The 242,476-nt window shown below is 41.2% G+C and overlaps 6 protein-coding genes and 1 long non-coding RNA gene across 13 annotated transcripts; 4 read left to right on the top strand and 3 right to left on the bottom strand.

Annotated features, from left to right (window-relative positions):
• The first annotated feature begins 27,917 nt into the window (after window positions 1-27,917).
• On the top strand, window positions 27,918-89,434 carry LRRK2 (leucine rich repeat kinase 2). Of its 4 annotated transcripts, XM_085041136.1 has the most exons (51): window positions 27,918-28,344; window positions 28,438-28,523; window positions 32,771-32,877; window positions 36,187-36,275; window positions 36,688-36,822; window positions 38,462-38,596; window positions 41,383-41,514; window positions 43,960-44,079; window positions 45,207-45,331; window positions 45,863-45,942; window positions 46,684-46,790; window positions 48,423-48,552; window positions 49,114-49,238; window positions 50,875-51,008; window positions 52,592-52,736; window positions 53,018-53,157; window positions 54,530-54,658; window positions 54,744-54,914; window positions 55,350-55,605; window positions 55,831-56,019; window positions 57,688-57,809; window positions 58,564-58,633; window positions 59,081-59,301; window positions 59,836-60,086; window positions 61,176-61,324; window positions 61,987-62,080; window positions 63,193-63,379; window positions 63,757-63,938; window positions 64,470-64,699; window positions 65,721-65,848; window positions 66,888-67,106; window positions 69,238-69,439; window positions 70,049-70,137; window positions 70,985-71,172; window positions 72,132-72,286; window positions 73,204-73,350; window positions 73,500-73,691; window positions 74,402-74,548; window positions 74,885-74,985; window positions 75,160-75,350; window positions 75,988-76,148; window positions 76,933-77,103; window positions 78,819-78,919; window positions 79,522-79,716; window positions 80,726-80,919; window positions 81,210-81,282; window positions 82,102-82,286; window positions 83,081-83,233; window positions 83,955-84,163; window positions 86,765-86,839; window positions 88,712-89,434. In XM_085041136.1, exons 1-51 carry the CDS (start codon window positions 28,185-28,187, stop codon window positions 88,831-88,833), a joined length of 7,599 nt encoding a protein of 2,532 aa, XP_084897262.1. In that variant the 5' UTR covers window positions 27,918-28,184; the 3' UTR covers window positions 88,834-89,434. The 4 variants fall into 4 exon arrangements, with proteins under 4 accessions (XP_084897262.1, XP_084897278.1, XP_084897270.1 ...); XM_085041152.1 differs by lacking the exons at window positions 27,918-28,344; window positions 36,187-36,275; XM_085041144.1 differs by lacking the exons at window positions 27,918-28,344; window positions 28,438-28,523; window positions 32,771-32,877 and adding an exon at window positions 32,885-34,990.
• Window positions 89,435-99,426: 9,992 nt separating this feature from the next.
• On the bottom strand, window positions 99,427-119,386 carry ERGIC2 (ERGIC and golgi 2). Its single transcript, XM_085041125.1, has 14 exons — window positions 119,246-119,386; window positions 116,865-117,010; window positions 114,732-114,840; window positions 113,247-113,293; window positions 112,151-112,221; window positions 111,506-111,546; window positions 110,680-110,781; window positions 109,101-109,196; window positions 108,306-108,361; window positions 107,269-107,367; window positions 106,011-106,108; window positions 102,515-102,677; window positions 101,581-101,660; window positions 99,427-100,795 (listed from the first exon to the last, which is right to left on the bottom strand). The coding sequence occupies exons 2-14, from the start codon at window positions 116,968-116,970 to the stop codon at window positions 100,730-100,732; spliced, it is 1,134 nt and encodes a 377-aa protein (XP_084897251.1). The 5' UTR covers window positions 116,971-117,010; window positions 119,246-119,386; the 3' UTR covers window positions 99,427-100,729.
• A 7,509-nt stretch (window positions 119,387-126,895) lies between these two features.
• Window positions 126,896-131,771, top strand: LOC146443211 (uncharacterized). Its single transcript, XR_014855956.1, has 3 exons — window positions 126,896-126,964; window positions 128,255-128,410; window positions 131,627-131,771. It is a non-coding gene; the product is annotated as an uncharacterized LOC146443211 (long non-coding RNA).
• A 2,806-nt stretch (window positions 131,772-134,577) lies between these two features.
• LAMB4 (laminin subunit beta 4) lies at window positions 134,578-171,466 on the top strand. Its single transcript, XM_085041076.1, has 33 exons — window positions 134,578-134,704; window positions 137,273-137,408; window positions 138,115-138,188; window positions 138,818-139,006; window positions 139,153-139,216; window positions 139,751-139,965; window positions 140,762-140,882; window positions 141,506-141,694; window positions 142,300-142,479; window positions 143,154-143,263; window positions 143,738-143,817; window positions 144,820-144,970; window positions 145,917-146,048; window positions 146,639-146,824; window positions 147,988-148,109; window positions 148,822-148,942; window positions 149,870-150,047; window positions 151,405-151,548; window positions 151,779-152,010; window positions 153,607-153,764; window positions 155,269-155,493; window positions 156,583-156,803; window positions 157,936-158,032; window positions 158,366-158,741; window positions 159,100-159,260; window positions 162,362-162,567; window positions 163,456-163,659; window positions 165,242-165,386; window positions 167,212-167,416; window positions 168,067-168,205; window positions 168,426-168,602; window positions 169,597-169,750; window positions 171,101-171,466. Exons 1-33 carry the CDS (start codon window positions 134,663-134,665, stop codon window positions 171,238-171,240), a joined length of 5,274 nt encoding a protein of 1,757 aa, XP_084897202.1. The 5' UTR covers window positions 134,578-134,662; the 3' UTR covers window positions 171,241-171,466.
• LOC146443209 (uncharacterized) lies at window positions 167,477-176,012 on the bottom strand. Of its 4 annotated transcripts, XM_085041103.1 has the most exons (4): window positions 175,377-176,012; window positions 174,723-174,817; window positions 173,135-174,222; window positions 172,921-173,042 (listed from the first exon to the last, which is right to left on the bottom strand). In XM_085041103.1, exon 1 carries the CDS (start codon window positions 176,010-176,012, stop codon window positions 175,470-175,472), a length of 543 nt encoding a protein of 180 aa, XP_084897229.1. In that variant the 3' UTR covers window positions 172,921-173,042; window positions 173,135-174,222; window positions 174,723-174,817; window positions 175,377-175,469. The 4 variants fall into 4 exon arrangements, with proteins under 4 accessions (XP_084897239.1, XP_084897213.1, XP_084897229.1 ...); XM_085041113.1 differs by lacking the exons at window positions 172,921-173,042; window positions 173,135-174,222 and adding an exon at window positions 167,477-168,089; XM_085041087.1 differs by lacking the exons at window positions 172,921-173,042; window positions 173,135-174,222 and adding an exon at window positions 171,870-172,464.
• Window positions 175,920-218,218, top strand: LAMB1 (laminin subunit beta 1). The gene is made up of 33 exons (XM_085041069.1): window positions 175,920-176,047; window positions 176,202-176,371; window positions 178,705-178,840; window positions 180,801-180,874; window positions 182,717-182,905; window positions 183,013-183,076; window positions 184,646-184,848; window positions 186,111-186,231; window positions 186,400-186,588; window positions 186,855-187,034; window positions 187,429-187,541; window positions 188,368-188,447; window positions 190,957-191,092; window positions 193,168-193,326; window positions 194,052-194,179; window positions 194,627-194,750; window positions 195,287-195,491; window positions 195,651-195,794; window positions 195,891-196,122; window positions 196,623-196,786; window positions 197,260-197,484; window positions 198,312-198,529; window positions 198,631-198,727; window positions 207,466-207,835; window positions 209,472-209,656; window positions 210,855-211,096; window positions 212,642-212,845; window positions 213,221-213,365; window positions 214,112-214,319; window positions 214,488-214,629; window positions 215,413-215,589; window positions 216,864-217,023; window positions 217,905-218,218. Exons 1-33 carry the CDS (start codon window positions 176,011-176,013, stop codon window positions 218,039-218,041), a joined length of 5,358 nt encoding a protein of 1,785 aa, XP_084897195.1. The 5' UTR covers window positions 175,920-176,010; the 3' UTR covers window positions 218,042-218,218.
• Window positions 218,219-222,254: 4,036 nt separating this feature from the next.
• DLD (dihydrolipoamide dehydrogenase) lies at window positions 222,255-236,769 on the bottom strand. The gene is made up of 14 exons (XM_085041056.1): window positions 236,647-236,769; window positions 235,616-235,691; window positions 234,835-234,914; window positions 231,281-231,349; window positions 229,443-229,512; window positions 228,967-229,067; window positions 228,506-228,649; window positions 228,242-228,343; window positions 226,907-227,097; window positions 225,354-225,524; window positions 224,793-224,982; window positions 224,284-224,421; window positions 223,369-223,458; window positions 222,255-223,266 (listed from the first exon to the last, which is right to left on the bottom strand). The coding sequence occupies exons 1-14, from the start codon at window positions 236,683-236,685 to the stop codon at window positions 223,201-223,203; spliced, it is 1,527 nt and encodes a 508-aa protein (XP_084897182.1). The 5' UTR covers window positions 236,686-236,769; the 3' UTR covers window positions 222,255-223,200.
• Between the last annotated feature and the right edge of the window lie 5,707 nt (window positions 236,770-242,476).

Genomic DNA, 242,476 nt, shown 5'->3' with positions numbered 1-242,476 from the left:
TGGCAAGTGAGGAAGAGTCATCATTGTATAGTCATTTGTCTTACACTCATCTCTTCAAAACTGGCAATTAGAGAAGTTTGCATTGATCGCACTGTGGTAGATAACATAATATAAGAATGAGAGAGAAACAAATAAAAATAAACAGAAGAAGTTAAAAATGGAAAATGGCAGAGGAAGAAAAAAAAATCTTTAAGTACAGTAGCAAGAAGTCAGAAAAAAAAAAAAGGCCTGTGGGCTTTTGGAAACTTTAAAGTAGTGAAGAAAAAAAGACAGGAGAAAAAAGACATGGTGAATAAACAGGTGGAAATCTAAATTTTATACAGTGATTCCAGCTGAGTTGGGTTAGGTCAAGACAACCAATCAACAAGCAGCAACTCTTGAAGCCAAAAACATCAACGGTATTTCAAGAAAAAGGAGTACATAAGCAATTGCTTGTGGCACAATCCCTTCCTCTGCTCCCTCTTGCTGTTGGATTGACATTGCTTTAAAAGCCTGACAGCATGTGTTTGTAATCTGATGGTGAAGCTGTGTATCAAAGAGCTTCCAGGCTGGCATTTGTTAAGAAAAACTTCTGCTGAAGCACAGGGCAGACATTTTCTAGGATTCTTTGCAGGGAGACACAGTCCAGATGGGTGTTTTTAGATCTGCCTCCAAGTGTCAACTCCACATCCTGGCCTACAGGGAATTTTCCAGTAGGATCTGTCCTGAGCCTTTGTGTAAGTTGGGGCCTTTGTGAGGCACAATACGGATGTTTTTTCTCTCTAGAGTTGTACCCCAGCCCTGTCTTTCTATGAGGCAGGGACAAGGGAATGGATGGAGTTCCCTTCTACTTGTAACCTTCTTTCTGTAAACATCACCAGCCTTCACCAACTCAAATAATAGCTTGCCTCAGGAACAGCGTTTATTAGTGCCCTGCCAGCTTGAGAGTTCAACCCATGCCTGAAGGCTCAAATTGCTGGAGGATAGAAGCTGGAGGACACAGGCTGGCCCAGTGCCCACATGCCTTCTTGGGGCCACTGCAGAGCACATGGGAGTGGATCAACTATCCCAGCAGCCATTTGTGGGTAAAGGCTTGTGGGTGCAAGGGTCAGAGCCTCTTGCAGAGGGGCAGCCCACCCAGACTGTGCACATGATGCAAATACCTCCATCCTGGGCCTCCTACCTGCCCTTTCCAGCCCTCTCTTGCTGCTGAAAGAGAGTAGGGGGCCACCAAACCAGGCTTGGGTTTCTGCAACCATTGTCATTGGACACAGAGATGAAGCCAGGGCTTGTTTCTCATAAAGACAGCTGTGACCTGGGTTCTGACTCTTCTATAGGGATCAGCCTCGTCATGACAAATAGCTTTCCTCAACTGCAGCTTCCTGTGCCAGGAGAGTGATTTATGAGTTCCTTTTTATTCAGTCATGAGGAATGTTGTGTCCCCAAAATGTCTGTATTTGATGAAGCAGAGTACAACAGCTGCATAGTGGATTACATTTCTTGTAAGCAGCAGTGTTACCAACAGCGAACTGCCACACCAGATGTGTTCTGCAACTGGAATTCATCTTGGGCACTGATCCTTTTAAAAATTCAGCCAAGAAGTCACAGTTGCCTCAAGGGTTTCTACATACATGTATAAATATTTTAAGGTTCAGATTTGCTCATAACTACTATCCTGCAGGAAAAAAGGTCCTGGGCTTTTCAACGAGTATCGTAAATGTTCAGAAATACACTTGGATACAATAACGGGCCAAAGAAGATACTGCATTAAAGAGAAGTATTAAGTGATTTCATAAGATAGGCATTCCTCAAAGAAAACTAGAAATTAAGGCATTACACTTAGGCTGGAAGAAAAGTTGTAGAAACAGATCATATATTGCAATTTTAAATCAGCTTTTAACGCTTTTTCATTCATGCCAGTATCTGGCATACACTAGGTTAGTTTTGTTTTTAAAGTCAGAATCTCCATACAGCAGATGTTGATATCAAAATGGCAGCTGTAACACATCATTCTTATATTCTTATATTGGATATATATGAAGAAAATGTGTCAGGTGATGTAAATAGCTAAAAAAATGCCATGAAATTCTGACATTTTATTACACATAATGAATTTGTAATGTAAAGCCCCATGACTTTCAAGTCATGAATGGTTATGGAAGCCATGTGAAGGTGTGGTGGGTAAACTGAGAATTTTTAGTTACAGAACACACAAACAAATGCCAGAGGAGGAAACTCTACACTTTTAGACTTCCTTGCACAGAGCAGTCAAAGGAATTTAAAAATGGATAAAATACAATAATTTTTTAGAAAGCTGCCTAATCTCATTTTAAGTCCCTAGACAGTGCACACATCAGAAAATTTACCTCACGTGGAAATCTTCATCTACTAGATTGCAGCTTCCAGCTGGAAACTTCACCTGCAAGCTATTATGCTTTTGTCTAAAACTCAGACAAGTTTGTCATTTCTCATTCCCACATGTAAGCATTTATACAACATTATCAAACACTTTCAAAGCTGAAGAAATCACTCTCCTTACATTTCATATTGAAATATTTATTTTAAAGCTTCTTATTTCTTCTGGCATTAATTATTTCTGGCAATGACACAATTTTCAGTCTATACAAATGGATGTATTTCTTATGTGTAAATGTTTTTCCACTACTTATATTTCTGTCTGAAGGTGAGACTGAAAATACATTGGGAGTCAGTATAGCCAAGAAATTGTGAATAGCTATGTACCTTTAACAGCATGTTAAGAAAATATTTAGGAGTGAAGTAAAGCAGTGAAAACATGAAGATCAAGCTGCCCTAAATAGATATTCATGAGCTTTTATCCAGCCATTTGAATGTCCTATTGAATAAACAGAGCATGCTCATGACATTGAATATCTCACTGTCATGTCCAGTAAGAGGCACCTGACTGTAAACCTTTCTCCTGTGTGTTTCACTTCACCATTTAGGAAGGTTGTTTTGAATAAAAGACTAAAAAAGAATCAACCGAGTCCATGGCAACATTTTTGTTACCAGGAATCAGCACTAAGATTTGAAGCCTTGAACCTCTACCTTCCCAGCTGACAGCCTTCAAAACCAACTGTGCTGGCTGGATGTTAACCCAGGGACTCAGTATGGAGCCCTGGCTACTCCCAGGAGCTGAGTGAGACTCAAGATAGTGCCCAAGAGCAGTCAGACAACACACTTAGGGCCTACTTCTAAGTTTGGTTTGGCTTTGGGGGTAAGAAGGAGGTGCTACACCTGTAATCTATGCCCTTTTCCTTAAAGAAGAGCCTTTCCTCACTGTCTCATTTTCCTTCACCTCATTCAGTACAGCTGTTGTGGCTGGCAGGCTGGGAACAAGGAATGTGGGCACTTGTGTGAAGTGCAGCATTCCTATGCAGTTGCTAAAATTACCATAAGGACTGAAAGGAAGAGAATGGAAATAGCAATTAACAGCTTATAGTTCCCCAAATGCCGATCAGAATTCTGTGCAAAGCAGAAGAGACACTTGTGAAGCCCTGTGCATTTCCCCTGCTGGACGTCAAAACCCCATTACAAACTGAAGAATTATGAGGGTTTCTGAAAGAAAAGGCAGCAACAGCCCTTAGAATTTAAATCTATTGATGGTATTGATCTTCTCATCTTCACTCCTCTTCCTCCACCTTCCTTAATAAATGCTTTAAAGCATTCAGGTTTTGAATATTCAAAACATTACATTTACACTGAAGTCACTAGGATCATCTTCTTTACAGCCAGAACTTCAGCAAAGGCTCCCTGGAAGCAAGCTTTCAGACACCAGAGAATATTACTCACAGGATACAAACAAAAGCACCTTCATGGTACATAAACCCTCCTCCTAATTTGCTGAAGGAAACTTCACAATGTGTTCATAAGGCAGAGATCTGGTTCTTGCAGACAAGCTGAGGAATCTATTTCAAATCATAGGACTTTTGTAAGACAGCCTGCTGTTTCAATCTCTTTTATAGCAGGTAATTTCTATCTCACTACTTTGAAGAATGGTTTATCAAACAACTCAAACAAAGTGATTTCACAGAGGAACACCCTCTGCCTGGTTTGCATTCTCTCCAGCTATTTAGAGCTCACACTTTGCTGAACTTACAGTTTACATGCTTTGTAACCTTGCTGAGTTTCTTTCAGCCAGTTATTAGTGACAATTAGTCATTGTCAGCCTCAGGCATAGACCCAACACCTACCATGCATCCAGATGCCTCCTTGTGCCTTTGTAGGCATTTCTACCTTCTGCATGAGGCTGACAGACACAAATACTGTTCACATCATGTAGCTACAAAAATACCTGAGGAAATAAAATAGATTCTCAAGTAACCTGTTTGCAGTTTGTGAATAGTAAGCTACACAAAGAGAAAAAACAAATATAAAAGAAAAGCCATGTTTCTTCTCCTATTTTCAGATTAATATTTTTCTTCAAGGGAGGAAAGTATTGATAAGAAGACTTCATGGACACTGCTTGCTCTCAAGTATGCCCCCCAAGATATGGATTGTCTATTTGACCCCAAAATCATACTCTACCTTCTAATTGCCTCATCTTCTGAACATTGGGAGCACAGAGAAATAGAGGCAATAAGGTGCAAGTGCCTTATATCCCAGCCTCCTGGAAACCCAGGAAGACTGCTGGTGAGAGGAGGGCATGGCCTGAAGGTCTTGCAGGAGCCAGTGGCTGATCCCCTATGGACACATGTCCTGTGGAGGCATCGCTGGTGACACATGTAGTACATCAGCCAGGCATCTTCATCCCAGGGCTTCAGGGCCTGGATGTCCTGCTGGATTCTCCTATATGCTTCTTCTTTCCAGTACACCTTCCAAGACCCAGTACTGCCTGGTCTTTTGCCATTTGCTGTATTGAGAGGAGCATTTCTGTAGAAGGGACCCTATGAAAGCAAAAGCTGGTTTGATGTTGGGTTGGAAATGTCTGTGCAAAGAAGGGTATATTCTAGCTTTGCAGTAATATAGCTCTATGAATAAGATGGTTTTCAAAATAAAATATCCATAGTTATTTGTGGAAACATGTTAATGAAAATCTCACAGCAGTGACTGAGTATCTTTAGGTTTTAGTTTCTGGTCACGTAAACTATTTGAGCCTTACTAGTTGCTCCTCAAAATCTGACCATTTCAAAAGCAATTGATATTAAAGTAAATTTCTAATGTAGAAAATAGCCCATGATGCGAAGGAATTAAACATTTCATGAAAGTAAAATGTAGAAATCAAAATAAATGGTGGTATTTGATTTACAATCAAATATTTATTACCAGAAAAAAGAAATTTGCTCCCTACCCAGCAGTGTGAGCAACCACCAGGCAAGAGCCACCACAAGCAGGATTCTGGGGAGTCTTTCCTTGCACACCTGTGACTGTGCCAGCATAATCCATGGGGAATCATTATGGTCACCAACCCCTCCATGGGAAAGGGTGGTCAGCCTCTGGTTGGCAGGAGTAAATCCTATTTGCAACTTTCCAAAAGGAGCATGAGTTCACATGCTGGGGTCTTCGCTTATTTCACTTCTGAGAAGCAGCATGAAGACATGGCCTCAAGATCAGGAAGATGCCAAAGGAAAATGGCTGGGACAGGGGTTTGCACTTTGCAGCACTGAACAGCTGATGATACAGTTTGTCTTCTGAACCCAGAAGAGCAGTAAAGCAAGACACAGGGCACCGTTCTGCCTCTGTGCAAAACCTTGCTGAGCTCTTATCTCAAGCACAATTTTCAGTCCCACTCTCCACACATCAGAAAGGAAATAGCAGAGAGAGAGAAGAAGCACAGAAGGGCAACTAGAATGATGAAAGGGAGAGATCAGCTGCTGTGCAAGGAGAGCTAAAAATGCTGAGGGGGCATACAGACAAAGCTTACAAAATCATGAAGCAGAGGAAAAGTTACATGCACAAGTTTTTCACCCAATTCTTCAAGTATCAGAACTATAGATTACTCACTGAAAATAGAAGGGGATCAATTTAAAATATATAAAGTGCTTTTTTTTCCCCATAGGTTGTAGTGAACTTGTGGAATCTGTTGCCATAGGAAACTATAGAGGCAAAAGGTTCAAGCAGGTATTGTACCAGATCCTGGTCTACAGGTGCTGAAGGAACAGACCAGGACTTTCCCATTCATCATCCCACACACAATGAAAATGGATAGTAGAGGAGTGCAAGGGGAATGGATAGGAGAAAGCAGCTAGATTTGTGTGCTCTCCCTAAACAGCATTTTCAGTTTTCACCATCAGAGATTGGTCTGACACCACAGGACGTTTCTTGAACTCTGGAAAACCCAGTGAAATTTGCAAGAGGCTTTGACTGATTCCTACTCAAAATCCAATAACAGCACTTGTTTTACAAAACATTACTTTTCTGTTTTTCAGTACCTGAGAAAATACTGTATTAGGGCAGAGAACAAGTCCTCAAATAGTTGTTTATGGCTTTCTTAAACTCAACAGTTTTTGAAGTTATTACACCAAGAAAGCTCATCTGTAAAACAAGAAAAACAGACTCAGATGGCATTCAGGGTTGCCTACTCTGCTAAAGACAAATCAATGATGAAAGGCATGTTAATCCAATTGTGAAATATATAGCATCAACATCACCCCAAATGTACTATGTGGCATTGCCCTGTCATCTGAGTTTGCTGCATCAGCTTCTCTTTTACCTCTTTGGTTTGAGAAAGTGGTTGACGTGATCTTTCAACCAACTCTACTCCCTTGGGGCTTTAAGTAAAGACTTAGACACAAGATTAAGTTCTCACTCCCATGCCACACAATTTCCTTGGCTCCTTTCATCATCCACTAGGGTTTAGTTTGGGTTTATTCTTTGTTATTTTTAAAATTCTTTCTCTTACTCCTGTTTTTAGTTGTTGTTTCTCCTTTTCCAGCCTTGGTAGACACAGTTCCCAGGCTTGTCAATCCCAAATAACTGGACTGTCTGTACCACTACAGAAATTCCTTCACCTTTTCCTTTCCATCTGATCTTGCCATGATGCTTTTTCATAGCCCTCTCCCAGCTACATGTCTCCCTGGATGAACCACAGGCTATGGCCAGAAGCTTCTATTAGTATTCCAGGTCTGGTGCTTATTTGCCTCAGCAGTGATTAGCTTAGCCTAATGCAAATATATTTGCAGGTTTTTAAGAACAGCTCACACTCTGATGCTTCCCCTTTGTGCCCAGAGGCTTGCCTGGCTTTTTGACTGTATGCAGAGCCAGTGAAATACATTTATAAACAATGTAGTATATTATAAATGTATTTTATATTGAACTGAATTTGTATTTTACTCACTTACTGTAATGTTTATCAAACACTAACTTTTATAAATATCATAAAACACACATGGTATAAAAGGTAATAAAAAGAGAGACAAAGGAAAATTAATCTCTCAAACAAAATTTAAAGACACAGAATGCAGATCCTTAATTCAATCTTATTACTTATTTCAAACTGCCCAGGAGGTCCACCCAAATTGCGTATATTATCAGTCATCACTGAAAAAGTTGTTTTCCATTGGTACTATGGTGGCCACATCTGCAAACCCAGCTTTGAAGTGAACATTAATGATCACCCTGAAAGCAAGTCATCCTAGTCACTCTCAGAGCTACTTGGAACTGTGGAGATTAAATATGGTGTTTACTAAAGAACTATGTTTTCCTTTCTTTTAAGCTGAGTGTCGGAAGGAAACTTTAATTCTAGAGCTGACTTGTCTCAGTAGAATTTTCTAGTACATGAACCAAGAGATGGACCCAAATCCTGGCAGAGCAATGCTTGGTGTGATGAGCAGTCTGGTTCTAAATATTATGGAGCCCCATATGCTTTCCATACTATGAAATCCACCTAGTAAGTCGTACAACTTCCTCAAGGTCTTTTGGTAACAACATTCTCTTAATCCAATCATCTTATATTTACACAGTGCAATACTATTTGTCAGATATTAGGAATTGGTTATGAGAAAGCCTTTATTTTAGGCTTTTTTTTAATCACATGACATTTAAGAATAACAGACATGAACTAGTAATTTAAAGGAGGAGAAGTTGCCATGCAGGAGAACAAACCCTTTTAAAAAGCTAGCTGCCTAGTGAGAGGGTGATCAGCTTTTCAAAAGTTTAAGTTAAAGTGACAAACTTAGGAAATCCAAAAAACCAGAATCTTTCATTACATATTTTAATGCACAGTCATAGGCTGAGCTAGTTTAAGTGCACAGGAATTATGCATCCATCTCATTCCAGATCAATAAATGGAAAAAAAAAATTCTAATCAAGACTGCAGGATGATTCAAAATCAGGTTTAACATTTCTGGTATACCAATTGATGTGGGTAACATTTAGCCTAAGATAGCTCTTAGATTTTCACTTGCTGTTGTTTAATAGGTTTTCTTCTGCCACTGACAGATATTTTAGACAAATTCTAAGCCTTCAAAATTTGCTATTAAGAAATAAGTCTGACAGCAGCAGTAGCAAAGAAAAGATGCGACAAAGTTATGCTACATGTTAATGGAAATAGGTCTTAGGTCACACCTTATTTTCGTGCTCTTGTGCCTCTCAATGCAATGGTTTAGGAACACAGAAAGTAGCAAAACTGAAAGGTAAGAAAAGAATAGGGAATATGAAATGCAGGTCATGGTAGGAGAGTTCATATGGGGTTTTTTTCACCTTCCTTACAACTCCAGCCATTTTTCTGCCAGTTCTCCATCTATTACAAAACAGATGTAATTCACCAAGAAAAAAAGGGCTGTATGCTGCCTGTTTAGATGGAAGAAAAGACCACAAGAGCCATGCTTGCATGGCTGTAAATCACAGGGCTTTCGTATGAACTGTACAAGTCCTATTAAAACCTATTCAAGAAACTATCTGCATAGGAAAGGAAACAGGAGGAAGAAAGGAAGGAAAAAACTAAAACCTAAATGTCAGTGGTCTCAATTACATTTTTGTTTTAATATTTCATTTAGTATGTTTAGTCAAACATATTTTGTAATGCCAGAACAGAATGCTAAAAATGGGTGGTTTTCTGTCTACAATAAGTGACAATATGAATATTGAATATATAATTGGATTGTTCAAGGTAACCTGTACATCAGCAAAAGCAATTTTGTGTGATTAGTCTGAGTAATAACAACAGCTGTACTCCATGTTCTAGCAATACAATTCATTTAGCAGCTTTACAATCTGTTGATAACACCTGAACCTAACAGCAACAACCAAAAAGCAATGTGACTATTAATGATTTGAATTTTACCTAGCAAGGATAGTATTTACATAGCATGCAAGAGACTATTAGTTAAATCATGCAATCAAAATATTACCAGACAGAAACAGTGTGTTTCAAAATATATTGTGTTAATGCATGGTAAACATCTTGCTGTTTTGTCTCCAACAAGTCCTGTGCAAGAGTATGGGTCAGTATCTGAGGTCTTGTATGCAACTAAAGCTGCATTAGTTTATGTACGTTGAATACCCCAGAACCAGACCTTAAATCAAGAGCAAAACACTTCAAAAGGAAAAGTGTAACTTTCCTTTTAATACTTCATTCTCTGAATTACAAACATAACATGTCCATAAGAACTGGAGTCTTTCACAATAAAAGGTTGATCCTTCTCCTTATTTCCATTCACTTAATTGAAAGTCACACTTGAGAACAGATTCACCAGAAGCGTGTCAAGTAACGTGAAAAGTAGATGCTTCCTCTTCTCACTGAGTTTGTTTCCAGAATTGGGCAATTCTGCTCAATTTTGGGCTCCTTTCAAAGACTAGGAGGGACTCAGTGCCTCACAAAGGTAGAAAAAGAGGTATCATTCAAAGACGAAGGCTTAAATTCCCATTCTTTATCTCCCTACATAAGCAATGTTTTATCATAGCAACCTAGAATGCTTCTAGGTAAGTGCAACATTTCTTCAGCAGCAAGGAACATCACAGGCTCTGAAAACAGGTTGCCTGCTTTAGTGTCATAAACACAGTCCTTGCAGTGCACAAACGGTCCAAGTGGTCTGCGAGACCAATTTAATACTGAGCTGAAATACGATGAAAGTCAATCTTCATCACATGCATACTTCCAGCACCGTGTGCTGCATCACTTGAAAGCTGGTACCCCACTCATTAGTGTGATCTGCTATTGTCCTAATGAGTCCACTGGCTTGTCAAGAGCCTGTTATCTCAAGCAAAAAATAATTGTGTGCTTTTAAAAACTGCTCTCTCAAGAGCACAGGAAAGTAGAAAAGCATGGCTCAAGATGATTAATCCACAATGAAAATGTTTGAGCAGTACGTTTAATTACCTAGACATGCTCAATTTATACATACAAGGAAATAAAACCATAGTCAACCCTTCCAAGAGGCAAAAAATTTTCCTGATTTTTGGGGGTTTAAAATCTCTTTTTAGCATATTTCAATTGCCAAAATATCCTAGTTTCCAAAAGCTGGATAGTTTTGTCACACTGTCAGCCAAAGTACCAATGCAATGCCAGTTTTTTGATCAAACCCAAGAATTGTTCAGCTGACACTATCAAGGCTTTCACCAGCTTTAAGCTAGCATTATTACTTCACTGAAACAGGATTTTGCATCAGTCTAAAAGCAATTGCTGCTGCATTTTGTCAACAGTGTGATTTTTAACATGAGCAAAGTCAGTAAATATGTGTCCCCTAGTTTGACATGGAACAAATGGAACTTCTCAAACTAAATTTGCCATTATGCTTCAACTATGACATAGAAATTTTTTTTATATACTTCATAGAATCAAACAATGGCTTTGGTTGAAAAGGACCTTAATGATCATTTAGTTCCAACCCCTCTGCTGTGGACAGGGACACTTTTCACTAGACCAGGTTGGTCAGAGCTCCATTGAGCCTGGCCTTGAATAGTTCCAGGGATGGGACAACTTCTCTGGGCAACCTGCTCCAGTGCTTCACCATCTGCACAATAAAGAATTTCTTCCTAATACCTAATCTAAAGCTACTCTCAGTTTGAACCATTCCCCCTTGTCCTGTCATTATACACCCTTGTAAAAAGTCCCTCTCCATCTTTCTTGTAGGCTCCCTTCAGGTACTGGAAGGCCACAATTGGGTCACCCCTAAACATTCTCTTCTCTTTTCCAGGCTGAACAAACCCCTATATTTACATAGATTATGGTAAATATTAATGTTACACTATTTCAAAAGCACTGCTTAGCATTTATTTGTCTTTGCTATGGTAATATTTTGCTTTACAAAGGAATTCAGAGTTCAGGAAGAATAATATAAAACCAAATAAAATAGGCTAGAAGAATTCCTTCACAATTTGATTTATTAGCATACAAAGCTTAGGCTCTAACCACAATTAGCTAGCTAATATCCTTTAGAGCATACCTTTGTTTTGAAACTATAAGATAAAGAGAAAATAATTACACACACTTATGGGTAATTTTAAACAGGCTCATCATGAAAATGCTTAGGTTTATCCAGCTCTCCTAGTTGTCTTGTCTGGCTCTAATAAACCAAAGATGTAACTGTTTTCCCCAGCAGCAGCATCACAAACAAGTAGTCTAAAATCTGTTCGTATAAGAGAGAGAGATAAAAAGGAAAAGGGAATAGTTCTTAAGGGAAAGCTTTCCAATCATTTTCCAATTAAAATCCTAGCCCTGAAACAGTTCAGAATTTAGATAATGAGAACACTAATGCAAGTTGTTAATTACTTTTTATTTCTGTGAAAAATGCAAGATATTTTGAGTGTAATTGATACAGCTCCTCTACAATATTACTCCAAAGGCACTAGGAGGAGCTCTAATTGCTCCCCAAAAGACACTAATTTCCACCTAATAGCTATTAAAGTAGGCCCAGTTTATTGGGTTTGTTAACGCAGATTTTGCGTAAGAAGTTCAAAATACCTCCATAGCACAGAAATGCAACTTTATTACTAGAGATAAAAACGACCTCCTGCAGAACAAATGTTTCTTATTACTGTGGTCTTTCTCTGTACATATTTATTTATCTCTATGTCTGTTAACACTGTTCATCAAGTACATATACCTTGCATGCTCCCTTCAGAAGTTGAATGGTGATGGCTGTGGGTGACTTGGCCTCCCAGGCTACTCACATAACAGTGCAGTTTTTCTGCATTCTACCTTCATCTTGGTATCAGGTAACTCACCTCTGCATCTGCCTTTGGTATGCAGAAGGATTCTTCTCATGCATGAGTGACTTGGATATTTTGTCCAATTCTATGTTATCCCAATGTTTTTCTAATCTGCCTCTTCTTTGGCTAGATGAGGCTACAGGGAAACCATGGCTTCTGCTTCCACTAACTTGAGCACAATTGTCAAGCTCAACATTCACAAAAATAAAGATGCTAACATGTCATCTTGTCATGCATCGAGGCAGCATTCTCCTCATTTGCTACAAGTCCTTAAAGTAGTTAATCTGGTGAATATTATAAATTCAAGCTTAACTATATTCAGTAGATACTATCCCAAGCTACACTCCTCCAATAATCCTGAAAATAGATGCACAGGAGATGTTAGTCCTTTAAGGCAACTTAGCCTTTCCTTACATACCTTGGAGTTAGTGGATATAGTCCAGTTCTTACAGCCTACTGATTTCACACTTGTAGATCTGTTTTTGCAGCCTCTGGAAGAACATGGCCATTATCAGAAGTCAGGAGTTAGCACAGTCAGTGAGTGATACAAATTTTTATTTTGTCAGCTGAACTGTCATCCATGGTAGTACAAGGTAAAGCTGAGAAAGTAGAGAAGCAGTACTTCTCTAAAGAAATATTGCAGATGTGTTGGATGCTTGTGACACTGAGCAAGAGCTGGAGGAAGGGAATTAGAACAACTCTGTGGTGTCAGAGCTGTCACACAAAACTGATTTTCACGTAGGGGAATTTAGGAATGGGAAAGATAAAGTGAGATGTTTGTGGGCAGGTCAAACAGAATAACACCCAGAATATCAACAGTATGAAACTGTATAAAATGACAGCCTTTGCCTCCATCTGTCCAAACAGATCACTGTGTTGAATTTGGTTTTGGCAGGGAATAAAGATTAAAGAGCTTAGACAGGAACTCTAGTATTAAATCCTTTTCTCTTAAGTCCAGAGCTGCACTTGAGGTCTGTTGATGAGAAGAGGGTAGCCATTCCCTCCAGAGTGTCATTGTGCTGTCCTTTGAAGCCAAAACTTGCTGCAGCTGGCAGTAACACAGTTCATGCATACAAACCAAGCTAAAAAGGCCAATTGAATGAGTTTTTTATATTGACTACCCATATCTTCAGTAACATGCAGGGGCTCTAGCTGCTGAATCACTGGCTGTTTTGATGCTGGTTATTGACTTCAGTAGCAGTTTTAGCATTAGCATAACACTTACCAACTCCAGTTTGAACTCATTTCTACTAGTTATGTGTCAGTAATTTTCAGCCACTACCAATAATCTCTCACTTCTTATACTTGCTTCAGTGTTGCTTGTTTTCTGTTTCAACTTAAAAGACTGAGCTGCTTCTAGACTTCCCTTTTAGATATTGAATGGTCCAAACACCATGAAGTTCTTCCTGGGGATAGATGATGAACCTGAGGGAACTAGTTGATGACTTTGTGAGGCTACTCTTTATAATCCTTGATTCACCACAAAAATTGGGAAGACTAAGAGAAAGCAAGAAGCCTGAAGACTAGAGGAAAGCAAATGTCATCCTATATTCAAGAAGGAGGATTCTGGGGACTACAGTCAGACTCAGCTTGATCCCTTGGAAGGTGATGGAGTAGCTAATCCTGGAAACCATCTCTAAGCATATGAAAGACAAGAATCATAAGGAAGAGTCAGCATGGATTCACCAAATGCAAGTCATGCTTGACAAACTTGACAACCTTCTATGATGAAATGGCCAGCTTGGTAGACAATGGGAGAGCAGTGGATATTTAGTAAGGCTTTAGTAAGGCTTTCCAGCACTGTCTGCCACAAGATTCTCACAGGGAAGCTGCTGAAGTATAGGCCGATGAGCAGACAGGAAGGTGGACCAACCACTAGCTGAATGGCCAGGCCCAGTGGATGGTGATTGGTGGGATGAATTTAAGCTCGAAGCCAGTAGCTGGCAATGTACCCCAGAGGTCAATATTAGGTTTAATCCTGTTTACCACCTTCATTAGGTGGTGGTGCAGAGTGTACACTCAGGCAGCTTGCAGATGACACAAAATTGAGGGCAGGGGGCAGAGGACTATGCTGCTATCCCAAGGGACCTTAACAGCCTGGAGAAATAGGCCAACAGGAGCCCCATGAAGCAGAATAAGAAGTGCAAAGTCCTGCAGCTGGAGAAAAACAACCCCATGCACCAGGACATCAGAGGCTAGAAAGCAGCTTTCAGAAAGTGACCTGAAAAGAGTGTGTAAAGGGGACAGAGTGCCTTTTTCAGATGTGCCCAGTGACAGGACCAGAGGAAAGGGGCACAAACTGAAATGCAGGTGATGTTATTTGAACATCTGGAAACATTTTTGCACTGTGAAGATGACTGAGCAGTGGCACAGGTTGCCTGGAGAGTTGCTGGAATCTTCCTCCTTGGATACAGGTTCACAGTGCTGTGCAACAGGCTCTAAGTGGCCCTGCTTGAATACAGTGGGTGGATCAGAAAACTTCCAGCTCAACCATCTCAACCATTTTGTGATATTTATTGCTCTCCCCCAGCTTCACTGAGCCGTTGGGACTTTTTCTCATTGTGGTGATACCTTTCATTTCTTCAGCTGCACTGACATTTCAGGACAAATTTCTCCCCAGCATTTGCACAGCAGAGCCCTGGGTGTCAGATCACAGAACGACACAAACGAGTAAGAACAGACCTACCAGATGGTAAGATTTGATCTGAGCAATGCAAGCTTCAGCACAGCTTCCAGGAATCATCTCAGGGACTTCCTGAGTCAGAAATTAATCTTTGTATTTAATAATCATTGACATATTTTTCTTCCATGAATTAATCCAATTGTTTCTGGAACACATGTAAATCTTTAGCCTCCACAATGTCCTGTGATGACCAGTTCCACAGCTGCACATGATAACACATTATGTTATGATGAATTATATTTGGTACCCTACCATGGGCTAGGTGGCTTTGACATCCACTAACTCTTGCACAGAATGAGGATGGAAGTAGTTCCCTATGCAGTTTGTGCCATTCACAGCTTTACACATTCATAACCCAGTTCTCTCTTTGAGACCAAAGAGCCTGGATGAGGATTCAGCAAACTGTCCCCCATACAGGAATCATTCCATTTCTTGATCAGAAAATCAGCCATGTATTAGATTAAACGTTTCCAGTGTTACTATATTGTTCTTGAGGTAACAGGACCAATTATAAAATATTCAAGATGTCAGCACACCATAGATTTATACAGCAATACATCCATTTAGTGATGAACAGTTCAAGAAAGAAAAGAGCATGAGCAGAGGATGTTGCTGAGAGAGGATGATGTTAATTGCATCTAAGCTTCACAATGGAGCATGATGGCTTTAGAGCTACAAATAAGCCTGGGAAATGCAGCATTTCTACACAAGATAGTGAAAAGGACTCTTTGGACAGAAACAGCAGCTGCAAAGAGAGGAACAAGTGGCATCCACAGAATTTAACTATTCATGAGGTAAGTCATAGCTACAGTGTTGATGTTCAAGACCATAGACACAAAAGTATGAAGTATGCAATGACTTTTTGATTGTGTGTACAATAAAATACAAACATATATAGACCAAGTGAATTTTTGGTCCTCTGTGTAGAAAAAAAATTATTACAGTCCTTTTTCATAAGCAAACATATCAAACAAGAGACCAAGAAACTTTGTTTCTCAGTTACTTACTTTCATAAACAAGAAGGCAGAAAGGCTTCAGATTTTTGTGAAAACACTCATAAAACCTCCCTGACTTTACCACAGCAGGTAGGCATGTCCCATTTACAAAAATGTTGGCTACTTTGGTCTTTACCAGTATAAGGTTTGCTTGAAATTTGGCAGGCACTCAAATTTTGCTTATTCTGATTCCAGAAGAACAGCTCTTCTCACAAAATTTCCACGTTTCTTTTATTTTCAGACTTCCATCAGTTTTAGGCTGCCACTGTTTGCCAGAGCAATTGAAGCCTGTAAAATATCATGTTAGCATGGAATAGCAGCAGTCACTAGATTTTCATGGTAGCTATCAGCAGGAAATGCAGACCTGTCAGCAAATATATGGTGCATGAAGCTCTCACAAATAAACAATGATTTTAATTTGCTAAAGATAGTTCAACATATTCATGTGGCAATATCACAAAGCGATACTCTGATTGCTTTAAGCAACATCTGCAAGCAATGTGCACACTGAGCATTTTTGCCCTAATAAACACTTCCAGGTCTAACACAAGAAGTAGAATAGAAAATGAATATCTCAAAGGAAAGCCAAGCTTAAAATAAAACTTCAGGTTCACCTCTGATGTTTGCAGAGGAAGTGAAAAAACAATGCCAGATTGAACAATAAATACAAGGCTAAATACAGGGATTATTGCAGTGAGTGTAGTGAGGCTGATGAATGAGGGTGAATTGCATGAACTTTTTGTTAACCCTCTCTGCACTAAGAGGATAATGTGGATAGGCTAACATGGCACATTTAAGTCTCATCTGTGAATTTTTCAACTAGCAAATAAAAAGGAAGGAACAGTAATAATTTCGGCATCAAAATCAGACTTTATTTTTTTTTAAATTTTAAAGAAAAGCAATCCAACAGAAACAATGTCAGATTACTGTCATCATAAATATCCTATTAAACTCTTCTTCCTGCCCTAGCCTTGAGAAAACTTATACTTGAATATTGAGCATATTCTTTCTTTCTTTTTTCTTTTTATTTTTTTGTGATAACTGAATTTATTTATTTCATTCTAACTTTTAGGGGAAGAAGAGAAAAATAATTGCAAGGTACTTTGTAACTCACAGCCTCATTCACAATGAATCAGACACATGAAATTCTCACATGAATAGCTGCAAAGTTTCTGAACCAGCAGCAATTGAGTGTCACTTTGCATACAATTGCAAGACTCATATGTACCACCAACCAATTAAACCATTCTCCCATAGGAAACAGCAAAAACTCCTTACAAGCTGTGCTCGTGTTACGAAGTAATCCTATGAGGCAATCCTGGGAGTAGCCAGACACCTCATCTACATATTAAATACCCCAGCAATTCAAGTGGCTCAGACCAGAATGAAACCCCAGAGTGATGGGGGTAAGATAATAGCAGGGATTGCTTTTCAGCTGTTGCATGGACAAGATCTTGCTAATATCACATCACCTTGTCTGTGCCAATAGATTTGTGGCTTCCCAAGCTCTGACAGATCTTAACACCGCACTCTAAGGCATCCTATATTCATCCTTCCCTTCTTGTCATAGAATCACTAACCTAGCAAACTGCAAAGGGCAGCCTCACCCATTCTTCTGGGGCAGAGCCTGTCTCTGCAACCATAGCAGGGGAACACTAGGGCCCAGTGCTGCAGCCTAAACCTACATCACACAGAAGAAAATGAATAAAGAGCTACTGCTGCACCAAGAAGGATGGTCTTTCCCTGCTATGATGAGATGTTTCAGCTGCAAGCAGATGCAGTAGCATTTGACTGTGCATGACCACTGGTCTAATACCAGGTCTCTACTACTACTGAAGCTCAGGACTGGAAAGAGTAATGTGGCCTCTGTGTCAGACCCTCAACTTGACCATGCTTTGAAAGGAATCCCATCCTCCCAGTCAGGCCTGCCTCCCTCTCCTCTATGCAAAGCCTCTAAGTTTCCACAATGCCAAACTTCTTTGGTCCTCAGACCTCTTTGTTGGCCATCCCCACACATCATGAGGGCCAGGACTTGAGCAGTGGTTTGGGAACACTTTCCTGAGGCATCACAGTGTTCAGGGGAACAAGGCAATGACCAACACATGTAAAGGCCTCGTTTTCCTTTCTAAGAACTCAGCTGAGATAAAGCTTATTTAAATTAATATTTTTCTATAGTAAACATCTGGCTAAATTTTTTCTCCTTTAAAAACATGGCTAAAAAAGGGCCACTCATGGATTCCAAATAAATGTTTTGTTCCCTGTGATCTTGCAGGGTCCATTGCACAGTTCCCCTTCTATCAGATCCTGCTGGGAGCTGGTGGACAGGCCCACTACTGCTGTAGGTAACCAGCCCCTGACATGACTTAGAGTGTTATTAATTGGCTAAAGTGAATGCCAAATCAATTCTGAGAAAGGCTTAGTTACACTGCTGATACTGAGTAAAACAGTAAGGACTTTGTACTCAGTACTCTTGTTAACAGACTGCAAGGGAAAGAGATAAAATTGTACCCTTTCATTTCCAGAGCTGGAACATCATCCACTGATGTGGTAGGAAGCCTGCCAGAAAGCCAACCACAGCCAGTATTGATAACACAAAGATAAACACACATTACAGCAAGCAGGTGTGCTACTGGGAGCACTCGGTGTTGCACCCTTGGTGCTCAAGGCTCAGTTGTCTTTCTCATGAGCACTTTGATGCACATACCTTCTTTGGAAAGAGGCAAAAGCATGGAGGAGTTGGCACATGTGTGATGAACATTAACTGAGATATTTGACTGCCTTTGTTGTGGCTTTTGGCTTTTATCTAACTGCTAAGATAAGAACAGCCAGAGTGAATAGACTCTGTAGTCTATCACCACAAGCAGTACAGGAGCTACATAAGTGTGCTATGTTTACATGCTCAGTGTCAGTGACAGCATGCTGAGTATCACAACACACTGCTCACATAGCAATGCATTTACTGGAGTGATTTAAGTCATTTTCTAGCAACTGCAATGTAATTTCAACACAACAATCAGTTACGCACAGTAGATGGAATTGTACCATTAGGATGTTTATATACCTTAATGCTTTTCAAATCAGTTTAATAGTGCTATATCACCATATTTGACAGTGCCACTATAACTTTTTTGTATCAGCATTGTGGAAGACCCAAGACAATCACTACTAGGAACAGCAACAGGGATGGGAAGCACGTGGCCAAGTGGGAAGAAGGAGGGAACTGAAGTTGCAGCCAGACATGGCAGCAGGGCTTCACCTTCTTGCCACATGGATGCCTGGCACGACTCCTGGCATTGGGGCAGGCACCACTCGTGCCTCCAGCAGTCTGGTGAAGGACCACAGGAAACAAACATGCCAAAGCCAAGAAATGCTTAGGGAGTAAGAGAAGTCCTCTGAGGGACAAGAATAGGAGCAGAAAACAGACATTGGAGAATCTGCCAGAAGTTGGACTGAGAATTTGCAAAGTTTGTCTTTGAAGAAAAGAGAGATGCTAACTTATCCTTGGAAAATTATGGACTGGGGTTAAACCAGAGGAATATTCCCTTCTAGTCCTTTTATTTGCTTCATCCTGGATTGATGATAGAAATTAAGAATTACTGTGAAATTACAATTATGATATTGCTTGATCCTAGCAGCATAGTAGTACACAAAACCTTGCAAAAATAATTAATGTGTTTGTTCCAATAGGTAATTTGTCAAAAGATTCATACAGTGAAATTTACTGGGGCTAAAGCTGCTCCAATTATCAAAAGAGAAAATATTGATTAGAAGCCCCTTGCAGTGACAAGAAATGAGTTGAAGCACTTAAATTCTCAGTTTCCCAAGAAAATTAATGAAGTTAACACTAGTCCTGCTACTTTAACTGAGGAAATAATGAGGACAGACTTTACCACTGTCATTGCTGACAAAGGCTAAACCAATTTCAATATTTTAAGAAAAGTTCTTGGCTAATTAAGAGCATTACCAACTAGCACTCCTTTGTTTTACTTTGAGATTGTTAGTAGATTGAAATATTTTTCTAGTTTGAAAAAGGCAATAAATAGATGCGCAACTAATTTAGAAAGATGTCCTCTTGGTAAAAGGAATGAGAAGTTTTACACTGTTTCAGTGGTAAGCTAGGACTGCTATGTGATAGCTTAGCTATCATGTATCAGTTACTTGATACAGCACCAGAATGCTTGGACAGACATAGGAACACTGATTTTCTGATTGTCTAAGTGTCAATCATTTTAGCTGCTTGCAAATCCAGTGAGTGCTTCTCAGAACAATTTTTACATTCAAGCTAATGAAATATGCTGTTGAAAAGAATCACAGAATCAAAGAATGCCTTGGGTTGGAAAAGGACCTTAAAGATCATCTTGTTCCAACACCTTCCACTAGACCAGGTTGCTCAGGGCCCCATCCAGCCCAGCCTTGAACACTTCCAGGGATGGAGCATTCACAGCTTCTCTGGGCAACCGGTTTCTGTCCCTCACCACACTCACAGTAAAAAATTTCCTCCTAATTTCTAATTTAAATGAATGCACTCTTTCAGTTTAAAGCGATTCCCCCTTGCCTGGTCACCACACACTCTTTTAAAAAATCTCTCTTCAGCTTTCTTGTAGGCTCCCTTCAGGTACTGGAAGACTGCAATTAGGTCACCCTGAATCCTTCTCTTCACTCATCTAAAGAAAATTACTTTGCTATATAACCAGTGGAAAAAATATGTACTGGACAATGATGCATTCTCTGGAAGAACTAAAAACATCTAATAAACCTAAAAAGGTTTGTAGAAATTAAAAAGTTTATATTTTATCACTGGCAAACCCAGTAAGAAATTTTTCTATAAAATTGCTGAAGTAAATAACTAAGCCATATGAATAACTATCCATATAAGAACCAAGAACCTTCTTCCATACTAAAACCAATGTGGTAAATCCACTAATAACTGAACAGACAGAGAGGGGCAAAATTATATTGCTGGATTATGATTTACCTTGGTCCCACATTTTTGAATTCTGCTTCAGGGATTTACACTCATTTGTATCCATGTCTTTATTTGTACTCTTTATAAAAGCTGATGACAGATAGACATTATAGTATGATGAAAGAGACCCATAAAAATTAAATTAGAAAAGCCATACAAAACCCTAGACACAGGCAAAATGTATCATACATGGCCCTGTAAACCCACTGGTGCTGTATAGTATTAGCTACAGTTATTAAGAAAATACTTTAAAATTAAGTAAGTTAGCAGTAAAATAATCCCAAGATGAGCAGTGCTACCCCAGTCAGACACAGTGTTGGCCTCTATCTGGTGAGAAAATTCACTTTTTCAGGCATTGTAGTGAACCTAGGATGGTCTACACTAGAAGAAAATAGCATAAATAGAGGCAATACTTTCTAGCAGAGCAAACATTATTAAGTTCACCACATTGCATAAACCAATGGCCTTATTATATCCAAGGTCCATACATTTCAGCCACTCTGAAAGTGGTGATTGTTTCTTACTCGTTTTCAAGTGCTCAATATTGTTTTATCCTCAGCTGTGGGAACGTCCTTTTTAAACCTATATCACTTTGCTAGTCATCAAGGCCAAGTGCTACATCCCCATAGATCAGCTGCTCCCTCTAGATCAGGTGGCCCTTCACTCTCCTCCTCCCAGCTCTCTTTAACATAACCTTGAAGCCAGTGGTCCAGAAATTTAGGCTTTATGTTGTATTTTGTTAGAAACCAGACACAAGTCCACTTAATAATTTTTCATTTGTGGTTTTTTTCCTTAAAGGCCTAATCAGCTTCAGGAAAGTAAACTCCAGCTCTTCAAGGAGCTAGCTAGTCAATACGATTCCCTGGGAAGTTTTCTTCAGTGATAAGGGAAGCAGAACAGAGCTGGCAAATTTTTAAGGACATCTTCATGGAGCACAAGAATTAGTGATCCCCAGGCACAAGAAATTGGGCAAGGAAGGCAATAGACTGGATTCACTGAATCAGGAACTGCTGGTCAAGCTAAAGGGAAAGAAGTATGTGCACAGGCAAAGGAAGCAAGGACAGGTAACCTGGGAAGTGTCTAGGGACACAGTCCAGTTGTATAGAGATAAGGTAGGAAAGGCCAAGGTGAAGCTGGAGCAGGACTTGGCAAGGGATGCAAAGAATAAGTAGAAGGGATTCTACAGGTTTGTAGGGACTTTTTACAAGAGCATGTAGTGACAGAACAAGGGGGAATAGCTTAAAAACTGAAAGAGAGCAGGTTTAGATTAGACATTAGGAAGAAATTCTTTACTGTGAGGGTGGTGTGGCACAGAAACAGGTTGCCCAGAGAAGTTGTGGATGCCCCATCCCTGGAAGCGTGCATAGAGCCCTGAGCAACCTGGTCTAGTGGTAGGTGTCCCTGTGCATGGCCAGAGGGGTTGGAACTTGATGGTGTTTAAGGTTCCTTCCAACCCAAAGCATTCTTTGATTCTAGGAAATGAAAGCTTTGTCCCTTTAACAGAAGCTGTTTAATCAGCTGGATACTAGCACAAAACATCCTGAACATCTCCTTCAGTTTCTAATTTAGAACCACGAAGTGCATCATCAGCTATTCAGCAGGAAACAGCAGGAAAATTTACTTGGGCTTTGAAGTACTCCTCTGCTCTAGTAACATATAGACCTAGCAGTATTTAGCAATGCAGTGTACCTCAAAGAATAATGAGAGGGGAAAAGCAGGCAGAGGGAAAATGAGTTTCAGGAAAGATAAAGGGCAGGAACTCCAGGGTTCCTTTTTTTAAAGAAATCCAGGTATTCTCTGGCCTCCTCTATGGAAAGCAGTTTCAAGCAGCCTTTGTTTAACTTAAAGGACCCTCTGAACAAAAGGCTCCATGGACTGTGGACTACTTAGAAGTATTCCACCACTAGGTGTCAGCCCAATTTCACATATCATATGTACAAATTTCTTTAAATAAAATCTCATTTTCGTTATACTTTAATATTTTAACTACATAATGGAAATATTCATACATATTTATATAGTGTATACGTACACTTGTAACACTCAAGATGACTCTAAGGAACACACCAAATGACAATTTCAGGAAAGCACGTCAACTAACTAAAACCATTTTTAAATTCAAGTAGAGCACCTGCTTTCAGAAAGGTATATTTCATAGAATTATTTAGAGTGGAAAAGCCTTTTAAAATTATCTAATTCAGTCATTAACCCAGCCCTGCCAAGTCCACCACTAAACCATGTCCCTACAGGCCACTTTTACCTGTCTTTTAAATATCTCATTGGATGGTAACTCAACCAATTCCCTAGACTGCCTGTTCCAAGGTTTGACAATGCTTTCAGTGAAGAAATTTTTCCCAATTTCCTATCTAAACCTCCCCTCACACAACTTGAGGACATTTCTTCTTGTCCTATCACTTGCTACTTGGGAGAAGACACTGACCCCCATCTGGCTACACCTGCCTTTCAGACAATTGTAGAGAGTGGTAAGTTCTCCCCTGAGCATGCTTTTCTCTGGGCTAAACACCCCCAGCTCCCTCAGCTGCTCCTCATCAGACTTGTGCTTCAGACCCTGCCCCAGCTCCATTGCCCTTCTCTAGACTCACTCCAGCCCCTCAATGTCTTTCTTGAAGTGAGAGGCCCAAAAAATGAACACAGGATTTGAGGTGTGGCCTCACCACTGTTGAGTACAGAAGGAAAATCACTGCCTGGTCCTGCTGGCCACACTGTTCCTGATACAGGCCAGGATGCTGTTGGCATTCTTGACCACCTGGGCACACCCTGGCTCATGTTCAGCTGCTGTCAACCAGAACCCCCAGGTCCTTTTCCACTGGGCACATTCCCAACCACTCTGCCCCAGCCTTCCATTGTTGAGACCAAAGTGCAGGACTCGGCATTTGACCTTGTGGAATCTCACACAATCGGCCTCAGCCCATCTATCCTGTCCAGCCTGTCCAGTGTTCTCTGCAGAGCCTTCCTACCCTTCCTACTACTGCTTTGGTGCCAACTTGTCACACACTGACAGAGAGCCCTTGATCCCCTCATCCAGATCATTGACAAAATTATTAAATAGCTTTAATATAAATTTGGAGTAGCCCAAATACTGACTCCTGGGGAACATCACTTGGACCAGCCACCCACTGGATGTATCATCATTCGCCACCACTCTCTGGGCCCAGCTATCAGCCAGTTTTCTACCCAGCAGAGATTTCCTGTCCAAGCCCATTCATTTGGAGGCTGTGAAGATGATACTTTCACATACAGAGAGCAATGAACAAGCTTGGGCTATGGACAGTACTTAATCTTTTTGAAATGTAAAGCCCTGATAGAGATCTGAAAAGGCTGAGGTAGAATACCTGCTCTGCCACTGTTTTCTGAAGCAATGAATTCATTAACACCACAGAGCCCCTGCTGGTTATGACATAAAAGCAGATGGACCATTTATCAGCATTTTGTCCAGGAATGAATCAAATAACTGTCATATCACTTCTGAACAGGCTCTGTCTGAGCACTTTCTGTCATTCAAATTACCACCCCCTCTCCACCTGCAGGGTTAAAACACACAGAATGGATCCCAGTAACACTGGAAAAAATATTTATTCAGAGTGTTATGCCGTCAGTGATAAATATGCATGGCTCTTCAAAGCAGATTTCAAAAACAAAAAAAAAATAAGGTTATAAAGCCTCCTGTAATTAAATTTTCATTCTCCTCTCTAGAGGAAGCATGATGAGACAAAACTAAATGTGAAAAAATGGAACTGACTGACATTGCTCTCTGTCAGAAAGAGCTTGCAAAGGAGAGTCCCCAGGCAATACCTAACACAGCTTCTTCAGGCTCACCAGGTAATATAAAGTACTGCAAATAAAATAATGGGAGAGCAGGAAGAGGGAGAAAATAACAAGAAAAAACAAACAAACAAACAAAAAAAAACCCTGAGAAAACAAAACCAAACAAAAAACCATTCAAAACCTCCACCCCCCAAAAAAACCCCAAACTCATTCTCACATACACATTCCCCCCCCACAAAACCAAACAGAAAGAAAATCCAAAAAGACCTCCCCCCAAGAAGTCAAACAGAACAAGCAATGGTCCAGGGAAAAGAAATGTTCCAGAAAAACGCCTTCCTTTCCAGCAATGCAGAAGCAAGAGTCTACAGTTTTTCCTTGCACACAGCCTCCCTCTCCTGTCAAAAAGATGAAGTTTCAGTTCTGAAATATGCTTGTATCACACTGCAACATTCAGTCCTTTCACAGCTGACCCAGAATCTTTCCCTGCTTCCTAATATCTCACCCTACAATCATCATAGAACATTCAAATCACTGTCAACACCAAAGCTAGGAAGGGTGAAGAAATGAGGGGTGAGCTACACAACTGATAGCAAAAGCCAATAGAGATGGCTAATACCAAGGACAGACAGAATTAAAACATGAAGCAGAAAATTTTATTCCAAACATGATAATGTATGTAGCCAAGAGAGGGAAATGGGCCCACAACAATAAACTTATTTTCAGAAGAGACATCAGAGATGACTGAGAACAGGAGGCAAACAATTGCCCCTTTACAACCCAAATCAACCTGGAGCTCCAACTGGATTTCATTTCTAAACCAAATCTTAGGAATGAGATGAGCTTTAGACCCAGACATGGGCCATAACCAAGCCAAAAATGTTCTTGTGGGTCTTCTGGCATGTTTTCTAGAAGCTGCCCCTTCCTTTGGACTCCCATTTGGAGCCTTACTCCAACAGAAGCTCTAGGATTTACCCTTCTCCTAAGCCTAAGGGTAGGCACAGAGCTTCAAGCTAAGAATCCCAAGAACAGTCCCAAACCAATGTTTTCAAGGCGACAAAGCTTTTGGCAGCCCAACCCTTCCTTGGCAGTTCTCTTCAATACAGATCAAATGTAACTCTAGAAGCTTTGCCTCCAATCCTAGCCCTTCTTTCAGCCTCAACCCACTTTCAGCCTCAATCCAGTCCTGACTTAGGCCAAGCAGGTCTCAGGGGAAAGCCTTTTTACCCCCATGCTCTCATGTGTGGGCAGAACGAGCTTTTCACAGGTTTTCTGAATTCCTACCCCAATCAACCTCTACATGAAGCAAAAACAAAATACAGTTACAGTAGACTCTAATATATTAGCTCACTTAGAAAGTTTCTGTATGGGTCTATACATCCTCCATTCATACATAACATTACACTTATTTCAAGAAAATATAACAGTATGAATTATACATTGGATAATGGGGCCATGGAAATTGCCATATCAAACCAGAAGACTGTGTGATCTGGAATTATAGCCTGTGGCCAAAAAAAAAATGGAGTCACTGTCCCCGGAGGTGTTAAAAACAAGACTCCATGTGGCACTTAGTGCCTACGTCTACTTGGCAAGGTAGTGTTAGGTCATAGGTTGGACTCAATGATCTCAAAGTTCTTCTCCAACCCAGTTAATTCTGTGATTCTGTAGTCTTTTCAAACTAAGTGCACAAAACAACACAAGCTATAGCTGCTAGAGAACAGAAGATATGGAATAAACACACTGAGCCCCAACAGAAAAAAACCAAATAGTTTAAACTAGTTAAAAATGGTGTGGCCCTTTGCTGTGGTCTTCATGGTAAGCCATCCACCCTCATTGACAGAGCGTTAGAAAGAGGTCAGAAATATACAAAACTTCCAGAGCAGAAAAACATTAAAGAGGTGCTTGAGAGATAAAGTCCTTTGCCCTTTTCCCATGCTCTGATAAGAATTACAATCAGACAATTACACTTTACTATCAGAGCTCAATTTTCCTACCAGATACCAAGACAAGACAGCTCAGTCACAACCTCTAATCACTTCTATCACAGAATGGGTTGGAAGGGGACCTTGAAGATTCTCTAGTTCCAACCTTCCTTCTGTGGGCAGGGACACCTGCCACTAGACCAGGTTGCTCAGAGCACCATCCAACCTGGCTTTGAGCATCTCCAGGGACGGGGCATCCACAACTTCCCTGGACAACCTGTTCTAGTGCCTCACCACTCTCACAGCAAAGAACTTTTTTTCCAAATATCCAATCTAAATCTACTATCTTTAAATTTGAACCCATTCCCCCCCCCATTCATTCTGGTGAGGATATATTAATATATATTCATGAGATTTTCCTAGAAAAATCCAGGAAAACATAGATGTTTACTACCTCATTCTTTCCATTCTCCTCTGATCTAACTAATTAATACACTTCAGACTCACAGAGACTTAGCAGAAGTTAGCATCCTCTCCAACCAGCACTCCAGGCAACTGCTGCCTGCAGAGGAATGAAGCTTGGGAGACATGTTACAAGTTCAACGTTTGAGGTACCTGATCTCTGGAAGCTAGTTCCCTTTTTTATTCAGGAACCTCAGAAACACCAGGACGGTTTCTTAATTTTTGCCAACATAAGTAGAAAGAAGAGGAAACATTAACTCAGGATCAAGCTGTCTAGGTGAGTAATCTACAATTGCAGCAAATAATTTACTGAAGGAGCTACAAGTGATCCAGGACTGCCAGCCAGCTGTCCACAGCAAGATGGAACAAGCAGGGAGTCTGCAACCACACAACATTTGCTATCAATGTAGGTAGAAGGTACACGGTGTGGATTTCACACATCTGTGCTTTCAGGCAAAAGTAATGCAGTGGGAGCCACAAAGGACTGTGGTGGGTTGACCATGGCTGGACACCAGCTTCCCAGCAAAGTCACTCTGTAACTCGTCTCCTCATCTGGAGGAGGGAAAGAAAAAGTAACAGGAGGCTCACGGGTCAAGGTAAGGACAAGGAGAGATCACCCACCAATCACCATCACAGGCAAAACAGACTCCACTGGGGGAAATTAGCTTATCGCCAAACAAATTAGAGTAGGGCAATTAGAGATGGAAATGAAGTCTCGAAGCACCTTCACCTCACCCCTCCCTTCTTCCAAGGCTCAACTCCACACCCTTCCACAGGGTGCAGCCCTTCAAGAAACAGACTGCCTCACTGTGGGTATCCCACAGGGTCACAAATCCTGGTTCCTAAAGCTCATCCAGCCCTTAAATCAAAGTCACCCACTGCACCCCGCCGCCTGGCCGGACGATTTTATGGTGTAGAGGCAGCGCGGGGCGGCCCCGGGTCCGGCTCGCAGCTCTATTGGGCAGCTGTTTCGTCACTCACTGTGAGGGGAGCTGCCCGCGGGTCTGCTCTGTCTGCCGGGCGCTTGCGCGACTCCCGCGGGCGTTTCCCGGGGCTCAGCGGGGCCGCCCGCCCGCGGGGGCCGATCCTCGGCCGTGTCCATGGAGCAGCGCCGTGGGAGGGGCCGGAGGCCGCGGCCGGGGCGGCTCGGCAGGGCTGGGTGACGGCGGCCGGGCGGCGGCACTGCGGGGCTGCAGCAGCGGGGCAGGCCCGCACCGTCCGGCCCAGCTCTGCCCGAGTCCCGCCGAGCGGCGGATGGGCACTGAGAGGGCAGCGGCTCGGCCATGGCCAGCGGCGGCCCCGAGGAGGGGGAAGCTGTGGCGGGGGAGGAACAAGCCCTGAGGAAGCTGGTCGTCCGGCTCCAAAACGTCCAGGAGAGGAAGCGGCTGGACACGCTGGTGCAGACCCTGAGCGACCTGCTGGAGCTGACGGCCCGGCAGAGCGGTGAGCGCCCTGCCCTGCCCTGCCCTGCCCTGCCCTGCCCTGTCCCGCCCGCCGCTGGTCGCTAACATGGTCTCTGTCTCTGTCCCCCCACAGCTCCCCGGCTCTTCAGCGGCAAAAACGTGCACGTTCCCCTGCTGCTGGTGGTGGATCTGTACCCGGGAGCGGCGGGAGTGCAGCAGGTCAGGGGCCGGGCAGGGCAGGGCCGGGGCCGCTTCCCCTGCTCCGGCTGCGCTCCGCGGGATGAGCCAGCGCGGCCCTGCCCGGGATAAAAGTTCTTGTTCGGCTTGTTGATTTCTCCTTAACTTGCGGTCTCCTCCTAACTTAACTCTCCGCCTCATGAAGGGCTCTGATCTGTAGAAGGGCGCTGTCACCGCTGGCGTTTAAAGGGACCAAGCGTTCCAGCTTTTTGCAGACGCCGCTGCTGCGTCTCTTGTTTTTATCGACAGAAGGAGGCAAAATAGAAAATAGAAATTAAGCAATGTGAATGCTGTGCAATGTAGGGTTCTAAATTGCCAACAGTGTTTTCTAGTGTAATTTTGACGTGTCCATATTGAATTTTGCCATGGTTAGACAAAATTGAGAAAAGCAGAATTTTCCGATATGGATTCATACGTACGTAACGCTGTCCCTGAGAGTTGTGCTAGCACAGTTTTTTTTTAAGGAAGGGGGGAATATTTTAACTAAGAGTAGGTTCTACAATTTAAAGTTCTACCTGCCTGCTCCTGTAATTTAGCATTGGCCCATTTGGACTAGGTGTGGCACTTGCACAATTTGATGTTGTATTTATGGTACAGCTGCCAGACTTGTCATACGAAACAGCTCTTTCCTGGCAGGCATATATTAAATTTCTGACTATGCTATGCGTAGAGGATGTTTATAAGCTCCAGATTTCTGTGCAACTCATTTGATTTTTTTTTTTTAATTATTAAGTCCATTTATACGGTTACAGTATTTTTTGCATGTTTTGGGGTTTTTTTTTAAATTCAGGTGGAAGGCAAAACATGAATTATGTTGCAAACGCCTCTTAAATAGTAACATATTTTAGGGGGTTGGGAGGGGGTTGTGTACTAGACCTTAGCTAGTGGTCAAAAGCCCAAAATTCAGATTAAGCATAACTTTGTATTTCTGGAGGGATTAATCTGAAATAACAGTGATCTCAGGTTTTCTTTGAAGACTAAATTTGTACAGTGTCTGAAGGTTTTGCTTATTTTACTCTTGGTTTGTCAGGTTGTTGACAAATACAGGAAGATGAATCAGCAGTTATTTTCAAGAAAGAGCATATTACATATATAATGGTTTATAAAACCTCTGCCCAGAAGTTTAAACTAGGAAGTAAAGCATCAGTCACAACAAGAAGTATGGTGTGAAATGATAACACGAGACTCAGAATTGCATAAGAAAGATAGTTATTAATTTTCATTTTAATTCTGTTAAAATATCTCACTCTAATGCAGAATTTTAAAATTCATTTTAGTCTTCTACCTGCCTACATTTGCAGTCATGCAGTGTTTCAGTTTAGAAGTTCTGGACCTCTGCATTACTATGTTGTGTTGGAGTGGGAAATTCATAGCCAGTACAAAGCACAAATCCCATTCCTCATAAAATGTCTTAGGCAGCTCTTCTTTCACATTCAGTTCTGATGTTTACAAACTTTCACACTGTGTAAGTAGAACTCTCTTCTTGCTTCATTCACTGCTATTTGCATGTAGTCTTTGTGAATAAACAATTCTCACTTTACAGCAGTGGTGAAGTAATGAGGTCTTGATTTCAGTGCAGTCTCTTTGCACTATGAATGATTTTTTATTGAATAAATAATTAATCAATCAGCCTCCTTTTACTCTTGACATTGTGAAAAAATTGACTCACATAACAGAATAAACACAGTCAGAGACATACCTGAAGTGAGAATTTTCTTTACCTCCCCTCCTTAACTGGTTACAAAGCATTGGGTTGTGCTGCTGTTCCACTGACTTGTACAGGGTAAATTTGCCTAGTAGATCAATATTGCAAGTATTAGCCCAAGTCAGACTGCATAAACCCTGCAGAAGCTCCTTCAGAAGTAGGAAGGTACTGGTGTGGAAAGCCTGTAGTGCCTGGAAGTAAAATTGATTAAGTAAATGTGGTAGTTTTCTGCAGTTACTCTGACAATGACTGGAGATGCTTAGAAACTCCAGAGCAAAATATGAGTCCACTTGACTAAAGAGCAGACCTTTATTATCTCGTGTTGATGGTGTGACCTAATGTAACATAAATTAATTGCATACTAGAAATGAAAAGGGTCTGATTTAAAAATAATGAGTTTCTGTGCTGCTACCAACTGTTTCTGTGTGCAGGGACCTGTTTAAGTGTTTATTAGGATATCTTTCTTTGCTTTATTTCCCTTCCCTGTAACCTTTAGGATTTCTATTATTTAAAAGACCCTTGCTTTCTTACATCATTATTGAACAGCTAATAAGCTCTCTATTATCGCAGATTGTGATTTTAATATTGTAAAACAGAGCACATATCAGCCGGTCAGATGTTTCCGTTGGTCTTCTCTGGATCCACAGTTTGATAAATGTTTGTCAATATTTGGAGGCCTAACAATCCAAATAAAAGTGTTTAATGGGAATATAAAATTCATCAGAAACAGTTAATACAGAAAGAAATTTTCTAAAGTCAATCAGCAAGTTCTCACCAGATTCTAAATTTTTTAAGAACGGTTGGGATGTTCTTGTAAAGTGGTACTTCTAAAATGAAATCTTTTCTAAGAAATAAACAGTTTATCAATTAATAGTCATCTCTACAATGTTTCTGAAATTTGTACCTGATCGACTGTCACTGATAAACTGTTTTGCTTGGAATGTGGAAAATCAGGGAATTGCGTATCCTCATCTTGAAGAGGACTTATGGTTGCTGAGACTATTCATTGTACCTGCACTTAGGACTCAGTTACACAGACCAGCCTGAATGTCCATAGTAAATTATTTGTAGTCTCATGCAGGGCAAGCCAGCTTGCTATCCAAGGAAGAGAAGCACATGGAAATTGGCTCATGGTCAGACTCAGTCTGCAGACATTAAGGTCGTAACTGGCTTAAAACATTTGGCTCTGCAAATCTAAACTGAAACAGAAACAAAAGTACTGCAAATAGGGGCTATGCTCACACTACAACCAAGTATGTGAAGGACAACAGCAGAATTCCAGTCCCCAGGGAGCTACATCACCTTTTGCACACACTACAGAGCTGTCAGGAAAGCTGTCTAGATTCAAGCCTATGCCGTTCCTGTGGGTGACTCTACACTACCAGCCTTGTAATTCTCTGTCTCTACTCTTACAGATTGCAGGGTTAGGGTTCATGCACTTTATACGAACTTTGCTGTTAAACTCTTTGGAGGTAGCTATTTACATTCCTGTTGTTGGCTGTCCCATCTTGACCTCTTTGCTTTACGTAACTCTTCTGTGAAAAAGTGATCCAGTTGCACATAAAGTCTTTTCAACATTTTATCTTATCTTGACTCTATTCTTAAAGCACACAGGCCTGCATCCACCTTTTTATTTACTTATATGCTCAAGGAAACTTATATGCCTTGTTTTAATTCCTTTTAATAAAATCTACTTCATCTTGACTTTTGACATTTCACAGTTCACTACTTTTCTTTCCATACAGTGGGGTTTTCTTTTATCAGTTGATTCTTTTGAATTTTGCTTACTGCTTCCTCACTGCACCCATTCAAACATATCAGCCTGTAAACATTCATAAGAGAGCAGATTTCTCCAACACAGAAGATGAAAGAGGAACATTTTTAGGTTTTGGTGTTATTTACAGATGTTTAAATTGGCATAGGATGGAACAGGTAGTCATTAGGAACAAATACACTTGGTTTGTCTTTCATTCCTCATTATCTCAAAATTCCACTTCCTTTGTTACATTTTGAAAACACACAATACTGAGGGTTGATAGCAAGAATATGGTAAATTTTTATGTATCTCACCCCAATTTAAAACGTTGAACACCTTTAAAAAGGCTATACTTTGTCCTTAAAATTTGCAATTAAAAGGCAAGTTCTTATGGAAACACACATTCTTCAATGAAGGTGGACCTGTACTAGTGCAGGGGTTTTCCCTGGCCCATGATGACATACTACGGGTCACATCGTATGTTTCTGTCTATCAGAATCTCATTTAACAGTGTGCCCTTTATCCTCAAGCAGTGCTGAAGCAGATTGAGTGATGTGTTCCTACAAGCAATGCATTCAGAATCATTAGCATATGTTTTACCTCCATTGTTTTACTTTTCATGCCATTTGTCTTGTGTTAATTAATTTCCCTTACTGATTTAGCTAGGTAACAGAACAGCTGTCTTGCAAAAGGCAAGGATATTAGAAGACAATGTTGAAGTTCTAAGCATAATATCTATTCTAAAATAGCTGCACTTTTGTTTTACAGATGGGCTGGTCACTTCTTTGTAAATTATTAGAAATTTGTCCAAGTACTCTACAAAGCATAGCTCCTAAGGATGTTGGGAAGGACTGGGAAGTGCTGGGTGTTCACCAGTAAGTATTTTGTATGCAAAGAGTCTACCAGAATGCTTGGTCATTTTGGCAGCATATGTATGCAATGAAATATATAAAGTTAGTACATCAGCTTTTTTGTGGATTTCTTCAGCCTGCAGAATGTGACACACAAACAAGGATCTTATCTGTGTATATAAATACCTGATGCAGAAAGTAAAGGAAATTGAGCCAGGCCTTTCTTAGTGACACTTAGTGACAGGACGAGAAGCAATGGGCCTTAATTAAAATATAGAAAATTCCACTTACACATAAAAAAAAAATGCCGAGCAACCTTTTTGACAGATGCAGTATTACGTGGATATTTGTGTGTGTACATTCAAACGCGAGCTATTATATGCACAAGCCTGAAGTAGTGTAAATCAGGAAGGGGCGATTTTGTCACACCTAATATTGCGTTAAATATAAGTATTTATATTGATCACTTCAACTACCTGTGAAGCCAGTCAATTACCTTCAGAAGGGATGGTTTGTCCCATCTTTTTAGTAAGAGGAGCAAATTGTGATTTGGACTTGCTCAACTCTGTCCATCAGCTGTCAAGGGAAGCCTAAGCAAGTGTTTTCTGGGTGTCTGCGGTTAGATGGGATGAACACCTACATAGTTTGGCTGAATAGTTGCCCAATAGCATAAATGCTAATTGCAGATGTAGGCATGATACACATGGGGGTTGGTTTGGGGTCTTGGTGTGGTGTTCTGTCTCTTGGACAGATTTCTGCCTTCAGGGCTGATAATGACAGCAACAGCCACAACCTTATAACCTTGAGAATCTGCCTCCATATCCTCATCACACCCTTCCTTGGAAAGGGTGCTATTGAAAGATAACATGAACATGCATTTTGATTTTGTGGGGGCTTTTTATTTGTTTTATAGTGGCTAGAATACATGGTCACTCGGGAAATGAACTCCCTTGAAAGATGTGTTGACAGTTTTTGCTGGAAAGCAAAAGGGATTTGGATTGCTTTTCATGAACAAGAAATAATTGAGTTGAAGCTGCACATGCTAGTTACAATTTCTTTGGCAGCTTAAAAGCTTGTTAATTGACTGAAGGTTGTTCTGAGAGCTGGAGATACTGCTGTTCATTCTCAGGTCCCAGAAAAATTACTTTCTGGAGACTGATCTTTCCCACAGCCTCCTCAGCACCCACACAGCGTGTGCAGTTAACAAAGCATCCTTTTCAAACTGAAACTTCACTAAAGATCTGGTGATAGCATTGCTGTACATGATTCCTTCTCAGTACCAATATTTTAGCCAACTGTGTATCCCTGTCTGACATGTTGACAGTTTTCCTTGCTGTGGAGAGACTCGGTGAGGGAGTGGGCTCAGGCATTTCTGTCTGTGCCAAAGACAGAGCAAGCCAGCTCAATTATATCTCATGTTCCTTGTGCATGGATTGGACTAGAATTGCAGTGAATCAACACCCTAATGAACACTTGCTGTTTACAGCAAAGCAGGAAACAGTTACAATAGAGAAGAAAGGTCATTTTTTGGCAAGAGATTTTCCCTTCTGTGTGTGTTACTATTTTAGCAGAATAAGAATCTTAAGCTAGAAAAAACATTTCTTTTGTCTCTCAGCTATGATCCAACTTGACTACACTGTAGTCATGTTTACAAATGGCAGTTTGCTATTGATGTAGTGTTCTTGACAGACAGTGTGATAAATAATTAAATAGTTGCTATCACTGTGAAGAGAAAGAGGATTTCCTTCCGTGTATTTGCATTCTTTCTACGAGTTTAAAGAGACTTCGTGAGATATTTTGTAATCTCTTATGTTAAACTCTGTTACAGCAGAAGTGGTTTAGAAAGTTTTACATCCTCCTTCTTGGTTATATTTGAAATGGGAGGATATATGGGAGAGAATTTTCTAAAGGCAAAGGATGTTATGCCTCCCATCAGATTTTGACTCTTGTGCCTACTTTGGTCATCATAACTACAACACCAGTGCTACATTAGAGAAGAGAGAAACTAGCAACATCGTAGTGTGAAGGGAAAACAGTGATTATAAATTTATAAATTCAGACTTCAGGAAGACAAAAGACATCATTGCCAGAACTGGGGGATGAAACTTTTAAGTGCTGCTTATATTTTTCAAGACAGGTAAAGAATATTAACCAAATAGTAAATATTATTAACTACTTTTTTTTAATATTATTAACTATTATTTAATATTACTATTATTAACTATTATTTAATATTATTAATTATTAATTAATATTATTTATTTATAATAAATATAAATATTAAATAATATTAACTAAAGTATCACAAACTACTGCCTGATCCATTTTTATTACATATTATATATACGAAGATTCACGTTGGAAGATTGTTAAAATTGCAGAGTCAAGCTCTCTAAAATAATGAAAAGTAAAAAAAAAGGAAGTTTCTTTAGTTGATTTTTATGTGTGTGTATAAATCTGTACATTTTGGGTTTTAATTACAGCCCCTCCCTTTTGAGATATGCTTCATTCAGTGTGAAATCAATGCTTTTAAAATTTTATCTATTGAAGAGGTGTTACAGATTTAGTCACTATTTTACAGATAGCAGTTTGAGTAAAATATGTTAAAAATATCAACTGATTTTTAAGTGCCCAATTTTATACTCAACCTGAATTTTGCACTACTTGGCATTGTTTGGCTCTTGCTATTTAACAAGTCAACTTTGGTTGGCTTTGATGCAGCCTTTCAGAGGTTAATGTTCATGGGTCTCAAGCTGGGCTTGAGAAAGTAAGGAGTGTGCAACTGGCAGTCTAGGAAATGTTTGTTTTTAGTGATTTGTCCAGCATCATGTATGTGCTGTATGGCTGAAACTTAGATAGGGTAAAGTTCATCAAGATGCTGTTCAAGTTCTTCAGCTGGGAAACTGCTGCTTCTCTTCCACCAAACCCTTGGTTGTTCACTGTAACTGAACTCTTGCTGCAAGCAGAGCAGTGCTGTGCTGTCCACACTCTGTGGTTCTCCACAGCCCAGTGCTCTGGAGAGTAACCAGCTCCTGAGTGACCCTGCAGCATTAATTTGTGTAAATAACTAAAAATTAAAGTAAATTGGATAAATTATACATCTGTATTTTAATGAAGTATGATTGTAGTTAAAATTCCAATATTACTTTGTTAATAACTTAAAAAAACATAAACTGAAATAATTTTTTTAATGTATTGAGCTGCTTTAAGGTTTTGCTGATTTCTGTAACTATTTCCGTTTTCAAAGTAAATGTTTAATAAAAAGTTGTGTATGTTAATACATCTTTAGCTATAACTCTCTTTTCCCTTTTTTTTTTCATTTTTAATTTTTAGGCAGATTCTTAAAATGCTTACAGTCCACAAAGGAAATATAAATCTTTCAATAATAGGACTGAAAGCATTAAATCTACTCCTCATGTCAGGTATTGTGTGTTTTACTTTCCTACTTCATCTAAGCCTTTCAAACACAGAACTGCTATAAAATGTGTGATTGTAGACATGGTAGACTGGATTTTTCTCTGTTTTACTCCACGAAGTCACTTGTCATTTGTACTTGTACACAAACTAGTAAGAGTACTATTTTAAATGTTTTTTCCCAGGTAGCTATGAACTGTCTTTTTGGCAGTAAAGTTTTAGAACATCAGTTCTATTGTAAAATGCTACCTTAAGAAAGAACTTTGTCATGGGTTATACAAAGCTGGATTTGAACTGTCAGAGTAAATTTTAGGGAATTGTTTAAGGAATATAAATATTGAAGAATTTTGGACTTTACGGTGTTTCAATGAAAATGTTCAGAAATAATCAGTGCAACATGTAATCTCTTCTGCTATTCAGACATAATTGCTTTCCTGCTCTTGGAAGAAGAGGTGGATGTGTTTTCCTTGGTATTTAATGCCATGCACACCTTCCCTAAAAATGAAGAGATCCAACAACATGGATGTAAAGCATTACACAAACTTTTTGAGAAAGGTATTTTTATCTTGTAGTTTATTATGTTAGAAAAATTTATAGATTGTCAGAGATGGCAGATGTTTATTTAAATGCAGTAAATGATTTTTTGCATTGCAGATTGATTTGTGTATTATGCCTGTTCTTTAAATGAGTTAGCACAAAACAGACTTTCCAAGAAATGTCACAAATTTTCTAAATTAGAGCAATGAATATGACATCTTTAAAAAAATCAAAATATCCCTTCATTTCTAACTCCAGAATTAACTGAAAAATAATTTTAACGTTGGTCAGTAACTGGAAAAAAGAATAGTGACATTTGATTTTATGTCTCAAAAACAGGATTGTGTATTTAAAGACTGGTAAATTTTAGCAATGTGAGCAGTTCTAAAATCAAGCAAAATTTTTGTACCTCAGAAAAATACTTGGTTCTGCTTTTTACTCTGAGAATGCTGAAAGGTGACCATGTGTCCATATGATATTCCTGTTTATTCTGAATAATGAAGTCACCATGTATTATATTTTTGCAGAAGTATCAGGAACTGTGCATGTTGTGGCCAGAAGTTCCCTTGTTGTAGTCCCTTTGCTTGGAATTTAGCTTCTTGATTCAAAATAAATACTGAGAAATGCTGTCACTCTGCTGTATTGCTTTGCTTCAAAGATAGACTCCAGTTCTTCAGGTTGGTGCTTTTCAGCACCATTTTACTTTGGGTTTTTTAAGTCTTTCTCCCACGTGTGCTTGGAATTATCTTCTCTGTTCCTTCCCCTCTTCCACTGTCACTAAATAGTTTTGTCTTGCTGTATTTTCTCTTCAATCTCCGCAAAAGTCTAAACTTCCTACATTTTCTGTGCATGTTTTTTGTAAGTGCTAGATTTTCACAGGTCTGGCTCAAGGTGAAGACCCGCATACCTTCTTCTTGATGGCAGCATCAATATAAGAATTTCCTAGGCTGCTCCTGCCTGGTTTTTTCTGCCTCTGAGCCACCTTGTCAGTTTTGGTTATGTGGATGTTTGCTTACCCTTTTCTTGAACCAGATTCAGAAAATTATTCTGCTTGTGAAATTTAAAAGGTGTTGTTTCTCAGCTGGGGTCAGTTCCCTTATCTGGTTCATTGCACAGCCACACAGTTATGTCAGTTTGAATAACAGGGGCCAGGAATGGAAAAACCTTAAGCCGTTAAGGTAAGATATAATTAAAGCATGGCTGTAGTCTTTATGAAAAGAAGTCCGTTATTAAAAAAAAAAAAAGAAAAATTAAATAAAATCACAGAGTATGCAAAATGGCATTCTGCATTTTTTTTTCATTGTATGTTTAGCTTTCCCCTCATTTATTTACTGTCTTGGTTTGGACTATGTGAAGTTTGTTCTGTGAAAAAGGGTAAAAAACTTCAAAATACTGATTCACAAGGTAGCATTTAAAAGTCAGAACTCAATTACATAAAGTATAGGCTAGAAAAAGGTGTTTATAAAGTAGCTCAGTTTTTAGTTAAAGAAGCCATAATCACGAAGGATGGTGTGTATGAAGAGTAATTTCTGTGAAATATTGAAAATAAATATAACTTAATAAAAAGGAAGTTGATAAAAAGTTATCTTTTTTTATGATGTACAAGGATAAGAATTATTTCCTCAAAACATACTGTATCTCTTGCCTTTCAATTTAGTTCCAGAAGAGCAGCTGGCTGAATTTGTTGAAAGCAAAGATCATATGATCATACTGAAAGTATTTAAAGAGTTTCCAGAGAAAGAAGAGGTGATTCTTCCTGCACTTTATTCATTACATTCCTTAGCTGGTCCACGTAAGTGCATTATTAGAATTTATTTTCAATTCCTTATATCTCATAATGTGCATCAGCTCATGCTTTCTGTGACTGTAAAAGTACTCTTTGTGTGTTTGCGAAAAATCAGTGAGGACTGGTTGGGAGTTGCCAGACAAATCACCTTCCTATTTTCTTTGGGAAATACCTTTTTTTTTCCTTTTTTTTTTTAATGGGATATTTTTAACATATTTAACCATTAAAACAGAAATGTCTCCTCAATAACAGAAAAATACTTTCTTCTGCTTGGAGTAAGTGGTAACAAAGATTCTTATCATTGTTTAGGGACTGAAGTTCAAGACCCTGTCCTGTTGTCCTTAAAACTTGAAAAATAAGATATATTTATTGACTAAATAGATCTTCACTGAATTTGGGTAGCAGGTAAAGAACATTCTTGGCAAAGTCGGTTCCACAAAGGGAAAACTGCCCCTACAAATTCTGTGGCCAGGCCTAGGAAAAGAAATCTGAGCTCAGGCAGCCACTCCGATCATTCAGAGGTGTGTGCAATAATGAGCATTGGTAGCATTGTGCTCATGGTAGTCTTACAGTGTCCTCAGGTGTTGTGCAGTAAGACTGGCAGAAATCATCTTGTTATCTCTTGTCTTCTGATAACAGCAGTCCCTGTTCTATGCAAAATCAGATCCTGAGAAATGTGTTTGATGATTTGTGTCAATTTGTTGACAGCAGTTTGATCATGTTGACACAGAGGCAGCTTTTGTCAGTTTCCTGCTGACAAATTTTGGGAAACATAGGGCCGAGTTCTGCTCTCCATGTCTCTCATGAGGTGCATAATTCTGACCTCCTGTAAAAGTGTTTACTTACAAAGCCATGCTCATGCATCCTGTCTGGTTCTATAGGAACCATGCTGGCCCCATATATGGCCAGTAAGCAAGAACTAGACTGGAGTGTCTCACATTTCATCAGACTCCAAGCTATCTAGTTCCTGTTTCTCAAACTTCTTGCTGTTCAGTTTGTGTTTTAAAGTTTAGTATTCCTTGAGTCAGAAATAATTTTACACTAGCCCAGAAGTTACTGCTGTTTTCTAGGGAAGAGGATGCCAGATTTTAAGTGTTTTCAAAACCGTAAATACTTATATGAAGTGTAACAAGAGAAGGGCATGAAAAAGACCTGCACTAAAGAAGGTATTTAATACTCTCAAGCCAGAGAAACAGAGACTAGTTGCACATAAATGTGCAAATCTGGTATTCAGCCTCTTGTTTTGTGACATCCCAAAAGAATTCAGTGAAATATATTCCTTTAAGGCCACCATGGAGAAGATAGTTCAGTGTAAGTACACACTGTAACTTACCTAGTAGTAAAATGTCTCCCCATACCCTGAAGTTCAAGTCTCTATTCCAAATGAGTACCTCACTGTGCCTTCTGTCATTAATACATGTTTGGATTTTTTTCTGGCCCACGTCATAAGAAATTGTAGGATAAGGGTATATTCCAATGCTGTACATGAAATCTTAAATCTCAGTAGTATTTGTGGCATGAGAAAAATGCTTGGTTGCTGACTGTTCTCCAAAGTGGAGTGATGGATCACATCATCTAAATAGCAGGCATAGGGAGCCAGCCAGGCTTGTCCTCTGTTTAATGGGGAGAAACAGTCACCTCAAGAGGAAATTTACCTAACCCTAAACCAGATGTCTGTTACAGCTGGGATGAATCACCATACAGAGTGCTCAGATCTCTTAGTAAACTGTTGAGACAACCTAGATGACCAAGTTTTGGTGGTTAAGATTAAATAAGATCTGTTCCATCTCTTTTTCTCTAATTTATTCTGGGAAACGGTGACTCCCTGCAGATATGCCATTGCTTGGATCTTACAGGATTTCAATATGAAATTCATTAGGCCTTCTCTGTAGTGTTTAGTTTTGGAATCTCCTGACTATTTTGTTATATTCAAAAGTATCACTTTTGAAATCATAACTTACTGTGGAGTGATGCAATACTGTCTTGTGGCATATGTATAGTTGAGAATGATGTGATTAATTGCTGTCATATCAAAGCATTGTGAAAGGTACCTTCCTTCACTATCAAACAGAAAAGCATCCCACTCGGAACTTGCTTTTTCCTCTGGTAGGTTATCATTATTTAATATTTAGAGGTGTATTATTTTGAAGATTTGCTGCTCTTTTAAAAATGCTAATTATCTTTAATAATACGCTTGTGAATATTTCTCTTAGGTTGTATCCAGGGAAGCCAAGCTGTTGAAAGAACAATTAAGAAAATTTATAGACCTCAGCAGAGTAATGCTAACTCCCTTGGTGTCAGTGACAGTACACCATTTCATTCATTTGGGTCAGGATTTTGGCCAAGATTCTTTGGTTCATACTCTGTTTTATACCCTGTTTAGAAATACTGTGAATTGTGTACTTGATCACAGTCATGTTAGAAACACAATTTATAAGATTGTTTTAGTATTTATAAAACAGTTTGTCCACCTTTAGGAAAATAATTACCTAAGATTACTTTGGGAGGAGGTTTCTGCTACATGACCTGATACAGAATAAAAGAAAACCATAAATGTTAATCTGAACTTTAAATTTAATGAATAATTTCCAAGTGTTCATAGTCATTAATGTCTTTTATGGCCACATCAAGAAATGAAGCCACCTTTTGTTCAAGATGCAAGGCACAAACTGAAATCTAGTCACAGTTTTCTAGTTAAATCTATATAACTAAAGTCTGAATTATAATCCAGTCAACTTCCCCCCCCCCCCCCACCCTTAAGAAGCCGGTTTTGTTTCTGTTTCTTTCTTTAGCCAGCAATGTTGAAGTGCTCATGTCTGGAAATGTTCGCTGCTACAATGTTATAGTGGAAATTATGAAGAGTTTCCCCAAGAGTGAAACAGTTCAGGAAGTGAGTTGCTGTTTGTTGCACAAGCTTACATTGGGTAAGTTCACAAAGTTGTTTATAGTCAGTTTATTCAGACTATGTAAGAGCTGCAGTTAAGTGGCAGCGTTACAGGCAACAACTGCTATTCCAGTTGCTCCTCGGGGTGGTGCAGAGATCCTTTTGCCTAAGGATTTAAACATACTGAGGTAACCCTGGCTACAGTCAGTATGGTGTCCTTGTGTGTTAAATATGAGTAGCAATGAGAAGCTGCCATAAAATACTCAAGTTAGGGTGAAGTAATGAGACAAAAAATGGTGAGAAGCACAATATGAGAATGGGAAATCAGTGGGTCCAATTCTGTACAAAGTTACTATGGAAAAGAAGAAAATTACTTATTTCAGTTTTTGAAGTTCCATTGTGGAATGTATGGGAAACAAGTGGTGCTACAGAATTAGTTGAAAAGTATTCTCTAAAACTCTAGTTTTCCTCCTTACAATGCATTATCTTCAGAGACCTGTGCTGCATTCCTGACAGTGATGGTGCCTGTCCTGGGGCCCCTCTGTGCTGCAGCAGTGAATCAATCACTAGGTTTTGGGCTAACATGGGCTTCTGTCACATCAGAAGAAATTATGACAGTGGCAAAAGTTGTGCTTCTTAGCATCTCTGTTCTCACACTTGTGGCCATAATAAACCCATTTAAGCAATTGCCAAGAACCACATAATAGGAAGTTCAAATGAAAATAAAAACGTTTTTCCCCCTGCTGCATACAAACGCACTGTGAGCAGCTGCCTGAGCAGCCCTCACTCCATGGCTGGTTCTTCTTCATCAAGAGTTAGACTTCCCAATTTTTGCAGGTGGTGGCGTGAAGCTGCTGCAGATGCTGGAACCTCCATAATTAAGTTGGTCCCATCTTTTCACCACCTGTTTCCACTTCTTCGTGCAGATATTGTAGAAAATACAGATCAGGCTTGAGTGCGACCCAGAGCAATTTCCTGTTCCCCTTTAGAAAGCCAGATATGATTTTCGAGAAAATGTGATGGCTGCCGGGGTGGTAATTGCAAGTCTTTTTGGCAAGAGGTGATGCTAACCTTGAATGGTTTGCTGTACAAGGCTAACTGAAGATAGGCAGGGAAACTAAGCACTTGTGGGGACACAGCAACTTGGTTGATATGCCTTGATCTTGCCCAAAGTGCAACCAGCCCAGTTTCAATCAGATGTTTGCCGTGTGTTTATGCTGACCAACAAAAAGATTGGCAGAAAAGCAGCCACAAGATTTATTTCTTCTTTGAGACCTTCATCTTAATAAAGAGCCATTGTAGGAGAGTTATGGAAGAGGTGTTCACAGCTCCATACAGGTATGGAAATAGATGTGAAATTGCTAGGTGCTCCTGGAAATAATCTGGAAGATTTCCATATATATAGCCAGTGTTGCTTCCCAGATTATTTTGATGGACTCTGTCTTCCTAAACCCATGTTAATTGGCAGTGAAATGGTAAAGTCAGCATCTACTAGCTTCCAAAATCACCGTCATGCATTCTTGCTAATCTGGTAATGACTATCCTAGATACCTACTAGATTTGACTGTCTTTGGAACTTTAACTGGCTGATACTTGTTTGGCCAGCAACAAACCTAACAGAATTACTCATCATATAGCCTAAGATTATTAGTTTTTTTAGGTAAGTAATACATTTACACAAATGTACTTTTTCCATTAAAATACATTAAGAAACAGCAATGCTGATCTAACATGACCACACTACTGACTTTCACATTGCTACTCTGATTCTCATTTTTTCTAATCAAGATTTAAACAAAATTGAATATCAAAATAGGAACTATTGCTATCAAATCATATTTGAGTGAGTGTTGCTCTATTATTTTATGCATGATACAGCTTTTTACAACAAACAAGGAAGTTACTTGAATTTGCTTGCTTTTTAGAGTGCCTTATATTCAACCCATAATGTAAGACACTGTACAGCTGATAATAATTGTTATGCTTTAAATATATTTATCATCAAAAGGTAGTGCTTTCTTGTATTCTGGAAGGTATCTATTCCATATTTATAGTGCTGGCCTTAATCTATGTAATGAGAAGGGCAAAAGCAGAGAGTAAATCAGGGTTAAATTACTTGCATCATAGGATAAATCAAATAATTGCAGGAATTCAGGACCAGAATTGTGTTTGCTTCCTGGCAGGAAGTCTGCAAGTGATACACCAACTGTATTTTTCTTATTTTGATGACAGTGCATGTTTCATTTTGCATTAAACCCCTGTCTTCTGTAAAAAAAGAATAAAAAAGCCCACAAAGAATGTAGATCCTAACTGTTTTTTATCCTTAACCTCTTCCTTCCACAAATAAAATGTTATGTCAAGCCCTGTATAAGAAAACAAATGTTTGCTACAAAGTTTGTGCATTGTGTGCCAAGAAGTTTATGTTAAATGCATGTAAAGCTCTAGATATGTGTTTACATTAATTTGATATCTTATCTATTTTCAGGAAATTTTTTCAATATCCTTGTATTACATAAGGTTCCAGAAGTTATTGTGAAGGCTGTTACAACATACCCTGAAAATGCAAAGTTACAAGCTGCAGCTCTAAGTTGTTTATCCCTTCTAAGTGAGTAAATCTCTATCTACTTCCTAATGTTTTCCTTATAGTAATTTCCTGTAATAATTTGAAACTCCATTTCTTTAACACAAAAGCCTCAGGCAGGATAGCTTCAACAAAGTTGGATTTCCAACTTGATTACAGTTTGCTGTTTCACTATGATAAGGCGGTGTTCGTATCATATGCCCAACATCTGCACCATGTTCAGAGCTGGTAAGTTACGTTGACAGGTCTGAACAGAGCAAACTGTTTATTTGCAGACAAATTTTGGATAATCCCTACTTAACATAAAGTCTCCAGTGATAACAACACTGATTTGATGTTGTGTTTGCCAGGTATGGCAGTACTTGTATTGTGACAGTTGATAGCAACACAAAATCAATGCTTGTGCTTAAATTCTGAAATCAATTAAAAGATTTAAACTTTTCCTTGAGTACAGTTCAGACAGAAATTAATTCGCTTGTGGCAAAAAGCTAACAATCTGATCCTCTTTGTCTTTGAGTAATTGTTCCATATAAAAGTCAGTAGAAATGCTATTTAAGAGTCCCCAAAATAGCAAAGATTAGAAATCAGTCCACATTCCATTATGCCTCTGATATTATGCTCAGGGTTGGTATCTTTTTTCTTCCCTTAATTGCTGAAAAATCACAGGTATAAAATGATATATTTCAAAGTCTTTTGCACTTTATGGCATCAGATATTTCTCTCTTAGAAACTGCAATTTGCATTTTGTTTTTTAACGCCATTGCTTCAGAGTGTAGGTGGCTCTGTAATGAGTGGTTCCGTGCAAATGATTCGCAGTTATATTTTGTGTCTGTAGTACTCCGTATGTAAATACACAGCAAAAAGAGGTACATGCAGGTCTTTTCAGAGCCAAAGCCTGGACTGATCTGTGACTGTGTGACTCATTTACTACACTATGTATAAGTTTTATACTCCCTTTATAATCTTTAAATTTTTTTTCAAATCTGTCATAGAATTTATGTCAGAAGACTTCTCCCTTTCCCAGAAAAGGCTTATCTTCCCTCTGATTTTTACACATCACCAGTGTGAGTGCCTCCATGACCACAGAAGGTTAAGACATAGGTGTTTTGTTTTCACAGTAAGAATTTATTGTAAATATTTTATATTTCAAGCTGAAACAATATTCTTAAACCGGGACTTGGAGGAAAGAAAAGAAGAGGAGGAGGAAGAAAAATTATGCTGGTTGGAAGCATGTTACAGAGCATTAGAACTGCACCGAAAAAATACAGATGTGCTGGTGAGAATTTCTGGATTGTGGGAATATGGAAAGACTGTATTATGTGTTGAATAAAATGTTGAGCAACATGCTTTTCTCGTATGTCCTCAGGCAAAAAAAAAGTGCCTTAAGGTCTGGATTAGATTTAGAATAAATCTTGCCTTTCTTATCTTTGTTCATCTCAAGAGGTTTTAGTTATTTCTTTGGATAAAATGTAAGTAGTTGAAGCTTGTTACCTGAAACTTTGGCCATGAAAAGATTGTTTTTTACATATCTCCTCTGTATCCAACAGCCAAACAAAGGCCCATCAGCAGAAGAATTAATCTTAGCCTAAAATAGATACCAAAATGTTAATCAAACAATGAGACTGTCACATGTTTGTAACTTGGGCTGTGAAAAAATGTGACAGTGTACATTTTGTTCTATTTCTACATAAAGTACCTTGTACCTCTTTTGTGGACTGAAAAGCAGTCAAACTATCTAATTTTTTCATATATTTTTAATCTTCTAAAGGTATATTTTCATAATCTTTTTGTCTTTGTTTATGTTTAGGAGGCTGCATGCTGGGCTTTGAAAAATCTGTTTCTGTATCAACGCAACCTTCATGAGAAGATTGGAGATGGAGATAATCAGTCAGTGTTGTCTTAAACTGGATTTTTTGGAAATGAAAAAAATGAGGCCTGTTATTAGACTATTTGATATTTCATTTTTCAGTTCTTTCAGTTTTATAATATATGATGAAATACATGATGATCGACCACACCTGGTTCCTAAGTGTGCTAACCTTGACTCAGGAAAATCGGAAGTGTTTTAATAAAGGGTCAGAACACAGACTACTAGAGCTGATTTTTACAGTTCATTAGGGATTTTTTCTTCAGTTGCAACAAGAGTAAGGAATGTAAGATTTGATAAAACAGACAAGATTTAGGTGTCTAGCATGTAAGGGGTGTGGAAAAGAAGTGCTCGTGTTCCTACAGATCAAATGAAAAGCCATTGTAGAGAGAATGCTGCCTCTTCAGGGAGAATCGAGGCATGGCTAAGGCACAGATTTCCATTTTACTTAAGCTATTTCTCAGAATTCCTTAAAATTTTAGTCACTCTGTTTTTGAAAGCCTGTTTGTACTCCTTTCTGGACCTCAGTTCACTTGAAAACCGTGGTTCCCAGGGAATTCAGTGAGATTCAGTCTAGACAAAATTGCACAGGTTACAAAGGGTTTTCTGTCAGCTGTTGCTCTGGAAACATATTAGAAACCAAGAGCAATCATCTGAAATTTTTGTTATTTCACATAATACCTTTTTAGGAAACTGAATTGCAGTTATGAAGTAGCTGTTGTAATACAATCAATGTGCAGTGATTTGTTTCTCTCTGAAAGGTTCCCAATAGACCGAGCAGTGATGCTGTCCATGCTGATGCACTCCTCTTCAAAAGAAGTGTTTCAGGCAGCTGCTAGTACCTTGGCAATTTTGTCACAACAAAATGGTAAGGGGCTTCGATTACCTTTACTTTCTCATTCAGCAGAAAGTTATTGCAAAAGTAATGAAAAGAATTTAGTGTACTGTTGAATGAATTCAATAACTCCATGTGATTAGAATATTACCCTGTTGTAACAAGTAGGATGTTTATTCCTTGCTTTGAAAAAGTTGGCTACTATTAAAAAATATGTGGAAATAAAGAGCTCTCTGCCAGTGTATGTGTTGCAATCGCTACTTTTGGAGCAGGAGACATGAAAAGAGTGTGCTCTCTTTGTATGCTTGTTTAAATATTTATCACATGTTTGAATTTCGTCAATAGCAGCATTTGTTGAAGAATCACATGAATAAGGAATACAGCCCAACAAATACTACTTTCTTGCTTAACAAAGATTTGAGCACTCCTGTTGACATCAGTGGATCAAATTGTGTAGAAAGTTAAGCATGTGCATGACAGTTTTCAAGATTACTTTACTCCTGATCATGTCCCTAACATGGTTTCCTAACTTTTTTCAATTTGCAGACCCCCTCAAAATTTTTCAGTGGAGATGTGGACCCCTGAGTAGAGTATTTAAGCCTACTGACAGTTGGCCTGCTTTTGTTAGATAACTTTCACAGAATCCTTTGAAATGGTTATGGACCTCAAGTGGTTTGCAGACTGCACATTGAAAACCACTGGCTAGATAGGAAGAAAAAGGCCTATCAGTTAATTACCATTCCCTAGGTGAGAAAGTATTGCTTTATTGAGCCATCCAAGTACATAAAACCTAACACAGAAAAGGTTTTATAATTGTTTATGAGATCAATATGTATCTATACTGAGAAATAGATCTCATAAATGTATGCATACTGCTGTCATATACCAGGTGCTTTCATAACATGACACTGACAAGTGGCCTCTGATTCCTTTTGGAAATCTAAGGCAAGTTTTTCTTCTTTTTTTTAATTACTGTTCTTTTTTTTTCCCCTGCCTAAATGAATTGGCTTACAGCAGAAATTATAGACAAAGAAGCTTAGTAAAACATTCTGGCACAATACAATATTGCTTGAACTAACCATCTGAAATGGATATACTGAACTGAGAATAACAAAATGTGCTGGTACTTACTATGATAATTTTTATAGTGTTCTGATTTGTATTAGTTACAGTTATGGCTACAACATATGCTTGGATATTTGAATTCACAAAAAATTAATTAACAAAGTAAACAGAATGAATAAATATAATTTCTTTTTTGAAGTTTCATTATGGAAATTAAAGGGGTTTTTTTAAGTTTTAAGTTCTAGCTTTCCTACATGATCACAGAGTGCAATTACAAGGAAAATGTTAAGGAATAAAAATTTCTGAAAATATAAGTAAGACTATACGTTCTTCTTCCCATATGTTAACTTTACATAAATCAAAATAGCAGATGGATAGAAACTTATTAGAGAGTCAGAAATTATAATGTGTTTGATTAAGCTATTAAAACAGAAGTCAGCTTCAGCTCAAATTGTTTCACATTCCAATTTATGCTATTATATCTGTTTGGTGAGGTGAAAACATTGAAAAAAAAAAAAGGAGGGAAAAAAGTTGTTTTTGAGAACTATACAAAAAAAGAGAAATATTTACTTATAGGATGCTTGTTATTTTGTGTTTTAGTAAATATTAGGAAGACACTTTTGGCAAAAGGCATACATATGAATGTTTTGGATATAATGAGAAAACATCCACATTCTCCAGAAGTGGTTGAAAGTGCCTGCAGGATTCTGAATCATGTTTTTGAAGGAAGGTAATAAAGTTAGAAATGCATGTCCACTTCCAAGGTGAAGTGTTGTGTGATTGTGTGCTGTAAGTCATTACATTTAAATTGTTGACTGATAGTAAGATTGACTACAGACTGACAGCCCTGTTTAAGACTTGGAGTTTTGTAAGCCCTGTAGTCAAATGCTGAGGTGGGTGTGTGCAGGGAGCTGCATGTTCTTTCCTTCGTGGTTCTTGTGCAGTGAGATTTAAATAGACAAATCCCTGGGTGGTCTTCCTTCCTGTTAGCCACACTGAATTCCACTGAGAGATAAGAAATTTCCCACAAAATTACCTCTGATTATTAACATATTATTTGGTAATATTAATTTTGTGTTGGTGTTGGCTAGGATGGAATTATTTACATAGACTGAATTGATGGAATGGCATGAAAATAATTTGCTATGATGAAGAAAAGTACCACAGTTTAATTTATGTTTCAGATTTATAATGTCCTAAAGGGTTATCACACTGTGTTAATTAAGGAAGCAAATACATATAAAATTTAGAAATGCATTTTTTTTATTTATTTAATAAGCAATATTTTCAGTTTCCCTCATCTGGATGTAATGACAGTAGCAGTATCAGAAGTTGTAAAAGCCATGAGGAAACATGAAAAATCACTCTCTGTACAACTGGAAGCACTTCGAGTCCTTTTACACTTCATGATGCCTGGTAAGTCATCCAAGAGCATGCACCAAGTCAGAGAATAGAATCAGATAGCTGGGTTTTAGTCTTTCTTATCTAATGAGACAGCCTATGATGAGACTTGAAAAAATTATTGCAGTTCTGTACATTGTAGAGAACAGCTGTAAATCTTTACGAACATACAAGATGGGAGAAAATATTTGAGGTATTGAAAGTAACAGACAAAAATTATCACTGCTGATTTCCCCTTGATTTCATCAGTGAAGAGTTAGCTCCATTTCTTCTAAGGAATTCAGGGAATGAGTGGGGAGCTATCACTGTGATGGTGGCTTTCGTCATCAATCCCTTTAAGTGAGAGCAAACCATGATAATGACATGAACATTATTGTACCACAAAATGCAGGTGTTTTGATAATATCTCTTGGAAGGAACATAAAAACTGGACAGTGATCTTTATATCTAAAGACACAAAATGTAGAATTATATACTACTTTCTATCAAAAAGGAGAAGTCAAACTGACTAGTTTAAAAATTTCTTTGCAAAAAACCCCCTTTTTATCTGCAATCCAGAGCAGGGAAAAGTGTTCTTTGTTAGTTTTATGCCTTTAGCAGAATTTGGAAAACCTTTTAACTCTTTTTATCAGTGCACTGCTATATATCCTGATATTTTCCTCTGATACTAACTGTAAGAGTACAGCAATGGGGTACTGAATTTTTTGGGGGGAACAACTTTTTGCAAGTATCTCTCAGCAGTTTTAGTTGAACATTTACAAAACCAATAACTCTGAAAATAGTAACATGGCTAATATGCTGACTGATTGCAGGTTTTCAGTTTCCTTCTATTATTTGAATTATAATCCTAATACTTTCCTCTTTTTTCAATGAACAGCAGGATTAAGACTTGATACATGTATTCTAACATGGAGGCAAGGCACTTTGCTTGCCAGTATCCTGGAAGTGAGGCCCTTCTAAAGTGTAATCAAACAGAGAGTGTGCCAACTGGATGTTGGAACTTGCAGGTTAATTAGGGAATAAAAAAGTAATTCATGGGAAAAATAGTAATCACAACAAATACAAATGCTGAAGTGATTTTGAAAGGATCTCTTGGTACTTTGTGTAGTGTCACTTGACTGCAAGTGCCAAAAACTACAAGAAAGGTAAATCTGAAAGACCTTTCTCTGTTTTTTCATATGTGCTTAAATTCCACTTAATGTCATATGTGTGTAAAATTTGTCCTATGATGTGCTACCAAGTGAGCAAGAGCAAATAGTTTGTAGTTTCTCTATAGTGTCTCCTTACCAGAAGGAAGAGAAATTCTAAAGTAAGTATCAGGAACACCAGGAAACTCCATAGCTCAAAAAAGTAATATATTGCAATGTACCTTAGAGCAAATTCTTTGGCACGATTTTGTATTTTCATAGTAGGCAGTGAGCAAATATGTGATGAAATTTTCCTTTCAAACAAAATGTACTCACATTACAGTGCAAATCTGGAGAGACTCCAGCCTCTGCAATACAGTGTTCTGGAAATACCATAAGATCTGAAATATACTTTCTGAGTTACATCTCAGTGTTCATTTGATTGTTAGATTTTATTATTGGGTTAATGGTGGGTAGAATATGAAATCTGCTGTTCTGAGGAAGGCTGTTTTCTGTTGTTGCAGATACAAAGAATGAACACCAGAATGGTTCTTCCAGAGATGTGGGAGATGCTGCTTTTGCACTTACAGTAAAAGTCATTAAAAGCCAGTGTCTGTTGGAGGGAACTCACTCATTGGTGCTTAATGCTTTAAACAGGGTATGGTTAAAGCTTTATTCTGATGTATTTTGTCATTATTTTACACTTACAATGGTGAATCATTTGTAAGTTTTAATGCTACACTGATTTTCCTATTGATGTGATAGAATAAATCTTAACTCAGAAGCTTTATTAATCTTTTGGGGTTTCCTCTTACTTTCTTTTCTGGAGTGTATTAGATGATTCTTTTTACAGTAACTCCAAAGGATATTTATTTTTACAAAGCTAATTTTTTTTTTCAAGTATTCAGTTTATTGATGATTTATATTTTTTAAACATTCTAGTGTATACATGAAAAGTGTCTTCATACCTGCACTTCAGCCATGCATAGAACTGAGTGGACAACTCAGTTGTCTCCATTCTTTTCACTGTTCAACTTTTTCCAGCCTCTGTAAAACAGAATGATCACAGTGCCTTGAAGGAAAAGCGGAAAAATGAAAGGCTGAGGCAGACTCAGTTTATGCAAAGGAAACACTGGGAACTTTGCACAGCAAATTAACCTTAAATCCTAGTGATCAGAAATGTTAAACTTCATAGCCTTCAGAAGAGTCCAGTCTCTACAATGTTTTCAAGTTTCACATGATCACAATCAAAATGTAGCAATTCTTACTTTTTTAGAAGTCTGTCTCAGGAACTTTAATCTTGCCAAACAGATTCAGTCAAGGAAATTTATGTCTCTTACATTTATTACAGAAGTCAGAGCAAGTAATGTATCAGTGAAATATTTCTACAGTGTCTTAAATAGGAGTTAACAAAGGAGGTAAAATAATTTTTGCTTCAGAAGGTCTTCAGTATTTTGTGATCATCTTGATTGCATTTTCCAATGCAGCTGGTTTGTGGTTTGGGGCACTACGACATCAGCCAGAAGGGCTAGAAATTGACACATTTAATTAAAAACTAGAGACAGAATGAGGAGGAAGATGGACATGACTCCACTGAAATAATTTTGCAGATTTGCAAGTCACTGTGATGGCCATGACACTCTTAGATCAAGGCCTCTTCTAGGCTTCCTCCATCTAAAAGTGGGGGAAAATTGAGAAAAAATTACCACAAATAACCTGTTGAATTTCCAAGTAACTGAACAAAAATTTTAAAATATTGATGAGGAGTGGTAATAGGTATGATGCTTCTTGTAATATTTTTTCAGTTGCCAGTATGTTCATCACTTATTCCAGTTCCCAAAAAAAACCCCCAAAAAACCAAAAAAACCTCACATTTTTTTTCCTTTCTAACCACAAAGGTAGTACATTTTCTCCCTCTGCTTGACCTAGAAAAAGAGTGTAAACTTGTCAATGAGAATTTGAAGAAAAAAGATCCCATTCTTCATCACAAAAGTAGCTAGGGAATAGATTCAGAATCAAAGGTGAAAACCTGGGGAAATTATGAGTAGCTGAAACTGATGGTTGATAAGGAAGTATTTTTGAAATTGTGATTGTTGTTACATATTGTCACATCAACTGTAATTTCACATACTGAAGAACGACAGTCACTCGTTACAGAACAGCTTTAAGAACAAGCAACTCTTCTGTTGCCATTTTAAGCAGAACAATCTTAATGTGATTTTATCTTCCTCTCTCCATTAGTTTATTGGAAATCCTAGCATTCAGAAGTGTGGACTAAAACTTCTTGGTTCTGTAGCTGAGTGCACTGGTGCACTAGAAATTTTAACCCAGCAAGGAGCTACTGACACTGTGCTTCACACCCTACAGATGTATCCAGATGAACAAGGTAGGGAAGGTGTTTTGTCAGTAGAATGAGAATGACATGGAAGGAGGGTCTGTAACAGATCTCTTGCTCTCTTTAGTGCTGGATGCTATGGAGATTGCATGGCAAGAAAAGGCTGTAGTGCTGCATAGTCCTGAGATTCACCCACATTGTAGTTATGCCTGGCCCTATAATAGCTTGTGCAAAAACTTTCTGGAATGTTGCTAAAAGACTACTTAAATCATGGGTTTATTCCACTTGGAATATCTGAATTAGTGTCTGAATAAGATTTATTTTTCTTCTAGACATACAGTGTTTGGGTTTGAGTCTTCTGCGCTCTTTGATTACAAGAAAGAGTTTGTGTATTGCAACTATGCACGTCCTGTCAGCAGTTCTGGTTTCTACTCTGCGACGGTTTAAAGAAGTCACTGAAATCCAGATGCATGTATGTGTCATTTCTATGTACAAAGATGAAAATAAAACTCAAAACCTTAGAAAATTATTTTAGTGTAGTTATATTTGAAATATAAATCTGTATTTTACTTACTTCATTTTGATTTTATTGAAATTACTAGATTACTATAAACCTTTGTGATTAAACTGAGACATTTGCCATAGAGATGGTTTTCTTGGGGGCATATATTCAATCCAGAATATGTAAGCATAGTTTAAGTGTTTATCTAAAACTTCTGAGATCAACAAACTAAAGCAAATTTCTCAGTCGTGGTCCACTGTTCTGTCAATCTGTAAGCATTTCATGAAGTAACCATCATTATAGCATTTATTGCCCTTCTTTGAGAAGTCCTTGAAGATAACTTAGTTCCCAGCCTTGTTGCCAGGAATAAACTTAGTGTAGGAATGCTGTATTTAAGAAAGGATATTACTGCAATGCTGTCAGACTTTGGACCCACATCTGTACATGGAAGGAGAGTTCTTTATCTGTAAACACACATTTAGTCCTTGTGTGAAAGTTCTGTTTCCTCTGCTTTAGAAGTTTTCCCTGTTAGTTACCAGTTTCATTTTACTAGCAGAATAGATCTTGCCTGTGACATCAGCTTTCTGTGAGAAAAGACTATTCTTCTATATATTTCTATATTTCTCTTTCAGATGAATATGAAAATATCACATGTGCAGCCTCCCTTCTTTGCTGCTGTTTTCCCCGCAACCTTTCCATATTTAGCTTAGCAACCAATATAGAAAGAAATAAAAATAATGTGCTGGGAGAAGGAAGTTACTTTTAGTGATTTAGTTTCAATTAGTTTTGGACAAAGAGTCCATAGTTTACCCAGTTCACCCTTCTAGGTGAACTTTACTTGCAGAGTCATGGGGTAATTTTGTATTTCTTCTTAGTTTTTAGATATACCTGTTAGTTTTTTGTATAGTCTGTGTGTTCTTTTCAAATTCAGGGATTACAGAGCAGCATACTGGAACACGGGATGTATCTTCATTCCATATGCTTAGATGGAGATTGTTTCCTCTTTTCATTTTCAGGAAATCACAAGTACATTTGTCACTGCCAGGCAGGATGTTGTCAGATATTATGGTGCATATTTGACTTTCCAAAGTGTCGGTTAATACATGTTTAAGTGGGTCAGCTAAACAAGCGTGAAACTACACCTATATAAACACAGAGACACCTGCTATTTTTGCCTTCTCTCCCAAACTTCTCCTATTTGTGAACTATTGCATATTTAAGAATAAGACAAAAAAAATAAAGCATTAATTTTCTGGTTGATACTTGATTTTGTTGCATGACCTGTTTAAAAGTGACCCTTTTTAATGTTGTACTTCTTTCAATGTTCTCATTGTGTTCTTAGGGCTTTCATGCAATCTTGGCAATTCTTGATTTGTCTCCTTGTTTTGCAAAGCTGCTGGTAAATGAATCATTTGACACAGTCATTTTCTACCAGATGTCTATGTGTTTCACTGACCAGCGTGATCGACAGGTATAATCTTTCTTTGACAATACCACAGCTGAAAAATGTTGGTGATTTTTTTGTCCTAACTTTTATTGTTTGTCTTCCCATTCAGTTTCAAAGCCTGTGTTGTAAATGTTTTGCCAAAATAGCTGAAAATGATGATTTAAAAAATATGATGCTGGAAAAAGCATGTATGGAGTACAATAGTATTATGGCTGAATGTTTACTTCTACTGGGAGCTGATATTAATAAGAAGACAAAGACAAACTCTTTGATCTATCAGGTAATATGTGGAAATATGTATATCATTTTGTTGCTTAAAAATTTGTGCTTTTGGGTTCCTTTCTGCTGTCATGTAAATATTTATTTGGCAGAACACAGAGAATTGACAGACTGCTCCAACATGTCCACAAGTGCTTCTTGCTAAATGTGGTTACCTTTAAAAAAAAATTTTTTTTTTGGTGAAGTGGTGGGCAGAAGCACTTCTTTATTTTGGTTCAGTGTCAAAGTTTTTAACAGTCTGAGAGAGCCCCACCAATACTGCCAGATGCCTTAGGCAGGCATATGCTCCAAGGAATAAGGAATTGTATAATTGAGAAAGAGACACAAGTCTTAAAATAAAGTCAATCTGGATTTGAGACAAGCCTCTTAATACAGTCTGAGCTGTTGCTTGAAAGCTTCATATTCTTGGTTTGTTTTACTTGCTTTTCTCTATTAGGTTTGTGAGAAAGGAACTAATCCTAAATTGGTGGAGTTGCTATTAGCCAGTGGTGCTCGAGAGCAGGATGTCCGAAGTGCTTTGACCATCAGTATAAAGAGAGGAGATAGCCAAGTCATCAGCTTGCTCTTAAAGAAGCTTAGCCTTGATGTCGCAAACAACAGTATATGTCTTGGAGGATTTGGTTTTGGCAGACTAGAGCCTTCCTGGCTCATTCCTTTGTTCCCAGATAAACTTACTCAAACAAGAAAACAAAGTGAGTATATATAGAAGCTGAAATACAAAATGTGCAATATCTTTTGATGGTACAATGAAAGTGTTTTAGATGAAGACTTTCAGTTGAGGATCTCTTCATTGCATTCAGCTGGCTATAGGACGTTTGGCAAAACTTGAAAATAAATCAAGTTATTTCTGTTCTTTTTTTAAAGCTACTTTGATTTCTTGGAGATCATTCTATCTTTTCCACTTCTTGTACATACAGATGCAGGTTCTGCACTGGCAAGGATGGTGCTCAAATTCCAAATGAAGAATATTTCAGAAGATAGATCAAGGGCCTTCTCTGATCCAAACTTCTCTGAAGATGGAGTGGATAGAAACTATGATTGGAATTTCATACCTGACCCATTAGTGGACAGTATTTTTCCTTTGAGTGACGATATTGATAGTGAAGGTAATTGTTTTTCTTCTATTTTTTGCTTTTTATAATTCAATTCTAATGTACTAGTGCTAGACTATAGTCATAAATCAGTTGTTTATTTGTACTTGAGTTATGAAGAAAAAAACTCCCATGAAGAAAATAACTTCTATCTAAAATTTTGTTTGGGGTAACATTGGAAAATAGTTTGTGGTGACTATGTGCTACATCTACATAACTAAGACCTTGAAGAATTTTATTCAGTTATACATTTAAAATTAATTAATTGTGCTGTTTTTTGTAGGAAGAGTGGGATTCATGCAATCAAACTTAGATTATTATTGTTTTTCTGTCTTTTTCTGAGCTGCCTTTATAGTCTATGACAAAAAGCAAGAGCTTTTAGAGCCCAATTTGTCTCATCATGAAGTCAGGTGTATTTTGATATAGAAACGGCTCTGTTCCATGGGTTGTCTGTAAATAAAGTTCATACAACCAGATCTGGTATAGAGGACTATGTTATTAACAAATAAAGCAGGTGAAACAAGCCCTATCCCAAAGAACTAATTGATCAGAAAGTGTAAATGACAGGTTTATGTTCGGCACAACATCATTCTTTGTAACCAGGATATCTGAATGCCTTTAATTTATAGAAAGACAGCATTTCTGTCTATAATACCAGCAACTTAATAATAAGGGTAAGTAGCCTTAATTTGTGACATATATTTGTTGTTGTTGAAAGGCTGCTCTTGTTTTAGAATAGTTGGTTACTTAAAATCATCACAGGTGAAGAATTTGAATTTTGGAATCAAAGAATCCTAAGGAAGCTTTTGACTCTGTTTTGCTCTTTTCCTTATATCATTCAGCACCACTTTTCATTTCTGTAGGTCTATTTATTGCCCCATGTAGAAAAGTGTGGCTAGCACAGGTTTTCCCATGAGAACTTTCTCCTGTGTTTTATAAACAAGGATAAAGTTTGGATGTTGTTAAAACAGTGTCTCGAGATTTGGACAGTTCAGGCCTGGCTAATCAGGCCTAGGGGGAGGTTTCTGGCTGACCAATCTGGGCGACCTCTGAAAAGTCTATATAAACTGAAAGCAAAATAATAAAGGTCTCTTTTTCTTGCCACACTGAGAACTCAGGTCCTTTCTCTGCTAGTGGCTCAACAGCAACAGAAAAGTTATCATAAAAAAATGCAGGAGTGATTATAGGAGTTTTAGAAATAGCTTTGAGAAGAGGAACATCAAATGTCTCCAGATAATGACACCCAATGGCTCCTAAATCACCAAATCCAGAGTGGCATTTGATGTTTCATTCTCAATAAATGTGAGAGTGCAAATTTATCTATTCGAATACAACCCTTTCTATTTTAAAACATTATTTGCGCTGAAATAGCAGAAAGATGTGTTATAAAGCTTGTATAATAATCCCAACCCAATGGAAATTTTAAATCATAAATTATCAGTGCAGGTCCTGCAATCATCTGCTGGTCTTACTTGAAGAATGTCAAGTTAGTATGGCCCCTCTGCTCTAAAACACACTGACAATATTATTGGCCTATTGCACAGGATTGACGAGTGAGATCCTGCCACTATTGGTGCTTCTGAAATTCATCTCTCCATTGTATGTCAGCATCTATATTACAGTTGAATTCTGAGCCTCATCTTTAAATACATTTTCTTACCTACTTCTCCTCCTGTGTTCAAGGAAGTGAAGGTTCACTTTTTACAAAAAAGAAGTCCAATTCCATTGCAGTTGCTGATTTATATTGTAGAGAAATGGCATGTCAAAAAGGTTCTCCTACTTTGCCGCGACATTCCTACTCTGTGGTAAGTAGATCCTTGATCATTCCAGGCTTTTAAGTCCATCTGCATTGCCTACTCCAAAAGTGTTAATAGTCAATTGTTAGGAAAAGTCATGTAACCATATGGGCTTCATCTCACTGTTTCCATTCAGTGTTTCTTTCTGTTGTGGTGCACTTTATGGATGCTTTTATGTCAGTAGGAAATTTATGATCACTTAAAAGTAGACACCCTTTTGAATTGTTTGAATTTTCAGTCTGGTGTTCAAATGGAAATACAGGGATCATGAGCCCATTCACAGAGACTTAACTTCCCCTTAGTGAAGCTGATCTTCAGCAACAATCGATGGAGGGACACTGATTCCCTAAGAAGACATAAGAGGAGAAATTGGTGGAATTGAAGTCAGGTTCCTTTGAAAGGAGCTTGTCTCTTTCCATTGACTGTAAAGGGAAACTGCAGAGACTGCCTTTCCTAGAGATAGTTATGTTTTGTAATACCCTTCTCCATTCTATTACTCCACCCTAGTGAAAGCCATTCTGAGTTGCCAAAAATCCACTACTTCCATTACACTTTGAATCTACCATTCTTTCATATTGCATGGATCAATGTATTTCATAAAGATGTGACCTATTGACCTATTTTGAATTCAAGTATACAATTTTTTAGTGTTCTCTCTATAAGCTCTGATAAAAAGAAACAACAATAAAAAGAGATCGACTGAATTTGGATTATTTCAGAGTATGCATATGTTCCTAAATGCTTTTTCTGTTGGATTTTGCAGGGACCTGGCTCAGATTATGAGCCATTAATGAAACAAAGACGAAAATTCTTGCTCTCAGATGAATCCCCCAGTAAGTAAATGATACAATTTAAGGTATATAACAGATTTTTCATCCTTAATGCTTTCACAAGCATAGCATGTAAAGATTTAAGACAGATTATATATTTGCTTAAGAGGAAGATACATTTTGGAAATACTACAGTGAGGTACAAATAACGCATATATAGGGATTTTTATTTTCTGGGCTCCACAATTTATATAGGCAATGGAATTTTATGAGCGCCCTTATTAGCTTTCAAAGGCTCCTTCTGTTGCACTGTGTGTAAGCATCCATCTCTTCCCCTTCCCTACTGTCTTATAAATTTCTGTGTCTTAATAGAATTCTTCATGGATTTAGATCTTAACCAATACCCAAACATTCACTCTCTTCTGCATCTTTAGATCCCAAGCTGATTGATTGTAATTTTACCAAAGTGATAAATGAAATCATTATATTTTCACTTTTTTGTTTGTATAGAAGGCATCTCGAAATTGTCATCACATTTAAGACCATCAGACAGTCTTTCTTCATTGATATCAGACAAAGAATATATTAAGTCACTAGACTTGTCATCAAATGAGCTGGAGAACATTGATGCCATCAGCCAGAATAGCTGCTTAACTAGTCATCTGGAACATCTTGAGAAACTGGAACTCCACCAGAATGCTCTTACAAACATTCCAGAACAGCTGTGTGAAGTAATTCCACATAATTTTATGTAATACACACTGAAATTAGTTAAAATGAATTCTTCCTCTCTAATAATGTAATCCATATGTATTGTAATAATTTATCCATAGCAATATTATTCCAGAATATGGGTGTATACTTTTGCATGCTTCATGCATTCACTCAGTTTTCATTCAGTGAATTCATGTTCATTAGAAATAAAAGTATTTTCATGGAATTGTTTTAAGTCATTTACTACAGAGAACTGCCTTAAGATGTGTGATATTAAGTAACACAATAATGGAAATGGAACTGAGAACTGCTGGCAATTAATATCTTAAATTCTATGAAATGGAGTTAATTATTTTTGAATAATGCCCTGTACTTTATTTTGTAATAGTACTATTATAGGTTACATTGGTGTGATTGCCATTTTCTGCTATTTTTCCTTGTGAGCAAAATAGAAATAAATTAATAAATTATATTAAAATATAAATCAATTATAAACATATAAATTAATATTTTATTTAAACATTTTTTAAATAATTAACTTTTTATTGCAGAACTTGAAATGCTTGACTTACTTGGATTTGCACAGTAACCGATTTACTTCTTTCCCGACGTACTTACTGAAAATGAATTGTATTGCAAATCTTGATATCTCTCGAAATGACATTGGACCTTCCTTTGCTTTGGATCCATGCCTCAGATGTCCAACTCTAAAGCAACTTAACCTTTCATACAATCAGCTGGTGTGCACTCCTGAATTTCTTACAAGTGTTGCTGAAAATCTGGAACAGCTCTTGCTGGAAGGGTGAGTAGCATGAGTAAATGGACTGTAGCATAAGAAGGAAATAATAGATTTGTCATGCAGAATGATGACTCTTCTAGCATGGAAAGTGTTAATTTAATCACCAGTGAAACACTGACATTTTCTTCCAAATGTGTAAATTGCTACAATTTTCATTGTTGTATTGCAAAGTACAAGACTTGAAAATGTCTTTGGGCCTTGATAGAATCTAATAGCTTTGCTGTTCCAGTAATAAACTAAATATGTCATAGTTCAGTATCTCTCTGCTAACATACTATTAATCCACAGGGCTCTGTAGTCTGACATATTCAACTAGGTTTTCTGTATACACAATCCAGTTTCCACTCTTTCTGATATGCACAAAAGCTTTTCTGGAAGTAGTATTAGTGAAATTTTATGTATTGGTATGGATATGTTTTAAATGACAGAAACATAGAATACATGTAACTTTTTAGTAGCAGCAGCACTTATTATCATATTTCTTAATGAGATAATTCATACCTCTATGGAATTCTTAAGAATGCAATTGGTGAAACTCTGTAAACTGCAGAGACTTTCTCATTCATTTTCTACAGTTCACGCTAAATAAGCCAGTGAGCTTCGTTAGTACTACTACCCTGGTAAAACGGTCCTGCATGGATCTTTTATCCCTATATTTTCAGGATCTTTGTCTCTTCCTCTTTCTGGTGTTCTTCTCCCCAGAATACATTGTTCATAAAATTATATACTCATCCTGAATTGCAATCCATATATGGAATCCTCTTTTAAATTTCTTTTTCGGTTGATAGTAATTCTATAATTATGATCCTGCAAACACATATCTTTAGTACACAGAACCCCTCAGGAATGCAACAATCCTCTTTGTGTGGTATTTAGCTCCAAATTAATTAAACTGATCTTAATATCAGTCATGTTATTCCATGTTGCCACATGAACTAGTGTTTTTGCTGATTGATCAGTCTTTGTATAGATAAAGTCTTCTTTCTGTTTTACTGGTGTAAGGATGACATTGTCAGATCAACACTCTGCTTTCACCTTTTACCTGATAGTTTCCAAATAAAACATGGATTATCTTTCTTCTTGTTATCATAGAAACAAAATTTCGTGCTTATGTTCACCCCTATGCTTGAAAGAACTGAAAATTTTAAACATTAGTAAGAACAGTATTTCATCCCTTGCTGAGAATGTCTTCATGGGCTGTACAAAACTGGAGCAGTTCAATGCCAGGATGAATGCACTTGGTAAGTATCTGTGAAAATAGGATTCATTTTCTAGAAACCTTTAGGCCTTTAGTGAAGGCCTTTAGGCCTTCAGCAGTGCAGGGTTAACAGTTGGGCAGAATGGTCTTAGAGGTCTTTTCCAACCTAAATGATTCAATGATTAAGTATTTACCACACTATATCTGGCATTATCTTCAGAATAAGAGAGAATTTTTGGTTCAGTTGCCTGAATGCAGATGTCATTTGAGAGGCCCTGAATTATCCCCCTGGGCTTACAGCTTCTGGTCCACAAAAAGCAGGTCTTCCTTAGCTCCTGTATTTTGTCTTTAAACCTTGTGCAGACTGCTCAGGTAGCGCAGGCAGATCCCCTTCTCTAGAACCCAGTGTTAAGGAACTGAATTGAGTCCATCCTGAGTGTGTGTCAGTGACTTAGCATATTGTATGCAAAGGTGGCAAAATTACTTTATGCAAATTACAAAATATATAAATTAGATTTATATATTAATTAATTTTGGGCATTTACTTTTAAATAAGCTTTAAAAAACTTTTGAATTCTGCCTGTGGTAGCTGGTAGCTTTGTATGAAAATGATAAACTGACCTTTTAGTCTGTCTAGACTCCAGTCTTAAAAATAATTTAAACCACTCTTTAAAATAATAGAATTAACCACTTTTTCTGCTCTAGAAAACATACCTGACTTGTCATCCAGCATAACAAGTTTAAAATTATCCCAAAATAGTTTCATTAATGTTCCAGAGGCAATTCTTCTTCTACCACAGTAAGTTATTCTTTTTCTTAATTGATGTTAATGTCAAGTTCTTGATAAAGAAAATCTGGTGACAAAATTGTTGTTAAGCAGAGAATTCCTCATGTTTCACTGATTTTCAGGGAATCCTCACTAACAGTTCTGGTTAAATCCAGAATTTAAATAGCTTTTAACTGAAAACAAATTAGTCACATTTTCTTCATGATTTTGAGAAATTCTGTTTGTCAGATCCAAATCACTATTGTTGAAAACATTCCTTCACAGTTGAAGCTGACAATTCTTGCTGAGAATACTAGAATTAGTCTAATATTTCCTTGGAAAAAACAATAAAAAGATACTGGCAGTTTTTCCTTTTGAAAAGGAAATTAATTTTTCCTTTTTAAAAAGTTCTGCAGACTTTTGTACAAGGCTACTGAGATTAATTTTTCACTTCCCAAATAACAAGAGATATTTATTATCCAAGAAAAACACTTCCTCTAAAATGGAATTGTGATAAAGATGCATGTGACATTTATTTTGCTATACCTTCAAAGCATTACTCATGTGAAAATTGGACTTCTGCTTTTTTTATAGAAGTTGCTGTCCTTAGCAGATCACTAGAATCAGACTGTGGAGGGAGTGCTTGGAAGGGGTGATCCAATAGGTGTGGGGAAATGTGAGTTCTGATGGCACCACAGAGAAGGCAGATCCACTCATTTGGGAACTTACATTAATGAAATTTGCATAGAGCATGTCGTTATTAATGTGATATTGCACAATTTCAGCATGCTAATTTTCACAGCAGCAGATTTACTGGATGTGTTGAAAAAAGTGCAGTTTTCAGGTTCTACATCTCCCAGCTCAGACAAATCAATAAGGTGTTGCATGCATTTTTGTGTGCTTAATGGTTCATAGTAACATAAACAGCATATTTGTCCAATAGCTGTAGGTGAACTATGTTATTTTTGCATATACATATATTTGCAAACATATCTACTTCTATTTGGATTTCAGTCAGAAAAAAACATCTCTTCTGATAGCTAATCTACTTGTTTATTAAAAATTAATACAGTTCCAGTTCCAGTTAATCTGGGTTTTATTTTTCCATTTGCTAATTTCTCTCTTTTTTATTTTCATGTCTTTAGTTTGAGATCAGTAGATTTAAGCCAAAACAAGATCGTAAGCCTGCCTGGGCCAATGCACTGGAAATCATTAAATTTAAGGGAGCTGTTATTTAATCATAATCAAATAGATGTCTTGGATTTGAGTGAAAAGGCATGTACATGGTCTAGGCTAGAAAAGCTACATCTCTCCCACAACAAGTTAAAGGAGGTAAGGTGTAAGATTACCTAAAGAAAATTAAATTGCTTTTCAGTTGAATGCAGTTTTTCAATGTTCATTTGATTTTCATGTCACCTCTCTTACCATTGTACATTGTATTAGTGAAATGGAATGTAAGTGCAGATAGTACTTTTCTGTCAATGAAAATCACTATATTCTGTTCAGCTTTTCTGCCTGGAATGTGTCATACAATCAGTTTGTATAATGAATTACTTGTAAGGTTCTTTATCTGTTAGTGTGAGATATTGGGCCTGTTTATTTGAAAAATGAACTACAGCAGTAAAAATAATATCTACTTTTATCAAATAGTTAGTAAATTCTTGTTCATCTTTTTTTTTAACATTTAATTGAATGGTTTTTTTACTTAGATTCCTCCTCAGATTGGCTTCCTAGAGAACTTGACTTCTCTGGATGTAAGTCATAATCCTGATTTGAGATTCTTTCCTGATGAAATGGGGAGACTATCCAAAGTCTGGGATCTTCCTTTGGAAGGACTCCATCTTAATTTAGATTTCAAACATGTGGGATACAAAGCCAGAGACATTATCAGGTTTGTTGCCCTATTGTTCTTGAATATTCCTGTACTGCTTTCTTGGGATTTGCAGTAAACATTGAGAAAATGATGTGTTATTTTGAAAAGACATGCTGGTTTTTCATATTGAAATCTAGGATGCTTCTCTATGGAAGGTTATTATATCAACACACACACATAAAATAGACTAGAGTGCTTTAGACCATATTAGTATTACCTCTTGAATGTAATGCTTCTGTAAACTGTGCAATAAATGGTGCTTACCAATTATTTGTAATATGTTTGCTGTTGTCCCCAGTGCAATGCAAAGAGCACAATTTTGGGATAATTACAAAAAAATATGTACTCTGAATTAAACTTCAGCTTTCAAATCGGAAATTAGAGTAGGCAGTTAAAAGAACAGTAGTATCAAACATATTGATACTACTGATACTGAAAATTTGAAGAAAATTTTATGGTTATGGTTCTAGATTTTTCCTTGTTCTTGAGTTCTGTTGGTATTTTTCTCTATTTTACACTTCTGTGAGTTTTGCAAACTTTTTCTACCAGATTTCTTCAACAACGACTGAAGAAGGCTGTGCCTTATAACAGAATGAAGCTCATGATTGTTGGAAACACTGGCAGTGGGAAAACTACCCTGCTACAACAACTAATGAGAAGCAAACGGACAGAACTGGGCTCTCCAAAAGCCACAGTAGGCATTGATGTAAAAGACTGGATCATTCAAGGGAAAGGCAAAATGAAGAAGGAGCTTATATTAAATGTGTGGGATTTTGGAGGTATTTAGTGAGTTTATTTTCCTTTACTATGGTCTTTTCTAATATTTTAGTGCATTACTTATTCTTAGTCAGCCTGTGGTAATTTGAACTGAGGACAGTAGAATCACACATACTTACAACAGAAGTCCAGTAACCACTTATAAATTAGTGAATTCTGTAAACTAGCAGCTAATCCCTCAAATGTAATATAAAGCCTCAGGATCTTCTCATTACCAAATGTAATCTGACCCCTCATTTCAACTATAATACTTCAGAGTAATCATTTCAGAATAGTAAGAAATAGCTTGTAATTACCAGAAGAATCTTTCATTCAACTCTGTTTCTGCCTTTTATAGTCTGGTTCTCACTGGGCTCCACAGTATCGCAGGTTTGTAAGGTCACAGACAACAAAGCACTTAAGAGGAGTCTTTGTACCTTGTGTTTTTGGAAAACTTTTTAAGTTTAAGTGTGGGGGACTACAGAAGCACTTCTAAAATCCAGGGCTATTTCAGGCTATAGAAAAGTTGTTTTTAAACAGCAGTTTATCATCGTTTAAATACAGTCTATCACAATGCATAAGCACAGACCAGGAGCATTCAAACTGGATGTCCAGCTTTAGTTGTGATTTTAAGTGCTTAATTATGTGAACTTATTTTGAAGTTGCTGAAAGTATAGGGGAAAGGGAAGGAAGAAGGTAAAAAGAAAGCAAGGAGTGAGGGAGAAATTCAGTATTGAAGTTTGAAAAGAATTATGATCTTTTAAGTTGTCTTTGCAGCAATGGTGTTTATCCAGTTAAATCTTACACTTCTTGATTTAAAACCAGCTTATGTGTTTCAACATTATACTTCAGTCCATGAGCTACCACAAGGTGCCTTCCTAATACTCATAGTTATTATGATTTCCTGACAATTTTAATAAATATCTGCAAACAATAATTTCATTTGTGTATTAGTAGCATGAGTACAAGTGTTCTGCTGTCTTTTTGTGATCTGAAGATGTTTAGTCAGGGAAGTACTAAACAATGGAAATTTTTGATCATTAGGACAAGAAGAGTTTTACAGTACCCATCCTCATTTTATGACCCAGAGGGCTTTATATCTTGCTGTTTATGATCTCAGCAAAGGACAAGCAGAGGTGGATGCTATGAAGCCATGGCTTTTTAACATCAAGGTAAGCCATACAGAATGGAATTCTCCCTTCCAGGGAGCTGTAGGTGGACTGCAAATTAACCACAAATATTTATATAAGGGAAGAAAAAAAAATTCTTCAGAAAATAAGAATAGTAATATTAAACAAGAGCTGAAATACATCATGTATTGGATGTGATAGTATTTTTACACATAAAAAGACATGATCCACAGCATTTTGGACTTAAAATTGTACAAGCAAAAGAATAGTTTGTGCGTTCTGGCAATATTTTAAATTGACTGGTAAAAATAAGAAAGGAGTAGTATTAAAGAAATTATGAGTTAAACTTGCATTTTGCTTTTACACCAGTGTAAATTTTGGAGAAATCTGAATTAGTCTAATTTAAAACTGGCTAGATACAGGTTTGAAAAAATGCTTTTAAGTGTATGCTTAGTATCCTATTGTTAATAGGAATGATTCCAGAACTATGATAGGGGATTGACCTGAGAATCTGCCTGTATATTTTTCATTTTTTCTAAAAGTTTATCTCCACTTACGGAGCCATTCCATGGTGAGCAAGGATTGCTTGTCTTTTCTTTTTGTAGGATGCTTAGCCATGACTGGGCAATACACTCAAATACAGAGTTTGTTTACTGATCCTGTTAATGAAACTTGTCTTTTTCACTCTTTTCACCTTGGGCAGTGATACAGGACATAGGATTGCAATCAGTTTAGTATTGATGAAGATAATTTCTGATGTGTTCTCCTTTGCTGTGCAGTACTCCTGGTGTTTCACTGCTGCACTCTTCCAATGACAGCTGGCAAAGAACCATTTCTTTTGGCTTTTCCATTGTGTTGGATGTTCCCAATGAAAAATATCCTTCTACTGCCAATAGTGTTAATCTGCAAAGAATTAAATCCAGATATACACTCCTTCCTTTTAGAAAAAGCTTTTTAATATTTCTGTTTAGAAACAGACTGCTCTCTGAATGTTTGACTAAATTCACATTTTATGTGAATATAAAACACTAAAGTAGACATTCACTACTGAGTTAATCAACAGCACGAATCTCACTAACAGGCTCGAGCTTCAACATCCCCTGTCATTCTTGTTGGCACTCATTTGGATGTTTCTGATGAAATGCAACGGAAGGCCTGCATGAGTAAAATCACTAGAGAGCTCTTGAACAAGCGAGGCTTCCCAGCAATCCAGGATTACCACTTTGTAAATGCTACAGAAGAATCTGATTCCATTATCAGACTTCGGAAAATCATCATAAAGGAGAGTCTTCACTTCAAAGTAAGCTACATTCTGTTTGTAATCTTGAAAACATCCTAGTTTTTAGTTAAGTGAATATATTTTTAAACATTCATACATAACTAAATACATTTTTGTGTCATAGCAAAGTCATATTGCCTTCTATAAAATGTTACACACGCCAAAATAATGAAGGAAAATTGCCAAGTTTGTTTTAATTTGATTTTCTGCTTAAAAAAAAAAACCTAAGTAAATATCCCAGCTAAGTTCTGTTTTCAGGCACTAGGGCCATAAATCAAATATTTAATTAAAAATAAGCCATCTTTTTCATACAAAGATAGTTAATTAAAATCTTGGTTTGCTGTGTGGCATCATGTAATAACAGTAAGTATTGCAAGATTTCAGGGGAGAGAAAATACTATTTTGTGTTTTCTGAAAACCAGCTGGTTTCCCATTTACTGCTTTAATTTTACATAGCATTGAACTATTTCTATAAAGCGGAAAGTGAATTAAATACGGAAAAGAAGATCCTGTGGACTGATTGATCCTCCTAGATTTGAGTATCTGCACTTGTAATTCTGTTGTCTTCAAAGTCATCCCAACTCATTCCCTGCTCTCTGCTTAGACTGAAGCTAAGCATGAAGCTCTAAGTGTGAATGAAGAGACCAGCCCAGGCATAGAGCTTATAGAAAGACAGGATCCAATCTGTAACAAAAAGGATATACTTTTTTTTTCACTTATACAATATCAAGTATATATAGTGTCATAACACATTAAAGAGAAAAGGTGATGCCCTCTGCTACTTAAATCAATGGCAGAACTTCATAAATCATACCAGAATTCAAATTTCTTTTGAATTAACTGCTTAGAAGATTTTATAGAGTGAATTATATCTTAATAACTAGCCTCACACCAGTGGTGTTACAAATGAGTCAAAGTGTACACACCCCTCTTGTTTCTCTCAGAAACTGGCAGTTTAGCCACCTCCAAAATCTCTGGAACTTCATTCCACAGTGCAAGGAACCAGTGCTAAATTGCAAGGAAATGGCCTCTTCAAGTGAAACGGGTTAATTCCACTTCTCATACATGCAGTAGGCACGAACAGAGCTGGTGGTTGAGCAGCTGCTTTTTGAAAAATCTTGTTCCTTTAACATCTACATCTCTTAAGAATATGACTGAAACTGATGTTTATGCTTTACACAGATGTAAGCTGGCCTGAAGGAAGAGAGATAATTACCATAAATGATGTACATAGTTTGTGAAAGGAATGTTACAAGGTATCTGCTTAGAGGTTAGGCAGAATGAGTTAAGTATTTAGCGTTGTAAGCTAGTGCTCTGAAGTCTTTGAAATTACACAAGGTAGTAATTTCATCTGCACAAGGTACCAATTACTTTTTTGACACATAAAAATATCACAGTGCATCAGTGAGAGAAAGATTACAGCTAAGAAGACAGTTTGTAAATATTGAGAAAGTTGTTTCCCATTTCCTCAAAAAAGTTAGTAACTCAGCACCTGTGGAGAAAGGAAAACCTGACTGGGTACTAGGCTTACCAAATATCAAAGGGTGTCTCCAGGAAGGAACTCAGGCTCAGGAAACAGGCACAAAGCACCCAACTGTTTTGTTTCCCTTAAGTGTCACTAATGTGCCTAAATTTGTTTCATCCTCTTCTCTCATCCACTGACTGTCAGCAGTGGAGACTTTTAATTGATCTACTACCCTTTTACCCCTAGTTTACCTAAAGACATGGCTAGAGATAATACATATTACAAGAGGTATAGTTTTGTTTATTAATTTGTCTATTGTTTTGTGTTAACTGGAGATGTATGACATCATCAGCTTATACAGTGAATATTTTCCTTTTGCTTTGAACGAACGCTTGTCTTTAAAATAACATCTTCTGAGAAGACTTCATTTGTTATTTTTTATGCACAAGTAATATGGAAATATTTTCTTTTTTGAAAATACATTTATTTATAGAAAGACATTATTATTCTGAAAGAATAATTAGTTACATCTACCATTCAGAAGCCATGTTAGTCAACAGATGAGTGTTCTTGTTCCTTCTTTCTGCTACTACTGAGTGGACATACACACTTTATATCTTAGTTTTATTTTCTGCACGTCACACAATTAAATTAATACATTAAAGACTATTATTCCTAATTTTACAGATCAGAGATCAACCAGTGGTTGGTCAGCTAATTCCCGACAGCTACCTGGAGCTGGAAAAGAGAATTTTGCTGGAACGTAAAAACGTCCCAGTAGAATTTCCTGTGATTGATCAGAAACGCCTGCTGGAACTGGTCCAAGAAAGCCACTTACAGCTGGATGAAAATGAACTCCCTCATGCAATTCACTTTCTGAACGAATCAGGTAAAATATTCTCTTCAATGTGTGTTTGTTAGCATTTTGTTGCAAATCTGCAGCTGACAGATCTGTACACATTTTTAAGTCTTTCACAAGGTTTCCACAAAATGGTGAGCTGAAGTGTCTAAGCTTGGGTAACATTAGTTTGTTAAACCACATTGTTAGGAAGGGAATTCTATGACACAAAGGATCACTACTGTAAGTGTATCTCTTGCCCCTCCTTGAAAACATTGTACTGCTGGTTAGACAGCACAATCGCTGAAGGAAGATACAATTGCTCCAATAGCTCCAATAGAATAGTTGTTAGAGGAATATATGTAACAGCTTATCTCAGTGCAGTACTGACTTCCTAAGATTAAATAAAAAACCACACAGAGTTTAGCAAAAAAGCAAGTCAGATTAAAAAATCTAACAAAAAGTCTGGAAATAAAGGTAAAGCTGAACAAACCATGCTTGCATTCTGCTGTTCTGAGATATTGACATAAATATAGCTGTATTTATTATCCAAATTGTTTACATCAAGTCACATAAGAAAAACAGCCCAGAGTGGAGTCCTTGCTTTGCTTAATATTGAGCTTGAGCAGTGCATTGCTAATTACAGTATTCTTTGTGCAGGTGTTCTCCTTCATTTTCAAGACCCAGCATTACAGCTAAGAGATCTGTATTTTGTAGATCCAAAGTGGCTGTGTAAAATCATGGCACAGGTCAGACTGATTACTTTTTGTGTACATATTCATGGTACATTTTCCCTTGTCTAAAGCCACTTATCAGTGTTTCTTCTCCACCATTTCTTTCTCATTTCATGATCTAGAATATTTTCAGAGCCCACATTTTTTTACCTGATTCTTTCTGTTTCTTTCTGGACAACTGACTGTCTTATTGCTTCTCTGTTCTTACACTGTAATGTCCAATATCATTTAAACTGCAATGGATACAAGAATATATGTAGAATAGAAAAACCTTATGGATGCAAGGTAATCCTGCAATATGTTGCCACAGGTTGAGATGAAAGCTGGAACTTTGGGTTAAAGGCTGTAAGAAGGGGGGAAGAAGTGTCATTGTATACTTGCTCCAGATGGCAGAGGAAAGTGAGTGGATATGGAGTTGGAATGGGAGAGCAGCAGACTGACTGCTAAGTGAGACCATCATTGAAATGTTGATCTAGAAACACTCTCAAAATTTGTTGTATATGTTAAGATTTTCTAACCTCTGAAACTTCACCTTTCCTTCAGTGCAGGAAATGGGATAGAAAAAATTGTAGGTCTTTAAAGCTGATAGGATTAAGAGTGAGAAAATGCCTAGAAGATCACAACACACAATGAAAGCCACTGAAGAATGGTAGTGCACAAGTGACTTGAACAGGCTACATTTTGTCACTGCTATCTTCATGCTGGCAGGCATTGTTTGGTTACACTGTGAAGGGGTGTCTGTTTCCCTCCCTCTCCCCCTTAAATATTAGGCTGTACCAAATGTTTCAGGGAACAAAGTTCATCAGGGAAAGGCAATCTAATGATGAATGTACATCTGAAATAGTTTTACTTTTTTTTAAAGATTCTGATGGTGAAAGTGGAAGGCTCTTCCAAATATCCTAAGGGAATTATAAAGCGTTCAGATGTGGAAAAATTCCTCTTAAAGAAGAGCAAGTTTCCAAAGATCTATATGTCACAATACTTCAAGCTTCTAGAAAAGTTTCAGATTGCTTTGCCATTAGGAGAGGACCAACTACTGATCCCAAGCAGGTAAGCAAAGAGCAAAACACACAAATGACAGCCATAGAGATAGACCAAAACAGAAACCTCCCATCAGGCTAACTAGTTTCATCAAAACAATTTGATACATGAATGCATGATCTACTCATTGTATACTACATTTTAGTAAATGCTTTCAGAAGAAACATGTTCAGCTGATTTTGCAGCAGATAAGGCTTATATTGTATCAGCGTGGTGGGTAAATGGAAACTATAAATGATAAAACTTTTATGAGGATTTTATTTTTATGAGGATTTTATTTTTATGAGGATAATATTTCTTTTACAGTTACTATGCTTCAGGACTACAGCAAGGAGATTATAATTTAGCTTCACACAGCAGTGTGCCAGCATTACAGATATTTGCTGCAATATAAAAGATAACAAAAAATTTCCATAACCTATTTGAAGTGAGAACTACAGACAAGTTACACAGAGGCAGTATCTCCTTCAAAAAGTCTAGATATTAAATGTGGTGACAAAAAAAAGTGTTATGGCTTTGAATGTGGTGTTTTTGTTTTATCTGGAGCAGATAACACCGTTTCTCTGCCTCAGTTACAGATTTCCCTAATGTGTTTAGTAGTTTATGTTGCTGAATATAGAGTGTTCATGGCTGCACTGATTAGGCTTTCTATGTCCTTTAAAGCCCTGGGACAAAAAGATTTTATCCAAATGTCTTACCTGCCTTATGAATGTCTCAGATTTTTCTCACATTTGCATTCAGTATCTAATGATAGTTAGTGAGGTTCTGTTTGGTTTAAATTATGGTCAGAGCTTCACTTTGAGACAAGCAAACAGAATAAACAAATACAATGTCTGTTAGCTCCCTATTGATCTGAATCATGCTTTCATTAATAAATAATGCATTTAATATAATAAATAATATATGTCATCAGTCAGCTCAGATGTATTACATTATCAAATACTGTCTTAATATTTTTAATCTTTCAGTTTGTCTGATCACAGACCTGTTATAGAGCTTCCCCACTGTGAAAATTCAGAAATTATCATCAGGCTTTATGAGATGCCCTACTTTCCTATGGGATTTTGGTCCAGGCTGATCAACAGGTTGCTTGAGATATCACCTTACATGCTATCAGGAAGAGGTACAAATCTTTATCTTCAAAAGGAATAGTGTGCAAGTTTGCTTTGAATGCCAACACCTGCATGTTAAAGCTTTAGTCCCCAACATTGTTTTGTTTTAGCTAATTTCTGAACACTTCACAAATGTAAGAAAAAGGTAGTGGTCATTTTCGTAACTTACAATACTGCAGGAACAGATAGTGCCTGATCTTCACTGTGCTGTGCAAAAGAAAGTGAAGGTTGTAAGGGGTCTATTTCTCTCCTTCACGTGCTAGAGAGAGAGGAAATCCTTATGTTTATGCAATACTGCTATTTGCTTCCACAAAGAATAAGAGGAAGGGATATGTCTTCCACACAGAAAAACAAACTGCTTTTCTTTTGGTTCATTAATTCTTCTTTTCTTTAAGTCTCAAAGCTTTGCTTTTATCAGAAGGAGGGAAAATGTCTTTATTTTTTTCCCAAGAATTCTATGCTTTTACATGCTAATGCTCTACAAATATCATTTGTAAGTGCCTGCTGTCCTGGTGCTTCAGTTTCTTCTGAGCATCAAATTCCAGTTGCATCCTGCTATTTCATGAGTGTGTGACAGGAAAAATTTAAACACAGCTGTTTTTCATATTTTGCCTGAGATTATTCTGTGCTTGAACTTGAATGTACCAAAGCATTTCAGTAATGCCTACCTGCTGCATGACTTACCATCTGATTAAATACTTACAGTTTGGGGGTGTGCCTTATAGAACTGAACACTAGCTGACATATAGTTAGCTTTTGTGGGGCTATGCTGCCTGCAAGGTTGTAGCATTTATTTTGTTTGTTATTTGGGTAGTTGCAATCCTACAATCATAATTATATATTCAAGGTATCATCAATTATTCTGAGTATTTAAAAATTGACATTCGTATTGGAGATCAGATTTTTAATCTAATTTTGTGTTTTCTAGAGCGAGCTCTTCGTCCTAACCGAATGTACTGGAGACAAGGCATCTACTTGAATTGGTCTCCTGAAGCTTATTGTCTAGTGGAGTCAGCGGTATTTGACAACAACCCAGACAGTTTTTTGAAAATTACAGCTCCTTCTTGCAGAAAAGGTTAATTATTCCTGAGCCTGAATTTTGCTCCAGTTTGATTGCAGCTTGGCATTTTTGTTTGTTGTGCTTTTGCCTTTGGAATGTAGAATTTGTCTTTGTAACTGAAAGTACAGCAGAGTCTGTAATTTCCCTCTTTTGGTTTCTTAAAGGGTGCATTCTTCTGGGGCAAGTTGTGGATCACATAGATTCTCTTATGGAAGAATGGTTTCCAGGTTTGTTGGAAATAGATGTATGTGGTGAAGGGGAAACACTGTTGAAGAAATGGGCTCTGTACAGCTTTCAAGATGGTGAAGAACACCAAAAAATTCTACTTGATGACTTACTCAGGAAGGCTGAAGAAGGTATATATTTATGCCATTTGAGGTATATAGAGGTACATTTGTATCTAGACAAATAGTATGCAACATCCCCTTTATAACATTTGGGTACTTCACATTATTTAGAAGTGTTTCATTTACATAAGAAATAATTACAGGATAAGTCAAAACCAACTTTTTTTTGTGTAAGAGCTGTCAAATATATATAAGTATAGAATATGACACAGATTGCATCTACTCTGTGCAGTCATATAAAAATGGCAATAATGAAAAGAATAATTTTGTTGTGATATTGATTATGCAGCTTCAATCTTGGAAATTAATCCAGCACATAGTAAAATTAATACTTGATCTTTTGGTTGGATCACATAGCACAGTAATTTAAAAGACAATATTCAGTATGCCATTCTACATACTAACAACAGTCTTTCTTTTTACAGACAGAAAAACAATCTCTTGGTTAGTTTGGTGTTACATAGCAGCAATTTCTTTCACATTTGATTGGTACATATATAGAACCTTGAAAATATTTAATCATAAAAGATCCAGAATTTGAATGGCAAACCTAATTAGTGTGTATGTCTTTGAGGACATATATATATAAAAGCACATATATGAATCTAATTTTAGGTACATTGATCTTACGTATTCTCAGAGATCCTCATGCCTTTCAGTGTTTTTGAATGATGCCTACCCTTTTTTTTTTTTTTCATTGTCTCTTTTGTTTTTCCTAGGTGACCTTTTGGTAAATCCAGACCAACCAAGACAGGCCATTCCAATTGCTCAGATTGCTCCTGATCTGATATTGGCTGATTTGCCTAGAAATATTATGCTGAACAATGATGACCTGGAATTTGATGAAGCTCCTGAATTTCTCTTGGGTAAGCATTATTTTGTAGGGTGTTTTGTTTTGTTTTTTTTACAGAGATTATGTAAACAAATCTATTGAAGTCAGTTCTGCAACATATAAAGAGCATTTCAGAGATTTCTTTTCTGAAGAAATGCATTATTTTAAGGTATTCTGAATTTCAGGTTATTGAGTTTTGAATTTTCCATTAACTTGTGCATTGGTTTTATGTGTTTAGCTTAAGCTTAACAGAGTAGATGATCCATACATTTTAAAACTAAACCCTTTCAGCTTTTTTTTTTTTTTTTTGGTGAGAAATGGTTGTTATCCCTTTGTTTATATTAGTCTTTTCAATTTTATTGTTCAAAAGGTGATGGTGGGTTTGGATCTGTGTACCATGCATCCTATGGTGGAGAAGAGGTTGCTGTAAAGATTTTCAATAAACACACTTCTCTCAGGCTCCTAAGACAAGTAAGAAATACTGCCTTTTTTTCTTTAGTGCTGCTCTTGGAATACCAACCCTAGAGAAGAACTTTAAAAGTTTGAATAAATTGCAAGTCTTCACTCCAAAATATTCCTCACTTTACCTCAGATGTAGAGAAGTTATGCTGTTTGCACTATTTCATCTGATTTTACCATTTACAGGAGCTTGCAGTGCTTTGTCACCTCCACCACCCCAGTTTAGTGTCTTTGCTGGCTGCTGCAATTCGTCCCCGGATGCTGGTGATGGAATTAGCCCTCAAAGGATCTCTTGACCGTTTGCTTCAACAAGACAATGCAAGTTTAACTAGAACACTTCAGCACAGGATAGCTCTACATGTGGCTGATGGCTTAAGGTAAATGTGACTTCTGCATTGCTGTAAAAACAGGATGTAATTTCAAATAGGAATTTGAATGCAAATGAAAAGCTTCTGTTCTCTCACATCCCAAGCAGAATATTTCCTGGGTCAGACAAATGCTTGTGTTTTTATGGTTGATTGGCTGATACGTAACACGTACTTTTGTTACCTGGTTTTTTCCAGCTAATGAGTGAGGCTTGTAAAAGTAGAGAAATTGCAAGACTCTGAGTGCAATTTCTATGTGGCTATTGATTTCTTACTGAAATGTTAAAGAAATTAATTTAGCACATTTCTCAAGTTCTGAAAGTCTATGAATGACCTCAGGAGCTGTTTCAGTGTGACTTTAAAATAACAAAACCCGCAAGGGGGCTCAGAGTCAAAGAAGCTTAAGGTTCTAAGATGCATTTTTCCAGCTGTCAGTGATTCTTCAGATAAAACTGGGTACTAAAATACTGCAATGTAAATAGCAAAGTAGTAAACAGTAAATAGTATTTCAGAACAATTCTAAAGTTATTATCCAGAAAGGCTGTGTCATGCTGGTGATGTTTGACATTTTTAACACAAATATTTCATCTTTGAAAGAGATGCAACCCTGACTTATGACTGTTTTCAATAAATATTTTTTGATTACTAGGTACCTGCATTCAGCAATGATCATCTACCGTGATTTAAAGCCTCACAATGTGCTGCTTTTTACCTTATATCCCAATTCAGCTGTTATTGCAAAAATAGCTGACTATGGCATTGCCCAGTATTGTTGCAGAATGGGAATAAAAACCTCCGAAGGCACGCCAGGTATGGAAATATGCTTTGACTTAAAGCCCATTTTGTCCAAAAATACCTAATGTATTTTTATGTAGACTGTAAGAAATAAATCAATATTCTAGTTCAAAATCACCAAAAGGAGTCTTAATCATATTACAAGTTGTGATGCCTCTTTCCTTTCCTCCTGTTCATGTTTTAACACCTTTTAGAAGAATCAAGAAGTATATTAAAGGTTTAAAAAGAGAAGAAATTAAATTACATGGATTCATTAGAATTTTTTGTTGTCTTATTTTAATATAATTATTGTGATACGGAAATTATGCTGCTAAAATTTGTTGCTAAAATTTCCAGTAATGTGTACATGAGTCTTAATTTTTTTTTTAAGGCAATAAATACCTGCAATAAATTCCCTGACTTTAGAGGGAACGTATTAGCATCCATTCTAAAGCACTGAACACTTCAACCACTTTGAGAAGTACCTTTAGGTCTTTTAAACTGTGCTTCGATGTCAAATGTTAGACCTTCAATAAAGACTGCAGACTTGTCCTTGATTTTCAGCATTCATTGATAAAGTAATTATTTTATAATTAGTGGTGCAGGAGCTCTGTAACTGATGTACTATCCCCTTCCTTTATACTTACTCCTGATATTTTTGGAGGTCTGCCAAATACAAGCTGTTGCCAGCCCAGAAATAGTTTGGTGTATTTGCTTACACTTCCTGTGCCATTTTTATCAATAATTGTCAATATCAAAAGTATAAAGATGGCTTCATCTTGATATGAAACATAACTAGTAATGAATGATTTATTTTCAGGATTTCGAGCACCAGAGGTTGCCAGAGGAAATGTTATTTACAATCAGCAAGCTGATGTTTATTCATTTGGCTTGCTGCTTTATGACATTTTAACAGGAGGAGATAGAATAATGGAAGGCTTGAAGTTTCCAAATGAATTTGATGAATTAGCAATACAAGGAAAGTTACCAGGTATGCCTTGTTTCTTAAAGTTTTAACATTTGTCCTGTCTCTTCCAAGAATAGCATCTCTTATGGGTTATGTTGTATCTGACAGGGATCAGAGAAGGAGACTAAATAATAGCAATTTTTAGAAGCTTCTAATTTCATACAGTCTTGAAATAGTGAGGAATAGACACATATTCAGCATCACATTGATTATAATTCCACTGTAATTTCAAAAAATTTAGCTGGTCCACTTTGTAAAGAAATAGAGGGTATGTATACTTGGGACTTCATCCATAGCCAGCTGAAACAGGTGTTGCTGAAGATACCTTCTAGTACCTTACCTGGACTCAGCTGTGATACTTAATGACTGTGATAATGCATGTCATGCATGAAGATAAACACACTTCCCCTTTTGTTCTTTGACTGAGATACATTACATTAAAATATTCATTATTGAGAAGCTGTATATCTTAAAATCTTTTTAAAAAAACTTGAATTCTTACTTATAAAAATATAACATTCTTCATATTCCATCTGCATTACAATATGTAGTTGTTGGCTCCTGGAAGGAAGATTGAACAGACTATTAGGCTGGACATGATGTAATCATCTGGATATTGTAATTCAGTCTTGGACAGCTCTTGCCAAAGTGTTGAATTTTTATAGCACTACAAGCCTCATGTCTGGTGTTCTTATTCATTGCCCAGCAATAGTGGATATACTCATGAAACATTCTTTAGGGAATATTTCACTCCATCTGGGAAAGACCAGCATCCCTTAATCTGGCATGACTTCTTCATTATGGGAGACAGAGAGTTCATACATTTTCTACTCCCTAAGGAGAACAGTGCAATTCTAAGCTCAGAGAGTTTCCACCCCCTTCCTGAAGGGGATATCCCAGGAACTGATGACTAAGTATCTCTTGAGTGCAGCTGTATGGACGATATTGGGAGCCCTATGAAAAAATTGAAGCATAAATTTCTGGAGATTGTACAGTTCCTTCCACCTATGCCCATGCTCATCATTTATATATTTCCACCAAAAGGGGGGCTGGCTGATCTCACAAGTGCCTGTTGCCTGCACTGAACATGTTCATACGCAGGTATTCATCACTAACGTTACCTCTGTCTAAGGTAGGGCTGGAATGTGTGCTCTGGATTATGATTTATGAAAAGCAATACAGACACCATTATTCATGAGTGAGTTGTTCTGAGACAGCTCAGCACCTGTAGTCATAAGATATATATTCCAAGCACTGAGTGGGAATTTAAACTTCTATTAGATCTTATAAATGCTATATGGAGTTGTTTATCTAACTCCTATATGTTTAATTGGAAATTCATCTGTATTCAGAAGAATAAATGTGGAGAATAGTGTTCACAGGAATTTGAAATACTACTAACTGAAGTGACATACCCTTGAATGGTCAGCATTGATCAAAACATAGCCCACATATATCTGCGATTCACTCCCAGGCTAGGGAGATTAAAGAAAAAGATAAAGGAAAATCCATTTTCTTTAACTGCTGTTAATTAAAAGGACTCTGGTTCTAGCATTTCATGCTCTAGCATTTAATGGCAGATGAGCAATTCCAAGCTGTTTATGCTAACATTTTACCTAAGAATGTGGTATTTCTTAGAGCAGCTCAGTAAGAAATTGGATGAATTCTTAAAATTAGAAGAAGGTTACTCCGAAATATTGTAAATGCTGGTTAAGAAGTTATCTAATTTTACATTCCAGATCCTGTCAAAGAATATGGATGTGCCCCCTGGCCTGAAGTTGAAAATTTAATTAGAAAGTGTTTGAAGGAAAACCCTCAGGAACGACCAACATCTTGCCAGGTATTAGTTAGTGTATTTATTTTTATGATAGATGATAGTATAATGTTGTGGTTTCTGAAAAGGAATCAGACTTAAGCTAATGAGAAGCACAGGATTTATTCTGTTCCTCATTTCTGGAATGGAAATAGCCATGAAATATTGCCTGCTTTTGCCATCCAGAATAAACTGTTCCATTGAAATCTACCAACCACTTTTTCTAGCCTGTTGTTTTCTCCTGTGTTGCTGTGTAGCATTTGTAGTGAAACACAATTCAGATTACTTCTTGGTCTTTACTAGAGCTATGCAAAAAGGACTTTGTTAAATAGTACCAGTGCAGTTACACTGTTCCATGCATGTGAGAGTATGGATCTGAAGCCTGCTGTCTGTTGTCACACACTGCCTTCTTACTGAAATTAAATGGGTGGCATTTTCAAACATGCCTTAATCTCACCAACTAGAGTTGCTCCGTGCACACAGATTGTTCATTGATGGTTGCAGTACGAATGACCAGACCTGCTGAGATACTGTGTCCATGTTCATGAAACACTGTTATCCATTGCTTATTATTTGTCACTATACAAGCCATTGTTGTCACCATGTGCATGCTGTGGCTTTCCTTGTAGGTTTATGAGATCCTGAATTCTGCAGAGCTTGTCTGTTTGATGAGGTTTATCTCAATACCCAGCACGTCTACAGCAGAGTGCATGGTGGCTACCAATCAAAGCTGCAAGAAGGCAGGAGTCTGGATAGGCAATGGGAACACAGAAAAGGCACAACTTTCATTTGTTAACCTAAATACAGATGGACATACTTGTGAGGTATGTGGGAAAATTGACATTTATTCTTTTTTTTTTTTTGCTGGCACTCAGATGTGTTTCAGAAGAATTAATTGCATTTTAACAACAGGATATTACTTCTGGAAAGCTAAGTTTTGAGAGAACGAAGATTGCTCATAAGTGAGTCATCATTGTATCCGTGAAATGAAGTAGAAAAAGAGTTGCGTTTTACTCTCTTCCTGCAATCCAGCCTGAACTTTCTCATAATACTGTCTTTCCACTACTGGATTACTTTCTTCCACTGAGATGGAAACTATAAAGCATGGAGGCCACAGAAAGGAGTAGTAGTTAGGCAGCTCTTCATATCTCTACCTCCTCTAACAATGCAGTAGTCTCTTAATAGTTTCTCACTTCCCACAAATGCCATCTCCTTGTGCCATTTTGGGGATGCCCTCCAGTTCTTTTCATTTGATTTTTGTACATCTCAGTCCTGTCCCATCAGTAAGGGGGAAAGGTTTTATCCAGGCTTCATGTGCTGCAATGAACGTGTGTGCCAGAACTGAGAATGACTCATCATCAAAGTTGTTTAAGTTCTATTTCCATCTGCCATCTGTTGACCATCATACATCTGAATTGGTAGCTTTAGTATAAATTATATGCATTATTTTTCTAAAAATAAAATGAGAAAAAGAAGTATCAGGCCAGTACTTTCACTGTTAGCATTTAGTATTGCAGTAGTTCCATTTGTTCAATTCTCTGATGGCTTTGAAACCTTGATTAGAATAGAAAGAATATCCTTTTTGTCAGCATTCAGCTGAGAGATGTTCCTGTGTACTGTTTGAGGGGTCCTTCCCAGCGCTTTGAAAATAGGTGGCACAGTTGATGATGTATTCTACTAATAGGGAATTAAATTTCTTAAAGGAGAAGTTAGGCCAAGGGTCTGTCCAGAGTCCAAGAAGATTGTACTCTATTTTTATCATCAGCAATTTACTAGCATTTACCCTTACTGAAATCATTATCAAGTTCTTTTTCTTCTTCTTTTCTGACTCAGGATATTGCTGACAGTAAAATTATAAGTTTGGCATTAGTGACTCTTCCTTCTGAGAAGGAAAACTGGATTGTAGCAGGAACCCAGTCTGGTTCTCTGTGGGCAGTTAACACAGAAGATGAAACAAGAAGGCATCGTCTGCAGAAAATGTCAGATTCCATCACTTGTTTATACTGCAATTCTCTTTCAAAGCAAAGGTATAAATGAATTTTAAATATTTTGGGTAACATTTTGAAAATACTACTAAACAGAGGCATTCAGAAAATGACATCTCAACATTTTGCGGTTTTGTTCAGACAGCTGCTTAATTTGCCTACATTTCCAATTAATTTTGCACCCAGTGTAACTTGGGACTACATTCCTGATCACAGGGGTTGTGTTTGCTCTTAGTGTTAAATTGAATACTTGAAATACTAGAGACATCTCATTTAAATTTTTCTTACCTGATTGAGGCATTTCTAGAATTCATTATTTTCTTTTATTTCAGCAAACAGAAGAATTTCTTCTTGGTAGGCACAGCTGATGGCAGACTGGCAGTTTTTGAAGACAGAGCAGTAAAGGTAGACTTGTTCTTTTTTGTCTGTTCTACTATGTGCTCTCAGTAATATCTAAAGCAGCTACCAAGAGTAGCTTTATTTCATGCCACTTATTTTTTAATAGCTTCTCTAAAACTAAAATTAATTTTCTACTGCAGTCTGAGAGAAACTGCACATGTTTTACAGTAACTGCTTTAAACAATAGAGTTAAGAGGTGGAAAATTCCTTTGAAAGGCCTGGCAAACTGGGTAGACACTGACATTAATGGTTGTTGTTAAGAATATTCTAACAGATTTAATATCTCCTTTATTTATTGCTGTAATAGCTCCTTTTTCTTCTGATTTAGTAAATTTTTGTAGAACATCTGTGCTCACAAATAAATTATTTTTAGGTTTTCTGTAGGTCAAAATTCTACTCACACAACAGATAAAGAAATGCTGGGAGCTGTGTATATCAGCTGGTACCTGAAGGTTTAGCTCCTGATCATATACAGCTTGGAGCAGTTATGGAATTGCAGGGCATTTCAGAACTAGATTAAGATCCAGTGTAGGACTGCTCCAAAGACATGGATGTGACTTTCCAGCCTATTCTTGAATTGTGCCAGGGGCTGCAGAAAGTGTCAGTCCCTGCTCTGACCTGTTTCTGCTCACAGGCTGTTTGCTATGGGACATCTGTAATGGGAATACAGCCCTTTTCAGTCAGTAACATTCTGGAAATATTCTGAACCATCAGAGAATCTGGATGCATAAATTTAATTCAGCAGGCTGTGTGGCCTTGTTTTAACAAGATTTGGAGTGTCTGCATCCTCCTTGTTTCTAATGCAGAGTATATTTTTGCTTTCAGTGTAAGGGTGCTACACCTTTGAAGATACTGACTATAGGAAATGTTAGCACACCTGTGATGTGCTTAAATGAATCCTTATGCTTATCTGAAAAAAATGTAATCTGGGGAGGCTGTGGAACAAAAATCATTGCCTTAACCAGTGACTTCTCTGTTCAAAAACTCATTGAAACAAAGACAAGTCAACTGTAAGTTTTTTATTTTTATACATGATGTTACTTGGCTCATTTGTTTTCATTAAAGCTTTCTGGCAGTACTTTGATATAATGTCTTGTTCTAGAGCTCATTCTTTGAATTTGCTTGTTTCTGTTCTTTTCTTTCCGTAATATAGATGAAGCGTCAGTGAGTAGTGTTGAAAGTACATGTTGGTCCTTTTAAACAAGGAAATACATTTTTACTCCATAGAGGATTTATGAAGTCAATATCTATTCAGAAAATGTGTAAATGCAGATGATCAGTTTTTCTCTGTCAATTGCATTGGTCCAGGCCCTGTTTACTTAGGATTACACATACATATTTGTCATAGTAGTTGTCCTTCTATGTTTGTCAGGGTGATATGTGTGCATATCTTTGCCCTATATATATTTAATCACCTCTGATTGCTGACTTCTCACTATTTAGAAATTACTGACTGAGGGTTTGGGAGTGTTTGGTGTAATTCTCACATGGACAAATCCTCTCTGAAGTTAAGGGGAGTTTTTCCTGAGCAGAGAAAATAGTGTTTGATGAGAAAGATTTATTAATAGACTTTGAGCATTAATGTGCCTCCAAGGATGTCATCAGCGTAACTCTGCTACTGTGAAAATTTATGTCAAACTGTAGGAAGATTAAAGCAAAGCCTTTCAGTTGTATCTTAGCCTAGTTTGGTTTTAAGGCTGAATGATTCTGCAAGAGTCAGAGGGAAACTAATCCCACTCATAATAGTTAAGGTTTTCTACTAGGTGTTTTCTGTGTATCTAACTTGAATTATTCTCTCTTCTAGGTTCTGTCATAATGCTTACAGTGATGCAAACATTATTTCAATAGCAATAGACAAATCAATCTACTTGGCAAAGAAAAACAGCCATTTTGTGGAAATCTGGGACAAGAAGACAGAAAAACTTTCTGAATTAATTGACTGTGCACATTTTCTTAAGTAAGTATTTTGTTTCAGATTGTTGGCCTGGTTGATAGGAAGCTGAGTATCAGATTGCCTTCTCTAGCATGGTACCCTAACCTACCAGAGGTAAGGGATTTGCCCAATTGATTGGGCAAGTGTGGATTTCCTATCCTGTTTTTAGCCCAGAACTTCAGAGTATTCCATGTAGAATCCCACTTTTTAAAGACCCTTATTATATTTCACAATTTCTCTGTGATGTCAAGGGGACACATTTAACTCAAGAAAGAAAATCTTTTGCTATCCATCAGGTGCTAATAGTAATCCAGTTACTTCCTGAACAAGAATGGCTTCTCTCTCCAGTGCACAAATTCAGTAGGAAATCAGAGTTTTATTAACAGTGACGACTTTTTCATTTGCATTTAAATTGCTCCTCTCCCTTAGCATGCCACATCCATTTACTTTTATGGTGAGGTTAAGAGCAGGTGTAGGTGTGCTATTCCCACATTGCTGTGACATTAACCTCCTGCAGACTGGGAGAGAACAGAGAAGTGTACCTGCCTCCTATTTAAAGGCCTTCTGAAGCAGACCAGCTGGCTCTTAGAAGTCCAATAGTTTTCATCCCAGTTTGTTTGCATGAGAATTTTGTGACTTGTCTTGGTGAACAGTTGCTTAAAAGTCTGGTATTCAGAGAGTCGTTCCAGCAGTTGCAGAATAAGGTGCCACCAAAGTCCAATACAAATTCTTTCTATACTTGTAGAAGCAAAGTGGAAAAATTAAATAAGGAATCAAAACATAAACTGGCTTATTCTGGAAGAGTGAAGACAATTTGCCTGCAGAAAAACACTGCACTGTGGATAGGGACAGGAGGAGGACATATCTTGCTGCTTGATTTATCAACGCGTCGTCCTGTACGAGTTATAGACAAGTTCTGTGATTCTGTTCGAGTCATGATAACAGCTCAGCTGGGTAAGTAAAACCATCACATCAGAAGTACTTTGAAATGAATGCTAAGTTTAGGTTTGCTGTGTCCTGTTTGTTATGGCGTTCCAGGAACAGATTAGCATTATCCATGATTTTCTCACTCATTCTACTCCACGGCATCAGTGTCAGACTGTCTGGTGCTAGCTGAATACCAGCAGGCTGAATACCTGTGCCCACATAAAGCAGCAGCTCTTCTCTGGCTTGTCACTGATCTGCACATGAACACCCCCACCTTCACTGCATCCTTGTGCTGTGCTTCAGCACAGCTGTCACCACCCTCTGTCACGTTCTTCTCGTGTGTGTGTCTGTCTGTGTTCTTTCTCCATCTCAAGTGTTATGCTTCTGTCTTCTCTCTCTGTGGATATTGAAGCTGCTGTGAATTCAGAAACACACTGTAATCCTGCTAGCGGATATCACAGTTGCAGGCTTTGAATGTTTTCTTCTGACCATCGTTTACTTATTCTGGGCACTGTTTCTTCCTTTCTGGCACCAGAAGAATCCATAGTCTACAGTTAGGTCATAGTGCTGGTAGTGTTGTATGAGTCAAAAATACCTCATCTTCCTCTGACTTGCCTTTGCCTGAAACAGCAAGTGTGTACAGTCTGTTCAATCCTCAGCTGTTAATTGTGCCAACTATAGCACAGCATTTTCAGTCCATCTAGTCCTGACAGCTACAGTGTTAATATTATAAAGGGACATTTTATTTTTAGCATTTTGTAAAGAATAGTTACTATGAAAACATAATTTTTGCCTTACTGCTGTCATTGATAGGGAAAATACATTGTATACATCACTCTAGTTTAAAAAGCCTTGAGGCTCAGTCACCTCAACATTTTTTATCAAAATTTTATTTATAGAAAAATGAATATTCAGGAGAAAGAGTTTAGCTGAGTTTGCACAAATCTCAAGAGTGGCAAATAAGATTGATATATGCAGTTTGATGTGTACTTTTTTCTTTTGATCATCTTTTCACAGCAATTATTTATAAGGGCTGGGGGTTTTTTTCTAAATTCAAGGACTTGGTTTCTACTGGAATCTGTGAAAATGGCACTGAGGCTACTGAGTAGTTCTTCAACAGGACCACATTGCTTATGTGAAATAAGAGAAGATAGAGGGAAATATTTTTGTATGAAATAGTTTCACTTAAGGTTAAAACATATAATGTCAATCACAGGCAAATATTTCAGGGAAAAGAGATTGCCAGACTTTGAGACGTTAATATTATTTGTACTTCATATATGAATATGGAAATACAATGTCATTTTCCAATTCTGTCACCTAACACATTGATGTTTAATAGACATGAGACTTACCATAGAGAAAATTTAGATGTAAATGTGTAGTTCATTTTGCAAGTGCAAATTTAGGTTTCTATATAGTAAGACAGGAGCCGGGTCTAAATAAGAAACATTATACTTAAGTTCCAATCACTTTTGTAAGAAGTATGAATAGGACTGGCTGCAGAAAAAAATTACAGTGATGAAAAATCTGAGCATGGAGGATGTGTATGGTTCCCACCATCCCTCATCTACTATAACCAGATTTACATCACTCTCAGAGAAGTGCAGTGCCAACCTCCTCTGGGCAGGAAAAACCTCTCTCTACCTTGCAGAGGTCCTGGGGGCCACTAGAAAACTTCCAAACTGCAGCTTTGAGTTAAGCCATACTCAAGCCTATTTATACCCCAGAAACTGCTCCCTGGCTCATCTTTTCCCTGGGACTGTAAGACTCCATGCACGAAGCGATGTGAGGTGCAGTGCTGCAGCTGGGGTGGCTGCACAGTGGGGGCTGTTCCTTCCCTGGCCTGATCCTGACCAGGGGTGTAGGCTGGGTCCTGTATTCCTCTACCAGCTTAAAGCCAAGAGCTCTCCACCCTCATTGTGCTGCCAATAGGAACAGGGAGCTGCTGTAGCAGGAGAAGGTGACAGCTTCTAGCTATTCTTGCAAGACGTTTATAGACATGTCATGCTGGAAATAAGCAAGCAGTTGATATTGAAACACTGGCACATTCTGTTTATCCCTTTGTGATCCAAACACTCCTGTCTTCCTGGTCTTTTTTTGCATTATTCAGTGGGCACCTTGTTACAATGTATCCCCTATTCCCATTTCCCACCCACATGCCATCAGAATTTTAAAACTTTTAGTTCATAATTTTTACTCAGTTTTTGTCATAATTGGTTGGTTTGGTTTTTTCATAACTGGACTGGTTACTGGTACGTTCTGCTGTGCACTGGAACTTCGCTTGCAGTGTGTTCTTTTGCTGTGTCATCTGTTTGCTGTGACTCTACCACCTCTGCCTGTGCTATATAATAGGGTGCTTTGTTCTTGGGCTTGTTCAGCAGGCTGGTCAGCTAATCCCATGCTTATGCCTTGGAACCCTGATAAACCCTGACATTAAATGGAGACATAAGCTATATTGTCTTCGTGTCTGGGTTTTTCATGGTTAATGATTTTGAATAAAGGGTCCGGTTGATTGAACTCTTGCTTTCTTTTCTCTAAGTGCCTTGATGTCATCTACTCTTTCTGTCCCAAAATTATAAAATCCACATTAAATTTAAAATATGATATTTTATTTCTTTGAAAAAGGGAGTCTCAAGAATGTGGTCCTTGTTTTGGGATATTGCTATAAAAGTGACACGGAAGACAACAAATATCACAAAGGTACCTGAACTGTGTTTTATTAACTTGTATTACTAGTGGAGTAGACACTATTGTGCTTGACTACTCACTGAGAGTGAAAAGTTGATGACCATCATTTGACATAATTTTATTGAAACACTCTTTACTAAATAGTTTTTGTTTTCTTTTGCATATCTGGGCTCATATAAACTAAAAGTAACTTCCAAAAATGTATCTGAGGAAGCCAGTGTTTGAAGAATACAGTACAGCTTGTTGGGAACTTGTATTTGGAGAGTAAATGTCATTGTCTAATTGGAGAATGTATCAAATGGATTTCCAGAGGTGTCTGTGCTAGGTCAGGAATCCTCAATGTTTTCATGAGTGATGTGGATGAAAGAATATTGAATGTGCTTTTCAGATTTGCAAACAACTCACAGCTCGCTCGAGGGCAGGATTAGAACTTGAAGTGACCCTGACAAATAGAACAAATGGTCTGGGAGGAAATAGGATACAATTCTGTAAGGACAAATGCAAGACCTTTTATCAAATTAGGAATGATCCATTGTACCAGCATGAGGAAATGTTCAGCTTAAACAGCAGTGCTGCAGAAAAATGGTCTGAATTGATCAGAGGCTGGTCATGAGTCAGCCATGTCACCTGGGTGCAGAAGAGACAAACACCACTCTCACACCATGAAAGTGGTGTCTGTAAGACATAAGCTAATTCTCACACTCTTCTGAGTGCTAATATGGCCTCTGCTGGAGGAGCCTAACCATTTGGAATATTGCTGAATGATCTGGCCTATTAGGAATAGTCCAGAGGAGAGAAATGCAACCTGTAAGGAAATATTGCAGGAAGTTAAATTGTTTAATATAAATAATAGAGAGGACATGATAATAGACTTCAAATATGTAAATGCAGAGCAAGAGAATAAAGACTTCTACATATTCCCTGTGGGTAGGATAAGCACTAACCAGTCTCTGTTACAGCAAGGGAGATTTCAGTCAGACATCAGTAAAAGCTGCCTGACAATTAGAGTAGCCAAGTGCTTGAAGATAGAAAATCTTCATCTTTGGATTTTTCTAAGAACAATTACAGTTGATACTCTGATCAATGCCCTTCTTCGCTTTATCTCATCCCAGTTTCAGTGACTTCTAAAAATGTGGCAATGATAGTATAAAGTTAAGGACAGCAAGTGTAGATGAGCTGACTGAGTAAAACTTTAGAGCACTGGGGTTTATATTATGGTATTCCCTGATTCCTGATGCTGTAAGAACACTTACTGTCTTTTTAGCACTTCTATTTTATTTAAGAGTGACATTAGTCATAGAGAGGAATCAGAGACACCAGAATCCTTGGGGCCTTAGTTTGTAAGACCCAGCTCTTGATTATCTCTATTCCACTAAAACCACTGTGAATTCTTCCTGAATAAAGAGTTGTTTGCATGAATGGAGATTGAAGAAGTGACCTTTTCTCAGTATATTCACTACCTTATGAAATTAGTTTTTATTTTATAGTGAATGGGGTTTGAGTCTCATAAGCATTTAGGGTCTATCTGCTTGAGAAGATAGAGATGAAATTTTAGCAGGTACCTCAGTATTGGCATTAGCTGTAGCTCAGATCAGTACTTTATGGCCTACAGGCACCAGAAATGGTTTTCCAGTACTTTTAAATGGGATACTCTAAATTTAGGAACTGGAATCCAAATCATTGTGCAAGTACAAAGAGCTTGTACCCCACAGCTGCATCACCTCACACGTGAAATGCCGTGTAACTTGTCTTCTGGGTCCTAAGGGTCATGCTTCATTGGGTGACTTTATGAGTAATTGAAAATAAGCAGATAAGCAAAACCATTTCTAAGTATGCAATAAGTCATCGCTGTTGCAGTTTTCAAATTTCCTTCTTTTTCCCCAGAGTTACAATCCTGCGTGTCCGTGTGGGACATTAATTTGCCCCATGAAGTGCAAAACCTGAAAAAACACATAGAAATGAGACAGGAACTAGCAGAAAAAATGAAGAGCTTTTCTTTGGACTGAAAAGACACCCTGCAAGTGCCCTTCTCTTTTCTAGTCTTCCATCCTTACATACTGTGCAATATTTACAACTTCTTCTTGCTGACACTTTTAAACTAAACCAGGAAAAAAATACCATAAGAGTATTCATAGGATGCCAAGAAGAAAGAAGTTATTTGTAATATTTGAAAGGACAGAAAACTGTTGAGAATTTCTGATTCTAAAATGTTACCATGCATCTGTTGTTGACCTGTGAAGTTCTGCTCTCTGCAATTACGGCTCAACTTCAGTATAACATTGTTCATCTGGTTTTTGATCCCAGTTAAACTGGGAATAAGCCAGGAGATTATAAATGACTCTTATTTACTTCATTATCTCTACTGAGTTGACACTCTAATAAGAAGCAAAATTTAAGCCTCTGTGTGTTTACTGCAGTTTGCATGTATGAGTTTGCTCTTATGATTCATGGTTTAGTAATGTCAGAGCTCATGACCCTATGAAAAAACATCATATATTATCTAACAGCAGTGTTTAAAGGAATACATAACGACTACATTACTCTTTGAAAACAACAGGAAGAATAGTCTGTACTTCTTCCATGAATAATTGACATTTTTCATTATGACTGGAAAAAACGCCGTTGTGCTACAATAATAAAATAGCTCTGAATTAAACACACCAAGAGGCTTCTGCAAGGGGGGTGTCCTCCTGCAGTGCTGCAGTCTGCCTGTTCCTGGGAGGTGTAGTCACACTGGGAACACTGCCAGTCACGTAGATCTCTTGTGCAGCTTTCTTGGAAGAGGGAAGAGAAAGCACGGGATAAATGCCCTGATCTAAATGCTGCTACAACTTGCTCTTAGTCCAACTTGTTTGTTTGCTTACCTCAGTCTAAAAAAAAATGTTTCTAACATGCAAAGTTTCCACTTAATTCATTCTTGTTTGAATTTATATTGTTATTTTGGGGGAGAATCAGGGGAATCTTGAGGAGTGAAAGAATTGGCTGCCTCTTCCAAATTTGTTTCCACACATTGTCATTCAAGAGACACCTTTTGCTGCTCTCTGGCTGTAAATCCAAGCTGCCCACACTGACCTGCTCTAAGGAAGTGCCTTATTTCTGTCCAGCTGAAGACAGATGTCATTCTCTTTTTTTGAAACCAGAAGAATCCACACAGTGCTCCCAAAATTTCAAGGAGTGGAGTATCCAGAGTCATTCCTGAGTCTGTGGAGATGAACAAGGTTGAGCAACCAAAAAGTTCTCCCTTTTTTGCACAGTTTTTTTTTGCTGTTTTGTTTTGTTTTTTGGGGGGGGTTAGTTTTTGTTTTCTTTTTTTGAGAAAATTGTATACTGGGACAACAGCATTTTTGTGTCCAACTCTAGCATTGTTCTATTTTCTGCCAGTTGTGAAGTGCATACTCAGGATTCCTTTCAGATATGTATCCCAATTTTTATGTATTCTTATAATCAGTGTACTGAGAAGAATATGCTATTTATATGGGATTTTATAACTCAGAAAATATCTATTATCTTAGAATTAATATGGTTGGTTTTTTAAAACTTAAGAATATATGCATTGTGATTAAGTTTATTTGTAAGTAATTTTGAAATGTAAGCCTTAAACATTTTTATTAAAACTGTGCTTTGTTAATAATCTAAGTCTACTTTCTCATCATTGAATTTTCAAGGAAGAGCTTTTCTGTGCAGCTTTGTGGCATTTGATTCCTTCAGGATGATGCAAAATCCTGGCTCTGTAGGTGTTATCGACACAGCTGCATTCCCACTTGTGCTCTGTCTCATAGTGCATGTCTTGAGCCTTTTCCCTTCCCCTGTTTGTCTTCTACTTGGTGCTCCTGCAGCCTTTCCCAGAGACAGGAGGTGACCTGGAAGAAGCACTGTCCCTGTGGTCATTCCTCTCCAAGACTCTGGATAACACTGATCCATAGACTGAATCGGGTCATGTACTCAGTATTACAGGGAGGGCAAAGAACAAAAGAAACAGCATCAAAAGGAGATTCAGGAGCTCATTGCAAGCCTGACTCAGCCGGCCACTGTTGACTTATTTGTGGTGAGAGAGAAAAATCGTGTCATGGTGGTAACACACAGGGTTTGCAATACAGCACTCATTCACACAGAGCACAGAGACCCTGCTGCTTCCTCACCAAATACTTTTTTGTACTGCACAAAAATATTTAGAGAACATCTTGTGTTGGTGCTTCTTGTAAGAAGTGCAAAGAGACTGACATCCCCTCCCCAGCTGGAATGTGCCTCCAAGGAACAGCACCATTGAAACCTACACTGTAAGGAAACCTGTTCCCAGAAACACCTCTACTGGCAAACTATAAGGAAAGAGGAAAAAACCATATCCTTAACATAGTGCTCACTTTGGTTTTAGTGGAGTTGTATGAAAACCAGTGGAAGCTGATCACGTAAGAGGACAAGCTCTTTCAGATGTCGTTTCTTGCATACTTGGGATAACACCTGGAAACAGATAACCCTTACTTCAGCAAAGAGCCTGTTTGCTCATGGGAAACAAGCGTGTGGTGTGGCTGAACGCCTGAGCTGGGACAGGTAATTAACCCCATGTTCCTCAGTACAGCTAAAGGGTACTGGGGTTTAAACCTATAGACAAGGAGACTGAACATACACATTGAGCTGAATGCTTGATTGGCTACTATTGGGGTTTGTTTGAAGTATCCTTCTCCTCCTGGGCTCCTGACTTTAATTAGAGTCATTATTTTGTATTGGTTGCTTGCTCTGACAAATTACATACGCAGATTCACCTGCTCATTAATTTTAACCTCATTTCTTTTACAAGCAGTTCTTGGTCAATCCCACTGTAAACAAGCTGCACAGCCTGATTTAATACACTTTCTGTATTATATCCTGGCATTCCTCTTACTCTGAAATCTCATACTGCCTCTAGTGTCCCATGCTACTACCCTATTCTTCATGCACCACTTTGGGGCAAAACTAGGATGCATGAGGGAGGAGAGAGAGATTAAGCCACTCTTTGGTGTGGCCTAATCCCCAAACATGGGCATTTATCATTATTACTGCCACTTACCAACAGCAGCAAGCAAGACAAATAATCCATGTTACAATGAACACCAGAGGCATGAGAAAGTAGTGAGGGAAAACAATCAGTCACAGTGAATGAGGAAAAGACAGTGACAGTCATATTTTTCCATTAGTCTTTCAAGTAGAAAATCATATGAACAATTCTATTCACGTTTTCTGGATTTTGTCATTAATTTTTTAAAAATCTGGAAACAACATTCGTTAACTGTCTTAAAAGAATCAAACTTTCTGATCAGAACTAGAAAGTGTTTAGTTATTTCTGTCTCAATTAGTTCTTCAGCCATATTATGAACCCATTCCAGGACTATACTGACCTGCACAATCTCTTATATAAAGCCTTCTTCGTGCTCTTTGAACAGGTATAACTCACTGGCTGCCTCAGTGAACAAGTATAACTCATTAGCATACCATTTTGCTAATTTTCCAATTTTTTTTTGTTAGGTAGGCATGTGTCTTTGCAACAATTAGTTTATAAATACAGAGGGGCATAACTACATGAAAATGGAGAATCATTCTTATTGAATATCTGTATTTTAAAATTCATTATTTTAAGAAGAATAAAGATGTATTATTTATTATTATTATTATTATTAAATTATTTTAAGAAGAAGAAATATGTATTAATTATTGTTGTATTAGCAAAGGGAAACCTCATGTAGCAAAATTTTAGAAGAGAGCCCAAGTGAACTTTCTAACAGACAGCTTCAGGAATGTTCCTTGCTGTACCTGTGAGGGGTGCAGGCCCTGTGAGGACAGCTGTGCCTCAAGCTTTAGGCACCTCAACAAGACTCCTCAATACTTACATTGGTTCGTGTTCAATTAAGTAGCAGAATTACAGGAATGATCAAATCCTGATACAACTTTTTCCCCTGCAGCAACCTCATGCTGACTTGTACCTATGTTTTACTTGGGTTGTCTGGAGTGAGCAGTAAACTGAAATTATTTTTTAAAAGTTATTAAAACTTATGATACACCATTAGATCTATTTTTAAAACAGTTTTTAAGCTATTGCACTATGATTCTAGTAAAAACATCATGAAAGTCACAAATCAAGCAAAGGCTTTTCTTTTTTTCCTTTCTTCTGTGTTGCTTTGCCTTTCCTGCTGCCAGAGGTTTAAGCGCTGCAGTCAGTCCCTACAAAGGCTGTCACTAATTAGTGAGAGGAGACTTAAAAATCAATGTGCTGTGTCTGGCGTGGCATACGTGATTATTGACTTCACTTCCATCACAGCTCATTAGTGTCACTGCCCTGAAAAGTTAAAGCGGCAGAAAAAGGAGAAAGAAATTAAAATCTCCTGGGACCATTCCAGTATTTCGCCTTTTCTGAGCCATTTCCCCCGTGCTTTTCCCGTGCCATGTCTTGGCAGTGTCTCCTGGCGGCACAGCCGTGCCTGGGACAGGGGTAGGCTCTGCTGGGGGCTGTGACACCGCTGCCACCCAGCCGAGAAGCACTGAAACCACTGCGCAGGAAAGCGAGAGGGGAGAGAAGGCGAGGAGGGGGGGAGAGAGAGAGACAGCCAGAGAGAAATAAGTAACGAACAGAAGCTGGCAGCGTCAGTGCTCAGCAGCCGAGCCAGCAGCCCTGCGGGGCCAGTGCCCGGCTTTGGTGCTGCCAGTGCCGCCCCAGGGATCCCCTCAGGGCTGGCCCCGGCAGCGAGCTCAGGGCACAAAACGGGGCCAAACGACACCCGGTGCTCAAGGATGCCTGGGCAGGAGGGAGCAGGCTGGAATCCCCTCCAGCGACGTGAGGCCGCTTCCCACCAGGAGCTTCCATCTTCTACCCTGCCGACACCTCCCGTGCCGGAGCACCCCGGCCACGGCTCCCTCTCAGGGCAGCCCCGGCCCGGCTGGCCCTGCACGGCCTCGCCTCTGCAGCGCTGTTTGACGGGGCTGCGAAGGGCACAAAACCCTTCACGACGAGCTCCCTTTTTAAGTGAAGGATGCCCCCCAGTCAGTCACAGCAGGACAGGAGCGGCCCCGGGTCAGCCCCACACAGTGACGGGGGAGCAGCGCCTCAGCTCGCAGGGTCACAGCTCCGGCCTCGCCTCCTCCCCAGCCCGCGCAGCACCACGGTGCCCTGAGGGCGCAGCGCGGCGGCACAGGCCGTGTGGAGAGCGACCCGCGGACCAGCCACGGAAACACCTGGTGCTTTTCACTACAAATACTCTAACTTGAGGTTGGTGAGTCTCAGTTCTGCTTTTCCTTGCGTCATCTCTGCAATTGCCTTGAAAACATCTGTTTTCTGTGGAGTTACAAGAAACATCCTCCCCTGCCACCACCTGCCAGGCTCCTGGGCTCTGCAATTTGGACTTTAACTGAGTTAAGGCTGAGGCTCAGAAATGGCAACTGCACACCAGTATTGTCAGAGGTCACAACAAATAAGTATTGAAAAAAAGCTGCAGAACTGCTCTCAGAGCCATGAGCCCTTGGATGAGCAGCAGCAGAAGCTGCAGTTTGCCACGCAGAGGGTGGATTCAGGTGCTTTTGATGGAGGACTGAAGGCCAGTCTGCTCTTCGGTGGTGATGTCAGCCATGAAAAATAAGAATTTCCTCTCTCTGCAAGCCTCCACAGACTGCTACAGTGACACCTCTTTTGCATTAGTCAAGCACCATCAGGTTCAGGCAAAACTTAGAGGATGCTGTTAAACCACATATGCTTAAGTAAAGGTTTAATGAGCTTCCTATTATTCCAATGAAGTTCAAAATTTGCAAAGTGAATTTCTAAACTTCAAGGAGAGGTTTCCACTAGAGCTCACACTCCCGGCTGAAGCAGAGCACCTGACCTGTGGAGAGCCAAAGGCTCAGGCCACCCTGCCCTGTGCAGTGGCCCTGCTCAGTTTAAATGCCATGGTTGTTCACAGTCACTTCTAATAACCAGCCACCCACCAGGGAACTAAGCTTTGGTAAACACTAATTTTCAAATATCATCCATGAGTCAAAACTCAGCTCCCCCTGCTAATTTTTCCTTTTCCAACATAGTCCTATGTGCTTATCACTCTGCAACTAAAAAATCTTATGGCAAAACACACTCTCACCTTGTAATTTCAGAAAAATTCGCAAGGGTAAAAAACCAGCAACCCCAAACCCACTCAGTTCCATTTTTATGGCTATCACAGCTAAACCCAGGAAGAGTCACAAACACCTGGGCTCTTCAGGGGCTCAGAAGCAGCTGGTGCAGAGCATTTGGTCCTGCTGAAAGAGTCTGAAATCTGCTTTGCTGGAGCTGGGGAGTGAAGCGGTTCAGGGGAGAGCAGGGCCCAGCTCAGAGGAACATCCATGGCAGCTCCTGCCTGTGACTGTGCAGGCAGAGACATGGGTACAGCAACGGGGCTGGAGGAGCTCTGCTCTTCCTGAGCCTGCCCAGCATCTGCTTGCCATAGCCTCTTGCCCCCAGACCACACCAGCATCCTCCTGAACCCAAGCCAGTCTGGCTTTCTGTTTTTCACAAATCAAATTACTGGTCCCACGACTCTGAGTATTTCTATGTACATATGCAAAACAAAACAAACAAAAAAAAACCCCAAACCCAATGAGACTTTTCTTGAATTCTGGTATGTGGAAGCCCCACAGAGATGCATGTTCTCAGAGCATGCCTTCAGCTCTCCCCCAGGGGAGGCTGCACCATCCAGGCTTGAAGGTTCTTGTTTTGATGAATTAATGGACAAGCTCTCAGAAAACTCGTTTGGAAGGCAAGGAAAGGTGACACCATCTTTCTCCTGGGCCAGCAGCAACCAGAAATGCTTTGGAATGGATGCTAAGTGATGGCAGAATGAAAAGATGAAGTATTTCACATGCTTTTAACTAAGCCAGCTGAAATGCATGCCGGTGCTCTAGCAAGGTGTGCAAGGGCAGACTGTGGACAGACCTACAGCATCAAACTCTTGCCAGCTCACAAAAGGCAGCAGGCAAAGTCCCTTAAGGCTTCTTGAAGCATTAACTGCTAAACATTAACTTTGTATGCAGGCATGGACATTTTCTCTAACCAACAGGAACAGTGCCAAGGCCAAATAGTAGACGCAATTTGCATTCACTGAGCATTGGTAGGAAAAAAAAGTGTCTTTACAAGAAGTAACTTTGCCCAATCTGAGTAAGCAATGTGTAAATAAACCTCCCATACCCCCACCTTCTGGAGTGCCTTTTGAAAAACTGAGAGATCTTTGTAAGTATCCCCAAACAAGCTGTTCTCATTTCCCATCTTCCCAGAAGAAAGCTGTGGCACTTGGCTACCTCTGAAGAAACAGAGAGTAGAGAGCTTTAGTATCATCAATGCCACCGGAGATGTAACAAGGTGATCACCTCCCCCTGCGTCAGTGTAACTGCATCATTACACAAGACATCCTTAGCAACAGATCTTCTCACAGAGAACTTAATAGCAAAAGGACAAGGTAACAGCTGCCTCCCTGACCTTGGTTTTGTCTGTTCAGTTAATCACAGCTGCATTTATACACCAAATATAATCTGCCTCTGACTGTTCCTAAGCAACTACGCCCTCTACTTAGGGCTCAGTTTGTCAAATCAGTCCCTGAAAAGCTTAAAAAGACCTTGCACAGGGCAGGAGGGAAAGTCCTTGCCTAGTTCCATGCCGGACTGACTCCATCAGTCAGTCCTGCATGTCCTGCCATGTACCACCCCAAACAGCCACCTGTTATGATCCAATTATTAAAGTTCTTTGGAAATACCTCTGCCCAAATTAAGGTGCAAACAAGACCATATGCCAGTCAATAGTATGGGTTTTATTTGATAGTAAGTATGAGAGAGAGAGAGGAAAAGAGAGAAAAGGAGAAGTAGCAAAAGAGGTGGGGGGGACAGAAAGAGGGTGACAGAGACAGAATAAAGAAAATACTACCATCCGTGGTTCCGAACGATGTTGTGTTGATCCTCTCCAGCTGGTCTTCTCGGTGGTGGTGGTCCCGCCAGGAAGCACAGAATCCCATGGGTTAATATACACTCAGGCCAGGTGGCAATCTCCAGGCATGTCCCCCCGGGGGAGGGGGCAGTCTCTAGCAGCAGACTCTGCTTGCATCACATGCACTCCTGTGATGCAAGACCTAGCACTCTGGGGGGTCTGTGATGGATTGTGACTCCCCCTCAGCTGCCTCTCACGTGGAAGTCCCACGGATATGGCCTGTGGGGTTGGGGGTTCCACACCTGGGCCAGTTTGTGTATCAGAGGATGGGTGTTTATTGCCTCTGACCAGAGGTTACACCACGCATCCCAAACCTCCTCCTCCTCCTTTGTCTGGGGGGAAAGTCTGTGTAAACCTGGCTTCTGTAAGCTGTGCTCTCCCCCCACCCCAAACTCAGCCAGGGATGATTCTCAGTGCAGCTGGTGGCTTTGGCCTTCATGGATGCATACCTTTCCCTCAGCCTGAGATGACTGAACAATAGGTTTACCTTTATCTAATCTCAGCAGTTTGAGTTTCTGTCCAAAGTCTCAGTCAGGTATCTTCAGGGGAAGCTTCTTTGATTGTAGCTTCTTTATACAGCTTTTGTTTTAATAAGCAAAACTTTATATCAATGTTTGAGGCATGAATTATTTCAGTCTCTGACACCACCCCAGGCAGAGCCAGCAGCTGCTGAAAAAGGCCAAGCACTACAACAGCAGTGCAGGTCCCCACCACACTTCTCTCTTTTGAGATAGAAAGAGTTGAATTTTCTTTCAAATTACTTGCGTATTTCTAGGATGAGAATTTCAGAGGAAAGCACCTTTGGTTTGCTTTTTAAAAGAAAGCCTGCTACATCTGTTAACCCAATCCCTCTCCAGCTAGACACAGACATTGATTTCTTCCCCATCTCTCTACTAGCAAGAGCTCCAAAAATATCTGCTAGAAAAGTCAGGGAAAAGAACAAAGAGAGCCTGAAGTAGGGAAATTTCCTTCACTATCTTCTTGTGGTGTGCCCTGCATTGGGCACCAATGCACAAACCAGAGGTGGTAAGAAAGACAGCAGCCACAAGGTACAGTGGCATCCATGACAGCCTGACTTCCACAGCCTCCCTACCACACTGCCCACCCACACCCACCACAGCCCCTCATACATGACTCAAGAGCACCCACACTCATCTAGAAGCACTGTTATAGGTTACATCAATTTACCCCTTCTCTCAGCTCATGATCAATTTTTTCCCCAATATTCCCTCACAGAGCTGCAAGTTTTGATCACAGCCTGTCTCTGGCCTGCCAGTTCACTTTTGCCGCCATGTCCACAGAGCAGGTACCCGCCCTGGCAGCCTCCCTGCCCACTGAAATGTGTGGTCCCACCTTCTGCTGTACCATAAAGCAGCCCTTACTGAGGGACTCCTGCAGTGCCAGGGCTGGCTACAGTCTTGCCTTTTCCTTTCTCTAATCAGAAATCTTTTGTGAAATACATCCAGGAACACAGCAGTGAAGTGCCATTGCAACTCAGAGATTTTACAGCAACTTCTTGTCAATGCTGTGAGATCCTGGCTCTCAGGTGACAGGGCCAAAGATGGTCTATTCTGTTAAAAACCCAGACTGGTGTTTCCCCTTGAGCCATAAAACCAACAGTCACTCGAGCAATATCCATTCTGATCCCCTCCCCATTCTTGGGGTTTGGACTGGCTTCCCACAACACTGGGGTGAGGCTCAAGGGCCGCAGGGGACATTCCCATCCTGGCACAGCACTCCAGGTCTCAGGGACAAGGCATGGTGACCGGGATCTGCCAACACAGCCTCTCCCTGGGGAGCAGGGCAGCAGTGGGGCACAACCCAAACCGCGCTGGCTGCGAGCAGGGAACACTTTTTGGCCAGACACTCATCTGAAAATGGTCTGCTATGAACACACCTAATGAAGGTTAAAACTGTCTTCCCCTGTGCTCTCTCTCATTATCATCGTGTAAGAGCAAAGGATAAAAATATGTAATTTTGACCACCTTTCCTAATCCAAAAAATGGTATTTTCATCTGCTATCCCACTTTCAGAAAATACACATCACATTAACCTGTGGGTTTCTGTTTCCCTTGGGACACCCATTCCTTTCATTTTTCCATCCTACACTCACTTTTGCACAATGCAAATAAATGTGACCAAATATAGTCCCTGCAATAAACTATTATTTTCTCCAGGACACCCCTGTACATGCTGGTTAAGGTGCTGACAACATGTGGTACAAGGGTCAGCAGTACTGCTCCAACTACCCGCTGTGGAGAGAAAGCAAACAGCACAGGGTCAACTGATCCTGCATTCACTCTGCAATGCAGCACCTCACATCTGCAAGTTGATCCCAAATTTTCTTCCATTAGCAACCAGCCTTCACACAAGCTTTTTTTAGAGAAAACAACGTGAATGTGGCACACAAGGATTTAAGACACACCAAGCCGCTTGGCTCTTTTATGTGAGAATAGAAAATAACATTTAAAAGTTCTGGTACAGAAAGTCAACTGAGATCAGTCTCTCCCACCAGTACAGTCTGTTCTAGGCAGATAAGAAACAAGTGTTAGGAAAAGCCCAAAGCAGAACCAGTCTGAGCAGAAGTAGGAAAGAAACCTCAGAAGGAAACACCAAAGAGAAACGGGAGCCACAGTTTCTCAGGTTGCTGGAGTTTTAATCAATGTTAAAAAAACAAAGCACAAAAAACAAAATCCCAAACCTGGCTGTCATACCCAAGGACCTGGCTTCCTTGAACTTTTTTGTCAATAGCCAAATTCAACAGACGTCTTTCCTTATTTCCCACAATTTATTTATTAGTTCTTTTTAGCAAGCCCTTTGCTTTGCATAGCAAATCAGCTGTGTTATTAACACTATGCTCATCAACAAAGTCCAAGTGTCCTGTAAAGCACATTAACAGAAGTCAGCAAAATCTGATAATGCCACAGAGATTTTTATTTTTCCGTAATTAGTCCTCTTAATTTAATATTCATTCCAGGGTGAGTAAGGCCAGGACCAGCATCATCTTCTAACATATAACTAAATCAGTTTTGCTGAGAAGGAATCATATTAATAATTTTTTATACTGGTGGAGTAACTGTTCAACCACGGGTGTACACCAGTAGTTTAACAGTAACATGATGTTCAGTTTCTCAAAGCACCATTTGCATTAATAACATTCTTTCTCAGTAGCATATTTACAATATGATATTGCTCTCTTCATTTAATTTACAAAAACCTTCATGAACAGCAAGGGTTAGTTCTGCAGATCCTGTCTCATCACCTGTCTGCAGCAATATGATTCTGATTCCCTGAAGTCACCTACTACCAACTCCACACTCCCTGCCTGGACTAGCAGACCTCCCAACTGCCCTGAACTGGCAGCTTCTTGCCCCCTTCTCCCTTCCCTCATCTATTTCCAGGATGTGGATGCTCCCAGGGCTCCCACACTAGCAGCACAGGTACAACAAAGATTCCATCAAAACAACTTCTTTACCAAGAAAGAGGCATACAAAGATTTCCTGATTTTTTTACTAAGGAGTCTTGCCTTTTATAAAAACTACAGTCAAATGCCTTAATTAAAGGGCTTCTTATTCCAAGTCCCACTTGTACTCTTTTCTCCTTGGGGCCTGCAGCCTTCCCAGGCATCATTGAAATGCTTCAGTGGTCACGGGCAGCCACCACAAAGACGTTCAGCTCAACCATGAATACTGTATTGGCAGCAACACTCCTTCACTCTCCACAAGATCATCCACCTCATTGGTTTCACCATTTCCTATGTCTCCATGTGCACTCAGAAAGACAAAAAAATTACACAAATCGTTTTGTTGGAGGGGCTTTTTTTGTAAAGGCTTCATTTTTTTGCTGCCCATCAGCACTGTCTCAGCATATTGCACAATGTTTTCTTTATTATAAAAAAGTCTGTATCAGGCAGGAAGAAAGAAAATTTTCTCAGGAGGCTAATGTGTACTATTGTCTGTAATTAGAGGTAAGTGGTTGCTTGTGTGGCCATCAGGAAGTGGGACCTAAACAAAAACAAAAACAAGGTGTTATTAATGGCTTGACCAGAAACAGAATCTCCACCCTCCCTCCTCAAAAACATGCACTTCTTTATTCTTGGGCATTTCCTAGATGCCTTCTACCTGGCCTTTCATACAAATATTATACAAATTTGGTTGCCTTCCTTCCTCTCGCCCCACTCACATAACCTTGCCAGCTGGCAAACTTCAACCAAATTTGAGAGAAAGGCAGAGGTCTCAAAGGCTCTCTACAGGCTTAAATGGGAAAAATAAAATTAATGTAAAATCAAGTAGTTGCTAGAGAAGCAATTCTATTATTGCCTAATGAAGGGAAAGGTGAAGGCTCAGCTCTTTCACAGTGCTTGGTAGTAGCCTGCAGAGCAATAAGGAGCACCATTGAACCCTTGCAGCACACAGTGCTTCTTCTTCAGTGTGCAGGCCAAGCAAAAGGATATGTGAGACCAAAACCAAGACAGGGAGACCAACCAGGCCTGGGAAAACATCTAATTTTTGGAGCAATATGAAAATAATATAGTAAGGACAATTAAGGGAATGAAGGACACCTAAGAGACTGAGCTGCATTAATTCAGTTTGTTAGAGAACTCTGCTTCTTTACATTTTAGGTTTTCCAACTATTTTTAAAAGCTGTTGAATCTCTGCTAATATGCATATCAAGGGAAGGGTTTATTTCAAATATCTTGAATTCTTCTGGGAGCAAGTCCCAAAGTTGTCCTTATCATCCATCCTCAGCTGTACCACTTAGAGAAATACTTAGAGGAAGTTTTCCTTACCGATGTGGATCTGTAAGAGCCCAGTCTGAAACGGCAAAAAATAATTTCTGCTACAAATCTTCCAAAGCCATGTAAAATTCCTGCAACATCAAGCAAGATTTAAATTGTCACCAGCAGTAAAAATGTATTATTTATGGAAGCATTACAACAAAGCTATACGCCATACTTACACAGGACACAGTGCAGTAAACCTATACATAAAACACTGAGAAGTTAACATAAAAAAGGGAAATATCAAGGGCAGTGCAGGGGAGAATTCTAACATTCTGAAATGCATCAAGAACAGCAAAGCTACTAAGTAAAAGTAATTCCCTCTGCCAGATTTCATGGGTGAAAATACATTCTGTGGGACAGAAGTATCTACTTTGAAAAGCAGCTCTTAGTTCGAAGTCCCTTTACTGAGCTCTCTTCCAATGAGAGCCAAGGAAAGAAATAACTTGCAATCCAGATACCCTCTATTATGTCTTGACCAGTAAGTGCCTTTCCAACTTAGTTAATTTTCTTTGATGAAGCAAATCCAGCAGTACACTGACAAGGAATATCTTCCCTATCACTTCAGATGGCAATTTTATCTCAACTTTTGTCACTGATTTAATTACTGGATCCCAACTACAGGAAATACACAGAATATCAGTATGTGTGTGTGTACCTATATATAGATACGTGTATATCTGTAGACAGATATAGCTTTGCTCTTCCAGAAAGAAATAAATTATGCTATAGTTACCAAAAAGGAAACAACAGGCCCTCAAACGACCAGAAATGCCATATTGGGACACCAAAGGTGAGTAGCTTTCATGGCACATTTCAATGCACACAAATGAGCACTTTGTCTTAAACCTGTTAAGAGGACTCCCCCATAATTTATCCATAGCAATCACCATGACTAGAAAAAATTCTAATACAACTTAAGAAGGAAGGCACTGGTAATCACCTGTAGTTGAAAAAATTCCCCCAATAATGCCACAGAGCCTCACTAAGAACTGCCAAAAAGGCATGTGTTCTTCTGTCACTGTCACCATAAGTGAACTGATGTCATATTTCATGAATATTCCTGACACCCCATGGCTGCCAGCTGCATGGTTAATTACTCTTTCCTGAAAGAAAAGACAGAAACACTTGTTAGTCACACTTGTTATTAGTAACAAGAAAACCAGTCTTACAAAATGTGATGACAATCAGTTATTTAATCAGAGTTAGCAATGAACAGAAGACCAGGGAATATCACAGTAACTTTGACCAGTACCTTCTAAAACTCAAACATCATGACGTAAAATTTTACTTTCCTGGTCACAGGTCTGCTGTTCTGCATATCAATATTCACTATCATGCTTTGGTACTATTCTCTCAAGACTTGCTCACATAGTCCTTTAAACAAGGATTTTTATATCTGCATTGATGGTGGTACCTGTGAGGATAATGCCACAGTTTTGGCCTAGCCTCTTCCTACTTTATCAGCTACTATGAATCACTTAACTCAGCATGAGACCTTTGTGAGATTTAAGTTGTTGAACAACCTTAGCAATGGCAGAAGCCCCAGAGGAATATATAAATCAGAGAATATCAGATTGGAAGGCACCTTGAGGAACATCTGGTCCTTCCTTTCTCGACAAAAGCCGCTTTTCATACTTTATGTCAGTTACATCATATCAGACAACAGTCACACAGCAAGAAATACACCTCAATAAATAAATAAAACCCCCAAACTCGCTATGACTACCAGGCACCTCAGTTCTAATCCGAGAAATTTCTAGTTTCTTCTCATTTGCCCAAATTCTCAAACCAAAAGACACCAAAGAGGAGAGTGTGGCTGCTATAAATACCTATTTTTTAAAAAAGGTGTCAGGGAAAAACACCTCAACACAATCTTAAGCATCTTTCAAAATTTTGCTGTCATTTTGTTGTTAGTGAAAGGTGTTGATAAATGTACTGCCAGGTATGTCCACCTGAAAACATACAAGGACAGCAGAAAAGAACATAACTGACTGAAGACAAACTCAGCCATGCCTAAGCTAATAGGAATCTAGAAAAGATAAGTAGGACTGAACAGAAAAGCAATATATCCCAGATCCATTTCTGTGTAGATTTAACAGTTTGTGCTCAGAAGACATGCAGAATACAGTATGAAATAAAAAGCAGAATACCACTTCAGAAAATACAGGTTAGGCAACTTCTTCAGTTAGCTAACACTGTCATAAACCATCCTGCTTTTTATGTTACCACACCAAAGTTAAAAGGACATCAAAACAATGTATCAGTAACAATAACAGGCTCCAAAAACTTTGCAGTGATTAAGTAACAAAACAAACCAGTAGAGAATGCTTTCAATATTTCAAAGCACAACAACTGTCCACATTTGGAGATGGATGATCAGTCATACTAACAAGGAGGAGAAGACTGAAGGTAGTTAAGCAGAACCTTGCCATTGGCAAAGTACAAGACTATTTTTTTGGTTGATTTTCCCCTGTTATTTCCCTAAGCCTTACCGATCTTTTGAGGTCAAATGGCAAAAAAAGAATATGGAGTTAAATAGAACACACAAGATTCCACCCTTAAAAGATACAGAATTTTTTCTGCAAACCATTTTGATCTGCTTCCAGCTTCTACTGCTGCAGAAGATTTAACTTTTGATTGCTAAAATCTTCTGAAAATAACTAACCTTGCATCAGATAGCTCAGTGAAGCCTTGCTAGAATGAAATCCTTTTAACATAGATAACTACAGTATCTCAAACAACAAGAACAGTGGAGAAGATTCAGCCCACACCTCTCAAACTCTGCTTCCCTGGGTGCCCACCACCGGCAATTAAACCGCACTGCATTCATGTTTTAGCCACAGCTGACCACCTTTTTCCATGTCTACATATGTGCCTACTCTTACAAAATAAATGCACTAAGGTGCTCAGTTGTGAATAGTTTCAAGTAGTTTAGTAACCTTAGTTGTTCTTAGTAACCCTTCCCAGCTCATCTAATAGGAATATTTGGTTCCCTAAGATTAAACCCAAATAAGCTTTGGAGGCAACAGGGTTGCCTACTGAGGCAGTGAGAGCAAAAAAGTACATAATGCCAGTTTACCTCCATTATTCACAGGCTTTTCTCCTAAGCAACCTGTGGTTGTAGAAACTTTCCTAAAAATACATCCCCACAAAAACCTGAAGAGCTAACTTAAGACTGGAGAGTTAACTGACAGAACCACCTTTACACAGTAAGAGAGAAAAATTAAATACAAGATGAAAAAAAAGGAACAATGTCTAAGATAAGCTGATGACTGATCCAGAAGTTTAAGGAATGCCTTAGTTGTTGCAGAGATTGTGCAGAGAAAACACGAAGCAGATTGCTAAACCAGCAGGAGGTGGGAGTATACTGCATTATGAAATTCCTCTTCATTCTCTCTTTAGTCCAGCTTTCATGAATTTTGGAGCAAACCTTTCCCTTCACTGTCCTGCATGTCCAAAGTCGAACACCAAGACATCACCTCTATCCTACTTCCCCTACCTCTGTATTTTTCAGCAGTACAACATGGAATTGTGAGGAAATAAAAAATTCTTCTCCCTTGGAGAACATCACAAGCTGTAATACCATGAACTGCCATTCTACTAATCCCCGCATTTTCTTTCAAGCCAAGGCTTTCTTTTCACTTCTCACTTTATCTGTCATTTTAAATTAAACTTTTCACAAAGATTTTTTTCCTTTGGCTTTTGAATGAAAGATCAAACCAGAGTTCAGTCTCTGAAAATAAGACATGTAGCCAGTACACCCAAGGCTTTTTTCCTATTTACAGCAGCCTTTAAAATTAGTACTTTATGATATGTACTATGCTGCATTAACTACCTTTGTTATGGATTCATAATTGAAAGTCTCGCAAAACCCAGAAGTGGAAGCTCTCGTCTTGAGAGTAATTAAATTCGGTGGTTCAACAAAGGTTAAACAAGACAACTGAGACACTAACTGTGCAATCAGATTTTCATACAAACTACCTCTGTTTCCATTTCTGACACTCCATAACCAAGTTCATTATATTCAAGTGAGCTGCATCTTTTTGTTGGCTTTTCACAAGGACAAAAAGGTGAACTAAATATTTGTGAAGATACACACTAGGTTACAGACCTAAAACTTAGAGGATTTCACCACCACCACTATTAGCATCTAGTGAAGTGGAAAATATTGTCTATCTATCATTAATTCTAATATCAGACTCCAGATCTACAGATGCAAAACATTAATAGAAGTTTGCATGTGTCACGAAGCATATATATTTTACCATCACTACTGTATGATTTACAGATAAATCTAGTGTACTAGCATGTTCTACAAAGAGTCTGTTCATGCTAGAGGACTTTTCAAAACCCTGGTACAACCATTTTCACATTTGAACTTTCGTTATGAACAATCTCTTTTAGATTTTTATCTCCATGTTTTTTCTTCTACTTACCCTTTCTGTCACTGAAAACTGATGAGTTTCTGCTGAAATTTTATATGTGTGGAGTTTGGTTGGCACAACTGTGATAAAATATTGAAACATCTGATTGTCTAGAAGGAAAAAAAAAAATCTTACTGTTGAATCAAGAACAAAGTCAAAGGCCATCTGAGATATTCACAACTAAATCAAAGAAATAACAAATCAGCTAAGCCATTTGCACTAAGGACACTCTTCAAGGAATGCCAGCACTGCCAAAACTACTTCAGCACCATCTGCACAAAGTTAGTTTCCATGGAAAAGACATATGTCCCATTTATACTGAGAAATTTATATTTTACTCATATAATGAAAAGACTCATTAAGGCCAAGCCACTCAAAGCTTCAAATGAAATGCACAGATAGTGTTTTCCAGGGCACTAGAACAAATTTCACACTGTCACATGTTTCATGATCTATACAAATCTCACAGTGGTCTGAATAAATTTTAGACATTGAACTGCATCTACAGTGCTGGAAGCCCTTCTAAACTTGTTACAGTTTTTCTCTGGATTAGACTTCCAGAGAATTCTTCTAGAGCCATCAGCATGCTTATGCATTTGATTGCTCTGTCTCTGTGCAATTCCCTAAGGGAACAAACACCAATAGACTGAAGCACCGTATTTCAACTGCACTAAACCATTCTGGCTGTAACAGCCAAGGAATGACTGGCTTTGAGACAACAGCAGCAGTAGAACATTCTGGAGTTCATTCTTCCAGGGAATGCCAGTGATGGCATGAGGCAGGTTACTACTCTTCTTTATTTATACATGAGGAAACAAAGTGCTACACAAACCCATCCTGTAGTAGTCTCACAAAATACATTGTGGCAGGGAAAACCCAAATACAGGAATAGAATCCAAGACTCCTGGTGTTATTTTTAAAATCAAATCAGACCTATTTTTCCCATTATGACAACAATCAGATCTATGATTCTCCACTGTAACATACAGCTGCAATATGTTCAGACACAGTGTAATTTCAACATAACACAAATCTAGAAAAAACTGAAAATCGCCTTCAGGGAAACAGCACAGAACAGTAATGCAGATATTAGAAAGAAATGCCCTTTAAAGATGTCACATAGATAACTGAACAGGGCATTGCTCACTACCAAATTTAGCCTGACATTCTGCTTGCCAATCACAACATTCATGAAAAATGATAATACTTTGAATGTAACTGTTGGGAAACTCTAGAAAACCAGATGCTTTTTTAAACACAGAACACTTACGATCTGATGCAATTTTTTCTGTTCCATCCAAAGGATTAATAATTCCTGGAATAAGCTCTCCAAATGACAAGTGATCTATTCTATGGGAGAAGTTATAGGCTGAAAGACAATATAGAGAAATGAAGCATTTTTAAACTATGATATTCTGTACTTAGAGAAAAAGATGCACCCATTTGCAACACTGAAATATTCTAATTAATGCATTTACCACACACCACTGTGCACATGATTGGACCTACCCACGCTTCAAAGAACACTCAAATCCAAAATACTTAACAAAGAAGTTAAATTTCTCTAGAAAAGAGCTTCTAAACCAAATTGTAACTATATTTGAATCAATGGTGGAGCTCAACAGAGTTGTAATTTTGTAGCAGGGCATTTCTAGTTGGTCAAATACTTACATTGTTCTACAGTTCAGGTTCTGGTAAGCAATTGCATTAAAAAGACTAAAATTCCATAAATCAAGTGTACAGACGAAGTATAAGGCAGCTTCCAAGTTACTACACTGCCCACTTTGCAGGTACTTAAGATCTATAAAATTATTAAAGTTGTATTAACATAAATTCATGGGCAGACATTTGGAGGTTTAACTAAACTGGTTTACCAAGTTAATTTTTCAGTTAGTCACCTTTGCCTCACATTAAGACAGCAACAGATGTTTAATATCTAGATTCATAACCCAAAATTAATTTTCTAAGGACAAAGGTCAGAAATTTTTAGCCTTTTAAAAGATCTTCAAGGAAAGAGGTAGTTTGGACTGAAATACAGGAATTTCATATGGTGTCTATGTTACAACAAAGTACATCTGACATTCCAGTGTTATCATTACTATGGAAGCAACCTAATGATAATCCTCACAGTGTTAAATGTATGAAGTTGTTACTGATTCAGACCATTCAAAGAATATTCTTCTCTCTTTTTTTGCAATGCAATTGCACAGCTAGAACATCTTTAAAACAACAACCTAACATGAACTAAGAGACAGCAGTCTGACTGAAATGACACATGTGGGTATGGAGATGACAGAAGGAACTTACACTCATGGCTTACAAGGGCTGCCAAGTGTGCATGGCCTCGAGGGTGTGGTATTGCCCTAAAGAAAGCAACAAATGTTTCATGAATCCATACAGGACGATGTAGAAAAATTACCTTTCCTCCTCTATTTCAATAAATACTTTATAAAATATGTACATATGCACATATGTATAATATAACATATATACGCTTAACTATATGTGTTATATATATATACACATACAATATATATGGTTTAAAAACTGGTATCTATTGTGTATACCTATATAAAACCCAAATATTACATTCTTATTATTGTCAAGTACAGACAGACTGAACAGTAAGGTCAGAAATTTTGGACTCACAAAAAACCTCTTACACAAAATGAGTGTCTTGCGTTATTAGAAATATCAAAAACACATCAAGTCACAGAGCTTTTTGAACAGTCACCAAGTCCTACTACATGAAAAGCTGCAGAACTGCTCAAGTGACTAACAAAAATTTGACCATATTTGTTCTATGAGTAAGCAAGTTAAATGTACTCTGTATTTGCTCTCTGACAAAGCAATTTTCAAGAGTTTCCATCCTATAAAACACTTAAATTCATAAAAGCTTCATTACATGCAGCAATGCACTGCATGAAGAAAATTAACTGAGCATGAAAAGGTATTACATGGAAAAAAAAACCCAAGCATGAGTACAGAAAGGTCAATAAAACCCAGTCAATTAACTGAAGTGTAAAAGCACACACACACATGCACTATACAGAATGTGGAAAGTCAAGGGATTTTTTATTTTTAGGAATGAACAGAACATACTTGCCCACAGTTATGTGAAAGTTCCCTGCCACTTTATTGACATAGAGATGGCCATGAATTCTGCATGCATCTGGAGACTGTAATGAATTATCTTCCCTGTTTAAATAAAAACATCGAGAGTAGTTGAAAAAATTCACTGTCAAGCAGAAATAACAGCAGTACAGTTAGGTCGCTTTTTCCCAGCATAAAGATACAGCATTATCATCTATCTGTCCTTACTGTATTCTTCTGGAATTATAGCAGAGACGGTGGAAGGGAGGGAAACTAGTAAAGGTCAGTTTGATGAAACCAAGAAGCTTTCATTCATACTTGTATTCAGAGGTCTGGCCTACAAACTAGCTTACGATATCTGAACATGCGAACAGAAAACATTAGACCGTAAGTATACCTGCGCCAGGGATTTTTATTTTCCCACTTCCTTCTACCAAATACAGCTCCATGGGAAAATCTTAGTGCTACAATGAACAGAACCAAATACACTTTGGTCACATTAACAACACTGTAGCAAGAAGAGCTTTCAACATTTATTTTTCACAAAAGCTGCCATTCCCCACTCATGTCGTGATGTCCACAACTCAGAATGTATTTCCAAATCTGCTCCTTAGAGGGAGATGAAAACAAATTTTTTTTAAACATCTCAAGCACAAATACCATTTCAAATACTGCACTAACAAGAAACACAGAGGCACAGAAGGACTTCATTAATCTGAAAACACCAAGCAAATGAGAAAAAAAGATTTTTTGAGCCATCTTCAGGCCTGCCTTAGGAAGAAACAATGTATTTGGTCCTCAGACAGGGAGATTACAACACAGAAAGTGTGTATGGCAGCTTTGGTGTTTGTTTTGCTTTATTCAGTATTTTTTTGTTTGGTGCTGTTTCTGTTTTTAAGTGGAGAGAATTTCAGCTTTCATGTAGAAAGTGCTTTCCCCTGGGGGGAAAAAAGTAAAATCACACAGCATCTAGATTCAGTAGACTGAACATTCTATGCACTAATCTCTCAACATCTGTGGGTAGCTGAAATTAAGTGAAAACAGAAAGGCTTCTGTATGCAATCTTAACAATGCTATCTTAGACACAGGAATTTACTAATGAAATATATTTGTATTCAAGGGTTGATTCTTTTAAAACTATGAAGCATTAAGACACAGCTAATAGCTGAACTGCCTTTCAGCTAAAGTTGCTGATTAGAAAGATAGTTTTAAAAAAAGAGTCCTTTTTAGTATTGCTCTGGCATTACTAATTCCCACTAAGAAGGAAGCATCAGACCAAATGGAATAAAAAGGTGTGTGCATATATTTAATTTTGTGTCTGCATTTGGCACATACACATACGTGTAATCATGCACACAAAAAAAAACCTTCTCCAGGTTGGAAACCTGACAGGTTTCCCTAAAAAAACAGCTCTCCAAAGCAAGTATCAAGTACGCTATTTTAAAATTCATTAAAAAGCAGTAAGATCTTTTCTTACAACCTTGTCTTCTGGGTGTGGGGTAGAATCATGACCACAATAAAATGTTAAGTCTAGTTAATAGGGTTGGAAGAAAAGGGAATAATGACACAAAATCCCAGCTTTTCTTACCGTGGTGGCAGTGCTGTAGAAGCACTTTTAAATGCACTTTTGAATATCACATCTTGAAGAGAGTGTTCTTCCTGTAGCCTACTCTGAATTAGTTGCAGCATCCTAAAGATTAGAGATAAGTGTGAAAGCATGCAACAGTAAAACAAAATCTAGCTTCACAATTAATTATTGGCTTCAATTGCAGGTTGCAAATCAAGAAGTTAGCAAAATTGATGACAGCATTAAAGCATTACATTAAGCTTTAGGATTAATATTTCATACAGAATTTAAAGCTTAGGTGTTCACAGCAGTGTGTTACCAAAATACCAAAACTAGCCAGACCCCCAAACAAGCTGCAATTCTATTACAAGACTATCAAAATAGTGGGGACACACAACACGAAGCTATTACAGTTTAAGTGATAAACATTATGTCAATTAAGTTATACAAAAGACTCAATTCATTTGTTTTTGCAAGAATGTGTCAATTTCTAACTATGGCTCAGCTTTGACATTTAGATATCTATTGTACACATTTGATCCCATAATTTTAACTTGTGCTACCAAGCATTCATTTGGAAACCTAAGTTGAGTGAGTCCATACATCTTGGCTTGCAACTGCAATACCATTCAACAGGTAAGTCCAAAGCCAATTTTTTTTTCATAACAGAGTTCTTAAATAATGAGGAAAGGAAAGTAACTCAGTATCTTTTTGCATGTTTGCATGTTTAAATTACAAGAGGAGCTGTTAAACCCAAGACATAGTTGTGTCATGTAGCTCTGGAGTACTTCAAAGACACTTCCAGTGTAAATAATACAAGCCATAAACATTCATCTCAGTGCTTTACCTTTGCAATTCTTTTTGTTGTGGGGTGAGCTCAAATACTACCTGAAACAAAAATAACACATCTAATAAAACACACAGGAAGCATCCCTTGCATGAAACCCAGAAGAGAATTGGGGTGTGGGAGGAGGAGGAGTTATAATCAACTTCATACTTCAACAGGAGTTATGATCAACTTCACACTTGGTACTACAGACTAGTTCATGAAAGGACTTTGCTGTTTAAATAATATATTTTGTGTTCAAGTATAAAAATTTCTGTCCCTTCCCTCCCAGAACTGCAGAGGAGCAATCTTTGAGAGACAAGGGGCCAGGTGCAGATTGTTTATTTCTAGGCTCATCCCACATGAAGCACTAAAGACAAGCTACCTGACCTGCTATACTTCATCAGCACGAGAGGATAACTAGTAACATCTGCTCACCAAATTCAAACCTAAGTATTGGTTAACACAAAGGTTCTCAGTAAATTCAATTGCAATTAATGCTCAAATGTACCCAGAAGCTATGTCCAAAAGAGCTCAACTACAGAATGTTTCTCTAAGAGGTTGGTGGGAAAAAAAAAAAAATCCCACAAGCATGCAAACCAGCCCTGTAGTGCTTCACACCAAGAGGAATTCAATTTTTAAATAAAAAGGTAAGAATCAACTTACTGGTTCATAGATTAACCCATCTGCAGAGGCAACCATTGTTTCTGCTAAGTCCAGAACATCAGCCCCCACATCTATTTTAAACAGGGAGAAATAATAAGTCACACAGATGATCAGAGACAAGAAAAAAAAAAAATTCAAGTTGAAATGAAGTTTCACAGTAAAGTGGTAAACTTCAGTACACGTTATTGTTCCTTCAACCTATTTAACCTTCAATATGAGCTGATGGACACTGACCAAAAACTCTTCAGATCTGCAGTATTTGCTCACTGATTTAACACCTACAAAGTGAAAACTTGTATGAACCATACATACAAGCTTTCTAGGATCTGCTATGCATAAATACTTTCTCCTGTTTTACAAGCACTGAAGAGACCAAGAGTAGTCAAGACAGAAGCTAAAGTTTTGTTTATTTGAAAAAAAAATATAAAAAACAAACAAAACAAACAAACATACCAAAAAACCCCCACCCCACTGATGTATCATACCATTAATCCAAAGTTTAAGCTAGCAAAAAAGTGAATCCTGAAAATTTGCTTGTGCTCCTGGTAGCAGTATTCTGTCTTCTCTCACTCCAGGACAAGCAAGACCAAACACAATAATGGTTCATTATCTAAATGATGTCAAAATAATAATAATAATAAGCATTGCCTTTAAATAGGAAGGCAGCCCTCTTATGCTCATGAGGAGGATGAAATTACGTGATGGTTTCAGTGCTGTTAAACAGTAGATCAGCTTAATATATCCTAAGTTCATAAATAAATAGAAATTGCTATGAATTCCTGCTGCTGAGTTGTGTTTCATAATGAGCTTTTAGAATATTCCAGCTAGAGAGAGACTGGAACAACGGATCTTGCTCCTGCTGACAGACAAAGCAAGGTTCTGTGAGATGTGAATGAGATGGCACAGATACTCCCCTTCACATTTCTTACCAATTCTTTCAATGAGTCATATGCCATCAAGATCACTACATGCCATCAAGATCAGAAGAAATCACACTGGTAAAATATTTTGAACGATATCCAATGATATTGTAAGCAGGTGCATTCTCTGATGAGGCTTTAAGGTATTTAAAAACTTTCACTGATGGAATACTTACATTGACACCTCATGGCAACTGTAATATCAATATTGATCCTTAATTTACTGGAAAGAAATGAAAAGGAAAAAAATCTGTTACATAACATTGAGTACAAGTATCAAGAGACATACTGCTAAAAATCTCAAGACTACTTTCAGGAACACAGTCAAGTACCAAATTTTATACCAATAAATATAAAGCTGTTTAAAATTTGGGTGTAGCAACATGGATTTTTAGAGCACATTGAAGCACTTGTAGCTTAAGAGATAACCTCCATCACCCCAAAAGTCTGATTGTGCGGCATTCCCCAATATTCTGGGCATTTCTTATTGGTTTTCATGTTATGTTTCACAAAAGTAATTTGAACTGTAAGGAATACAACCCCTCACTATAGTCAAAGGGTTCTATTCTGAGGGAGCTTCCTCTGGGACTTAGCTGACCACAAGCAAATCACATAAGCAAGGGATTCAACACTGGCTCAACTTGGGGTCAGGCAGGGCCAATAGACAGGAGAAAAGCAGTTAAAATTATACTGGTCTCCATTGGTTCAAATTGTGAAGAATCACAGTCTGAGTGATTAGCCCACAATCAAACTGGAGAATCTGTTGTAGGACATATCCCAAATCCCAGAACAGTCTCTTAACTGATAGACTACCCTTCCCACGTGATAGTTCGCTTGGGATATAACCTACTTTAGCAAAGACTTAAATGTGAAACTCCCAGCTGTCTGAATGGATTTACTATTACTTGAGTTTTTGATGCATCTCGTTTGAATTTTTTTTTCATTACAGAAACCTTTGCTATTTCTGATGTGCAAGACATCCAATTAATATATGTATCTTTAGCTTGTTACCACAGCAACTACTCAAACAGCTTTTAAAGTTATTTCAGTTCCAGACACATGACATTTAAAGGCATTCAGGACACAAAATCTGCATTAACTTCACAGGGACTCATGGGTGCCTGACCACCTCTGGAAGACAGGCAAACACAGTCCAAACAGGCACATGAAACCATCAGCAAACATATCTTAGGGGGCCTGTAACTGGAGATAAAATCAGTAGCAACCTCTAGATAATGCAGTCAAAGTTCTGAGTGCTTCAGGTTCACCTCCAGCGGCACAAAATATAATGGCAACATATTAACTGTATGAACTAGAGAAAGCCTTGCGCCACTGTTGGGGATTTACCTAGCTAATCTGGAGTTACATCTTGGGAAGTTTTCTGAATTGTTAGCCCATAATTCCTAAGGGAGGTCCTTCAATAACAAACCTATGTACTATTTTGACTTCTTCATTGCAGAAATCTCAAATTATCTTTTTCATAGATTACATAAAAGAAAAAGACCCAAATCAATCAACAGAAGAAAAATCAAGTCCCTGTAGTATTTAATTTTTAATTTCAATTATAAATTGTATTCAAGTCACATGAACATTTCAAAGCTATTCTTTCCTGAAATGCAAGCAACTAACATTTAATAAATAATTATAAAAAATAACATTACCTAGTAAAATCCTTGTCTACTTCATATTCATATTTCATCCATGTGTCCCGGTACACCATGAACTCCATTATAGTCAGGAAAGCTATCGTTGTAAATGCTATCAGAGAAACTGGTCAGAGAAAAAAAAAAAGTAGAAATTCAGACTGTGAGAAATATTATTCTGAAACATAAGCAGAACAAAATTCTAACAATTCCAGAAGCTGAGCATTACATGTACAACACTGGTATCTTTGATTTAGAAATCCAAAAGCTGCGCCTAGAAAGCTGTTTTCATACTGACAGTATTTGTTTTCATGCAGGAGTGGTAAAGAATAAGTCCTATCTTTGCATCAAGAAAGTACTTTTTAAGTACAGTCAAATACTGGAATGATTAGGAAGCTGTGAAATCCCTGCATGGAAAAATTAAGAATAGGCTATATCCTCCTCCACGTATAAAATGCACACAAGTCACTCTCAGGGATGGTCCATGAAAACTCAATCCTAACTTCAAGCACGAAAGAAGAAGGTAGTACACCTTGAAATAAATCCCTTCAAGTCTCCACCTGTCTATGACTTAAGTTTTTGTAACAAATTTTTAATATCTAGTTTTAGACTCAAGAAGCTAGCATATAAGAGAAATAACATACATTATATTACTTGTGTATAGCTGCATAGTCATGACTCCCACCTCAATATTTCAAACAATTCTCCCTCTGGCAACAAGCTACAGGCAGTATCCATTCTACCAATAAGAACTTACTTAAAATTATTTTTAGGATGAAAACTAATTGGCATATTTTAGTGGTACATGTGCCTCACTTATTTCCAAAGCAGCCTACTCATCACTCTTGCAAACTTGTATAATGCAAGGGGAAGATCATCCTGCTGCACAGTCAGAAACAAGGTAACACATGCACAAAACCACCTGCTACGCCCCTTTTATTAAATCATGGCTTTTGTAAGCTTGAAAACACTCCAATTATAGAGCATAGTAGCAATTTGTACAGTTTATTGGCACTGTAGGTTTTGCCATTTGCATTCTATGGAGTACTTAGTTTGCATTCAGTGGAATACCTCTATGGAATCCATAAAGGGCAACTTGAGAAAAAACAAGTTCATAGTTGATAGGCTTCAACTCATTAACAGTGGTTCACAAGCCAGAGGTGGGAGCAGGGAATAAAGGCACTGTCCTTGGGGATCAGGAAAGAAGCTATTGACTGCTGCATCGATCAGCAACATTTCCAGTTCTAGCTTTCAGCTGACACTACGTAACAATCACATATATGAAACACTTCATGCCAACTGCTCTAATCAATTAATTATTGTGGTTGTCAATTTCCTTTTGGAGCCAAGGCCAGACTCACCCTGGCTATGCAATAGGGAAGCTGGAGCCACATTGGCTATCCAGAACCACACAAAGACAATTAGAGTCATAGCTGCTTTCTGGGTAATTCTGAGCAAAGGTATGTGTGGATCTGAACAGGAAAGTAAAGTCTTGCAGAATTTTCTTTTCTGAAGGCCCCAGAGCTGGAGTCTCAGCTGGAGAGACCAGTACTTCTTTTACAATGGGTTTGAAGGCAGTGAAAGTCTGAGAATAGAGTCTTGGCATGTTTTGGATCCCTATCACACCAGAAAGTAAGCCTGACACTTTAAGCCTGAATGAAACTCTTATAATCAAGTACACCTTCAAAAGAAAAGCTTTGGAAAACTGCCCTTCATCCTGATGCTCAACTTCTCTGCCTCTGGAGATTATTTTTCTTCTTTTGCAAAAACAGAGTTGAATCCCACCATCTTTTCAGCTCATGCTCACTCAGTCTCACCCAGAAATGTGACACCAAGAAAAGGGCTTAGTGAGACAACAAATGAGATGACAAAAAATGCACAGTGCACTTCCAGTTGCAACTGGTTAGAAGTTTTTGCAGTGAACCTTTACATTGGGTTGAGTCTCACCAGCTTTATAAAAAAATCTCCCTTCAGATGAGTGATGGATGCATCTGTTTGGATAAGATGCTATGTTTTCACTTGAAGGGGATGAGCTCTGTCAGTCCACCAAAGAATTCAAGAAACCAATTTTGGCTAGTTTCAAGTGAACACAGATGCCCATCTTCCTCATGCTGAAGTTTCTATCAGTATCAGCATCTCAGCAAGGCCCACCTGTGCCTCCACTCGCTGAAGTCTCCACATAGCTTTCAGGAACCTTTGGAAAGGCATCCAATTCTTTAATCAAATTCAGGGTCTTCTTCCGATTCAGTCGCCTCATCTTCAGCACACTCCTCCACCTCCTCCTTCATATATTCCCTCTAATTTGAGAATAAATTGTTGTGATTAAAAGACACAGGCAATACTGCTCAAACTGACTGGCTTTAACATAAGGCAATAATAAGGCCATTAAAACCCCAGAAATACATGTTCAAGAAACACACACTAGACAACTGCATGGTCACTCTTGCTTCAACTGTTAAAGTTGGCCTTGACACTGCTGCTTACAGTCCAGCCACATCCAGCACATTCATTGTTTAATAATTATGATTAATTTCTTTCTCAAATTCTTATTGGTAGTGAATATATTGCATTTTAAATTTAAAAAATATTCAAACTCAGTCCTGAAGTAAACTTGCTAAACAGACCTGACAGTGCATGGAAGTCACTGACTTAGGAGGGAATATCTAATAGGCTGCACAAACTTCAGAGGATGTCACGCTGCTCTGGGCTCCTACATTTGGCCAATGTAGGCATAAATTATATTCTAAAGGAAAAAAAAGGTGCATTTAGCATTTTTACAGGTGTAGAATATTATGATAATAAAACGACCACTTTTTTCCCCCCTATAAAATTACCTCCCAAAGCGAGTTATGGATCAAATTCTAACTCCATCCTTCAGAATCATTCTCTCCGTAACATGATCTCTGCTTGGAGTCATGTTAAGCAGCAGGATGCTGACAGAAGCAGCCTGCCCCGGAAACACTGTCTTAACCAATTTCCAAATCATGCAAATATGCTCACAACCTAGTACTGCCAATATGCTGCAAGTTTTAACAAGTTGACACTGTTGTTTTTCTTCTGAGGAACTGCTGAACTTCACCCTGAATTTCTGAAGCTTTGAAAACCATTGTGCATTTACTGTATTCTGAGAATAAGCTATCCTATTGTTTCCTATTTAAATACTGTAAGGTGGGCAAGCTAACCTACACTACCAACACATGATACAGTTCTCATTATCACTGTGCAGAAAAGTACGTGAACTCATCTCCCCTGTTTCAAGCAAACGTCAAGTCTCTGGCATGCCCTAGTGAAATTACTCAATATCTATTCACTGCTCTTCCCCTTCCTGGTGCTGAGCAGGGTTTGCACTGTGCAATAACAAAGCAATAGGCTCTACTAGAAATGAAAGTCCACACAAGAAAAATCATCCTCTATGCCTGCAACTTTCTCATTACAGGAATTAACTTCAGACACAGACTCTGCACTTGGTCAGGCTGCAGAAATTAACAAAATGGTACCATATGTGTTGTAGAGGATTCAAAGAAACCACAGCTGGAGTGGGCAGAGAAGATAGGTGCTGGAGCAGGGTTTTGATTATACAGCATAAGAAAAATTATCAGGGAACCAAGGTTCTGTCCTTACCACACCACATAACTGTTATAAAGAATTATCTCAACTCAGAGTAGCTTAAGGAAAAGTGAGAAAACTTCAGAGCACAGATACGGCAAAGCAGCTGCTTGGACACAACAACTGGAGCCATAACACTTGTTGGCACAGAGGAAACACCAGTGGGTCTTGCCTGTTATCCCACACACATAGCAACGAACCCAACATAGCACCATTTCATTTTTCCCATATCTTCCCTGCTATTACATGTGTAAGACCACACCGTAAAGAAGCACAAGATAAATACAGGAAATCCGAGAGCACTTCACTAAAAAACTTTCTAAATCACCCTGCATGGGTAAGTATGTGGATTTTTGTAATCCAGCTAGAAATATGCAATCTGTTCATAGGTTTCTTTAATCCCACACATATAGACTCACTTTCAGCTGCAAACCCAGATGGAGCTCTGATCCCTTCCCCCTGCCCATCTCCACATACGCACTACAAAAACACCGAAACAATTTGGGGTCCATTGCTATGAAAGTAAGGTATTACGAATCCAAGAGCCAAATGAGTTAAGTATAATTATTATAATTAGCTAAATAAGGGACAAAGCCCAGCACAAATGCCACTCAGGACCAGAGCGCCCGCTCGATGCCACGGCAACTCCGACCCACCCGAGAGGCTCGGGCACTTTTCGCTTCCCCGGACAACCTGGCAGCGAAGCCGCTGCTGGCGCGCCCCAGCACCAGCTTCCAGGGGCGCGGAACTGCCCCAAGCCCGAACCCCCTCCCGCGACTCGGCCCCAGCTGCCCACGCCGAAAGAGGCCCCGGCCGCCAGCTCGGAGCCCGCACATCTGTGCGGGCCGCGGGCGTTCCCGGCCGCCGCCAGGCACCGGGCAGCCGCGGGACGGGACGGGACAGGCCGCGCCCCCGCCCTCCCCTACCTCTCGCTTCTGCCGCCGCTGCCCAGCGCCGCGGGAGAAGCCGGACGAGGGGGACAAGCCGCAACGCGCTGCCCGGCGCCCGCCTCGCTGAGCATGGCACCGCCGGCCGGGGCGGGCTCGCTCCGCCGCCGACGCCCGGCGGGAGCCGCGGGCCGACGGGAGCGGCGGAGCACCCGCCCGCCCCTGCGCGCATGCTCGGAGCCCCTCGGGCATGCGCCAGCTGCCGCCGCGGCCCGGGGCGGGCTGGGCTGAGCAGGAACGGGCGCAGATGGACATAGCGGGGCGGGGATGAGCAGGAACGGGCGCACATGGACACAGCGGGGCGGGGATGAGCAGGAACGGGCGCCGATGGACATAGCGGGGCGGGGATGAGCAGGAACGGGCGCCGATGGACACAGCGGGGCGGGGATGAGCAGGAACGGGCGCCGATGGACACAGCGGGGCGGGGATGAGCAGGAACGGGCGCACATGGACACAGCGGGGCGGGGATGAGCAGGAACGGGCGCCGATGGACATAGCGGGGCGGGGATGAGCAGGAACGGGCGCCGATGGACACAGCGGGGCGGGGATGAGCAGGAACGGGCGCCGATGGACACAGCGGGGCGGGGATGAGCAGGAACGGGCGCACACGGGGACAGCGGGGCGGGGATGAGCAGGAACGGGCGCACACGGACACAGCGGGGCGGGGATGAGCAGGAACGGGCGCAGATGGACACAGCGGGGCTGGGATGAGCAGGAACGGGCGCACACGGACACAGCGGGGCTGGGATGAGCAGGAACGGGCGCACACGGGGACAGGCTCCCGGGGAGCGGTGGCTCCCGGGGAGCGGAGCTGATAGCAGGCGCGGGCCGAGCGCTCCGCAGCCGCAGGCAGTGCGGCCCCACGCCGCTGCCAGCGCTCCCTGCACAGCCCCGCAGCCTGTCCCGCAGGTGCGTGAGGCTGCCGGGCACGGCAGTGCCATCCCCGCCGTGACAGAAGGGTCGTGCTGCTCCGGAGTACCTGCGAGGTACTGAATGATCGCTTAAAGCGATGTATATCAAGTACCTTCCAAAGCAAACTGATTAAGGGCTATCGCGTGGCTTCCAGTATTAATACTGATTTGGACACTGGATAGAGAAGCAGACAGCTTGTTTGCAAAGAGGCAGCATCTTGGATTAACTACGAAGGAAAAGGTTTTAAGACAATGGGCTGCAATAGCAGGGAAGGAAAGATTTTAAGCTCAGAAACTTCAGACCTGAAGTGAAAAAAATCTCAGTCCTTTCCCCTGCGCTGGTGGAGTTAACTAATAGGCATTGCCTTGCCACAAGCCTTACACCTTAGTAACTGCAGAGTTAATTTATCTCCAGATTTTTCCTTGCAATCCTAGCAACTCCCATTGTCTCTGCCGGGGTCTCCAGTAATCTTTATATCTGTGCTGCCATCAAAACAGACATACCAAGTCAATTATCGTGGTACTTTATGCTACTGCCACCCTGCCCACAAGAAGCTGACCCAACCTAGACACTGCCCAAAAGGGAGCTCTCCCAATATCTTCTGGGAAGTACTAATATCTTAGATCATATCAAAATGATTCAAGAATTGCTCCATAAAAGGTTTAAAAAAGAAGAAATTATATCAGATATTTATATTCATAGATCCAAAAGAAAAGAGACTGAAGACTCCAGTATTTTTGATAATGAGGCAAGCAAATAAAACCCACACCCTAGAAACACAGATAGAGGTGAATTTCACAGCGTTAATTCAGATTTGCTCTTTTTAATAGCTTGAAGGAAAAGGTATATCTGTGACAAGAATTTCAATAGTATGCCAAAGTATACACAGTTTGAATTAAACAAACAACTGCTTGGGTAACTACAGCATTTGAGACTAAAAGGAGTCTGAAATGAGAAAGGAGTATGAACAGATTAAGAGTCTTTTTCGCTTTTTAGGGATAGGCAGGCAGGAAGGAAACAGATGCAGCAACATGCCAATGTTCTCACTGAATTCTGATCAGTCTGTTTCCATCATTTTAGCAACTATAATAACAACTGGATCAGACAGTCAGAAAGGAAAAGAGGGTGGGAGTATGATATTACAAGAGATAAATAAGCAGGCTAAAAATATGTTTATCTGTACATTTGCTCCCTCATCTCAGAAAGAGCAGGCAGCTTTAGCTACGGCACGTAAAGCTCTTGCATTGACATGGCTAGGTCACAGTGTATAATTCAGCAGCCAGGGATTTTTCTGGCTAAGCCCTATTTTCCCTCGAAATGCTTTCAGCACTGAGGCCTGGAAGGAGAAACTGATAGAGATGGTTATTAGCTGTGCAGCAGAGATGCTCAACAGATGTTCTCACAGGCAAAGCAATCTCTTCTGCTCACAGGCAAACATGAGCTCAGCATTAGTACTCAACACCAAACTGGGATGCCTCTTATCGGGAAGTGTCACAGTACAAAACTGCTAGCAGCTTTGCACTGCTATGGTCCTATTTGTAACTACAGATGTCTCCATGGGATTTTATGAGGGAAAACATAGGAAAAAATGCAAAATTTAGGAAAAACAGAGGAAAATTATATAGTGCTAACACTGTGCATTACACTAACACTATATATTTGACTGCACTGTGCTAAAGCTACATAACAGTGATTGTTCTGCACCCATCAAGTACCAGACTACTCCAATTCAAACTGTTCTCCTTATCCCCCTGTGTGTTTCCTGCTCTCCTGATCACACCTCAGTCGCGGCAGCCTATAAGCATCTGCCAAATAACCTCATGGAGCCTGATGAGGAGGAAAAAATCCAGCTGCCAAGAGCAAACCATGCAGGTGAGCCCTCGGGCTGCCCCTCAGCTGCTGCTTTACATGCATTTGTTTCAGTTCAGTATTTAACAAGAGCCCAGAGCACCCTGTGACTTGAATGCAGCCACCTATGCAAATATGCAACTGTCTTCCAAAAAAAATCCAGCACTTAACACTAGTGATGTATGAAGTCCCTTGATGTGTGCAAAGAGAGGAAACCACATGTCTCATACCCATACAGTTCAGCAAACCACAAATTAGGTAGGACAGGAAAAAAATTCCCAGGAGTATTGGGCTATGAAGAACATTGATATCAAAGACAGGAACAATGAGGACGGTAGTAGACCAAACAAGACCAAACAAATGTAAACATGTACAGATGTTGCCCACCTGTGCTTCAACACACTTCAGCGTTAGTTAAAACGCTGGGAACCGCGTGCACGATACACAAATAAAAGCCTGGATAAAGCATGTCGAGACTAAACACAAGCCCCCATCGTTTACTGCTGCTATAATCGCCTGCACGGGTAGCTCACGATAGCTGAAAAAGCATTTTGTTAGCGCGAAAGGGCGAGCGAAAGGCTGGCTAGCAGGAGTGCGATCAGCCGGGAGGCCTGCGGGGGATGAGGCGAGGCAGGGAGTCAGAGCAGAGAGCAGCCACTTTACCGCAATGTGGACGCATCGAGGTGGCATTTAGGAAGCAGAAGGAGGAGCAGAGGAAACACAGGTGCAGAAGAGCGGTGGGAGTGGCTGGAAAGGGAGTGGAGGAGAAGAAAGTCCTGGGGGTTGAAAGGTGACGGCGGGGAAGATTGGAAAGGAGATGGGGGGAGTGGGGCAGCGAAGGGACGACGAGGACGGAGAGCGGCGGCCGTGGTGGCAGTGAGGGCGGAAGGAGCGGCCGTGAGGGGTGCAGGCCCCGGCGCCATGGAGCGGGACGGGGCGGGAGCGGCTCGGCCAATGAGGAGGATCCACGCTCCAGGAACCGGGGCGGAGCGGCGGGAAGCTCAGGTGCCGGCCCGGAGCCGAGCCCCAGAGGGCACGGGGAGTCCTGCTCATTGCGGGCCTAGGTGCTGGGTGCAGGACCGGAGCCGAGCCCCAGAGGGCAAGGGGAGCGCTGTTCCCTGCGTGCGGAGGTGCTGGTGCCGGCCCGGAGCCGAGCCCCAGAGGGCCCGGGGAGCTCTGTTCCCTGCGGGCGGAGGTGCTGATGACGGCCCGGAGCCGAGCCCCAGAGGGCCCGGGGAGCTCTGCTCCCTCCGTGCGGAGGTGCTGGGTGCCGGCCCGGAGCCGAGCCTGAGAGGGCAAGGGGAGCGCTGTTCCCTGCGTGCGGAGGTGCTGGTGCCGGCCCGGAGCCGAGCCCCAGAGGGCCCGGGGAGCGCTGTTCCCTGCGGGCGGAGGTGCTGGTGCCGGCCCGGAGCCGAGCCCCAGAGGGCCCGGGGAGCTCTGCTCCCTGCGGGCGGAGGTGCTGGTGCCGGCCCGGAGCCGGCAGGGAGGGAGCGGCGGGCTCAGGGAGGGAGCGCAGGGTCACTGCCGCGCTGTTCACTCATCGGCTGCCATTTTCTTGCTCTCTCTGTAGCTGGTGTCAATAAAAATGAGCTGTTGATGAAAGACAGACTTGGTCTCTCTAATCTCTAACATCAGTTTTCCAACTGAGCCCGACTTCTGGTCATCTGGAAGATCCTCATTTAAGTTCTGTCAGGGGAGATTTCTCGTCACAGGGTCTCAAAAGCAGAACTGTCCTCACAGGAAGGAGAATGATGTTAAAGCTGCGGAGACTATCTAAAGCAATCCCATTTACCATTAATTCATCGTGCGAACAGAATGGCTTTGTTCTGCGTCGTCACCACTGTTTTCATGCATGTTTATTTACCACTACATTTTTTTTTTTTTTTACGATACATTAATCCTAATTCTTATATTGAGTATTTCTGTGACCTAGCTAACGTTTAAGACACAATTTATACAGCTCACAGGGCAGCTGAGGGAAGGACTGTGTTGTACTCCAGCGAGGTACTGTGAAAGCTGGGGTTAAAAAATGTTACAGTGTAGTCTTCCTGGGGATTTTTTTCCCCTTTTCATAAGAGTCTAAATTGTTTGGTGCAGACAGATAACCGAATCGAAGTTGTGTCTTTCATTCAGCGGCGATCTGCTGCATGTTGTTGATAGATTGTATGGTATCTGTGGGGAGGAGAGGAACATCTCTCACTGAACTGAATTCCTGTCCAGATTACAAATGTCAGGTTGGTAATAAAGACTGCTCTTTCACTGCTTGGCTATTTTTAGTAATTAGATCAGGATTTAAAAACATAAATATTTTGATAAGTAATCAAATTACATAAAAACCTTTCACATAATGTTCTTGAATTATCTAAACATAGCACAAGGCCATATCAGGAGATGAAGACACGCTAGTGTACATTGTGACCTTCAGTATTTCTTTCATTTTAATGTTCTATTTTCTATTCTTTGGAATACAGTTTTCCTGAAAAAAACGTGACCATTAATAAATAGGTCTCTCAAAGTTTCTTTGAAGCTGTATTCACAAATACACTATATTTTACTCCTATGTTACAAGTTTACTCTGTCCCAGCATCAAACTTAGTCTTCAAAAATATCACTAGTTCTAAAAACATGGATGGTAGGAGGTATTTGGCCTTCTGCAAGGTTATCTGGTTAAGAATAGTGTTAGCTGTCCCTCTTGTGGAAGAACAAGAACAATTTGCCTTGATAGAGGAAAAGGCATTGCTATTTGTTAACTCCGTAAAAGACACTAATGTCTTTCTCAGGATTTGGGAGACATCTGGGTAAGCCATATGTGAGCTGATAGTGACACTAGGATATTCACAAATGGTAAGTATGACACAGTCTTACTAGTATTTTATCAAAAATGTTGAAGTTGTTGTGACACTTGTGGTGGTTAGAATTATACTAGTAGTATGTATATAAGGTGATGATTAATCAGCAGAATTCAGCATATTTCCCCAAACTTATTGTAAACTCTGTGTAGTATGCTCATTTGATTGTTCACGCTCTGTAAGAAATAAGACTTCTGAGTTTTCTTGAAAGTTTTTCCCTTGATGTTCCACCAGGCCAAACAGATTATAAGGAATTCTGGGCAAATTGGTAGAAAGCTTTTGCTTTATAAGAATATTATTTTGATTTTAATAATAAAGTACATGAACTCCATATATTGCTGAGGGATTTTTAAACTTTATTTTACCATGCCTGTTGCTTTCTGTAACAATTTGAATATGATTGGTGAGAGTTGCACCTGGCAAAAATAAGAACTGTTAATTAAGCTTTATCTAGTCAAAGCGTGATCTGGCAATCACCCAGGTTTCAATTAATTTTTAGGCCACTTCTGCAAGGCAATCTGAAGGGGTCAGGATACTCTTAGGTGAGTACCTCATCATGGACCTCAGTAGGTCCAATGCATCCCAACTCTGCAAACAGCCACTGTATTTCTGTGCAGACCTGCCCACCCAGGAAACAAAGATCCTATGGCCATGTGGGTGGATTGCCCTGGTGCTTTTTCAGCCTCTGTTCCTGCATGGCAATACTTTTTTGATGAACTGCTATCACATGGCTCTACTTTCATACCCATCTGACTAACCCACAACTTCCAGCTACAACTTTGAATATATTCTCTGTAGTCCCCTGCCCAGCTCTCTTCACATCTTTGTTGCCCAATCTATGTCCCTATGATTACTGTGGATCTCAAAACCTTAAATCTTTTTGCTGCTAGGATACCTGAATCAGCTGCTTCTCTTCCCTCTCCCACCCTCTCAGTCCCCAACTCCAAATTGATCCTTGCTTCCCCAAAGCTCTGGTCCTCTTCTACCCTGTTTTCTGTGGCAGACTACTTACACTTTGAGGTGTAACAGAGACCCTGAAGTGCCATCTGGCTTGGGGTCCACAGACACCTACTCCCTTGACTGCTGCCAGGAGCTTGAGGTAATGGTAACAAGCTACCTTATGAGAAAGGACAGGAAGCATGAGCAAACCAATTGTTGTTGCAATGTGCTCCACACAGGTGGCCAGCAAGGGAAAGATTGCTTCCTGCCTTCTTCTGACGAAAAGGAACTGCCTCAAGAATAGCTTTTGAAAGCAAGAGGCATTTCCTTCTCCAGCTTTGCTGCTGGCATTTTCTGTGCTTGGCTGAGTTTCCATCATACCCAGCTGGTCCTGCCTGGTGGTGGCAATACTTTCTTTCCATGTGACAGGAGGAGATCAGCAAAGTGAAGTGAGACAAATTTTTTATGCTTTCTTCCATCTGGTATAATTAAATACTTGAGAGAAAGCAGAGCTTATATATTCTTGATCGTGGGAAATATATATAAAGCTATCTACCAGTTCCCAACTTGCTAGCATGCAGTGTTCTGTCTGTGCTACTGTTATGTTGGTTATATCATTAGGGTCCATGAGAAAATCTAATCATTCTTCTCACTTATCTGTGACTTCTGTGTGATGCTTCCTGTGTTTGTACAGATTCCAGATGTTACAGAATAGAAACAGTTAAAATTAAACAGCTGATAGTCAGCCAGCCATCATCTGTCACACTTTTAGGTAATTAGCATGTATATGTTGGTAGATTTCACAGAATCTCAGAATAGTCTGATTTAGAAGGGACCCAGAAGGATCATTAAGTCCAGCTTTTAAGTGGATGTCCTCTATGGGAATTGAACCCATGGCCTTGGCATTATTAGCACCCTGCTCCCAACAATTCCTCTGGAAGCCTTTGTGTTAAAGTTCGTGTGAAACTGAAAATGAAGAATCTCCAAAATGTCAGTTTAGCTGTTTGTGTTGCCAAGAGCTCAGGTTTGTCTGACACCTGTCTGATCTGTTCTCACTGTTCCTCAACTACAGACCTCGTGGGTGACCACAGGAGAGGGGCTGTATGAGGATGCTGTAGTGGTACACAGCCAGACACCATGCTTGTCACAGGTATTGGTAACTTCAGGTTTCTTAGTTATTTTACCATACAGTCAGACTTTTATGAAGCTTCTGCATCTTCCTGAAGATTTATTCATTTCAGTCTAAAAGTACTTTTTCTGATTTCTAGTGATTTGTGCTACTTTTACTTTTCCGATTATGTGAGAAAGAAACCATTTCTTCCAGCCAATGAAGTAAGGAGAAAGAAAAGTGATTTCAGTCCATCTCGCTTTTATTAACCAATATGAACTTAAATGAAGCAAAATTACTTTATTCCAGGTCGATCTGAAATATAATATTTAAACTTGCAGTTCTTGTAAAAATGTAAGGAGAAACTATGAGAGCATATTTCTTTCATTTGAGAGACCAGTAGTTCAGGTGCTTCCCAGGAGGGTGGAAAAGCTGATTTCACTTTGTGCTTCTGACTGGAGGACCAGAGCCAGTGGCTTCCATGGGAACTTTAACCACTGAGCTCTGGTACCTCTGCAGTGGATGCTCCTTCTGCTGCTTTCACTGCTGTTGTCCTCCAGTGGACATGAGCTCTCCCCTGTTTGCAGTGCTCAAACTGACGCTGTCATCCTTCTGTCTGTCAGGTTGTCCACCTGATGATCTCGATTTCCTAGGGTTTTTTGGGGAAGCTTGTGGAAACTGACTGTTTTCCCTTTGATTCATCTTTAAATTGTGCTGTTTTGACTTCTGATTTTTGTTTATTCACCCCCCAACCCCCCCAAACAAACAAATAAAAAAAAACAAACCACAAAACAAAAACAACAAAAACAAAAACCAACAAAAAAAAAAAAAAGAAGAAAAAAAAACCCCACCAACCACCCAGACATCTGAGTTCCCAAACAGACCACAGTGTGAAAGGTTTCTGATAAGAAAAGGTTTCTAAGCCAGTGGGTCGGGGGTTCCTCAGGAGCCAGAGGGATTTTCTGAGCTCAAAATATTTTCTAAACAACAGCAATCTAATCTTTGCAGAAGAATTTACTTTAACCTAGAGAAAAATACTTAGGATAATTTAGACTGACATGTATGGAAGATCTAATAATAGGGACATAAAACAGGACATTGCCGCAAATTTGGACAAATAAAAATAGGACAATCTTTTCTTAGCATTTGCAGCAGTACAGAGATCACTAGCAGAATAAGAGCGCTGTTATGCCCTATTAACAGATACTGTGGTGGAAAAAGCTTTCTGGTGAGAAGCTTCATATTTCATGTTGTAGTAGCATATTCCTTTTTTCTTTCTAGTCCTCTCTGCTATGCTTTCATGTGCAATATTTTTTTTTCTCTTAAATTTAGAGAGATTAACTATTTCTGATTAATAGGCCAGCAAAGCAATGAAAAATTAAAAATTTCAAGCCCTTGTTTATTAATGTGAGAAGGTTCCTAGGAACAGCCTTGTCCAGTTGTACTGCCTGAACTCACTGAGTAAACTTAACATGAGAGTGCAACAAGGTAGGTGACAGATTTCTCATCCTCCCAGTCCCACTATGAGGAGGGAAATGTCAGGACCTTAGGAAGTAACATGAAACATTTTATCTTGAATATATATAGCTTGACCAGCAATTTTAAAATCACACTGATATTTTAAAATTTTTGTTGTGCTTCAGGAATGTTATTCTCTGATTTAGTACTCCTGCTAAAACTATGCTGTTGCTTCTCCTTCCCCACCCTTCCAACTGGAGGCACAAAAGGCAAGGATCACAGGCTGAGATAAGAACAATTTACTGGAAACAGCAGTGAGATAAGAAAATGAACAGTAACAGCAACAATACGAATAACAGAAGTGTGCCAAAGAGGGGGTGACTCACCTGCAAAAATCCTCACCACAGACCCTTGGACAAATAAACAAAGCTGGATGGCTTCCCCCTGCAATGTTTATTCCACTGGAAGGAAAGAGAGAGAGAGTCCCCTCCTCCTGCCCCTTGCAATGGACTGAGCTGGTATCAAATAATATCAGGGTCCTGGTCACATCCCCTCCCAATTACTGCACAAAATTAACCTGTCCTGGCTGAAACCAGGACAGTCTTTAGTGTTGATTACTACTATCAGCAACTCTGTGCCTGCCAGGGATCTAATATTCGAGTTGAAGCTGCATTTCTTGTTTGTGGTGGAAAAAACAAAGATTTCAAACTTGCACCCAAAAGGTGAAGGGCACTGTAGGGTTCTGTGACTATAATTATAAATAGCATTGACATCCTTTTGTGGAAAACCTCTTTAAAAATAATTATTAAATAGAAGTTTCAAAGTAGCTGTTTCCTCCAGGGTGCACAAAATGGAGGAGCAGCCCAGCCAGTGGGATGTGGAGGAGAGGAGGCTGAGGAGTAGGGTAGCCTTCCTCTCCCATCACACCTAAGCTCTGTAGCATATCCCTCTGCTGTCCTTAGCTCTCTTCTGATCAGATTTACTTAAAAAAAACCCCTCTCTTACCTAATTATAAAGTTACAATTCATTCTGTTTTTCTTATTCCGTGCTACATTCATCCAGTATGTAAAAACACAAAAAATGTAGTCTTTGCCTTTGAGAAAATTACACTCTAAGCATAAGATACGCTTGAAGAGATGAAAGCAGAAACAAAAGAGAGGAGAGGTAAATGTAGCAAGATCATTTTGATTTTCAGACCATTAGATTTTATTTAAGATTTTGGCCATGGAAGGGATTCATCTCAGTACTGTGTATTTGCTTAAAATACACTCCTAACAAAGGAACTTGTCCTAAACTTAGGAATTTGTCCTAAACTAAGGAACTGGGCTGCCCATAACTGAAGGTAAGCAGCAGATACCTCCAAAAGGGGATTTATTCCTCTAGGGTGTCTATAGAAGATGGTGGGATGGACTCTGTAGGGTTCCCTCTGTCTTTCTCCATTGACACAAAGGAAGCCCAAGTAATTTGTTTAGATTAAATACTTACTTTTGACTTGGAAATAATAATTCTAGGCTCAATTAATTTTATTTCTAATTGAAAATTTAAAGCGGCGGCTCTGCTTCTGCCCCTTCTCTCGCTGCTGGTTGGTGTCTGTGAATGGAATATATGCTGCAATGCTAGCAGTTCCCATCCTTTGTGTGTGTTGAGGACATGCCTTGAGCCTAAGAAATGACAACCCTCGGACCTGTGATGACTTGAAAAATCACACACCAGTGCTATCTACCCTCCAGCCAGCATGGGATGAGTGATGCATTATAAATCCAGATCCTTTACCAGTGCAGAGATTAAAGAAGCAAGAAGTGTCTTAATCTCTGCCTCAAGCAGTTTAAAACCTCCTTCTTGCTTGGGGTCCTACATAAATCAGAACACAGGACTGGCTATATTCTGCAAATAAATCTTCCTTGATGTTTACTTCTCACATAACTTCTCTGTAACAAATTCTGAATTCCCCACCAAATATGTTAATAAAATGTCAACCACTTTATAATTTAGTAGCATCATAATAATAATACTTTCTTCAGTTATATGTCTCTCTTTCAAGCAGCATTGGACATACTGCTTGCACATAAAAAATAAAATTATTATCTTAATATATCATCTAGTCTGTTTTCCTAATACTGAAACCCACTAAGTATAAACCATCTGTACAATAATTAATCATGCATGAGTGCAAAGCAAATGCAGATTAAATCCGCCTGAAAAAAGTCTCTCACAAGTAATTTCCACATGCATTTGAGGAAAATAATTTCAAAAAATATAAGAATTATTTATGCTAGACTTAACAATCATAATAATGACAGAGGACATTTAGTACTGAGCATTGCAATAGGATTAAAGAACACACACCTTTCTTTTTTTTTTTCTGAAAGAATAGGAACTACCAAAAGAAAAGGCGGTGATTAATTCATAAAACAAATTTTGCTCATATAGAAAACCTCCTGTTTAAGGATGTGCTGATACTTGGCAGACTGTCATGAATTAAGCCTCACAAGCAGTCAGAGAACTGATAACAAATATATCACCTCTAAAATTTTGTATCCAGACAAGCTGCCTTTCTGAAAACTAGAATCACAATGCCACAGGTTTTGACAAAGACACCAGAAAACAGTGACCAGTTCTGCACATGAGCAGGGGAACACCATTTCAGAGCTGCTCCATCACCATGTTGCCCATGACCGTACTGTACTTCGCATATCAATCCCTGCCCCGTGCTTGCTGCCAGGGACAGTCACAGGCAAAGCTTGTGCTGAAATGCAAAGCTATAACTCAAGTTGCCATGTTGTCTTCAGCTTTAAATTGAGAAAAACCTAGTGTTCATGGTGATGATCCAGAGTTTGAACTGTTTCCAAGTAGGCTTAGTATGTCCACAAGTGTAATCACATCTGTCTGGTAGGCATGTTTACAGTCACCTCAGAACCTTAAATCAGCCCTTACAGACCACTCATACTCCTGCTGTGAGGAGTCATCCTTTTTTAGCCCATGTTCAGATAAAGCAGTGCCTCTAGACTTCTGATGTTAAGTAGCTATAAAGACTTTGATGTTTGGTTTCAAATCAGACCAACTGAACAGATGTTTAATTAAACAACAGACAAGGTGTTGTTTGCCAGCACTTTAAGAATCCCAGCCTTCTGTTTTCAGTCGCATGAACTTTTTCTGCCGTGAACTTAACCCATCACAATTGTCTTTCAATGAATATATTTGCTGATGCCAGAAGCAGAAAGAGTTCACAAATCAAGCTTTTGACAGGTTGCAGGCTGGGTCTCATTCTCACCTACACCTTGGTGCCTCGGGGGACGTGCTGTCTTCCCCAGCTGAAGTGCACAGGTATGCCTTTGCTTGCTTCCCTCACGCAGGTCTGTTCATTCCCAGCTGCAACACTTGGCTGCCTGGAATACAGGTAAGACCTCTTCAATATTTAATTTTCCTGTTAAGCATGGAACTAAAGTACGTTGGGGTTTTTCTGGTCACTGTTTCTCTGTAAAATTGAGTCAGTTTTAGAGAGTATCATTGGTATTGAATGTCACAGTGCTAGGGTATGAACTGGGATGTGTACCTGCTAAGATCACTGACCATGGATACCTGCATTTCACTGCAGTGCTGTCGTAGTGGTTGCAGCTTAAATCATCTCTGAATCGGTCCATTATTCTGACAGAGTATAAAATTTTTAAGTCCAACACAGGAGGAAAACATTTGCTCAATTTTGCCTTGGACAGTGGATCCGTGGCCCTGTCTCTCTGTAGCCAGGGAGCCAGGCAGAGCTGCATGGATGCTCACCAGCATCATCTCCATGTCACATGCCAGGCTCTCTGTTGTTGTGGCAGGTGAGAGTAGCTGAAGCAGCATGAAAACCTGATGACCCTTGCTAGCTTTCCCTGCCTGTGAAATACTCATCTCGGTACAGCTGTTGAGTCCTGCTCTGTATAGAGCTGTGTGCACCAAGCCCACATGGAGCCTGTAACATCTGATTTTTTTTTTTTTTTAATTTCCCACTACTCTGGGGGGATATTTCATTTTAGCTCACTCAGTACAGTGATGGCTATATGAAGGTGAGGGACAAGAACAGAGCTGGGAAGCAACACTTGGGGCATGCTCATACAGGGATTCCCCAGCAGCTGGAGTTGCTTCAGGGCACACCAGCTCACTGGTGCCTACAGGTGGAGAAAGACGTGGAAGGTGCAAAGATGGGGGCAGATTTGGTTTGGGAGTTCTGCTTGGTGGCAGGATGTTGGGTTGTCTTTTCTACCCATGGCTGCCTTTTGTTTTTCCAACAGAAGTTTTGTGTTGACAAGTCTCACTTTTCTCCAGGTAAGTGGGAAGGGGAAGGATGCCACAAGGAACCTCCCTTGGGCTCATGCTGAGGTTCCCCTGTATGAGCCTTTTACATTGATACTGACATTACCTGTTTTTCTTCACTACACTTTAAGGTGCAATTATTGTATCTTGTCTCTGACTAAATTCATAGCACCTGACATCAGACATTTTCAGTGAGGTTTTCATTAGGACCTCTGACTATGTTTTAAGTTAATGAAAGGAAACAAGAACCACCAAAGAAATAACTAGATCTCTGCAAACAGCCCTACTGAATCCAGTTAGAATTAAGTTGCTTGTATTTGAATACTACAGTATTTTCACTGATAGCATTTTGGTTTTATTTTACACTAATATGACGACTGTGAATATGTTTTCACAGTCTTCTCAGAAAGCCTTTATGAAGTGTTCCTCTGCTTTCATCCCAGTTTCAGTGCCAAAATTTTCATCATGAGAGATTCTTTCTAGAACTAAGTCAGACCCAGGGTTTGCTTTTAGTCTTTGTATTTTTATTACATCTCTGTCACTTTACTAAAGGCTGGGTCTGGGTACACCTGTGTGCAAGGGGTGCCCTGGTGAGAGAGATCACCAAGTGATGGAGCAGTTCTTCTCTTGCAGCAGCACCAGTCAGAGTTTGATGGGGAGGCATGAGGCTGTTGCTGGCCATCCTGTTACACCTCAGTAAGTATAGATGCTACAGTTACTCAGGCCAAATTTGAAATATTATCTTTTGAGAAACACATGACAGTTAATCTTTATTCCCCACTCTCCTGCCTAGGTCCCAAGAGTGATGTGAAACCTTTAAATACCAAGAAAACATACATGTTGTAATTGAGTCTGATTCAGGTCTTGAGAGGGGCAATCAACATCTGCTAATGAATAATGAGCATGGATTTGTATAAATAAAAAGAGCAGGCTAATGAAACATAGGCATTGTTTTACACCTAAAGAGTCAAGTGTCACTCATCATCTGAATTATAGCCAGAGCCATTGGCTGAAATCTGGCTATAAAATGGTGTATTCTTACTGTTGTAGTTGAATTTCTAGTGTTCTGTGGATCTTCATGTATCAATTGTTGGGTTTTTTTAACGGCGCCTTTTCTAACAAGTTGAGCCAAGTAAAGCTGAACAGATAAAGCCTTCAAGGTACCCATTCCTTTTCAGTTTCAGGACAGAACATGTTTAAAAGGACAAGCCCTGAAAGGGAAGTCTTAATATAATGGGGAAGATACTTAGAAAGAAAGTAGTTTCAGGCAAAACAAACAAAAAATCCTACAATTATTTAGAGAATTCAGAATTATCCTGTTTATTTATTATTGACCCTTCCATGGGATCTGACACTGGACTAGGGATTCATTGCAAATTAACAGAAAATCTGAGGGACCCCTGATGCCAATCCTGGTCCAATTTCCACCATTATGACTTGGAAATCAACAGAAATAAGTGGAATTAATTCAAATCTGGCTCTGCTCATAGAGTCAATGGAAATGCTTACTATTCTATTGCAGAAATGCTTACTGTTCTCTTGTAGAAATGCTGGCAATGGGTATATCAGGGTGGGAAGCATAATAAATTATTGCTTGTGGCAGATTGGCATTTTTACTGAAGAAAAATAATGTGCTGAAAATTTAAATTTTAGCATAGATTTGCAATACGGTAGCTATATTTTTCTGGTTATTTTGCAGCAGGTGTGTTCATTACCAAAGTTCTTAAAAAAATGTATAACTAAGGACAAAAGGAGTACAGACAAAGGATAATTTCATTTTCTGCTGGTGTTGGGATTTAACTGATTTTGTCTGGAGAATACTGCTGGGTATACAAAACAATTTAATCTTTCTTTGACCTTCTTTTACACTCAGTGCTGTTAAGAGCCCAGCATGCACAGCATGACTGTGATGCTGGCTCCTGCCACCCAGCCCTTGGGGACCTTCTCCAGGGTCGTAGCAAGCAACTGACAGCCTCATCAACCTGTGGGATGAACAGCCCTCAGAAGTACTGCATTATAGGCTACCTAGAGGTTGGTTTGCTCTTTCTTTTTTAATGAATTGGACTCTTCTTACTAACCATATCCTCCTCTGTACAGGGAATTTGCCCAGACTTGGAAGTTCCTGTGGGAGTTGTGTGAATAATCATCAGACAGTGTGACATTAAGTCTGGTGGAAGGCTGTGCCTCACTGCAGTACATATGGAGGGTTTGGCTGCAAACAGCCTCCACAGTGATGTGTATCTACTCAAGGGGGAGAAACATCCCTGAGATGCACAGGGACTGAGCACAGGGATTTCTGAAGGAGCTTCACTCTGCAAGTCCTCTTCCCATTCATGCCCCTGAGGTGAAGCCCAGGGTCTGTGTGTGAGTGCAGGGGAAGTGGGGTCCCACTGGCTGCAGGACCTTCTCCAGAGGACATGTCCATATGGTGTTAAGACCTGAGGCAGCCTGTTAAGAAAGTCACAACATACCTTCTCCTCTCTTTTGATCTGAAATGAGGCTAATGTTGCTGAAAGCAGAAAACTGTCTCTGAAAAGGGAAGACCTCCTGCTATAGCACAGTCTCTGGCCATGTGGGTGGGTTGGCAGATCCAAAATGTGGCTGACCAGAGGGATGCCTCTCACTCCCTGGCAGCAGTGATGGGGGGGACCACTTGGTGCAGGGAAGGTGTGCCAGGCAGAAATGAGGATTCCCCTGTTGCACATCCTGGAGGACTTGGCCCCACTGAGCTAATAAATTGTCACAAACATAAATATTTTCACTAAATAACAGCTTAGGCTGAAGAGGAAGTTAAAATACAGTTTATTTTATAAGCAGTTGAAAGTAATTACAGTTTATGACCTTCTAGCTTAATGGTGTGACACATTTGCAGAATAAAGTACAGACATGGAACCAAGCACTGCTCCAAGTTGCAAGAAAAATTGTATCCAGTTTTCTGCAAAATGTAAATATCTCTTTCCTTTGCTGAAATAGGCTGAATAATTTTTCTGGCCCTAAAGCTGGATGATTGTCTTTTATTCTTATTTTTAGGGGGAGATCAAAGAGCAATAAAAAATTAATATTTTCACTTGCCTGTACTTATCCTCTGAATTGTATAAATACAGACTCGTGAAAAGGAGCAGCTGATCTGCAATATTGCCTGTGATTTAATGCTGCTTCAACATATCTTGACCCCTGGTGGCTGTCTCATGAAGAGGGTGAAAACTACAAACTGCTGCTTTGCAGAGCTCGAGAGAGAAACACACTTTGGCGATGTGTTCTGTTCCATCAGCTTGCCTTAAATGTGTGTGTCACCTATAGCACATCAGAGACCCACTTCACTTTCAATTCGCTTTCTCACCAGCACATTTTGAATTCGTTGCTGGAGGCAGGCCAGGAAGCTTTGCATCTTGCATCTTGTAAATCAGAGTTCTTCCTCCCCCAGTTCCCCTCCTGATGACCTGTGTCAGGCTTCATGGCAAGAGCAAACCTGACTCATGAAAGTGGGTATTAGTCGACATGGCAAGCTACCAAGAGCCAGGATTTAGTTGGGATTCAGATGGCAAAAAAAAATAGCATTCAACTGCTTTGTGTTTGAAAGGAAGCACTGCAAATCATTTTCAATCTTTAATATGTCTTATTGTCTTTAAAATGTAGCTTAAGTTGGTTTTAGCTCAGTGATTGGATTTCCTACTTACACATGTTTTGAAAGGAAAAGACAGAACTCAGTGTTGAGGAGAGTATAAAGCTGTGCAATTCAGAGGCAAATGGGATCTGCCAGACATGACTTGTATGGACATGCACATGCTTGTCCTTTGGAGCAGGTTTTTATGGAGCAACCTTAAACATAAGTTGCCCCAGTGTCCCATTGTATGTCTATATAAAGCAGAGAGTGAGTGTGCAGTCCTGCCAACTGCTTCAACAATCTGAGCTCTCTTTACCATAGCTTTGTGAAATGAGATGACAGAGTATCTTTTGTATTTCTCTCTCATCTTCTAAAATGTGCATTCATACACTTGTCAAACTTGTTGTATAGAATAACTGAATATAATACATAATTACAATGTTTAAAATACATGAATTATACCATACCTGTAAATTTATATCTCTTCCTTTATTTAAAAATAGGAGTTCCTTGCCATCATTGTCAAAGCCTCTGATTCTGTACTGCAATATTAGTTAATCATTACTACCTTCATCTTCTGCTTGTGACATTTTAAAACAAGACCCTTTTACCCTATTGATATCCTGATTTTCCTCCTTTGCATTGGTTTTAAACTTTCCCAGTTTCCCTGTGCTTCAAAATACACTGACAGTGGTCAGAGTGGTGATGTCAGCCCAAACCAGCTACTTTCCTTGTAGCTGGTCTTACTGAGATCCTTTCTCCACAACTGAAAAAGTGTAATTTGGCAGACCAGGACCAACACTTACTATGTGCATGCTTCATGCACATGATTATTTTCTTGGGCTTGTATATGAAAAGGCTGAGTGATTAAAAGCACAGGCACCCAAAGCAGCAAGACAGGTTCAAGTCTTGCAACGGCATAAATATATGTACATCCACCTGATTTTTAGTGAAGAAACTAACTAAGCTTTTATTCTGCTCATTTTGCTTTCTAGGCTGAAGAAAAGTGCTTTCTCTGTGATTCCAGATACCCATATAATCCCTATACCCAGCACAACAGTCATATGGTTGAAAATATTATCACAACATTTGAGCCTGAAAGGAAAAAAAAGTGGTGGCAGTCAGAAAATGGTAAGTTTCTTAGATAAAATATTACTGCAAACTGTTACTGTGAGATTTCTTTATGTAATTGGCTTTCACAAAGTTGCTTTCATGAAGAGATGAAACAAAACCATATCTGATCTGGGCAGCAGGAGTCCAGGGATGGTGCATGCAGATGTGAACAGTGGGGATATATAGCTGAGTTCCTGCAACTCTCTACAGAGAATGTGTGACTTGTGGAGTTTTGCAATTTTGGAAGATGCCTGGTGCAGTAGCTCTGCTCATGACAAATTTCACATCTGGCGGTATAGAACAATTTAGCGGTCTGTTCAGCATGAAGAAAATGCCTCATTTTTATTAGTTCTCTTTTTCTTTCTTAGAAATAAGTAAACTATTTGAACAGATTAAAAAAAATGGACCTAACTGGATATGGAAACACACAAACCCAGAATCCTACCATGACCGTCGTTTACTGCCCAAATTATGTGAGCAGGACCTTTAGCCACCCTCTGCAGTCTCAGTGACATGCAGCATTGCTGGTGACAGTCCCAGGAAGGCAGCACATCGTAATGCCCCCACGCAGAGCGGTCCAGCTGCACATGTTTGTGCACAGGGGATGCCCTAAAGGGTCTAGCTGCTCTGCTGGAAAAGGCATCTTTAAATCCTCCATGGGAAAACTGTCTCAGCAACCCCTTCAATGTATGTGTTGTGAACTTCATTTTTGTCCTCTTTTCAGGCATTGACCATGTCAGCATTAGATTGGACCTAGAAACTTTATTCCAGTTCAGCCATCTTATCCTGACCTTTAAGGTACAACTTTTACCAGAGCTTTTATGTAATGTTATACACTAATTACTTAGCCACAGGAATAAATTGCTTAGAGAGGCAATGAAAGTTCCATCTTTAGAGGTTTGTAAGAACAGGTTAGATAAACACCTGTCAAATACGGTTAAATTATAGCTGATCCTGCCTTAGGGGAAGAGGATAGACTGAATAGCTTCCTATTCATATGCCTTCTGGTCCTGTTTTCTATAAATCCAAGAATTAAAGATGAAAAAATACTTTGCAAAATTAAACCCTAAAAGTTTAGGACAGGGCTGAACTGCAATTGCTCTATCAATTTAGTTCAGCTCATGGGTATCTATTGTGATCCAGATGATTACAATTTTTTTCATTAAAAAATTTCTGTATTGTTATGGTAAACTTCCTTACACAGAAAGTTATCTTGTATCTCTATGAAATGTTGCCCTTCCCTTCTGCTACAGAGAGGGTCTAATGAGCTTTTTCAGAGAATCATTTAACCATCACAGTACCTGTAACAAGCCTATAAGTTCTCAAACACAAAATTTTAGCATCCTCCAAAGAAGAATGTGAATATAACAACCACTGAGCTGTCTTATTACTGCCTGCTTGGGGAATTCTTTAAATGTTTCTTACAGACATTTCGGCCTGCAGCAATGCTGGTTGAGCGCTCTACCGACTTTGGTCAGACCTGGAAAGTGTTTAGATATTTTGCACATGATTGTGCAGCTTCTTTTCCCAACATCTCTTCTGGTCCAGCAAAAAGTGTGGAAGACGTTGTTTGTGATTCAAGATACTCAGACATCGAGCCCTCCACTGAAGGCGAGGTACTGTCAAGTGCCTCTTTTTGTATGAGTTCAGATCCTATATGGAGCTGAAGGTCTCTTTTTTGTGTCTGCTAAGGGCAGAGGTCTTTTGATCCTTTTGGTGGCCACTCATCTCATCTCTAGAACTGTATTAATTTGTTTTGCAGGTTGTTTTAAAAGCTTTGGATCCCAGCTTTGAAATAGAAAATCCATATGTGCCCTATATCCAAGGTATGGACACTGCAGCTTTTCTCCATACTTTGCTGGTATTGTTTGTTTTGTAAACTGAAAGGGTCAACAGCTCAGCTGGTGTAAGTCAATGATGTTGAAAATTAGGTACCTGGAGATCTTAGGGAGACATAGTATTACTAAATAAAATGGGCCAATCTTGTTCTCTAGCCCTGGGGGCAAATGACAAAGCTCTGCAGAGTTCACCCATGTAGCTAAACTGGCTTTGCTTCTGGGATCAGGCCCTATCCATACTGCTTTTTGAAAGCAGTCCCAGAGGTACACATGAGCCCATGAAGGCATTGGCTGGGAAAAAGCAGAGCCATACCAAGCAGGACGCTAATGCTTATTCAGGTGTGTGCCAGGAGTGAGTCCTTGCCCTGGCACTGTAGGCATTACTGGTCTTGGCCAATACTGGATCATTTTCATTATTTCTTCACTGTGGGAAAATTCTTGGATAACTGATTCAAGCTGAAGATTTCATACTGTTCGTTTTAGACTGAGCTTGGGCTCTTGATCTCTCTTCTTTCCTTCCAGAGCTCATTACATTGACAAACCTAAGGATCAATTTTACTAAACTGCACACCCTTGGCGATGCTCTGCTTGGGAGGAGGCACAGTGATCCCCTTGAGAAGTACTACTATGCCATCTATGAGATGGTTGTGCGGGGCAGCTGCTTCTGCAATGGCCATGCTAGCCAGTGTGATTCTGTGCAGCACCTGCGGGGAGATGTTTTCCATCAGTCTGGGATGGTGTGTCATCAATGCTGTTTACAAAAAATGGCAGTTCTTACTGGTATTTTGTGAGAAGAAAGAGATGGAGGGAGGGAGAGGAAGGAAGATCTCTGATAATCTTTGGATTGACCATTTGCAACTGCTAGTTGTTAAATGTTTTAGTGCAGATTCTTTTAAATCCTGGGTTGGAATGCACAGAAACTGTCTTTGTTGGCACTACTGTGGCGTTTCAAAAGCAACTGGGACAAGACATGTTAATAGCAGCAAAATACCAGAGCTGTAATGGTGCAAATGTAATGCAGTAAGTAGCCTATGGCATGTGCAGACTTGAATGGCCACTTGTTGGGTGCATTCCACACTCCAGCTGGGCCTGGGGGCTCTGCAGCAGGAGAGGAGACACTGGCACAAAGAATAGTTGATAATGCAAAGCTAACCCATGAAAAATGGATTATTAAAAATTCCAGGAATGGGATTGCAAATTCTTTCCCTCTGGGAACAAGAGTTTTTTCTTCAGGAAAATATGTATCTCAATATGAAGACATGTAGGGGGAGAGAGAGAGAGAATCTAAAATGCTGGCATCTTCTTTGATATCTGTATGCGTAATTTTTTTCTAAATGTTGCTCAGTGGCTTTAAAATTATTTGGTTAAAGTTTGAAGGTATTCGCCAGAACTTTTACTCAAGCAATTGAAAATTATGTCAGCTGAGGGAGCCAAAGAGCTTTGAATTTTGCCGATCTTGCTCACATACCTTAAACAAATTTCTCCTCTCATCTCTTGTCACCTTATCTCCCCTCTGTTCTCACCACATTACAGGTCCATGGGAGATGTATCTGCCACCATAACACTGAGGGTTTGTCTTGTGAAAGATGTAAAGATTTCTACAATGATGCTCCCTGGAGGCCAGCTGAAGGGACACAAGATAATGCTTGCAAACGTAACTCAAACATGATATTTTCCTTTTTAATAGCCAGGAGTGAGTGTAGCACAATCCTAGTCCAACTGATAATGGGATGGCCAGATTTCTGGGAGGGAGACTTTTTCATGCCTCATCCAGAAAAGCAGATTCCTGCGTCCACAGGTGCTGTGTTGTCCTACAAGCGGAAGAGCTGTTTCATGTTCTCATTTTTCATACAGAGAAAAAAAATAAAGAGAGGAAAAAGCAGTTATTGCAAAAAAGATCATTCATTGATTTGCACAATGTTTTTCATGTGAGTGAAAGAATTTAGACAAGGCTAAATCATTTATTTCCACAATAATGAGTAATGTAGTATATGCAAGAATAATGTATTAGGATCTGTAAGAAATATTCAGCTAGAGCTTTCTTCAGCAGAGCAGTGTTCCCCACTGCATATCAGGCACACTCACTTGCATTTCCAAGTTTAGGACACAGTTCTGTCTGAATGTTTTCCCACAGATATAACACACGAGGCCTGAATAATCTTGCTGGGCACTGAAACCATGCAAGTAACCAGTAGCCCTGTGTTAAGAGTAGACAGCAATGGTGGCCAGACCACAATTGGAGTCATGGTGTGAAATACCCCACTGTTTTGGTTTCAGGTTGTAACTGCAACAGCCACTCCAGCAGGTGCCACTTTGACATGGCTGTGTACCAGGCCAGCGGCGGGGTCAGCGGTGGGGTTTGTGAGGACTGTCAGGACAACACCACTGGGCAACACTGCGACAAGTGCAAGCGTTTCTTTTACCAGGATCCACTCAAAGACATCTCAGATCCTCAGGCGTGCCTCCGTAAGCTTCGCTTTTTAGCTTCTGTAAAAATGACTCAAAATAGGATTGTTCTGGTTCTCTTTGCTCTGAACCCTATGGCCATCCCCACGCTTAAAGGTCCATGTGGTTGTAAAAATGTTTCCAAACCTATAACATCCAAACTGCCTTACAAAGTTGCTGCATGACAGTATCCTCGAACAAACTTTCTAAAAAGAGCTGCATATTCCAACTCTTCACCAAACTGAGCTTAGAAATCCAGCAGAGCTATGATCTTTCTTGAACATCAATATAAATATGAATAGCAGTAGTGATGTTGGTTCTGTGACCTTCAGGGACTACAGAAGAGATGCAAAATGATAGGAGGAGTAAATAACTTTTGCTAGATACCTGCCATATGCAAGAAAAATAGTCTTTCAGACATGAAAGCTCTTCTTCTGAAAGATGGCCTAAATTCAGTATTAACATATGACAGATAAAATGCTCTGAGTGTAATTTAATTGTAGCAATTGATTGGCATGAAAAGTCCTTAAGGAGCCAAGGGTAGACTACTGGCAGCTCTGTAATTGCATTTTCATGCTTACATCTACATGTGCTTTTTTTATGTGTTTCCTTGGCCCTGTCTGTAGCATGCAACTGTGACCCAGAGGGTACCTTGCACGACGGCGCATGCGAGAGCCGCACGGATCCCGCGCTGGGGACGGTGGCAGGACGGTGCCTGTGCAAGGAGAACGTGGAGGGCACTCGCTGTGACAAGTGCAGGGCAAACTACTACGGGCTGAGCAGCAGAGACCCCCTGGGCTGCCAGGGTATGTAAATCACCTCTTCTAGTCTTCTTTCCAAAGGAATTTTTATACATAGAGGTAGCTTAATGCGCAGATCCACACACTAGTAGTTGCCTACTGTATTTCAATATCAATGTGATTTAAGATTTCTGCCGCAGCATCCAAGACTGAAAATATACCAAATCACTTTCAGAACGCATAGTATACTATAACTGATCTGGCTTTTGTCAATAGAAGGGTAATTAAACATGCAATTTAATTGAAAAGGGAGATTGAGATGACAGGAGCTGCTGCCTTGCCATGACAACTTCCAGCCAACCATTCCTCTGAGAGAAGCTTGCTGAAAAACCCATCCCACCCCTGCCCAGGTGCACTGAGGGTTTGTGAGCATGTTATGCCCACACCAGGTGCTCAGCCACACACAAGGACTGCAGTGCAGATCAGCACACAGCACATGGCAAACCACTGCAGAGGAGTTCTGCCAGTGCCTCTGCTCCCCCAGAGAGGGACCCACCAAGGAAACAGTCCATTTTCCAAGGGCAGTCTGAGGGCTGGAGGGTGCCAGGGCACATTCATCTGCAGTGTCTGTGTGGAGGATGGACACTGCCTGGCACGCTGATGCCAGATCTAAAGTAAATGCCAGTCCTGCTGCTGTCACTGGGGCCTGCAGGGATAACTGCACATTTCTGTCCCTGCAGCCTGCAACTGCGATCCCTTGGGCAGTTTGCCCTTCTCCATCTGTGATCCTACCACGGGAGAGTGCCTCTGCCAGAGGTTCACCACAGGGCAACGCTGTGAAAAATGCCTCGTACGTACCCAGTTTTTGTTATTGCTTCTACATGTGGTTTTGGAAGTCTCCTCACCCATCTCACACCTATTCATTCCCAGAAAAGTAAACCGTTTTCTGTTGTAAATAGTCAAAATTCAAAATAATTTTACAGCTGTATGCTCCCATTTTGCATTGACATGTCTGCTTCTCTTTCACTGCTCCCAAACTTTTGTGCAATCAAATGGCAGTGGGAGGAGCACTCCCAGGAAGGGAAGGAAATGCAAAATTATGTCCTCAGTCCATCTTTGCTGCTTACAGAGCAATTTGTTTGCACAAGTGGGTAAATATCTGGCTCATGCAGTGGCTGAGCACCCCTGCTATCTGGTAAGAGAAGCAATCTCCCATGGCCAAGTACAGTAGTGCTCCAGAGCATTCTTCATCCAGCAGAACAAGTTTTGCTTTGCTTTGCATACTTAAATATTTGCCATAAAAGAATCTTTCTTTTTGCACCAGGTAGGATACTGGGGTCTTGGCAACAGCTTGTATGGCTGTTCCCCATGTGACTGTGATATTGGTGGATCGCAGAATAACTTGTAAGTTAAAGTTCTTCAAGTTCTTTCTCGGTTTTAATTTTTGTAAACTTTTAGGCTGGATTTCCTGATTAGGTTGATACAGTCACAGTACAGATGAGAAAACAGAATGTAGATGGAATTTCATCATATACAAATAGTGTAAAGTCAGGTGGAGATCTTGGAAATTTATTTGTGATAAGGGGATTTACCCATTTCCTTTGAAGCCAACTTTGAATCAGGTGTATTTATATTAAACACATTGAGATGTGTTTAATATAAAATAATATAAAATAAAAAACATAAAATGTATGCCTTGAGAGAACCAGAGGGCGTAATATTATTAGAAATTAGAAGGAAGTTAGAAGTTACATTTTTAACTTAGCTTCCTACATCTACTTTAAATGATAGAATTTTTTTTCCTGGCTCCTATTTAAAATGTATAATTTTAGAAGCAAGATTGGTTTCAGTTGGACTCCTCCAGAAATCTGTTGGGCAGGAGTCTTCACTACTGCTGTTAGACTTCAGACATAGGAGCACACAGTCCCATGCTGTAGAGCAGCTCCTTGTGAACAGGTAAATCATATGGTGTGTTAAATGTGAGCGTAAGTATATAAAAACATTCCATATCACATCAAAGGTCCTTTTGATCTCATATCCTGCCTCCATAAATGTGGGTGACAGCTTATTAAGAATTGTGATATAGAGATTCTTATAGAAAAAGATAAATGATACTGGAATAGACAGTAACAGATGCTCAGGAAACAAAAGGATCAGAGCTTCAGGTATGGAACAGAGACAGGCAAAGCAGGTCATGGACATTGAAGTAATGGAAAAGTAGCGTTGAACAAATCCATCATCAGAAACAGAGGAGGTGGGGGATAGGAAGAAGTTTAGTGATGCAGGCAATCCAGCAATGGATGGAATTAAGCAAAGATGGAACAAGGGTGGGTCTGAGCTGCACTCATGCTGTGAGGACTCAGCTGTACCACACTGATGTCTTCCCTTTACCAACTCCTCCCATAGGTGCTCACTGAAGGATGGTCAGTGCAAATGTCTGCCCAACATCGTGAGCCGCCAGTGCAATGAACCAGCTCCAGGATACTTCTTTTTACCCCTGGATTATTATATTTATGAAGCTGAGCATGCAAAGCCCCTTTCTGGCTCTGCACCTTTGGTAGGTATTTGGTGTTTGAGGTGTTTTAGTGAGAGGGGATCATTGCAGTGGTGACACAGGAACTAAGGCTGAGGAGAAGAGCCTTTGCTTGGGGAGCAGCTGGAGCAAGTCTTTAGCAGGAAATGCAACACAAGCTCCTTTACCATCTTCAGTTCATCTTTGTTTTTCATGGACATGACTATTCCATAACTGTGGCTGTTGAAAAGGGACAGTCACTACAACGTGGTACGACCTGCAAAGCTGCCGTTGCTGCTTGTCAAGTGCAGGCTGGTCTAGCATGAATTAGAGAAATTAATTTAATTATTTAAATTAGAGGAAAGTGTTTGAGTTGCCAATAGCTCTCATGAAATGTTTTATTTCTGGGAATCTGCAACAAGGGAAGAATCAAATTACTCTCTGCTCCATTGGACTAATTCCTGCTGCCTTATATAAAGGCATTGATTGTAGCCCAATTTCCTCAAGAATTTGGCATCCATCTGTAATGCTTTTAGAAAAATTAATTGGGGTTTTTTTTTCCACCTTCCAACATGGGGGCAGTTGTCCCCCATGCTGAGTGCAAGCCTGGAATGCATCCCTTCCTCTATCTATGCTTTTACTAACATTTCTTCTCTGGCATGTTGTACAGAAACTATAGATACGTAATAATAATAAAATGCTTATTTGCAGGTTGCATCCCCAAATATTTAGCTATAATCACAACCAGTAATCATCCTACAGTCCAATAATTAAATGGAAAACAGATGTCTGGGACATAGCTTATGAGGGAAAAGTGCAAGTTAATTTTAAGGGAGTGAGGAAAAAAAGTTTCCAGCAGCTGCTGGGCCGTAGTTTAGAGTTTCCCCCAGCAGAGAATAGAGCTTGTTTTAAGAATGTGGATTTTCATTTAGTTGCATACCACCCTTCAATGTTGTTGAGACAGTGCTGCTCCTCCTTTATTACTTCATAGGTTCAGCCAAGCACTCTTCCAAGGTGTGACATCTACTTCCAGAAGAAAGGCTATGAGTTCATGATTGAAAATGGAAAGATTGTGTTAAACAGGAACAAGAAACGAACTGTAAGAAAATCTGGATTGGAACAGGTAAATTAGTACTTGAGTAGTAGCTTAAGTTTACACCAAATAATAAAATTTTATTTTGTAACAAAGGGCAAAGAAATGTCTGAGCACATGGGTTCACAGTCTTAGACGTTACAATCCTGACACAAAATAATCAATTATTTTGGTACAACATTGGGTTGGACATTTTATTATTTACACTGACAGGTTTGCTTTGCTTTTAAATATTTTTGCTCTGCAATTTTAAGTATTGATATTTATGTGTTCAGCTTATGATGAAAAGTCCAGCCATGTATGAAATCAGGCTTACTCAGTTTAAGGTTTGCAATGTGCATGTTTGGAGATGCCAGATATTCAGAGGTGAGTGGGTTATTCTAGTCTCTCTTATTGCTGTTGCTGCAAAGCTACAGGAAGCTTTTCTTTAGTTGCGACCCTAAACATCCTACCTTTGGGAGAGGTCTTAGATTATTGACCTCGAGCTTGTTCAGAAAATGAGAGTGATGGCTAAAATAAGTAAACAATGTGGTAAAAATATTTCCTTTCTTTCTTCTGAGTTTGTTTTCTTTTGTAGCTTGACTCTGTGTGTTGTTGAAAATGTCAATGTGTCTTTGCAGGGTGCAATGCAGTTTGGACAGGACTCGGTTTCAGCGGTGGTGTTGCGGCAGCCCAGCGCTGGTCGGGCTGTCACATGGACAGGACATGGCTTTGCCCGTGTTCCCAGCGGAGCTGGGCTGAGATTTGCCATCAACAACATTCCCTTTGCTATGGACTTTGATATCACAATTCGTTATGAGCCTGAGGTACTTGTGATGTCTTGCATGTCTTGATGTTGTGATAGATGCAGGATCTGTTTTGTTATTAATAGGATGAGCAATTTGTCCTATTCTTTATATTTAAAATTAAAATTGCTTCTCTTTCCACCCAGTTACCAACCAAGTAATACATCCTCTACTGACCCCCTTAACCCTTTCCACTCAAATATGAAAAATCAGCACTACAAGTATTTTCTGAGCATCAACCAAGATTTCATCTTCTGAATGTTTCTTTTTGGCACCTTTTCTTGGACTGGACTTTTACCATAAATCAAACACATGGAAAATGCAGTTCCTTTTAGATAAGCATCCTATACTCCTAGCTGGGATTTTTGGGGAGTAAAATGTGCACAGGCAGGAGTGATCTAAGTAGATATTTATCCATGGCTTTTGCAGGCATCCAGCTTCCAGCTAGTTTTTCCAGCTAGACACTGGGATGTGTGAAAATTGTAGGAAAATAGCCAAATTACTATTTTTTGCCTGGAAAATATTTCTCAATGATGAAGACATGTCTAGTGAAATCTGTTAGTCCAAATCTGGTTAAACTCAGGTCCTCACCCATGTCTTCAAAAACACAAGCAAGTGTTTTATTGGTACCAGCTTTTATATGCGCCTTACTCTTTTGCAATTCTCTGGGACAGTCTCAAAACTAAAGATTTTCCTGCTATTGTATTCTGTTCTCTGACTGTCACTCTGACGCAAAAAAATTCTCCCAGTGTCTTAAAACAAGGGAACAATTTTTCAATGGGCTGTTTTGAGGTAGCTTTTTCGAAGGATTGAAGAGTTGGGCTTTAAATACATTTGTTACAAAGTCTTTTATGTTTATTACTTCTTATTAGATGTGTGAGAAGGCAGCTAACAAAGGATATCTCCAGAATAACACTGTGCTAAGAAAAGAAACAACTCCAATGACTCTAACAGAGCTCTTTCCATTTGAACCAGCTGAGGTCCCATTTCCGTCTCTGCTTTTCATTAGCCGTTGCAAATACAATGAATTTTTCACAAATAACATTGTTTTTTAGTGCTGTAAAGAATAAAGAGAAAATCTGTTTTGTCACTGCAGTGTGCAAACATTCAGATGGCTTTCAGTAACCCTCACAAAGGTTTTTCAGATACAAAATGTAACCATAATTTTTGTCTTTTGTTTATAGCTCTTGGAAGATTGGCTTGCAAGGGTTGCCATCCAGCCTGCTGGTATCTTGTCAGGTCAACGCTGCAAAAACAAAATCCTTTCACAGGAGCCACATGAGTTGCCTCTCCCAGCTACCAAGAGGTCTGACTGTACCTGTCTTTTTGCCTGTAGATTATCTGTGTACAAATTCTTTATTGAAGCACTGCAGAGCAACAAATGTGTAGGAAAGTGGGAATATCAGAAACATGTCTGGCCTTTTCTGTTGCTGGGACACCACAATACTACTGGGGCATCAGGCTCTAAGGAAGAGCCTGATACCCCAGCCCTTAGTCTGGCAAAGGTTTGCCAAACCCAGGAGAGCAGCCTGAGATTCAGTTGGGGCTGGTCATTGCTTTGGTGAAGATCCAACTGCAGCTACTTCAGTACAGAAAAGAAATGTTGACTTAAAGTCTCTTTCCTCGCCTATTTTTAAAGCCAGCTTTTCAGCTTGGACCTATGTAAAGAATAGAGAGAGGCTAAGAGGATGTGACCAAAGTCTTGATCAAATAGGGACAGGAAAGCATGACTATCAAGAGTGAGTTGCAAACCCCTTTGCTTGAAGTAGTAAAACCTGCCATTTTCAGTTTAATCTCTCCATATTTAAATTGCACTTGGTGAATCATCCGTCAGAAGTCCTGCATCTTTCCCAAAGCCTGAAAGCATGGGGCTGGGTGTGCTCCTCACAGCAGCAGGATTTGCTCCAGGCTGCAGGCATTAGTTTGCAGGCACAGAGGGAAGGGAGAGCTCACAACATCCCATAAACTTGACTTGTCCTGACTCCTGGCTATAACTGTGCTTCATTTCTGCTAAACAGGATTGCAATTCTGCAAACTCCAGTCTGCCTGGAGCCAGGAACAGAATATTCTGTGGATGTGTATTTTTCTCAGCTCTCTGCCTCTGACAAAAACATGAAATCATTCATCTTGATTGACTCAGTGAGTAGTTCTGTCCTGTCACAAATCCCTTGAGGTTGTATTTATACATTGTGATTTTTTTTTACACAGACTTATTAGAAGTACTTTTAAGTAATTTATAGTGTGTTTTAATAGAAATTCAGCTTCTGCTTATCTCCATTGGCACTGTGTTTGTTTTTGTATGGAAAGGCAGACTTGTATCTGATTTAATTTTCATGGAGCAATTTATCAAGTCATACTTGTTGCTTATGTTGATAGTCAGACTATGTATCTCTATCTGTTGCTCATTTATCATCAACACAGTCCATATATGCTGACAAGATGCTGTGGTTATGGATATAAATTTGTACAGCTCCTCATCAGTTAGGCTTTTTAAAATAGCTCTAATTTGTCGCAATCATGGATATTTTTAAAGATGACATCAGAAAAGTAATATTAGTCGTGTACTTCCTGGGAATCGGGTCCAGATATTTCCCAAGTTTCTATCAAGTCAGGAACTGGGTGTTAGTTTTGGGTCCTTCTCTTGAGAAAAATATTTTTAGGTCCATTTCTCAATTATTTCTGTAGAACTGGACCTGACAAGGGCTGGCTATACTTGGACATAGAACCTTCAGCTGATTTTTCTCTATTGCAGTAATGCAAGTAAAAATTTTGGCCAGATACTGCTTTTGGAGTCACTAAAACAGCATGGCAAGACCAGTTCTGAGCATATATCTGAGGTCTTATAATTTTATTTTTTATACACAGTCTCTCTTATTTGAAGAACTCAGGGAATGTCTGGACCTTCAGAATAAATGTGAATTTAGAAGACAGAATGGCACAACTGCAGATTTGGAGACGCAGTGCTCCAGGCCTCTGTTATTGCAATGGAAAGCGCATTAAGAGAATGTGGGAAATTCTGGTTTTCAATATATCTAAGCAAAAATATTTTCTCTCTTAACGACAAAGCTTGGACTTATTCCCAGAATTGGCTCCGTGGAGAACTTATGCAGTGAAAAGGATTTAGATGAGTACCAGAAGTATCACTGTATTGAAATTGCATCTGAAGTTGGGCCTCATGTCCTGCCCGAAGCATGTGCGCGGCTCATAGTGAGCTTGTCAGCCCGAATTCACAACGGCGCCGTCGGTAAGGCCGAGCCTGCACAGGCAGCTCTTTTGGGCAGTTGCTAGTTTTCCCTTGAGTTTGTAGGATATGGTGACTGTAGAGCTCCCAGCACACGGTGAGTAGAAGTGAAGCTGGTCAGCATGTGGTATGCATGGAAGGATGCACAGGGTACATACTGCTGAACACTGAGCATGCCGCAAACACCTCTGGGTGGCATGAATCTCAGAGTTCATCACTCCTGATCGGCCTTGTGGAGAGCATGACAGGGACCATGGCAGTGATTTTGTGTCTTCTGAAGAGCTTTTGAATCAGATGCCTTTACCATATGCCCAAGGTAGTAACTTTCCTACTTTTCTGGCTGCTGTGAAATGACAGAGAAGTTTCTAAGCTCTCTCTCCAGATGCTGTAGGCCAGCTGGATCCCTTGGTAAGACTCCAGGCACAATGGCACATAAGTTGATGTACTGGAAGAGATTCACCAAGAATGTTGATGTTCAAGCAAGTAGGCAGTGGCAGGTGGGGTTTGAAGTTCCTAGGCAGCCTCCAGGATCCACCATGAAGAGATTAGCTGGACTCAGTGGCTCAGGGAATTTCCCAGGTGCCTGGGCCAAAGAAATGGAGCTTCTCTGCACTTCCAGTAAGAGGAGAGGCCTTTCTGGACAACTTTGGTAGCCAGCTCCTTGAAGGGAGCCTAGCAGCAATGCCTCCAAAGTGATAGCATCTGCTTGGATTGGGTGATTTTTAGAAGGATTAATGCCTCACTCCAATATCAGGTGATGAGGTAACGGCTGTGGAACCAGTGAACCCCTCATTTAGGCTTGGGCTGTGCTAACTCCCCATTAACCTGATTCCTAAAATGATGAGATCCTCCCAGTGAAATGTGGCACTTTGGTTTCCTCGTGCTTTCCAGAGCATCCTGGGCAAACATCCTCTGTGAATTAGCAGAGCATTACTCAACAAGTTAGTCCAAGGTGTCCAGGAAGAAACAAACAATACACAGATGTAGACTAAGTGCAGCTTGCAGGTCATGTCCAGTGCTCCAGCTAGATGCAGATTTATAGCAAACCTTTCTAGACTTCAGGATATCTCCATCTACATTTTGCTACTCCCTTTCTGTCCTACCCCAAATGCGTTCTGAAGGCAGTGCCTTGAATGTGGCAACTGCAACACCAAGACTTGTGCTGGTGCCTGATAAACTATCACCATTGATGCTACACTATCAAATGATCTAAACTATGGCCATCATCAGGTTAGTGAACTCCTGATAAGAATAATCAATCTCTTTCCTGCCTGTTTTAAAGTGTGAAACCTGCAAGTTGACGAGAACAGTAACACTCTTTGACAACCAAACCTGTTTTGATTTTCTTTCCCCTTGCCAGCATGTAAGTGCAATCCCCAAGGGTCGCTGAATGCCAACTGTAGTAAACTGGGGGGCCAGTGTCAGTGCAAAGCCAACGTCGTGGGACGCTGCTGTGACACCTGCTCTGCGGGCAGCTATGGCTTCGGCCTCCATGGCTGCTACGGTGAGTGCTAGGCAGCCAGCACCTCTACCAGTAGCACTAGCTGGCTCTTCATACGTTCCCCAGTTTTGAGGTCTTTGAATCCGAGATTATATGTGAAGCAATATAAAATTTTTTTCCATGAATAATGAATTTTCCACCCCTGCTGCTTGGCTGCTATTGAGCAGTGTCAGCGATGAGATGGGTTGGCAGGAATACTTTAAGGACACAGCTTTGTTTTCGGTGTTTTCTAGCATGCGAGTGTCACCCGCAAGGCTCGCTGAGCACGCTGTGTGACCAGGTGACAGGGCAGTGCTCCTGCCGCGGGGAGGTGGATGGCCAGCGCTGCAGCCGGTGCCTGGCAGGGTACTTTGGATTTCCCCACTGCCGTCCTTGCCCCTGTAATGGCCGTGCGGAGTTTTGTGACCCTGTGACTGGAGTGTGCCTCAACTGCCGTGGGTTTACAGCTGGAAGCCACTGTGAAAGGTCAGTCAATGGGCGGTGCTGCAAAGCCCCCCACACACTTGTGCTCTCCAAAATGCCAGTGTAGCTGGGGGCCTACAAATGCATCAATGACCTTAACAGGAAACACGTACCTAAACCAGGATGAAACTGGGCCTGCATGCTGAATGTCAGGTACCTGTTTTTTTGGCAAATGCATGTGGGAATGTACATGCAATGCCTGTGGGTGTACTGCAGGCAGGGCATGCACTCAGCATTGCAGTTGGCTCCCTGCAAGAAGGTATCTGAGACATGGAGGCCATGGCACTGCATGCTTGGAGACATGCACAAAGTGCTGCATGTGAGATAAACTGACTCCTGCCAGCTTTCAAATTGCCTGCTTTCAAATTTAAAATTCAGCATGAGGTTAGCCAAGAGGCTAACCTCATGCTGAATACTCATTTTAATACCTGCAATTACCTCTGACAAGCTTAAGTAAACATGCCCTGTTTGCTGGTTGTATTAGTTCCATATGACCAGCAAATTACTTTTCCCAGCTCCATTCAGAACAGTGCTCCTCTTTTTTATCCTGTACACTGGCAGCAGTATCACAGTCCAACAGGGACATCAACATTACCTTTGTTTGCTTTGCTTTGGCTGGATTGTACCTTGTCGTTCACTTTTAAGAGAATTTCCCTGTGAAACCTGCTGAGTTTTTCTTGCAGTGCTTTTAGACAATACCATCTTTGGCCATTGTACTTGTTGATGGCAAACAGATCAAAAATGGGAAACTGAAATGCTTGTTACCCTGTGTCTCTGCAGGATCTCTAGATTATCCTACCCAGGGGGAGGATAATCAGACAGCCAAGTCTTTTAGCCTTGCCTGTATACATATGGAGAATTGTGTTCCCATTTGCCGTAGTAAGGCAGATCAAAGACTGAGGATGCTTCAGAAGTTGCTGCGTTGCTTCAGCTGCAGGACCACAGGGGGTTGGTATGCAGAGGCAGTGGTGGTGGATAGGATGGCTGAGCCCCCAGGGAGCTCTGAAAGCCCCTCCAGTCTGGGTAACAGCACAGCCAGCAGCACCTCAAAAGGGCCATTACCCCAGGTTTGCAAACCATGTCGACAGAGCATGGCTCAATACATACGTTGCATCTAAAATATGCAGTATTCTCTGAGTGCTCTTAATGAATCATTGCTTTTTTTGCCTGTGCCAGCACTTTTTAACGTCATGTCAACCACTCTGTGTGTGTCTGTATGGAAACAGATGAATATATGTGCTGATAGGCAAATATACAGAATTTTTACATGGCAGCATTTAGCTGTCTATGCAGAGTATGTGTGATATGCCATATCATAATCATTTAGATTAAAATTGTTCCAGAGTAACTGAAAGTCTTCACAAACATTCCTTGAAAGGAAAACATATGTCTTTTTCTTTTTGCTCCAGATTTTGAGAATGCAGCTCTGATTTTCTATTTTAGAACACATTCAAAGCTTGACATAGCTACATCAATTGGTGGAGATAGCATTACAATGACCTGAAATATTCATTTAAATATATACACACATATATAAATTGATTCACTTGCATGGAGCACTTGGTGATTTGTCCTGCTTTGTGTTGACTGCTTTGGCAGGTGCATGGATGGCTATTATGGAAATCCTCTGGATGGAGAACCCTGCCGCCCATGCATGTGCCCCGGGGCACCTACAAGCAATAGGTATTTTGCACATTCCTGTTACCAGGATTCCCAGTCTGCACAACTAGTCTGTAATTGTCTCCAGGGATATTCAGGTACGAAGCAAAATAAGGACTGGTTTTAATACTACTAAAATTAATGTAAGGGAAAAAAATTATCATCCTCTACCTGCTGTGTTCAGAAATAACTAGCAAGGTAATGATAATAAAACAGCTAAGAAGAGTTAACACTCAAGTTCACTGAAATTATGTGGGTAAGTTCTGACTAGGAAGAATGGGAATTGTGCAGTTAGTGTTTTAAAAAGGGATTCACATATGTGGATCTGATATCACTCTCTGGAAATCTCCTCCTTTCTGGGGGCACTACATTAATTTGGTGGGGAGACGGGTGAGAACTGCAGTTGCTCATTATCTCTGAAAAAGAAGCATTGGAAGCCCAAATGGGAAAGAACAGGGTATCAAAAAGAGCTGATAAGGTTTCCTAATCAGAGAAAGTCTTTCTCCATATGAAGGAAACTCTTTGACCTTATGCCCAAAAGTGACTGCTTTATGATCCAAATGGTCACTTTAGAGATGAGGTTTCTATTCTCAGGTGTCTCAAATGCAAATATTTTTGCAGCAAACTGATTCCTTGTTTCCTAAGAGCTTGTTGACTTAGCTTGAATTCCTGAAGGGAAAGCTGAAGATAGTTCCTGTCCCCTGGGCATTAGAAAGATCTCCTGTGATGGAAGCAAAGCCTGATGGGAAGCACTGCCAAAAACGAAACCAATGCTGTCATCTTTACTTAGGCAAGATTGCTTTGAAAGTCAAGAGCAGTTTTGCTTGAATAATTGTTGTAGGGCCAAAATTATTCTTGTTGGTACTCACTGAGGGGACTTCTGTCCTCACAAATCACTGCACTCCTCAGTTTTGGACATTATTCCTCCTGCTCCTTTCCAGCAAGGCTCGTGGTCACCTTTGTGGCAGTGGGCTCACTTTTTCAGGCATTACAAAATGCTCTGGATCCTGAGGAGCACGATGGAGCAACAGAGTCCTTGGCTGAGGATGAACCAGTGGATTTGGTTCCAGAAACTCCAGCCTGCCCAGAAAGGTTTCTGAGACACAGAAGTAGCACCCAAATCAGGGCAGGCATAGGGAGGAAATGCAGAAATAGTTGCAATGCGAGTAAGCTAGGACAGAGCTTCACAGAGTTTATCTGAACTCCTAGGCACCCACCACCCTCCAATGATGCTGTTGGAGTGAAGGGCCAAAAAAAATCCTGCAAATATGGTTAATCCTGACTACTGCATTGAAAGGCCTTTGATGGAAAAAGATGTTTGGAGTTGTTGTGTGAGGGGGCACCTATTTGCTCTTACTGAAAGGACTTCCTTGGAAGAAACAACTTGGGATGAGGAGGGTACATTTCCACCAGATTTCAGTGGGAAAGATCTAATTTAAGCTGATCACAGGATTAAAGGGCAATGGTCTCAAGCAGGTGGATTTTTTCCATTGGAAAGGTGCATTTGAACAGACAGTCTGAATGTTTTAACAATATTACTAGAAATTATATGTTTCACTTGAATGCCCACCAGCCAGCAATATTTTTACTTTCCTCTGACAGGCAATCAGTGTGATGAGTGTCCTAGTGGGTTCTACAAAAAACTAAGCAGCTCTGGGCTGGACTGTGCACCATGTCCCTGCAACAACAACATTGATTTGACAGACCCAGAGTCCTGTAACAGGGTCACTGGGGAATGCACCAAGTGTTTACACAACACCCATGGAGCAAACTGCCAGTTCTGCAAACCAGGTTATTTTGGCTCAGCCCTCAATCAAAACTGTCAAAGTAAGTAAGTAACAGCACTGTGAATGTGTTTTACTATTTTTTTTTTTTAAATAGGATATAGGGAGAGGCTAGACCTTGGAGGGAGAACAAAACTAATGCAAATGAATAGAGCAAAATATAAGAATCACAAATATATCTCCCTGTTTATCAAATATAAATATATCAAGGACTGAGATAACTTAATATGAGAGCTATTAAATTCTTTGCCATCCAAGTCTCACTAATTCTCATACTGAATATAACTCCTAAGAAATTCGCATTTGTGAAATGAAAGCAGTACTCTCTGTAAGAAAAATAAATGTGCATTCAGCTTATTCAGGAAGGAGTCAAAAGTAAAGGAATCAAATATAATTGTTTATCCATGTTGCTGGCTGGTGCCAACTAACCAATTCTCAGTTAACCAGATGATCCCTTGCCAAACTCCCTGTCTTACTGGTTATTTTCATTAAGTGGCTAGAGTTTAGGCAATTTAATAGTTTCCATGAGGACATGTCAGTAACTCAGCACTTTGAACAGAAAGTTGGGAGTGTAATGAAAAGCAAGGCACAAGGTCCCAATTTTTCTCAATAATCCTTTTCACAAATGTGCCTGATGGAGGATTTAATTTCCATGGCCAAGATAATTGTAAGTGCAGTCAAGAAGCTCTTTTTCTGGGAATCTCTAAAATATGGTCCAAGCCCATCCCTTGTTCATTCTTGGAAGATGTCTGTTACAAATGGTTAAGCAAGAACTTTTGGCTCCTCACAATGAAGGCTTCTTATCTTACTTGGCTTACTGGGAATTCCCACACTGGATAATGCCTACTGTAAATCAGCTTCTCTTTAACCAACATATTTAACATTGCATTCTAATAAGATTCAAAATTCACTGAGCCTTCATTTTTTGTGCCTGTACTAAAAGTGTTGAACATTTGCAGTTAGTTTTCTCAAAGGCATACATAAGTTATTATAGAAAGACAGGTAATATGTATGAGATGTTCAAAGTCACTAGCAGTAAACCTACATTGTGGGCTTTATATCCAGCTCTGATTGTGCATCAGCTGTCTGTATTAATTTTCAGCTGCTGTAGTAATTGTCCTTCTTTTTCCAGGGTGCATTTGCAATCTGTCAGGTGTTCACCCTGCTATGTGCCCTGGTGGGGAGGCAGCCTGCCTGTGTGACCCAGCCACAGGAGCTTGTCCTTGCCTGCCCAATGTGCTGGGTGCCACATGTGACCAATGTGCCTCTGGCTACTGGGACTTGGCAAGCGGAAAAGGATGTCAGACCTGTGACTGTGATCCAAAAAACTCCCAAAGCAACCAGTGCAACCAGGCAAGAAAATTACTCTGCTTTCCAGGAACCAGGGTGCTGGTGTTTTGACATGGCTTGGTGGGGACTCTTATAAAGGAGGATTGGTTTTTTGTCATACTCCGTGAAGACAAAAAATTCTTTGGAAGTTTGTAGTTGGTGCAATCACACTGTGAGTCATTAAATCCAAAGTGCTGTTCTGATAATGTGGCTTTGCTGGTAAGCAACATCTCTTTGCCTCTTTCTTTGTCAAGTGGATCTTAAAAAAACTTCATAAAAAGATGTCACATAGGAAAAAACTGCCTCATAAATATGCACATAGGGAAGAAGGAAATCCAAGCTTGGACCCAAGAGTCTTATGAGTATTTTTTCAATGTTCATTTTCATAAAGTAGCAGCTGTGGCCATTACATTAATCATGCCTCATCTATCGGACTGCTGTAGCACCTTTTCTCATCTTTAATTCCTGTGCACATTCTAGGGTTAGAATGTAGAAAAAATTAAATAGTGTTTCAGAATACAGGGGTGAAATTGTGGTCCTGTGGAGTCAACAGCAATTTTGCTATTGACTTCAGAGCACCAGGAGCTTACCCTAAGGTCTTGCTGATGTGTTTGCACATTTTTCTTTCAATATGCTCTCTGTTTGTTCCAGCTTATTTGGTAGATTTATTATTTTTTATAGCAAATTTAGTTCTCAAAGAACTACAGTTATCAAAGCTGTAATTCCCTGGAGTTTAATTTAATAGCAAAATAACAACTTTTTCTAGGGCAATGTGCATAATATACCTTTGAGGTTTTCAGTTACAATTGATATGTTGAGATGAGTACTTTGATCCAGCAAAAATAAAAATATTAGTCTGTTTTGCAAAGGAAAAGAATCCTCTCAGATCACAGTCAGAGAATGAGTTCATAAAGAGCATCAGTAGACTGGATTATGCAAAATCTCTGACATTAGTAAAGTAAAGATATCACTCAGAATGCATTTTGTTTTCAGAACCCTCGGGAGGACAATAGGAAAGGTGGGCCAATAGTGTATTGACCATGGTGTTCAAAGACTGTGGGCAAGCAGTGTTGCTGCAGTCCTCATACAGCTGAAATAAAGTATATTGATCCATATGGCTCTGCTGAAAGTTATTCAGTCCTAACTGTCTTTACAGCTTACAGGCCAGTGTCCATGTAAGCCAGGTTACAGTGGAAGATGTTGTAATGAATGTGAGGAAAACTACTTTGGCAATCCCCAGATGCATTGCATTTGTAAGTATTATGAAGTGGGAAAACTGGATTAGAAACTGCCTTAACATAAATGCTTACATTTTATATTCACAGGGGAGACAGGGCATACATGTAGCCTTTCATGTTTCTGTGTATGAGATGGACACATGTTTATATTATTTATATTATTTATCTATATTTTTATTTCAATGGTTAAGATGGAAGTCAGAGGTGAAGAAAAGCCATTACTATGCAGTCCACCTTGCTCTAGCTCAAACACTGATTTTCTTTTATTATATTGAAATGCACCTTTTGCATGTATTAATCCCACAAGAAAGGAAAAACTGGATGTAATCTGCTGTCCCTTTCTTGCAGCATGTGAGTGTAACCTGGAGGGGACCCGCCAGCCCACGTGTGACAAAGCCACTGGCGCGTGTAACTGCCGTGCTGGTGTCACTGGCCGGCTCTGTGACCAGTGTGGCCGTGGCTTTGAGAAGGACTTTCCCTCCTGCCGGCAGTGTCATCTTTGTTTTGATCAGTGGGACACTGAAATTTCTGCCCTTGCTCAGACTGTGCAGGGGTTAATGAGGTTTGCAGCAAAGCTGGAAGATAAAGGAGGACGAATGCCCAGCTGTGACATGCGCTTCAAAGCCTTTGAAGATGCCATTTCTGAAGCTGAACGAATTTTGAGACATCCTGTCCTTTTACTGGAGGCCCTTTCAGGCATCAGGGATTTTCAGGGCTACCTTCAGTAAGGGCTAGGCTGCTCCTGAAAAAATCCTTTGGCTGAAAAACTGTCTTCCCCCAGATTCCACCAGCCATCCCTACACATCAAGTCCCACTTCTGATCAGATGCTGAACTACTAAGTCACTGTTTTCAATAGATCTGTGAACAAAATAATCCTTTATATATGCCTAACCCATACAGACATATACTTAAATGCTGGAATTTTCCAGTTCATACTAAGGGTTTTCTAAGTTAGCCATTGTAATTAAATGTTTCTGCTTATTTAGAAATGTATCTCTTGCTCTCTAAAATGTTGTGTAACTCAGTTCTAGTTTAAGAATGATCTCGTCTGACTTCTGCATAACTGTCTTTTCCCCTTCAGACAAAAAGTTGCGCAGATGAATCCCCTTCACAGTTTTCCCTATGAGTTTCCTGACCTTAACAAGAGCATAGAAGACATTGAAGAAGAAGCCAACCTAGTGTATGAACTTCTACAACAGAAAATACATCTGCATCAAAGTTTTCGTTACTTGAACTTCAAAGGTAAGCCAGCAATGAGTTGAAAGGCCTGGACCTTTTCCCTGAAATTTTGGAATGCTTTCTCATCATTAAACCAGACAACTTTTCAAAGATCCCTAGACTTTAGCTTTCTGTGGTAGCACAAAAATGTCAACACTAACAACATTTTATACAAACTTTCCAAATTCTCTTTTATCTTAAAAGACTGTGATTTCTAGCATCCCAAATTTCAGATGCATGTGCCAGGGTCACATCAGTCAGAAGTCTCATATATCCAAATGCTTACATCAGGGTATAAAAGCTGCCCAGTTTCACAGAACAGACTAACAGACCATGCAGTAGAACACCAAAGGATTTTCTCTCCACATTTGACTTGCCTTGCTCATAGGAATACTTAAAGAATCTTGTACAGGAATGGTTTGTTTAATTAAAGCATAATGTCATAGTGCAGCTTCTTAGTGTTCCCATGGGAAAACACTTGACTTTGTGCAGTACAGAAGTAGCTCTCCCTCATCAAAAAATGTGAAGGCAGAACTGAGCTCCTTGGCATTTTTGAAGGAATTATACTGTCTGTGCTTAAGCTAAGTATAGTCTCCATCAGCTGCTAATAGCTGCAATGACAATGTCCCAGACAGGTTTCTGGAGAAAGATGGGAATGTAACAGGCAGGGATCTTGAAGAGATGTTAGACCACCCACAACAGCAGGAGATGGTCAGCAGAATCCTCTCCAAAGAGATGGCTGCCAAAATATAAACTGCCAGAAGATAGGGTGCCCACCACAGAAGACACAAACTACAAGAAATGAACTCCCACTTACAGTTCCTCTGTGTTTCATTCAGGCAAGAAAAAGCTTGGCCTAGACAAGATTTTAAAAAAAAAAAAAAAAAGAACGAAGGAAAAGTCAACAAAATGTGAAGTGGATGGAATGGAAGAGGGGAAAAGATGGATTAACTAAGATTTAGGCCTCCTGTGCCCCCTGTTGTACTTGGCAGCCCCGCAGGGCAGCTCCTCACCTCAGGTCCCTGTGCGAGCAGCCAGCACAGCTCTCCCAGGCTACACTTCCCAATTCAACTGAGCCTTGTGTAGACTGAAAAAGGCAGAAAGGCAAAGAAACAATAAATCCCAGAGAGGTCAGTGGACGCCGAGCTGAAGCATCCATGGTGCTCTCTGGTCACATTCCAAACCCACTTCATCTTTTGGCCTCTGGAGACAGATAAACAGCCCTATAAAAAGCACATGGGAGTGTGGGGAGGGGAAGACCTTGAATTTAAGCTGAATTTCCTATCAGGGCCACAAATACTCATTGGTTCTGCTACCAAGCATCTAATAGCACAAAAATAACATTTCCCTCAAGATAACCAGCTTTTCTGATACCCAGGAGAGAGACTGGCTCCTCACTCCATCTTCCTTTCAGGATCAGCAGCACATCCTATATATGGCTCTGTCTGCTTTTTCCTCTCTTATTTGCTGGCATAGAGCAGGATATGCCACATACATCATCTGGGGCACATCTGGCACTTGTGCCCTCGACACACGTGGAGAATGAGCTCTTGCCTATGTCTCTGCAGAGGATCAGGATTCGGAATCTTCCTCACAGGCATAAATTCAGCTAGCTGACCTGGGAACATCAATATCTAATGATGAATTAAAACCATTCGAAAAACCAAGACACAAGTGTCCTTAAAAGAATGTTTGCAGTTTATGAGATCTCATTAAATTATGGCTTTCCAGCCTTGGCCCCTGACTTTGCAGCAGCTGTGGTACAGTAATGCAGTGAGCACAGCTTCCTAAACTGTAAATCAAGCCTGGGCTAAGACACTGTGTTTAATGTAAAGGAACTTGGAGTCTCTACAGCTCCATCACAAACCAAACGTGGAAAATGCATTTGGGCCACTAAATGGAGAGCTGAACCACTGTGAAATATTCCTGCAATGGAATTGTTGCACAGAAAACAGTCTCTGGCTTAGATGTGGAATTACAGCAGTCTCTTGCCAGGTATTTTGTATTAGGAGCTAACTTTAAACTGTATATTGTTTCCAAGAATTACAAGATAAATAAATAGCCCTGTATCCACATGATAACTAAACATTTTCAGCTTCAGTCAAAGCAAGGCTTTAGAGCCTGAATCAAAGCACACAGTACTTGAGTGTCTTGTCATTGACTTCAGCTACTAACTGAGTCAGTTACTAGCACAAAGAGAGATCAGAGACTTCTAATGCTTTTTCACTGCTGACACATCAGTTCTGGCTCTGCACATATTTCTGCCTAGGAATCTGGGGCAAATTTGGGTTCTCTGGAGATATGGGAAACCTTGACAGCAGCAGTATCAGCTTATGTGTATTACAAAAGGTCTGAATACTTTCCTCAGGCTATTAATCAGCAAAAATGTAATATTCTCCAACCCTCTTGAGTCTACTTAAGGAGAAACTTTCACAAAACAAACAAGACTCACTGGAAAGAACTTTATGCCTGGCCTACAAGCTTACTGTGGGGCTGCTTTTTTTTAAGCATTGATCCTGAAAATGGATTTTCCAGAGACAAAAAAGCCCTCATATACTCCCATTTGTAATCTAAACTTTGATCTCAGTCAAAAGTCAATAACTTTTTGGTGCTATGCTGAACAGAAAGGACAGATGCTTTCCTGACTCACAGTCAGGGAGCTGATCATTTCGTGACAACTGGCAGAAACAGTTTGCCTGCCTAAACTTCAAAACATCATAAATGTCAGGAGCTTTTAGCAGATCAACAACGGCAGCAATGCATGAGCTACTGATGAATGCAGATTAGTAGAAGTTAGTGTCAATAATGGAATCTCCTTCATACTTTCGTCTATTCTGCTGACTTCTCACACACCTTGGTGTCTTATGGATGACATAGGATCCACCATATTTCCATCTACTTTAGCAGGTTTTATGAGCATCAATAACTATTTCTACTTAGCAACTGGATGAGTAAAGGATTAAAAAGCTTGGCTGAGGAAATGACAATCCTTGTCCCTCCCTGCTGTCCCAAATCAAACACCAGTGGATCATCTGTCCCTCACCAATTGTCCAGAATTCAAGTAAATACACAAACTGAATGCAACCAAATGCAGTTGGTACTAAACCATATTTCTGTTGGTACAGAGGCGATCAGCAACATTAGGAAACACTTTGAAGTTTCATTGCTGGCAGAACAGAAGACCAGGGGGACAACCCCTCTTGTAAGACACTCAGAGTACACCAGGAACCACGCATCCAATATGTTGGACCATCAGATCTCAAAAGCAAGCAATGTGCTGCAACAGCTCAGAATGATCAAAAGCCCTGACATCCAAAACTTGAATGAAAAGGTAGGCAATGTGGATTTTGAATGAAAGCTAAAGAAAAGTCTGCCTTTTTGATGTTGTAGTAGGTTTTATTTTACAAGGGTGCTTACATGTATTTTTCAGTCTGGAAAAAGGCACTTCCTTGCCACAGCCATGCAGTCACATCAAAAACAGCTGCACTGCTCAGCTGTAGTTATTTCCAACCTTCTGGAAGCTATTGTTCCCAGGGCAAACCCAGCACAAGGAACTGTTTAAGCACTCTGTAGTCTCAAGAAGACATCAGAGTAATTTCAGAAAGATTAACCCAAACCTCCTCCATGAGTAACTTAAACTAAGCAGTGACTTTGTCCTGGAGTGGATGGGGAGTGCTCAGATATCCTTTGTGTCACCTATGGGAAAGGAGAGGACCTCTGCTCTTTTGCAGGGCAGCAATGAATACCTGTACCAATAGTACCAATTAATGACAAATCTGGAAGAGATCATCCACCTAAGCCTTAAGCTCCACATCTGTGTCAAAATATATGGAGGTCTAGACATGGCACCTTGTTCTGTTAGAGGTTACCTGGATTGTTTAGAAGAAGCCATTGACCCATGAGCTGGATATAGTTAGGGAATGGTTTCAGCCCTTTTGCCAAAAAGAGTGAAGCAAGGGTCTTAGTGCAACACATGGAGCCTAACAAATGGCTCCTGCAAGGATGCTCAGAGCCATGGGCTGCCATTGCATCCTTCAAATCAGGGCGGAGGGACCTGTAACTGGCAGTGACACCCATCTTTTTAGAGACCAGACACTGTGTCTTAGGGAAAATCCCATTCTATAGTCAATGTTCATATGATGTTAAACATGCTTCTTCCTTCAGGAATGTATCTCAGGCACCTAGAGGAGTCCTGACGTAAGCATCTTTCTTCTTGCAGATCTGTGGTGTGCCAGGAGACCAGCCCTGTGCCACAGCAGCCTGTGGGGGAGCTTTGTGCCAGGACAGTTATGGACTCAGGCAGTGTGGTGGCCCAGGCTGCAGTGGAGCTCTTCCTCTCTCCACCGAGGCATTCAGGAAAGCTGAGGAGACTGCTGTGTTGCTAAATAACTTGACTACTCAGCTAAAGGAACCTGAGAATCAGGTGATGTATATCAAACCTACATTTGTTCAGTGAAATGGATGGGGGATGAGATCTGGGAGGTCACAAATCTAAAAAAACTCACCTGCTCTTCAGACAAAGAGCAGTGACATAGAGATGGACTCTGTCCCAACATCATAGGCCTATCATGATTCAGTACCAGGTGCCAGTCCCACCAAGAGACTGGCTTTATCTAGGTCTTCTTGCTCACTGCTGCTAAGATCTCAAAGTTCATGGTGCCCTGTGTCTATGGGAGTTGGTCTATAGTATTGTCTATATTTTCACTGGTAAAGATTCAAATGGCACCATTTGTCAGTAGCCTGACATGCTTATTGCAATGGGATTACTGCTGTGCATGGCATTATGCTCTATTTATACAACCTCATAGTATTCTTACGTTTGCCAACAAATAACTTTTGAAAATAATTTTAAGATGAAGCTTTTCTGCCCTCAGTGATGTTTAGGAGGGCACCAATTAGTCGACTGTGCTGCACAGTAGCAGTGAAAAATAATTCAAGCGTAGTGTGGCCAACGCAACATAGGCCAAAGAAACAAAACACACAAATCCCAAAACACCAGTAAAGAATTTGTTCTTATTAACAGTCAGAGATGATGCCTGCTACAGTTATAGGCAGAACATATTTTCCAGCAGAAATTACATTCTGCTGTGGCTTTGTCCTGTCCCTGCAGGATGCCTGGGCATCCATTTCCTCTTTTTAAAACGCACGCACTGCATCCCAGCCAGTGGGCTTGGAAATGAGCAATTGGGGCACCGCCCTGGGGCCCCAGGACACGGAGCAGCGGCAGCCAAAGGCATCTGCCGAGGTGGGGAGTGCCAGCCAGGCTGCCAGGACATTGCCTTTCGTCTGCACAAACCTCTGGCAGCTCCATAATAATATGAGTCAACTATTTTGAGACATTTCAGAAATAAAAACGTCAGCATTTTTCTTGTTGCATGGGGAAAGATCAAACCTTTTCCCTCTGCAGACCACAGATGCACCTGGGCCATTCCTTAAGGCAAAACCCCTACCAAAGTAAAATACCGTTGGAATTTGATAATCTAAATTTCTCATATAAATTATCAAGAATACTAATTTAGTGGCAAAATGTAACTTTTAAAGACAAGCCTTGAACTCCACCTTCCTCATGTCCTCTTTAAGTGTTCTTTTTAACAGCAAGTCCATTTCATTTGTCATTTTATATTAAATGACAAATGAAATTACATTTTCTGTAATCAGATCTGAATCTGATAAGATCGGCTTAGATCTGAATCTGATCACTGACAAGCTACAATACTGCAATAACTCTCAGTACTTTCTTTTAAAAACAGATGGGAGCTGTGGTTTAGCAGTGGTTGCAGAGAGAAAAAAGTGCTTGATTTAGGCTTTTTCTGAGGCCAGATGAAGGCCAAGATGTGGCAGCTTTTGGAGTTCCCCAAAGGGGTCTCCTACTACTATTTAAAGCCACATCAAGTGATTCCAGCTGAGGCTTGGATCAAAATTGCCTTTGTGTCAGAGCTCAACTTGCGAAGCAATCATAGATAACCTCCAGAAAATGGCACTGCTATTTCTAATAATATTTCCAGGTTGAAAGCATTAGAAAAATGGCAGAAGACAGCAAACTGAAAGGCTCACAATTTAATGGACAACTGGAGATGGCTAAGAATCAAATTGAAGTCGATGGAGAGATCACTAAGGAGTTCATCCAAAAAGTGAAAGACTTCTTGTTAGGTAAATATGCAATGTTCTTTTTGACTCATTTTTAATATATATATTCCAATATAATACAGCTTAATAGACAGCCAAAAGATGATCTAGCTGTGTATACATGGAATTTCTCATCTACCTCCTGAGCTGTGCAAACTTTTTCAATCCCTTTTTTCTAGTGCTTCCTTCTCCCAGGTGACAGTGCTTTGTATCAATTTTCCAATATATCTGTTACATTCTGATTATCATCTTTTACTACTGTGTTTAGTTTGAAGCACAGAAGTAACTCTCTCTGTTCCTCGTCTATCTGAGTAAAGGACTACTGAGATAATTTCATACAATATATAATGGTCAGGCATGTCCAATGCATCCTCAAATTGTTATTCCACCCCCTTCTTCCAGGCCCATAAATAGAGGCTCTCCGTAGGGAGCGTGGGAATTAGGACACATACTGCTCCATCGTCTCCATAAAGCTGTAACACGAGGAAGCAAAGGATTCTGGTAGAACTTCACAGCTCTCATAAAGTAAAAAAAAAAAACCAAAACAATCGTACATACCCTCAAATTTTTCCACTCCCGTCATTGCAGAAAAATGCTGTAGGAAACAGATCCTAAATTTTTTTTACCATCAAAGGGTTTCAAATGTGGCAGGATTTTCTTTAATCTCTTGAATGTAGTGGATCTCATAAATTTCTATGGATTGCATGTTGGCAGTCCTTTGGCATTCCTACCTATACATCCAAATAGGAGTGAGGGCAGAGAACAGAGGACTTATTTTGTTCAGAAACATGGACATTATTTTATTGAATTGGAAGATTTAGATCCCTTTAATTCCTTACAAGTCTCAGGTTTTTATTTGATAGCCACTGAAAATTTCACCTTTCGCTCTTCTTTTATGTTTCTTAGTAGACACACAGCATTTAATAACAATTATAAAAGCATTTTTTCAAATATTTGTTTTATTAATTGAAATTTAAGAACAGGAGCATCTGAGAAGCATACAGTTATATCAAATCTGCTCTACTCTACATCTATGTGAACGGTGATTTTGGGAGAACATATTTCTACAGAAAATAGCTCTCAGGAATGCACTACTGTTTGCACACTAAACTTCCATTTAATTCTTGCTGACTTACTCTAGAGATTAACACGAACATTTAATATGTCTCAACTGGTTTATCACACAAGGTCTTGTCTATAAATGGAAGTGAGCAGAAAACAGAACCGATGATGTGACTTCACAAGGCATTGACTACTCTAATTGTGTGTGCCTCTGCCTCTTAGCAAAGAGCTAGGACAAGGTCATTTGTCACGGGAGTTGCCAAAATATGCTTTTTTCTCTTGTAAATTCTCATTCTATCAGAGTCTGACCCAGGTTGCCTCTGCAGCTTAGCCTTTCTCATTAACCAGCGAAGGAACCACTTGCTCAATATTGTGGCAACTCCAGGGAAGGGATTACACCCAGTGGCCAGCTTGGAAATCTCCATTCACACCCCAGCCTCACCAGCACCTCTTTGATCTGTGGGCCAAGGGAGAAATGGGCTCTGACACATCTAGCTGTGCTGGGCACTGATTTAAAACCCTCCATGGGCTCTGTCCTACATCAGAATTTTAATAACTCAGTTCAAAGTGGGTTCAAATCCTCATTTTAGCCAGTTCTGACAACACTAACAGCAGTACCTGGGAGGATAATATTAAATTACAAAATGTTGGAGATAATTCTCTTACCCCCTTACTGTGCTTGTCAGCTTTATTCTCCCACATAACTCAAAGGGTAGGCAGCCATAATGACCATTTCCTGGGAGGAAATAGCTACTTCAGGATACTCTCAGCTCCATTTCTGTTGCAGATGAGAGTGCACCTCCAGAAGACATTGAGAAGGTGGCAAATTATGTTCTACAAATAAACCTTCCCTTGACTCCACAAGAGCTCACAGACATGCTTGGCAAAATCAAAAGCATTATGAACCATTGTGAGAAGAACAAACTGAATAATAAGAGAAACACAAAAAGGGAGGACGCTCAGACACTGCTGGTAGAGGCACAAGAAGCCAAGTAAGTCAAGTATTCTCACATCACAAGTTGAGTTGGTGTTGGTACATCACAAGTTGATGTACCAACTCCAGCTGGGGTGGCACTGTGCACAGTAAGACTGCTCCATACCCCTGGCAGTATCCTAGGAACACTGGAGGGAGAGTTCAGAAGGAGATTTCACCATGTCTTTTCCACAAGGCCTCTCCAGCAGGAAGGAGCCATCACTGCTCAGGCTGCAGGAGCTGACATGCTGAAAGGAAGCAGCTCCTGACAGCTCTTGGCTCCTCTGCCTGCTGAGTCAGTGAGGCCAAAGCACCTACTTACTTCCACCGTGGACCTGGTGGAGCATTACATCTGGCTCACTGGGTGCTTTAAATAAGAGTGAGAAAAAACCAACAAGAGAAAAAACATGTTCACCCATGAGTCTTCCCTACTGGCAGTGCACCACCAGGCAGCCAGCAGCATCCAGCCTCACCTTGAGTACAGCAGCTCAGGTGCTCCCACACAAAGTCTCTTTCTGGAGCTTTGCTTTACCAACTTACCACAATTTAAATGGTTGTTGTTGGACTTGAGGAAATGTTCCTGCATGTCAGCATGGGTGCATTTGAAACATGTTCTTGCTTTGCTCACCACACCATGATACTACACAAGCTTCTTTTTTTCCATTTTAGCAAAGCAGCTAAAGCTCTTCTGTCTGTGGATGAAATGAATAATAAACTAAAAAATACTGTGAAGTCCCAAGGACACTCCAAAAATACCATCATAAAGTTAAATGAAGAGATAAAAGGCATCAGAACACAAATCTCTCAGGTATCTTGCTGCAAATCTTTTAATTTATGTGCTATATTTATTAGAGATACCTCATTCTGAAGTTCCTTAACATAAACCTAAATTAATGAAACCAGATATGACATCGATTCCATACTGCTTAAGGGTCTCTTAATCCATTGACTATGTCCCTCATTACCACACTCTGAAAGCTGGATGGTCATTGCAGAAGAAATCACTGCCTTCAATTGCTCTGTTTTAGGCTGAGAACCAAGTGAACAAGACAAACGATAAACTAAATGACTTGTCAGCCAAACAGACTGAGATGGAAAATAAAAGTGCCACATGGCAGGCAAAAACACTGATGAACAAGAATCAAGCTACAAAGGCAAGAGCAGAGGCAGAAGCAGCTCACAAGCAAGCCCGGAATATTGATAATGTAAGCCTTTCTGTTACATGTTAAGGAAAAAAAATCTTCCACGTTTAACAGTAATTTTGCTTCAGAAGCATTGCCCTGTTGTCATCAAAACTGTTAACATTTTCCTTCTGCCATGCAGTATAAAATGCCACAGGTTAAGAAGAATTTTTGTTTTATTTTAAGGCTTCTGACATATACTTCTGTTTGCTTGAATGAAAGAAAACATACACATTTCTCTGGCTACTCCATTACATTTTTTCTTGCACTGTGTACAAGACTTGTAGTCACCATGGGCACCAGTAAACACAACAGAACAAATCACAGAACCAGATATTAAAATACATGAGTGATGGAAGCAGCCTGACCATTCATCCTGTGCTGTTCTCCTTCAGAGAAAATTGCTGTGGGAATTATTTGGAGTTTTTGGTTGGCTTGGTTCTTTCCAGTAACTCAGTTTTTTTGAAAATGAAACTAGAAATTTGCTAAAATTGCAAGAACTAAGCATCCACAGCACAAGCTTGGAACATAACTATACTTCCAAGTTACAAGAAACATGGGCAACATGTAAACTGCAGCCTTAACAGCAACCTATATTAGCAGGAAACGGATTAGCCAGTAAATATTACTACAATCAAAAATGTAAAAACCCAAATATTGCTACAGATAATTAATTAAATTTGAATTAAACTTTAATGCAAAATGAAATTTACAAAAAAGCCCTATCAACAGAATTAAAAACAGCCTAAACTTTAAATATCTTCTGTAATTTTTTTTTTATATCCTAGTCCTTCCCACTCCTTTAGGGTACTCCACTGGCAGTTTGTTTTAATTAATTTCTATCGTGTTTTGCAAAGCATTTTTCAATGTCTACAAAGTAAGGATTTTTTTTAATATTTAAGAGAATGAGAAATCTAAACTTTGGTTCAAAGAGGATGTTAAAAAAAAGTATTAAAACCTCCTTCTGTACACCAGATTAATTATGAGATACTCTTTAAGTAATGGCATTTTGTTACAGGAATTTGCTGATATTAAAAGAAAGTATACCATTCTTCAAGAAAAGCTAAAAAGCCAAGGACCTCCAAAAGTAACACTAGAAAAAGTGAAGCAGTTGAAAGAAGAAGCAGAAAAACTGGCTAAAGAGACTGAAAAGAAGATAAAAAGAATAGCAGGTGATGTTCTCACTCCCACAGTGAGTGGTAAATACTGTGACAGTCAGGAATTCAAGGCTGAAGTCCTTGCCCACAGACACTAACACACCAGGTTCACCCGAAATTCAGTTTAAAACTATTTACCTGGTGAAAATCCCTGCCTGAAGCTACTTGTTTTAAAAGTAGTTGAATTTATTTGGTTTATGTACTTTTTCCGACATAAATAGGTTGCTATAAGCAAAGTTTTAGAACTGCCCATACAGGGATTTGCAGCGATTTTCTTCTATTTAAAAACAGGGCAAGTGCATAATCTGCATAAAACTTGGCTGCAGGTTTAGCTGGAGGCCCTGATTTATGCACTTGCTTTGGGCACTTGGACCTTCCATCCTTCCTCTGTCTGTCCTTACAGCACCCGAGTGAGGGCTTGTGCAGTAGAGCTGTAGGGTGGCTGTTTTCCATCACTCCATACTTGTTCCCCTTCAGACATTATCTCTGAGCAATGGCAGACCAAACCAGGTACAATTCCCAGCTTGTGGAGACTGAAGCTGACGTGCCCTCAACCTGCAGGGCCATGACTGTGAGGCAGGGGGGTCATGGGCAGTGGAGATTGTGGCTGTTGTGGCTGTGCCAGCACGGCTCCTCACACAGGCCCTCGCGTAGGCTAAGAGAATCACCAAAAAGGAAGAGCTCATGTCATGTCCCTGCACACAGGAACCTAATTCTCCTTGTAGTGAAGGTCTCGTGAATCCTTATGCCTAGGATCCTGCCAGGCTCAACATCAGGAGATACTGTGTAACATCAGCAAAACGGAAGCTGAAACTCTATCCCAGGAGAAAACTCTTCAGGACAGGATGCAAATAAATATTTTGTGTGCATACATTGAGGAGAGGCATTAGGAGCATCTCAGTCACTCCAAATGCCCAGATGATAAGGGCATTAGAAACAGGCTTTGGATTTGACTCATTACCAAAATGTTTACATTGGTGTACCTTCATGGGAACCAGCAGAAAACAGTTACACAAGTGAGGGAGACCTAAACCCATTATTCCCAAATTGTCTAGGCTTTACACACATCAGTGGACATACTGTTCTTCTGAGTGTTTCCATTTAAACCAAGTCCTTTAGGAGCTCCGTGTCCTGCCCCATCCTAGCTGACGGACAAAAGCACATGCTGAGAAATTAATTTCTTCAAGGCTGTTATGCTTCTCTTGCTATCCAGAAGCCAGACTTTTCCCTCCAGTTGCATATAAGCATTCCCCATTTGAAATGGGCTTATTGCCTCTAAAACTTCTGGGAAAAGAAAAGCTGCTAATCCCTGGATTTTACTTACACAACAAACGTGAACATCATTGCATGTCTCTGCTCTTCCAGATTTAGAGAAGAAGCTTCAGGAACTGAATCAAACCAAACAAGATAAGGCAGAGCAACTGAGACAACTAGAGGAACAAGTGATAGCCATTAAAAATGAAATCATGGAGCAGGAAAGCAAGTATGCAACGTGCAAGAGTTAGAGTCTGAACAGACCATCAGGTAAAATGCAGCTGAAGTCACCATGATTACCACATACCGAGCATCCTGGCACAGGGCACTGTCCTCTGGAAATACATCTGAAGTGGCCTATGGAATTTAGGGACAGTGAATAATGTATTTTTCTCTTTTTTTTCTTTTTCTTCTTTTGTCCAGTTGACTTTATATGGAAATAGGAAATACCTTTTAATAAACCATCTGATTTAGTAATCAGATGTAGTCTTTGAGGGAGCTCTAAAATACACTCCTGTGCACAGTGTGGGACTTCTTGTGGTGAGGGGTTGGAAACGCTCAGAGAGCTGCTGGTAACTGCCTCAAAGACAGACACACAACACCCTGTGTCCTCTGCCAAACCCTAAATAACGTGGTTGTGCCACAACCCTGCACAGTGCTGCCCGGCTCAGATGGGGCGATGCAGATGAAACCCTGCGGGCTCCTGCAGCCACCCCTGCTGACAACCAGCAGCATCCATCCTAGGCACTGCCACTGCTCGGAGCCCATCTCTCCACGGAGACAGAGCAGGGGGTGCTCCAGGAACCCTGACCATGTGAGGGTCCCGCTGTGCTCGCTGAAAATGCAATAGCTCCGTGCAGCCCGGGGCCGTCCACGGTGGGTGACAGAGCCAATTCCCCAGTGCCCACTGGATGGCAGTGCTCAGATGCTTAACGCCGAAAGCAACTCAAAAATCTTTTCTCTGGCAATGGTGCTCCTGCAATGCCTTTTTTTTCTTATGCTTATAAGGGGTTTCACGCATTTTTCATTAATGCAACCAACAACTGCAGAATAACTCCAGCTCTTAGGTTTAAGCAGTGAGTCTAAAGGGCCAGAAATGTTGAAAACCAGTTTCTCCAGCTATTCTCCCATATGCAGCACTTCCAGAAGTCAGGGTTCACTCAGCAGTTTCTTGTAGCCACGAAGAACACATGAATTGGCCTAAATTCCGGGTTTTTTTTTTTAATATAAATAAAGAAGGAAACCGTGGCTAAGAAAATGTTACAGAAGTGCCAGTTTTAAAAAGACTGAAGTGAGCTATGCCTCAGTTTCAAAATCCCACCCTTGGTATACATACTCCTGCAGGATGCAGAGCAGACTAACGATGAGTTTCCCTCAGTTAAAACCAGTCGTGTCGTGCCTGGCTGGACTGTCCCAGCGAGGGACTTCACTCAGCACGGTGTTGCTTCAGAGCTCGGATGCAGCCCAGACCACATCTGTAAAACGTGGAATGCTCTGCGTGAACACAGGGCTCTTAACAACCACCCATACCAGCAACACCAGTAAAACAATCCTTATCGATCCAACGGAGATAAACACTGCACAGTTATCACCCTGTGTTTACAAGAGCTAAAGTAGCATTGGTATGCGCTGGGGGCTTGGGTGGGAATTGCAGGCGGATGAGATTTCAGAGATACTCCTCTAACTCAAACCAGCTGTGCTCAAGAGGCAATGTGCAACATTGCATTACATATGTGAGACATTCTATTGTGAAAATAATGGAATCAAATTATAATTTTGATATAATCTAGCAAAGCCACCTGAACGCAAGAATGCATGTAATTTGTGGGTTAGCATTTTTGGAATTTTAGCACTTAAAAAAAATCATCTGTGAGGTGTGAGGCTTCTTTCTAAGTTACAAGGCTGTACTCAGATGACTGTATTTAGACTGATTTTGTCATAATAAAATCGAACATCTCTGTTTTACTCGAGCATACACCAAACTGCAGACATGCAGGTCTCCAAGTAAGGAAAGATTTTCTGCAGGTTTCAGTGCATCCCTGCTGCAATGCATCTGGAAGAGGGAAAGTGAGGCCCTTAGACAGAAATTCCCAACTGCATATAAACCAAAATGATTTCATCACGGCTTTAAAAATCTGAATTCACAAACAAAAAGTTGAAAGAGAACTTCCTCCTAAAATCCACTGTTGACTGCGAGAATTGCCATATGGCTTTCCACAAGCTGCATGGATGAGAAATCTGTAAACACAAGGCAGTTAAATGGGTCTGGAGGGGAGATGTATCCATGGGGGGAAACAGAAATCGCTGGAAGAAAAAAGGAAGCAGGAACAAGAAAGTCAGCGCAATCTAATCTCCCCTGCCTTCCTCCAAGCATGCTCAGACACACAAAGGAAGCAGATCTGATGGGACCAGCGGCTACACAACTCCAAATCCATCCTGTGACAGCTTCTGAGGTTTACAACTGTGCAACATTTCCTATTGGAAGTGATGTAAAAACTTTCAAAGTGTTTTTTCAAAGTTAATTTGTGGGGGAAATGCTGTCTGTAGATAAAAAATACCTATTTGTAGTTTCCCCTGGACCTCTTCCTTGTGGGCAGGAGTGGCTTCAGAAAAATTTCTTGAAAAAAATTGAAATAAGTATCTTGTTGTAGAGCATTTTGGCTTCAATGGCATTAATCAAAATGCAAACAACACTTAACCAAACCAACACGTAATCAAAGATATATTTAATCAAAATCATATCGTCAGGTCTGTCTGCTAGGTATTCAACCACTGCAGTGTTTAGGAAAATGGGTGATCACGTGGGTTACATTGAGGTCCAATCCTGAAATTTTGTTCTTTGAGAAGACTTCCAACCCAGCACAAACACAGACACTCCAGGGCTGTAAAGGCGGTTCACCAACCACAAGGATAGGGCAAGACAAAAAACTGAATTTTTATCATTTGAAGACTCAAAATACTCCCACTCGCTATTTGTCACGAGCACTGCAGAGAGGGAGGGACAAAAGTTCTGTTCCTAATCACTCACACACTAAATGTGGTGGTTGCAACTATGTCTGACAGAAGACCATGGTTAGGGGTGATGATGGCCACCCCAGTCCATGGCTGAAACTCCAGCTCAACCCCTGATGTCGCACGGCAGGGTCACCCCCAGGCTGGAACAAAGTGTGTTTTCATGCTCTCTGTGGCAAGGCTCAAAGGAGCATATAGGGTAGGATAGGACTTCTACAAGGCTATGAAACAGGAGGGAAAAAAAAAAAAAGAGAAAAATTCAATAAAAGTTGAAAAAATAAGGGACAGAAAAATGTCCAGTGGCAATGAAACAGTTCCACATGGGGTGATGCTGCTGCCCATCTGTCATGGACCAGAGGAGGATCTAATGGCAGCAAACTAAAACATTTTCCTTTAGCAGAGGGACAAAAATGTTTGTTGTACTGAAGTTTAAAATGTGTAACAGGGTTATGGAACTGAATTTGTTTTGTGAATTTAGAAGACCATATTGCAGAAGAAATCCAGCATATTATAATTCCTGCCATCAGCTTAGAATGATTTAATGGGTATCTTTACTGAAACAGCTTCATGGGTATCTTTAATGAAATAGCTCCACAAGTTCTTTAATCCGGAGTCTTGGGTTATGTTTCAAACTTGGTGTTTAACCTTTAGGGCAAGTCACTTGGTATCTCTCTGTTTCTGCTTATCCATCTGTAAAATGAGAATGAACATATTTACCTACCTCGGCAGGGTTTGCTGGGCTGGACAGACCATGGTGTGTTTTCACTCTGGCACTGCAAATAGTAAGGGCAAAGTGTTCTTGAGGGACACTGGTACCTGGTAAAGATTTACACAAGTTCACGTGTTACATGTGCGCAAGCAAAACCTGGGTATATAAACCCAGGCATTTGTCCCAGCCACTTCCATTCTTCATACACACTCCTTGGTGTTTTTTCACCAGTAAACCTTCTCCCTGGGTGCTGAGGGGACTCTGCTACCAGCCAACAAAGCCCCCATGTTCCCCAACAGAGGCCAGGGAACTGATGTGGGAGGCTGGGGCACAAGGGCAGCTCCAGCACAGCCATACATTCCTTGCAGCTGCCCCAGTACCTTGCAGCTTGCCCCATACATTCCTTGCAGCTGCTGCACTGGGAAAGCAACAGTGCCGTGTGCTCCCAGGGAATGTGAAACAGCCTGGCAGTGGCTGGTCTGGCTTGTTGGGCCTCTCAGCCTGTGCCACGGCCAGACTGGGCTGTGTATGGCAGCATGGCCACCATCCCCAAGAATGGCATTCCTGAGCCATGTGTGCTGGCACTGGAGCACCAAAGTGGGGCCGCTGAGCATTGCGTGTGACAGTTGGCAACCCCCTGGCTCTTTGTTGGGTTTTGGGCCTTACTGCACAAGTATGCACCATTGTCCGTCCATCCATCCATCCATCCATCCATCAATCCCAGCTCCATCCACACTACAGGCAAAAGGCAGGATTAGGTCAATAACCCCATTGTTTCTCCACCGACAGGGGCGGCGAGGGGGGACACCCGACTGGTGATTCCCCCCACTGATCCGCCACCACTTTCCGATTGTCCCTCCCTGTCCCGAGCCCGCTCCCGATGCTGGGGAGAAGCGGGAAGAAGCTGGGGAGAACCTGTGGGCTGGGGGGCTGGAGTCCCCCCTCTCCCCCTCGGCTGCAGTGACCCCAGCCCGCTCTCCCCTCGCCTGCCACCCCGGCCGAGCTGCCCTTCCTCGACGGCTGCGCTCCCTGTCCGGGCTGCGCGCTGCGGCGGAGCCGGGCTGTCCCGGGGCGGGGGGCCGGGCGGGAGGGGCTCGGCCCGGCCCCGCGGGTGCGGAGGGGCGGAGGAGGAGGAGGGCCGGGGGCACCGGGCGGTGCGGGGCCGCGGTCGGGATCGGCGGCGCCTGCGTGCACAGCCGGAGCCGCGGCGTTCGGCGGCGCGTGGAGGGGCAGCCGCGTCCCGTCCAGTCTCATCCCGTCCTGTCCCATCGTGTCCCGTCCCGTCCCGCCGCCGCCCGCCATGGGCCGCCTCCCGCTGTACCTCTGCTGCTGCCTGGGTAACTCCCGCTCCGCTCCGGCCGCCGTCGGGGCACGGCGGGTTGGGCGCGCCTCTGCAGCGCCCGCCGGGGCGGCTCGGGGCGCCCAGCCTGGCCGCGCTCCCGCTTCCCTCTCTCACCCTCTGTCCCCCTCTCTCCCTCCGCGGCCGCGCAGCGCTGTGGCCCGCGGCGGCACAGGAACCCGAGTACAGCTATGGCTGCGCCGAGGGCAGCTGCTACCCCGCCACCGGCGACCTGCTCATCGGCCGCGCCGCCCGCCTCTCCGCCTCCTCCACCTGCGGCCTCCGCCAGCCCGAGCCCTACTGCATCGTCAGCCACCTCCAGGTGAGCGCCGGGCGCGGGCGGGCAGCGCTCCCGGGCACCGCGCTCGGTGCCGGCGGTGGGGCGCGCATCGCCTTCTGCGCGGGGGCTGCGCGGGGGCTGCGGAGCGCGGGGGCTGCGCGGGGGCTGCGCGGGGACTGCGGGGCGCGGGGAGTGCGCGGGGCGCACGGCCGCGGGCAGCGATCCCCTCTGGGCAGCGATCCCCACTGGGCAGCGATCCCCATTGGGCAGCATCGTGCCCCTGCGGGACCCCGCGCCCCCGGTCCGAGCAATCCCTCGCGGCTTTCGGCTCCCGACCCCCCTTTCCTGATCGAGGTCAATAAGGAAGAATGTGCCGCAGTAAGTTAAATTAATGTTTTATTTCCAGGCTCGCTCGGAGCCGTCTAGACAGCTTCCTGATGGAGAGTGGGCTGTAGGGCCCGGCAGTGTTTGTCCCCAGTCCCCGTAATGTAATTACATGTGTATGGTCTCGGAGTGGAAGGATGCAAATAAGGATGTCTCAGCACATCTGGTGAGCTCGTTCGTTGCTTTTTAAAGCCAGAAGCAGCTCACCAAACTTAAAATCTGAGACAGAAGGGATAGTGGAGAAGAATAAACTATCAGTTTTAAGTGGAACTCTGTTGAACTGAAAGTAAAGGGATAATCTCCGGACGAATTACTGTGGAGACAATAGGGCCGGATTCTGGCGCTTGGAAGGAAAACCACGGGAAGCAGGAGGGGCTGTAGCACTTGACCCATTTATACCCTGAAGTTACCAAATCCCCCCCCATCCCTTCCCCACCTTTACTGTACAAGCTCTGTCTTTTGGAGTTAACACTTTATTTAGTGTGGGATTTGGCTTCACTGAACATTTTCAGTGAATTGACTCTAACAACATAAGCATCTCTAGTAGAACAAAATAACAAAGGTGCGTTGTTACATTTTCTTGTCTCAAAAATTTTTGAAGTGCTGTAGTAAAAAGCACTTTGGAAGTTCTCATGTGCCCATATTCCTGATCTCCCAGCCCTGGTTCAGCATTTGGGATGTCCCTGGTTACTTTTGAACCATAATTTGTGGTATTGAAGAAGTCGTGAGAAGGTACCAGTATCTTCTTAATAACATGGGGCTTGGCTGTAGTGAGTGCTATGCACGTTTAGGTCTTCATTGAATCGTTACAGGATTCAATTTTGGTCAGAGAAGGACAAGTTGTGGCATGAGGTGTGGTGGGAGAGAAGCCTGGAGCAGACAGTAGGGAACATCTTCCCTGGCACCCCTGCTCTTTCCATTATTTTTGCTGAAGGAGTCTTTGAGGGCTCATGGGAGGTGAAGCCCTGAGCTTGGGAGGAGCCACCAAAGGCATAGCTGGTGAAATGGAAAGCCTGTGTGGTGCAGACCTGCCAGCTCTCACATTCTTGGCTGATAAAGAATTGTGCTTGTCTCCATAAACGTGCTGGAGGAATGATGCCCCTGGAGCTTTTGACAGTGATGAGTTGCTGGAGTGCTGGGGCTGCATCACTGCCCTCCAATGAGCTCCTCTCTCTCATCTGCCCCTTCCAAGTGGTCAGCACAGGAGCCCTCCCTTTTAGTTCAGTTTGCACCCTACCTTGCAATCAGAAAGTGGTGGTTTTAGGCACTAGGACAATGCAAAAATAGCACTGTTTGTAGTAATAGTCATGGTGGGGTTTTGTCCTCCTGGTGAAGAGGCTTCCACTTTTTCCAAGCAGCACATGCCAGACTTGCTCCAAGCGGGTTTTGTTTGGGCACACCTTGTAATGTGTGCAGATGGACTTTACGACTTCATGTGCACAGCTTGGGTTTGCAATAATGCAAGGTTTGGGTAGGAGTTTGACAAGCTGGTTTTAGAGAAAAGGGTTAAATCACTGAGTGCCTCTTGATGTGTGCTGAGCTTCACGGGAGGCATCCCTAATGCAGACAACTTGCATCTCCAAGCCAGCTTCCAAAAGCCAGCGTTATTTCACACAAGTTGTTAAGATGCAATTTTGCACGTGTGCATTTTTACAGAAGCAATTCAGCAATTTTTTTAGATGCTGCCTTTGGTTCTGAATTCCACTGGAGAATACGTGCACTGGAAGAGATTTCCTGAAACTGCAATTTTGATTGAAAACATGCTTCCCCTAAAAATGAAGTTTATGGAATTCCTGTCATATTTTCCATTTGGCAATTTGCATTAATTCATAAAGGTAAATACACTTAGCATTTCAATGAAAAAATATCTTTGATGACTCCTGCGGGCAAAATGAGTGGAATGTGGTATGGATGGAAAATACTCTTATCTGCAGGAAGCAACTATTGCCCCATGGATAAAATCAGTAATGCTGATTATCATGTTGTTTCAGGAGGACAAAAAATGTTTCATATGTGACTCGGAGGATCCCTTCCACGATACTCTCAATCCCGACAGTCATCGCATTGAAAATGTCGTCACCACGTTCGACCCAAATCGCCTGAAGCTCTGGTGGCAGTCGGAAAATGGTATGCAGTTTGGCCAGAGCAATTTCCGGGGCTGGGAGCTGTTTTCCCTGCTTTTGTTTAAGGGTACCTGTGGGTCTGCTGTTTTCTCTGGCCTGGTGATTACTGCCCTGTGAAGGATCATGCTGTGTGAGGAGCGATGAGTAAAACTGGTTGCTTTTGTGTGCCCTGGAGCAGTCCTTAATCTGTAACAAAACCCCCTGAGTCCTCCAGGAGTGCTGGAAACAGCCGTCCAAGCACTCTGCAAGAATCCTTTCCTGAAGAGAAGAGTTTTCCACACTGGCCTCGGATCTCCCTCATATTTGGGCAGCAGGAGTGGAGCAGCCTTCCAGGAGTAAATATCCCAGGGTGACACTGCCAAGGAAGCACAGCAGGGCTTCCCCAGCCGCTGGGCTGGAGGCTGTGGAAGGAGGAGGTTTGGGCACAGAGCTGGGGGCTGTTGCTCTGCCTGCAGACCTCCCATTTCCTTTTCCTACCCCAGGAGAGTAAAGCCAGGGATATCTTTTACCCTGCAAGCTGCCTTCTCCTCCTGAGCTCCCTGAATTTCTGTACCATATGCCAAACAATAAAATGAACTGCAGAAACAAGCCAGCTAGTTGAAAACAAAAATCACGTATTCGTTTGGTGGGAGTTTTGTTTTTTTCTTTTAATCCTTCCTCTGTTTTACTTTTCTGGTTATGCTTTTGGCATGTCTTCATACACAAAACAAGGCAGTGAGAGTTTCTCAAACAGCAGCCCTACCCTGAAGCCTTAAAGCCAGCTGGACAGGATGGGATTTCTGCAAATGCATTGGCAGTAGCTGCCTTACTGTATATGAAAATAAAAAAGGTAATATTTGTAACAGTTTCACTGCCTGGTTAAGAGAGGTTTTCACTAAATCCTTTTTAACCATTTAGATCAGCCTAGTAAGCTGCTTGCCTCCAGCAGCTCTCTTCTAGTATTCATGTTTTTTGCAACAGGCTTGGCAGCATTCACACAGAAAAGTTCTTAGCTCATAAGGTCATGAAAATGTCCTTCAACAATAAAAAACAAATGATTCTTTCTGTGCAATTCATGTTTTCGTCTATTCAGGCATACAGCATAAGGGACCATTGCTGCATGCTTGACAGAATGTTACAGCTGGTCAAAAATTTAAGTGCCTTATTGTTTTATTATTTTCACTTCTTACCCTTTCTCCTCTCTGTAAATCTTGATTTTATTTTTTGTTTCTAACTACAGTATAATTAGCATCCAGCTGTTTTGAGAGCTCTTTTCACAAGGCAAAATAATATTTGTAACTGTTTTTCTTCCTTTCTGTGTAGAGTCTTTGACCGCAGGTATTCGTACAGCAGAGTTTGGAAAACCTTTTGCCTCTCACCATTTTCTTAACCCTTGGGATAGCAAAGCAAGGCTGTGATAGTTGCTTTAGGTTGTAAAGGAGATGTTGTGGACAGGAGAGTCCAGAGTGAGTGAAAAATGGTGGGAAGTGGCCCCACCAGACATGGGTGAGACTGGGGGTGTTAGTGCTGCAGAAGCTTCTGCTGCTGCTGCTGTTTAGAGAGGCTGTGGTGTCTGAGGACAGCCTGGGGCCACCATGTGGGTCCAGGCTCAGCATCCCCAGCTGTACTGGGGGCTTGGGTGCCAGGACCCAGCCCGTGGTGGTCTTGTCCTTGCCGCACATCCAGTGATGCCAGCCACGGTTCTCAGTCTGAAATAGTGGCACTGCAGGCTCACGCTTTGGGTGAGTCATGGTTGGTGTTGATCATGCACAGGAATCCCATGTGTGATACTCTTCAGCAGGTCCTTGGTGTCTCCCCCTGGACCTCAGGAATGCACTAAACCATCATATTCCTTTTTCACAAGAGTCAAGTGGTAAAGAAAGTAGTCTCTGTGCCAACAGAGTGAAGAGCTTTGGCAAAATTTAGGTGTAGAGACTGGCAGGTGTCCTTGTTTGCTGAACACCTTCTTGTCTCTGCCCCTGCAGGTTTGGAAAATGTGACTATCCAGCTGGACCTGGAGGCTGAGTTTCATTTCACTCATCTCATCATGACCTTCAAGGTAAGGAAGCCACAACCTTATCCTGAACCCTAAAACATGAGGAAACGAGAGATCTCATAGTCATTTACATCTATTTGATATTTGGACTTTGTCTGGGCTATTTGGCCTGATTTTTTTTGAGCTGCCAACCATTAACCAGTACTGAAGGCATGCAGAAAGGCTGAGTTGTGACTTGTATTTGACCTCCATTGAGGCTGCAGAAGGAGTCATGCTGAAGCTGGGTTTTGTGTTGGTGTGTCTCTCTGGTGGTTGTGTTCTGGTAGATTGTTAGCTAAATCATATAGTAGCAAGGGTGTTTTTCCTAAAAAAAGTTGGCCATGGTATTAGTTTTCATTTGGCAAATGGAAAGGTCTTCAGGAAGAAGGAACATCTGTACACAAAGTGTCTTTGTTTTTTTACAAACAGATGTCTTGGAATGGTAGATTATGTCCTGTACATCCTAAATGCTCTTCCCATGTGGACAAATTAATCTCTTCATTTTTACACATCAGCTTTCTAGGACGGCTGGTTCCTCTTCCCTGTGGCATCGACTAGGGTTTCTCCCCCTTCCTTAAGGTGGTGGCTGAGGGGGAATGTGGCCCTTTCTGCTGGAGGCAGCAGTGAGGGACCCCAAAAGACTCCTGACTTGATGTGAGTGCTGCAGCCATTGTACCCCCGTGCTGGGGCTTGGTCTGCTGTCAGGAGGAAGACTGCAGGGGAAGGATAATTTTAATGATGCTTTGTGGACTTTGTGTGGTAGACACTTGAGCTGCCTTACTTCTGGGTTGCTAAATTTTTTTGTTAGGTGAGATACTAGTTTCTAAGTTGGGTGATATTTTTAGCCAGGAAGAAGAGAGAAAACTTTTTCCAGCTGTGACTGAAATGCTTTTGTGCTTGGCTCTGGGAGGTCCTCCTCTGAATACATAAAACTAAGGAAGAGATTGTTGGTGGTTTTTGATAGGTACAAGCCAGGTGTTAAATTAAAACCTAGTTTTTGAAAGGCAGCACATAAATAAAAAACATGATATTTTTGGGGTCAGAAGGATTGAAAATATTTTCAAAATCTCATTAATTAGTTGTTCTTGAAATACCTGTAGGTAAGGACACTGGTTTATGTGAAGCAAATGCAGCCTGGGTGAGTCTGGGCAAGGCCAGCTGGAGGAGGGTCACTGGGGACTGGGAGAGTCAAATGCAGCATGAGTGGATGAAGCAGAACCTCTCAATCTCCTTAAAGAAGGTTTTCTTAAGGCAGCACAGAGGACAGCTGGCACTGAACAGAGATGCTGCAAAAGGTCATGTGGTCAGACAAAGAGAGGTAGGAAATGCTGGGACTTCTCTCAGCATCAGAGGTACCTTCTCAGCAGTAATTTCTGGGCATCAAAGCTGGATGGGAAGAACTGACAGCAGCCTCCTGGTCCCTACAGTAGGAGAGGAGGCCCATTAGGTCCTTTGTAAAAGATCAGGCAAAGAAGTACTGCAAGGAGGAAGGCTGTGCTGCTTTCCATAAGCAGTGGGAAAAAATCTTTTTGTCTCTGTAAAGCCCTGCTTTAACCCCCACTTTTCAGAAAGGGTTTGGAATCCAAAAAACTTAAAAGCTTTTTATTGTGTCTTTAAGCACTTGGCCACTGAGTGCCATCTTTTGAAGACAGGTAGTTCATGGTTTGATGTGTGTTATTTCATGTATCTGCCTCTGAGAAGAAAGTGGGATGTCATCAGAAAAATGCTTCCAGTATTTCCACATATTGGAAATAGTGCAGGGGGAGAAATTAAAATCCAGATATGGGGATTGTCATGCTAACAAGGCGCAATGTAAATGCAAGTAATAATTAACCAAGTAAAATCTCTTGCTTTTCTTGCTATTAGACATTCCGTCCTGCTGCAATGTTGATTGAAAGATCATCTGACTTTGGAGAGACGTGGCAAGTTTATAGGTATTTTGCATATGACTGTGAGAGCTCATTTCCTGGGATTTCAACTGGACCCATGAAGAAAGTGGATGATATAATTTGTGATTCCCGTTACTCTGACATTGAACCTTCAACAGAGGGAGAGGTCAGAGGCTCTTTTTCCAATATGTTTATTGTGTAGATTTTTTCCTTACAAATGCATATTCTCTTATTTTTGAAACTGGATCTTTTGTGTTTTGACTTTTCCTCCAGGTCATATATCGTGTTCTAGATCCTGCTTTTCGAATTGAAGATCCGTACAGTCCAAGGATTCAAAGTATGTATGCAGTTACCTTTCAGGCTGATTTGAAAGCATTTCACTAGTTACTTGCTTACAAAAACCAGTAAGCCACAAACAAAGTCATGCATTAGCCCCCAATTCCAATTTTGAAGTCATATGAATTCCTTTGTGTATGTTTGCTTTTCCTGACTCAGACAGTGATGTGCTGGGAAATAAGGATCAGTGTTGTGAACTCAAGGGATTGCTCTTACACCTTTCATTGGAGTTGGTCTGGTCCTTTTCTTAACTGATCAGGGATTTATTTTCATTAAAGACCCCCTCTCCCCTAAAAACATGCAGTTGGAATGTGTGCATTGGAATGCACCTTGGAATGCAGTTCTGTAGCTGTACAGCATTCAGAAAGCAAATAAACACAGCTACAAAGGTACTTATTTCATTGTGCATTTCTAGCTGAAATCAACGCGGTCAAGCTTTATTTTTCAGAACAAATTTGTGACTTTGGAGCAGTTGGCCATGGTAGCAGTGCATGGCTGGACCACACAGATGTGGTCATAAACCACAACTTGCTGTGGTGTTCGTGCATGGTCACAGCAATCCATGAATGCTGAGACAGAGAGATCTATTGCTCAGTGTGGCTTAAAGGGAAACCTTGTGGGGCATTTGGCCTGAGGGAACTGCAGTGCTTGGCCTTAAGCTTGACCTCTGATTTAATATGCATTCTCAGGTTCGGTTCATGTCCCTCAGTGTAAAGCTACCTAGAGCAAAAGGAAATATGTGAAGTAGAGGAGTGTCTGCTTGTTGCTATGAGTTTAGTGTAGGGTTTTTTTTTTGTTGTTATTCACTCAACATTTTAAAGGACAAACTGCTTTCATGGCCTTGAAGTGCTTTTTCAAGCGTAGTTCAAGGCTAAGAAATTACCCAGGATCCACAATATCAAAGTAAATATGTAGATGGTATTAATTACTGCAATATTGTATTCCCATGGATTATCCCTTGAGAACATCTTTGTATTTGGTCAGTGATGGGGTGTTTGCACAAAATGTAACTAATTATATTTACTCGGAAAGTTGGGTGTATACAAAAGATGAATTGTATGTCTTTGTTTCAAACTAAGACTTTTTCCAAAAGTCACATAACTCTTAAGGGTCCTGATTCACTTGGCAGCAGTTCTTAATATCAAGTCCTTGCCCTAAAATCCTTGCCCTAAAATCTTATGTTTTAAACCCCCCAAAAAACAGTGTCTTTTAAGTGGTGCTTTTCTGCTTGCCTTTAATGTTTGTGTATGTGCCTGTGCATGTCTATAATAAAATAGACCAGTATTTTTAATTATGCTAAAGCTCACTTATACAGTTATCAACCTGTAGTAAAGTAATGTAATTTCTTTTTTTTCTAATTTGGGGAGTATGAAGTGATGTGTAGTATGTAGGTGCTGAAATTAAATCTGATCTAATCTGCCCATAGGAAGCGTGCTTAGGAAGTCACTCCTGGCTTCCTCCCATTCAATATAATATCTGGTAAATAATGCCAAAATGGGCTTGCTGGGATTTTTTTGTTTTTTGGGTTTTTGTGTGTGTGTTTCCCACTGTCTGTGTATGTCCCCTACAGACCTATTAAAGATCACAAATCTGAGAGTCAAATTTGTCAAGCTGCACACCCTGGGAGATAACCTCCTGGACTCCAGGATGGAGATCCGAGAGAAGTACTACTATGCCATCTACGACATGGTGGTTCGTGGGAACTGCTTCTGCTATGGGCACGCCAGTGAGTGTGCTCCAGTGGAGGGCTTGGATGAAGAAGTGGAAGGAATGGTAAATATTCACACTTTTCTGCATAAAGCTCTTCCTGTCTGTGCGTCTTTTAAGTGGTTTGAACACATATGTAAAGATGACACTCTGTCCCTCACCTCTGCACTCTTGATTTTCAAACAACAAAACTGTTATAATTGCTCCTCCTTGGCAAACACATCTGTCATTATTTGTGTTAATCAAACACAGATCTCAGATTAGGTGATAATTGTTTTAATATTCCTTTTCTAATTATGTTAAAGAGCTGATGAAGTTGAAAGGTAGGAATGAAGAAAGAGAGTATAACCTTATTAGGTCAGAGACGGGTGTATGAGTTGATGTGGTTACCCTAAAATTGAAGTGAATAGAGGCATCAAGGGCCTGTGAATCAAGCGTGACCTGTGTTTGTATCAGTTGTTACCAGCTGAGAAGTGGAGGTTGTAGCCCTAATAAACACAGGCCCTGAAGGAAAACCCTGATTGTCTCCATTTGCTGCTGCACAAGTGCCACATCCCGTCTGGGGTCTGCTTTTCCCCATGATTTTTGCCTGACAAGCAGTAATAGCTCCCTGTTAATGGGTGAGTTATTAACTGTCTGGAGATGTGGAAGCATGTGGGAAGGCTGTGTGGGTTGTCCAGGGCTGCAGGATGCTGTTGAGCTGGGTATGCTCCATTGCCCTGTGTTTGGGTCAGTGTCTCCACCCAGGCTTTGCCTTTAACATCATGGCTGCAGTGCTGGAAGTGCCCATGGTCTGTGGCAAAAGCTGTCACACGACCACTGTTGGTCTCCTTGGTGCTTGTTCTGTACACACTGAAGGCAAAGCCTGGGGCTCATGGATTGAACTCCATCCAAACTGGCTGTTATCTTTGCTTTGAGGACCAAAGCAGGGCTGGAAAGAGGGCACTGGGCTAGTGATCTGCTGATATAACCAGATGCATGTTAATAGCTAATTAACAGCTAATAAACAGCTAACTTTTAGTTCCAAGAGGCTTTTATGATTATTTAGGTGGAACTGTGCTCTCCTTGTTTAATTCTGAAAGCATTAATTCAGGCACTAGTTCCAGTAAGGAAAGAAGGACAAATTTATGTGAGGATTTTCTTACCTGGGCAGGTAAAGGACACTCCTATGGCCCTTTTTGCCTTTCTGAATGCAGTTACATGGATTAAAGTCTCTGAAAGTATATCCATTATGTATTAGCTTTATTTTGCATTAATTGGAGAGTTTTTGGGGTTTTTTTTCCTTTTCCTTTTACAACCAACTGTTTTTTTTTTTTTTGCAATTACAGGTTCATGGTCACTGCATGTGCAGACATAATACCAAAGGATTAAACTGTGAGCAATGTTTGGATTTCTACCATGACTTACCCTGGCGCCCCGCTGAAGGTCGCAATAGTAACGCATGCAAAAGTGAGTTGGAGTAAAATGCAGAACTGGGTGCCATGAGCGCTCCGTGCTCTTACTTGGGAAGTTGTGTGGTGTAAAATCCTTCATGGTCTTTGGCTGACACCAGTGTGCCTTTTCTGCAGAGTTGCACTTCCCCTGGGACTCTTACTTTGCTTTCTGTCTTTGTCACAGAGTGCAACTGCAATGGCCACTCCAGCCAGTGCCACTTCGACATGGCTGTGTACATGACAACAGGGAACACCAGCGGAGGAGTGTGTGACGACTGCCAGCACAACACTGTGGGACGCAACTGCGAGCAGTGCAAGCCCTTCTACTTCCAGCACCCAGAGAGAGATCTGCGGGACCCTGACGTCTGTGAGCGTAAGTGCAGCCCTGCTCTGCAGGGTGGGAATGGCCTTGGGATCCTTGAGGAATGGTGGCTGTCTTGGAGGTTTTGAGTGAGCCTGGCTGGGACTTACTTTCTCTTTGTGAATCTGGAAATTTACCTGGTCCTTGTGTGTCCAACCCATGCCATGTTTAATATTTGCAGGAATGACAGTCTACACAGCAGCTGAGTTTCAATAGTTCAGTGTGAGACTTGGCCTTTAATTTTGTAGCAGTTAATAAAACACATGCTTCCTTCTTAGCTTGTGACTGTGACCCAGCTGGCTCCCAAAATGGTGGGATCTGCGACCGCTACACTGATTTCTCCACCGGCCTCATTGCCGGACAGTGCCGCTGTAAATTATTTGTCGAGGGGGAGCGTTGTGACCTCTGCAAAGAAGGTTTCTATGGCCTGAGTGCCGATGACCCAGCGGGTTGTCAGTGTGAGTAAAAACATATGTTCCTTTATGTGTGATCAAAAGCTCTTTGAGGGGCTGTTAGTGCCTGGAGAAGTTGGTTTGTGGGATGGATTTTTTTCCTTTTTTTCGTGTTTTTGCTAAAGGAAAAACATTGCTGTAGATCTGCTGTAGCTTGGAGTCCAATGTAGTTCACCAGCCAATCCTTCAATTCCACTTTGGTCAGTGGAAATAGCATAATCCTCCTTATTTCTTCTCTAAGCCAGGGAAGTTTTACTGGAATGAGTGGTGGGCAAAGAGTGCAATTAATTTCTGTCCTGGGGAATTCAAGGGAAGCTTTAATGTATATTTAGGTTGAACACTGTCTAAAATATAATTCTGATCCTGCTTTTGACCTGCTTGTTTGTATTTCCCAATCTAGCTTGTGCGTGTAATCCTCTGGGTACCCACCCCGGGGGGAATCCCTGTGATTCGGAGACAGGAAACTGCTATTGTAAGCGTCTGGTGACAGGAAAGCAGTGCAATCAATGTCTGGCAAGTAGTTCACCGTAAAATAAATTACGAGATGCTGGTGTGAGGGTGGCTGGAGTGTGGGCAGTGTGCAGCAAGGTGTTCACCACTATCTGACTGTCTGCTAGCCCATGCCTGGTGTCCAGGCTGGAGTGGGCACTTTGGGATTTCAGGAGCCATGAAATGTGCTGTGGCTTGGGGAGCTGCATGTTAAGGTAGACAAGAGCATCTAGTTTAATTCTTGGGACCATAGGAGTGAGACATTAGGATACCTGTGGTTGCTCTGTGAAAATGAGGGATCTAGGGCAGTTCTGCTGAAGTCCTTGCTGGGGTGAAAGACGAAATGGCCAGGGAAGCAGTGTTACCAGAAAAATTGCTTCCTAAACAGGCCATTATTTTAGGCAGGGATTATTTCACACACATACATTTCTATGTAGTGTTTATGCATGCTGGAGTGTTATAGAAACACACTGTCAGATAACTGGATGTGTTTGTACAAACACTGAGAAACTCTTATCTAGCAGTGAGCCACATGAAAAAACCAAACAAGTCTGTCTGTCCATCCAGCAAGCAAGTTGCTGAGTAGCAGCCCTGCAAGGGCAATGCCTCACACAAATACCCACCACCCCATGTGTGGCTCTCTTGCCCTTGAAATGGTCACCAAGGTGGGAAGAGAGCAGGTAGGAAAGTGGTGTTGGTGCTTGCAGGGGTAGACCCAGCCAGGGGAGCAAGATTCATGGGTTGCAGGCAGGCTGGGATAGCTTATGTTGAGTGGTTAAAAATGTGCCTTTGGGTTAGGTGTAACTAAGTCTGCAGCAGGGTACAGTGCTGGTGGTGTTTCCTCCTGCAGCCCGAGCACTGGGGCCTGAGCAATGACATGGATGGGTGTCGGCCGTGCGACTGCGACCAGGGAGGAGCGCTGAACAACAAGTGAGTCTCAGCCCAGTTACTCTCCTTAATTGTTCACACTGTTTCACGTGGTTGCAAAGACAACATCCAGGGCTCAATGTGCTCTGGAGGAGGATGTTTGGTACCCATCTTTCTGCTTCAGAAAGTGACAGGTCTTGATTGCAGCAAGGGTGAGAGGCATCCCTGTCTTTTCTGTGCTGAGCAGCCTCTGTTTGTGCCACTGGTGCAACTGAACATGTAAAACTGTCATTAGTGTAGCTCTGCCTTTGTCAGCCAGAGTAGGAACCAGTCATGGATTAACCTCTGCCTTGGCCATAACCAGGGATATGGTCCATGTCAAAACTTTGCTCTTAGAGGATGAAAGCAGGAATCAGGTGGTGACATGGATAGGCTGGTTCTTGCTTTGCTCCCAAGTTGCCCTTTGTCCAGTCTGCCCACCAGTGCTGGAGGAAGCACGCTAGGTGCACAGTACTGCTCTGTTGCCCCAGTGGTGCTGCATGGGGTGGAGTGTGGACCTGGAAGTGCCCACTGGGGAGATGGACATTTTTTAGAGAAAACTGTAGGTTTTGAATATGCATCTGTGAGTATCAGCATGGAAAGTTCTGGCTTACATGCCCTGTCAGTGGGGTGCTGGGTTGCCAGATAGCACCTCTGACCAGAGCAGTTTTCTGTGTGCTAGGTGTGTGTCCAACCCCTGGCTTGTCAACAGCAGCATGTTCTTTTGCTTTTTTTTTACCCCCCCTCTCCCCTTTCTTCCACAAACCCTTTGAAATGTCATGCTTTTGTCTAAAGCCACAGAAGTTTCCCAAGGGGGTCAACGAACTGTTTCCTACTGGAGCCCATGGGACCACACTGGGGGAGTGTGGAACTGGTCTTGGTGTGACTCCCATAGGTCGTCACAGCCTACGGACACCCCATCTGCATCAGGGATTGCCGTGGGAATGTCCCACGGGCTGTCTCTCCTGTCTGCTCCCGAGTGAATTATTAGCCCTTGGCAGACAGCAGTGTGGATGTTAGGGATTATTTACTCCCCCGTGCTTGCTCCCTGCGCACAGATGGGTTACACCACACTGCTCATAACAGCTCCCCCAGCGCAGCTGCTTCCAGGGCTTTGGGGTAACAGCCCAGCTGTAGCCCAGCCTGTTTCCCATGCACTGAGCCCTGCGATTGCAAAACCATGTGGGGAGGGGATGTGCAGCATCCTGGCACAGGCAGGCAGCAGCTGTGCTTTCCTCCGACCACAGGAGAGCTGCAAAGCCCAGCTCTGGCTCCTGACTTCTCTCTCTCACATCATCGGGAAGGGGGAGCTTTGCCCTCCTCAGGGTTCCTCTCCTCAGCTGTTGAACTGCTGCCTTCTGGCTCCCACTCAAGGTGTGGGATGCTGTGCCTCACCCAAAATTCATCCTTGTGGTGTAACCCAGGTGGTGGAGTTATTGCCTTCCCGGAGGGGAAACTTCCCAGCTCCTCTTCTGGGACAGCTAAGGCACTTCTGGCATCTCAAAGTCAACATTTAAGTGAATCTCGTCAGACACAGTTAAAGTTAAAAGTTAATCTTTGAATGGAGGCTTGAGGAACCTGGAGATTGTTCATGGAAACCAGAGGTATTTACCTTCAGAAAATGTTTCTAAATCCCACTCAGATTTAAAGAAAGAGGTGTATTTTGGTGGACCAAAAAAAACTTGCTTTGAAAAAGTCTGATTGGGTGTACGCAAAATTACCGTGTGCTCAAGGGTTCTCCATGATGCAGGGCAGATGTTCTGGGGAAAAAATAAAACAGCCAAAGGCAGTTTGGGGATAGAGCTGTACTGAGTAAAGAAAATGGCTCTTTATGAATGAAGGGGAGATCTAAGTGTCACTCTGGAGAGACCTTCTGGTGATGGCACTGACTGCCCCAGGTCACTGGTTGTGTCTGTCCTACTGTAAAGCAGCCAGGGATGTTTTTCCCCCCTTGTGTAGCTGCTGGTGGTGACCTGTCTGGATGCTTTGCAGCAAGTGAGAGCAGCTCAGCATCCAGGAGCATGTAGTGTCATGCATGTTCTCGCTCTGCGTGAGACCATACAAGCAGATAGATATGCTGCCTGTGTGGCTTGCAAGCTTGGAGCCAAAGGCTGCCCTTGGCTTGCAGGGCAGATGTGTCCCTTGGCTATGTCTGGTAGCAAGCCCCCAAAACTCTTTATCTCCCCACGATCCACTGCATCCATAGCATGAAATCCTCTCATCATCCAAACAGAGGAAAACTATTTGCAAGCTGCCTGCTGGAAATGGTCCCTGACCTATGCTTACTTCCAGCCTGAGCCTAGATGTTGTTTTGGAGAGTGATAGTTGGGTTGAGCCAAGTCTGTACCTGGGACTGTGCTGCCATTTTAGTAGTGCAGATGGCCCAGCTGCAGAGCTCAAGAGCATCTCATGTCTGCTGTGTTCAGAAAGGCTTCTCCTCCTGTTTCATTGAAAATGTCAAAGCAGAAGATAGCTCTAACACTGTCTCAGCATAGCCAAGATGTGTTGTGAATTCATTGCTCTTCCATTTTAGCTGCTCAAGTGAATCTGGCCAATGTGAATGCCGGCCTCACATGTTTGGACGTCAGTGCAACCAGGTGGAGCCTGGCTATTACTTCATTTCACTTGATCATTACATCTACGAGGCGGAGGAAGCCAACTTGGGTCCCGTGAGTAGCAGTTTTTGTGCTCTGGAGTGTCTGGAGAGGTGTGGGAAAGTTATTTCACCAGCTGGCTGTTGGAAGTATCTTTTATACCTGGTGGGGGTTGCAATTAACATGTAGAAAACACAAAACTGAAATGTATCAGAAAACCATTAACCAGCAGCTCTTCAATCTTAGTATCAATAAATAATGGAGTAATTGAGGGGGGAGTAATTTCCATTTTTCTTTTTAAACCTGTTATTTTGAACACGACTGTACAGTTTTCCGTCACCATCCCTCTCTGTACCCCACTGCATGTGTGCCTACCACACCCACTTCTCCTCCTCTTATCTCAAGAGGGGTGGGACACAGACACTGCCTCTTCTCTTTGATGCCATTGAAACTGGGAGAGAATAAAGCCTGTGTTTAAGCACATTGCCACAGCTTTTATAGTATCTGTACTCAGTAACATTTATTAATTGCTAAAACCAGAGTTGATTGTGCCAAAAACTGTTCTTGTAAGTGAGGTTGCCTCTAGCTTGTTTTGCCTGCTGGCATGGTACAGCAGGGTCTCTGGCTGTTTCTGTTGCCCATCACACAGCCTTGCTTTCAATTCATTAACAGCAGCTAGGTGATTACATCAATCACTTTTGCCTCCAGCTAGGAGTCAGGGAGATGGAAATAATGGTTTCTGTAAAGCAGCAGATCCTTGTCTGCCTACAACTGGGGCATTTATTTATTTTGAGTAAAATGCAGCCACTTTGGAGTTTCAACCAAGGTGGAGAATTTTTGTTCTCAGATAACTGCAGAAAGGGAAGACAGCACAGAGCAGAAGTTGTACCACAGCCGAGGGCACATGATCTGGCAGAGGGGTTTTGGTGCATTTTTGTCTGCCCAGCTGGAGAGGTGGTACCCAAGTCCCTTCTGAGGTTTAGGGATGGAGGAGCCCAGCACAAAAACCCACCTTGCCAAGCGAAGCAAGGGGAGGTACTGCTGGTTTGCCTTTTGAAACCTTAATTTTTAAAAACACCAATATTCAAAAGTTTCCTCACAAATCTGCTGGTAGAATAAAACTCTGAATTCCCAGGTAGGGGCCCAGCACAAGACCAAATGAAGTGGTGCAGAGTTGTAGGGATTCACAGGCAGTGCCAAGCCCCTGTCCTCCTCACAGCTGCACACCCTTGCTCATGTTCTGCCTGCCATCCTTTCTGGGGCGTTCTGATCTTTGTGCAAAGTCAAAGGATAATAAGTTAGAGGCAGGCTCTATTCAAAGAGTGTGAGAATACGTTAGAGAACATCCTGAAGTGATTCATATGTATGTAGACGTTTCCTTACATTTTATCCCTTTTACTGAAGCAGCTTCCTTAGGAATGCACAGGATGTTGTTCTATGGAGAGAACTATTTATGGATACAGATACATTTGAAGCAGGGAATTTGATCACATTTCCATTTTCTGTTACATTTTCCCTCTTAATTGCTTTATATAAAGAACAGATAAAAACCTGACATAGACTGAACGGAGTGACCATGTATTGATTTGGCTGTTAAATACATGTCAATTATTAGGATCTCTGTTCTTTAGTCACACCCTACTCAAAGTGATAATCTATTCATTAAAGCCATTATCTGCTTTTCAAATGTTATTTTGAGCAGTGGTTTGGTTTGAAGCAGCCCAGTGTAGTCAGGAAGCAATTAGCACTCAGGCTTGGGTGGTTAATGGAACAGTGATGTGCCACTGCAGTAAATCCTACTGCTGCAAGTATGGTGTGGAAATCTGTATGGTGAATGAGATGTCATAGCTGGTGAATTAGTTACTCATAGCGAGTTTTAAAATTTAATTCTGCACCATAGCAGAGAAATAAATTAAGAGTTGTGCAGTCTTGTTTTGCTTTATCTTGCTTGCATTTGTTATGTGGTTGAGTGAAAGGGCAGTGGTGTGCACATGCATGGATTTAAAAGAGAATTTGGGTTGTCGGGGATGCAAAGAGTGGATACTTTGATCCAGAAGTCATCCATCAGCAGAACTCCACACTTCATCTACTCCCAGGGGGCTTGCAAATGTGATGGATAAGTATTGAAATATCTGTTCCCTGTTTTGTAGGGAGTGAACATAGTCGAGCGCCAGTACACGCCAGACCGCACACCGTCATGGACAGGCATAGGATTTGTGAGGGTCCCTGAGGGGGCACACCTGGAGTTCTATGTTGACAACATCCCCTACTCCATGGAGTACGATATTCTGATCCGCTACGAGCCGCAGGTAAGTCTGTGAGTATGGGCATTGCTGCCTCCCAGCCAGTGCTGGCTGTCATGGTGCACAACTCCTGGAACTTTCAGGAGTCATCAGGGCTCAAAGGCAAGGACAGGTGCTCAGTTAAATGTCTGAGAAGTGTGAAAATCCAAAATGATGTTGACTATTTCTAGTACTATTTGCTTTACAGTTTATTTCACTATTGCGTTGTTTCAGCATCTGCTAAATGAGCAAATTAAAAAGTGACAAGTCCCATGAGGACAAATGAGACTATAAATTTCTTATTGGCCAGATGACCATCATGGGCTTCAGGAAACAAATTGCATTCAACATCTTGGATGTTGAATGCCTGCAGCCAACAGTTTGCAAGGAGTTGGCTTTGATAATTAACAGAGTGAAGGGAAAGAGAAAAATCCCTCAATCGCCTTGCCTAGAGTTTGGTAGCAACTAACTGCAGTGAATACTCAGATGGAGGACCTAGAGGTGAGGGGAGAGGAGGTCACTAAATCCCCTGGTGACACTGTGATGCAGATGAGGCTGCTGGCCACCTGCTCCTTGCTCTCAGCCCACACCTGCAGCTGGTAGATGCCCCATCGGTGCTGGAGCTGTAGCCCCATCCTCCCTGAAGCACAGTGACCACCCTGTCTGTGCCCACGCATTTCCTGGCCTGACTTCTGAATGCTTCCAGGAGTTTGTGATTATTGCTTGATACCAATGAGCTTTTTTCCCCCCAGTTGCCTGATCAGTGGGAAAAAGCTGTGATCAGTGTCTCACGCCCAGGCAAGATTCCCACGGGTAGTCGGTGTGGCAACACAGTTCCTGATGATGATAATCAAGTGGTCTCACTGTCACCTGGATCCAGGTTGGTATAACTGGATGGGCAAAAGGAGAAAAAAAAATTTAAAAATTGAAGCAGAATAATCTCACATTTTCAGTTTGCTGTAGCCTCTGTGAAAATAGGTGAAATTTAATTTCCAAGGGATTATAGAAACATATTTAATAGTGTGTGTGTAGACTCAAAACTTTATAAAGTTTATTCTCATTTTCTGATATGGTTTGTTCACTGAGTAAAGGGAGGGGGAAGTGTTTGCACAGCCTGTGAGTGAACATCAGTTTGACTCTTTACCTTGCTGATAACCTTTTCCGGTTCTGACTTGCACAAGCCTCCAAACTGCCTCTCTCACATCACAGCTTTTGTTCTGTCGGGTCTTGGCTGCCTTCTGTTATCTTGATTGCTTTACAGGGGCACCTGAAATGCCTTATGGTGCTGTACGTTTGAAGTAAGGACTGTTTCCTGTTCCTCATTCAGATACGTTGTTCTCCCACGGCCAGTCTGCTTCGAGAAGGGGCTGAATTACACCATCCGCCTGGAGCTGACCCAGTACTCCTCAGTGGATACGGAGACAGAGAACCCCTACACACTCATTGACTCTGTGAGCAGAATTTATTTCAGGGATGGTCTTAAAAGTCTGAAAGTTCGCGTCTCTTCTGGCATGTGTCTGTAAATTCAAAGTAGTATTTTGCAACATTGTTCCTTACAGCTGAAGTCAGATTTCAGCTGAACAATGTAAAGCAGCATAGATTTCTTCAAAGTTTCCTGAAAATATGAGTTGTTTTCTAGCTAAGAGGCTTTTGAGGTATTTTACAGGACTGCAGCTCGTCCACACACCTGTAGTTTCTCTGGGGAGGCTAATGTGTGTCATCTAGGTCATGAATATCCACGTCAGTGTCAATCTTTTTCTTTAGAATGGATAGAATGTAGTAGATTTGATAAGAATTTCTCAGATACCAGAACTATTGTACCAAAACTAGAGAAATACTGTCGTTTCCCCTCCATATTCTGTCTGGCTGTTTGCTTTTTAGCCAAAAAAAAAAAATACCAGAAAGTGGGATAATACTGAATTTTCACAATTTAGGTGGAGGCTATTTATAAGTAGTGACGCTCTGTCATTGTAAAATTGTTTTGTAGCTTGTTCTCATGCCATACTGCAAATCGCTGGACATATTCACAGTGGGAGGCTCGGGCGAAGACGTGGTCACAAACAGTGCTTGGGAAACTTTCCAAAGATACCGATGTTTGGAAAACAGCAGGAGTGTTGTGAAAACTCCCATGACAGATGTCTGCAAGAACATAATATTCAGCATTTCTGCACTACTGCACGAGACCGCGTTATGTACGTAACCATCTACTTGTAGGGCAAACTGTGCCTGGGAGCTGGGTGGCGCTTGCAGGCAGAGCAGTTTGCATGGGGAAGGTGTGTACATGGGATGAGGCAGGGGATTAGTGTCCTGTGACACAGTGCTCACTCTCTCCCATGTTTTTCTCTGCTCAGCATGCCAGTGTGACCCCCAGGGCTCCCTGAGTTCAGTGTGCGATCCCAATGGAGGACAGTGCCAGTGTCGTCCCAACGTTGTCGGAAGACAGTGCGACAGATGTGCCCCTGGCACCTTTGGGTTTGGCCCAAGTGGATGCCGACGTATGTTAAACCCTTGGCTCTGGGCTGTGCTGTGGTTGGGGCCCTGAGTTTATGGCTTGTCATGGAAACTGAGCCCCTCTCCTTCTCTGCTTGCAGCATGTGAGTGCCACGCCCGAGGCTCTTACAATGCCTTCTGCGACGTGGAGACAGGGCAGTGCCACTGCTTCCCCGGGGTGTATGGGCGGCAGTGCGACCGCTGCCTGCCCAGCTTCTGGGGCTTCCCCAGCTGCCAGCCCTGCCACTGCAATGGCCACGCTGACGACTGCAACCCCTACACCGGGGAGTGCCTGAGCTGCCGGGACCACACAGCCGGACACAACTGTGAGAGGTATGGCCCGTGTGCCCTTTCCATGGCCCCTCCTTCCCCACAGCAGCTGTTCCCCTCTGGTGCTAGTGCTCAGTCTGGGGTGAAGCCACAGGGAAAGTCCTTGGTCCCTGGGAATCAGAGTGCCGCTTGTGGTCCTGGAGAATGATGGCAGTGGGGATCCTCTCTTCCCTGCCTGCAGCCTTGCACCTCACAGCAGTGCCTGCAGAACTGACCAAGAGCACATTGCAGGACCCCAGGCCTTTAGAGAGCCATTGCAAGCCTTCTGAGAGACCTTGCGGTAGCAGGCTTGACATCCAGCCTTGGGTCTCCTGCTCACTGGTGTAAGCCAGACAAATTTGTGTCTGTGGACACAGCTGCTAGAAGTGTGAGTGGTAAGGCAGAGCCATAAGGATGTTTCTGCCCTTTGGTTCTTCACAGTGGTAGAAAATCTGAGCTTAGTTCCAGCAAGAGTGCAGCATGTTTGCCTGCAGTGCCTGCATGCTGTGTACCCTGTTGTGCAGGTGCCATGCTGGCTACTACGGAGACCCCATCCTGGGATCAGGTGACCACTGCCGCCCCTGCCCTTGCCCTGACGGCCCCGAGAGTGGACGCCAGTTTGCCAGTGGCTGTTACCAGGATCCAGTCACGCTGCAAGTCGTGTGTGTCTGTAGCGTGGGATACATAGGTACTTGGTGGGAGTGTGGAGGGGAGGCTGGTTGGGCTGAACCTCTCAGGGAGAAGGGGGATGTTTATGTGGGTTGGGTGTGAGCACAGCATGGGCATCAGTGGGTTGTTGCTGGATGGTGCCTCATTTGGAAGGTGCCAGGGCAGGCGATGCCAGGTGCCATCCATGAACCTCATCTCCAGCAGCGTGGTGAGGGATGGTGAGGGATGACTGGTGGGCAGCAAAGGGTGGAGAGGGCAGCACTGGAACCAAGGGGATGAGCTGCATGCCTTGGTGCCCAGGTGGTACCATCCATGCTCTGCACCAAGTTGCCGTGGTCTCACCAAGTGGTGTCTCTGTTTCTCTAATGTTTCTTTAAACATGATCCAGTTAACGCCCCCTGCCATTAGTGATCTTTATTGCCTTGCCGATCACGGGGCCGAGCACTAGCGAGCCGTGATGGCGATTCCCACTGTGCCTGTTTGTTCAAACAGGCACTCGATGTGATGAATGTGCGTCTGGCTTCTTTGGGAGCCCCGATGAGGTTGGCGGCGCCTGCCAGCCGTGCCAGTGCAACAACAACATCGACACCACTGACCCCGAGGCCTGCGACAAGAGAACAGGAGCGTGTGTGAAGTGCCTGTATCACACCGAGGGTGAAAACTGCCATCGCTGCAGAGAGGGCTACTATGGGAGTGCCCTGCAGCAGGACTGCAGAAGTGAGTGGGGACACACAGCTGCAGACCCTGTGCTAGCTTTGTCAGGGACAGCAGTGGACACCTAAACTCTTTTTACCTGGGAGCATTTGGGGTGGAGAGGAAATTCCAGCTGGAGTTGGCTGCAGCTGCCCTGCAGCTGGGCAGAGCTTCTGGCCAGGAGGGGGGCCCTTTACATTTGAGAGGGAGGACAGAGACAGCATTTACATTTGCTGAAAGGAGAAGGATTTGCAGGAGGGGGGCTTCTTTACCCTTTTGATACTGGTCTCTGTCTCTTCTCCAGAGATAAGGTGATGGGAGGATTTGGCTTTTGTTTACACAAGGTTACATTCACATTAGTGGTTGGACAGTGGGAATGAGGACCATGACAGGAAGCTGAAGTGGGTGGTGAGGATGCAGACTCACCTCTCCTGCAGCATCAGGCACAGCCCAGCATGGGCAGGAGAGCTTGCCATCAGCCAGTCAGCCACTTCATGCAGATCTGCAACCATAGCTGGCTGACAAGAGCTGGGCAGACTTGGGCTTTGGTTGTACAGAGGGAGGAAAGGAGAAAAGCAGGGAGGGCTGGGCTGCTTGAATGAGGGACTCCTGGGGTCTTCTGTGTGCTGGGAAGAAGCTGTAGAGATGGGCAGCCTGTGACTTGAGGAGGGCTCTTGGGCAGTGCTGGGTGTCATTCAGTGTTGGGTCAGCCAGGCCTGGCCACTGGCATTGGGACATGCCAGCATGTGCCCACAGCAGGCAGACTCAGGGAATAAACTAGATGTGAAGTCAGGCAGTCTGGCAGCAGGTGGGCAGGTTGACACGGAGGTGCCATGCTCTTTCCCTCACAGAGTGCGTCTGCAACTACCTGGGCACTGTCCGGGAGGACTGCGAGGGCTCGGAGAGCTGCCGCTGCGAGGCGAGCACGGGGCAGTGCCGCTGCCTCCCGAACGTGGTGGGGCAGACGTGTGACCGCTGTGCCCCTCACACGTGGCGCCTGGCCAGCGGCACCGGCTGCGAGCAGTGCGACTGCGACCCTGCGCGCTCCCTCGGCCCTGCCTGCAACGAGGTGAGGGAGCTGTGTGCCCAGGGCTTGGGCTCTGCTCTGCTGCAGGGCTGAGCTGCCCAGGGGCTCACGTCTCCTGATGGGTTGGTTTTTGGTTTTGGCAGTTCACTGGGCAGTGCCACTGCATGCCAGGCTTCGGAGGCCAGACCTGCCGGGAGTGCCAGGAGCTCTTCTGGGGTGACCCAAGTGTGGAGTGCCTAGGTGAGTCCAACCCTGGTGCCTGCTCCACCTGCTCTTTTTGGAAATGTCCATGTGGCTGGGCACACCATCACACTCCAGTTCACTGGGACACCCCTGCCAGGAGCAGCCCACTGGAGCCTTGGAAAAGAGGGAAGGAGGCATGGTGGGGTCTGCCCTGGGTATTTGGTTCCTTGGGGGATGGGATGTGTGGGAGGAGCCCAGCCATGTGCTTGCCTGTGTTTCTCTTGTCTGACCTTTATTTAGAAACAAACCTCTCTGTTTAGAAGCAACTCTTCCTTAAGGGTAAGGGTGCAATGCTTGTCAGGTAAGCCAACGTGATAAAACATACCACAAGCTTTTGGGTTTGAGAATTGGTCTGGAAATCAGTTTCCTTTGCCTTTCAGTTATATGTAGCTGAAGATCACTGTTTCTTGTATCTTCTTACTGGCCCTGAATAAATAAGGTTTTTATTTAGTAGGAGACTTTCTGTATATTTCAGATGAAAATAAAGGAAAAAGCAGAGACCATGCTGTGGGTTAGCCATAGCTACACGCTGCAAAACAGAGCACCGTGAAGTAGGTTGTTTAGAAAACTGGATGGCCTCTGTCCTTTCATTATAAACAAGTCTGTTCATTAGCTGGAAAAGAAACTTCAAAGATTGTCCAGACCAGAACAAACTTGTATCTCTGATCTGTTCAAATAAGAGCCTTTGCCAGGAGGGTTTGCAATAGATTAAGGTATTTTTTCCTGAAGGGAGGAATGTGCTTGCTGTGGTCTTTAATAAATCCCTTACAATAGAGATACCTTAGAGCCCATTATCTTGTAGATAGGCAGGTCACAGCTACTTGGTTACTACAGTAGATGAAAGGACTGGGGAATTGTACCAGTTCCTGAGTATTGTGTTTCTTGAGGTAAAGGCTGCCTTGAGAGGCTGTGTGTGTTCTGACACAGTAAAGGTTGTGCTGACCCTGCTTGCTCCAGGGCAGGGTTTGTCTCTTGGTATCAGTTGTCTCCATCAGGGTTTATTGATGGAGTCCATGTGCATACCTTATCAGCAGGATTTTGCAGCATACCAGCATTTGTGGTCTCGCGGAGTTTCTGCTGTCTTTTGAACATGTGAAAACCTGTTTTAATGTTTCTGAAGTAAAGAGAGAATATATTCTTCAGAGCCCATTTTTGCCATGCAAGATCTACACTCCTTCCAGCCCACCATCCTTTCTGTGCCCTAGTGATACAGGAGACTCACTCAGGTGAAAACACAGATTTTCCTTCATGCTTATATCCAACAGGAGGTCTCTGTGGCAGGTGGGGAGTGCTGCTGCCCAGGGCTGAGCCATGGCAGCCTGCAGTGTGATGCTCTGGACGAGGTCCAAGCTTGTGCTTGCTCATGGAGCACATCCAGCCCAGTGGTGCTGCAGAACCTCCCCGGTGTGGTGGGGTCACTGCCTCCTGCCTGTCTCCTATCTTTCCTTGGCAATCGACTGCTCAGCCCTCATTTAGCCCCGGGGAGTGAGTGCTGATGTTCAGGCTGGCAGACGTGCAGCTGCTGCGTGGGCAGGTAGCAGTTCTCAGGGGTGAGCGGGTTGCAGGCCAACTGGAAAACCCTGCCGTTTAAGGAGCTGCTGAGCAGTGTCCCTGGAAAATAGCTGAGTTCTGGCCTGCAGCCAAAGTGAAGCCGGAACTGAGACAGGGCTTTGTCACAAAGACGTCTGCTCCAGTTGCAGGCAGACGTGTGGACTCCTGGCCATGGCATTTGCCACCTGCCCTCAATGGCATGTTCATGCTGACCCAAGCAGCCAACATGGCCACATTTTGTGCTGCATTCAGGAGCAAAATAGAAACCAGTCTGGATGGGGAGGAGCGAGAACTCTGAACCATGTGAGTGTGGACAGAGTGTTCACCGAGCTGATGCAGAAGTGTGGACATCAATCCCAATGACTCCAGAGTGGGATCCTCCCCTCTCTAGGGCAAGTGGCTTCTGCTCAAGGTTGGAAATCACAAGTTGAATCAATCACTCCAGGGACAGTTATGTGTGATCTCTTCGCAAGAGATGTTCAGATTGTTGGCATCAAGAAACACAAGCTCCTGATGAGAAATGGGGACCATACTGCTCATGTTGCTTTGACAACATTTACAATACTGAAAAAACCCAAGTTTCTGCAACTAAGCTCTGGACATAGCTGTGTGGAGATGTACAAAATGACCCATCTAGGACAGGCTGGGGGCTGTGGTTCTCAGGCACTTGCAGCAGCAGTGAGTTGTGGATGTCACCCCAGGGTCCCAGTACACTCCACTGGAAACCAGGCTCTAGGGCACTCTTCCCTGCCATCCCCGTTGCCAGCTGCTGCTTGTGACTTGTTTTCTAGAAATCTTGATAAGATCAGAGGTGGTGAAGCAGAAGCCAGGGAAGGCAGGTTTTTGTACCTGGTGCTTTGATTTACAGTCTGTGCTCCCTGTGATGGAGAGAAGGTGTCATCCAATGTCTCCTCTGTGCGTGTCCACAGAGCTGACAGTGGAACTGGACTGCTAGGGCAAGCTGAGGTGGCTGCCTGTACTTGGACAGCATCTTGACCCCATGGCACTGGGCACACTTCAGCACCCATAAATGTCCTTTGGCGATTACACAGCACAGAGAGCCTGTAGTCTTCAGAGATCACTTACTCTCTGTGCTTTGAAAAAGCACAACGTTCTCTCACTGAGTTTAACATAATGCCTGAAACAAGCACAGCAGAGACATAGGGGATGGGGAAGAGCCCAGAATGTCTCTCTTGGCCTCATGCAGGTCCCTGGGAGCATTACAGTGAGCAGGAGCTGTGCTGTGAGCATCGCCTGCCCCAGGGGCAGTGCCAGCCCCTTGACAGAGCTCTGCTGGCCATTGCTCCAGCCACGAGCTGTCTGCAGCTCCACGTGAGCCTGCTCAGGAACATGGGTATGTGTGCATAAAAAATCCTTCCTAAGGCAGTAAATAATGGCACTACAGAGTTCATCAAATTCAGGTCTCCCAGGCATTCTGCTGGAGCTTTTCCAAAGCCTGGCAACTGAAAGTGCAGGACTTGGCATGCTGAGTTCTGCACCAGCTCCAACCTGCAAGGAACGTCTCTAGCAGAAGACTGCAGGCTCCTGGGAAGCCTGAGATGTGGAGTGGCTGTAGCTTCAGCTCAAACAATGCCCTTGCACAGAAGATACTTGAAATCTTTATTTCATCTCATGTGAAAGAGATGATAATTTTACTATCATTACTGTTTTAATAAATTGAACAAATAGACCAGAATGCAGTTAGTTGGAAGTACTGTGTGAGATTGGAAGTTAGGTAGTGTTGCTATGGCCCCTTTAGAAGAAGCGTACCTGTGTCAATATTTTTCTGTGTTGGACATGAATATGACGTCCTATTGTAAAATGCAGAATTGAATTGAACTAAAATGAGAAAAGGTCATGTTTTTCATCAAGTACACACTGCCTACATTGACAGAATGTTGGTATTCTCAGTTTTTAGTGTCTGTTATGTGTTAGTGTCTGTTCAGCTGGTGCAGAAACAGCTGAAAATTCTAAACTGAATTCACCCTCTAATTTTCTAAGTTTTGTAGTCTTAAAATTTAACACCTGGGTCTTAAACTAGTCACATAGGCTGCTTTTGTAGGTGGTGTTTTTGGTGTTGAGAGAAGACTACCAGATGTCTCGTTTCCTTTTGTGAGAAGTGTCTAAAGGAAGTCAGGCAAATTCTACACAAAAGAAAATAAAATTTTCACTTTGAGTTTCATAATTTTAATTGACCTAGTGTCATAAAATATTGTAATGTGTATTGGTTGTTTCCAGAAAACTGTCCTTTCAGCAAGGTCTGCTAGTATGTTAAGATGTAGCACAACTCCAGTAATTCTAGTCTGGGATCTTATCTTAACATTCCTACTGAAAATCATAATGCTGAGGAGTTGCACTATACTTTCAGGGTAATTTGAATCAATAGCTGATTATTCAGAAGAAATTTGCTAGCTCTGCAAAACTTTCAGCCTTACAAATTGTTGAATGGTGTTCTTATCACAGTGCCTCACTACCACTGGGAAATGATGCCAGGAAATCATGTTTGAACAAAACCTTTGTGTTTTCTCTGTGGAGGAGTTAAACATTTGATGCTTGCCGCCCTCAGTCTCAAGCAGTAAAGAAAATATTTCTGGAGAAATTATTTCTGTTCGGTGTGGGATGATGTACAGCACTTGCTTGCTCCTGACATGGTCCAGTAAGGAGCTGAACACTGAACTGGTCCTCATACAGTTCATTCAGTATCTATTCTATCACCTCTGCTGTAGAATCAACTGCTCTGACACACCTGAGTTTAAATTAGTGATGAGCAAATATGCTGCGTATTGAATTACAGTAGTTTAAATGGAAGTAAATTCTAAGTATTTAAAATCAGAGGGAAAGGTAGCAGAGCTGCAAGAGTAGGTGAAAAATAAAACAACTTATAGATCTTTGTTCTTAAAGCGAACCTCTCAAGCTAGTCATTTGCTTCTTTTGGATTTCTCCTCTTAGGTTTTCACAAGACTGCATTTAATATGCATGGTTGAGGGTTACTTCTATCTTTACTATCAGGATAAAGGGGGAGGAGAAATGCACCGATGATGATACAGAAATTACCCATGGATACTCAGTGTGTGCACATATGTGCACATGCATTTATGAACAGATACAGCTACATTCTTTTATACTCATATTCTGCTAATCAGACTGAAGAATTCCTGACTGAAGAATTTGGCTAAAACTTTTCGTGTCAAAAATACAATTTCACTGAAGTTGAAGTATGCCACAGAAGAATCGCTGATTGAGTTACACACTCAATTAAAGAAAACAATACGCCCAGTTCCAAAATGACATTTCAAAACAGACACCTATTGTTTAATTTAGTAAATGCCCCTTTGAAAACCCTTAAATCTTGGCCAACGATTCAAAAGACTTCTTTTTCTCCACTGTGTTTTCCATGGGAGGTACTGCAATGCCCTGCTCTGCTTACAGATTTGAAGCCTGTCTAACACTGATCTTCAAAGCAAGCAGCTGTGTCTGCATTAACTTGCAGCCCTTCACGTTGGCTTTGGGCCATCTGTCTGCATGAGGGGAGAGTGATCAACCAGTTGTCTTGAGGGCATTTCCAACTCCAAGTGGTCAAGGCATCCAAGTATCTTGAAATAAACTCAACATTTGTATGATTTTGCAGTGCAAAATTAACTACTTTTCCCAGTGTCTTGTCATGTAAGAATAGGGAAGCTACATAAAAGGAGCCTACAAGACTTTGTCTTTCCCTGTACCACATATACTATGTTAAGTGGACTATAAAGCTGTTGGTAGCTATTGAGCCACATCTGAAACACTTCTGTATCCCTAGATGTGCCTGTGTGTTTCTTGTTCATGGAAAAGGTTAGATTAGCCATTCATATGCTAACACTGGATGTGTTGTAGCTATTCAGGTCTTACATCAGACTTAAGAGTGTGCTGATTGGAGCCAAAATCTCCTGAGTAAAGTGATACGTTGAAGGTTGTGTTTGAGTTAGCCTATTGGGTACAGCAGAAGAAAAACTGCTGTAACAGGAGTCTTAGTACTAGACTGCATCTGAGTCACATAATGGCCACAGGAATAGTTGGACATAAAGGAGGTGTTGGAGGAACACAAACTCTGCTGTGGCTAGAAGTGATGGTGGGGTGCTTTGGTCAAACATGATACTGGGCATGGTGTGCTGGATCATTCTGACATGGTGTTTGCTCTGTTTCTAGCAGGTGATAGGAATCAAGGTATCTCTGGTATTCACACCCCAGTTCATTGGCAGTGATAATTAAATGTCACAGCAATCCTTTAGGTGGATGTGCACCCACTGTCATGAATGATGGATGAGTAACTCAGGTGTTCTTCCATGAGCTACTTGCCAATCCTGTGCCAGTCTTTTCCAGTCTGTGCCAGCTTGGAGGCTCTCCTTTCCCTTCACATAGATCCTGCCACTGTCACTGTGCTTTTGTCCCTTTAGGATGAAGTTGTGCCCTTCAGTCAAAGAGACTGAAGCCAGTCGGTTCCTGTCAGGCAGGCATTGCCTGAGGCAGAGGTGAAAGCTGGCACTGAGCAATTTGCCCGGTGGCTTGCAGTGTTCAAGGTGCTCCTCACTACCTAGAAGGCTTTTTATGGTCTTGGCCTAGGCTTGCTTTCCTTCTCGTGAGAACTGGCCACAGCTGAAGTGAGTGGAGGGTTTGATCCCCACCATGGTGTCAAGGCAAGGTGCTCTTTTCAGTGGCCTTGGAATTGCTCCTTGCTGAGGTGTAAAGTGCCTGGTGGTGATGCCCAGGTCACAAGCTATGGGACCTGAGCTTATCCACTAGAGGTGTTAGAGATGATTGGGGTTTGAAAGCTGTGCATGGTTAATGTCTTGGGAAGATCATGAAGAAAAGGAAGAGCAAGTATGAAACCAGCACTTTTTAATGGCATTTTATGTACGTTTCATTTGGGGGACTGAGGTAATTCAGAGCCAGGATTGCCTGCTTCTGGGCTTGATAGAAAATCATGAAATGGAGAAATAACCCACAGTAATCTTTCTAGCTGCCTTGTACAATTTTCTCATAGTCATGCAAAGCTCAGTTTGGTAGTTTTGTAGGACTGGAACTGTGATGATTCTTCCTATTGTTGTGCTGCATTTAGAATAAATTACTTCTTTGCTCTTATCATCCCCCAACGGGCAGTTGCAGAGTTTGGGTTTTCCCTTTGCAAACAAGTTAGTGCCTAAATTATTTTCTCTTCTTCCACAGCACTTTCTGGTTCCAGAGATTTTGGAATCCACTTTACCATGTAAATGCTACTAAAGCCATGTCATCTGCTTTTCCTGAACATGCAGGTATTCAGGAGTAGAATTACCAACATGGGGTTAGGGTTTTTTTTTCCACATTAAGCCTTTTAAATCCACAAATAAATATAGTGATCTGATTTGCCAGCAGTAAGTGTTCGTGTAACTTGATCAGGCCTTGGCATCTTTGAGAAAAACCACATGCCATTTAGCCTCTTTCTATACAGAGGAATTTGGACAATTCATCATTATACCGAGGGCCTTATTAGTTGACAGAAGGGTTAACTGACCTTCAAACAGGAACTCAACGGTTTGCCTGCAGGGAACATATTCCATGGTGAGTTGACTACTTAAGCACTTTTGATGTAAAGTAAAAACAATCTCTTGTGTCAGGGTATAATTCAAAGAACAAAGGACCGTTTTGCTCAATTGTGCAGCAGCAGAAGTTATTTTTGTCTCTTGCCTATCATATTCACATTGTACAAGAAAGTCGTTTTGTTGAGGAGTGATTTGTTCTGCTGAGGCTCTTTGTGTAATTTTTGAACTGAAGACCACCACTGTGTTTTGGCATTGAAGCAAACAATGTACAGTCTTGAAAACGGCTTTGTGTTTTGCCCTGTTTTCAAGGGGGCACTTGCTTTGGGTGTGTGAATTGATTTATGGGCCTTCTTGAGCCATTTAACCTCCTTTGAGGATGCCTGGTAAATGGATGTGTAAGTGAAGGGTTTTATCAGGTGTGACAGTCCTTTTCCAGTTTAAGGAAGATGTGCTTGACCTGCTTTGGCTGCACTCTGCCAAAATGGTAGGTAGATGATGTGCATATTTTCAAAGCCTCTCTTTTTGTTGTTTGCTGCTGTTTCTTTATTAAAAGCTTTGCATGTTGGTGGTGTCCTCTGCTGCTGCCTCCTGTGTAATTAAGGAGGTCAAGTGGAGTCCTGCTGCATGGAAATTCTTCTGATAGCATTATTGTGTACAAAGCATGTCTGTGCTTTCAGCAGTGACAGTGCTTCACTAAGTTAATTGAGTAACTTCTCTCTGCAGCAGGTTAGTGCCAAAGAAGTGCATCTCAGGAAGGTGTGAATACTAACCCCTGAGCTGGTGCTCAAAGTGTGAAATAATAAAAAAAATATGTATAAAACTGTTAATTGTCCTCATTCCCACTTGATGGTGACAAGGAGCGTGTAGGCTCTTAGTCATTAACACCTCAGGCAGGGCTGCCCATGTCCACATTCTTTGTTCTATTCTACTTTTGACTGCCAGATATTTTTCTAATTTTCTGTTTACCCAAAATGTCAGCCCAGTGCCAGGCTCCTCGATGTGTGTTGTGAATGTTTTCCTGCAATCCATGGCAGGGAGTTCCTCCACTTAACTAAATGCTGTGTAATCAACTGTCTCCTTTCAGTGTGCTGTTTGTGGGAGGTGCAGGAGAAGGTGGTTGGATTTTGATCTGTGGGATTCCTTAGTTGACTGTTACCTGTGCTGGGGGAGACAGTAAATGGTTGTTCCTAGTTCAATTTTCCTGTTTCACTCAGGGTTTGCTCTTAAACCCTTTGCTATGTGCCTGCCTGCCATTTGTCTTCCTGTCCCAAGAGCCTTGCTCTACTCACTCGTCATTGCAGGAAAGAAACTGTCATCTTTGTTTTCAGTTGCTATCCCAATTGACATCCGAACATTGCCACAAGTGGTGTCCATCCTTGCTCCATTATTGCTCCTAGTTCCAAGATGTGCAAATCCTGGTTTCCCCTAGAGTTATTTCCCTGTCTCTCTCCCCTTTTCCACTCAAACCTGCTTCCCCCATACACAAGTGATACATCCATAATTAGCTGTTTATAATTCAGACACTGACCATTCATTTCACCACTTTATTATAACTGATTTTTTTCCCACCCTGCCAACATCACAGTCATTTCCCTCTCCGTGGCCTTCACATGTGCCTTTTTCTCCTCCCAGCATGTGACTGCAACCCTCATGGCATCCAGACCCCGCAGTGTGACCGTGCCACTGGGCAGTGCATCTGCAACGAAGGGGTGGAAGGGCTGCGCTGTGACAAGTGCTCCCGGGGCTACTCAGGCTTCTTCCCCGACTGCGTGCCATGCCACCAGTGCTTTGCCCTCTGGGACGTGATCATCAGCGAGCTGGCTAACAGGACCCAGCAGTTCTTGGACAGGGCTAATACCCTCAAAGTCACTGGAGTCACCGGCCCGTACCAGCAGACGCTCAGCACGCTGGAGGAGAAGCTCACTGAAATTAAAACCATCATTGCTCAAAACCCAGCAGCCGAGCCCCTGAAGAACATTGGTAATCTCTTCGAGGAAGCAGAGTGAGTACAGTTGTAGTTGTGGATAAGTCTCATGGGATGGAGAGGGAGTTCCATTGAGCTGGGATTTACGTGGGTGACTGATGTCCCTGTGCTGGGCTGAGGGCACTCTGGCTCCGCTCCTCTGGCTGGGTGAGGAGGCTGTGGCTCCTGGGCTGCAGGAGCATCTCACCATGCTCAGCACTGACGATGAGTATCCATCCCATGGGCAGAAACCTGGCTGGGGCACGTGCTGGGCTGGGGTTGTCCTGCTCCCACTGCTCTCCAGGCAGCTAATTACCAGGGAGCCACTCATGCTTGCCTTGCACTGCCCCGGGGCAAAGGACAAACACTGCTATTATGTGAGAGAATGAAGAGAGGGAGAGATTAAATTCCTGGATTTCCGCGTGTAGCTGATGAGTTGGAAACTTGGGCTCCTTTCCACACTCTGAGCATGTGTGGGGGGAAGCACCAGCTTATAACAGGGATTGTTTCCATTTTTCTCAGGGTAGAAGCCTTGTATTTTCTTTTAGGGCTAAGCATACAAAAGATGGTAGTCTGGAGATGGGGCAGTCTAACATTAAGTAGGATTATCTATCGTGGTCTGCAACTGCTCCAGCTTGCTAGTGTATTGTAAAGAGAATTGCACAGAGCAAAGCAGACAGGATTAAAGCACAAATGTCTCAATTAGGAATAGCTTGTGTCCTACAGCTCCCCTACCTCCTGCAGGAGAGCTTGGGGTTGCTGCTGCTTTTGGGCTCTGTGTGAATTGAGGGAGGTCAGAGCAGGTGAGGAGCTGCTTTTCCCTTACATGCAGTATGTGTATCTGTTCTTGCTCCTCTCTGGCTCTATAGAAAAGTACTGGGCTTTGAAGGAGTCCTGGAAAACAGCAGGCTGTTGTGCTATTGAGAGAGCTGTAAATTGATCTTAGATCTTAAATGCTGCCTTGATTCTTTCACAATGAGGAAATGTTGAGCTTGATGGGATCACCATGGATGGGAATAGCTTCCTATGCCCACTTCTGTTCTGCAGCAGCCTTGACATGTAATACTCACTTGCTTTTCCTTTTAGGGTTATCCCAATAGCTAAAGCCTGCTCCATGGCTCACTGAGTGAATGCTTAGAGCAGGAGGTTTTCCTTCATAGCCCTGGTGAGGAGGGATCTTTACAGAAGACTTTAAAGAATCCATTGTGTTAAAACTAAGGCTAAGGCTCCCCCCTCCCTGCTTCCTGAAGTTCAAATCTGTCCCATGAGTTCACAGCAATCAAAACTACATTTGAGCTGTGTGGGATGAGAAGCAAATTATGTATGGATCATAGTAGTCAACTCTGACCTATGCAGTTGCCATGATACAAGAGCATTACACCAGTCCTGTGGAATCTGCCTCCAGTTAATCTTACACAAAGCAGCTGTTTTTTGAGCAATTTGGTGCTTTGGGTTTATAAATGTGCTGTAGATTAAAAAGCAGTTTTGTGTAATAATGGAAACAAAACAGTATTCTAGTTAGGCATGTTGTTACAAATCACTTGGAGCTCCACTGGAGGAGGACAGGTCCTGCCACGGGAGAAGTTGGGTACATCTCTAGCCACCACTCTGCAGTGCAGTATGAGGCTTATGAGCCTTCCTCCTCCCCCTGTTGAGTCTTGTGCCTGTTTTACAGAAAGCTGACAGCAGATGTTACAGTTAAGATAGCTGACATAGAAGAAAACCTATCAGCCTTGGCAGCAAAGAGCAACAGCACAGACACTGACCTGAGCGCGCTGGAGACAGATGCCAAAAGTCTTGACCGTGTCGTGAAAGAACTTGCAGAGCAGCTAGAGTTCATCAAGATCTCTGATGTTCGGGGTAAGTGTCACAGGGAGGGGGAGAAAGCAGTGGGGTGGCCAAAGATTTAATTAGTGCATGGGTTTAAGTACCAGATTAATCTTCTAACTTGTAATAAAACACAGTTCCTCAGAGACAGGTTCTTTCTGTGCATTAGCAGAGTTGCTGATGCAGCAGGAATTTTTGCCTCCTCACCCTCTCTCTCCCTCTGCACATTGCAAAGGTGGCTCAAATTCTTGGGGCACAGAATCATCTTAAAGTGTCATGGCAAATACATTATAGATGAGACAAAACAGCAGAAAGTGCACCACAGATTTCAAGATATGCCTGGACATCCCACTTGCTCCCCCCAGTCTGTTAAATTACTGTTTCTGATTGAAAAAAAGAGCTCATGGTAAAGGGTCCAGTTCTGAGCCACCCAAGCCTTGCATGTCCACTGGCACACTGAAATGGGCCAAGAATCAAAATTTGCTGGAGAAAGGGGAATATCACCAAACTATTTGAAAATTTGTAAAGCTGCCTTCAAGGAAAGTACTTTTTAATTTTTCTTATCAATTTCCTGGTTTGCAGGAAGTCTGAGATTGTTTCCAGTGAACATGGGATATTGCAGAGTGAGGCAAGTAGTATGTAGAACTGGGGAGTCCCTGACTTTTGGCATCCTGCAAAAGAAAGCTGGAAAGGTGGAAAATATAGCCACCCCCACAGGGTCCCTCACACCCACACAAGGCCTCTCCAGAAGTTGTCCAAAATCAACAGTTCCATAAATCAGCATCTTTCATCAAGCAGTTGTTTCTTAGGAAAGCTCTGACCAGTTTCCAAGCAGTGACTCCATATGCCAGACATCTGAGGGCAAGCAATATGAATTAATGGGATAAGAGAATCCTTAGAGAAGAGACTGTTCCCTTGAAAACCCTGAAAGGCTGTATCTCCTTTTGCCCTTAGGGCAAGCAGAATTCAGTCACTAGGGTCAGAGAAAGGCTTAACTTCAAAGTCCAGCTTGACACACTGTCCACCAAGCAAAAAAGCAAACTTTTTTTCCTGCAACAGGCTACATTCTGTCATCTTTGCAATGGCACTGAACACAGCTGCCAAGGCCAGCATTTCATTTAACGTGATGTGATATATCTCTAACCCTGATGTGTCATCTGCCAACATCTATAATATACATTACTTCGGGTTGCTTAGCAGAGTTCTCATCAGCTCCATCTGATTTCTGCAGGAGCCTTGGATAGTATCACCAAGTATTACCAGATGTCCCTGGATGCAGAGGAGAGGGTCAATGCCTCCACTGTCCATCCCGATAGCGCCGTGGAGCTGTCAGCGCAAACGCGGCGGGAAGTGGAAGACTTAATCAATGAGAAGGAGGCCCAGTTCAAGGCTAAACAAGAGGAGCAGTCACGCCTCCTGGATGAACTCGCTGGCAAGCTGCAGAGCCTGGACCTCTCCGAGGTGGCTGAGAAGGTACACAGCGGAGAATTGCTGGGATAAAATCCACAGCAAAAACAAACTGGGGTTTGTGACAAAGTGACAGGCGGGGAGGAACTGTAGGGTGTGACAGTGTGAGATACGCGGCTGGTTCATGAAAACTGCTCCTTGCTTGGTTGAGCAACCCCTTGGTTTTGTGAGCTAGAACTGGGTTGTTTAATGCTGGGCTCTGAGACTATGGCTTTCAAACACCAGCCTTTCATTCTCGTCTTCCTCCTACTCTTCCCAGCCCCATCAGAGCACCTGCTTTTGCATCACCCCTGTCCTAACCCAATGTCCTTTGCAAGGAAGAGAGTTCTCACATGCAGGAAAGTCTGGCAAATCTGCTGGGCTGAGAGCCATCTTCTTAAGCCTGTCCTGAGTTCAGTGCTTGCTTTCCCATGGCTCCCTGTCACGAACAAATGTGCTTGAGATCGCCAAAAATCACCAGATCACACTGCAGCCTGGAAAAGAGTGGGGCTGGGGGGGTGATGCACCACCACACTCCCCTCTTCCCTTCAGCAGCTCCATGGGGTATACTCTGTGCCTGCACAGTGCCCAGCCAGACAGTGCTTCTGCTCACACTGATGGGCCTCAGCATCACCCCAGGCTCATCCTCGTGCTCAGACAAAGCAGAACTTACAGGGAGCTGGAGTCAAAAGGGTATTTTCTCTGTTGAAGGTGCCTGCTCATCTGTAAATATGATTAAGGGTGGCTTTTTCTTGGGAGAGGCTGGGTGTTCTCAGTTTCTCTTTGAAGCTGGCCAGCTGCATTCAGTGAACAGTCCCTGAACAACCCCGGGTGAAGGCAGGCTGCAGGGCACTGCTCATTAACTCCCCTGGGCAGGCCAGGCCTGGGCTAGAGAGTGAGTTCTTCACACACTAAATGTCCCCTGTCCTTTTAAACTAGTCATCCCTCCCCTCCCTCAGCCCTCCTTTTTTCTCTGGAGGGAAGAAAGAGACATCTTTTTGTTTAGTTTCCCTTCCCCTACATTCCTGCCCTGACTGTTCTTGAGGACTGAAGATCCTGGGTAGATGTTTATCAAGGCAGTAAATACTGAGTTGCTTGGAGGTGTAATCATGAGACACACATACACACAAATCTTTCTGCTTTCTAGCTACTGCTGGGTTACATGCCAAACAGGTAAGAGGGACTCATTTACACTTCACAGGAGACAGCTGCAGCTAACTTGGCTCAGCCCCTAGGTTTTCCCAGGGAGGTTTTTTGGCTGCAAAACCTGAGTTAGTGACTATCATTTGGCAACAAGAGAGTGAGGGGGGGTATGAAAAGGTAAAATAACCTCACAAGAATGGGGAATTTTCTAATTTTCCCTCTGACTAAACCAACTTCTGTGTTATTTCATTACCCAAATATTGACCAAGTAGTGGATAATTCTCAGTGCAATGTTGCTGATGGAAATTGTTTCACGTCTTAAAAAAAAAGCTTACTCTGAAATTTTCTGGTAGAACAGTGTCCTACTGCAGCCCAGCAATGTAAATCAGGCTTGGAAATGTAAATCCCTTGTCTCCTGTGTCCCTGCAGACGTGTGGCACTGCTCCAGGAGCCTCCTGTGCTGAGTCCGAGTGCGGGGGTTTGAACTGCCGGACGGATGAAGGGAAGAAGAAGTGTGGAGGCCCAGGCTGTGATGGGCTGATGACTGTAGCTCACAACGCCTGGCAGAAGGCTATGGATTTTGACAGAGACATCCTCAGCGCATTAGCAGAAGTTGAGCAACTCTCCAGAATGGTAATGTGCCAAATCAATTGTTAAGATAGTAAAAAGGAAAAAAAAAAACTCTGTTGTAACACAGACACTAATTGACAAAGTATGTGCTGGTTTTCTTCAGAAAACACTTTTTGTGAGTTGTGTAACTTTATCGTGCTTGTAAATATCCTCAGAAAGGAAGCTTGCTAAAGTGAAGCTTCATGGATAACTAAACATCAGCCTAAGTTGTTTAAACTAGCACTGGTGGTATGGATCAGGTCCAGCTTCCAAGTGTTCTGTGAGTTTTACGAGAAAAAGCATTCCTTGTTACTATTACTTCTGACTCCAGGTGAATTGTTTTAAAACAAGCCCTAAAGCATAAGAAGATAAGCAAGCAAGCCATTTTCCTCTCTTTAGGTTTCTGAGGCAAAACAGAGAGCAGATGAAGCAAAACAAAATGCACAAGCAGTTTTGCTCAAAACCAATGCTACAAAAGAACAAGTGGACAGAAGCAATGAAGATCTGAGAAATCTTATTAAACAGATTAGAGACTTCCTAATGCGTAAGAACCTTACATTTTAATTATATTTTAATTCTGGGTTTGTGAAAACTAGCTTTACATCTGTATCATCTTCCAAGGGTTAATGGAATAGTTGTGTCATCATTCCCCGCACCTCCCCCAGACAGAGTATGTATGATGAAATCTGGAAACATTTGAAAAACTAAGAGAAAACCAAGATAATAAGAAAGTGAGAGCAAACTGTGACATGTTCTTGTGTGCATTTCAGCTGAGGCTGTTGTAGTGCTGTACTTTGCCAAGTATGTCTGTGAGCTCTGGCTAGAAAGACAAAGTAGTGTTAAAGGGGAAGGAAGTCAGAAACTTGTGAGTTTCTCTCTCTGTAAGAAAGCAGGTAAAGGTTAAATGAGAGCCTTGTTCACCAGCAGCCCATTCCTTGCCTGTTTGCTCAGGGCTGACTGTGCTGGGAGCACAAATAGATCTACATGCTGCTGTTGGCTTTGTTTCCTCTGGGCTCAGGTCCCCCCAGCTTGGTGCAGCTGAGCACCAAGATCTTCAAATGGCTTCCAAGAGAGCCATGCCAGCAGGGCCTACACACCTGCTGGGCTTCTCCTCAGAGGGAAATTTTGCCTTGGGAAGTAGTTTTAACACCTTGATTTTCCATAAATTTGGGGCAGGAAGTTCTCCCATGATTTTCCTTCTTAAGGAAGCAGCTGAACAAGAATTTGAGTGCTGAGACATGACAGAGGGAAGCTTTTACTCATATCTTTTCATTTGTGTCCATCTGCTAGAAGACAGTGCTGACCTGGATAGCATCGAGGCAGTGGCTAATGAAGTGCTGAGCATGGAGATGCCAAGCACTCCCCAGCAGCTGCAAGCTCTGACAGAAGATATTCGTGAGCGTGTGGAAAGCCTTTCTGATGTTGAGGTCATTCTGCAGCAGAGTGCTGGAGATATTGCCAGAGCAGAAATGCTACTGGAGGAAGCTAAAAAAGCAAGGTATGTAGTCCTGTTTCATGTCATTGTATCAGAAAATGCAGTTTAACTTTCCCTGATGTAAATTCCCATTCCTTCAATAAGGGGCAAAACCAGCCCGTTGCAGCATATGTTCTTTTTCCAGTTCCAAAGTAAGAGCATTTTTAGCATTAACAGAGTCTTGCTCCACAGCAAAGGTGCAACAGATGTTAAAGTCACTGCAGACATGGTGAAAGCAGCACTGGAAGAAGCTGAAAAAGCTCAAAATGCAGCTGAAAAAGCCATCAAACAAGCTGATGAAGATATTAAAGGAACTCAAGACCTGCTGACTTCAGTGAGTTCTTTCTGAGTATTTCTTAAGATGTGAGAAACAGCACCAAGTCTGATGCTTAGAAACTGATGTTTCTGGGGAAAGCTCTTGGTTACTGCAAAGCAAAGACTGGAGTTAAAATGCATCTAAACCATTCCTGCCTTCCCATCAACTTTTGAGTGAGTGTTTGCTCATGAACAAACCCAGCTAGACAACAACAACCACCTGAACACCAAAAGGCTTTTCTTACCCCATGTCCTGCCCCAGCCAAGTTAAATGAACAAGGCTGTAACACAACAGCTCTGACAAGACTCCTGTCAAGGCACACCTGTCAGCCACACTGGTTGTGCATTGGTGTGCTCAGTGTCATCCGCCACTGCAGCACCAGACTAAAATAAACAAATGCTGGATTGAAGTGCCAAGTGCTGCAATCGTGTCAGATAAAGTATTTTCAAACTTCATCTCAAAACCCTCATGAGACTACAGTGCTATCTATACTCATGAAGCTTGGTCATTTTAGAAGCTTCACACATCCATTATCACATGATGGAGTCAAATTTCTGAAGTTTTGTCAGGGGATTAGTCAACTCTTGTGTGTATAATGCAATCAAATACTTTTTAACCATGTTCCTTAGTGCTTTTGCAGCCCCCCCCCTTTTTCACCCTGACTGCAATGGGCCATTTTTAGCAAAACTAAAACTGAGATCTAGGGCCACAAACTAGTTAGTTGAGCAGGGTTTCTGCACAAAGTTTAGTATTATATCCAGTGTCCTTTGAAGGTCTAATTATCATGCTTCTTTCTCCTAGATTGAATCTGAAAATGCAGCATCTGCAGAAACATTGAACAATGCTACCTTACGTCTGTTTGAGCTAGAGAGGAGTGTTGAAGACCTTAGGCAAAAGGCTGCTACAAATTCAGAGAATGTGGGAAATATAGAAGACAAAATAACTAGTGCAAAACAAAATGCTGAAGATGTTAAAAAGGTGAGAAGCTCAGGAACAATCCTAAGGAAAAGCCAGCAAAACTCCCCCAGGTTTGGCTAAAGCAACATCAGTGAATACATGTGATCCATCATATTTATTGTTCATATTCTGGGGATAAAAAATACTCCAACATTTATGCTCTTACCAAAGATAGCTACTTTTTACTTTGGTATCAGATGCTGGGAAAGAGATGTGTTGGGAAGTTTTCAGGTTCTGAAATAGCTGCAGGAAACCTGTCACAGTCAGCCTTTCGTAGATAGGTTTCTGTCCCTCAGCTTTACTGTCTTCACAGGAGAACTGGTAATTTTTTTCTTTTTTTTTTTTTTTTCCTTGTATGGGGTATTTATGGTTCTATACCAATGATAGGTAGGTTCAGGACAAACAACTCAGAATTTGGCATATACAGAATCAAGCAACAGGAAAAGTAATTATCTTAACATAAAACTGAAGTTATTGCTAAATATCAGAGATGCAAAATTCTCTCTGTGAATATATGGCATTGCTCCCAATGTCTGCTACATGCTTTTGTGATAGCAAAAGAATCCTCATTAATGAAACAATCGACCAAGCTGTCAAAGGAAGTTTCACTGCTCCCATCTCTTGTCTGTAGGTAGCCCACCAATCTCCAGAGAGCCATTTTCTGACAGAACAGCTGCATTATCCATCTATTCAACAATATCCAAACACTAAGTAGTATTTCAGGTGCTGTCAAGTAAACACAAGAGAATTCCAGTGCTGCTATGGTTTGTTATCTTGCTCAGTGGTTAAATTTAGTTGGGCCATAGGACCTCTTAATCTTAACCCTGCAACAAAAAGCACAGCTGAGAAACGAACCTCACGGCTTATCTAGCACCTTCAGCAACACTAACTGGGCAGCTAGTTCAGTTCTTGTTACTGAAAGGGTAACAAGGGTATTCCTCCCCAGATGCAACCACTCAACCAGGAGCAGTGTCAGCTGTAGCTTTCTAGCTGTCCTAGGGGCCATGGCTTCCATTAGTTACACAACCCTGTAACTGAATCCCCTGAATCTCTGCCGTGTGGCAGTACTGAAGCTGTAGAACAGCCACAGATCTGCAAAAGAGCAACTGATGAGTCTTCACCCCAGCTCTTAGTCTTGGATAGGAAGTAGGAAACACCCTGACACTGTTTGTACTTTTGTTAACTAAGCTCTCAGTGTAGTCTGTCCTCACACCCAGATTAATAAAGGACAGAGGGAGGAAATTCCGATGTATTGGCTGTGCATGAGCTCCATCTTGTGCTTGAATTTGGAACAGGTGCTCAACAACGAGCTGAGCGGCAAGTACAGAACCGTGGAAGAGCTCATTGCCAAGAAGACAGAGGAGTCGGCCGAGGCCAGGAGGAAAGCAGGCGTGTTGCAAGATGAAGCTAAAGCCTTGCTGGCTCAAGCAAACAGCAAACTCCAGCTGCTCAAAGGTAAGGCTGTTCTGAGGAGGTAAGTTGGCACCTTAGAATATGAAGCAATTTCATGCTGTTAAACTAGCTATTCAGCAGAAGGGGAGAAGAAAAGGTTCTTATTTCTTACTGAGGCTTGATCTGCTTTCCTTATTCTTACAGACACAATACAGTCTTTTGACTCAAAAATTTCTATAAAATAAGATGAAACTTAGAGGTGAGACACAAACTTCTAGTATGGCACCTATCACTGCTCCCAGGACCACCACAGGGAGGGAACAAAACTACTCTGCTTAGGGTGAGGACTTATCTGTTCCAGCAAGACCCCCATCTTCAAACAGTACTCACCCCACACTGGAAAGCTGTTAAAACCTAATCAGGACCCAGGAGTTGCAGTTTACAGATTAATTTAACATTCACTGTTGACAAAGTTTGAACCAGGAGAAGGCAATCTGCCCCTTGCTACCAGGGATGGAACTAAATTTTCCTTCTGGTTTTGCCAGGCCAGGAACTCATTCTTCCCCTCTTAGCTACTCCTGCACAGTTACAGTGACTTGTTGAATAGTCTTAGTCATCACAAGCCAAAACATTTCACTGTTCTGTAAAAGCCACCAGAGTAAAGAATGGTAATTGTTTTAATCCTCAAAATATACTTTTGGATTTTCACCTTTGGAAAAAAACTTCCTTATTCCTTTACATCCCTATGTTAAGGAAACAAAACGGTGCCGTTCTAGCCTTTGCCCTTTGGTCTTTTCTTTGCTTTTTTTTTTTTTTTTGGCCCCAGTCAGATTTTCCACAAAAAAAAAAAAAATTGAATAGTAGTTTATCCATGACTATGATTTACATTTCGCTGCATTAAAACACCATTAATTAAGCTGGTTTTCCCCTTCCTTTGCTTACAGATTTGGAAAATACATATGAAAACAATCAAAAAGTTCTGGAAGACAAAGCCAAGCAGTTGGTGGAGCTGGAAGAGACAGTTCGCTCCCTCTTACAGACAATCAGCCAGAAGGTTGCTGTTTATAGCACTTGCTTATAAACAGGAGCAGAAAGTGTTTGTGTTTAGGATGGGTTTTACAAGTATTATACTAGTTTTTTTTGCCATTACACTAAGACCTGATCAGGTGAACAGGTTTTATATTGACTTTAAAGTCACAGAACCAAAGACAAGTAACTTTTTGATGTTGAAAATAAACAGTACTTTTGTATCACTTTATGTACCTAGTATGACTCAATAAGTTCTTTCCTGTTTGCAGTAGCTCTAATAGCACATCAATTAATCCTTTAGCAAGTCTTGTTCTCAAACTGGTTAGAGATCTAATAAAATCTTGGCTTGAACTATGTCATTCTAAAGAAGGGCTCCTATTACTATGAAATATAGTATGGTGACTCAGACCAAATTACCAGTGAATGAAGAAATATCCATGTGTGGTTAGCTAGTTATGCCACAGTACTCAAAAAGGATTGTTTACTCCCTGCATGATACCTGTTTAGGCTTAAGACTACTTTCATGTCACTGATTATGAAACACTTGATATGTAAAGTGAAAACAGAGGTTAGCACTGAAAGTGTGGATGCAGCAAATTTTTATGATAAACACAGCTTGGAATCACAAAATAAGCAGAGTCGGAAGGGACCCACAAGAGTCACTGAGTCCAATTCCTGGCCCTGCACAGGACCCCCAACAATCACACCATGTGCCTGAGAATGTTGTCCAAACACTTCTTGAACTCTGTCAGGCTGGTGCTGTGGTTATGTCCCTAGGGAGCACATTCCAGTGCCCACCCAACCTCTGGGGGAAGAACCTTTCTATAATATCCAACCTAAGCCTACCCTGACACAACTTCAGGTCATTCCCTCAGGTCCTGTCCCTGGTCACCACAGAGATCAGTGTCTGCCCCTCCTCTTCCCCTCACCAGGAAGCTGTAACTGCAGTGAGGTCTCCCCTCAGTCTCCTCCAGGCTGAACAGACCAGGTGCCCTCAGCCCCTCCTCAAGGCAATTTACCATCTTTGTTGTCCTCCCTTGGACACTCTCTGACAGTTTAATGTCTTTTTTATACTAAGGTGCCCAAAATTAGCCCCACAACTCGAGGTGAGGCCACTCCAGTGCAGAGCTCTCCTGCCTGTGGCTGATGGACACCAGGACACTTGGCCTTCCTGGCTGCCAGGACACTGCTGACTCATGTTCAACTTTCCATCATCCAGGACCCCAAGGTTCCTTTCCACAATGCTACTTTCCAGCCTCTCATTACCCAGTCTGTCCAGAGATGCAGATGTAGAATCTGGACTTCATCTGGTTGGTGATTGCCCAGTTCTGTAATTTGTCAAGGTCTCTGCAGGGCCTCTCTGCCTTTGAGGGAGTTGACAGCTTTTCTCAGTTTTGTATCTTCTCTGAACTTGCTCATTATGCCTTCCAGTTCTGTGTCCAAGTAATTTATTTAAAGATGCTGAAGGGCACAAGATTTCCTTGTCATAAAAGGAAATCAGGTTTGAGAAGCAGGACCTTCCTCTCATGAAGCCATGCTGGCTGTGACCAATGACTGCATTGTCTTTCATCTGTTTTTTGATACCTCCCAGAATAATCTTCTCCGTAACTCTACCAGGCACTGAAGTGAGACTGACATGCCTGCAGTTTCCAGGATCCTCCTTGCCCTTGTTGAAAATCAGGGATAATTACCACCTTCAGTCAGCTGGGACCTCTCCGGATTCCCAAGACTGCTCAAAAAAAAAAAACCCAACAACAGCAGAAAACAAACAAAAGAACATTGTGATGACATCAGCAGCTCATTGAGGATTTGTGGATGAATCCCATCGGGCCCCATAAATGTTGTAGGGATCTAGCTGGAGCACTGGAGCAGCAGATTCTGCACAATTCATGATGCTCAAGCTCAGAGCACTGAGACCCCCTTGGTCCATCATCTGTGTGGAAGACAGAGGCAAAGATTGTGTTCAACACCTTTGCCTTGTCCCTGTCCCTGTGGGGTGACCATCCTCATCCTGTAATGGGACAATGTTATTTTTACACTGCCTATTGCCATTAATATATTTGAAAAAACTCTTTTTATTGTCCCCCACAGCTCTGGCAACTTCAACTCCAGCTGAGCTTTGGCCACATGAATTTTCTCCCTCCAGTGGCCAGCAGCATCTCTGTATTCCTCCCATCACCTGACCATGCTTCCACTGGGCATACACCTTCCTTTTTCATCTTCTTTCCAAGAGAAGATTCCTGTTCAGCCAAGCTGGCCTTCTGCCTCACCTGCTTAACTTCCAACATTTGGGAATTGCCTGTTCCTGTGCCCTTAGGTGATGTTTAAAAGATGACCAGCGCTGACAGACCACAGCACCTGCAGAAGCACATTCCCAGGGGACATCACCAGTTCCCGGAGGAGCCTGAAGTCTGCTCTCCTTACGTCCAGAGCTGAGGTTTTGCTGGCACTTTTCCTCCTGTCACCAGGGATTGTAAACTTGATCACTTCATGGTTGCTGTGGCCAAGATGGCCACCACTGTCAACTTCACTTACAAGATCCTCTCTGTTGACAAGCAGTAGATCAAGGAGGGCATTTTTCCAAGTCAGCACCCTTACAACCTATTCCACAAAGTTGTCATACAGGTCTTTAAGGAATCTTCTGGCCCAGGTGTAATGCTCCCAGTAAGTTTCTGGCAAGCTGAAGTTCCCTGTAAGATCAAGGGCAGTTGACTATGAAGCATCCCTTAGTTCCACTAAGGGAATAATTTGTCCACATCATCATCCTGGCTTGGGAAGTTGATAGTTGACTCCCACAATGACATCTGCATTATCTGTATTACAGTGCACCTTCAGAGAGCTGTACAGTATGGCACAAACTGATTTACAACATTCATCAGCTACACAAGTCAGCAGCCAAAACTCCAACATGTGTTTGCACATCCTGACTGCTAACTCTGACCCCAGGATTCTATCTGTGTATGTACTTTGACTGACACCTTATCTAACCTTGACTAACCTCGTCAGAATCAGGACAACTATGGCAGGATACAGAGCCACCTAAGCAAACTGAAGGGCATTATGGTTAAATAAATAATTACCCCTAAGTTGCAAAGGTTACAAACACCACAACAAAAAAATCGATTGAAGGAATTGGTCATCACAGCACCATCATGCACCATTCACTGCCAGTACACTCAGCAGCTGTTAAAAAGTGTGCCAGTTTGACAGCATTTGGGCCTAACTGCCATCAGACCATTGACAGGTGGCTCAACAGCTCATCTTGCTTTTACATTCTTTTGTACATTTAACTGGAATGGGAATGTGAGAAAAGTAACAACAATTTTAAGGCCTTGATTTAAGTGTTTGGAAAGCTATGGCCTCCAGTACAGCTTTAGTAGTATTATTGTTTGTAAGTTTCCCTGGCTTGTCAAACTTCATTTAACATAAAATAAGATATAAGAATTTGTAACTGATTAATCACAAGAATGAAATGCAGTAAGAATTGCCACAAGTGTTCTGGAGGTGGAGGGTATAGACACAAAGCTGTTTCTGGAAGAGCAAGGTTTCTAGGAAGAACTTGCAAATCACATCATAACATTTACCTGCAGCAGTTACAAGTGATTCTGAAATGCCAAGATCTATTGGATGAATCAAGCTTTCCCATCCTGTTGTCTCACCTTTGCTTTCACTTCAGCAGCTTCCTACTAACACCTGGAAACGGATCCACATTAACGCAGCATATCCATGAATCAGAAAGTGATAAGCCTAATGAGGTGTCATGGTTTAACCCCATCTACATTTAAAGTAGGAGTTAAGAAACTAAACCACAATGAAGAAGAGTATCATTGGTGTTTTGCTGATTAACTGGTATGACAACGCTGGCATACATCTCCAACATTCACTATGGATAATGGATCAGTACTTGAATAAGAAGCTACAAAGAAAGGTAGAAAGACACAACCATCTTGTCTATACACAAAACCAAGTAACTGTTGCACCACTTTCTGAATGTGCACTTCTCATTACATGGGCATAATGAAAAAGGACATGACCAATACCAGCAGGTATTAAGGTTTTCTTCAAGGCAGAAGAGACTGGCAAAAAAAGAAGAAATGGCAGCTTGGAAAACAAAAGTTAAAATGAGCCACTGGAATTGGGCATGCTCCATATACATGTTAGGGATCTTCCAATGATGCCATTTGCTTGTAAGTATCCTCATCTATTCAACAACCTAGACACTAAAAGGATCCAACCAACAAACAAAATTCAAGAAGACCCTCCAGCCATGTCAAAGATTTATTAAGCTCTCTTGCTACAGAAGAGACAGAAAGAGAGAACAAAATAGAAAACAGAAGAGAAGAAAGTATGTCTTAATTGTGTGGAGAGCTGACACTGCAGCCCTTATGTGTGGAAGGTGCAGAATAACCCTCATGTCATAGAACTTAACAGCAAATGATGCTTCACTAGCCAGCTTCAGCATTTCAAATTTAAGAGATTTGGACAATGGAAGATTTAAAACCAAAAAAGATTATGTAGCAATACAATGAATTTTTCTTCAATCTTTCATTTCTCAATCAGCACTCGATTTTTCCCCTTACGAGTTTTCAATATGAAAACATGACGTGGAGAATCACACACAGAGTAATTTTCTCTTTAAAAAGTCAATATAATTTTAATTGATCTACACGAACCCCTCTTCTCCCAAAATCCCAGCACTACTAGGTCAAAACAAGTTTTGATACTCATACTTAAGAAGTAGGTTAAATACTAAAGTTTATCCTTTCAGAAAGAAATACATTTTTGTGCGGAAGTGACAGTGGCATTTTAAGTGCCAGTGGCATTTTAAGTGCCAGCATTCAACTGGTTTATTGTATCACTACTTCAAATAAGAAAACATAAGGTATGCTGGACAGTTATCCAGAGTTCTTAGCAGCACACCTGATAATCCCATGCAGCAGCAAGTGTTTGGTTTTGAAAAAGAAAAGAATTCTGTCAGGCTGCTTTACTGCAACATTCATTGTGTAAATAAACATGTAATTTAAAGCATTTAATTTACAGAGACCAGATAATTCCACTTGTTCCAAACTCTACTTGTTTAAATATCCAATGTTTAAAATTAAGATATTCACTTAAGTCAGTCCTAAAATCCTCAAAACTCAACCTTCCATAAGGGCCCACAGTTCATTTTCAGAGATGTATTATATATGTACAAAGATCTGTTCTTGCATTTCAGAAGTTGATAGCTTTGCCAAAGGATGCTGCTAGGTTTGCTTCCCTGAAGGCTTCTGACACTGTCTGTAGAGAGCAAGCACAAAAAGGCTCAAGTCATTAACAGCTACATGGAATAACAGCATGTCTCTGTAATGGTGTTCAACAATCCCTTTGGAAAACACTTACTGGATGGGCATGGCAAACTCTGGCTACATCTTCACATGATGCTCCATATTCCATAGCAAGAGCAGCTTCATTCACCATTTCACCAGCACCCTGTAATTTAATGGCACTTGCAATTAGCACAAATCCTTATGCAGTTGTCCAGGTTCTCCTGAATCAGTAATACCTTACAAAAAAGCACTTTTTCCTAAAAAAGTTATGTTTTAACTAGTACTTCACCTGTGTTCAAATATAAGTCAGAAGTACTTAATCTATTTGTTGACTGTGCTCAAACCTAGCATAAATCTAAACATAATTCTGAATAAGAGTGTTTGTTCTCTCATTGCTGAGAGTTGTGCAAAAGCTGGGTGTTTTTCCATGAAAAGAAACCCACCCAAACCGTCAATGAACCCTGGAAAGTTAAACAGATAACTAGATAAACAAAAGCATGTTACTACACCTAGACCCTCATTTTTATCTGCTGTATTTATGCATATTTGCTAAGAGAATATATCTTCGAGGAGTCAAAAATAGTTAAATCTCCTCTTACATTTTTAGCACTCAGATCTGCAACTTCCAAAACTTGCATCAACAGTTTCTGCCATTCTCACAAGTATTTGGCAGTATTCATAAAAACAAAACAAACCCCCCCAAAAACATCACCATCAAAAGGCCCACCTAAAAAACTCAACACACAAAACTGGTCAAAGAAACCAAATAACCATAGCAATTCAAGAGAAAAAAAAAAAGCTGCGTTTAACACCAAAGTAACTAAAAAGTAGGAAGGAGGCCAGGGCTGCAGAACAGAACTGTACGTAAAAATAATAATGGCGGACTCAAACCTTCCCATTTACCAATACCACTTCTAACTTAACAACTATGCAACACTAAATAAAAAGAGCATTACAAGGCCAAGACAGCACAATTCACAATACTTACTGAGCCTAAAATGTGAGCACCCAACATCCTGTCTGTTGACTTTTGACTAAGTATTTTCACCATGCCATCTGTGTCAGCATTTGTCTTTGCTCTACTGTTTGCAGCAAATGGAAATTTCCCTACTTTGTATTCTACACCCTACAAAACAAAGGAGTTAATAACCAACAAGAACAACATAACCAACTGCTGAGTACATGAGGAGAAGCACAACAGAACTAAAACACACAAGACACAAAGAAATGTAAATGAACAACCACCAAAAGTTGGTAATATAAGAGTGTATTAAAGATTAATTTGCAAGCGAACAATATTAACATCACAGAATGTAAATCTAAAGAGAACTGTGGTTCTTCAGAGAGTGACATGCACAAGGTAATCATTCAATGACATGCCCTAAGCAATAACTCAAATGCAGAAATTTGGATAAAGTAGCTAGATAAACTACTACACAGGAAACCAGGCCCAAGGTGAAAAAAAGTGATTTTGTCTGAAAAGAAAACAAATGGTACCTCTTCTTTCAGCTGTTCTTCTGACTTGCCAACCCAGGCCACTTCAGGGTGAGTGTAGATCACAGAGGGAACGCAGTTATAGTCAATGTGAACTGCTCCCCCAGCCATGCCTTCTACACAAAGAATGCCTTCATCCTCAGCTTTGTGGGCCAGCATAGGTCCAGCAACTACATCACCAATAGCATAGATGCTATCAGACCAATGAAACAGAATAAGACACTGTTGAAAAACGTCCTAGCACACCTGGGCTACCTTACATAAGTCTGAAACATGTTACTGAAAACTCTAATCAAAACAGGGTAAAATACTACACTTTAGCAGTTTCCACAGAATGACCACACTTCAGGAGGTACTCAGTGACATGAAACAGACAGTAACTTTTAAATTACAAAACTTCAAAGGCTGATTAAAAATTTTTAGTTCATGAAATACTGATATTTTGAGTTTTCTTTTCAGAAAAGAAAAACATGTTCTGCAATTAAAAAAACAGAAGTGCTTTAGTAGGTTAAACTTATGTTCTGCATTGAAAAAAAAAAGTAAAAAAAAATTAGTCTTACTTACTTTGGAATCTTGGTTTGGAATCTGTTGTTGACTGGAATTCTCCCCCTCTTATCAAGTTCAATTCCAATTTCCTCAAGACCTAGATTTTTTGTAAAAGGACGCCTACCGATGCAAACTAGGAGCACATCACAAGTTATTACTTCTGCTTTGCCACCAGCAGCAGCTTCAACACTATAAGAAAATAATAAGCAAAAATGCTAAGCTGTAAACTTGCAGCCTTATCTCTCTCTGACTAGTAAATAATATGACGCAGATGGTGACCTACTGGCTGGGTCTTGTACCCAAAGCACTTCATTCAGCCTGCCCCATGCTTCCTCCTCACAAGAGTTCAGGAGTAGAAGAGAGAGGAAGAGACACCACCTCTTATTATATTTCTTAACAACTGCTGGAGAGAAATTCAAGGTGTATTTTCAATAGCAAGTTACCGTGACTTGATAGGATCAAACCTGTACAGTAAAGTAATGGGTGCTGAGTATTTGCCACGCAAAATGTACACACTTTGAGGTGGGCTAGGGCCATGTATTCTGAGGAAGCCTTCTTCTGGCCCAAGAACCAACCACCTGTTGGCAGCTGCCTTGCATCCCATGCATCCCTCAAGTGCATCTTGTGTTTAACAGCACCAGAACAGGTTCAGTTCACATGCTCTGAGAGCACAAGAACCAAAGTATGGGAAGTGGGGATAACTGGAAGTGTGTTTCAAAAGCATACTCCTGAACCAAAATGAAGCTCTAAATGTAGAAACAGACTACATAGAGATCCAACCAGCATCAGCATGGCATGTAAAGAAGACCAAATCCTGGACCTTTACAGTGATAGAGGATATACTATCCCAAGCTACAATGATACAGCAAGCACCAGTCATCATATTGAGATTCCAGTGAAAAAACATTTAAGCTTATTCTTGTGAAGTAACACCAAGCATTTTCTTTAACTACAGTTTCTGCATAGAGAATCTGTTAACACAAACAGTAGTGCATACTTATGGACTTTTACAAAGTAAATTTGCTTTATCTGTTTCTGTATTAACTGTTCATCTATAAAACTTCAAAGGTCTTGAGTGTGATCATTCAAATACACTCTTAAGGTAGTTCCATTTATTTCTGTTCAACAACAATAATATCACTGCCATGCTTATTCTAAGACAAGAGGACCTTCCAGTAAGTAGCCAATTAATGGCTTGAAAATGGCTATGGTATGAACAATTATATTTATGCTAATTATACCAGAAGCAAAAATCTTCCATGAAAAAAAATGATTTAGAGTTCTGTTTTTATTACTGATCTCATTATAACAGTGGTTTTATACCACCATGCCCTCAACTCAAGTCAACAGAACCTCTCCTGTATAAGCAACCTAGGACTCAATAAACCCAAAATTATGAGCTCTCTAAGTCACAATGGAGGATAAATATTTAACTTCACAAAAAAATTAATTTTCATTCTAAATCCCTTTTTTCCTGTTTTAAAAATATCAGACTGTATTTTTAAATAGGTTTGATGGACTGAGTGGAAGAATACATTTGGCATTCCCTTAGTTTTACTTTGAACACTTACGCTACATCTATTTTTCCATCCGGTCTCTTGGTAGCACCAGTAACTTTGGTGTTCAGTTTAAACTTGAATCCCTGCTTCTGAAGAATACGTTGGAAGTTTTTAGAGATCTCCATGTCAATTCCCATTCCTCCAACATGGCCCATGAACTCAACAGCTGTCACATCTGCACCAAGGCGCTGCCAAACTGAACCCTGCAGTCATAACAGGACAGGTAAAAAAGAGTTTTTGAAAAGGAGACTTCAGATACTTTTGCTCTAATATTTACAACACACTGTAAACTCTTCCAAAGCAGGATAACATGTAACAGCAAACTGAGCAGTTTCTACAAACATGACAGCATAAAATAGAACAAGTTCAACTTTCCCCAGCTTTTCCACAAAAAGAAAAACCTTCCATGACCAAATTTCTGGAATTAGGCTTTTAAAGAAACATCTAACAAAATAACTAAATATACCTCATGTGTGTTTTATGTTATGGGTGTAGAAGAAATTCAGAATCAAAGAATTTGAAACAAAAACCCAAAGGGAATTGCTTGTGTTGTTCTAATACCACTACCAATTAACCAAAACAATACCACATTAAGGAAATTTTATGCAACAAATGGAACCATTGCTGCTTCTGTCTGTATTTATAACCTTAACCACAATCATCAGCATCACCAACAAACCCTACGTACACCCTATTTACCTGCAGTTACCCATATTCACCCAATACAGAATTTCACTTTGCTTACTCTTTTCCTGCTTAATCATCAGCAGGCAAAGCAACCACTAGGCAGAGGTGCACAGTTTCAAGCAGTTGCAAGACCAGCAAATATAATTTTTTTTTAAACATGTAGATGTGAGGCAAAAGAACTCGGACCAAGATGAACTACAAAGTCTCCACTCCTTTGCTTGATAGAATATGTACACAATCGGATCACATTAAACATCTCTTCAGATTAACTGCTAAACACAAGAATTTATCCTGACTTAAACTTCACTTAAGCCTCCCTTATAATAGGAAGTTCTCTCATCTATACATAGGCCAGCTACAAACTTCAGTGTACTATCCCCCCAATTCCCTAATCCTCAAAAAAAGAAAAACAAATCTGCAAGGCCCTGTATGTTCCTCTCTCATTTGTCTGCTTGTCTAAATAGCTGCAGAAGTACTGATCCCATGAACACTTATCCCAGCTTTGCTGATAAAAAAAGGGAGCTAGCAGGCTATGAATTCTGAACAGATTCATTACAACTCACTGCAATGTTAAATCACAGCAACACCATCAAATACAACAAAAAATAACACATTGTTCCTATACAAATTAAAGGCCAAGTGGTTTAAATATCCTCTCACCAGTTCCACACCAATGACTCCTGCACCAATGACAACCATCTTTTCAGGAACCTTTTTCAGTGACAGTGCACCAGTGGATGACACAATGTTATCTTCATCAATCTAATGACAAAGAAATGCACAAAGGGAGGTTTACAATCTTTTACATATTATAAATAAAACACACAGAAGGTGAAATGCAATGAGATGCAAAACATTATTACACATTAAATTGTGTGGCTATGAGACACTGAAAAGGAAGTGCAATTAGGTTCAAATACATACAGTAATTCCAGGGAAGGGAGCAACTTCTGAGCCTGTGGCTATGAGTATGTTCTTTGTATTGATAACTTGTGTGCTGCCATCTTCCTTAGTTGCAGTGACTTGGTTTTTGCCAGTTATCTTTCCAAACCCAGGTACATGTAAAACCTTTAGTAATCAGAACACACTGAAGTCAGATTCAAATATGTAAATTAGGCTACATTTCACCTGAATCTCACTAATGCTTAGAGATACTGCTAAAACATATCTCTGCGTCACTATCTGGTACAAATCACAAAGTAACTGCATACTATTCTTTTAAGAAGATTAAGAATGAAAGCACTGGGCATTTAAAAGTTTTCTGGAAGAGAAACAATCAAATTCTGCCCTTGTCAAATCAGTCACTCAGCTTAATTTATGTGGCAATATGAAAATGTAAAAAGCAAGAAATTCAGATCAGAAAAATGCATATAATCCAAACTAACCTTGTTTTGCTTAAATAAATGAGCAATTCCACCCGTTAAGGCTTTCACTGCACTACTCTTCTGTTCCATCATCTTCTCTAGATTCAAACGGATTCCTGTAACTGAGGTTAAAACAAAACAACTTACATTACGCATTGCAATGTGTTAATGTTAAAAGAGCTAACCTCAACACAATTAACAGCTCTGACACAGAAATACGTATTGAATGGCCCTACTAAATGCTAAAGGTTACATTCAACAACTGCTATGTTGAAAAAAAATCAGTATTACATTTTTTAAATATAACTTATCTATCCATTATTCAGAGTTCAAAGAGCAGACACATCCCTAAGCCTCCAAGTGACAGATAATGGATATTATTTATAAATCTAAAAATTTTCTGACCAGAAAACCATACTAGTCAGATTTGAAAGATTAAATTTACTTCTTGGTGGAAGCCACTTATGTTAACAGGTAGTGAGTTGTTCTTCACTCACTTTCAATTCCTCTATTAGCGAAATCTTTTCCATGGGCCAAGTGATACAGATGTGAGTTGTTCAGCAAGGCCTAAAACAGACACAGAAAAATGTGAATTTGGACATACATTCACAGGAATGACTTATTTATTATAAGGAAACAAAATGTATTATTTGCAAAATGTTCTCACTTTTAAGAAAAAGCTTGAAATACATGTATTTAAAAAGGTGTATTTCAAACACAGAAATTGTACACAATAGCTCTTACTGAAACATTCACTTAAGTTACGTACTTAACATTGAAATAGAAAACTGTTAAATCCATACCTAAGCTTTTTACTCATTTCACCACAGAAATTGATAATTATTCCATTGGAATTTGAAAAAGAAAAAAAGAAAAGGAACAGACTATGCAAAGGAAAAGAAATATGATTCTGACTGACTGCCAAAAAGATTCTAGCCTGTAGACATGTGTGAGTTAAATTTTCAGTTGTTGTACCGAAGTTACTACAACTGCACAGCTAATTGAGTTGGAGCTGGATGGATTGGAGCTAGCTCAGGTACATGGATCTTCCAAATTCATAGATAAAATCTGAATAGTTTTTATAAGGATGGCTATAAATTAGTAGCTTGAAATTCAGAACCTTGGTAATTGTATTTTGATTAGGATGTGGTTAAGGCAGGATCTTACTAAGAAATTTGATTCTTTTGTTATAGTCATCCCAAATATGGAATTATCAGTATCTTTGCAAGGACAACAGTGTGAGTTTGCACTGACTTAAATCTAAAGCAGGCACAGTAAAAGATTCAAAGGACATTTTGAAATACTTGTCTTATCTACATATGCTTGAATAAAACTAATACTATCAAAGTAAGATAGATCCATTTTTATAATTAAGTCCTATCAACTGTCTTTAAAATCAATTTCTTCTCTTCACATAACTATCACAAACCCTATCTACAATATCCACCTGACTTAAAGGACACAGCCACTATTTAAGATTTCAGCAACTAGAAAGGGAAAAAAAAATCCATTTCCATTGTATTATTCTGGGCGGTTTTCTGGAAAAGAGTATTTGAATCATTTATTATTGCCTTGGTGTACACAGCCTACATCATCCACTTTAAAAGGTTACTGCCATTCAAACAAATTCTAGATAGCATTCAAGTTTAACCACGGGTTCAGCAGTATTTTCATAAGAACTTTAAAGGATAAAAAAATAAAAAGGCACTTAAGAAGTTAGTTATATGGACACTAGCAGAGTTTCAAACTTTCAAGGTAACATTGCATGGATTAACATTTTTGAGTGGTGCTTCATTATATTACAATACTCTGAACTTAATTTAAATTATTATTAAAGTGTTTAGAAAAATTAATATAAAAACTTAAAAAAAAAAATCTTAGCATTTATACTGTATTTTCTCTTCCCCTGCTAATGGAACCTCTTGAGCAAAAGGATTAGAAACAGCAACACAGGAGGGATCTTGTTAGGAATATTCTGTCTGTTACTACAGCCACTACAAACCTGGCATTGACAGTGTCCTCCTCCACCTGCTGGGTGCTATTGAGGCAGATTGCCCAGCAACAGCACTGTCCTTACAAAAGCCTAGGTCTGAAATTACTTAAAACTAGATTCACAATGTCAAATATCAGGTTCTTATCAATTTCTTCTTGCTTCTCCTTTCTTTCAGAGCACATATGTTGGACTCACCCCTTCTCTCCACACCTGCACCACCAGCCTCACCCTCCAGGCCATTTTGTACATTCATCTTGAGAAACTCCTTCCTAATCTCCTTCCAAGTGAAGTACATCATGTCAACTGTTTTTAATGAAGTTATGACAAACTACATACACTTACCTTGGATGGAATACATCCAACATTCAAGCAGGTTCCCCCTAATGTTGCATTTTTTTCTACACAGACAGTCTGAGGAAAAAGAACAGAGGAAAAAAATAATTTTTTTGCAATATTATGCCACCATTTCCTTATAGGCTATCTCACAATTTAGAACTGATGACAAAGACAGTTGTCTAGTCATTCTACCTCTACAAGTGTGTCATTAATTTCACCCCCAGATTTGCAGCTCATATTTCCCTTCCCTTATTTTTTCCCCAACTTAAAACTCACAAAATAGCTCTTTGCAACAAAATACCAAAAGACACACATATTTTCCACTGCACCTTTCATACTTATATACAAGTTTAAGTGCTGTCCTACTACAAAAACCTACAAAGTCAATAATAAATGCAACAGTCAGTTCAGTGAAGGACGTTCCCCTAACAACTACACAAAAAATCTGCAAGAATCAAAAAATGTAAGTCATGTGAAGATTCATAAAACAAGAAAACAACAGATAAGTGAACTGGCATAGAAGATCCCATGAAATAATCTTTTCGTTAAAGAAAACAGAATACAACCCCCAAGCCACAAACAACATTTTCTCCCACCGCTATAAAGTTGTGCCAACACCTATAAAGAAAGAAAAAACAAAAATCAAGTAAACCACAATCAAACAAAAATAAGGTCAATACCAACAGGGATGGAACACATTTCATCTCCTTCTCACTAAACTGACAACATCAAGGTGTGTAAAGGACAAAACCAACTGCCAAAATTTCATACAAAAACTGATCACTCAGAGAGAGAGCATCATATACTGTTTTTATAGAAACAAAGGAATTGGCATCTCCCTCTTTGGAAGGTGCACATATATTCAAAATAATTATTAATAATCGACACTCTTAAGAGCTCCAGTCTGCTGAGAGGCAACTACCCAGGTGAAGGTCTTTCACAATTTCGTTAAATTGCTGCTTTTGTGCTAAGGTAGGGATGATGGTAACATGAAAAGCAGAATTCACCAAATCAAATCACAGGAACATTTTGAGACATACTCATCCCCTACCTCCCCTTCCTCTTGCTTTAAGCACATGAATACATTAAACACAACATGAGGGCTTTAAAAGCTGCGCCATGGGTCAAACAGCACCAGACTGCTCCTACCTGTACCCAAAAAGGACATTCTACCTCATCCACTTTACATCAACTTCACTGACAAGGCCAAGCAAAGCTTTTGGAAAGTCAATATGCAGAGAATACTGGTGGTAATAACATGGAATGCTTTGGTGGTGATACAGAGACTCAATGCTTGTGCTAGCAGAAACAGCACTAAAATTGAAAGTTAAGTACTTCAGTAGAGCACAATCAGGTTTTTATATGGATGATATAACTATACACTCTATCTTTTTGCCAGTCTGCTAAAGACATCTCCTTACATTCCTCCAAGACACTAAAAACATTCTACATGCTCATTCAATACTACTGGTGACATACACAATTATGTCCAAGAATTTTCCCCTCTATGACTAGCTCTGAAACAGAGTAATGGAAGTATTTTTTGCTACCATGAAAAACAGAATTCAGGGCACTTTTTAACCCCCTTGTGTATGGTATCCTACTGTTAATTACAGATATGGAAGACTAAAGGACAGCATTGTTCCAAGAAAAGCTGATAAACAGCCAGCCACAAAAATAGCTCTAGAATAATCAAACATGAACTTACATGGCAGAAGGCCACAATATTAATTAAAACTTGTAGAACTGAGCACCCTTTTTTCTCCAGTACTATTAGCTCAGTAACAACATACATCTAGAAGCAGCAGTATTTATTATGACAAAAATAATAATTCACAAAGATGTGTAAAGACTACTCAATTATTTGCACTCGGTCACAGGCAGACATACAACTTAATGCAATCTCAAACATTTTTGGTTTGGTACAGTTACACATCAGAAGGCTAAAAGGTACCCAAAAAGATGTCAGTGGCACCCAGTTGTGGGAGTACTGACCAGTGAGGGACAAAACTCAGAATTACAAATTCAGTTTGAAGGGACCTCCTCTGGAGGCCATCTGGTCAAAATTCCTTCTCCAAACACAGTCAACATCAAAGACACTGAGGGAGGTGATTCGCTCCCTCTACTCTGCTCTTATGAGACCCCAATGGAGTACTGCATCCAGCTCTGGGGCCTCCAACACAATACAGATGTGGACCTGCTGGAGCAAGTACAGAAGAGGCCACCAAGTTGTCACAGGGCTGGAGCACCTCTCTTATGAAGACAGGCTGAGACTTGGGGTTGTTCAGCCTAGCAAAGACTCTGGGGAGACCTTACAGCAGCCTTCCAGTACCTAAGGGGGGCTTGCAAGAAGGGTGGAGAGGGACTTTTTACAAAGACATTTAGTGATAGAAATGACCTTAAGTTGAAGAACAGTAGATTTAGATCAGCTCCTTAGGAAGGAATTTTTTACTGTGAGGGTGGTGAGACACTGAACAGGCTGCCCAGAGAAGCCATGGGTGCCACATCCCTGAAGTGTTCAAGGCTGGGCTGGATTTGGTTGGGTCTTTGAGTAATGTGGTCTAGTGAAGGTGTCCCTGCCCATGACAGGGGAGCTGGAACAAGACAATCTTTAATGCCCCTTCCAACCCAAACTATTCTGTGATTCTATGATGTATCAGGTGGCTCAGAACAGCCAAGTTCTGAAAATACTGGAAGATGAAGACTACATGCTGTGTGGGTCCCTATTCCAGTCACTCACTGGAACTCATCAATAGGAGTTCTTGCCCTTACCAGGTGGTAAAACCAACTCATTTTGGTCATGAAGTCTATTTTTCATAATTCAGAAACATTGTGACATATCTAACAGCAGAAACATACTCAAGACTGCTAGCACCGCCTTCTCTTGAGTTCCAGATAATTAAGAAAATAATAATGCAGTGCCAAGATAGTCAGTTGGTCTCACATTAAGGAGTGAGGGCAAAAAAAATACACTACTGAAATTACGTTCTGTATTTTTATAAATTTAAAAATATCTGAAATATATTAGACACATACAATTCCCACAATACTTAATGAAATGACACACCACTAGTACACATCAGACACAAACTGCCTCTTCCAAAAGGCATTCAAAGACAAAAGGCAGAACAACGGAGATGAACATAAAAAGTGTATCAGATGAATGTGGCTTTTTCCCCTTCTGAGTTCCCTCAGTCTGTTCTTCTTTTCCAATGGCCTTTTTGTCAGTGATTGTCTCTTTATCTTTCCCTTTGTTGAGAGAAAAATTCCTTCCTAGCACTGTTTTCCTACCTTCTCTTTCACAAGAGTATAAACCCACCTCAATTATCAGTTCCAACCAAAAGCAAGCTGTCCTGAGCAGCTCTGTCAGTAGCAGAGCTATAGAGAGTAATACAGTCACATCTCTATTTCAAATTCTGCAAAATCTGAGTAAGCAAGGTAAGGAAAGATTAACCAAAGATGTCAACAGCATCTGGTGGCCCAAGACGTGACAGAAGAATTACCGTATCACACAGACACCCTTCAAGTTCACCTATTCTCCTATCTGAGTAAGGCCTCACCTTAAATCCAAGCTGAGCTGCTTTGATAGCAGCAACATACCCTCCAGGCCCAGAGCCGATAACTGTGACATCAGCATCAACTGAAACAGAGAACATTAGAGTTATTTTTTTCAGCAAAATAACTGCATATTAAGAATTATGCAAGTTAATGAAATAGGTTTAGATAAGGAAGTTACACCTCATATCTGGTAAGTAACTTTCTGAACACAGGGAAAGATTGTGTAGAGATATTCATGCCACTAGAAAAATAACCAGTCTTAAATTTCACAAGGAAAATTACATGAAAACACTGAATTCCTCATCCTTCTTGCTCTAAAGCCTGTAAGAACTTAACCCAAGATGTCTTGATAGTTTATTGTAACATTTTTTCCAACATATCTTCTACTGATGTTTAGCACAAAAGATAAATGTTTACTGAATACCACAAAAACAATAATTTATAAAGGAGAAAACGTGGCTGCAATAGGTATCTATGCAACCTCTATCGATTATAAAGCAGTGGAAGCTATGAACTTTGTACCAAGGTATCTTGTAACCACAATCGCCTTTAGCATACTAATTAACATAAGAACAGTTATGGTAGAGTTCAACTTTTATTCACCGTTTTCACTTGAAATCAAATAATGCAACTAAACCATGATTCTTCATCTAAATCTCCACCTTGACATGGATATCACCTGGAAGACTTGATTTCTAAGTTTGAAATATTGCTTTGTTTTTTTGTGGGGGTTTGGGCTGCTTGGATTTTTTTGTCCAAAGAAGATTTTTCACAATTAATTACCTTGGTCAGCATAGGACCTTTGTGGCACTGCACAAACTCCCTGAAGACCATGATGAATCCGATCAAAATGGCTTCTCTAGAAAGTTAAAAAAAAATGAAAAGAACCCCTTAGTTTTAAAAGTTTATGTCTGTCCTTGAGGGAAAATAAGTATTCAGCCACACACGGATGAACACACAGTTACTGTCACCAGTTAACCAAAACAGGAACAGCATGACTGAAGCAGACACACTGGGCACTGTCTGGAACAAGAGGCAGAACTTGCTCTGCCATGGACTGCTATGTCACCGCAGTCTGTCATCACACCTGCTCTCAGGTCAGCTTCACCTCAGGCTGCCTCTAACTACAAAACTTTCAACCCTTCATATGGGGCTCTCAAACCACATAATTACATAAATTAGATATCCACCGGAGTTTAATAAATAGAGTATTATTCTGTAACCATGCCCTTCAGCCACCTCCTATAAACAGGCAGCTGTATCTCACAGGAGGTGCGGGGGGGGCAAGGCTTTTTAACCTTTACGAAAAGGTAATAGGACAGCACAGAACAGCTGCTACAAGCACATCGAGGGCCGATCACCCTGTAACTGGAGTAGAAGATGTCCCTGGAAGCATTTGCGAAGTGCCCGGTACCGCAGCCCGAAAGCCGCGGCCGGCCCCACTGACAGCGGCGCTTTTCGCAGCCACCACGGCCGCGGCCTCCTGCGGGCCGGGGCACCGGGGGACCTGCACCGACAACTGACACGGCAGCGGGGAGGCCGGTCCCTGCTGCTCACGGACCTTGAGGGCCGCCCGCGGCGGCCGCGTCCCCTCCGCCCGGCCGAGCGGTGAGGGAAGGGGACAGCGGGGCAGGGAGGGGAGCGCAGCCAAGGCCCGCGCCCGCCTCAAGGCGCCGCTCCGGCCCCGCCCGCCCTCATGCACGCCCCCGGCGGGGTGAGCGGGCTGAGGAAAGCCCAGGCCCAAGCTACCCGGCGCGGCTCCCGTGGCTTGTCCCCTCCCTTCCCCTCGCCTCGCCGCCCTGCCGGTGCCGTACCCGAGCGAGCGCGCAGGAGACACGGCCCCAGCGCTGCATGTCCGCGGTGCCGCCGCGCCCCGGCCGCTCAAGGACTCCGCGGACGCGCGCAGGCGCAGTGCCGGGCGGGGAGAGCGGCGCGGGGCGGGGCTGGCACTGGGGCCTCAGGGCCGGCAGGGAGCTCTGGGGATGATCCCAGGCTGGGCAGGGCGGGCACAGGGCCGGCAGGGAGCTCTGGGGATGATCCCAGGCTGGGCAGGGCGGGCACAGGGCCGGCAGGGAGCTCTGGGGATGATCCCAGGCTGGGCAGGGCGGGCACAGGGGCCTCAGGGCCGGCAGGGAGCTCTGGGGATGATCCCAGCCTGGGCAGGGTCACCTGGAGCAGGTGACGCCGGAGCGAATCCAGGCGGGTTTGGAATGTCTCCAGAGAGCGAGACTCGGCGACCGCGCTGGGCAGCTGTTCAGTGCTCTGCCACCCTCAGCGCAAAGAAGTTCCTCATATTGAGGTGGAACTTCTTGTGTTTCAGTTTATGACCATTGCTCCACATCCTGACGCTGGACACCATTGAAAAGAGTCTGGCACATCCTCTTGGCACTGGTCTTTGAGATATTCATAGAATCAGAGAGTCACAGAGTATGCTGTTTGAAGGGATCAATCAGGATCCAAGTCCTGACCCTGCACAGGACACCCCAAGAGTCACAGCATCTGCTTGACAGCATTGTCCAAACACTTCTTGAACTCTGTCAGGCTTCCACTTCAGGTGTGACCACTTCCCAGCCACCCTCTGGGTGAAGAACATTTCCCTGATATCCAGCCTAAAGCTCCCCTGACTCAGCTTCATGATTTTTCCTCGAGTCTTCTTGCTGGTCACGAGAATGAAGAGATTGGTACCTGCCCCTCTACTTCCCTTTGTGAGAATGTTGAAGACCAACATAAGGTCTCCCTTCAGTCTTCTCCAGGCTGAACAAACCAAGTGACCTCAGTTGCTCCTCATATGGCTTCCCCTTCTGAACTTCACCATGTTTGTTGCCCTCCTTGGATGCTCTCTAACAGCTTAATGTCTTTTTTATATTGTGATGCCCAAAATTGCTCCCAGGACTGAAGGTGTAGAGCAGAGCAGGACAATCCTCTCCCTTGCCCAGCTGGAGATGCTGTGCTCAATGCACCCCAGGACACAGCTGGCCCTCCTGGCTGCCAGGGCACTGCTGACTCAAAACTGCAGGGAGGTTGGACCAGGTGATCCACTGTGATCCCTTCCAATCTTACCAACTCTGTGATTCTGTGGCAGTGAAATGTACATAAATTAAATTTTCAAAATATTCAAAAATATAAAATTGAAAATATTTAATTTTGGAAAGACTTTCAAGTGTCTTGGAATAATTGTTCCCTATTTATTTAATCAAGAAAATAATTGAGACATTTTTATAATTAACATAGTTTAATTTAATGCTGTTTATATTTTTCTAGAACTTGTATTTTCTTCTAGAAAGTAGACTTTATTCTAAAATAATAAATTGCATGCTCTACAATCCTCTGTTATTTGCACTTCAGCACATCACTATTTTAAAACTTAAATTCTTCATTGCCTATGGGAGAACAGCAATGGGCCAAGACCATTTTCCTTCTATAATGAATTCTACCTAATTTAGAATATACACAATATTCTGTTCAATTTATGCTATAGCACCTAAATGTGGCTTTAGGTAATTAATATGCAACATAGATCATACTATTGATTGCCCACCTTCCCTGAAATTGAAAATATTGTCTGTGAAAAAGAGTTCTCAAGTTTTCTAGATGTACTTTCTAATTTCTTGCATATGTCAGTATTTCCATCAGGGGGCAGCGTTCTGCTATTTCCCACACAGCCAGGGAAAAAGGAAAGGCCCTATTTCAGAGGGCAGAATTCTTCTTCTGCCTTTCTGCGTAAGGATTTCTCTCATCGACCCTTCAGCGACGCTGGAGACTGCATGTGCCCAGTATGTTGACAATTAAACCCCTTTTGGTTAGAGCATGGTGCCAATAATGCCAGGGTTGTGGGTTTGATCCCCATGTGGGCCATTCACTTAAGAGTTGGACTTGATGATCCTTGTGGATCCTTTCCAACTCAGAATATTCTGTGATTCTAATGAAAAAGCATCCTAGAGTCCCTGATGCTTGCAGGAATAGTATCATGTCCCCATCATTTCCTCCCGTCCTCATTAATGAGGCAACCAAAGAGAATAAAGCCCTAAACTGCTCCAGCTGTAGCTAACTGGAAGTACTAAAACATGTTTTAATTCTCCATGGCCTCCCAGCCTTGGTGCACATTGGGGTACCGGAGCTCTCTGCTCTGCACTGGCAGCACGTGAATAATTCTAGGGAAATTACAGGTTTCTCAGACACAAATCTGAATGCCATTAACAGGTTGTTATTGCAAGCAATGAACAAGACCATGTCCTGCAACAGGAAATGACTGGAGGCTCTGAATGATGGTTACTGTGGCCATCGAAGGGAAGGGAGCTTGTGTGGTGATTGCTTCAGCACCCAGGAGTTGCAAGAGGGTGTAGGGGGCCTGGGGAATGCAGGAAGCATCAAAGTGTGTCTCAGTGGATGGGGACAGTGGGAAGGTAAAGGGGCACATGGGAAATGCAGGATTAGACATCTCCATCCCATTCGCCCCAGCCCTGGTAGTCACGTCTGAACAGCCTTGAACAGTCTGAACTCCATGACCTTTGGGGTCATGGTGGTTGGGACCAATGTTCTGAACCTTCCTGGGAGCTCTGCTGAAGTTTAAAGATTGTTAAAATTCTTGTTTGAGGTTTTACATCTCTGAGTAATAAAGATCATAAAGAGAGTAGATTGCCTGTAGAACTGTGGTACTTGTAAACCATGGACACCTGAGTACTTTTTGTTCTCTTGCTCCTGGCATGACTCTACCTCACCTTGCTTTGGTTGTGGCACTCCTTCCATGAACACTGAGGTTGCAGTAGCTGTTTACACTCCCACCTTTTATTGCATCTATGAGTACTCATGAAATGTCCCCTCACAGCAAAGCAGGCACCCCGGATTCCAGGTGCACGTGAAGGAATCTTTCCAGCAAGAGGGGGGAGGTGATCTTTCCCCTCTGCTCAGCACTGGGGAAACATACTGGGGTTCTAGGTCCATCTTTGGGCTCTCCAGAACAGGACAGACACAGACATACTGGAGATAGTCTAGCAAAGAGACATGGAAATGGCAGAGGGGCCGGAGCACCTCTCCTGTGAGGAAAGGCTGAGTGAGCTGGGACTGTTCAGCCTGGAGAAGAGAACACTCAGGAGGATCTCATCAATATACAGAGATAGCTGAAGGGAGGGTGACTGGGCTCTTCTCAGTGGTGCCCAGTGACAGAACCAGAGATAGTGAGCACAAAGTGAAACACAGGAGGTTCTCTCCAAACACATATTTTACTGTGAGGGTGTCTGAGCAGTGGTACAGGATGCCCAGAGATGTTGTGGAGTCTCTCTCCGTGGAGATTCTCAAAAGTCATCAAGGCGTGGTGCTGGGACACCAGCTCTAGGAAGCCCTGCTTCCTAGAAGAGTGTTGGTTGAGAAGAGATACCTCCAGAGTTCTCTTCCAACTTCAACTGTTCTGCAATTCTGTTTCAGGAAAAAAACAACATCATGAAGTCTCACGGTTATTTACCCTGAGAATGAGAGTCAGCTTTGACTTGGAGCACAGAAAAGCTGCTGGCACAGGCTGAAGTCAGCAGAGGGCAGCATGGCTGCATAGATTGACAGAGCTGCAAGGATGTGTTAGAGAGAAGTTGAGCTTTCTATTTCTTTGAAATACTAAATTTGTTTTTACATTAAACATTGAAATTTTGCATACATACCTATGTTTATTTGTACACATCAAGATTATCAATCTAGACATGCTATTACACTAGATGTGACCTGAGAAAACAGAACTAAAGTATCTACCACCTTCCATTCAAGGATTGGATGGTGGCCATCAGCATCTTGTACCTTGCAAAGCTGTAATTAACAAAACACATTTTCAGATTATTCCTCCTCTCATTGGTAACTCCTATTGGTAAACTCCTCTTTTTGTGAGGGGGAACCATGGCAGGGCAAAGTATATCCAGAAAGAGACAGGGGTAGCATTTTGTTTTGCATCCTTATTGAAAGCAGGGCACTGGACTGCTTTCCAGTGCACTGGACTGCTCACCTTACTGCTCTTCATAGAAAAGCTTCCTATCACTCAAGCAGTAAAGCAAGATGAGACAGCTACAGCAAGTCAATGATCTCTGTTTGAGGTTCTGCATAAATATGTGGGATAAATAGGAAAGAACGTGAGTGAAACTGGGCCAGATGCAAAATAGCAGCATACCTCAGATTCATTGAAAAGGCAGGACAAAGCATATCAGGAGACCTGGTATGTGCTCTGTTCTGTGGGTGTTTTACAAAGATCTGTGACTCGCAGATGCTGGTAGGAGAGTTAAGTGATCAGGACATTCCTCTGCTAGATGGAGCTCTAAAGGAGCACACGTAGGCAAGAAGTTGGGGAGCTTGAAGCATTTTCAAGCCAAAGAGAAATTCAAACAGAATTGCAGACTCTACAAAGGGCACCAGAACTGGTGCTAGTACAGGGCACATTTGGGTTCTCTCACACCACCCAGTGAGTACAGGAAAGGGCACTGGTCCAGGCTGAACTATTACACACTAAAAACCTTACCACATACCATGGTTAAACACCCAGCACCCTGCTCCTGCCAGTGGCTTGAGGGTGAGGGGGAATCCAGCTGCCTCACCTGAGGGAGTTACACTTCTTTGCATTTAAATGTTAGGCACCTAGAGAAGCCCTCCTCCTAAGACATTATCCAAATTCCTGTGTGGTCAGCAGCTGTCTGAAAATAAGCACCCAGGAGATTCTATCTGCCTGTCTCAAATGCATGCACCAAGGCCAAGAGTATCTTCCTTGTGGCCTTCAAGGATTCCTGCCTCAGCTTTTACTGCATAGGGAAGCTGAGCAATCATTGCAGGACTTACTGCAGCTGTCAGGGTTGGACATCTGGTTTAGCAGGTCTAATAGAAAGCTTCTCTTGTGGGCTCCTGTGGGAGATGCAGAAAGATTGGCAAACTGAGAGGGTCAATCATCCTATCCCAAGGTGGGTGTCCAGGATTTCCCTCCAATGGCCAGCTATAGTGCTGCCATATGCTGAGCAGAGAGGGGACACATGACCTACATCAAACATCTAACTTTGATACAGTCATGATGAGAAAAAAGCTCACTCCATTAATGAAGGAAGGCCTCCAGAGGCCTGGAGAACTTGGGCATCTCAGCTGCTGGATTGAGTCCTGCCCTCGGCATGCCTGGGACACAACTGTTGCTGCCCCTCAGAAGAGGCAGAGATGAACCTCCCTTTAGTCATCAGTTTGCCTAACTTTATCAAGTTTGTTCTGCAGAACGACAGTGGGAGGTTTGTGTCTGATATCCTTCCCTCCAACTTCTTTCCATCTGACTTTCTTCTGGGTAGCAATTATTTTGCAATAGCAGTAAGTCGCTTTGCATATCAGTAACTTGCTGTACCTTGTAAAATTCTGTTCCCTGCACATTTCACTTGTGAAAATCTGTGTCTAAATTAGAAAGGAGATTATGGATGTGGCCAGTGCAGTATATGACAGTCTGGTTTGTTCATGGGAAAAAGTCAGTGTTCTTTCTAGCAGGTTATGCAGAAAATTATTCACTGCAGGATGAAATTTCCCAGTGCCTATAATTCAAGGTCTTTGCAGTGAGAATTAGAATAATATATGATTGTTGTCCCCCTTTTTCTGTGCTCAGTATCTCCTGCCAATTAAAAGTTCTTTATAAGCATTCATACCAGAGCT

Source organism: Lichenostomus cassidix, chromosome 1Aa, assembly GCF_008360975.1.
Source record: "Lichenostomus cassidix isolate B80296 chromosome 1Aa, HeHo_3.0, whole genome shotgun sequence".
Taxonomy (NCBI): Eukaryota; Metazoa; Chordata; class Aves; order Passeriformes; family Meliphagidae; genus Lichenostomus; species Lichenostomus cassidix.
Note: the sequence above shows the minus strand (reverse complement) of the source record. Positions and strands in the feature narration are given on the sequence as shown.

Excerpts from the sequence above, each read along its gene's own strand:
- LAMB1 (XM_085041069.1), top strand. The coding sequence starts at position 176,011 with ATGGGCCGCCTCCCGCTGTACCTCTGCTGCTGCCTGG. Across the intron at positions 188,448-190,956 it reads GGAGGAGCGCTGAACAACAA|CTGCTCAAGTGAATCTGGCC; the intron begins GTGAGTCTCAGC and ends CTTCCATTTTAG. Across the intron at positions 195,492-195,650 it reads ACTGCACGAGACCGCGTTAT|CATGCCAGTGTGACCCCCAG; the intron begins GTACGTAACCAT and ends TTCTCTGCTCAG.
- DLD (XM_085041056.1), bottom strand. The coding sequence starts at position 236,685 with ATGCAGCGCTGGGGCCGTGTCTCCTGCGCGCTCGCTCGG. Across the intron at positions 229,068-229,442 it reads CGCTAATAGAGGAATTGAAA|TTACAGGAATCCGTTTGAAT; the intron begins GTGAGTGAAGAA and ends TTTTAACCTCAG. Across the intron at positions 228,650-228,966 it reads ATTTATTTAAGCAAAACAAG|GTTTTACATGTACCTGGGTT; the intron begins GTTAGTTTGGAT and ends TGATTACTAAAG.
- LAMB4 (XM_085041076.1), top strand. The coding sequence starts at position 134,663 with ATGAACAGCCCTCAGAAGTACTGCATTATAGGCTACCTAGAG. Across the intron at positions 150,048-151,404 it reads AATTCACAACGGCGCCGTCG|CATGTAAGTGCAATCCCCAA; the intron begins GTAAGGCCGAGC and ends TCCCCTTGCCAG. Across the intron at positions 156,804-157,935 it reads AAAGCAACCAGTGCAACCAG|CTTACAGGCCAGTGTCCATG; the intron begins GCAAGAAAATTA and ends CTGTCTTTACAG.
- ERGIC2 (XM_085041125.1), bottom strand. The coding sequence starts at position 116,970 with ATGAGGCGACTGAATCGGAAGAAGACCCTGAATTTGATTAAAGAATTG. Across the intron at positions 112,222-113,246 it reads AGTTGCCATGAGGTGTCAAT|ATGTGGGGGCTGATGTTCTG; the intron begins GTAAGTATTCCA and ends TGTTTAAAATAG. Across the intron at positions 108,362-109,100 it reads TTTCACATAACTGTGGGCAA|GGCAATACCACACCCTCGAG; the intron begins GTATGTTCTGTT and ends TGCTTTCTTTAG.
- LOC146443209 (XM_085041113.1), bottom strand. The coding sequence starts at position 176,012 with ATGGCGGGCGGCGGCGGGACGGGACGGGACACGATGGGACAGGACGGG.
- LRRK2 (XM_085041136.1), top strand. The coding sequence starts at position 28,185 with ATGGCCAGCGGCGGCCCCGAGGAGGGGGAAGCTGTGGCGGGGGAGGAA. Across the intron at positions 45,943-46,683 it reads ATTGGAGATGGAGATAATCA|GTTCCCAATAGACCGAGCAG; the intron begins GTCAGTGTTGTC and ends TCTCTCTGAAAG. Across the intron at positions 58,634-59,080 it reads GCTCTCAGATGAATCCCCCA|AAGGCATCTCGAAATTGTCA; the intron begins GTAAGTAAATGA and ends TTGTTTGTATAG.